The 288,358-nt window shown below is 42.8% G+C and overlaps 1 protein-coding gene and 1 pseudogene across 5 annotated transcripts; both read left to right on the top strand.

Annotated features, from left to right (window-relative positions):
• The first annotated feature begins 29,514 nt into the window (after window positions 1-29,514).
• LOC149867654 (kit ligand pseudogene) lies at window positions 29,515-30,117 on the top strand (annotated as a pseudogene).
• Window positions 30,118-55,129: 25,012 nt separating this feature from the next.
• Window positions 55,130-282,394, top strand: MGAT5 (alpha-1,6-mannosylglycoprotein 6-beta-N-acetylglucosaminyltransferase). Of its 5 annotated transcripts, none has more exons than XM_090045879.1 (18): window positions 55,130-55,332; window positions 122,346-122,499; window positions 134,998-135,385; window positions 144,690-144,857; window positions 169,814-169,890; window positions 171,723-171,812; window positions 185,658-185,729; window positions 187,207-187,368; window positions 188,896-189,065; window positions 190,009-190,143; window positions 200,497-200,630; window positions 211,452-211,585; window positions 240,712-240,861; window positions 257,163-257,309; window positions 262,831-262,947; window positions 267,277-267,351; window positions 269,014-269,171; window positions 274,226-282,394. In XM_090045879.1, the coding sequence occupies exons 3-18, from the start codon at window positions 135,145-135,147 to the stop codon at window positions 274,422-274,424; spliced, it is 2,229 nt and encodes a 742-aa protein (XP_089902005.1). In that variant the 5' UTR covers window positions 55,130-55,332; window positions 122,346-122,499; window positions 134,998-135,144; the 3' UTR covers window positions 274,425-282,394. The 5 variants fall into 5 exon arrangements, with proteins under 5 accessions (XP_089902005.1, XP_089902006.1, XP_089902004.1 ...); XM_090045880.1 differs by lacking the exon at window positions 122,346-122,499 and adding an exon at window positions 57,745-57,882; XM_090045878.1 differs by lacking the exon at window positions 122,346-122,499.
• The last annotated feature ends 5,964 nt before the right edge of the window (window positions 282,395-288,358 follow it).

Genomic DNA, 288,358 nt, shown 5'->3' with positions numbered 1-288,358 from the left:
CTTTTTGCACATAACTTCTACATTGCTGTCAGCAAAGGTGAGGTCTGGATTATAGCTTCATTTCCATTGGAAGCTAGTCAAAGACCCAGGTAGCTTTGAGTTGTGGATCAGGTTCACGTAGTATGCCTTGGCTCACGTCTTGATCAAGTTGTCATTCTTATCATTTTCAGTGTAACGCCATACAATGTTGTGGTTATTAAAGTTACCAATGAGCATGCATGCTTTTTTATGGTCTAGGTTCCCTGGGTTCACAAAAGCTAAATGCTTCCCCGAGGGCTTATAAACGGATGTTATTGAGATGTTTTCCATATCAATGATCAAGATTTAAGTGTCATTTTGTTCTGTCATCGATGCTGTATTGAAGATAAGTTCTGATTTTTATGAAGATAGTGCTGCTGTATTTCTCGTGCTGCCTCTTGATGGCTAGTCTTATCCCAGGGATCAATGGCGTATTGCTGTTTGGCCCTCTATGCATCTCCTGGAGACAGAGCACATGACAATTGTAATTGGTGAACATCCTGGAAAGAGTGTCCAGTTTGACTCCTGTGAGTTCCTCAGTGTTTACAAGGATGACTGTCAGTGCTGGCCCTGAAAAAGGCCCATGGTTGTGACACACCAAGTCAACCTGTTGCCAGTTAGAGGTTTGTATTATCGTAGAATCACAGAATAAAGAAGAATTAGAATTGGAAGGTCAGGAGGTCATCTAGTCCAGTGATTCTCAACCTTTGTCCTACCGGGACTCATTTGCCAAGATCAATGCCTTGTGTTGACCTACACCCCACAGCCTGGCCCTGCCGGTGTGTGACCCACAGTCCCTGGTCCCCCCTCCCCTACCACAGCCTGGCCACCTGGCCATCATCTCCTTACCTTCATTTGGCTGCTGGGGCTGCTCCTACGACCCTGCCTGGCTGTGTCCTGGCCACACCCCCAGCATCTGCTTGCAGGCTGCAATGCTGGGAAAGCCTGGATTTCCCCTTGCAGGCTAGAACGCTGCCAGCCTGCAAGGCGAAACCTGAGCTTTCGTGCGTTTTTCTGGCACAGGCTTGCAACCCTTAGAAATATTCTTGGAGCCCACTTTTGGCCACCCCTAACTAGATCATTCCAGCTAGGACTTTGTTGAGCTGGGCCTTAAAAACCTCCAAGGATTGAGTTTGCACCACCTCTCAAGGTAACATGTTCTAGTGCTTCCTAGTGCCTCCTGTTCCAGTGCTACCTAGTAAAAAAGTTTTTCCTAATGTCCAACCTAACCCCGCCTTGCTGCAACTTCAAACCATTGCTCCTTGTTCTGTCACTGCTGAGAACAGCCCAGCTCCATCCTCTTTGGAGCCACCCATCAGGTAGTTAAAGGCTGCTATCAGATCCCCCTCGGTCTTTTCTCTGCAGACTAAATAAACCCAGTTCCCTCAGCCTCTCCTCATAAATCATGTGCCCCAGCCCCCTCACCATTTTATGGCCCTCTGTTGGACTCTCTCCAACTTGTCCACATCCTTTCTATAGTGGGGGCCCCAAAACTAGACACAGTACTCCAGATGTGGCCTCACCAGTGCAGAAGAGAGGGAAATAATTACTTTCCTTGATCTTCTGGCAACTCTTCTACCAAAGCATCCCAGTATGCCATTAGCCTTCTTGGCAACAAAGGCACACTGCTGACTCATATCCAGCTTACTGTCCACTGTAACCCCCAGCTCCTTTTCTGCAGAGCTGCTGCTTAGCCAGTTGGTCCCGAGCTTGTAGCGGTACATGGGATTCTTCTGTCCGAAGTGCAGGACTTTGCACCTGTCCTTGTTTAACCCCATGAGATTTATTTGTCTAGGTCACTATGAATCCTAGGCCTACCCTCCAGTGTATCTACTCCTCCTCCCAGCTTGGTGTCACCCCGTGAGCTTTGCTTAGAGTGCAATCAGTCCCATCTTCCAGATCATTAATGGAGATATTGAACAAAACCAGCACAAGGACTAACCCCTGGGGCACTCCACTTGATACCAGCTGTCAACTAGACCTCAAGCCATTGATTACTACCCTTTGAGCCCAACAATCTGGGCAGCTTTCTATCCACCTTACAATCCATTCACGCAACCCATACTCCTGTATTAGAAATGTCTGATATTGCTAACAACAAGGTATTTAGCAGAATTCTCAGATTCACTGGAATCTGACAGGGACCACAACATAAACACTTCTGCTATGGCCCCACATCTTAATTGTCTTACTCACTCCCATTGACTTCACCTGGGTTATTCATGAAGGGAGAGATTCTGATAACCTGACTTGTCTTAGTCTGCAAGCCCTCCTTAGTCCTCTGCAACTTTTAATTATCTCAAACCTTACTCCCTGAGCAGTGATCGCAGAGTGCAAGAGCTAAAAGAGCTTGACTTGTTTAGCATTTATATGAAATGCCTCTATGGAAGACCCACAAGCTATAAGGATGTAGCGTAAAAAGTGAGGATGAAGGAATCATTTTGAAATATACGGGGTGGTACACAACTGTACTGCTCCAGTGTTGTGTGTTTGGAGGCACTGTCTCACTTCTGAGTTCCTGAGACTGCTGTGCCATGCAGTGGGTGCCCGCACTGCCCCATACCAACACCCTGCACACACTGCATCACATGGCCCCCAGTGCATTGTGTGCCCTCCCTGCTGTGTTGTGCTATACTCCTGTGCTTCACAGCATCCCCTGGTCCCCCAAGTCCCTCCACAGCAGGCTTCCTCAGCCACACTGCACTGACTGCACTCCAGGTATGGAAGCAAGAAGCAGAAGTTGGAGGAGGGAGGAGAAGCCTGGAAATTCCCATGGCAGCAGCAGCAGCTGGAGTGGTGGGGGAAACGGCATCTGGACTGGACGCCCAGGTATCATAGGTTAACTCTTCAGGGGCTGCATGTAGCCTGCAGGCTGCCAGTTGGACAGCTCTGCTATAAAGCATTCTCCCAAGTATGCTCAGCCAGCTCAGGAGGCCTTCCAAAGACAGGAAAATGGACCATGATCCTATCCACTTTGGGACAATTTGAAGCCTACTAGTAGTATTCTGAAAGAACTGTCATTGCTGCAAATATCCCTGGACTTAGTGCTGGTTTTAAAGGGAAAGCTTCTCAGGTAAGATGGATCCTAGATCCTGGTGGTAACGTTTGAAAGATAGATACAGGTTTCCCTTGATTTATGTGGTAGATACATTCTCAGGGAATGGCGCATAAATCCAATTTGTAAAGTGAACCCAGTTTACAATGAAACAGATAGGGATGCATTCCCAGGGCAGTGAGGGAGAGAGGGAGTGAGGCTGGGACTAGGGAAGGGGTGGGGAGAGGGGCACAGTGCAGCCCAGTGGCTGCAAGCAGGTGGCATCTGCCATTCCCGGGGCTGCAGCAGGGGCAGCACCGGGCTCTTCATAGAGTCATAGACTGATAGGGGCTGGAAGGGACCTTGCAGATCATCAGGTCCAGCCCCCCCACTCTAGGCAGGAAGACAGCTTGGGTTAAGTGGCTCCAGGGAGGAGACCATCCAGTCTCCTCTTGAAAACCTCCAGGTAACTGCACCACCTTTGTGGTGCTCAGAGTGGGCAGCAACCCCACTCACCCCACTTTTCCCCACTCACTGCAGCCCCTGCTGCAGCAGCTCTGGGACAGGCCAACACCAGCTGCCTGCAGCCACTGGGCTGCACGGTGCCCCGAACCCCCCAGCACAGTGCAGCCCAGCGGCTGCAGGCAGGCAGCGTCCACCACTCCCTGGGCTGCAGCAGGAGTGGGCAACTGCCTGCGGCCAGACAAGAGCAGGCTGGGGCTGGCAGCTACACCAGGCTCTTCCCGGTGCTTGGCAGCAGCACTGGGAGGGTGGGGTGCAGGGGGCTATGGCGAATTTTGGGATGGCAGCAGCTCCCCTCGCTTCGCCACAGCCCACCCCAAGCACTGGGAAGAGCCTGGTGCCGCTGCTGGCCCTAGCCTGCTCTTGTCTGGCTGCAGGTGGCTGCCCACCTCTGCTGCAGCCCTGGGAGAGGTGGATGCTGCCTGCTTGCAGCTACTGGGCTGCACCGTGCTGGGGGGTTCGGGGCACGGTGCCCTGGGGAAGCGGAGCCCCGGGGGGGGGCGTTGGGGCACAGTGCAGCCCAGCGGCTGCAAGCCGTTTGCATCAGCCGTTCCCAGAGCAGCTGCAGCAGGGGCGCACAGCCACCTACAGCTGGACGAGAGCTGGCTGGGGCCTGCAGCCACTGCAGACTCAGGCCAGCGGTGGCACCAGCCTGGCCCCACAGCCCTTTCCCCTCCCCTCACCTCTTCCCTCCACTCACAGCCCCCTCCCCTGCCCTCACAAACTCAGACTTACCTGCTTGGGGGACAGTGGAGCGCACCCCTGCCGATCGCATATATACAAATTTACCTTGCATATAACAAATTTCAGGTACAAAAGGGTCAGCACATAAAAGTGAATTCACATAAATCGAACCTGCATAAATTGAGGGAAACCTGTATCACATTGCACTGTATCACTTTGTCTAATGGATTTCCCTGCTTATCTATGGACAAAAGGCAGCATCAACATCACTCTCACACAAGATTTAAATAGCTTGAAAACACAGAGCAAGTGCATGGGGGTTCATCAGAAAAAGCAAGATATAGCTGTAGTTCCTAGCCTTATTTTTCCCTCACTACTTCTGAGATTAAATGGAAGCCATGAGAGGTCAGTCAACCAGTCAATCATTGCAGGAAATAATGCATAAATCAGCTTCCCCAAGGTGAAGTTTGCAATGTTTACCTGACTCAGCAGCTGACATGAGTTTAGTGGTCTGATTGTATTTGACATTTGCACAATAAAAAAATACAAACCTTGTAGCAATTTAAAGGAAGGAAGTAACATACAGCCACTGCACCAGAATGAAGACTTAGAGCTATATGACTGAAGGGGACAGACACCCTGGGTCACAGAGTCTAGTTCCCTGCTTTGAGAAGCAAACTCATCATACAGTCATTTTTGTAACCCAATACACTTCTGTCTTCCAACAAGTAGGTTTTTTGCTCTCGTGACTCCTGTTAAGCCCTGTTCCAAAACCTCACTCCTCTGATGATGAAAAGCTTTTACATTTCCAGCCTTAATTCTTTCCAATTGGGATGTTTATACCCATTTTTTTCTTCTGTCAGCATTGTTCTTTAGCTTAAATAGCTCTTCTCCCTCTCTCTTGTTTATATTTCTTGATGAATTTATAAAACATAGTTTCATCCCCTCTCAGCCTTTGTTTGGCTAAGCTAAGTAAACCAAGCTGTTTTTGACTCTCATTAGGCAGACTCTCCTTTCCCTGGATCCTCCCACCAATCATTCTCTGTATCTGTTCCAAGTAACATTTGTCTGTTTTGAACATGGGTGACCAAACTGTACAGAGTGCTCCAAATGCAGTCTCACCAGTGCATCATAAATGGAATTAATACTTTCCTATATTTTGAAATACCTTGCCTAATATAAGTTACATTTGCCTTTTTATTAGCTGCATCACACTGATGTCCCATGGTTGCCCCAAGATCAACTAGTATATCCAGTAGTCGGATGCTGCAGAAGAAGGTGAGAAAATGTGCAATGGGAAATGATGCTGTAAGCTGTGAAGACATTTTCCCCATAAAGTCCTATAATTTAGTGGTTGGCTTATGACCAGAGGATTTTCAGCTTTTAATTTCTTTTCATCCTGTTTAAACTACTCTTCTTAAAACACTCATCAATATATCTGCTTCCTTCTGCAAACATTTGACCTTATTGATAATTGTGGCTATGAGATCCACTGTTTAGTTATACCATGAGTAAATATATTTTATTTTTATCAGCTTTAAATTTATTACCTTTCAATTTCACTGATTGTGACCTTGTTCATGTATTGTGAGAAAGGGTAAATATAAGTATTTGATTTACCCTCTCTAGGCCATTTGTTATTTTCTATCATGTCCTACATTATTATTTCTAGTTTTCTAAACTGAAGAATCACAGTCCTTTCAATTTAATGACATATGGAAGCTTTATATACGTTGGCTTAATTCACAAATGCTTTTACCCAATTTTTACATCATTGGATAATAGGTACTGGATGGAAAGAAATGATGATAAAGCACTACCTATTTTGATGTGCCATTCTGATATATTTCACAGTATAATCTCTCCAGGAAATATTATTAGTGATTAGTCATTTAGAATCATCAAAATGCACCATTAAGCATGTTAGGCAGAGTAGGTAGCATAAGCACAAAATACAGCAGAGTAGTGAAATGTGATCTCTTCCTTAGGATTTCATTTCACCACTGGGAATACGTCCATAAAAAACTAGTTATACTCCTTAGATTAAAGCCTAGATTGAACAACTCCTATTCATGATAGTGGGCACTGTGCATACATAAAGACAAGCCTTGGCCCTCAGGCATGGTCTAGGAGTAAGCCATCTGCTCTCAACACGCCCTAGACTCTCTAGGTCTCTAGTTGCAGCAAGTTAGTTTGCCTTCCTCAGGCCTATGTTAAAGCCTGACAATGTGGAAAATTCATTGGCTTCTTCAAAACTACTTGTTCATGTTTCTTTAGCAATGAAAAGTGCGGATAGAATTTGTTAGATTGATGAAACTTCTGAGACAGGAAATGAAAACAGCTTCTCATCTGAGAGAAGCTCAAGCTTTGCCCTCCCTTATAGAGTCAGTAATAATCTCAGAAATTTTACTGTTTCATTGTTTGATTGTTAGTAGCCAAGAAAAGCATAGGACCTTCCCTGTAATAGGTCCTTCCTAAGTAATAGGACATGTGGCTTAGAAATCCCTAGATCAGATCCATACTTTTGGAGCGGCCAGAGGCAGGCAGGGCATTTGTTAGGCACTTTCAGCCAGAGAGACTTTCAGAAGCCAGGGAATAGGGAAGGGTCAGAGAAAAGGTGCTGGTGAGCAAAGAAAAATGAGTTATGGTGAGATGGTCAGGGAAGGAAACTAACTGAATGGAAGAAGAGGGAAAGCAGCAAATGGAAAAGAGAAAGGAGGAGACCTCAAAAAAGTTCTCCATGTTTAAATAAGAACCACAGTTTGTAGTGCTTAGCTTAACTTTCAGGGCCTTGAGGAGATCAACCCCACTTACATTAACAACCATATTTTGTTCTGTGAACAGGTGAGATACCTGCCCTACTTTGAGCACCTACCAACCACAAAAGCCAAAGCATGTGAGACCTGGGTTAAAGCACTTTGGTTGAGGGCATTATGCTATGACATAGAACTTCTAAAGTTGGTCAAATGACTGTAGAGTAGTGCCCGACCCACATCAGGAAATATGACAACGTCTTCTTTTCTCATAAAGTATGGCAGTGACAGTGACTCTTCTGGCACTAAGACCTCTGGCTACACCTAAGCCCCAACCTTGATTCAGCTTTCTACATGAATCCCAGCCAGTGAGGGGGAAAAAATAACCAGAATCCTGAAACAAATCAATTGCAAATATGCAAACAACACATTAATATTTTTAAAACACAAATCCTACCCCTAGCAGAGTTCTGACCTCTACAAGGGGCAAGTGATGAGGTCCAGGGGTTGCAATATTGGCATCTGTCTTGCAAGAAGATGTTCCGATTCTGTGACAATTGACAATAGTGGAAAACCTTAAGGTAGATAACAAAAACCTTTGTCACAGATCCTTCATTATTTTGAAGAAGCAGCAATGCTGGAACACGTGCTTCTACCTTTTGGGGGCTTTTGTACTAGAATTTATTTTGTTTGATGGGTTAAATCAGATGCTTTCACTGCAGATCCTGATAGCAGCTGAGCACCTAAAGGTGAATTATGGTAAATGGACACTGAAGATATTTAACCCCTTTCAGAACCAGTACTTCTACGGGGTACTTGAAAACAAATGGATGAAGGGATCCAAACTATAGCTTTCTAGTAACTGATTGTCTAAAATTGGCATTTTTCACTGCTCTTCAGACATATGATTGTACTGTAATTGAGTGTCTTTGAAGAGTGAGTAATCTGTTCAGAGTCTGAAAAAAATTGGTAGAAGTTGCTGAAAACTCTCTTCCTTTGGTCTGTGATCTGAAACTGTGCTGCATCTTAACAGCAGAGGTCTTGTGTGCTTTGAATGGAAGATTTTTTTCCTTCGACACCACTGAAAGTTGTGACACTGTGATTAGTGCTCATCGCTGCTTTTCTCTGGTTCCCTATCAGCAGTATTAGCTGATGCATGACTCATACATAACATTTACACTCACTCTTTACAGCTTCCCTGTCAGTGGTTTCTGTGTGGAGCTATGATCTGTGTAATATAATAGGTAAATGAACACACATTTTCACAAATACGGGATGTGTTTGTATTCTGTTCTCTTTTTGTTCCTGGCAACTCTGGGCAGGCACTTCCCCCAGACTTATTCCATTCCTCCTCTTCATTTCCCAAGGTGCAAGTATGGCTTGAATAATTGATGCCTCTGTGAAGAGAGATATCTTCCCTAATCACATTGCACAGTTTTGACTTCCATTTCCTCCAACTCATTAACTCAAAATAAACCATGATGCTTTCAAAGGATGGAGTGCCTGGAGAGTGATATTTTCTATGAAAGATAGTAGGCAAGAAATAGCCAGTGACTAAAGACCTAGAAATGAGAACGATGTCACCTTGTTTTCTTTTTTGAATGCTATCCCATGCCTATATTCTTATTAGTCACCGCTAAGATGGCTACTAGCACTGTGGCATCACAAGCACACAGCAGGCCTGATATTAACTTCAGTAAAACCAGAATTTTCTCGTACAACTGAAAACAACATTTACAAGACATTTGCAAGCACAATCAGGCTTTGTTTCCACGGCAAAAATAACCAGAGAAAGACTGAAGCTATCAACCCAGTATGTTACATCTGGCCAATCAGATAGAGCTGCCAACAGGCGCAAAGGCCGTAGGTGCTTTGTTGAATCAAACAATTCACAGCATTGTACGAGCTGTTGGCATAAAAGGACAAGCTGCTCAGAGGCATGTGTCTACGTCTGTTGATGAAGGTTCAGAGGAAAGAAACATGACACACACCAAAAAAAAAGTTAACCTCTGTGTAAAGCATTGTGTCAAAGTTTCACCACACTACTGAAAAGCCATCTGATAGAGCACGGCACATGAGGGCTGATTTGATGTTTCATTTTCTGTGGCAATGCCCTGCAGTCAATATGAGCCAACCAAGACTGTGAGATGATGAAGTTAGGAATCCAGCTCACTACTGAAATGCATTGGTTTGGGGCATCAAACTCCCTTGATATCCTTTGGAAATGCCAGCTTGAACATGTAGATTGTGTTGCAAGATATCAAAAAAATAAATTACAAGTTGCCAACTTCATTGTGCAATGTTTTGCACACCAAGTGTACCTAGTAAGTATATGAATCAATACAGGCAAATAAAGTTCCTACAAATAACTTTAGGAGGCTACATTTTATTTTTTTCAAAAATAATCGAGGAGCTTTTGAAACTTTTTAAACAAGATGCTACTGCAAAAATGACTTATTTCCTACCCCTTCAAAAACAATACCTGCATTTTGATCCTTCCACTGGTTTTAGGGTGTCCAAATGAAAAATCTTTTGTCTGACCTTCTCCATGGCCCTGAGTAGGATTTTTCTCATGCAAATCTCTGTTTTAGTTCCTCATGCTCTATGTTCCTCTTAATTCTCTTTGCTTGATACTAGTTTAATATTTGCCATTGGCCTGCAGTGGGGACAGAGACCAGAGACAGGAAGGAGTGTGGATTTGTTTTGTTTTTTATTTTAATTGAACAACAAGTTTTCCTAGTAGAGAAGGATATCACGAGTGGGTTTTGGAGACAGTCATAGTGCTGGTCATGGAGTCCCCCCAGGGGAGGTGCTTGCTGGGCACTGCAGCAGCCTTGTCTGGTCTCCGAAAAGTCAGCCCATGCAAGGCTCCTGGAGCAGGAGGAGCCCAGGCTCCTTTCCACTCAGACCTTGCAGTCCCTCAACCTCCCTGGTGCTCTGTGGCCCTGAATCATGGAGCCAGCATCCAGTTCTGCTCTCGAGAGAGGGCTTCAGCTCCTGTTATGGGAACTGAGTGCAAGTCACTGTCCCAAATAGGATGAGCCCACCTGAGCTATCAGCAGGGTTATTTCAAGTCTGGTTGATGCTGCAGATCCTTATCGTCAGGCACGTAGCCAGCCCTGACACTTAACCCTTCATTCCCTTTGTACAAACTAGTGAGGTAAACTGAGGCATACCACATGATATCAGTGTGAACACAGTTGACACAGAAGTATTAAAATACATACCACAGCCCCTCTTCAAGAGAGGGGGACAGGGCTTGGGAGAGACCGTAAGGGGGTGACAATTTCCCCGGATGTGAAGGGAATGGGAGTAGGTAGGGATGAGAGACAACATAGGCTGGGGAGAATGTGCTGTTTTCTGTTGTGGAGGTATTGAAAGTCGTGTGGGTTGGGAGAGGGGGAACACTGTCTTTGGTCAGAGGCAGGGAAATGAGTAGGTTGCTTTAGAGTTTTTTCTCCTCTTAGGTGGTGGGAGGAGGGTTGATTTGTTCTTATGTGAATATTTTATTCTGTTTCTATCATTCTTTTTTTCTTTTACTGTGAGCTGCCCCGAGCCTTCTTGGGGAAGGGCAGCATATGCATCTAATAAATAAATAATCTCTTCTCCATGCTTGCCTCTCTGCTTTCTTTCATGTCATCTCTCCACTTCACAGTTAGAAAAATCTTATGCTTCTCGTTCAATATGTGACTGTCTTCCTCAAATAGCTCCTTAAAACCCATCTCATTCAAGGCCACTTCCTAAACGAGTTCCTCCCTTATGGCTTCTTTATCCCTTTGCTTTCCTGCCTATTATCCTGCATTGTGATTTGTCAGCTTTGGGAGATCATACATGCCTCAAGGCATTATGCGTTATGTAAAGTAGTATGAGAATTTACAGTATAATAAAACTGCTTGGCGGCATGTTCAATATTTTATACTAATGGCAAAGTCGGGATTTGTCCTCTGTATAGTGAAGTCCGTTGTTTACACATCTGAGGAGTAAACCCTGTGAGGTTTGTTAACATACATTGACAACCAAACATCCAATCCTAACTACTGTACATATTAAATTGTTCTGCTAATAAATTTAGATATAAGCCAGACTGCAGGCAGTAGGCCCAAGGGCTCGGAATAGCTGAAAGCAGAGTATGCTTTAGAGAGCTTGGAAGAAAATGTGGGCACATGTGTTGGCTGTCTCAAGCCACCCCATGTACTTGTACATACTGAGGCACAGTAAGATTAAATACTATTTTAAAAAAGCAGCCTCATACTGTTAGATTTAAATACCAGAAGTTTCCCTCCTCCCTCCAGCCTGCCCCTTGGAGAACTAACTAGCCTGCCTGCAGTAACACTGCAACGCTTATATTTCAGGAATGGGCATGCTCAGAGCAGGTATGTGCTATCTGCAGGGTGCTGATCAGCTACAAAACAAGGCAGCACCATGCATTTTCATGCTTAGATGGAAACAAGGCAGTCATGTCAGACTATTGCTACAGGAAAGCTCATTAGTTCTGCTGAAAAGCAGAGCTAGTTGCCCTGGGTACAGTACTACATCATCATCACAATTACGCTCGCTCCAGCTTCGGAACAAGCACAGTATGGCTCAGCCTGGTGCTGTCTTGCACTACAAGTCCTCCAGTCGCATCTCTGATGGCGTTGCACGCTGTACAACTTCACTGGCACACGACTCATGGTGCAGCTCCATACCCAAGAGCAGCACGTTCAGACATTTCAGGATGAAAGTCCTAAGAGTAACACTCTGGTGTGTGCATTAGGTCCCAAATGATTATCATCAGGTGATATCAGGAAGATATTCTTCCCCACTGATATGTGATACTGTATAATTAGATGCACTGAAGTTTTCCAGACCTTCTAAAGTGTCTAGTACTGGCCACTCTCAGGGTCAGCTTACCAGGATGCCCAGATCACAGCCTTAGACCATTCCAGCATAGCCATAGGGGCCAAGGGCTACAAACTGGAAAAATATTAATTCTATGAAGGCAAAAACCTAGTGTAAACATTTTTTTTGGATCCTGCATCAGGCCACAGCATGATACCAGCTGCTTTCCACTTTCCCAGTTACTAAGGAAGATACACTTAGGTGGGAACAAGACCCTACCAGAATTTTTTGCATAGAAACATGCATAGCTGTAACAGGATAAATATCTTGGGGTTTCAATAATTGGAACAAGATCATACTGGAATTCTTTGCATACAAATATGCATAGCTGTAACAGAATACACATCTTGGGGTTTCAATTATTAATCCAGTGCATTTGTGTTAATTAACTTTGTGCTCTGTGCTGAAAAACAAGCCTTGTCTCTCTGTGATCCCAATCTCTGTGTATAACTGACAGCAGACAGCTGATATTTGAGTGATCAATGCCAAAAACTGCATCCTACATGGGTTGTATGCCTGACTAGCCACTTCCATCCAACAGTTGCTAGTTGTTTCCAATAAACACCTTGGCGTGGATAAAGAATACATAGGTATAAATGAGATTACAGTTGAACAACCACACCATACTCAAGTCATGCATTCGCTCCCTCTTCACCCTTTGCCTCCATTTATAGATAATAACGCATCTACAACAATAACAAAAGAAATAAGACTTATGTATCCAGAGATTTATCCAGAGATTTATTTATGTGTTCATTCTGGTTTTTCTTTCTTCGTATAAGGAAAGAAGAGGAACACTAAGTGCAACAATACAAGGATTTGTTTTCCTGTCCAGGTAATCCACACACTCTGAGACTTTCAATGGTAAGCCTGTTGATGCCACATTGCATAGTGCACTGTGCATTTTCTTACACAAAAGAGGGCTGTATTTCCATTCTTAATCTTGTAACTTCTTTGAGTGTAGCCTATTAATCTACGGCAATCCTTGTTTTGGTCTCTCACCTGAACTGTTTCTGCAGATGCTGCCTGCTGAAGCAGATAACATTATTTCTGGGCTTTAGTTGTTTTAATCATCTTGCATCATGTAAAAAAAAGCTATCTGTTAAAGTCCATTGTACAAAGAGACGATGAACTGAAAGATTATGTTTTTCTCTTGTTTTGACTGTGCAAAACAGATACAGCAGAGTTCAATTCTTTGTTTTTCTTCTGTACTAACCCATTATGTGATATAATTTAGGTGACATATACATGTAGTTAGGTGATACGCTACATGTAACATTGTGATTTTCTTAAAAGGAGCAATTTCTATTCCAGCTATGCTGAATACCCAGGTACTTACAACAGCAGTTGAGAAAATAAAATACAAACAAACCAAACAGGCTTCATCTGCTTTCAAGTGTCTTTTACACCTTGTATTCCAGCTATGCTGGATGAATCAAAACAATATTATGGCCACTTTTTGGAAGGTTTTGAATTCTTTGATTCCACCGATATTTAAAACCTTTCTGTGGAAGTACTATTTGAATTCTTAATTCCAAAGCTGAATTAAGAAAAGCCTGGTTTAGCATCATATTAGCCACACAGTGAATTACAAAAATTAATCTCTTTGGCTGCCAGGCTATCTCAGCAGCAATTATCAAGAAAAGATCAACACAAATTATCAAGAGTTCAGGACACAAGTAAGTGTCTCAGGTCCTACAGGATCACCACCTATCTGGATATACAGTGCAAAGTTGGAAGAGGTCAAAAGAGAGATGGAAATAATATAAGCCTACATAAGGACCAGAACCAGCCTTAAGCGTGGGCAACCAGCCAGGGTGCCCTGGTCAGAGTGGCAACACGCACACACATGCAGCCCATGCTGTGGCAGAGCACCTTTGGTGTCTGTTGTGGCCCAGGAATGCCCAGGGTGGCACCTGAGCCTGTTGGGGCATAAGGCCCAGAGAGTAGGTGGTGGGGCAAGGCACACCCAGAGGGGCACCTGAGCCCCAGTGGGGCATAGGACCCCGGAGAGCAAGACAGTGGGTAAGAGCCAGTGGAATGTAAGAGGCCCTGGTGAGAGAAGGGTAGTGTAAATGTGGCCTGTAACATGGCAGCGTGAGAGAGGCACAACTGTGTGTCTAGTTGGGCCCAGCCTTGAGCCGGTGTTTGAACAGCAGGTCATCTGAGAAGCTTGGGATGCAGTACAGGGGTTATTGGAGGTGCATACATAGGCCCAGAAGAACAGGGCATTCAAAGGGCAGCCTCCCACCTAATTAAGACCCTAATTATTTAACAACAAGGTGTGGTAGACAAGAAAGGCAGGCAACATGCCCAGAGGCACATGGGAGACGGGCACTGTGGCTGCTCAGGCAGATCCCACATTGCCACACATGCTCACAGCAGCGCTCTCCCCACACTCTTCCCCACTCAGCCCCATCCCCAACCCAGGCAGGAGGAGCAGTGCCCAGCCCTGCCCACCCCTGCCTTCAGCTGCTTGCTCAGGAGTGACGCAGCAGTGTTGCCTGCCCCCCTGCCTGGTGCACCACCTGCCTGACACTCTGCAAGACTGCCCCGTGCCCCTGTCTGCCTGCCTCTGCCTGCAACAGTGCTGCTGACTTCAAGGGGAGAGCTCCCAGGAGGGAATGGGGGATGTGGGGGGAAGACGGGAGCCAAAATACAAGTTTGCCCAGGGCTCCATTTTCCCGAAGGCCAACTATGAGAAGGACCCTGTCAGCACAGAGGCGGAAAAGGATCTTGGAGTCATCATTGACTCCGGCAGTGTGGGGAGGCAGTCAGGAAGGCCAACCGCACCTTGTCTTGCATCCACAGATGCATCTCGAGCAGGTCCAAGGAGGTGATCCTCCCCCTCTATGCAGCACTGGTCAGGCCGCAGCTGGAGTATTGCATCCAGTTCTGGGCGCTGCACTTCAAGAGGGATGTGGACAGCATGGAGAGGGTCCAGAGGAGGGTCACTCGTATGATCAGGGGACAGCAGGGCAGGCCCTACGAGGAGAGGCTACGGGACCTGAACCTGTTCAGCCTCCACAAGAGAAGGCTGAGGGGGGATCTTGTGGCCTGTTATAAACTTGTCAGAGGGAACCAGCAGGCACTGGGGAAGTCCCTGTTCCCCCAAGCAGGAATAATGGTCACAAGCTGGCAGAGGGTACATTTAGGCTGGATATCAGGAGGCGCTACTTCACTGTCAGGGCGGCTAGGGTCCGGAACCAACTTCCAAGAGCAGTGGTGCAGGCTCCTACCCTGGGGGTTTTTAAAAGGAGGTTAGATGAACACCTTGCTGGGGTGTTTGACCCCAGTACTCTTTCCTGCCATGGCAGGGGGTCGGACTCGATGATCTGCTCAGGTCCCTTCCGACCCTAGAAACTATGAAACTGTGAAACAGGGAAAACATCCAGATAAATTGAGGAGGATGGAATGACATTCATCCATTCAATAAATCAGGTAAAACAAGACCACAAGTGTCAGAGGCCTCCACCTTAAAATGACTCCTGTCTTGCAGGAGACTTCTCATCCTTTGGGATATATTCCACTGAGTTTCCATGAAATAAAGACTGGTCTCACTGGCAGGCCAAGTACAATTTTAATGTTTGTAGACCCCACTGATATCTTGGGCTGGAAACGCTTTTCATCAAGTCTGAAGTTCAGGCTCTTATTGTGACACATTAGGACCCCTCTGACTCCTTTTATACTTATCTGCTGTCTTTTGTTCTATATTTAGATTGTAAAATGTTTGCGGGAGGACTAATCTTTTTGTTATGTACCGTACGTGCACATCCCTGAATGGGCTTCTAGGCTCTGTCACAATACAGATGACAAATATAAATTGGCACGTGATACTTCTCAGAGACATATTTACAACAGCCAACTTTTTCTGGTGAGTCATGATTATGACAGGTGTTTCCATGACTACATCCACTGAAAAAAAAATGATTTCACAAAACCACTTTGCATTTTAATCATGGTCAGACAGTAATGTCTCTTATCTAAATTATACTCCTTATTTATAAAGCTCATCTCTGTGTTTGGCTAAATCAAGAAAAGTCACAGACAGCAGAGTTTTCCCATGGACATGATTTTGACATCCTCATGTTCAGCTTAATTGAATGGTGCAAAAGAATCTGCTTTGTCTAGATCAGGCTTGTTCAACGTGTGGCCCATGGGTCGCCATGCAGCCCGCCATGCAGCCCGCCAAGCCATTTTATCTGGCCCAAGGTCCCTTGCTCAGGACAGGAGAGGAGTCCTGGTGCCTGCTCCACACTCCACGGCGGTGGCGGCGGGGCAGCGGTGAGGCGAGGTGGGCAGGGCCAGCCTGCGGGCCCCAACCAGCTGCGAGGGGAAGGGAGCTGCTTACCTTCCCGCGTGGCCAGGCTCATCACGTGAGCCGGGTCCCACAGCTGCTGCCCCAAGGGCTGCACAGTGCGGGGCTGCCCCAGCCGCGCTTGACTGGCCGAGCTGGGCAGCCTCTGCAACTTCTCCTCTGGCTCTGCCCCATGCCCCCGGCATGCAGCCAGGGGAGCTGCAGCATGGCCCACGCCCTGCCTGCATGTGTGGTGGACGGAGGCGCCGGGTAAGTTCCCGCGCAGAGCTAGGGGCACCTCGGGGCTGGGCCGGGGCTGCAGGGCACTCGGTTGCTGGAGCCAGGCTGGGTGAGAGGCACGAGGAGCCCTGCCCACAGGTGCTCTACGTCCAGCCACCTCCTTGATGGTTCAGGTCCTTCCCACCCCCTCCAGTATTCTGCGGACTCTGGTGGTTTTTTTCCTTTAGTGGAAAAGCAGTGAAAACAAAGCTGGTGGTTTCCGAGGGGGACTCAAGTCTGAAACGCAGCCACCTGGCTAGGTCATGTCCCAGTCTGTCCTCACTGACACCTCATTTGTTCATTATTTCATTTGCCACGGTTGTGATTTGATTGGGGTGGGCTGAAGATAGAGGGTCTGTGTCCATCCCCTGCCTGTGAATATCTTTTTATCCTTTCTTTTTAATGTTCTTTTCATACTTTATTTTTTTCCCCTCCTGGGAGGGAGGGGCGTAGGTACATGGAACATGCAACCTGCAGGAAACCCAGTCTCCTGGAGGGGCCCTGATTAGGTGGACGTGTGTTAAACAGTGGCGCAGGTCTTTCCTTCAGGCAACAGTTTTAATGCTGTCTAGAAATGAAAAGGGTTACTCCATTTCTTGAGCTTGGTACCCAAAGCAGGCTCTAGGGCAGGAGGCAGTAATGTTTTTGGGCAGAGTGCCAAAAACCCAACAATATGTACTTGTAAGGTGCTGGGCTGGATTGCCAGGGTAGCTGCAAGGGACCCGATCCTTCTTGTGTTAGTACAGGCATGGCCCTCTCCCCGCTGTCTGGCCCAAGGTGCCTGTGTACCCGCTGCCAGCAATGAGCCAGCGCAGACCCTGGTGCAGCTGCTTGCAGCCTCTCTGCTGCCCACCATGGGGCCTGAGCTCTTGTAGCAGGCAGTGAGGAGGCTGCAAGCAGCTGCACTGGGGTCCCTGAAGCCCCCGCCCAGCTTCTTGCCAGCAGCAGGTGCATGGAGGTCTTCGGACAGACAGTGGGGAAGGGGCCGAGGCTGATTTGCCACAAGGATTGGGCCTCTTGTGGCTCCTCTGCCATCTGCCTCGACGGCTGGTGTGCCAAGCAAAATGTCTTCATGTGCCATGCTCTGGGAACTGACCTGTGCTCTCGGGTGTTTGTTTGGAGTGGGAAGGCATCCCAAAAGCATACATATTCATGAAAAAGATCAACGGGAGATTGGATTTGCAGGAGTTTGGCTTGGCTTAATTTAAGTTAGCCATACTGTAGTAACAGATTAATAGTGAGTAGATTGAGGAGCAGCTGGCATGATTGATACTCTTTATCTTTAAGTGTATATAGAAATTCTGGGCAGGTTTTTTAGCTGTATCCACTTCTTGTTGGAGGCTTATGATAGGCCTCGTTCTTTCTGTCAGACTGCTTGGATGGAAACTTGCATCTGCATAAAATCCCACTAAAATTAGTAGACTCTTCACACTTGCATGTGGATCCACCTGTTGATTCTCTTGGCAAGTACTGGGGCCTTGTGGCCTGGTTCTTAGCATTTTTACACATGTTCTTAATGTTATAAGCATGAGCGGTCTCAGTGAAGTAAGGTTAAGCATGTATTTCAGTCTGCTGAGTTGGTTCCTTAGACTTTAAACTCTTGTGGTAGGGACTGTGTCTTCCTTTGTATGTGGATAACACTTACCATATTTTAAATGTTTGCAAAATATAAAAAAAATATTAATTGAAATCAGTTCTGAAATCCTGTTTGTACTGGCATGCATCACATTAGTTTAGTTAAATGATTCTTAAGGGCTGCACATACCTAATAATCTGAGTACTTTCTATAGTAAAGTTATTTAGATTAGGCCTATATTTAATGTTAAATCTAGTAATACAGATCTTAATAAAGAGGTGGGCAATTATTTGGGCCCCTGGGCCACACAGGGAGCCCATTGCAGACCAGGTCAGAGTCCCCTCTTTCCCCCACCCCCCAGCAGCTCACCAGAGCTCCCTAAGTGGCCCCATCCTGTCCACCTGGCCAGGTGCCCTGACTGCATGGGGCTCAGCTGCATTTTCCCCCTGCCTGCACTGGTCAGTCCCGAGTGGCACATGGCTCCGCTGCCACTTCTCCTAGCTGGTGCCAACCTGGCCGTCTTCCTCCCATCCCCAGCAGCACGTGGAAAGCCAGCTTCAGCTGCATGCTGCTTTTCCTGGCCAGTGCTGACCCAGCTAGGAGGGGCAGCATGCTGCTGAAGCTGGCTTCCCACGTGCTGCTGGGGATGACCAGCTGGGTCGGCACTGGCCAGTAGAAGCAGCGGTGAAGCCTCCTGCCTTTTGGGACCAGCTGGCGCAGGTAGGGGGAAAATGCAGGAGCACATGCAGAAGCCACCGCTTGATAGGGGATGGGATGGGCTGGCCGGGCTGCACCAAAGAGGGAAATCTGTGGCTGAGCCCCCTGCAGCTGTGCTGTAAGCTCCTTTAAGACTGAACAATATGCTCAAGAATACAGCATGAATGATCTGGGCTCCAGTGTAAATTTGGAGCAAGTAAAAATCTTTGTAAAAATACTTTTCAGTGTTTGGATTGTGTTTGCTTCTGTTTCTCTTTGTGCAGGATTGGGGGCTCAACTTGTTACTACTTGTTAAAGATGTGTTACTAACAAGTTATTAATTCAAGAAATGTAAATCTTCTTGAAGATTATTCTCAAAAATGCCCATATTTTGTTGCTTTGATTAGTTTCCACTCTGGCTGGTATCTTTTCCACATTTGATCTGTCGACTTGTATTATGCTTCTTTCATTAATTGAGACGTGAGTAGAAGCAAAAGCGTTTATTTTAGCCAAGTGTTTGGTATTATTTCATTCTTGCTTTTATGTTGTTTTTATTTGGATTTTAAACCACATTTCCAGACCCATTTCATTGTCACTTCCTGCAACTTCAGTGGTGTCAAAGGTCACGTGACATCACTTCCTGATGTGATACCACTTTCTGCAAGGTCTTTGAATATGGTTCGCCGGCCCACTGGGTGATAAAAAGTTTGTGATCCAGCCCCACATTCAAAAAGGTTGGACACCCCTGGTCTAGATAATAGTCCTTTGGAAAAAATATGGTGGCTTATCATACCATGAAGTCATGGAAGCACATCTCTCTGTTTTCTCAAATCTCTCCTTCAGCCTTCTTAAGCTACGCTGGACATGAAAATGTGCCTTAAATGAGGAAATAAAACAAAAAACAAAAATCACTTTTTTAACAGCTCATTCACCTGTTTACCACCAGAGCTATTTTGGGGGGCAAGGAAGTTTTAGGGAGTCTGTGCCATCAAAATCTCATAGTCAAGAAAATAGTTTTTTATATATGTACAAGCAGTATATGAATGAAATGCAGATATGCAGTTTAGGTAAGCCATATCAAGCCAAATAATCAATGTTCATTAGTAACAGAAATTTTAAATATTTGAAATAGAATCTTCAATTTACTAAGTCCTAAAAACTTAAAAAGTATCTGCCGGTGGCCAGGCTATTGAGGAAAAAGTCTTCTTATGTAGATTTAAACGTTAATTTTCAAAGAAGCACTGATCTTGATTGATCTGCAGATGGGCCATTCAGCAAGAACCAAAACTGAAGAGCTGATAATTCGAAGGTGATTTTTATACTCAGTTACCTGGCCCAACTTGAAAAGCTTGCTAAGTAAGTCTAGAAAATACAGAAATGTGCCTAATACTATCAATATGAATTCTGCCTAATCTGGTTATTAAGGATACCTTGTTTCTTGCCAAGCAGAAGTGCATATTTTAATCACATATATATAAAATCTATGTCTGTCTTAAACTAGCTGATTTAAAAGCATGAAATGGCTCTAAGTGACACTGAGCTACCTTCTCTTAACCTGTCTTTGTCTTGCCTTTGAACTCTTCGTGTCTTATGACAGTTTCACATCTGTCCATTTCCTTTGCATATTCTTCTCTTACCCAAAGGATGATCATGTGGACGCAAGCAAATATTGTAATATTGAGTGGTTAAACATACAGCACACGGGCCAGTTGTAACCTGTGGAACTGCTTTTCCAGCTTGCTGGACCACCAGCATGCAACTAGAAGTTGGGGGTGTTCTGCAGAACCTGGGGCCGTTGGGCCTCAGTAGACATGGCAATGGGCAGCAGGATAGTAAACACGAGCTGACACAGCCATGTTCACTCTCTGGCCATTACACCTGTCACTCTTGCTGTGACCCTACCTCCTCAGCCACCAGCCCCACCACTGCCCCAGACAGCAGCTCTCATTGCATGCCACATGTCAGAGCCAGAGCTGCCACCACAACACAGGAGACATAGCAACAGCAGCAGCTCTGACTCCAGCCGCGGGCATGCGGTGGCAATGGGAGCTCTGGTTCCTGCACAAGGCACACCATGGCTGTGGAGGTGGAGCTGCCTCTGGCACCACCACCTTTCTCAGGTTGGATCAAGGCTGCAGTCTGGAGCCAGCCTGAGACATGAGGTGAGTTCAACACCCCTGTTATAACTGATTATGTTTAAGCAACTTAACAGTGTATACACCTTATCAGTTTTCTGTGCCACGCTTGTGCTTGTGGCTCTCTGGTATTTTCTTTGTCTCAGTTAAATTAAATTTTTCATGGCCATGTGCTTTCTTCAATAGACATTTGCAAATATTCCCGTATCTGTCAGCATAACTGAAAATGATCTTTAAAGATGCTCAGAGTTCTCCTTGACCCAGATTTTATTGCTTCCTCTGCTGTCTGCTCTGGATTTTTCTCTTCCTCAGATTAAAAATGTTCAAGATGGACTACCCTCTACAAGGCACTCAACAGAAGTGACCCTGCACAGGAGGTGGATGTCAGCGCAGCAAAGTATATAAAAGCATTAGACTGTCTATCCACATTTGCTTTTTAGCTATTTTAAAATGTATGAATACTCATTTTGGTAGTGTTTAGCTTACAATGAAGCTAAAAAACAGTACTATCTAGTGCTAAAAAGAGCCTTGCTACAATGAAGACAGACATGAAAATCAGGTTCTTCACACGTGCTGTACATGTTTTATATTTCCTAAGAGGGGCTACACCTATCCATTACACTGGGAAATAAAAGACAGCTGACTCTAAAGTGGCACAAAGCAGCCTTTATTGTCTCACAGATAAACTGCGCTACAACTGATGACCCACCAATGACAATGAGAAGTGCCTTCACTAGTACAATTCCCAAGTTCACAAAAAAATGGGAAGACTGAAAGGAAATTTGCGTTTTACTGAAATGCCTTCACCAGGCCACAACTCTGACAGCTTTGAAGACAAGCTGCGGTTCCCATGAGGTGTAAACTTAGCACTTTAACTAAGTTTTAAATTATAATTGCTATTTTTAAGCTTCCTTCTATGCTGAACAATATCATTACTGGAGTATGATAACGCTCTGTGAGATGGCATTAACCTTGTTACCTTGCTGCTAAGGCAGTGTGACTACCTATCTCTGAAATCCAAGAGAAACTACCAATACATAGTACGCAGGATGGGAAGACCTCCTCAGCTGTCATGTCGAGTCGCTGTCACTGCTGGCAACATCATATAACAACTTACAAAATAGATTGAGATCCATCTTCAAAGTGGTTAGGTTTTTCTGCCTGCTCTGCACTACTGGAAAGCTGGTCCAGCACTGCTCTCTTCTGGTGGTCCCAAAACTTCTACCTTTCTCGCCTGCATTTATTCTAGCTGGCAGGTCTTTCAGCTCAACCCACTCTCATCTTCCCTCTATCCACCTTACAATTCTTGTACTAATCCTTCTTTTCTCCCATTTAACTAATACGTTTGCATTAATCCAACATGCTTCTTGTCTGGTCTCTCCCTGGTCTGTGGCAACGGTGCTGTTTATGATTTTGTTTTACTACCACTATGATTTGACTACTGAATTCTGTTAATACCTAATGGCTACTACTACACCAGGGCTACATTCTGCTGGGTGTTGTGAAAGCATGTGATAAAAAACAGTCCATGACCCAAATGGTTATAACCTGGAAAACAAGATGTTAGCAGGTGCATGAGACAAACAAGCAAGCAAGGATGGGAAAGAGCAAGTAACACAAACATATACATTCCTCTGCTTTCCCAGCAGGCCTTCCCATAACCCAAGACTGTGAAAATGATTGCCAAGAAGGAATATCCTTCCCATTAGTATTGTTCTCTTGTACCTTCAAAAGAGTAAAACCTATTGAAACCAGCTCTTTTTCTTAATAGTAAGGAGGAATTTGACCCCTCTGCTCCTGGAGATCCAGGCTTGGATCCTGACATTAGACACAACACTACGGGCTTCTTTGCAAACTCCAGATCACTTCCTGGAGGGTACATCCTCCACCCTCAGTAATGAAAATTGTTATTCTAGAGGTATGGTTCCAGAAAAACCAGGAACAGTATAATATTGGCCCAGGAAGCCTCTGCTCATAAACCTTAAGTATCTGGCCACAAGCCATAGCGTTACCGTCAACACTATGGTACCTTAGTCAAGGCAGTCTTATGCTTTACTGCAGTAAATCAGCCAGCTGAATATCTTCTACAAAACTTGACTCTAGAAATGGAGCTTAAAATACAAGTGATGACATGTCAGACAGGTTGGATAGTTGTTATAACAAAACCTCCCTTTCCTTTCTCTCTCACACCCTTATTTTCTCCTCTAGAGGCAGGCAGAAATCTGCAAATTGGAAACATAAAAGATAGGCAACTAAATCCATATTTAGGCACCTGCCTCAATGAATCCTGATTCTGAAAGCTGTTGCGGTCCTCATTTATATGTTGTTCAGGCTTTCAAGGGCAGCAGGATGACTTCTTCTCCTCAGCGCCACCGGCACTTTTGAAGGAGAGAGTGAAAGTTTTTAGAGCTTAATTAATTAAGGGATTTTTATCAATCAGAAGAGCATTTTGAGAGATACTGCTCTTGCTAGTCCTAATCACTGTGTATGTTAAGAGGTGGCAAAGAAATGTGACTGCCAAGTAGAATTTATCTTCCACACTGGAAAGAAAGAATGATTCATTTGGAAAACTGTGTCCCGGGGGGACGAACCAGGCCCCGGCGACATGGCGTCACGAACAGGATCCACGGGAGGTGATTTGGAGTCTGAGTTAATTAAGAGCTGCCCATGGAGCAGCGGAGTCTGTCAGACCGTTGGTCCTGAGGACTTGTGAGACCATATCACGTTCCACCAGGCCGTACTGGCCGCAGAAACCATAAGCGGGTACCTGTCCCTCCAGGGGACAAGCGGGGAGGAATGGGCCGTTCGGCTCACCCCAGGCGCTTTGGGCTACATCATAAAAGACCCCCGGGCCGTTTATCGCCCAAGGGGAGAAACCGGGACCGTAGCCTTGGCCCAAGTAAAATCATCGGGCACGGCAAGATCCAACCCAGACCAGGAATTTGCCCGGTGTATAAAATACGTGAAGGAGGGTGGTGAGGATACTCCTTCTGATGAGTTCAATTGCCTGAACCTCACAATTGGGTTAAGGGGGCACGAGCTCCTGATGCAGCTGCGGGAGAGTCTTGAGAGGGATGGCAAGAAAATGAAGTGAACGGGCACTAAGTGGAAGAAAGGCCGCATAATAAATGTTCTGTTCAGAGAATATGTGGTGTTATTGAGAGAACTCACAGACATGTGAACACAGCTCGCGGTTGCTGCCCGAGCTGTGAACGAAAATCTGGCTGAGCGGCCATTACAACATGGCATCAGCCAAGTGACGAGCACGCAAAAGAACGAGCTGACGTCACGGCGTCCAGCTCCGCCCATCCCGAGCCCGCCTTCCACCAAGGCTCCACCTACGGTTCCACCCACATGGAACCCTCCTCCCGCAACAGCGCCACCACCCGCTGTGATCACGTCACTGCCCCCGTAAGTCAGCCAACAACACCAGGAGGATGTACGGGAGAATAACAACTGTGCAAGTGAAAGTGAAACTAATTACGTAAGCAGAAGCGAACCAGGAACAAGCCGAGGTACGAACACTATTGGAACCAACACGAATGAACCAACCAGCAACCATACTATCATAAGAAGCAACGCAAGCGAGATTATTGAACCCATAAGCAAACAGACAACCAAAAGAAACCATACAAATGTAACAAGCATGAATAAAGTCAAAACGTCAAGCAAGAGTACGAATACACCCATTATAATACATGCAACCATAAGCGACGTCATCGAAACCAACGAAACCACAAGAACCATGCAAACTGAAACAGATCCAAACAATGAACCAGAGCTAGTAACTGCATACCCAATAGCAGTTCAAAAGTTAGTAACAGATCCTCAAGGTGGAACGAAAGTAACTGTAATCACGCGAGCAAGAACCCGTTCAGAAATGAATGAGCTAAGAAAAGAAACTGGTATAAGAAGTGACGAAACCCCCATTGCATGGTTGGGGCAATTAGTAGCAGAAGCCGGTAACAAAACGGTGACTCAAGACGAGGCACTGCAACTAATTCGAAGCTCCGCCTGGAGCTGGGCCAAGGTAGTTGACCCAGTTCCAGTATTGGCCAATTACTACTGGCCAATACCAGTACCAGCACTGGTAACAGAAGCGCTACAACGTAAGGTCCATGCCTGGCACGAAGGATCAGCAGGTCGTGCCAGTGCATCATCCTTAGTTTACACTGTCATTGGGGCATCCTACGCAATGTGGAATCCCGTGCACCAGGCCCTGAACTTAACACCTGCTTAGGTGCAGGGAGCGTGGCCCCACAGGTTTGTTACATCACCTGGAGATGTACCCTGTCTCGCTGGGGCAATAGAAGCAGCCACAGAAATATACGGTGGCAGTCAAAGCATCACTGTCCGGCTACTGCTCAGCTCATCCATCAACGGCCCCGTTATACACACATTGGGTCAGCTGGACCAATTACAAGGGGCGATGGAAAAACCAAAGACCCAGAAGAGCGCATACCCCATTGAAGACGAAGAACAAGAAACGAGGCATGCATACCCAATCGAAAGCCAAAGAATACATATCCTACCAATCACTCTCGATGGGCCGATCAGAAAACACATCACCAAGTGCACCAATACAAACCAACCCGAACCTCGCCACCGGTCACCAGGAAATACTACCAACGCAACACTCCACCTCAACAACCGAGGAACCGAATGAATTATTCACCTCCCCAGAGGACACCGCTGGAAAGAGCCATGTTTGGCTTCCTTTTAGAGAAGTCTGGCCTCTCCAAGGAGAAACTACAGATCCTAGGGGACGAAAGCCAATGTGCCCTCGCTGCAGCCCTAGGCTTCAGCGAGAGGAATAAACCATCAAAATCAAAAAACAAGTAGTGGCCGTCGGCACCACTAGGGCGACCGGCGGCGGCACGATATCTAACACCGACCATGATCAACAGCAAAGAAAACCTGTACTGAGTGAACGAACAAAGAGCAAACAGGAGCGACTCGAAATGATCCCTGATGAATCTAAGTGTAACGAACCACAATGACAAAAAGCGGAACAAATTGAATTCAAGCGTATCGAATCAAAACTAAGCGAACAGAACCAAAACGAAGAAACACGGAACGAATCAATGAATGATAAACTAATACAAATCGAAACCACCCAAAGCATACGTAAGACAAACACACCAACGCAAGATAAGCCGAAACAAGCAGAACCAAAGTGTAACAAACGAAAACAACACAACTTGAAGTAAACTGAACTTCGAACCGACCTTAAACGAAATGAATTGAAACCAAGCGAATGAGAAATAAAAGCTGAAGTAAGTATACAAGATGAATCAAAACGAAACGAAGCAAAGCGAACCAAAAGTAAGATCCGAAGCAACTGTAACCAAAGCTGTTTTGACTGAAGGAGTGCAGGAGGGAGTTGAAGTTAAACAAATAGGTAGTTCAAGACCAAGTGCTATCGTAGCAGCAAACAACATGAAGATTTTCGACGACGATCCACGACCATATGCCAGAATTGAAGTACAGGACCCTGACAACCCGAATGACATCACGTATTCAAAATTCCTGCTAGATACAGGGGCGCAAGTTAATGTAATAAAGCCATCCATCCCTCACCTAAAAATTAACAAAATAATGATGGTGCAAGGCTTGAATGCAGCAACAGCAACAAGCTGAGTAAAGTTCCTAGTGAAAGGTCATGGAAAACGTATTGACACAGTCCTAGGGGGCATCAACCTCCTAGGGGTGCTGGGAATTCGAGCTCTGGATCTAAAACATAAGGTACTCGAAGCCCTGCCTATTTCAATAATACCTACAGAGAAGCGACACCGACCAACGCTACAAATAAATTCAACATGGAGGTATACTCCAATTCCAACGAAGTTACACCTCCAAGATCCCCTCGACGTTCTGCTAGAACGGTTAATAAAGAAAGGTTCAATAACATCGATCCACGTGAGTGCTCGACTATCAACAGGATGGGGAATCCCTAAACCGGGAAGACCAGACGAAGTGCGCTTAGTTGTCAACTACAGAGAAGTAAACAAAAGATGTACAACACTAACCCGAGCAACACCTTGTACACTACTACAAAGTATACGGGAAATGGCAAAGTACCAAGCTGAGACTTGGGTAGGCACCACTATAGATTTAAAAGATATGTTCTTTTCAATACCTATCAATGACAAAGAAGGAATCCTGAACATGTGCATCAGAGGGAAAATCTACAAATGGAATATGTGCCCACAGGGGTACTGCAACGGCCCAGCACTAGCTACTAGTGCTATGAACGATAGCCTAGAACGCTTCATAAAGAGTAACCCAGAAAGCCGAATTACAAGAATCTGGAGTTACATTGACGACGTTGCAATAATGGAGCGAGAAAAAACCATCGTAAGAAAGATCACCAACGACCTCGTAGAACACCTAACCGCCGATGGCTGGATGGTGAACAAAAAGAAGTCTCATCTAGAGCCATCCAATAACATCACTTTTCTCGGGCCTGTTTTCCACGGAGCCACACGACGTGGAGTAACCCATGATAATATTGATGTAGATTTCTGGGAGAGCAAGACACTGACTACTAAGGCAGATTTCCAATCCCTGCCAGGATGGTTAAATTAGTTTCGCCATTATATCGTGCCAGAACACTTATCCATACTTACACGTATACAACGACAAATTCGTGAAAAGACCTGACGAAAAGTACCTTGGACCTCGAAAGATGCGAAGGCCCTCAAAGAACTCTTAACAGCTGTAAAGAATACGTCACTACGTGCCATCGATCTTACCACGACTTTAACGATCACAGTTGGCTTCACCGAGGAGCATCTCTTTGCTACGGTGAAAAACTCCGAAGGAGACCTAATATATCTAGCACACCGTACGATCCAAACAACGCAACATCGTTATGGCACAGTGGCGAAAATTCTTCTAGCAGCTCAACTGGTGGAATCCCTGACACCTGCAAGAGGCAAACTAAAGGCAGTAGGGGCAACCTTATTACCCTGACTATTATATAATCGACCAGATCCGTGCTTCCAAGGGGAGCCATCAACTTGGAGTACTTTGGTATTAAACCACCTTTACCACTGGCATGATTGGAAGCACGAGGACCTGCCACCGGCTCCAACCACCATCGACAATTCGAAGATCATACTATATGGAACGATGGAGCCCGCATGGATGACCTCAGATGGCACCACGCGAGATGGAGGAAAATACGGATTCTATTGCAAGCCCTGTAATGAACATGATATCTACCCTGGGAGTATATCTGCCCAGAGAAATGGATTACTAGGTTTTAAAGAAATAGTGACACACTGCTTAACGTACCATAATGGAACTCTTCCTGTTCCAGTGATAGCAATAGACTCGATGTATATATATAAAATCATCACTGGTACAGCATCACCCACTGAAAACATCGAGATATGGGAGAAGATTTATGGTTTGTTATCTGAATTTGTAACGCCACCTTTAATCAAACATACATGGTCACATAAAGCCGATACCGACCCAGTACACGAAATTATAGATAAACTACTAGAAGAACCAGACCACACCGAATACGTGTTACTTGCCCAGAATACCGATGGAAAAATATGTACAGATCCGTACTTGGCTTGGCTACATGAAAACTGGGGCCATCCAGGTTCCCGGGTCTGTCACAAGAGATGGAATCAAGGAGCAAGAAGGAAACAGGAACACGGTAATCATCAAGATTGGAACAGAATAACTCAGGCATGCGAAGCATGCGCCAAGGAGAAATGCCATTCGACCGAAAACACAAAAGGTGTTTTCAATAAGGATAAATTTGAGCCTGGAAAAACCTGGCAGGTCGACTTCTTAGGACCATTGCCTGGGGCTTCTGTCCCAAACAAAGGATTAATCATAGTAGACCTAGGAACACGCCAAGTCACAGTAGTTCCTCTGCGGAAAACCCATGCAACAGCCGTAATAACAGCCTTATCAAGTAAGTTTGCCGTTTGGCAAGTGCCAAAGATGATTCAATTAGATGGAGGGCCACCATTTACATCTGTAGCCATTGAACGATTCGCTACCCTCCATAACATCAGTTGGCACCACCACATACCCTACCATCCCCAATCAAATGGGGTGGTAGAGAGAGAGTTGGACTCTACAAAGAAGCACTACGGATAAAAGGGAACGGATCATATAAGGGATGGACGAGATACAACAGCGAAGTACTGATAAACCTCAACACTGGAAAGGAACTATGGGTTACAAAAGAACTAGCATCTATCAACCTGTGGAAAGTGAATTTTAAACCCTCGGAACTCGTGTGGGTCACACTTCCAGACCCTAAAAACAGACACCTGAAAGTCCTGAAAGGGGTGGTACAAAAAGCAGAACAATACCCCAACACTTACCTTGTTGAGCTCGAAGAAAGCGGATGGAAGGCGTTAACGCATCACAACTGGCTAACCCGATGGGTAATTAAAGATGTTACGAAATAGGCACATAATGTAATATTTGTATATAGTTATATTTTAGAACACGGTCTGTCCTGTTTTGTTTTGTCTTCCAGCTCCGATTGACGTTGAATCCCATCCGAAAGACTACATCTACACCACATTCCATCTCACCCAAAGCAACAAAAGACACTATTTGCCCCCGAGTGGAGACAACTGCAGACCCAAGGGAAGACCAACATGACACCGACTGAGAATCTGACTTGGATTATTCTGCTCCTACTTAATCCACTTGTCAGAGCTCATAGACCGTGTGAGAATCCAGTGACAGATGATGTGAATGATATCCCAAAATTGATCAGAAATCTTCCAAATGATTATAGGATAACCCTTAAATATATCGAGAAGATGGAAAGTCTGCCTAATCATTGTTGGTTGCATTTGATGGTACCTGAATTTTCAAAGAGTCTGAATAATTTGCTCCACAAATTTTCACAAATATCTGAAGCTTTAAGCAACCACTCAATCAGTAATAGTCTCGCAAGGATAATGAACGATCTTATGGAATGTCTAGCATCAGATAAAAATAAGAACTTTAAAAGAGAAAGCAACCACCCCTATAAAGAAGGCGAGTTCATTCCTGAAGAATTCTTTAAGCATTTTAACAACATCATTGAGGCCTTTAAGATGTTTTCAAATTATGACGACTGTGTTCTGCCTTCAACAACAGGAACACCACTTAATGATTCCAAAGTCACTGAAACAAAGCCACTTTCATTGCAAGGAAGCCAGAGAGTAAAGAAACTGGAGGGGGTAGTGGCTGTCAAAAAGAAAATAAGATAAGCATGTTGCAAAAAAAGAAAAAAAAAAGAAAAAGAAAAAGAACTGTGGAACCAAGGAATTGTTAAACCTACCGAACCATGGAAACCGAAGTTCCAGCCAACAGAACCCGTCCAAGCAGCAGAGCATTACCCAATCCATCAAAAGCTCTGCTCAGTAGGCACTAAGATTAGATATGTAAATAGTTATGTCGTGGTGCCTGTTCTGTTCTGTTTCTGTTTTATTTTCCAGCCCTGCTGAGTATCCCACTGCTGATTAGAAGGGAGTGCAGCATCCGGCCCCGCTGTCTCGACCAGTCGGAGACATCGAGAGACATAGTTTATCTGCAAGCAGGGACAACAGCACACCGCAGAAAAGACCAAGATGATGCCAATCAAAAAATTGAGTGACTTTGTATATAGTTATTTATTTATAACTGACTGTTGAACTCGATCATTCAAGAGACATCAATGCTAGTCCGGGTATTGGTCAAGGTTGGCTTTCTCGTTTGTTTAAATGGTTTGGGTGGAACGCCTCATCATGGCTGGTAAATCTATTAACCCCGTTAATTTCGTTCCTAGTAGTTATCGTCATAGTTATTTCGTTAATTTGTTGTGTATTTAAATGTATAAGTAAGCAGGTGTCGAGCCTGTCTGTTATGGTATATACATGGTTACCGACCTATGTAAAAGTCGAGGATGAAGAAGAATTCGAAGATAATTGTTGAATTCGAACTAAACACTCCTGTATTGACAGCAAGGGGGCATGTCAAAGTAAATTTTGATATGAGTGCTGCCAATACAAGAAGTTAAATTTGACATGCGCAGACAGCCTAAGGGAGTGGAAAATTCCACAGTACAGCCACAGCTTGCCCCCTGCTCGACCCTTGGAACTGTCAATCAACCGTGACCTACTTTCAGTCCTGCACATGCTCAGTCACCACACAGAGCTCAGACTTACACATGCTCAGTCCACTAAGAGCATGATGTCACCATCCAGAAAGTTCTAACAACGTAGCAGCCTGACTGGCCAAGGGGCTGCAATATTAGTGTGAGAGCCCCCACCTTTGGTGGGGGTTGTCGGCGCGTCGGTGTGAGGGGATTGAGAGAGAGAGCTGCTCTATCTGCAAGCAGAGGCTGCTTTCAGCAGGGACTGCGAGGCAGAAAGAGTTTGGGATCTGATTCCCCGGTTCTCCTTTCAACCTCATACAGTGACTTACCTCTTTGATTTATCTCCTCGTATTGATTCCTCTGGTTACTGGACTATCTTGGCTTTGACCCCGACTTCGATTTTGATTACGTCTCCACGGCTTTGATACTGATTACGGCTTCTGCTTACCTGGCTTTTGACTGACTTCGGCTCGGCTCGGCCCTCTTACTTAGATCGTCTCCGCTGCATCACATCCCGGCTTTCGACCTTGGCTTCATCTATTGACCACTCGTTGTCCATCACTGGACTGGCGTCACATCGCGTTACAGTTATCGTTTGTCTGTTGATCCCTATATGAGCTGTTGACCAGCCCTGGGACTATCAAGTTGGGCAGCCGCACCTAGCTCCGGCTAGAAAGCAAGGGCTCACTTGAGAACCCCGTGGGCCAACAGACCCCTCCGTTGTTTATTGTTCGCAAGTAATTAACTGTAACTGAAGAAAGTAACACTACCTAAGTCAAATAAATTCCTATCTGTTTAGAAACCATTATGTTTCCACGCCTCAGATCTCCATGCCAGTAATCCCGCCTGTTCTGTATCCGATCCGCCACTACTCGGCCGACCACTGTGACCGCTACTGTGAGCTTGGCTCACCAGCTCTGCGGCTGTGACAAACTGGAACAGATAAGGACTAGCAAGGTATATTGTGCTAGAACTGCACAGCACAGCAAGGGCTCAAATTTAACCTAAAGCTACAGCCTTTGATAGGGGAGTACCATGCCAATCAGTGGGGTGGCCTCAAGAATAGAGGAAACACAGTGACTGTGACACCCTTTCGTAAGGGACAGACTCCATTCCTTCAGGTCAGTAAAGCTAAAGGATATGGAGGACCCTAGAGCCATGGTCCTGTTTCTACAGAAATCTCTGTGGCCCATTATTGTCTGGATTTGTGATAACAGGCATGATCATTTGGGACTAAATCCTGAATATGATGGTTTTATGAGAAGCTAGTGCCAATAAAAGTACTACTTTGGAGTACTTTAAGTGAGCACAGGTGCTGGCATTGTGCATGCATTCTGCATTCAGATGAGAAAGGAGAGTAATATAGATTTTGTGTTCAGATGAGAAAGTCCTTCTTCCCTATTCTCCTATGGGGGAAAATACAGTTATGGTAGTTAAGAGTCTGATGCACCACGTGAAACTGAAAATTTACTCTCCATCCATAGTTTTATCAAACAGATTATTCATGAGCAGGAAGAGTTGCTGAGGTTAATGGACTAAAATCCCCTGATAAAAATTATATGGCTGATGTTATCCTTACAATATATATAATTACTCAACAGATACAGACTGATAGCCACCTTGATCAGTACTGATGACAGCAAAAGTGTTACATAGGTGCAGTCTCAGGAGAATGATATATTATTAGGCTCCTCAGACTTGGCATTTTTTATAGTTTTCCTCCATAATCCTAAATTTTAACTGCAGCCCTTCCTTTTTATCTACTATTCAGAGCAGTCACTTAACAACAAATGTTGTATATCACCACATTAAATTACAGAACTCTTAAAATTCAAAATATTCCAGAAAGAAATGCTTTTTTGTATGGTCTCATCTTTCAAAGCTAATTAACATATTAACAATCCACACCAGAGAGTGGCAGAGATCTTCAGCTTCCAACATAAAATGTACTGTAGGCCTCAAAGCAAGTACTTCCAAACCTCGCTTCCATTTTGTGTTGTTGTGTTTATTAGAGAGAAGCACTGGTGAAGTATAGGGCATGCATGTGGATTCATGTGCACCCCCGAGATTGGCCGTGTACTCCCTGGAAGTGCCAGCCGTGAAACTGGAAGCGCCGGTGGAAGTGCACTTCTGGTTTCACCACTGGTGGTTCCGCGGTCAACCTCTGGGGGACCCTCCTGTTGGCAATCTGGTGCCCCGCTAGACTCTGGAGGCACCAGTCACCCATGGAGAGAGGCAGTCCTACACAGCCTTGCTCTGGAAGGCTACTGAGTCACATGAAAATGCCATGTGCAAAACCTTGCAGGATTGTAGCTTTATTTATTTTTAAAGCCAGTAAGATATCTAAGGAAACGAAGATTGTATGTTTCTAGAAAGAATTTACCAATGTAAACTGGTCAGAAGACTTCCCCACCCTGTTCTGCAAACTTGTGCCACGCAGTAGATAAAGTTCAAACTCACGCTACCAATGCAGACCTTGCTATCTACAGAGGCAAAATAAACAGAAGTTAAGAGGAACAGGGAAACTGAGGTAAGGTGATTAAGATCCTTATTCTGTAGTGTACTAAAGTATATGTATTAAGTTCATAAGTATTCCAATTGGCTTCTGTGTTATGCAGGTGTCTAACTATTTTGCTGAATCAATACATAGGAAATTGGTCCACAATCATACCGAAACTTTGTGACTGGGTGAAGAATTGAACCGTAATTTTTCTAAGACCCAGACAAGTGCCCTAACCCATTTTATTCAGGATTCAGCCTCTGATGATGCCATCTCCAATCCAAACAATCATATGCATTTGTGGTACTGTGTAAATGTTTTAATTTTTACTGAAATAAGTTGATAAATGGAGTAGGAATCACAGGGGGGAGGGGTTTATTGGTAGTCTTTTCTGCAAATAAAAGTAGTGAAGAAATTTTTAAAAACTAGGAAGAATTACAGAAATCAAGCCAATTTACACAGTATTTTATATATTTTTATATACCCAATCTGTTCAAAGCTTGCCAAACATTTCACTTTTAAATACTGAGAAAACTTCTTCATTAGTATTTTTATGTATTTGCATCTTGGGTCAACACTATCATATTTCAGATAACACAGAAATAAAAGCTATAGTTTTCTTGTTTTTTTCTTAATGAAGTTGAACCTCTGCCAGAAACAAGTTTAAATTACACTTGATTTGTCAACAGGATTTTCAGTGAATATTCTTTTGCAAAATAAAGCAATTTTACATCACTCTCATGAAGACATTAGGCCTCTTGGGATTGGACAACATGACAGGATATAGCATGAGTTACTTGACATAAACCCATGATAATCAGATAAAATGCAAGAGGAAATAACAGACGGCGTGTCAGACAGGAAAAATGAGTAAAATGTCTTGCAGTGAATTGCTGCAATGAAGTTTTAAAACATTTTCAGTATTTGCAAAATGACTAAGAAAAAATGCCCTGACACCAAGCTGACTGTCCAGGAGTCCCAGCAATTTTAAAACACCTGACCAGAGTGATTTCGTTTTTATGTTCTCGAGATTTTATTTGCATTTTTCTTTCATTTCCTTTAAATGTTATGCTTTCAGGTAGCTATATCATTGTTATTTAATGCTCTGTGCATTGTGGTAGCATATAGAGGACACAGTTTGGACTGAAGATCCCATTTTGCTAGGCTGTGCAAACCTTACCAAAAGACAGCTTTGACCCTAGCGAGCTGGCAGTCTATGTAAGATGCAAATGTCATTACAGTCTTTAGCCAGCATTTGAATAGCATTTTTTAAATAGCACTATTCAAGACTTATTCTGGCTTAAGAGTTGGGATCAAATTATGTCTTAAGTGGGAATTCTTTCTCTTTAAGGAGTGTTTCATCTGGCATTAGATTTATGTAATTCCATGTTCCATTTATTTTAAGATGGTAATGCCGGATTTTTCCACTGAAGAATTTCCTTTTGTAATCAAGAAATAATACAACATCTATGAGACAAAGAAGCAAAGCCCTTTGGTTTGCTTTTCTATGGGATATACAAAATGTGTTTTAACTCAAGGCCTGATAACAGGGGACATAAATAATTTAGTATCCCATCCTGAAAGGTGATGGGCATTTCCTGTGATCTTGTGGTCAGTGGGAAATGAAGGAACGTAGCCCCTCACAGAACTGGATTCTTTAAGCACAGATAAATGGATAAATTTGTATTCAGATAAAAATTTGCAAGTAGATTTTTTAGTCATTTTTGTAGTCTTTTCCTGTGAGAGAGATTTCTTCTTCTGTGTTTGTTAAAATGCTGCAAAACCAGTTTCTTTGATTCTAAAATCTACACGGAAAACCATGCTGTGAGATATTATTACTAGATCTTAAACTGGCAAGTCCTTTGGTGAATCAATCCAATGCCAAACAATTTCCCTGTAAGAAGTTCAGTCCATTAAAATAAGTTTAGTCCACTTCAACATAACAAAGTTTTCCTGATTAAAGAAATAAACAAAAAAATGGTCTGCTGTCAAGAACTCTTAACTATTTAATTTTTAGTCCAAATTGCAGTCAATCAGGACTTCATATTAGGTTTGTTCTCTGTCAGCCAACATTTTTTTTGAAACTTTGGAATGAACTGTCCACGTAACTATATTGCTGCAGAAAAGTTTTTTCCCCAGACATACAATATTTTTTTCTTTATAGTGCTACATATTTCCCCAGAGGTAAACAATATATTTATTCTGACACTGTTCCTCTGCAAATCCTTTCCCATCTGCCCTGGCCTTCAAACTACTTACCAGTAATCCTGTTTTTTATCTTTTAAGTATAGACACTGATAGTTCACATGCATAAGAACATAAGTGTTGTCATAATGGATAGGACCACTGGTTCATCAAGTGTGTCTGTAATACACCTCAGAGAAAGGTGAAAAAAACCATAATGCACTTACCAATTATGCAATGCTACCCATGAGGGTAATATTTCTTTCCCAACTACTTTGAGATCAGTGTATGCCCTGAAGCAAGAGATGTTATTACCCTTTTAATAGTTTCCTGTGCCATGTATTACATACTCCTTTCCATTATGGCCAATATTGAAAAGGACACTACCAAGGCTAATAAGTCCCAAATCTAATTTAACCTAAAAGGAAGACATAAAAGTAAAGTGCTAGAAAAATTAGTCTTCAGAAATAAGACAGACACATAGAGAAAGGCTGGGCCTTCAGGCATTAACTTAATTGATGCTCCATATGAAGGCTGGCTATGGGTTGAAGTGAGAGACGCGCCAGGAATAAAATAGCAGAAGGTTTAGGATTATATCTTTAGAGCTGCTCAAAACATAAATATAGAGATGGTAATTTAGATGTAGGTGCTGTCTGGTAGAACTTATAAGTATCAGCATTTGAGAGTGATGTGCTTATACCCATCTCCTGTTGTGCAAGTATGGCATATGCGCAAGTATCCCATCTCCTATTGTGTCAGTATGTCATCAAATGCTCCTCATAAAAGAAGTGGCCAAAGGGGGGCAGTAATATTGTTCCATTAAAAAAAAAATAAAGCAAATTCATAAACTCACCAGGTTGAGATGTACTACCCAACAATACTTTGAGCTCAAATAAGCTCAGTGTGGACCATTTTGATGACTATTCTGTACTTTCTTTCAACAACTGTATACAAGGTGTATAGGCATAACCTTGCTAATACACTGGACTATACAAGACATTTTACACAGGCCAGCAAAAGCATCCAAATACCCTATACCCCAGACAAAACCCTGGTGAGATTCATGCCCAGTACCTATGAGTTTAAATGCATCCATCTATATTTTCCATATACTTTGCAGCCCTTATCATTGGTTACGCCTGCATGTCCCTCTCTTAGAAAGCAATCAAATATTAGCTTCTGTTTGAGTTAACAGAAGAAACCTGGAAATCAGTAATGCCTAAAGAGACTCCAAGGAAATAGTGAAGAGCAAATTTGTAGAGCTTGGTTAAGGGAAAACTACAGTTTAATAATAGAGGGACAATTTATGGTCTGTTCGAAAGCCTATTAATATCAATAGGAGTCTCTCCACTGACTTCAGTGAGCTTTGGGTTATGCCCTAAAATATGATAATCCCATGAACATTTGAGAAACAGGGGATTATGTAGTTGTATAAATGGATGAAAGCAGCAGCAATAGGTGAGAATAAGAAGATATTGAGGCAGCATGACTAGTCCCTGTAATATTACTTAGATGAGATAAATTCTGGAAAGTCTCTCAAGGAAAATGCTAGGTAGCTCAACACTTGAGACATTACAAGAAATGAGGTACAACATTAGTAAATATATTTTGAATTGGTTGGTGAACTGGTTGATCTTGAACTGGCTGATGAATGGAACGCATGCCCCAACATGTCTTTTCCATTTCTAAGTACCATGAGTCTATGAATATCAGTAACATGAGCATCAGAAGCATAAGCATGAAAAAGATTTAAATACAAGTAGATAAAATTTCCATGTAAGAATATATCCAATGCTTTAAAAATGGATGCACTGATGGAGTTATCTATATCAAGTCTGTATTTATGAGGCAAATATACAAACTAAAAGAGAAATGATCACAAGCTTGTACATTAATTAGAGTTGGTATCATTTGTCAAGAGTTAGGTGTTATTGGGCGCATCTACATGAGATGCTTAATATGCAGTAGCCTAATAACACCATGCAGTAAGGTGTGCAGTAAGCATCACAAAAAAACTGCGCCAGTGCTACTGTGCAGTGACTGTAGTTACTGTGCACTTAGTTAGTAAGCAAGTAGTGAACTAAATGCACAGTCACTACTGTGCATTAATGAACGTGTAGATGAGCCTACAGGGTCACTGCTTCAGCCCCTTGCTGCTCTATATGCCTATAGAGTCCACCTCTTTTTAAGGGACATTTTAAGCTTAAATCTCTGGTATTAGTTGCTGAGTTTTTCAATGACACAGAAAAATAAATCCTGATATGTTGATATCAAAATACAATAGACAAATTTAAAATATTTAAGTAGTAAAGCTAGCCCCCACCTTGTAGCATGTGGGTTAGCAAAGAGATGAGTCTACAGATTTCAGGTCCTTTATGGAGCAGTACAGCTAAAGAGAGCTCCAGGAGGGGAACCCCAGACAGACCCCAATCAATGCATCAAAGCTCCTAAATGTACTGGCTAAAATATTAGTCTACTGCTTTTATTAATTTGTTCTAAAAAGAAAAGCAGTCTCTATCTTCCACTGATTCCTTTCTGGATACCTTTACTGCTCTGAGTTGATAGGATAGTTCTGAAAACTTTAACAGAAAACAACTTGGCTGGATGAAGGGAATGCTGTGGATATAGTATATCTGAACTTCAGGAAGGCTTTTGACAAGATCCTGCATGACCTTCTCATAAACAAATTGGGCAAATGTGGGACAACTGGCTCAACAGCCATAAACAAAGAGTAAATGGATCCATGTCAGAATAGCAGAAGGTTTCAAGTGGAGTCCCACAGAGCTCTGTCCTGGGCCCAGTACAGCAAAACATGTTTATTAATTATTTGGCATAGAAAGTTTGTTAAGCTAGTTTGCAGACAACATGAAACTGGGAAGGATTTTGAATACATTGGAGATAGGAGTGCAATTCAGAAGGATCTTGACAGATTGGAAAACTGGGCTGGAGCTAACAGGATGAAGTTCAACGCTGACAAATGCAAGGTGCTATGTCTTTGGAAGAATAATAAAAAATACTAAATGGATGACACCTGGCTAGATGGATATGGAAGTCTTGGTAGATCACACACTCAGTATTAGTCTGCAATGTAATACAGCTGCTAGGGCTGTGCAAAGCTTTGGTCCCTGATTAGATTTGGCGGAGATTCAGCCTGATTCAGTGGCCAAATCTCCAAATCCAAATCGAATCAGAGGACCCTTTAAAATCTCCAAATCAAATTGGAACCCTCCAAATCCATTTAGAGACATTCAGAAAGATTCAGAAATTTAGACAGGGAGACAGCTTTAAATGTTTTTTCTACATACCTCGAAGTAGCAGGGGCTCATGAGTGCTGCAATGCTGGGGCGCATGGAGCATCCCATAGGAGCATGGGGGGCTCCCCAGCGCTCTTGGCAGCAGACCCAGAAGTGGACCAGAAGCACGTCTGGTCCTCTTCTGGGTCCGCTGGGGAGTGCGTGGTGGGGCTTCCCCCTGGCTTGGCGACTGGTGCCTCCTGGGCCTTGGGGGCACCCAGGGTTCTCCCACGGTTGATTGCTGAGCTGGGGGAATATGGGGGGTCCCCCAGTATGCTCTTCCGCAGACACAGAAGTGGACTGGAAGTGCTTCTGATCCACTTCCAGGTTCACCGCCGAGTACATGGAGGGCCTCCTGCACTCCTATGGGATGCTCCATCAGCTCCAGCTTTGCAGCGTTCATGAGCCATGCTGGTATCTCAAGGTATATAGAAAAAACTTTTCAGGCTTTGTCTATGTCCGAATTGCTGATTCTCCAAATCGACATTGAATCTTCAGATTCAGATTCAGACAATTCGAATCAGGGACAGTGATCCGAATCAATGAATCAAATCACTGTCTCTGATTCAGGCCGAATCTGAATCCGAATTGACTAGGGCCCACTTCGCACACCCCTAACAGCTGCACAAAAGATGAATGTGGTTTTAGGGTGCATCGACAGAATCATTAGGAGCAAGACACTGCAGGTGATAGTGCCTCGCTACTCAGCCCTGGTTAGGCCTCACTAGAGTATCGTGTGCAGTTTTGGGCTCCACAAGGATGTGGAGAAGCAGTGAGGGTCCAGAGTAGGCAAAGGGCAAAGGGCTTGGAAAGCAAGTCATACAAGGAGAGGCTGAAGGAGGTAGGCATGTTCAGCTTGAGGAAAAGGTGCTTAAGAGGAGACGTGCTGGCAGTCTTGAAATACTTAAAGGGCTGCCATAAGGAGGAGGGAGAACACCATTTCTCTCTTGCTGCAGAGAGTGGGATGCAGACCAATGCCTTAAACTCAAGCGAAATAGGTTGAGATTGGATATCAGAAAAAACTTCTTCAATGTTAGAATAGTGACTCAGTGTAATAGACAGCCTAGGGAAGTTGTGTTTCCATCACTGTTCAAGAAGAGGTTGGACAGCCAGTGGTTGGGGATGATATAGGCTTAGCTATGCCTATGTTCTCCGTGGGTGTTTCCCATGCTTTTAGGCCTTGCTGGTTGCCACATGGGACTGGGAGGGAATCCCACTGCCCCTACCACTACCCCCCACGTCATTTCTGCTATGTGTGGCAGGGTTTTTTTTCTTTAAGCCTTCCTGAGACACTTGGTGTTGGCTGCAGTCAGGGCTAGGGATTTTGACTGGGGTGTACCAGTGCTCCTGCTGGGATTTAAACCCAGAGGTTCCTGGCTAGAGGGTCTTGCCCTTCCACTCAGGGTCAGACCAATCACCATATTTGGGGTCAGGAAATAATTTTACCACGTGGTTAGATTGGTATGGCTTGTGGGGTCTTTGTCTTCCTCTGTAGTCATGGGCATGGCCCTCTAGCTTAGATCTCTTAAGCATATATGAACAACCTTTTACAGAAGCAGAATCTTGACTGCCAAGATCCCCCTGCTTTACCTGTGGCAGGTGAGGGTGTTATTTCTTGTGTTATGTCAGGGTTGATGGTAGTTTTACTAAGAGGTTAAATTATGGATTTGTATAGGATGGTTTGGATCCTTCCTGCATCAGGCAAGAGTTTAGATGGATGACCTATAGAGGTCCCTTCCAGCCCTATTTCTCTCTGATTCTGTGAACTGCACCATGGATACCTTATGCTTCAGCAGGCAACAGCAAGTGTATGTTTACTTAGGTAAATTACTGACATGTAACCCTCCTGTATGACTTGACAAACCCAAATAACTCAATATTAAATACTTGTGAGAATAATTAATGGAAAATCCTATGGACCTGAGAAGTATTCCCTTTTCTGGGAGCATCTTATATCTGATAAATCCACTTGCATGAGTTATCATGGCCTGCATATACACTTTCAAATGATTTGGGAAAGTTCTCTTGGTAGAAAAACTTACCTGGAGTTGTCTGAACAGTCATTCAGATGCTGAGCCCCTGAAAAGCAGAGAGTTTGCAGCAGTGACCCTGTGCAGCCAGATGGTCCCTGTGCAAACATTTCATAGATATTAAGGCTGGAAGGGACCTCGGAAGATCATCGAGTCCAGCCCCCAGCCCAAAGGGCAGGAAGTCAGCTGGGGTCACAGGATCCCAGCAAGATAAGCATCCAATTTGCTCTTGAAGGTGTTCAGAGTAGGTGCTTGAACCACCTCTGATGGCAGGCTGTTCCAGACCTTGGGGGCTCAGACAGTAAAGAAATTCTTCCTTATGTCCAGCCTGAAACGGTCTCGCAGGAGTTTATGACCGTTCGACCTTGTCATCCCTTGGGGCACTCTGGTGAACAAATGTTCCCCCAGATCCTGGTGGTCACCCCTGATAAACTTATAGGTGGCCATCAGATCGCCCCTGAGCCTGTGCTTTTCCAGGCTAAAGAGCCCCATGGCTCTCAGCCTGTCATCATAAGGTCTGTTTTCCTGACCTCTGATCATGCGTGTGGCTCTCCTCTGGACTCTCTCAAGCTTCTCCACATCCTTTTTGAATTGTGGAGCCCAAAACTGGACGCAGTACTCCAGCTGCGGCCTCACCAAGGCCGAGTACAATGGGAGAACGACGTCCCGGGATTTGCTTGAGAAGCATCTATGGATGCAAGCCAGCATTTTGGTCGCTTTACTAGTCGCAGCATTGCATTGCAGGCTCGTGTTCATCTTGTGGTCAATGATGACCCCCAAGTCTCTTTCTTCCATAGTGCTAGCCAGTCCATTAAGGACGGCTTCTTTAATAAACTTTTCTTAGATCTTCCCCAGGATAGAAGTCAGGCTAATGGGCCTATAGTTAGCCGGATCCACTTTCCTCTTTCTTGAAGACAGGCACCACATTGGCCTTCTTCCAGTCTTCAGGCACAACACCAGAGCACCAGGAGTTTTTAAAGATCCATGCCAGGGGCTGGGCTATGACGCTCGCCAGCTTCTTGAGTACCCTAGGGTGCAGATTGTCAGGGCTGGCTGACATCTCAGTATGCACTTCAGGCTCCCTCAGCCTGCTACACAGACAGGTCAGGGAATAATCCTTAGAGATCTTTAAGACCTGGGTGGACAAAGCCTTGTCTGGGATCATACAGTTGGGGATGGTCCTACTTTGAGCAGAGGGTTGGGCTAGAAGACCTTCTGAGGTCCCTTCTAACCCTAATTTTCTCTGATTCTAAGGACCTGGCTTGCTTAAACTTTAGCCATATGCTGCATCACCTGTGGAATTAAACAAGTACACTTGAAGAATACAGTATATTTTCTTGGTAAATAACAATCTAATTCTACTCTGTTGCCCTATACAGAAAGCCAGGTTCTCCAGTTTGTTAGGCCCATTAAGGGAACCTTTTCTGGTGTAAAGTCTCTACCATGTGTAGGGACTGGGCATCTCAGGTTCAGGGTGCAACAAGGATATTGCCCCACCTCCCGTGCCCTAACCTCACTGTGCTTAGTCAGGGGCAAGGAATCTGCCCAAGAACGTTTAGTTGAGTAATTTGTCTTGGGAAATAGATTTTAATAATTTAATCTTTTCAATTTTAGAATTCCTATTTGTTGAGTTCCATACTTTTTGGCTGATGACTTCTAGGGCTTGCATCTCCTTGATTCTGAATATGAATAGAAAGATACAATGTCTGAGTAGGATTTCTGGAGGTCTGTAACGGAGTTAGGGGCCCTTTGAGCACCTAAATCCTGCAAGAATTTATTAAAATGACAGCTTATGAATCATGTCTGACAGCTCAAATTCCTACCTGTTCCCCTGGCATTGTGGTAACTGCCTATATATGTAGACCATGTCCTCACACATTCCAGCCATGACCATTCCAGGTACTAAGGACTGAATTCAACATCCATTGCACCAGGCAAAGCAGTATAAAGTGCATAAAAGGGGGTACATTTGGAGATTGACAATACCACTGCTAGTTTACAAATAATTTTGAAGGTGCTTTGCCATAACAGAGTCTATTGTTACTCATTGTTAACTTATTGTTCGATGATAAAAGAACAAAATACATTAAAGTTACAAGCCTTTTCTTATTGTCTTATCTACAACTTTATCTTGGTAAGCTATAAAGTATGGAACATAAAGTTCACACAAATAATATTTACTCAATCTCCCAGTAGCCTTTTCATGTAGAAATAAGGTCCATTGGATTGGGCAGGCTGCCTTGAGTATGTACCAGATGCACAGGCAGATCCAGGATTTTGCAAAGGGGTGGGGGAGAGGGGTGAAAGCAGTGACTGGGTGCAGGGGTTCATAGTTTCATAGTTTCATAGTAGCTAGAGTCGGAAGGGACCTAGGTAGATCATCTAGTCCGACCCCCTGCCTTAGCAGGAAAGAGCACCGGGGTCAGATGACCCCGGCAAGGTGCTCATCTAACTTCCTTTTAAAAATCCCCAGGCTCGGAGCCTGCACCACTTCCCCTGGAAGCTGGTTCCAGGCCCTAGCCACCCTGACTGTGAAGTAGCGCCTCCTAATATCTAATCTAAACTTACCCTCCGCCAGTTTGTGACCGTTATTCCTGGTCACTCCTGGCAGCGCACGGGGGAACAGGGACTCCCCCAATACCTGCTGATCCCCCCTGACCAGTTTGTAGCAGGCCACAAGGTCCCCCCTTAGCCTTCTCTTGTGGAGGCTAAACAGGTTCAGGTCCCGTAGCCTCTCCTCATAAGGCCTGCCCTGCTGACCCCTGATCATACGAGTGGCCCTCCTCTGAACTCTTTCCATATTGTCCACGTCCCTCTTGAAGTGTGGCGCCCAGAACTGGACGCAGTACTCCAGCTGCGGCCTGACCAGTGCCGCATAGAGGGGGAGGATCACCTCCCTGGACCTGCTCGAGATGCATCTGTGGATGCATGATAGGGTACGATTGGCCTTCTTGACTGCCTCCCCACACTGCCGGCCCATGTTCATCGTGGAGTCAATGACGACTCCAAGATCCTTTTCCGTCTCCGTGCTGGCAAGAGGAGAGTTCCCCAACCTGTAAGTGTGGTGCCGGTTCTTCCTCCCCATGTGCAACACCTTGCACTTATCAGTGTTAAACCCCATCCTATTCTCATCCGCCCACCGTTGCAACCTGTCAAGGTCAGCTTGTAGCCTATTGCACCCTTCTAGTGCACCCACATCCCCCCACATCTTAGTGTCATCAGCAAACTTGAACAGGGTGCTTTCTACCCCCTCATCCAAGTCACTGATGAAGATGTTGAACAGTGCAGGCCCGAGGACCGAGCCCTGCGGAACCCCACTGCCCACATCCTTCCAGGTCGAGAAGAACCCATCCACTACCACCCTCTGGGTGCGGCCCTCCAACCAGTTGGCGACCCATTTGACCGTGTGGGCATCGACACCACAGTCTCTCAGCTTTTTGATGAGGACAGGGTGAGAGACAGTGTCGAAAGCCTTCCGGAAGTCCAAAAAGACTACATCCACAGCAACCCCGGCGTCTAATGATTTGGTGACCTGATCGTAAAAGGCCACCAGGTTGGTCTGACAAGACCTGCCACTGATAAACCCATGTTGGTTGCCCCTGAGCATGCATTCCCCCGCAAGGCCCTCCTGGATGTGTGCCAGGATAATTTTTTCAAAGAGCTTACCCGGGATTGAGGTCAGACTAACTGGCCTGTAATTTCCCGGGTCCTCTTTTTTTCCCTTTTTGAAGATAGGGACCACATTGGCCCTCTTCCAGTCCTCCGGCACCTCGCCAGAGCACCACGAGTGCTCATAGAGCCGTGCCAGGGGTCCCGCAATGACCTCAGCCAGTTCCTGTAGAACCCTAGGGTGAAGATCGTCCGGACCAGCGGACTTGAACACGTCCAGCTTCTCCAGAAGTACCCTAACTAACTCCTCGCTAACCCTTGGCCCAGGCGTGTCTCTCTCGGGGCCCGAGGGGGGCCCAGCAGGGAGGTGGCTGAACTGGTCCCTACTTAGGAAGACAGAGGCAAAGAAATCGTTAAATATGTTAGCTTTGTCATCTGGCATGATGACTAAGTTGCCCATCGTGTCCTGCAGGGGCCCCACATTACCCGGGACCCTCTTTTTACCCCCTATGTATTTGAAGAAGGACTTCTTATTGTCCTTAATCCGGGAAGCTAGTCCTATCTCCAACTCTGCCTTGGCCCTCCTGACTGCCCCCCTACATCCTCGGGCGACTATAACATAGTCCTTCTTGGCGATGACCCCATCTCTCCATTGGGTATATGCCTCCCTTTTAGCAAGGAGACATTCCCGGATGCTCTTAGTGAGCCATGGGGGTTTATGTGCCCTCCTGCTCCCTTTGACCCTTGTTGGGATTACCTCCCTTTGGGCATGGAGGATCGTCTCCTTAAGGAGCAACCACTCACCTTCGACATCTGATTCCCTTCCCCTCTGGGTCCTCAGCGCTTCCCCAACTATCCTCCTTAGCTTGTTGAAGTCAGCCCTCCTAAAGTCTAGGGCTGTTGCCTTGCTGCAGCCCTTTGCCACCTTACGCTGGATGGTGAATTCCAGCAAGCGATGATCACTGTCTCCCAGGTGGCCCATCACCCGCAGCCCCCTCACCAGGTCATCACCCGTGGCCAGCACTAGGTCCAACAAGGCGTCTCCCCTGGTGGGGCTGTGCACCTCCTGGGTTAGATGGAGGTCCTGCAGTCTGGCTAAGAACCGACGTGAGCGATCAGACTTGGCTGACTGCTCCTCCCAGCAGATGTCTGGGAAGTTTAGGTCCCCCATGATGACCACATCCTTAGCCCTCACTGCCTCTGTAAGCTGACCTAAGAATTCCAGGTCGAGCTCTTCTCCCTGGTTGGGAGGTCTATAGTAGACTCCCACCGTTAAGTCTCTCTCCCCTGGACTGCCTTTTACTCTAACCCAGAGCACCTCAGAGTGCCCCCCCTCTACCCCCATGCTAATTAACGAGGAAGTATATTCCTCCTTGATGTAGAGTGCTACTCCTCCACCTTTCCTTCCTATCCTGTCCTTCCTGTATAGCCTATAGCCCTTGACACTCACCGCCCAGTCATGCGATGAGTCCCACCACGTTTCTGTGATCCCTACTATGTCAGGGCTGGTGACAGCTAGGAGGAGGGCGAGTTCCTCCTGCTTCTTCCCCATACTTCGAGCATTCGTGTAGAGGCATTTGAGGCCTTCAGCGGTTGTGCCCACTGACCCAGGGGTGGTTCCTGCCTTGCTCCAGCACAGCTGCATGGGCTGCCACATTCAGCCAGGGACAATGGCAGCTGTGGTAGTGCGTGGGTTCTCTCTCCCTGAGCTGGCTCCCAGGCTGGTAGGGAATCTGCAGGGCGACTGGGAAGAGAGGAGGAAACTGCTACTGCTGCCACTCTCCCCATCTGATCCTGGTTCCTACGCAGCGTGGCTGGAGTGAGGTAGGAGCAGCTCTGGAGGTTAGCTGGGGACAGGGTAGCAGTGGGCTGGGGAGTGGGGAACAAGAAGGAAGGGGATATGCCACTGAGTACCAAAGGGAAAGGAGGGGTTGAATTCTTACCTGTTTTGGGGACTTAAAAAAGTCTGCAATTGCTGCTTCCTGGTCTAAAAAGGTGGGTGCAACTGTGCCACTACACCTCATTGATCCACCCCAACACCATGTTCTGCCATAGCTCCACATTCCTTTTGGATACAGTTCAAGTAGTTTATGCATCACACTCTTGAATGGCCTGGGAACTTGTTATCTCTGTTATATCTTTGAGCTGCATCATGGAATCTCCAATAAGTGGAATGCTTTTTCTGTCCCTCTGTAGCACTGGCCTCATTCCCAAAGATGACAGAGAAATCTCAGCAGGGGTGGCATGGATGACCAGAGGCAGGATGCGGTAAGTGAAAAAGAATCTGCAGGAAGCAGAGACAACGTTGACGTGTGGGGACAAAGGAGGACAATTTCCTGAAGCTTGAACGTGTTTCAGAGTCTGTTTTAGTTTGGCTCTTTCTTTGGGAGATGAGTTTGGTTCCAACTGTTGAAATCTGAAGACCCCCAAATTCAGTCGTAGATTCATAGTGTCTGCTCAAGATATTTATGAACCAAGATCAGAGAGATGCAATTTATGTTATGCACATCTGGATTTAGCAGTCATGCAAGATGACTACAGTTCACTTATCTTTTGCAGTTAATTTCTCTGTCTGGAAGCAGGACACACATTGGGCAGGGCTTAGAGGAATGACAGAGATAGGTTGCTATTTTGCCCATTTGATGACAATTGTTTGAGGTTTTTTAATTTTTGTAAATGGCATACATTTCAAAATAAACCAAACATCAGCCAGGAGCCAACTTTACCTGTTTATACGGAAGTACAAGACAGATATTTCCTCAAATTATCTGACATGTGAGAACACCTTCCTTTAGCAAGAGCCTGTGCAATAACAGGTTTTTTGGGTACCCATCATAATACAGCCCTTCTTTGTAGGAGTTATAAATGCCCCCACTGTGCCTCCCTTTTGCTCCAGTATTCTATTTTGGCAAGTAACTCTCAGTGAATGAGGTCAAGTGTTTTGTGGAGTACACAAAGCTGTTTCACTTGATCACGCAGTTCTGTCTTACAACCTTTTAGCTTATTGTTTTAGAATGCCTTATCCGTGCTGTTTAGTTGTACAGGACTTCATTTTTCTGAGGCGCTTATCACCTGGAATATTTTTGTGTCATTTAACACATGCCTTCTCAACGAAAACATGTCTTGAAGAAATGCAGCTTGCCAAATCCTTTAACAGACTTCATTATTGTTGGGTGCTGTCCATTGTTCTTACCATTTATATAATGCAATAAATGTATAGCTTTTCTGCAGTTGTAAAGAAATGCTATCTTTGCTCCAAAGCTCTTACAGACTAAGCAGGGAACAGCTACATTCAACTTTGACAGCAGACAAAAGAGCCTGAAAGAAAAAGTTGTAGGTGTGGTTTCCAGGTGTTCATAATACTCGAGAGATGATCCTATAAAAAAAAATCCCAGTACCTGAAAAATAGTCCAGCATTTTCAGACATGGACCCAAGCCAAAATCTCCAGCTACCTTCTTCTTTTGTGGGTGTTCAAAATAAAAAATCCAAATCTTGTAGCAAATGTTTGCCCTGGTTATAACAGGTGTTCTGACCTGCTTCCATCAGAACAAATAGCTGTTCTGTCATTGATCAGTGCGGGAGCAGATAGTGACCTGATAGAAGAAAAAGATATTGAAACTTCTTTTATGAGACGTTCCATCCTTTTTAGCTTAATAAGACAGCCTCCAGAGGAGCATTTGCTATGAATCAAATGTCTCAATTTTAAAACATTAATCACCAAAATAGTGACAGCAGTTCCCTTTTAAGAAAGCTTGAAGTAAAAGAAATCAGTCTTTATTGTCCCACCTTAATGCCTGCTATAAGTCAAATGTCATCTGGCTACTCTAAGAAAAAAAAAAATCCATTTCAGCTCTTCTGAATGTGACATGTTTTCTTAACCTTTTCATATCAGTAATGCATTTAGCACAAGTAAAAAACCGCTCTTACTTGGCACTTGTTGAACTTATATGGCAGAATGAATAAGAGGGATTTAAAAATAAAAGTGTAATAACAATTATAGCTGTCCACATGTTCATGTACAGAATTTTCTATCAAAATTCAGCTGTACAGAGGCCCAGGTTTTAGTATTATCTATTAAAACAATGGAGCCTAGTCCTGAAATTTAGATCAAAACCAACTTCAGAACCCAGAATTAAAGTCTGCATGTATCTCAGCCTTTGCTTTGGATCAAACAAAGTTAAAGCACCCCGCCACCATTTTTTAGAGCAGGGCCACACACACACTCAACTGCTCAGAGCTGCTCTAATAAAAGTGCCTCTCCACCATGCTCGGAGTATTTGTATAAATGCTCTAAGTTCCGTTTTCCATTGTACCAGTACAATGTGACAGACATTAGAGAAGTTACATGCTACTAAAGAAGCATGGAATCTGATGTCTGCACATCAGGATTTTCCAGTATGTTTAACAGAGGGGCTTCCTGCCCACCTGTTTCTGGGCTAACTGTGCGCCTCTCTTCTGCCACGCCTTGATGATACAAAATTATGGTGTTAATTAGGTGGGAGGCTGCCCATTTTTGCATCCCGATACCAGGGGTTATTATCTGCTGCTCTGGCTGCCGTACTGAAGCACCTGGATGCCGTCTGCTCCAGCCCTTAAAGTGGCCAGCACCACCAATGCCCTGCCACACGTGTCTACCAGCTATTTTACAATTATTGCTCACTTTCATTATGGGTAAATGAATATTTGATACTGCTTTGTAGGCTTAAAATCATTTATTATTCTTTCTTATATAGCATCATAGATGAGTACAATATTTGATAGCCAAGAAGTAAAATGAGGTATTCCCGTAAGAGATTATCATCCCAAATTAATCCAAACAGCATGAGGAAAGGACAACAGCTCAAGAAAGTCAGAGAGAAAGATGTAGCACAGGAGGAGAATTTCTTTAAAACACTGCAGGGTAAAATCCCAGACTATTCAGATTTTGTTAGTCATTTCTATTCAGCGTACAGAAGCTTTGTCGGTTGTGTATAGCATTGTTTTTAAGCCAGCAGATGATGAGTTCCAGATTGGTTGAACCACCGAGAAGCTTGAGAGCTACCAAGTTAAATCAGAGGCTGCATGAGGCTACAAGAGAGCAGGAAAGAGTGAGATGTGCACATTCTCAGCCCCTGATCTAACTCCTGCTATAGCCAGTGGGAGTTGTGGTACAGAGAACTGCATCTTTAAGAGATTTAGTATACCAGACACAGGAAATCCAGTTAAAGAGCTCTGTAGAAGCTCATGCTCTGTTTAGCAGAGGCAGTTGGAACTGTGTGATAGAATAAAGAAGCTGCCTCCCAGAGTAGTTATCCAACACCAGATGAGACTCTCTCTTGTCTTCAGTGGGAGAACTCAATGAAGCCTTTATGACCAAAGCCACTTTTAAAGAGAAACCCCCCCCGCAACATCTCGCAATTTTAGTTTGTGCTCAAATGAAAATGCACCTGGAGCAGCTACTCACACCTAAGTAGGGTTAAAAAACTACTGTTCTGATTAAAGGCTATAAAAAGTACAAGACAGCAGCAGTTTTGGGGTAATGATCTTGCCTATGGAATCTGAATTTTATATTATTATATCTCCACAAAATTTGCTTTTTACACTATGACTAGCCTGGAAAAATATAGTCAAATAATTACCTACTGTAACAGGGGGCCTACTCTGGGCCGAGTTCCCTGTGGCCTGCCCATGTGTTTCTGAGTTAACTGCCCGCCTTCTCGCCCACCATGCCTTGTTGTTAATTAATTCACTGATATTAATTAAGCAGGAGGCTGCCCATTTCTTGCCCCAATGCCAGGGGGCATCATTTGCAGCTCCGTTCCTCCCCTACACCGCAGCCCAAGCCTTGCAGATGGCATCCAGATGTTACCAACATCACCGGCCCCACACTGGGCCCCAGAATCCTGCTATTTGAACCCCACCTGAATCCCTCTGTTCAGGCGTCCTAGTCTGCCTTCATTCCAGGCTACATAGCTCACTGAGCTGATCCCCCTTACAGGTATGGTTCCCCCTGGGATCTTTGGCTACACTGGCCCTGGCCCACCCACAGGCCAGCTGGAACCCCAGGCCCTCAGCTCAGGGTGTCCCTTGCGGTGGGCCCCTGGCCCTTCGACCCTTCCAGTCCTGGCCCCAGCTTGGACCAGTCAGGGGATGTCAAGACAGGTTGAGTCTATGGCCTGACTCTGTCATTGGGGTCCACCTTCCAGACCCTACAAGGGGGTAACCCACCCAGTTGTGGGAGCTGAGGTTAAGGCGCCCCGACCCGCCTTTCACTGGGGTGGTAACTGGCCTGGCATTTCTGGGGGGCTTCCATGCCACTGAGAGCCCCACCAGGCCACACACTCCCAGCAGGGTGCAGTTTTAGGTCACGTCCAGGACCAGGAGCCTCCTGACCATCCCCTGCAGCTCCTCCCTTACCTCCAGTTGATACCAGCAGCCCTGCAACTAGGCAATGTCGCCGCCTGGCCTCCAGCAGCAAAATGACCTGTTTATATGGGCAGCCCTGAGTCCAAAATGGCTTTCTTAATCAGGCACCTGCTGGCTGCTGTCTTCTGGCCCTTAAAGTGGCAGGCAGAAACAGTGCCCTGCCACACCTACCAGTAAATGCTTTAGTACATTTATCACACATATTAAATGTCCATTACAGACATAGGGTCATAATTGTAAAATGTATTATTGGTGGGAAATGAGCTTTGAAAAGTAGATTTTATTTATTTTTCTGATACTTCGGTAAAAAGTGAATTGGGTAGTCACAATTTCTTTTGTAATTACTAGCAGTAATGGGGAGTTTTGATGGAACATTTTTCACTGAAAATATTATGTTAAGTCCATAGCTAGGCAGTTTAAACAGGATACTGTAAAAAGCTTGAGAAGAACAGGAAATATTTTATAGACCAGCTCTCTGTTGCTATGGCTTGGTCATAATATCTTCACAGAGGGTTTTCCTATCCATATTAGCTGCTTTTTGTCTTTATCCAGTTAAGGTCTCTCTTTGTCTTTATCCAGTTAAGGTCTATCCACACAAGGTCTCTCTTTGTGACCGCAGACTTTTCAGCACATGGAATACGCTTTACTCAATCCATGTTATTATCCTTTGCAAAAATATGCAAAACCAAGAGCTACCTTCACAAGTCAAAGAATGCATGTATCCAAACCATTAAAAACAAAAAAGCTTTGGATGTTTTTTATCTACACCAGGGCTCTGCAATTTCTAAGTGGCTGGGGACTACACACTTCCCAGGGCTGTGCTAGTGTAAGTCATGCCTCCCTGGGCTGCAACCTCCTCTCCACTGCACACACAGGCAGCCTCCCTCTCTCATTGCATCATGAGTGCACAGATTGTGACCCCCTCCACACTGCACGTGTGGGCAGCCCCAACTTTGGCTCACCTGCACCATGGCCTGTATAATCCCATGCCCTGAGGCAAAAGCAGGAAACAAAAATAAACTTAGAGAGCGAGGGAGAGCCTAGGGACCTTGATTGCAGCAGCAGCCAGAGTGATAGGGTGATGGCCAGGTAGGAGCCCAGGTGCCCGTGGACCACATGCAGCTGGACAGCCCTAATTTAGACTCCCAACGTTTTCTGATCTCCAGCACAGATGCTGAGATGCAGACCACTTATTGTTCAGCAGCACATTCATCTATGCTAATCAAGGTGAAAAAGCTGTGAAATTAAAGCTTTATAAGCATGTAGTAGAGCCTGAGGACATACCAATTAGGATAGCAGTAAAAGAGACAAAGCTGACACAAAAGGTATTTCCCAGTGATCTCCCTTTTGTCCTACCACCATTTCAAGTTTCAGGGAATTTCCTTCTTCATCATTTTAATGGAGCCACCTTGAGAGTTGCTGGCACCATACTTTGCTTCTAACCAGACAGTTAATGTGGAAAGCTGTGTAGTGACTGTCAGTAGTCCACTGAGCTAATAACTGGCATGTTAGCTTGTGAGTCTGTAAAACAGGCCAGACTCTAGACCCAGCATCAAGGGCAGAGCTCTTCAGTTCACTCACTCATGTATTGGGTGACAGGAGCCTGAGATGAGGTTATTGGCCTAATTCATTCTGGTTTCCACCCAAAGTGGATCTTATTATATCTATGCCAAAATAGAATGAGTTTGGATGTCTCCTTCTGAGTCACAAGAGAGCTAGTTGTTGGGAGGGAGTGATGTTTATGATGTATTATTCTTAATGGTACCAGTACATTTTCAGTGAATGTGCTTTAGGTAATGCACATTAACTCTAGTATCTCCATTGCGACGTACTAGAAAAAATGCATATTCATTTAATACATTAACTAAAGAGCACGGTTTTTTTGTGATGCTTTAATGTGCATTAAAATAGGCTAATGCACATTAAAGTGCACGTGTAGATGTGCCCTTTAAATGCATGTGAGACTCCTACCTTATGTATATCATGGTACACATGGGATGTGAACTCCTCTTGGTTATAAATTCCTTGGTCAGTAAAGCATGTCTTCACGGTGCCTGCGGGTAACAGACAGGCTCCTGTAACTCCTCCGCCTTTTTATTCCAGAACTACTTTTCCATAAGGCACTGATTCAGAGACTGAAAACCAATGTACATGAAAACTTTGTCAAGGAGACTCTGGGCAAAAGTCTTCTTGCATGCATTTACTAAGCTAGAGCTTGATCTAGTGTAAATTACAGTGGAATCATTAAAGAAATACGTATCCATTACCTAGGTTTCCTTGAGTTTTTACATTTTGAAAAACATTAACTCCCTATTACAAAAAATGCCACCTTGTTCTGAAATCATGCGATTCAGAAATGTATTTGATGTTTAGAAAGCCACCTCCTTTTAGTCCTCAGTAAAGGGTTTGCTGGGAGCATTTCTTTTTCTGGTAATAATCAAGATATTTTAATATTTGACCACCTCATCCTGATTCAGAAATGTACTTGAAGTTCAGAAAGACGCAGCTATCAACTGAGAACGAACACACAAAAGAAACTCTATGACACAAAAAAATAAAATTTAAGAAATGCCCGGAAATTAATTCAAATCCAGCTCTCACCTCCCTTCTCCCTCTTTTCTTCCTTCCTCACTTTTTTTCAGTTTTCCCTGTTCCAGTAATGCCTGACCAATCCCTCCAATTCTAATTTATCTGGTAACCCCTCTAATACTTTACTATTAGCATATTCCTATAAAACATTTTGAGACACATGCTATAATGGTGTGTGGTAGTGTATTATCTGCCCAAGGATAAAACAAGGCTGTTTTTAAAAAATAAGTCTTGGAAACAACTGGAATACAAAGATCTTCTCTACTCCTCAGTAAAAGTTTTGCTGGGAGCATTTCTTTTTCTTTGATAGCCAGGATATTTTAATATTCGACCATGTCAGCCAGAAAAAGTTCTGAAAATCTCTGGTCAGCCACTTGATGCAAGTTTCCTAATTTACAAGGATAGCACAAGGAAGGGAATCAAAGAGCTGTAGACATCATTATTTTACCTGCTTTGTTTCTTTGTGACAAGAGCCCGTTCCACAAATAGCGCAAAGCACAGTGGCTCTTTTCAGAAGTTGCTCATCTTTGGCACAGGAAGAGGTCCAGGGCTTTGATCACGGGACACCTGAGAACACTTCGAGTCCTAAACCTCTCATTAAATCCCAGTGCGACTTTCCAGCTGGCGGCACGTGATCATTGCCTAATAAATGCTCCCTGACCTGTCAACGCCAAGCCGCCCAGTGTGGTTGTGGGCACTGATGCTCCCTGTCCTAAGCACCCGTTCTTCAGCCTGCGTGGTCTGAACCACAGCGGTCTATTCCAGTAAATATACACACACACACATATATATACATATACATATAAATATTATATATATACACACATATATATATATACACACATAGGGTTCAAAATACAGGGGAGGAAGGACTGAGCCCCCCATAAAACATGAGAGCCCGCCCGTAAGAGGCAAGAGCCCCTGGCCCTCCCCATGCCTCTCTAAGCAGCTGAGGCAGCAGTGGGGGCTCCTTCCAGCCTCTGGCTGCCACCGCCACAGACCACCCCCCGAATCCGAGGATAATTTGAACCCGAGATATATATACATACACACATTCTAGTATATACACACAGGACAGCATTAACCCCAGGGAAAACCCACCTGCTTTTGCTTTATTCTGAGGTAGCTCACGGCGGGGGAAGGCCTTACTGCGAGAGGCTAAAGAGCACGGGTTGTTTTAATGTGCACTGAACTGGGCTAACGCGCATTAAAACGCATGTGTAAACACGGTGCCGCCTGTGGGGGACGACAGTTAGTGGTCGGTGGGGTGGCCCGCAGACGCCGGTGCCGCCGCCCCTTGCTGCGGCGCGGTGTCCGGCGCGGCCCTTCCCGGGCGGCCACCAGGTGTCAGCGCGCCTCCACCCCGGCCCGCGCCCGAGCCCGAGCCCGCGCCGGGGGAAGCGGCGCGCACAGCACAAAGTTGCCCGGGAGGCGGCGACGGCTCCTCCCCCCGGCGCGTGGGGGCGGGCCCGGCTGCCCCTCCCCGCGCGCCGGCAGATGCTGCCTGAGCCGAGCCGAGCCGCAGAGGCGCTGCCGGGCCGCCCCCCGCCGCCCCGGCTCTGCGCACGCTCCCCTCCCGCTCCCGCTCCCGCTCTCGCCCTCGCCGCGGGGCCCTGTGCGCAGGCTCCTGGCCGCGGCCGGGCGGGCACTCGGCCGCCGCTCCCCGCTCGGGCCCGGCCTTGGCCCCGGCCCCGGCCCCGGCGCCCCCGGCCATGGGCGTGGGGCGGCGCCGCAGCAGGTAAGGTAACGGACATAACGGGCCGCCCCTGGGGCTGGGCGGGGGGGCTTCACTGTGGGCCAGGCGCCTAAATCCTCTGGGGAGGCAGTTGGCACCCAAACCCACCTCATGCCAACATCATCCCCCCCCAAGCACAGTGCCTGAAATGCCCCCTTCACTTGATGCCTGCGTGGGCTGTGTTCGACAGGGGTCTGTTTCTTTTCGGATGGTCCCGCCGGGCTGGGGTGCTTTCGGGGGGTGGGAAGCGGTGTCGGGATGTTGCACGGGAAGGTTGTCCTCTTGGTGGTGCGGGTCGCCCACGGGTGCTCTGGAGGTGGCTCGGAGTAGGCCTTGCCACCTTCCTGTTGGTGGCCCCCGGAGATCTTGGTCATAGTGGATTGATTCTTCGTGCTGAAATCGTTCTGCCGCTACAGAGATCGCCTCCAAAAATCGCACATTAAAAAATACGAAGGTTTGCAGAATTGAGCGGCGGAGCTGGACGTGCTGGACTTTCGGGCTCCCTTGTCCGGGTTGAATTCGGGTCTCGTTGTGGATCTGTGTGTAATTCAAGACTTGCGGAGTATTTACTTATTTTCCCCTTGTATTGAATGAGCAGTTAATTGTGTTCAAAGCATAATTTCAGTTGGCTTCAGCTAGTGCTGTAGAAGTGGTGCACATTCAACAAATCTAATCCGTGTTAAGCAGTCAGAAAATAAGGGCATTCAGGGTCAACTCTGAATATTTTGATTGAAGCAACTTGCCAAGCAAAAGATAAAAGGCAGCTTTCTAGAGCGTCATTTAGTTTCCTTGATCATCAGACCATCTTTTTACTTCCTGCATTTCCCGGCCTCAGCCTTGCAACTTCCACCTTGAACAGACAGCAATCTAAATCACGCTATAGCCATGACCCTGTTTCTGGAGCATGTTCCCTCATCTACACTAAATGAAGCAAAACACTGCAGGGAAACTGCTGGTTTTAAAAATTCTGGAAGGGGCAAAACTAATATTATTTGACCAACCTTGATTGTGTCGTGTCTCCGCTCCAGTGCTTTACCTTGTAGCCGTAACATTCTGCTAATATTATAGGTATCTAGTGATGTTGGTGCGCACACAGTTTAATACGAGTTATTGTAAAATAAATTATTACATAGGTTATGTGTAATGCCTTGTCTCCTGTCCAGTAAAGCACGAGTACTGAAGCAAATCGTGCATTGCTACACAGAAAAATAAAATGCAAGATTGCACTGTTAATTCTGCAGAAGCCATTGTGGTGGTGTTTTTAAAAGGTGGAGGAGTGGTCTAATACAGAGACACTAAATAGACCAAGGAAAAAGATCTCTTTTTGTGGGGTGTTTCTGGAAGATGAGAGTGCTTACCTGGGGTACAGGAAGATGTGATTTCGTACCCTGGCGACCACTTAAGGAGCAGCTCTGTTGCTTGTCTTTCTGGATGATTCATGCTCCTAAATGCAGAGACAAGTGGGCACACTGTAGATAAGCATGTTAGCAAGTACCTTTGCCTCTGCAGAACAGGCTTTGGATATTTTGATTGGGTTTCCAGTGATAATGATTTTGCTTTTTTCTTTTGGCTCCCTCATCCACATTATCTTTTCCCTTTATATAATATATTCATTTTTCTGTATCTTTTTTTACTTGTGGATTTATGAGTTGGGGAAAGTGTTGGCTTGAAAGAATGAGAGAACTCAAATTACCTGTCCCCAGAAGAGGTATAATCTAGGCAGTGGCAGTTAATGTTTCCTGTCCCAAAATATGCCTGAAACATGACCTGTTAAAATCAATGCTAGCAAGAAAGGAGGGTTTTATTTTCTGCATCCATTTAATCTTTGGTCTCTGCTGTGACTGGTAAGAGCAGTATGGGAGATGCAGGCACCGGTTTTCTAGCAAATAGACAGAGACCAGCATATTTTGTAACTGGTTATTGTCCTTTATATATCGCTTTCAAAATAGCCTCTCCCTTTCAAAAACATCACCGAACATAGCTCTAAAAATAAGGGAGCACTGAATTGTTCTTTATTGTTGTAATTGAAAATGGAGCCATTTCCCCTGGGTCACTAACTTAAATCCGTCTACTTTGGTAATTTCCTGTGCAAGTATCTCTTGGCCTGTGTAACTATTGTACTCATTTGGATTCTTCATGAGCAACTGTGCATATCAAGGAAACCACAACGGGGACTGTTATTGGCAGTCACCACAGAAAGACCAAAGATAAAGAGGAGAAATTCCTCATATTGCACCTGTAATTTCTGCTGTATGTAGGAAAACTTTTACTACCACATCCTGTATCAGCCCACTAGGCAAATAAGTAACTCTGATGTCAGGGCCAAGCTTGCAGCATCCTCCTTCAGTGGTAAATTCACTGTCTTGTGTTTTGTTTGCCTGTAATTTTGACTAAAACCATACACCCTGTTTTCAGTTGCGTTCGCATACGCTCTCCTTACTTGATTGGAATAGCACTGACTGAGGAAACCACACATCTTTCTGAAGAAGATAAATCCAGATTGCTTTTTAAGGAGGAGCCAGCTTTAACAGCCTAACTAAAAGACTGCTGAAGGTAAAGAAAAAGTTGCTGAAATACTTAAGTGTTACAAGGTTTGGACTCCCAGAAATTATCTAAAATTTAGGAAGGAGCTAACAACTTTGAGGATAGATCTAAACTACAATCTTTCCTTTGTAAAGTACCGAACATAGCTCTAAAAATAAGGGAGCACTGAATTGTTCTTTATTGTTGTAATTGTTTAGAGACCTCTCAGATGAAGAAGATTGTAACAGGCAAAGTATTTGTGACCTGCATTTACAGAGGAGTATAGAGTGAAGATAATTGCTGTAAAGGATCAACTTTCTTCCATCCCCCTGCCATCCTCTTGATATCTTAATGCAGGGATGTCCAACTAGTGGCCTATGGGCTGCATGTGGTCCACAAGGAGTTAGTTTGCAAATTTGCATCTCTCGGGCTCCTGCCGTTGCAACAGCAGCCAGAGTGTCTGGGTTCCTCTTCTACCTGCCACTTCCTGCCTCTACCCCATGGAAGGCGACTGTGTGGCACACTGCATGGAGAGCTAAGAGTGACTCCAGGGTTGTGTGTGGAGGGGAGTCAGAGCTGTGCAGGGGAGGGGGATTATGCCCATGCAGTGCAATGCTGGGGGGGTGTCAGGTGCAGCAGTGGAGGGGGGGTCTACATGGCTGCACGGTGCAATGACGGGGTGGAGAGATCATCCATGTGGCATACAGCCTGGTAGCCTGTGCCTCACCTAGTGCAGCCCATGTGGCATGTGGTACCTGGGGGCTTAGAAGTTGGACAGCCTTGTCCTAAGTTGCCTTTTTGATCAACTTGTGAAACAGAGATGCTACCCAGGATTGCGTCAAACTCTCCTGTTTCTTTTAGAAGCCTGAGGACCTTTCTCTTTAAAGAACTCCATTTCCTTTTGTAGTGGTAGACGTTTTCATTGAGTCTCTTACCTCGAGTCCAGGGGTGTCAAACATACAGCCCACAAAGCTGTTTCATTTGGCCTGCCAGTAGTGCAGTGAGCTACCAAAAGTTGGGGAGCATATCCAGTAAGGCAAAATTTGGGGGCCCTGGACCCCAGTGGATCTGGCTGTCAGCAGCAGGGAGGCAAGTGAGTGCTATGCAAGTACAGCCCTCACTTGCCCTGCTGCTGCTCAGTCCCCAGTCTGCACTGACACCTGAACTTGGATCTGGACAAACTGCAGCTTTTGCTGACTCCATGGACCCAGCTGAGGGGCCCCTGTGGTCCATATTCGGCTCCCAGCTAATAACAGGAACTTAGCATATAATTTTTTTCTGCACCTTGCTTTTAAAATTGCAGTGTAACAACAGAAGCCCTTTGACATGTCATGTCTTGATTCAAATAACTTAGTTCTTAGAAGTGTACTTGGTGCTTCACAGGCAAATATGAACCCATGGCCCATGAGATCACATTCTAAAGAGAGATTATCTTTGTATTTCATAAAAGCATTCAAATTCCTTTATTGACACCCCTGGTAGAAGAGGTTGAGTCATCTGACTCTCATTCCCTGCTTTGACTATTAAATAATGCTGAAAAGAAACCCCATGTGACAAATATGGAGAGGCCTAGATTCTGATAGAATCTCTATTCGTATGCTTCTCTCCCAAAATATTCACAGGGATCATGATTGCTGACTCTGGTTCCAGAGCAGGTCGGAGTGGTGTTTTTATGGAGGCTCAGTAAAAAGGGTATTGATTTCTATTGAGAGGAAATGACTGGTGAATTGGTGCTGAACAGTGTCCTTCCCCCCCCCCCCGAGAAATTCCTCTTGTTATAGGACAATATCTGCAGTGTCCTGTGCTCTTTTTCCAAATGGGCTTGAGATAATAGTAGAATCATGCATGCTTTCTCCCTCATATTTTGCAAAATCACTTGCAGATATAATGTCTACTTCTGTCTACATGTGCACTGTCCAAGTGTTAAAATAGAAAAAAACCCTCCTTTTAACACTGGAGAAGAAACGGTTGTGTGTGGCACCCATTATCAGAGTTGTGAGTGCTTTTCTTGAAGGAAAGCTGTCATAGCAATAGATCTTTCATTTAGTTCTGAAAGTACTTAATTCCATGGTTACTTGTATCCTTTGTATGGAGCAGATTTTCATCCTCCAGGAGTAGCCATAGGAAAGGTTCTTCCTTCCTCACATGTGAGCTCTGCTCTGGTTAGTGTTTTGGTTGTTTTCGTAGAGGGTAGCTATTGTGGGAGTTTGTGGTTACAGGGATATGTGATCTCTTGGTAGCTCACTCATTTTAAATGGAAGAGCTTTGACTAGAAGGAGAGAGTACCTGAACTAACTTTATTCAAGGTGGAACAGGTGATATCTTTACAGTGACGTGTTAAGCAGAGAGACTGCACCATTTTGTCTGAATTTGAGTGTTTTCAGGTTGGTAACCTAATTTTTAGATGCCATCTGGACTAGACCTTCAAAGTCCCTTCCAGCCCTATAATTGTAATATTTTGTCTTGGAATAATCAAATCTGTGTCGTGAATTTGTGGGTTGTTGCTACGAGGCTTTTGCTTTCTTTTGCCCTTGCAACAGACAAATCTTAACCTCCTTTCTGTCTTGTCATTAACATTGACTTTTACATCAGTGTAAAAAAAGGACCTATGATGCAGAGTGAAAATTCCTTAACTTGGTATAGAATCGCCTTAGGCAAAATCAGGTGAGACTAAAAATCAGTATAAGTTACAGCATTGCACGTATATAGTCGGTCTGTCGATTATCCTAAGGTAGTTGTTGGCCATGGGCAAACAGGCTGTTTCCTGCTCTTCATCACCTAGTAAGTCCAGCTACTGCTGGGTAGCTGCACTTCTGTTTACGCAGCCTGTGCAGGTGCCACCTTCCTAGCCGGAAGCGGCGGGGCAGGGGAAAGTCGCACGTGGTGACTGCCGCCACTCCACATTCAGCTGCTGGGGCTACACTGCTCCGCATCCAGTTGCTGGGGGTACACTGACCCCAAAAGGTTGAAAAGCCCTGGAGTGGAAAACTGGTGTAAGTTACACCGGTAAAAATGTATATATGTGTAACCAATACAGGTTGTGGTCAGGAATGTGTATTAATTGGAGATTGGCTAAGGGAAGTTTAAGATGCAAAACCAGGGAGGAGGTTTGAGGTGCTCCTTTTTGTATGTGACAGTTTTAAGGTATGTCTATAGAGGCATTGCTAACATTAAAACTGAAAGACTACTACAGCAGAAAGAAAGAAAGAGGAAGGAAATGACAAACAAACCAAATCCTCTCCCTCAAAACTGAAAGGCAGGCTGTCTTACCATAGTCTAACCAGCAAAGCTCTTGTTTCAAGGAAAGTTTGAAGCACTACTGTGACTCGCTTGATTTATTGTCTTTTGTTGGCATAAACTAAAAATCCTCTCTCAGGAGGGGCCCTTTCAGTGAAATGCTTTTAGATGCTGTTGTAGGTTCCATTTTAAATGGACCATCTTTTAATTGAATGTTTAATTATCCACATAAGATTGTGGAGGGTACAGGACAATCGGAGACACAGTTCAATTTCACTGGAGCAAGAAAGCACATTCTCTGATGCAGTGTTCAGCTAGAGCTGCTCACTTTTCCCCAACAGTTTTTAATTAACTTTCCTGGGTGTTTTATACATGGTAGGACTTGCACTAACTTCATCTGCTGATTTTATTTATTTATTTATTTTCTTCTTTTTTTAAATTTGACGGAGGTATGTGCTCTTGATGGATTGAAAATTAACAATTAAAACAGTGAGAAATTCTCCTTTGACTTAAAGTGCCATATGATTTTTTTTTAAGGGCAAAACAAAGCTTTGTTGCTGATTGTTGAAAGTTCCTCTAAACTTTTTCTTCAAGTTTATTTTCTAAGCTGGTTCTGGAAGAACAGAGTAGACACTGGAAATATAGTTAATCTAATAGCTACTACATCTAATTTTTCTTGTTTGTATATTAATACAGTGTTACCTGTGGTAAACTCAAAGTGAAAGTCTGCTTTGGTGAGTTACTAGAGAATGAAAGTCTCATTGTTTCAGTGCATTGTAGTGTGAAAACTGCTGCCTAAAGTACAAGATGTGTGTAGGAGTTGATGGTGGAAATGTTGACTATGGAATTGTTCTGTTCCCTTACTATAGGCAGGAATTATCAGATTTTATCCAAACTTATTTAAAGGTTGCTGTTTAATAGCTAATAACTCAAAAACAAACTTGAAAGGAAAAATCAGAATATAGCTAAAGAATCTCATCCAAGATGTGGTTGCTGCCTGTCTTTAGTCTTTTTGGAATTTTAAAATGACCTTCCTTTTCTCACTTATTTCAGTATTTGTGTTGCATACTAAAAGAGACTCCCATTTCTGAAAAAGAAATAGAGGATGATCTCAGTCTTTTCACAGTTACCTAATTGCAGAATTTCTGAGCTACTTGCTAAATGAGCTCCTTTCCTGAAAAATATTACAGATCAAAATACATTTTTTTTTTTAAAATGTAGTGAGGTACCTGGAGCCTTAGTGGTTTTACAGTGGAATCTTTTTAGACCTATTTAGTAAGTTTTCTGTCCTAAATTAGGGGTAATTTGAAAAACAACACTATTTCTATATTAAATAAAAAGAGGGAAACATTTTTGCCTTTTGCTGAGCTGATTATTCTCAGATAATCTTGTCAAAGACACACTTGACTAAGGGAATAGGGGCAAGTGGTAATAAGGGTAAATATCCCCTATTAAAGTGGATTTAGAGGGTTTTTTTATAAACTAAAACTTTTTCCCTTTTGCTAGTAGTTAAAGTTTGGCTGGGAAGGCTATTTTCTAATTAGGAATTTCTTAACAACAACCATAGTATAGTTCTGTTAGAGCTCTGATCACAAAAAGCTTACATAAATCAGTTTTGATTATATCTTTTCCTGAGGCTTTGCTTTTGTTTAATTTAGAGACACTTTTCCTTTATGTAGAATAGATTGCCTTGTGATGGTTTGATCTTAAATTGGTGAAATAAATTTTCTTGCTGTAAAATAACTCCCCTGCAAAAATGTCAGTAAATGGCCTGCTTCACTTAGGTAGAGCCCATAGCAGTAGTTTCATGAATAGCATAGCAATTAATGCCTTCCTTGTTCAACAAGAAAAAATAAACTACTTCTGTATGCTGGCAACCTCATTGCATCCCCACTTAAAGGAGTTCTTGACATCTTATATTTGTTTTTTTTCCTTCTATTTTTGGTTCAAAACTTGGCAGATGACTGAAATGCTTTATCTCGACCCTTGTCTTCCTTGTCTTGCTGATGAGTTAGAGTTCTAGCAGAATCAAATATCTCAAAGGAAATCCTGGTTACTCTTTTAGTGAAGTGGCAAATATAATTAAAACACTCACCTTCCTTGAAACTATTATTTTGTAGGGGGGAGCACTGGAAACTAACATAATAGGATTACTTCTGTATCTTGTTCTCTGTTTGTTTTCCATTAAAATAAATGGAATTAAATGGCACTGAATAATCTTTGTACTACCAGCATACCCCAAACTGGGCTTGCTAAGAATAGTTCCAGTTAAATATGCAACCAGATTTGCAAACACAAGTCCGGGGGAACACTTCCGAAATATCCCAAGTCCTTTTTTCAGAAATGACTTAAGCTTCTAAGATGTGTTCATTTTTAAGTGAGGCTTAAATCTGCAGATCACATTTGAAAATGGGACCTAAGCTATTGAGTCACTAGGTGCCATTACATTTTTCTACTTGCCTTCACATAAAATTGCACTAGTTTAGTGGAGGGTGGGAGTTAGTTAAGCTGCTGCTACCCATTTTTGTACACCATCCATGGGGGTTATATTGGCTTGGTTTGGATAAGAAATTTGCATGAATTTGTATGAATTTGTTAAAATAAGACTGTTAGACCAATTCAGTTTTTTGGACAAACAAAGCCAGAGAACAGCGTATGTTGTTAAACTCCTCTCCCACAGAGAGAAGAATGGAGATCACATAATATCACTTAGTGCTACTAATCTCCACATACTGCAGGCCACTCCCCTCCCCCCCCCCAAACAGATCTTAAACACAATGTTGCTAGAGTCTTAGGTGAGCAAGTTATGGAGTAAACCCACATACAAAATTAGTGGTAACATGTTAAGAAATCATGAGTGAATGCTGAGATGAGATGTTCTACTTTTTGTACTTGGGGATTCCCACATTGAACTGACATTATTCATCATTATAAAGAAAAGCTGTGAAACATGGTTTTTCATTAATTTATGCCTAACTGATGTACCCATACTATATACCTACCACTATACCGTATTTTTCGGACCATAAGACGCACTTTTTTTCCCCCCAAAAGTGGGGGGAAAACGAGGGTGCGTCTTATGGTCCGAAGGTGTGTGTCCCGGGGAGACGGGGCGGAGCTTGCCCGCGGAGGCGGCGGAGCCCGAGCGGGACATCCGCTGCTTGTTTACACCGGAAGCCGGCAATAAAAATGGCCGGCCACCGGCGCACACAGTCTCTCCTGCCATAAAAACTGGGTGCGTCTTATGGTCAGGTGCGTCTTATGGTCCGAAAAATACGGTACTTACCAGTTTGGAAAGAATGTAGTATGCACAGGAGTAAAGTGCTTCAAAATTATGCTTTAACAGACTTTTTTCCCTAGTATAGTCTTTAAATAAAATTATTATTTTTAGTACAAGAGATCAGATTCCCAGCAGATAGATCTTTAGGTATAATTTTATAATTTAATTATTATTACTATTTTGGGGCACATGTGAATATGAATTCTCTCATACACATGTTTTTAATAACCATTATTTTCTACCATATACCAGTTGAGTTTATTTTATAAGCCAATTCTGGAAACAGTAGGATTTTTTCCCTGTTTTAATTTTCCTTCTATACCAGTATGATATTTTTGTAATTCCTGAAAATGTTATAAAGATGGAATTCATTACAAATTCAGAACATAAGAAAATGCTGTGTACTAATGAGGTGATAAATTATCACAAAACGTTTAGTTTTTTAGATCACTTAGGAGGGGGTTATAATAAGTCCTACATATACAACTGTATGAATTCTGTAGATTAGATGCTTACACTCATTTGAATATTGGTATTCAAGGATTTACATAGATGTGAAATTGAAATTTATTTATATATTTTTTTTAGAAATTTAGGAACTGTGGGATGGGAATTAAGGGATGCAGATTTGGCTTATCGGTTACTCTCTCATCTTCCTCACCTATTTCAAAGTATTGTCTTACTCATAACGTTTACAAATGGCTCTCGTTTTGAATTCTGGTTTTTCAGGCGATTAATTTTTAATGAGTGCCGTTTGCTTTAATATTTTTGATGGGTAATTCTGTTGACTTGTGCATGCTTAACAATTTAATATTAAAAATGTGCAGTTGCAATGAATGTTTCATTGAGTACCTCTGCTATTATAATGTTACTTTCATTAGGTTTTCTTTGTTTTTCAGTGTTCATGTTGTTAATTCACCTTTATAAGGAAATATGAATTATACTTCACACAGCTAGTGAGGTAGTCTGTAACTGTTGAAAAACTTTCTCAGATTTTTCCAGCGGGTTGGTAGTGAGATAATTAGTAAAATAACTAACCTACTGAAAAAGAGAACTACAAAAATCATTTTTAACCCTGTAGAAATGGAACTGAATTCGAGCAATATGTTTACAGCCTCATTTTGACCAGAGATCTCTCCAAAGTTATTTAACAGGAAGGAATTGTGGATAAATAGATCCCATTCAGGATTGGTTTCTGAAATCTCTACCAGGGAAATTCTTTTGGTGTCTTTTCAGTAGTCTACTTATTTTTTTGCTAATGGCTTTTACTTGAATCTTCTGAAAAGACCATTTACTGCTTCTAAAAGTTGCTGTGAAATTGTCACCGATCCACTGGAAATTAGATTGAGTTCAGCAGAATCTGCATACTGCCTGCTGAACATGTCTATGACTGCAGCTGCCAACCTTAACTAACTTGAACCAGTGATGTACAGTAAAAGAGAAGTCTGCACAATGCAATGTAAAATGCAGCAAGTATTTCAGTGTAATGGCTCAAACTCAATGCCAAAAACACCCCACTGTAGTTGGCTTACGTTCTTTGGCAATAGATCTGCTGTTGTGTGCAGCATCCTACCCTTTTTGTATAGCTTTTAGCTGTCTACTTTTTATTGAAAACTATAACTGGCTGCTACGGAGCAAAGACCAATTCAGATGCAGCTTCTGTTGATTTTCTGTTGAAGTCTTGATTTATTTCCTAGCATCACAACTGCCTCACTACTTGCATTGTTTTCACACTGTGATGTTACGGAGAAATGCTAGAATTGATCAATCTACTTTAAAAGTTTCAAAGAGCACCTTATTTCATACCCAGGTATTGGTATATGTTCAGTTGATGTCCAGGTCAAAGAAAACAGTGAGCCCTTTTAACAGGCAGAACAGAGATCCTTTTATAAGAAGCTGTACTTGAAAAATATTACTATAATTAAAATATATAGTGCAGTTAGTCTACATGAGATTTATATTTCTCCTGTCTTAAAGGAAAGTTACTCAGAGGATGAATTCTTTTTGCTGCTGAAGAGTAAACGTGATGTGCTGCTTTCCCATATCCGAAGTGTGAGGTTTCTTTAGCCCATTAATCTTGCCAAACCTGTAACTCCTGCATATTTCTCTCCCAACTTTTGGTTTGTGGTGACTGACCTTCTATAATCATTTTTCATTTCTGCTGCTACTGAGTGTGGATCCTTTAGGATGAATTTGGGGTTGGGGAGGTCTTGTTTCTTCCTGCCCCGGCACTCCCAGATCTTGTTGTCTCATTTAAAAACTAGAAATCCAATATACATCGTGTTCATACAGAATGTTGACTGTGATGCCAGAGGGCTTGCTACCCTTTCACAGTTTTAATTTGTAGTTCCTCATGGTTGTGTGTTGTGCTGTTCAGATGAAAATTAAAACTTATTCTTTGTCCTAGTCAAAATCTACTTCGTTTCATTGTATTTTGCCCCTGTAGATTTGCTGTCATTTAAGTACAGCATTATTCTGTGCTTCTTGACCAGTGCCTTTTGTGCAGCGTTGTCTCATTAAATAGTTTATATGTTCCATTTCACAGGTGGCTGCACTTAAGGGATCTGTGTCTATATAGGTGGTTAAGGGCCTTTATGGAAAAGGACTGACTGTATAGGTACTCTCAATATAGATTTATATTTTATTCTGGCTGTTTTTAAAATTAGCTACATTGTTTTTGTGTCCTGGAAATTTTTATTGCATATTGAATCTATAGAAATAATACTAATAATTAAAATTGGCAACATATATGCATTACAAAAAGAGACTATCATTTTTAATGAAGGTATGCTCTTGCTCTTTTACAGGCTACAGATTATTTTTAAAGTTTCCTCCCACCTTTTTCTTTAAATAACTTAAAAATTTGACATTTTTATTAAGAAGGTTGATAATTCAACTTAAAATTCAGTATTGTAGCTAAAGTAGAAATTTATTCTGGGAAACCCTTCTGGCACTGGAAATTTACAGTACTTGAAATTTTTTACTAGCCCTTCTAATATGAAGAACATACTTGTTAAGGCATTAAAATATGTGCAGCCAACCAACTTTGAGATAATTAAGTTTTGTAACATTTATTATGTACTTTATATATAGAATGTTGTCCATCCATTTTGTTTGATAGTGGAAGGATCTGGTCAATAGCAAAACTGGATTTGGCCAGTGCATTATTAGAACTAGTATGTACCCACTACTGTGCCCGGACATTGGCTGTATTGTATAATGCCCTCTTCGAAGGTGCTTGGGTATCATGTTACTGAATGGTTATAAGGATCCCTATATAAAACAGTGTTTTGGCTTTATAAATGCTTAAATAATGCAGGCAGTCATCTGGCTAGATGAAGTTGGTGAAATTGTTCCAATCAGCTGAAATACCGTTCTAGCAACTCTACTGATTACATGAAATTTTGGTCATTCTGTCTCTCTCTTTTTTTCTTATTTTTTTTTTTTTTTGGTTTGGTTTTACTCCACATTTTTATTTTTCTCTTCAATAATAATTATGTTATGTCTTTGAACTATTTTTCACCACTTGCTGTCTTGTTTAGTCTTCGTACTGTTTCTTGCCTTCTCCCTCTGCCCCATACTCTAAGAGCCCATAGGGGTCAGTCATGCGCTGCACTCTTAACTGTCCACTGATTGCTCTCCATGCTGTGGCATGCCGTGCCTTTAGATCTCTGGAGCACCGTTCTCTTTTCTAGTTTAATAACTTCCTGCCTCCTCTGTTGCTGCTAGCTGGCAGTTGTCTGGCAGATGTGTCCAGACAGCTGGTGTTTCTTCCTCCTTGTCACATCAAGTGCTGTATGCTTTTATACCAATCTCTGGCTTGTTTCTGATGTGGATGTACTAGCTGACCACAGACAACTGTCTTTATCACTGTGTTTCACAGGCTAAGCATGTTAAAGGCCCTGATCTCAAGGTGCACAGAGCAAGCTTTGACTCTTTCTAGGAACCATAGTGAAGACTTTGCTTAGAGAGATGACCAGCAAGAAAGATGGTGCTATAGTTTTCCTGTTTGCCTTTGTTTGGCCTCATGGCTCTTCACAGATGTTTAAAAAAAAAAACAAAGCAACCCAAAACCGCCGCACTTTATCAAAAGAAGCATCACATTAGTTTGAATCTACTCCACAGCACCTGTATAGATTGGGTGTTTTGACAGGGCTTTTTCGCATTTTATCTAAAGCTGATTCAGTTGACTATTAGATAAAAGCGCCAAAAAAACCACTAAAGCACTCGATCTATATAGATGTTGCGTGAGTCGGGTCTGACTCGCATGATTCCTCTTCTGGGCATGTGCTGGGCTCAGCATGGGAGTGTGCTGAGTTTAAAGTAAAGCGCTATTTTTTTTTAATGTCTGTAAGCCGCCCTTGACCAGCATCAACCTCCCCCACTTTTCAGGGACTTTATTGTTATTGCTGCCTTGGTGACACTTTGGGTCCCTATCCTGCTGCATGCTGCTTTTACATCTAGTGAGACACGGGTCCTGTCCCAAAAAACAATAGACATAAGAACAATTAAATGCCAGGAAAAGGTACATTCACTTCTCCCAGCTGGAGATTGGGACTCAGGGTCCTGTGGCATTGCTGGGTGTTGGATCCAGATCTCCTGGGTTATATTTCTAGACCAGTTCTTTCATTTTCTGGATTTGCTTTGTATGTTTGTATTATCAAATTTCCACTCTCTTGTCTTTTCTCTCATGCTGTATCCACACGCAATTTATTGCTAGACCTGTATTTAGATTTTTATAAATTTTACTTGTTAAGTAGGAGACTAAACTTGAACCCCTTGAACAGTTTAAAAAAAAAAAAACGTTTTGCTGTTGGGCACAGCACCTGCAAGATGACATCAATCCCCCTTTTGCTTCCTATTACTACTGGAAAATGAAAGGGTGTTGAGATTTCTGTTATGGAGCATCTTTCAGAATTATCTCCAGGTGGTAAGTTAGGTATCTGGTGATTTTGTAAACAGCCTTGAGAAATCCCTGTGTATTCTAGAATGAGCAAAAAAAATAATTACCTTTTGTTAGGAAGAGGGTGTGTGGATGTGAGCAGTGCAGTCTTCTCTGATCAGATCTAACAATTGCACCTGACTCATCTAGAGTCTTCTGACTTCTATTCCAGTCCTGGGCCTTTCTGCAAAGTCTTCTTTCATATACTTGGTCCAGTTTTAATTTGTTAGTAAAGCTTGCATTTATGTCTCCTAAGTTTAAGGGATCTAGGTTTGTGAAAGGACTGAGGTGCCTGAAGTGGGACCTAATACCCAAGAGTGTGATTCCCTGCTTAACCATGTTGGTATTTAATATCAATCAGCAGCTAGTTTTCATCAGTTAAGTTCCTTGGTTGCATAAAAATAATCTGTGCATGCTTCAGTCTGCTCCAGTCTTGTCAGGGCTGAGCAGCCCTGCCCATATTTCATGCGTAAACCTTATTTGGGTTTCTTAATCTAGGTTTTTCCATGTTAATACCTCCTGCAGGGCATGTTCTGGTGGGCATGCTTGGATCATGTCTAACACACAGCCACAGATCGGGTTCCTTATGAAACATGTCAATGAACTTGTCTACACAAGATGCTAAATGCACGGTTGACTAATTCTACTGTGCATTAGCGTGTCATGGCAAAACCTATGCTACGGTGCTAATGTATTAGTACCTGTTAGAATTAATACCTGTTATCACAGATACTAAACTTAATGTGCCATAACAATAGCATATTAATGCATATGTAGATGCGCCCAATATTTGCTGTTTTCATTTAAAAATGCAGCTGGAAGAGTTGTTGTCTTTTCTGATTTAGGAGTCCCATGTCTCCATATAAACCCTCCTTCTCTCCCCCAGTGACTCCTCAATTTACATCTTCCCTGTCTGGCATGCACACCAGCCTCTGGCTTCTTTGCTATTCCTTCCGTCCATGAAGAGCACATACCAACTGCAGGTGCTTCCTCAACCTGATGAAGGGTTTTTAAACCTGAAAGCTTGCTAAGAAACATTTTTCCAACTGTTTAGTTGGTCTAATAAAAGATATCGGATTTACCCAAAGAACCTTGTCTTCCAGACAAGTGCTTTAACTACTGGGGCCGGGTGGAAACATTACACTTATTCTGGTTTAGGTGGTCAGAAGCTGGTATATACCCATAACAGGACAGAAGTTTGGAGCACGTAAACTGCTTTAAAAATGGCAGAATCTGCGCTAAGATAGATCATGGTCTTAGACCTAATCAATCTAGGTTAGACCAGTGAATTGAACTTCAGTACTAAGTCTGCTCCTGAATCAAGGTAGGTTGATGTCTACCAGCATCCCAGTTGCCTATGCAGCTTCCCTGGTAGCCCCCCTTGCAGGGAGCCACCCACCCTGCTCCTGCAGTGCTGTGGAGCTGTGCCCCACTGCCCTGTGTGGCAGCCATCTGCACTTGGCCTGTGTGCTTGTCCTTGCCCTGGTATGAGGAGTTGGGGCACCTCTGTTTTGAAGCACTTACAGAAACCCTTGTAGGTTTGAGCAATTCCATCTCCAGCTTTTTGAGGGTCTGTACTTGGCCTGAGTTACAGATCTCTGCTTGTTCTTTCCTTCTCTTTGGCCCAGTGAATTTGTAGTTATAATTTTGTCATGTACCAGATTAACTTCTGCCAAAATCCAAGGAGTCAATAATTTACCTAAACAGATACCTGAACTTGCAAGCTGCGATATCTGGTCACTTACAATAAAGCAGATCATCTGAACATGGGAGAATAGGAGCTCGATAGCAGTGTAGGAATTGAAGAGGGAGTGGAAATCTGAGCTTAAATTTACTATCTGTTAAAAGCACAAACAGTGTTGTTCTCTGTAGAAAACCCAGTTCTTTGAAGACCAGACACTTCTCCAGCCTAAATAAAATTTTAAAAGTCATTCAAAAATCACATAAGGATTCAGGTGGCTACTTTTTATTCTTAGTTGGAGTCTGGTCAAAATGCTAATGAAGATAATTCTGCTTTTCTAGAGCTGTAGAACTTCAGTGCCCAGAAAGTGTAAGTGTCCTTAGTTTAAATGTCTAAGGGAATCAAGGCTAGTTCTCCAAGAGATGCTAATCTTAATGCTGGTCATCTTCCTGTATTAACTTCAGGTATTGCACTTCTGCCACTCTGTTGGCCGATTTCTCTGTTGTCTCAGAAGCACAGACAGACATGCCAGGAGGAAAGGGTGTAGGCTGCATGGAGCCTGGTAGTATAGCACACAGAGTGGACAGCCTGTTCTGAAATATGGGTTGGTTAATGCATTTAGCCAATAAATAGTTTCAGTCCATTTAATGATTACATCAGCACAGCACTTTTGAAGTTCTAGCTATAAAACAAAATAAGTCTCTGCTTCAGAACCGTGGGAAAATGAAACACTTGATACAACCCCAGTTTTTACCAGGGTTAAATGCCTCTGCCAGTGCACCTTCCTCCGTAGGCACAAGAGGAATAAATCTTCCCATAAATTTAGGTGCAGCTGATAAGAGAGATTTTTCTCTAAGCTGTTAACTTGGGAAGAAATCCATCCTAGCTACTGAACGTAGTCCTACCAGCATATTTTTCCCTGGCTTTTACATTCCTGGTGTTTCACATCTGTCTCTGTCCTTGATCTGTACATGATCCGTCTTTTGACAGTGTTGTCTGTGCATGCAAATTGACTACTGTGGAGACTGTTATGCTGTTTAAATGGCTTGACAAAGTGCAGAAAATTTGCATTTTTATTTATAAACTGCCACTGGCTTGCATTTTATTTTCATCCTGCAGCTCTGTCTAGATCACCTGATTCTAGAAAGTCATTCGCAGATGCTGCCTGTGGATACCTTGGACCTCACATTTACAAGCTATGATGTTGAACAGACAAGTTCCTGCTTAGGGAGCCTTGAAGAAAATTAAAGTAATTCCATTAGGTTTGCACATATGTCAGACTTGTCTGAGAGCTATCCAGCTAATTATACCTAAAGGTAAAGCAAATATGCTCTATTTTAGCTAAAAAAAAAAAAAAAAAAAAAAAATTCTCGCTACTGATAAAATCCCATTGGAGCTTTGACTTTCTCATTACAGTCTCTTTCACAGAGAAGGCCTCCTAACTTTTATTTACTGGTAGAGAATAATAGTTTAAGATTTATCCATTCTAGGGTCATTCATGAGGTGTCATTGCACATTGTTTCTGCTATCTCCTCTTTGCCCTTGAGAGACCTAGGTAGCTGTGTTAGAAGGCATGACATGGTGGAACCTTAGAAACTAACGGGTTCAGAGAGGCATAAGGTTCTGTAGGCGCAATGGTCTACTTCATCATAGATAGATATCTACTTTGCCTGCTTCAATAGATATCTGCTTTGCCTGCTTCATCAGTGCGTATGTATAGCATCTGATGAAGAAGGCATAATGTATGTATATATTCTACATCACATACACAGATGTACATAGATAGCATTTGATGAAGAAACCTGTTGCCTATGAAAGTTCAGGCTTCTAAACGAATTAGCCACCCTGCCTCTATCTTCTACCCCTTTGACCTTGCTTACAAAATCTCTTAAGCTTGTATCTAAAATCTGAAAAGATGACATAATTTCCCCCTGATTTTTTTGCTAAGGAGGACTTTTTGATGTTGGGCTACTAGATCAGTTTGCAGTAAAACGCATCCATTTAGGCCAGTAGCTGTAGTCTTTTGACGCAGCTATGCTGGAAAAATGAGTATTCATGTTGCACTACAACAGCTAATTCACTAATGTGCACAGGCAATGTGGTATCAAAACTTAGAGCTTTCCTTCATAAAATAGTAAAAGGGCCTTAGTACTTCTGTACTTCTGGTGCAGCTGTACCCTCAAGTGCTAACAGTACAAATATATGAAGTTTTTTAGTTGTAAGCCATTGTTCACTGTCTGAGCTGACTTCCTTCCTGCCCCTTCTGTTTCTGTCCCTTCTGCTCTGACATCTGTGGCCTATCTTGCCTGAGGTTGATTCTTGGTAGTGTTGGACTGATATGTTACAAAAAACATGTTAGAAGGAGGTATTCTGTGCTTTCCCCCCTCTTCTGCCTGTATGCTTTTATGCACTAAAATATGTGAACTATAGTAGACATACCAAATATTTAAAATGTATATTGCAGTAGGTAATATATATACTATTCTTAAAGAGGTGGGAGAGACAAAAGTCCTCAGTTTCATCCAACTCTGAATTGCACCTACTTCTGCCTATTGCTGGGTAACCCCCTCGCTTCATTCACTGGAAAAATGCTCCTCTGGTTCGTTGATGCTGTCTCCAAGATAACTTGTGTTCCCGTCACAGTACCTTGGCATGAAGGGCTGTAGGCTAGACACTTAAAAATGTTAAAAATGTGCATGCTCTTTTGGGCCCTGGCACACATTACATTTAAAATGTGATGGTGTTACACTGTAAGTAATAACCTGGCCACACGTTAAAGCCAATTCATGGCATGATGATATAGCACGTGAGCTCCAAGGCTATTCCACATGTAGTGTGTAACATATTTGTGGCTCATTGGTATCATGCCTTCATTTGAACATATGGCATATCAGGGCTGATGTATGACATCCTGATACTCAGCTGAGCATAGAGATTCAGAATGAGGCAGCCCCAGGGTCTGGGACACTGCTGTCTCCTACTCGGTGCATGGGGTTGGGTTGAAAGCAGCATTGGGTCCTGTACTTGGGGCTCTCCCCCTATCCCTGGAGGGGGAGGAAGGGGGGGGGGCCATGAACCCAGCATCAGGAAACATCTCCCTAATCTTGAACTCTTTGTGCCTTGGACCTTTAAAAAGCTAGTGTACAGCCGGAAGCCCCAATTGCACATCCAGGTTTTTAAGTTCCTGGGTGCCAGGGAAGTGGCAGTTGAGCTGCAGGCATTGTTTCACAGTGTGGGGCATAGGCAGCTGGGGAGCCAGAAGCTCCCACACAAGCATCTTTGAAGAGCAAAGCTGAGGTAGTTTCCCTGGGCTTCCCTGCTGAGGATTTTTTAAACCCTGTACCTGAGAGCTCTGGCTGGGCTGCCCTGTGCAGGGGATCAGGTGCTCCTTATGGAGTATAAAGTCCCCAGTGGGGAAGATCCTTTGGCTGGGGTTTTGCTTCCAGGTGCAGGGTATTGACAGCCACCTGATTGTCAGCCCAGCTGGGACCGAGAATCAGCTGATTGTCAGCTCTGGACCCCACTGGAGACTTGAACCAGACCTGGTGCGTTTCAGGACTGAGCTAACAATCAGCTGTTTGACAGCCCAGAGCTGACCCTGAGCCAGTTTGAGTCCCCAGTAGGGTCCCAGGGCTAGCAGACAAGCAGCTATTTATTGGCTCGGCTGGATTTGCAGGTACTTCTCTTTCAACTTGCAAGGGGAGCCTGGGATTATGGCACAGTGGGCTCTGATCCCAGCAATGGTTCCTTCTGCCATGGATGTGTGGCATGGCAGGAGATACACTTCTTAGGACTGTGGATCCGAGCCCATTGCACCATTAAATGAACGTGCCCTAGCAGGGCTGTCCCGGGGGGGTGAGCCCTTGGTCCCACACTTTGGGGGGGCCCTGCAGAGCCAGGCAGGCTTTGCATCTGGCCACTTGCCACTCCCCCCTTGCCACCACCACTGCCACATCCGGGCCCCTCACAGGCTGATTTGCCCTGGGCCCCACACCCTGCTACAGTCGTCTATGTGCCGGGGCCTTTGTTTGCATAAATTTGTTTAAGGGACAGAACAGTAAGTATAACAAAATGCAGTTTTGGGTTTATGCAATCCTTTTTTCTTTAACTTGAAAGCAAACCTCAGTAAGCTGCTTTCAGTCAGTACAAATAATTATGACCTGCTACAACTCATCAGATAATTTTAAACTGAAAGAGTTTAGTGGAAGTTGTCGGGGGGGGGGGCGGGAATGTGTGATTTATTTTTTTTAACCTGCAATAGAAGTTCCAATCTATGACAGGGAATTTCAGATTGCATTGTATGGGTAGATAAGACTGCCTAAGCAGGTCATCTCTGTTGGGTGGGCAGGGATGGTGAAGTGTGACTTTTTATTTCCTGGCAAACGTGGACTTTTTAACATGTATTAAGTAAGGTAATTTTAAAGAAAGCAGAACACTGATTCCTTAAGAAAGGAAGAGATGAGGAAGCCAAATATATCTCATGTCCATTCTGCTGTATTTAGGAGCAAGACATGGGAAGTGATAGTGTGTCTCTACTTGGTTCTAGTTAGGCCTCATCAGGAGTACTGTGTGCAGTTCTGGGCTTCACATTTTATAAGGGACATGGGGAAGTAGAGAGGGTCCAGAGGTGGGCAACAAAGATGATCAGGGGCTTGGAAGATGAGTCCTATGAAGAGAGGCTGAAGGAGTAGGCATGGTCAGCTTGAGAAAAAGGTACTCAAGAGGGAAGGTGATAGCAGTCTTTGAATACTTGGAGGGCTGCTATTAAAGAAGTGGGAAAGCACCTTTTCTCTCTTGTTTTAGAGAGGAGGAAGTGGACCAGTGGCTTGAAGTTGCAGAAAAATAGATTTAGTTTGGCTCTGGAGAAAACGTCATTGTTAGACTAATGGGGCAGTGGAGTGGGCTCTCCGTTACTGGAGGTGTTCAAAAGAGGTTAGACAGTCAGTGGTCGGGGTGATCTAGGGTAGCTATAAACTTATGCTGTACTATGGGGATTTCCCATGCTTCTGGGCATTGGTAGTTGCCCCCACTCCTCCTCCCCCCTTTGTGTTGCATGTCAGGGTGTTTTTAAGCCTTCCTCAGAGTCACTGGGTGTTGGCTACCCCCAAGGCTGGGGACTTTGACTGGGGTGTACCAGTGTTCCTGCTGGGACCAAAGCCAAAGCTTCCTGCCTAGAGGATCTTGCCATTCCACTCAGGATCTGACTGATTGCCATATTTGGGGTCAAGAAGGAATTTTACCCCATGGTCAGATTGGTATGGACTCTGTGTGTGTGTGTGGTGGGGGGGGGGTTGCCTTATTCTGTAGTGGGGGTGGGGAGGGTGGTCCTCTATCCGTATGCTGACAGCAGTTTCATAGAAGCAGGATGTTGGTTGCTGTGGTTCCCCTGCTTTACCTGTGGCAGGTTATGGTGTGAGGTCCATGATGTGTTGTGGTTGACGGTAGGTTTATGTAGAGTTTAGATTATGGTTTGTATGATTGGGATGGGGATGGTTCTGCCTCAGGTAGGAAATTTCTGCAGCTGTCTTTAAGTCTGTTGCTGGGAGTTGGGCTTGTATTTTCTACAGGTTCAGTTTAGTACATAGGAAAATGCAATATAATTAAATTTCTCTGCTTTAAACATGAGTGATTTTAAAAAAAAATGTTGGTGGGAAGTTGAATTTCAAAAGCCAAAGTTTTATGCGCGTTTGTGTCTTGGTACCTCAGCTTTTGAGTGCCCAAGCTGAGACATGCATGGAAGTCCTGGCTTAGAGGGTGAGAAGCTAATAGCATGGTCTGCCCTTTAAAGGGCCCACGGGCCTAGGATCCAGGTGGGAAAGTGGTGTCCAGGTAGCCTAGGAAGGGCTAAAAGTTTTGTGCGTGGGATGCTGGCTTCTGTCATGTGCTGTGGAAGAGAGACAGTGCCTGTAGTCTGTTTTTTGGGTTTTTTAAAATTTTATTTTAGAGGAATAATACTTTCTGTTGCCCTGTCAGGAAGTTTTTGTACATATGTATATTTTGAAGGAGCAAACTGTACCTTGAGGGAATACCATGTATAGACTTTAAGCCTGGCATTAGCGTTTCTTACATTGTGACTGCTGTGAGAGTGGTGCCCTTTATGACCACTGGATTCTCAAAATGTATGTTGTATGAGACATCCAAAATTTGTAGTGTCTTCTAAAAATCTTGCCTTGCTGTATGTTGTGTAAAGTGAAGGAAAAACCTGAAATACCTTCCCCTTTCCAATTTGTAATGGGAAGCATGCTGAGAGGAGAGAAATGTTGCAAGCAATGTTCGGTCTGAAACTGTTCTCTGAAACCAGCGTAACATTTGGGCTTGCAGTATAAGTGCACCCTATTGTTAGAAATTAGATTTGTGCCAAGTACTAGTAAATCCAATTTAGGATTTCAAGAGGCTGGGATAATTTGCGTTAGCTTTCTGTTCACTAACTGGATCCAGTTAATACACGATGAGCGAAAAGCTGAATTTTAAAGCCTTCATAGGAGTCAATGGTAGAAACTTGCTACTTCAGATTGGAAAGCTTGGTACAGATTGTCAAATAAAGTAACCCTTATAAGAAGAATGTATGCCAAGATGTACCTTTTCTCATGCTTTATACAAGATCCTTAATTGGGTTGATAGCTGCAGATGGAATATGCCTGTGTGGTGTAGATGTGTTTAATTCCTTTCATCTCCTATTATATATTCTTATCTCATTATAAAATAAATTACATGCTTACATGCAATGGTGGTACCCATATGATACCTTTTGATACCATTTATCTTGCCCTTTAAACCATCTTGCCTGTACTCTTTCCACTAAGAAATCTCTGCTGAGTTAGTTTTTAATGTAGCAGATGTGTGAGTAACTTTCAAGTAGATTCAAAAGGTTTTTCTTTCTTTTCCACCAAGCACATCTCTCTGTTGTCAATTTTTTTCTGTGGCATCCTCCATGTTGCTCCCACTCCTCCTTAGTTAATTTGTCCTTGAACCAAAAACCAAAAGTCCTTCATGGGATCTAATAATACATCCAGATTAGAAACTGGAGCAGATTATAATCACACATTTGGGGATTTCCCCTTTCAAGCATTTCCTTTTAGCCCTGGCTGATTTTGAGAGACTGCATCTTAATAGTCCAGAAGCATTTTTAGGTGATTTTTAACAAGGTTTTGCACACTTATTACTCATTCTTTCTTTCTCCTAGGGCCTGTACAAATGAATCATAGTAATCTGGTTTTATGGGTAGCCAAATCTTATTAAATTAGAACTCTAAATGATGTTCTTCTGTAAAAATGTGACATAACCAATACATATACTGGTGTGTTATGTTATAAATGCTTTATTTTCACGAGGTTGAGAGGCCTGCATAATCCCTTGTGGGAAATGTGCATCATTTCCCCAGTTTATTTTATTTAAACCTTTATGCTGCACTACCGAGTATTCTCCATGTCTCATTTGCATTCAGTATGAGTCTCTAAAACAGCACTTGTGAAAATCTGGCACTTTTTCCTTATATTCATAACTATAATTGGTTTTAGTGGGAGCTGCTGTTCTTACTGACTGTTTCCAGCAGTAGATTTACTCAAATAGGACACAGGGAGTATACATTTGAATGCCAGAAATCAGTGTAGATGCTTGTGTATATATAATTCTTCAAATAGTCAACTCTGTGTGAGGGAGTTAGGAGTTATATAGATAGTAAAATTACTGACACACTTTTGATGGCATTGATAGTATTTTTTATATATATATGTATATACATTATTAATACTGTTGTACTGTATTATTGCAATGGTGCCCCATGGTGATGGGGTTTAATACTGCCACAGGGATTGAAGCTCCACCACGCTCTATCCAACCTCAAGAAATGAAAGGCCTTGCCCCAAAGCCCATACAATCTCAGGATAAGGCTAGAGACAGCAGGTAGAGTCAGTAAACTAGTAAAAGGAGCATTTAGTAACAGAGAGACAATACTGTTCAGCATGAAAAAACAGTGGTCCCCATTCAGTTATAAATGTGTAGTTCATTCTTCAGGAATGTATTCTGAGGTACATTTTTTTATTTTATTTTATTTTTTTGTGCCATGTTACCTGTAACCTTGCTGCCAATCTGACAGCTTCCTACATATAATAGTGTTTTTTAGCATAATTGCTCTTCATTCTTTTTACATAAGCATCTAAAATACCTCTCTTTATGTTGCAGCATCTCTTTTAATTGGAAGTGAAATCAAAATGCAACATGTCAAAGAGTAATAGTTTATAGTTATATTTTACTGTGTGCATAATGACTAATCTGAAAGAATCTTAGCTACGTTGTAGAGACCAGACGTGATTTTGCTTGAAAGTAGAGAATATAGTAGTTCAATTTTTTTAAGTATTGGACACACATTGCATGATGTATTGATACATAAACCAAATTGAATACAGTAAAATAGCCATTTTCTCTGTTTTCTAAACACTGGGCTGGGTAAAGGCCTTGTACTTCCCCTATCTTCTACTTAATTAAAATAGGTAATTTTTAAATGTTATTTAAAGGGGTATGACTGCCCAGCATTTTAACCATAGGTCATTAAAAAGAAGAGAACCATATACATTAGGACTCTCCTGAGCAAGAAAGCCCAAGCACTGGTATAATTCGCCATTTACCTTCCTGGCTTGTCCTCTCATTTATACCAACTTTGAGTACTGGAGATCCTAGCACTCCAGCACAGTTTGAAGTTGATACAGTTCTTCACGGGAGTTAAACATTATACACAGACAGCTTGACTCATGACTTCACTGTCCATTGTAAAGAATGAAATTAATCAGAAGGAAGGAAAATTAATGATCTGTTTTGGTGTCATCCATCAGTTTATCTGAGCAAATACGAAATTAACTTGCCTTGACTGTTCATAAAATTTAACTGCATGATGTAAAACTTTATAAAACGTGTTGCTTATTACCAGGGACCAAACAAGTTTTTGTGATTTCATGTTTAATAAATGGCTTGTGCCAGAAAGTGTAAAGTAATGTGATCATTCAGCAGCAGGGATTCAATTATATTCCCTTAGAGGATCAAGTATTACCGTAGCAATAAAAATTGTTAAGGCAGGACATGGAAGTGCGGTCTAAATTTATACAATTACTATGAGCCAGATGGTGGATGCATGCTTGTTTCCAGTTAAGTACTTATGCTCAGATATAAACAGTTGTTGTGATCCTTATTTACAATCCACCGGTTTCCAACCTGGGTGGTTTCATGTTCCGTTATTATGAGCCAGTGTAATTGACTTCAGAAGAATATGCTCTGAGTTGATAGTTGTAACAGTCTTTTCTCAATATTCTTATAACATCCGTGGTTTCAGCTGTCAAGGAATATGTTTTTGTTATTAGAGTTTTGCTGTAATTACATCAGAAGTAGCTTTTGTTCTAAAATAAACCTTAATATTGAAATATGCTCTCCACATTGATTGGATCATAGACATCCTTATCATGCAACAAAAAATAAACATTCATATTACACTAACAGATTGGGGGGATTATTTTATAATGTGAGCTCCAGAAATCCAGTACTTCCTTCCTTGGTGAACATACTTTGATAACACAGTTTCCAAAGAGGAAATTTCCAAAATCCTTTTCAGGGTATTTATTCATGTGAGGTGGTGATCAAGTATTGTTCTTTTATTTCCCAACTCATTGATCACCATTTCACATGAATAAATATCCTGTAATCACTGTTCTCTCTAAGGTTTAGCAATCCGTGAGCAATCCTGCACATGCACTCCCAGCCAGATATCTCAGGGTGCCTGCCCTTCTCTCTTCCTGCAGCAGCCTATGGCTGGGTTGTGGCAGGTGGCAAGTGGCTGGACATGAAACCGGCGGTGGCAGCGGAGGGAGTGTTGGCACCCCCTTGCTATGGCACTGGACGTCCCCCAACCAGGCAGCTGCCCAGGGGCCATGGCCCCCTACTGCACCCCCTGTTGGTATGCCACTGTGTGTATGGCATTAAAAAGTTATTACGCAGCATGATTTTTTTTTTTTTTTTTTATGCGCAGCTGCACAGCTTAGAGGGAACCGTGCTTATAGGGTTTTTTTGGAAGTTTGGTCTTTTTGGAAACTGTCAAATGCTGGTTTTGAGTTCTAGTTTTTTTGTGTGTTTTTGTTTTACAGCTTCCTACTTCTTTATATGCATGCATGTGCTCTGTGTAATTGTGTTATTTCCAACAGCCTGTTTTTGTACTATACTTGTCTAGAGATGTTAGCACTCAGATATCTGTCTTCACCTTTGAGTTGTGGTTTTAATGACTGTTAGCAGAACACTGGGTGGAACATGGTGCTCTAAAATGATAAGTCCTCTTTATCCTGTAACTTTTTGGAGATGACCCCTGCCCTTCCCATGCATACTTCCCCTCTGACAACATCACAAACTCCTTCCTGTTCTTTTGATCTGGATCAGAATCTGGATTTCTGAGGGTTGCTGAGTCACGTATTGGTGACTATAAGTGATAGCGCAACTTAAATAATGTCTTTCTCTAGGACAGCTATAGCCCATATTTGTTTTAGAATGAAGTGTCTGGAAGTTCATTGGTATGTGTTTGAGTCGATGTGTTCTGTAACTTGACTACCTTGACCTTGTATTAAAGACCATTTTTTCTTTTAAATTGCAAATATAAATATATAGCCAGTCAGAGGCACATTCAGAGAATGAAAGTTTTAGTTAATGTTTCTCAATTATATGAACAAAGATTTCTTTTATGCACCATTTTTTTTTTGCCTGCCAAAAGATAATTCTAACATCAAAGGGGCTAATTGGTAGGATTTGATCATAACTAATAAGATAAAGCTATTTCAGAAACAAGTTAGACATGTTTTATTGTTTGGCCACTCATTTGCAGTAGCTGTTGTGGGTATTGTTTTATTTAAAGAAAATTAGTTGTTAAAATTATAGCATTGTGAAACAAACGTGCACACAAAATTCTGGCCTGCTGTTCTGAAACATAAATGAACAAGTCAGTGAAAAAGCCCTCTTTTTAGGGGTCTATGCTTTGTGCTGAATTAACACACACGTTTATATCAGGCAAGAAAAGATATTTGGCTTTCCTGTATGTGTGGCAAAGCATATTTCACTAAGCTCATTTTGGATGGGTAAAGAGCAAGTCAAAGAACCTGCAGTGTGTAGCAGTGTTATCTGCCAGTTGCAGTTCAGGGCAAGCCTTCATTCATAGATTTCATAGACATTAGGACTGGAAGGGACCTCGAAAGATGATCGAGTCCAGCTCCCTGCCCCAGGGGCAGGAAGTCAGCAGGGAACATAGGATCCCAGCAAAATAAACATCCAGATGTCTCTTGAAGGTGTTCAGAGTAGGTCCTTGAACCACCTCTGGAGGCAGTCCATTCCAAACCTTGGATGTACGACATCAGTCTCTTCTCCCTTGTCTGGGTTATAGGTCACCTAGTCATAGAAGGAATAAGATTGGTCAAGCAACAAACCTATGCTGGCTATCCCTCGGGGTGTTGCCATTGGCCAGTCTGTTAAGAATGGCTTCTTCGATAATCTTTTCTAAGACTGTTCTAAGAATGGTCAGCCAGGTCTCAACGCTCACGCAGGTTCTTGGCCAGAGTGCAGGACCTCCATCTAACCCAGGAGGTGCACAGCCCCACCAGGGGAGATGCCTTGTTGGACCTAGTGCTGGCCACGGGTGATGACCTGGTGAGGGGGCTGCGAGTGCTCGACCACCTGGGCGACAGCGATCATCGCCTGCTGGAATTCACCATCCAGCACAAGGTGGCAAAGGCATGCAGTAAGGCAACGGCCCTAGATTTTAGGAGGGCAGACTTCAACAAGCTAAGGAGGATAGTTGGAGAAGCGCTGAGGTCCCGGAGGGGAGGGGAGCCAGGTGTCCAAGGAGAGTGGTCGCTCCTTAAGGAGACGATCCTCCAAGCCCAAAGGAAGGTAATCCCAATGAGGATCAAAGGGAGCAGGAGAGCACACAAGCCTCCATGGCTTACCAAAAGCATCCAGGAATGTCTCCTTGCTAAAAAGGAGCCTTAAACCCAATGGAAAGAAGGGGTCATCACCAGGGAGGACTATTCTGTAGTTGCTTGGGGATGTAGGGGGGTAGTTAGGAAGGCAAGGCAGAGATGGAACTGGGACTAGCTTCCCAGATAAAGGACAATAAGAAGTCCTTTTTTAAATACATAGGGGGTAAAAAGAAGGTCCCGGGTAATGTGGGGCCCTTGCAGGACGCGATGGGAAACTTGGTCGTCACACCGGACGGCAAAGCTAACATGTTTAACAATTTCTTTGCCTCCGTCTTCCTAAGTAGGGACCGGAACAGCCACCTCCCTGCTGGGCCCCCCTCGGGCCCCGGGGGAAGCACACCTGGGCCAAGGGTTAGCGAGGATTTAGTTAGGGAGCTTCTGGAGGGGTTGGACGTATTCAAGTCAGCCGGTCCGGATGCTCTCCACCCTAGAGTTGTAAAGGAACTGGCCGAGGTCATTGCAAGTCCCCTGGCACGGCTTTACGAGCACTCGTGGTGCTCTGGTGAGGTACCGGAGGACTGGAAGAGGGCCAACGTGGTCCCCATCTTCAAAAAAGGCAGGAAGGAGGACCCAGGAAACTATAGGCCGGTTAGTTTTACCTCGATCCTAGGCAAGCTGTTCGAGAAAATTATGCTGGCACGCATCCAGGAGGGGCCAGCAGGGGACTGCATGCTTAGGGACAACCAACACGGGTTCATCAGTGGCAGGTCCTGTCAGACCAACCTGGTGGCCTTTTACGATCAGATCACCAGATGCAGGGGTAGCAGTGGATATAGTCTTCCTGGACTTCCGGAAGGCCTTTGACACTGCCTCTCACCCCGTTCTCATTAAGAAACTGGGGGGCTGTGGTGTCGACACCCACACAGTCAAATGGGTCGCCAACTGGCTGGAGGGCCGCACCCAGAGGGTGGTAGTGGATGGGTCCTTCTCAGCCTGGAAGGACGTGGGCAGGGGGGTTCCGCAGGGCTCGGTCCTCGGGCCCGCACTGTTCAACATCTTCTTCATCAGTGATTTGGACGAGGGGGTAAAAAGCACCCTGTTCAAATTTGCTGATGACACTAAGATGTGGGGGGATGTGGGCACACTGGAAGGATGCAACAGGCTACAATCAGGCCTAGACAGGTTACAAGGGTGGGCAGACGAGAATAGGATGGGTTTCAACACAGACAAGTGCAAGGTGATGCACCTCAGGAAGAACAACCGGCACCATACCTACAGGTTAGGGAACTCCCCTCTTGTCAGCACGGAGGCGGAAAAGGATCTGGGGGTCATCATTGACTCCAAGATGAACATGGGCCGGCAGTGTGGGGAGGCAGTCAGGAAGGCCAACCACACCTTGTCATGCATCCACAGATGCATCTCGAGCAGGTCCAAGGAGGTGATCCTCCCCCTGTATGCGGCACTGGTCAGGCCGCAGCTGGAGTATTGCGTCCAGTTCTGGGCGCCACACTTCAAGAGGGATGTGGACAGCATAGAGAGGGTCCAGAGGAGGGCCACTCTTATGATCAGGGGACAACAGGGCAGGCCCTACGAGGAGAGGCTACGGGACCTGAACCTGTTCAGCCTCCAAAAGGGAAGACTGAGGGGGGATCTTGTGGCCTGTTATAAACTAGTCAGGGGGGACCAGCAGGCATTGGGGGAGTCCCTGTTCCCCCGAGCACCGCCAGGAGTGACCAGGAATAACAGTCACAAGCTGGCAGAGGGTAGGTTTAGGTTAGATATCAGGTGGCGATACTTCACAGTCAGGGCGGCTAGGATCTGGAACCAGCTTCCAAGAGAATTGGTGCAGGCTCCTACCCTGGGGGTGTTTAAGAGGAGGTTAGATGAACATCTTGGTGGGGTCATTTGACCCCAGTATTCTTTCCTGCCATGGCAGGGGGTCAGACTAGATGGTCTGCTCAGGTCCCTTCCGACCCTACCAACTATGAAACATTCCCCAGGATAGAGGTCATCCTGATGGGCCTATATTTGGCTGGATCCACTTTCCTCCCTTTCTTTGAAGATTGGCCTTCTTCCAGTCTTTGGGCACTTCACCAGAGTGCCAGGAGTTCTCGATTCGTGCCAGGGGCTGAGCTATGATGCAGGCCAGCTCCTTGTGTACCCTGTGGTGTAAACTGTCAGGACCACCTGACTTGAAGGTGTCCCTTCACGAGGTCAGCATTGATGGGAGTAAGGAATCTCCCTCACTCGGGCCTCCTTGTCCCGTAATGGGCAGAGGTGTCTCATGGGACTGGTGAAAGACTGACGCAAAGTACCCATTTAGCAAGTTGGCTTTTTCCTGAGCGTCCCATCTGGTTTAGCAGGGGTCCAGTGTTGCCCTTGCTTTTCCTCCGGCTCCCCCCATATCTAAAAAGGGACTTTTTTATTGTCCTTGATACTTGTAGCTTCGTTGGAACTGAAGATTACAAGAGCAATCTTATTTCATCTGGAGGCTCTACGGTGTCTTGCTTTTCCTGTTTTTGTTTTAAAAAAACCAACAAAACTTTAGACTAGAATTTTAAGGAATTAAGTAGCCCAAAATTATAAAACTTAAAAAAAAACTAGAACTCTTGGTTTCAAAATGATACCTTTTATTAGACCAACTGTAAAATGGCAAGAAAACTGTCCTTTTCTGCAAGCCTTCGGGATCAAAGTCTCTTTGTCAGGCTTTGGGAAAAGTGTAGATGGTATAAGATGGTAAAAAGTTCCCACAGGTAGGAAATAAACTGAATTTTTGCACAGAGGGAGCTGGAGATGGAAGGCTGTCCCTCTGGGTTACATGAGAGTGTCTTTGTGAGCTGTCTTGAGTAGCCCTTTGATGCGTTGATCAGGTAGAATGCCTTTCCTGGAGGTGTCAGATGGCAGCAGGGACGTAAAAAAAACTTCCTTGTTGTTCTGCAGTGAAGTTTAAAATCCAAAATTGGCTAAAATTTGGTATCTTCCATGTTTCACGGATGTACTTGGAAGATGCCGAATTTTAGCCTATTTTGGATTTTAAACTTCATTGCAGAACAGCAAGGAAGTTTTGGGATCTTTTACCTCCCTGCCTGCCATCTGACACTTCCAGAGAAGGAATTCTACCTGATCAATACATCAAAGAGTTACTCAACACAGCTCACAGAGACGTGCTCATGGACCCAGAGGGACAGCCTTCTATCTTCAACTCCACTCCCTCTGCAAAAATTTGATTTATTTCCTACTTATGGGGACTTTTTACCATCTTGTACCAGCTACGCTTTTCCCAGAGCCTGATGAACGGTCTTTGATCCTGAAAGCTTGCAGAAAAGGACAGTTTTCTTGCTGTTTTACAGTTGGTCTAATAAAAGGTATTATTTTGGAACCAAGAGTTCTAGTTTTTTGCATGTCTTATAATTATGTATGTCATTCTCATATACATAATTATAATTATAATCATTCTCATAATTATAATTATGTGAGAATGACATACAAAGGAAGTGGACAAAGTGATAGCCTGCCAAGAACATGCTAGAGCCATGAAGAGAGTGGACTAGTTTGAGATTTTCTTACCTGCATGAGCTCCTGCTGCATGGGAGTCATTCAGTCCGATGAAGGAAAATAAAGTGGGGACCAAAGAAAAGGATGGAAAATAAGATGGAGGGAAGTTGGGGTATGGCTCAGGTCGAAGGGACTGTGCAGGAGGGAGTTGGAGTGACTTCAGTCAGCAGAGAGAATATTGAGTCAAATCTGCATGGCAGGAAGAAGGAAGGATCTTTCATCCTCACAGTCACACTGCTGAATGGGTAGCTGAGTCAACAAGGGTGTCTGTCACGCATTGTCCCCTCTCTGTGCAGTTCTTGATTCCAGTTGACAATGACAGGGAGGTGTAAATCCATCTTGGCTCACCTTTTGGTATGGCTCTATTTGCTTTCATCCATTCTTGCTGACATTCTGTGTGTATCATTCAGAGGTAGCAATAAATGTATTCCTGTGGGGTGTAAGGGGAACGAGTTAGCTTATTTTCAGCCTCAAATTTTTTGATTATCTTTTAAAAAATGCTCATTAACATTTAAGCTTCTAATTCTTGAAACATTTCCTCTGCAAATGTAGGGTGCTTTCAGATGCATTTAAAAGTTAGTTAAACAGATCAGGACACAGGAAACTGCCCCTTTAACTCAGTTGAGGCAGGCAAGAATGTGATAAACAAGTTGCATAACAGAGTGAACACATACTTAGAGCCAGTTATGAAGATGCTTTCAAAGAGGGGTTTAATGCTGCATAGCAAAAAATCAGGCATAGTATTTAATTACTTATCAGTCAAGACCCTTCTCTTGCCCGCTAGTGTATTACGCAAGTTAAGCAAGCTTATGCCACAGACTCCTGTATCTCATTAATGATCAAAATTATAATTTGATTTCTGATTAACTGTTTGCATGAGGGAGAGCTTCAATAGAGGTGTTTTGTCTTTTGTTATATTACAAAGTTTGTATTTGTTAAATTCCTCAACCAAAATGAAATTTAGAAATAATGAATCTCCCAGTGGAGATTCATTTATAATGAATACTCAGACCTTGGCATGTCTGAGTATTGATCATTTTCTTGCAGGAAACTGGAGTAGTACTCCTGGATATGATTTAAAGGGAGCAAGCGCAATAAAAATATCTTAGGCCATTTCATGTTGTTTATTCTAGAAATACATCACCACTGATGGTTAACTTGACTTGAGCAGCCTTTTTATGTAATGACAGGGCATTGCAGCATGTGGGTCCTGCAGTACAGTTAACACATTTCAGAAGTGCACAATGACTGTCAGCTGAAGTAGGATGGAGGCTGCACCCTGAATGACTTCTATGTAGTAGAAATTTAAGGATAATATGTGTGTGTCACCACTAATAGTATCACAGAAGGTTTACGTAAAGGTGGATTTTAATGAGTTGATAGTTTGTCGACTTGGAAAATGACAGAGAAATCTTTTTGCATGGTTAACTTTGATGTTTCAACCCTTGAAACAAGGAAAACTAATCAAGATGGTTATGAGATTAAGGGTAACAGGCTTTTTTTATCCCTAGTAGAGGGTAATAGGGATCTGCCAATGGCTACATTTTTCCAGGTCCATTAGATTCTGAACACCTCACCAGTGAGGTCAGTAATAGCTCCATTTAACAGGTAGGGGAGCCAAGGTACAGCGTGTCAGTCAGAAACTAGAATTCAAATGTCCTGGGTCCATGCCCAGTACTTTACACACTAGGCCATGCGCATGCTAAACTTTAAGTGTATGAACAGCTCTGTGGACTTCAGTAAGATGAATTTGTATCAGTATTGGCCGAATCAAAGTCCTGGTGAGTTAATACGAAGTAAATCTGGTGATTGGAAGTTGGATGAGGCACAGAGTATATAGGGATGAAAATTGTATGGTGGAACTTGCTAGTGCAATAAGCAGTTCTGTTGTCTTCTAACGATAGCCCATTTATAGAGCCCAAGCAGAATGGCAGATTTTGCTTTTTTTCTGGTTGGCAGCAAGGGTGCATTTAGAGGCATATGTCTTCAGCAGCTGGAGCTAAACTGCTTTTTAAAATTTTTATTTTAAGACTGTAACATTAAACTGAAATATCATTTTTTTGCTTTCTCTCTCTACAAACAGATTTCTGTGTCTAATAACTCATGTAAGAGCCATATGAAAGACTTACAATGCAGTGGCTTGGCAGTGAGGAGATTGCTGCTGCTCTGCAATTATCTGATTTGGAGTCTGACCCCATTTCTCTTGGTTAGTATTTGGTTATAGCTTTCTGGGGTGCTAGGCTTATGACTTTTAGAGATTAGATATTTTAGATATTTTTAGGTTCCTGGCTAATGCTGTTTAGGAATAGGACTTTCATCTGAAAACTGACAGGTCTTTAATTCTTTCTGTTCTGCTTTAGAAAAATAATGACTGGAAGGCGCACAGAAATCACAGTGGATTAGACGTATTGATTTCAAGTTGTCTTGTTGCAACAGCAGATGATGATTGTGCACATGTAACATAATCATTTTATGTGATCCTTAACATGGGAAACATGCCCTTAGCATGTGCCTGAACATGAAACAGGGAAAATCTTTCCATAGAGTTAGTTCTGCAAATATTTTAGGTAGAAGAAATTACCTGATGTATTGCATCTAAAGGCTTCACACAATATACAAATGTTTTGAAAGACTCTGCTTCCAGGGTTTTTAAATTTTTTTTTTTTGTCTTGTGACTGGCTGCATGCAGAGTTACCAAAGGGTAAAACAAGTCAACACAAATTCGCATGAATTCCTATTACCTAGTTTAAAAAAATGATATTCAGTATATAAATGATATTTTTCCTTGTTAGCACTAGCTTTCATCTATTCATAAATTATGGAGGAAGGAATCTTGCTATTCATTGCCATACTTAGGAGTGTGTTTTTCTTCTGCTTAGTGTGTTTGTTTGAAGGATAAGCATGAGAAACTCCTTTTTCCTGACTCGGCACTGCCTTGAACCTTCCATAGCCACTTATACCTGGGCAAAGTGGGTGGGAAGAGGGCCATATATTGTGATGCTTACGTTGTCCAGGTGTGAACAAAACTACACCAAGTGCAGCACAGTAGAAAATCAAAGCCAACCTTTGCACCTGACATGGTGTACAGAACTCATGTAACTTCTCAGTGTCAGTCTTTTTCAGCTTTGTTCTAGGAGGGAAACAAAACTAAGGTGATTAACACATCTTATAAACCGTTCGACAGTTAAACTGCTAACCATATCTATCACAGGCTGAACTGTAATATTTTCACCAGGTTCTGATTTCAGTTTTCAGCTTCATCTTAACAACAGAGATGAGCCAGTTTGTTTGATCCCACATAATTACCACTGATTCCAGTTGGGTAACTGCACATTTTTGGTAATGGAGCCATGCATGCCATTAGTATACAAGTGCTATAGACATAATGAAGTAGGAGCATAATTAATTGCATCTGTAAATGCAGTTGAGAAAAACATTGGCATGGGTGGACAAAACTGGATAATTCAGTACAGATTACAGTACAGATTTTCAGATTGGGGTCCATGGACTGCTTTTGGGCTGGGTAGTACTTGGTAGTATTCAAATCACATAGTCCTCCTCCCTCTTTCCAGCTGTATTAAATAGTTCTTGAGGGTTTTTTTTCATTATTACAGCTTCCAACAGATAATGGAAGCTCCAATTTATGGTTCAAATCAAATTAGGATGGTAGTGACTGCAAATAGTTATGGGCTGGTAGCTGTTTGCATTGCTGATGTGAAATGGGTGTGTTGTCTTGCACCTAATCATGATGAATGGGTTGTCACTGATTTATACAATCTTCTGTCTTACTGAAGGAAGAGACTGGATTGAAGTTGATTTACTCTCACTTCCTCACCCCTATGATGTCTTTTCACAAATGCAGTATTACCAACCCTTATGATTGTTGGCATTGTTCTTAAAGTCTCCACTGCAGGAACGTGAAAAACTTTGCTTTTTGTTTTATATATATTTCTAGAAACACTGCCTCAGCTGTTTTGTTGCCCTTGTCTTCAGCAACATTTTTTTCAGTGTGTTTTTGCTGTCCTTGTGGGCAGAAGCTTCACCATGGCTGTTTACTTGCCAGCTACCAATCCTTCCAACAAGTGCTGGGGTATGCAGGTTGTCTTCTTTTTCTCTCCTCATGCCATTGGGTATACATCCTTATCTCATCCCTCAGCACTCTTTGGGGGCGTTTTCTGATAGCATTTTCTGATAGTTCTGAACTTTTCACAGCAGCCGCAGGATAAAACTGATAAAAACCCTGGCTCAAAATAGCTGCAATGAAACTGATTTTGAGCTGCAGAAGCACTGGAGGGTTCTGGGCAGATCTGGGGACAGCAGCAGCTTGTTAATTTAAGATTTTCTTCATAGTCACAAGTGCTAGAAGGTTTGATTTAAAATCAGAATATTGTTCCTTGTCCTTTCTCCCCCTGCCCTCCCCCTTTGTTCTTCAGGTGTTTTCTCTCTCTCTTTTCTGGCTAACTAATCTCCTAGCAAAAATCACTAGGAGAGTTATCTCCATTATTAGTTCCTCAGGTAGTTCTGTTTTCCTAAAACAAAACTCTACTAAACAAACAAAACAAGCCAAAATCCTCTGTCCTCTCTGGACATTAGGAGGGGAGCACTTTCCACTCTGCCATCCTTCCCCAGTAGAGCAGCCTGACATCTATTCATAGCTGTATCTCCCTGATTTCACTTCTGGGAGCTCTTGCAGACTACCTGTAAATTTACAGACAGTTCACTTAAAAAAAAAAGAAGGCTAAAACATGCGTCTGTAAAGTCTGCAAAAAAAAACCTAAGAAACTGCAAGCATGGTATGGGGTGCAATTGGGGGTATTATCAGTGTGTGGGGGAAGTAGGGGGCCCTGGGATGGGGGTGAAACAATGTAAATTTGTTTACTGTAAGAATCATAAAGTTGGTTAAATCTCTAAATTTGACCCCAGCCCTTGTTACTGCTGTCCAGACCTGGCAGAAGGATTACATTTACACTATGTAAAACCTGTCCGTAAAAATGCAGTTAAAAAAAAGTGTGGATATCAATAAAAGGCTTGCAGGTTGTCAGTACATAAAAAATTATTGGAGTGGGTGGTTAGCATTTCTTTTAGCAAAATGCCCCACAATCCATGAAGGTCCTTAACTGATCTGGCTGCGACTTCTTAAGGGGACAGACCCCCACCTCACATTCACCCAAAACAACAGTAAGCCTAACCAGCAAAACGCACATGATACTTGTGTATCATCAAGTTCATTCTGCCTGTATGTTACACCTATTTTCCTTTCCCTGTCTTTTGCTTGACTTGTCTATATAGGATTGGAAGCTTTTTTGCAAGCAGGGAAACTCTAACTCTCTTTGTTTAGTTCCTAGGAGAATTAGGCCTTGAAGTCTTTAAGCATTCCTGTATACAAATAAGAAAAAATTACATTCAGCAGAGGTTAAGATGTGTATTCCTCTAGAAACTGGAGAAATAAAGCTTTTTGAACCTTTTAAATATCTCTTTGCAGTTGCTCTGAATGTTGCAGAAATGCAGAGTTGTGTCACTGCTTTTGTCAAAGAGGTAGGATTATAAGTTGGCCAAGTTGGTCTTTCTGGTCCATTTGGAAAGGCAATATGTAGTTTAAATCCTGAATAGTGGAGCACACTTTTTTTATTGCATCATTTGGTGGACTGTAAATCATGAAAGAGGATGGTATGTAGGAACAGTTTGACTGCATCCTTTGTGTCTGTAAATTAAATGCCTGTGTTAAATATGGGGAAACTTCCCCTCCCACCTGTTTTGAGAGCTGCTGGCCAAGACTTTCTCATTCTATGGTTGCTCTGTGTAGCAGCATAGACATTTTAAATACCATTCTGAAGGAGAGTTTTAAAAGGATTAAATCCATGAGGTAGTAGAAGAAAGCAGGATCCAATCTGCTTAAGAGGAGAACAAAGGGAAGATGCCAATATAAGAAAAGACTTCTGTTCAAAAAATGAATCCTGGAACAAGGTTAGTGGAAAAATGAATCCTGGAACAAGGTTAGTGGAATAAAGCACACCTGGGCTTCAGTTATGACCAATTCCCCTGTAATTTCTAAGTTGGAAGTAGATACTTTGCAAGCGCTTTCTTGTTGTTATTGTACTTCGCATTCTGGTCTTTCCTGGGAAGCACGATTGAAGTGATTCTTGATCAAACTTTGTGAAGCACTGTTGGCATTACATCTAAGCTATTACAGGAAATCTTTGTGTAGAGCAGTGTTTATGATTACCTCTCCTCTCAATTTAAATACAGTCCTCTCAAATCTTTTGAAACACTTTCTGAAGATTTGTGTGGTAGAAAGGGCTTGAAGGGCCTGATGTAAAATAAGCTGGCCAGCCCTGTGAATAGCTAACTGCTTTGTAAGAATGTCACCCCCCCACATCCCCTCATGTTTTTTGTTTTTTTCAAGGTGCAAAATGATAAAATTGTTTCCTAGCCTGAACTACAAATCCAAGTGAACCTTCTTGCACAATTACTTGCTATATTCTTACCCCCCCGCCAAATCCTTTTGTGTATAGTTCGTTCATAGAACAAGCGACTTTCCATGCACTGAAGTATGGGGCAACGGGTTGCCTAGAAGGGAGATTTAAAGCAGTCTTGATTTAACCTCTAAATTGGTTGTAATTCTTTTAAAAGCTTATGCAGTACAGTGATTTGATCCCTGTGGCGTCTTCTCTAGTGTATAAATTCTTGGATCTTGGCTCATTAAGCTCACAAACTTGACTGCTGCTTCAGTTGGTAACTCTTACTTAGCCTGTATGAAAGGAGGATCCCATTTAATCTCTCTCTTTGGAGAGCAAGAGATCATTTAGACAATTCAGCTTTCATTGCAGTGGTGCAGTGTATTTGGCATTAACGATTGAAAGCATTTCATTCTTTATTGTAAGTCAAGGCTGTTGAGACGTTCAGTATATAGGTGTACTGCAATAACAGCGTAATTCATCATGAAGTGTGGGTATCATTAGGAGGCTGACTGTCCTTGCAAACGCCTTCAGGGTTAATGAGCAGGAAATCTCAGAAAACTGTGGATTGTCCTTGAAAACCTTGAATCATCTTATGCATAAAATATACCTGAAATGTGAAATGCTATTACAGATACTTGATTTCTAGAGTGTTTTTCACTGTGAAAAATACCTGTGGCACCATAGCTACTTCAGCAAATTTCTCTACGTTTGAGGGTTCTTGTAGAAGGGTCATTCAAACATGTAGCATATTCATTGTTTTAATTTGTGCTGCTTTCCTACAAATCTAAAATTTCCAAAAATTTGAGTAAGTTGGCTCTTCTAAGTGAAGGGGCTTCTATGTTTTTAAGTAGATACCTGGTTTAGGATTCCAGCTACGGTAACCACATAGATACGCTGGCTATACTTCCTAGCCACCTTAGCTCCCATATCTTTTTGATGGAGCAACCATTACATTGGTTCCTTTCTATTTTTGCAGGTGAATAAGATGGAGAACCTTTGTTTTTTTTCCCCTCTTATATGTAGTTTAATCCTTCATGGGCTGTTTGACATTCCCATTCTGACATAACTGCAACATATCCTTGTCCATTCTTTTAGGGAGAGAGAAATGTCTGGTTAGGGCTATGGACCAGAAGACAGGAGTTGTGAGTATCATAATTGTGTGATCTTGGGGCAGCTAATCTCAGTCCATTTCCTAATCAGGAAAATGTTTAGTTTTACACGGGCTTAGTATATGTAAAACACTTCGAGGTTATAAAGATGAAAGGTATGGATATGCTGAATATTTTTAAAAAGCAACATACAAGCAAGGCAGATAATGCATCTGGAGGGCAATTTCTAGTTCTATTATCCCTTCCCTCCCTTCCTGTTTGTTTCGACTTGCTTAAGGAATGAGTATCCTTAGATTTTTAAAAGACAGTGATTCTCCCCACTCCCCCTCAGGCTCCCCTCAGTCATATCAGTATCTATTTCTTTGACCCTTTTAATGAGCATAAGAAACTAAGTGTGGTGTGGGAAGAGAGAATTTTTTGCCTGTCATTGAAATCACCTGGTTCGGAATATTTTTCCTGTAGTTTTAAATAATCAAACGTAACAGATATTTTTGTCTTTTAGTATTTGTTCCACTGGCCATTTAAAAAATAAGAAGCTATTCAGGTAGTAACTACAAAGGGTATAATTCATGCTTCTTTTTTTCCCCTTATGTAACAGAAACTCTTCTCTATACTGACTTGTAGTCTTGAGTGGAAAAATGGGCATTGAAACACTGAATCTTGTATATGCTTTGCATGTGGCATATTGTCTTTTATAGATTCAGAAGTACTCAAACTGGTTGGTGGTTTTACTTGAGTGCAGTCAGTTGCTGCTGTTTCAGTGTGGTGTATAGCTAATATTAGGTATTGGACGACTGTCTGAAGGAGGGGTGATGTGGGCAGCCTAGGAGGAGAAACTCTAGGAGCAGCTAACCTTCAGAAGACTAAGCTGCATTTTAACTTTTTAATGATAAGAAACAAGCTCCAAGAAGGATACATAAAATAGCAGTTTCTCCCACTCAAAGCCATTTTTAAACTTCTTTTAGTTTGACTAAAAATTTTTATACTTCAGTAATCAAAGGAATTCATTATTTTAAGTTCAAAGTCCTTATCGTTGTACTGATTTGATCTTGAATTAATGCTATTGATCTGTGCCCTATTTCTGGGGCATAGGTGGTAGCAAGCTTGTTACAGTGACATAAATGTATGCCAACTCAGAGTAAAAGCTTGAGTGCGTTTAAAAACTCACAAGCAATAAAAGGGACAGTTCAAGGAAAATTGGATGTATTTAGCTCATTCCAGTAATCTGAAAACTTGTATAGTTGAAAGGTAATTACAGCTGGCACTTTTAAGGGCAGTGCAGATGGAGGTGATTGTACTGAGTCTTTTGTAATGCCAGCAGTGCAGCAGTCTCATGTAAGGTCAATTTGCTTTAGATTCTTTCCTTTCAACTTCTTCTGAAATGGTCTTTAACTTACAAATTCGATATTATCAAGGTGTTCGTTTAATGTATGTTGGTTTCGTTTGATGATATTTGTTCAAAAAATAAACACAGGATGAAATAACTTGACATGACGCATTTCTGCCCCCTTCCCTCCGTCCCTTCGTCTTGGTCTGTTAACCCTGAAGATTTTACCGAGTTATTAATTGCGAAGATTCTGCCTTATGTGCTGCAGACAAGTTACACAGGTTGTTTTGCCAAGGCTAGATAGAAAACAATAGCTTCAAAAGCATAGAAACAACAAGAAAACATGTCTGAAGTAGGGGTGCTTAACCCCTGGCCCACAGGCTAGATCCGGTCCCTGGCTGTGTCATCTGGCCTGTGGGGCTCCCCATGAATCTGTGGTGACTCCCACGGGCCATGGCTGTGCACAGTGGATTGGGAATGCAGGGCCCCATCCGGCTCAAGGCCAGCCCCGTGCCATTCATCTGGCCCATGAGACCAGAGCTGTGAGCACCACTGATCTAGAGGTTAGTCTTTTGCTGGCCAGAAGCTTCTGTCGTACAGGCAAAGCCCGCTGGACAGTCTGAGAAGTTAGACTTTCCTAAGCCCCTGTCAGGGGAGGTAGGACTTTTACAAGGTAAACATGTACGTGGATGTTCTTTCTTAAAATCTTTGTCCATTTATGGCTATGCTTCCTGCTGTGAAGAGTCACCTGTGTTTGGGCTGAAGAAGGCTCTCTGATCACTGCTGGTAACAAGCTTGCAGAGGGAAGGTCTGTTGGGACTGAACCCAGTCAAACCTGCTGGCTAAGGGCACTGCGGCCCAGTGCCAGTCTAAGTAGATTACCTTTCCTGAGGCAAAACATTGACTTATCCTTGCTGGCAAGAAACATTCCCGAGAGACTACCAAAGGGTCAGCGACCTTTACTAAGACTGTCGCAGCTTCACTGATTTACGGTAGCAGAAGTAGGATGAGTCCTAAGTAGCCATCAGGATGTCAACTGCTTCTACATCTGCTTTGAGTGGAGTTAGATGACACAGGGATTAAAACACTACCAGAATGGCTATCCTGGCATCAGCATAGGGGGACTGTGCCAATGACACTAATCATGAGAAATTTTAAGAAAAGCGGAGTCTAGTGTAGACACAGCTAGCAGTGTGAGGGGCAGATGAGGAAAGGAGTCTGTCCTGCCCTCATACTTTAACAGACATGTGCTTGCCCCTCTAAAAACTAAGGAAGTTACTTGAAACTAACTGTGATGGTCAGCAGTGTTTACTAAATCCGTGGTTTTGTTTTTATCTCGAGCCTTGCAATATTTCTTTAACATCCTAACTCTTGAAGGTGTTAGATTAATAAAATAAGATTATGATGTTAAAAGTTTCTAGTACTGCAGTTGTTGCAGAAGATCCTGAAAACATAGAAACTTAAAGGCTCAAAAATGTAAGTAAAAAAACACAACTTCTTTTCTGTTTTAACTTGTTAAATTTTTTTTACCCAATATGGTTAGTTAAGAGAAGCTGATTCTTTACTTTTAAATGCTTGGGGTCAACAGTACTGAGTTAGATATAACTCACATTGAAGTAAATAGGAATTTGGTCTGACTAAAGGGTAGGAGCTCAAATTCCAGTTTTCTGGAAAAACTGATTTATTTTAGATAATTTTTAAAACCGCAGTATCATTTTTATTTCAATTAGGCTTCTACATTCATTGTCTAAAAGGACCTGGCTTTTTGAGTAAGTGGCTACTTCTTCCTTTACTCAGAATTGCTACATGTAGCCATTCTCTCCTCATTAAAACAAAACATACTTTTTCATATAAATCTCCCAATTTATTTATGAGGGGACAGGTATTTGTTTTCTTTGAACTATTATGTGGTCTCAGCCAGAAAATCATTAAAATGGTTTATCAAGCTGAAATTTGTCCTTATTTCACTGCTACTCCATTCTGCAAAAGGTAATATTCAGGAGGCTGCCATCATTTTGGTGTAACTATTTAATCTTGGTGTCAAACCAGATATAACGGTGAGGGTTAAAGGATGAAGGAGATGTCAAGGCATAGTGTTGAAATCATTCATCTAAAGAGATGCTGCTGCTCTTCAGTCATGCTTTCACCTCTAATACTGTGAGGAAGGACATTGCTAATGATCTTGTGCAAAATGAGCTTGAAGTGCAGATTTCTGCAGAAAATTTGCAGCTTCATGGAATTTTTCATTTATCAGTACAAACCACTGTCCTTAATTTTTTTTAACAAAGCTTAATATGCAGACAGTTTTGCAGACAGTTGAGGAAACAAATTACAATTCCTTGGATTTAATACTTCCTTCTGATTTTCAGTACATACAGTAGGGACTTCGAATGCATAAGCACACATAATCAGGGACAGCAGCAACAGTGGCAGTGGGCAGGGAACATGTTTCTCTTCCTGCGCCTGAATGCAAAGAGGGAGGAGGTAGGAAGAGGGAATGTACCTGCCCGCTGCTGCTATTGTTGCAATCCTTGGCTGAGCACAGCCCCTGTGAAGCCCAGCTGGAGCAGGCAGGAGCTCTTCTTTGCCTCTCTTCTCTCTTCCCCCCACCACATGGCAGGCAGGTGAGAGGGGAGGAGGGGACTGTGCCTTTGAGCATGGAGAGGAAGGGAGGGGAAATGATTATCAAGAGTAAATTGGATGCTTATCTTGCTGGGATCCTATGACCCCAGCTGACTTCCTGCCCTTTGGGCAGGGGGCTGGACTCGATGATCTCCCGAGGTCCCTTCCAGCCCTAATGTCTATGAAATCTATGAAATCTTCTTTGAGTGCTCTACATGTACGGTTAATGCAGAGCAGTGAACTCTAGCGCTTATCATGCCAGTGTTTATTGCTCCTGGTTATACCCTCTGAACATCCACCTTGGACCGCAGCACATTGAGCTGGGTCGGAGCACACCCAGCTGGCAGGGGGCCCCAGGGATCAGCCTGCCAGCCCAGGGCTGATCCTGCCCTGCTCAATATGCTTTGGAAGGGTTGGCTGGGACACAAGAGTGCCTCAGTGTGGGACTAGCCAGCAGGCAGCCTTCATGCCCTAGCCAGCTGAGTTAACATCTACACAGGTGCCATGTCCTCGGCATGTGTTTAGAAGTGTAATAATTTCTTATTGCTTAAACAGAGATATTGTTTGAATCTATTTTGATTGTATACCAACTGAAAATGCTGTTGATTTTTTTTTTTAATGTGTCCTGTACTTAGTAAAATAGTGCTACTCTTTTTCAAGTAATATAGTTTTGACTACCTTCAGAAATATTTGCAGTGAACAGAGCAAGACTTAGTGCTTGCTTTTGAAATGATACTTTGCCCTTTTGTAAAGTGTTCTAGCAAAGGATCTCAAAAGGTTACACAAGTCAATGAGTTAAACCTTAGCATTGCTGTGAAGTAGGTAGGTAGCTATTGTACTGATTTCACAAATAGGCAATCTAAGAGATGAATGGTAGGCTGGTGTGGTACCTTATAGATTAACTAGAAAGTAATAAAACGATGGATCAAAGAGGAAAGAACAGAAAACCCAGGAGTCCTGACCCTGACCCTGCTCAGACCATTACTGTCTTACTTCTTATCTGTCTTGAAGGAATAAAAGAGTGGTGGTAGTTGCAAGACTATTTGCAAGTAATTTATGTCCAGTTAGTTAAAACTCTGAGCACATAGTGTTTTTTATGGAGTCTAGTCTTTTCTTTATGTGCAATGTTGTATCATATTAAAGTAATTGGGAGCTATTGCACTGTCTTTAAAGGATGACTAGGTTCCTCCTTCACCTAACATGCAAGTAGTTGAGTTCTCTTCCCCCCTCGTTGTTGTTGTTGTTGTTTATATAGATATATATAGATATCTATATAGATATAGATATATGCATGTATATATGTATTTTTTACTTCTCCAAAGAAAATTGCATGACAGTTTCATGATCCTTAATTGTGTATATAGTGTCACTTGAGGACATTTTTAACATCTTTTCAGCTCTCAGAGCATAATCAGTTTTGGTTAAAGGCCTTGTCAAGGTAAAAAAACGAGCTCCTGCTACCAGTAAGGCTAAATCTGCTGCAGCCTGCAAAGGGTAAAACACTTTTTAAAATTTGTCTTCTAATCTGTTACTTCTTACCTTCCCTGCGACCTGTATTTGTCAGATCCCCTGGGGCTGGTATTGTTATTGAGTGTGGCAACAGCTGTGCAATGCTAATGAGCCTCAAGAAAACGTAAGAGTTATGTGGGATTGCTGCAACTGCTGCAGAATCTTTAGCAGGTATATTATATTTTAAGGCACCATCTCCCAGTTCAGTGTTGGCAACTTAAGAATTCCCTTACAGAAAATAGCTGAGTTAGTATCGTGGATTAAGTCTTGGGCCCACTGTGTATTTCACTGACTTTATTACAAATTGACAGGATATACAGCATAACAGTAACAGTTTGGTTAACTCATATAGGTGAGAGTCCTATACAGAACTGTTTTAGGTACCTGGAATAAGGTGGTCACTGACTGATTTGAGTACCAAAGGTGTTTGCACATGTTCTTGTAGCCTGATCTAAATTCATGTTGTACTATCAAAATGATGAGGTAGACTATAGAATCCTATGTAGAAGGATCATTTTTCTTTCTGTTTCTTTGGGGAATGTTATGGAGCAATGACAAACTTAAGCAATGTATTCAATATATTTAGGTCATGTGTCCCCCTGATTTTTTTTTTTTCCTTTAAACCAATCACAGTGCTCCTGTGTTTGTTTTATTCATAATCACTTGACTCCAGAATATACTTTTCCAAAGAATACATAATTATTTTCCAGAAAAATAATGAGGGACTGCCCACAAATACTACAGGTATTCTGTTCCATAATTAGAGAAACCATTTCAAGAGAATTAATAGATGAGGTTGGGATGACAACAGCACTTAAAACAGCTCATGTACAAACTTCTTGTCTTTTTATGAATGCATTTTCTGTATTTGAACAGCAGGCATACATGTTTATAATTCATAGTATTAATCCATACCTCAGTCATATATACATAAATGTAAGTTTAGCTATTTTAACACTAAAATAAAAAACTGAAGGGGCTCTCTCTCTTTTTCCTTTATGAATTTCTCTTTGGATCCATTTGTACTACTGCCATGTGCTAGAGTTTTGCCTATATGTCTCTGGATAAGCTTAGACCTAGTGCATATTAAGGCTTTATTTAACAACTAGCGAATTGCCTGTCAGAAATGATTGAGGGTGGGGGGTGGGGAACGGACAGAGTGCCACCGCCCAATGCCCCATGCTGCTGCCGCTCTGCCTCTGGCCCTGCGCGTCCCACCTCCCACACGCAGCCCCATGCAAGGCCTCTGCATCACCACTGCCTTCAGGGAACAGGGCCTGGGGTGGGGCCAGCGAGGCCAGTGATGCTGGCTTTGACCCCCACTCCGGCCACTCTGTTGCCACCACCTAAAGGGAGTGGGCGGAAGGGGCGGGGGGAGGCCATGGAGCACTCTGATTGGTTGTGAATAAAGCATTACAGACGGGCAGAGAGGCAGACTAAAGCTTTTTATAATATTAAAATATTGCATAAAATATTTAGCGCTTAAAAATATTTCCAGGGTAAATCTGGGTTGCACCGACACTCCTGTGGATTTCAGTGGAACCAAGATTTTACTCCTTATGTAAAAAAAAAAAATAGGCAAGTAAAGGTTATGTCTACAACCTTAATGTACTTGCTTTCATGTTTTAAATTGTAACTTTAACATTACGCTATCTTTGTCTGTGTTTTTTTTTTTTAGTGTGTGCATACATGTTTATTAATACGTTATGGAAATTTAATTAATATTTCTGATTATACTAAACTTTCTCTGGCTGTCTAAAACTTTACACAACTGTGGAACCTCACTCTGAAATAGTACAAAGGCATAGTTGTGTATCTAATGTTTCATATCTCTTGATTCATAGTCCCCCTAATAGTAATGTAATTCTAAACTTAGTGGGAAATTTCATAATGTGCACGTGGAAAAACGGACTTAATAGTTCACAGCTGTGTGTCCTTTTTAATTTTTTTTCTTTAAGTTTATCGTGCCTGAAGACTAGACCAAGTCAGAGGAAAATTTCAAGTCATTCAGTCATTATGAGAGCACAGAATAGCTTTCCTCTTTTGACAAGAAAGGTAATGGGTTTCCATAATTAATTAAATTTTGTATGTTGGGTTTAATGTTCCTGTTGGTTTAGTTTTTTCCCCCAAAGTTTTAGCTTTGGGTCAAGACCAAGCAATGAGAACCGTAGCCAAAATGGGACATTTTCAGAAGTTATGAACAAGAAATATAGGAGAAACTGGAGTTATGAACAAGGTTATGTAGTAGAAACAGCCAAGCTTTATACCAAATGTAAAGAAACTTCCCTGTCTTGGAATTAGGCTATTCCAATGAAAAATGGCTAGCTGGACTGGAATTTCAAGATTGGTCTACACTTGAAAAGTTAGTGGGGATTGATCAGGGTATGGATTTTAACTATATAGTCTTCCTTCGGAATAAGGCCTTGTCTACACTTATGTATTTTTGCTGGCAGAATACCTTCAGAGAGCTGCTACAGTCCCTCCAGCACCTGGTCTTCTCAGGGTGCGTTGCACACTTTCCAGGATGTATTTCATACCTTCGAATGCTCTCTGGCAGCTTCTCTGTGATTTCTGTTGCCAGAACCGGTCTGTGTAAGTAAGTCCTAAGAGGTCCTTTTTTCTATTTAGTTTTATACACTGAAAGTAAGAAATAAGAACAAGGCCCTTTATGTTCTAGAAGTCTCCACCATGTCCACTGTGGAGATAATCAGGGAAAGAGCTAATCAGAGATACTGTGGGTATACATTTTTAGGTGTAAATGATGCACAATTCCAATTAAGTTTAATGAAAACTGCAGATGATTATTAGCATGCTTTAAAACTAGGGTGACCGCTGACACACGTAGAGTGCAGGACATCCCTTTGGTGAGGAGTGGGACTACTGGCCCTCTCTGCCAATCAGCAGTGAGGGGTAGGGCCACTGCCTCCTTAGCCAATCAGCAGCAAGGAGTGGGGCTACTAGGCCCCTTGGGCCCACCACAAAACAACTGGGAAAATGGTACCAGCCATGGCTTATTGTTGACTGTTTATATTAATTCTCTTGTATTTTGCATTTTTAATGACATTGAATGTAGACGGTAGCAGTTTTATTCATGAGTATCATATTGATAAAAATAATTGTTATAATTTTAATTATATTTGTTAATTTTCATACTATGCCAATAAACTAAAACCACCCAAATCAAAATATAAACTAATAAGTAAAATATAATAAGAAAGAAAGCCATAGCATTACAAATAGATAATTACACATGGATACTATAAACTTAGTATTGACTAAGACTATTATAGTCTTATTCATTTGAATAGAAATTACAGCACAACTCAACATAGTAGGCAGTACCTTAAAAGTGTTTGTACTTCTGCCCATCTTGGGCCTCTTTTAGAAGTTTTTTGTTCTTGAAGAACTTGCAGTATATGTCCTTACATTCCCCAGTTAAATGTAAGCATATCCTGAGCTCTGCTTTCACACTGTCTACCTTTAGTGTATTCCTTTCCTTTTTCCAAGCTGTGAACATCAGCGAAAACCCTCTCTTTATAAGCAGGTGTGAGGCTCTAGCATCCACTTGCCCCACTGGGGTCCGGTTTCACTCCAGCTCAGCTCCACGCTTGGGAGCCGGGGCACACACTGCACAAGGACTTCACCTCCCCCCATATCAGTATTCAGGACAGACACTGGGCACCTGGAGATCTGCACTGGTCACATTCTGGTTCAGAGCTGGGTTGAGTGGGGTCCGTGAGCGCAGGATGCCTGTGGCAATGCAGCTAGCTGCCTGGGGGGACCTTCTCTTCCTTCCCCAGGAGACGGGCAGGTTTCTGTGTCCCAGAGTAGAAATAATGGCTTAATGAGTTGGCCCAGACGCCCAGAAGCCCAGCAGCTCCTCTGCCCAAAGCTCCCTCTCCCTGTGCAGCATGACACCCTAGGGACTCACCAGGCTGCTCTGTGGGTGCAAAGATGGTGACAGCAGCTTCCTCCCCATCCTGGGCATTCCAGCAGATACAAATGCAGTGCCCCACCTGTCTGCTCTCAAAGCCATTACCTTGTTCTGAGGCAGCACAGGGTATGTGTGCAGACCAGCTACCTGGCCCTGGCAGCTCAGCTGCCCCCCAGGCCTGGGCCCACATCCACACACCCAGCCCAGGGTCAGGGAGCTCAGGCATGCAGCAGCACCTCAGCTCTTGCCTGCACATGGACTGCAGCCACGGTTCCTCGTGCAGGTGCATAGCGACCAGCCCCTGGGATCCTCCACCTCATCCCGGGCTGGCTCAGAACCCTGCTTCTCCTGGGTCTGCACTGCCCTACCTCTAGGCACAGCCAACAAAATCACGAGGACAAATAACTGGCATGTATTTCCACCACTGAAGTGGAAAATAGGACTTTTTGTAGTCGGTTCCTCATTCAGAAATGGACAGGGGACCAAGGTATAAAAACAGGACAGTCTGGTATACAGCAGGACCAGTGGCCACCTTGTTTAAAGCAGGCCACCACTGCATGACTTTTTAGAAGGGTATTTTAGGCACCGACAGGGATTGTCAAAAGGACCTAGCTTCCCAGTTCCCATTAACATAAATTCTGGATCATGGGTCAGTAGTTGACTTAACTAAAACTCTCAGTAAAATCCTTAATTTTATTCAGGCCTAGCATTGTAGAAGATTCACTGGGGATGATGTCTTGTGTAAGACCAGAGATTTTTTTTACAGGGAAAAATCATTACATTTGAATTGATGGAAATTAGAAAATCACTTTCTGTACTTTTAAGAATTTTTTTTAACTTGACAACACAATCAGAACAAGTGAATAGAACTCCTTGAAAACGCCCCTTGTAAGTGAACCTTTTTGAAAGGTTATCACTTTTCCAGTTTTAGTGGAAAATGTTTAAATGTTTTCCGCTAAGTGATATCTGAGCATTCTCAGTGGAGCTGACACTGGCAGCTGCTAGCATGACTGACTGCAGCAATTGTGGAAGGAAGGAAAAAGATGATGAAAATCTTATTTTCTCTTGTATTTAGGCATGCTGCTGTTCTTGTAAATTTAGAATTGAAGATAGATTTTTCTAGCTAAGGAAAATGCCAGTAAAGCCTCAGAATTTGTCTTCCTTCCACCCTAGTCAGTGATGAAATGTAGATTTCAAAGTGTAATGGCATTTAAGTGCTAGTATGCAGAAGCAATTTTTCTACTTAAAAATAAATCCTTGTGTTTTATAGGAAAAAAATGAGCAAAAATGTAATAGATCTAAAGATTGCAATAAAATACATCATGCAAAAATAATAGAGGAGTTGCTTTGTTATTTTCTGTTTGGCTAATAAATATTATCCAATATATACAGTGCAGGGCTGTATTGCTTCTATAGGAAGCAATTACTTTTCTGTATTTGCTTTATATTTAAAATAAAATATATTAACTTTTTTTTCCACCTGTTCTCTGGCTAATGTCATCTGCAAACACAAATTCAACTGCTGTCTGTATTCTGACAACCCACAGATTTGTCTCTACCCCAGAACTCTCCCTTTCTGTTCAAAATTATAATTTCTGCCCATCTTTCTGACATCTCATGGATGACTAGCTGTCACCGCGAGCTCAACATGGCTAAATCAGAGCTCTTAATCTCCCCCCAGATCCTGCCTGCTACATTATCATTCTGATTCCATCTGTCACTCATGCGCTTAACCTGGGTAACAGGTTGGGCCCTGACATAGCCTGATGCAAAGGCCTAGAGGGAGATCCGAGTTGCACAGATTCTTCCTGCATGTCATCCTTAGGGTAGAGCACTTCTTAATCTTCTACACAGCTAAAACTCTGGCCCATATTCTTATCTTACATCTCAATTATTTCAGTATTCCCTACCCCTTCCCTCCTGGGCATGGACAAATGCCTGAAATACAATTTTCCTAGCCCATCACTTTGATCACATTACCTTCTTTATCACAGCAAACTGAAGCTCTTTGTCTTTACTTTTCAGCAAATCCCTACCCTATCTGGCATCTCTTTAATAGCGAAAGGTCAGCTCCCACCTCTAGTTGGCATAGTTTTTAAATGAGAACCAACTTGCTTTCTCCCATTTGTGCAGAGCTCTACTTTACCATTTGAAAAGCTACCTTGTTTTTCTTCAGGTTCTTTAAAACTTTCCTTTGCCAAAATTTCTGCAAAAGCTGAACTGCTAGGCTGCCAGTGTGCAGTTGTTACTGCCTGTCAAACTGTACCAGTACTGATTCCTTGTGCACCTGTCTGTCTGTTAGTCTGTATCCATCTGTTGCTTCATCGTCTTTTTAGATTGGAAGCCTTGTGGGGTAGGGGCTTTGATTCTGGTTTGTATTAATATTTGTACAATATTATCTATCCCAGTCGTTTCTTGGTCCGTTAGACTCACTACAGCGGAAGTGGTGTGAGCACCCTCTCTGTGGTGTGCAGCAGATTAGAGATGGGGCAAGAGCATGAGGCTGAATTTTTGGTTCCTTGTTCCCAGGTCCTGGTTCCTTTTTCTAAATGAATTTCATCAGCTACATACATTTACTAATTAATATGTAAAATAATATCTTGCATCAAGTACAAAGCCTTAAATAAAAATCAGATTAGGATAGGATTATGGGGCAAAATATTTCTTGGGCCATCCCAAACTGCATGTTGCAGTTCAACGGGGTTCTTCAGGACAGTTCCCGGAGTGCAGTCCTGCCCAGCCCAAAGTGTGGTTTGGCTGTGCCATGCTCTCAATTGAAATCCCCCCATTCCCACTGTACTAAGTAAATGGCCTCAAAAAAGAACTGGTTTTTGAGCTGGGATTGTCTGGAAATCCCTTTTGGGCCACTCCACACAATGCCTCTATTACTGGGGTGTAGGTTGCATTACTGGGAGACTCTCCCAGAGATCCCTGACTGGAGTCTTGCTTGGCCCAAAGCACAGTGTGTTCATGCCAGGCTGCCAACTGCCAGCCACTGTATTAAGTGTAAGGGCTTGAATAAGTCTCCCACTGGCACAGAGGTATGGTATGGGGTGGCCCAGAAAGGATTTCCAACCATAATCCCAGCCCAAATACCATATACTTAGTACAGTGGTTGGGGGCTGCCAGTTGGTAGCCTGGCACAAACAAACTGCACTTTGGGCTGGGCAAGACTCTTGTCAGGGATCTCTGGGAGAGTCTCCCAGTGCCAGAATGACATAGTGTGGAATGGCCCAAAAAGGATTTCTACCCGTAATCCTAGCCCAAAAACCAGTTCCGTATTCCATAGATTCATAGATGCAAGGGTCGGAAGGGACCTCAACAGATCACTGAGTCCGCCCCTGTGACTAGGCAGGATGACCCCAGCCAGATGCCTGTTCAGCCTTCTCTTAAAGACCCCCAAGGCAGGGGAGAAAACCTCCTCCCTCAGAAGCCCATTCCAAATTTTGGCCACCCTTACCGTGAAGAAGTTTTTACCTCATATCTAGGCTAAATCTGCTCTCTGTCAGTTTGTGACCATTTGTTCCTTGTTACCCCAAAAGGTGCCCTGGTGAACAGAGCATCTCCAATCTCTTGCTGCGTCCCCCTAATGAATTTGTAGGTGGCCACAAGATCATCTCTCAGCCTTCTCTTGCCGAGGCTGAAGAGGTCCAGGTCCCTCAGTCTCTCCTCATAGGTCCTGTAAGCCCCTAACCATAGGAGTGGCCCTCCTCTGGACCCTCTCGAGTCTATCAACATCCTTCTTGAAGTACAGTGCCCAAAACTGGATGCAGTACTCCAACTGCGGTCTGACCAATGCTGCATAGAGGGAAAGTATCACCTCCTTGGATCTATTTGTCATGCATCTGTTGATGCATGATAAAGTGCGGTTAGCTTTGCTGATGATTTGGTCACACTATGACTCCGAGATGCCTTTCTGCTTCTGTGCTACTGAGAGGGTCACTTCCCAGCCAGTAGGTGTGCTGGATATTTTTGTGCCCTAGGTGCAGCACTCTGCACTTGTCCTTGTTGTGCTGCATCCTACTGTGTAGTGCCCACTTTTCTAACCTGTCCAGGTCTGCCTGCAATCGTTTCCTACCCTCTGGAGTGTGCACTTCACCCCACAATTTAGTAACATCTGCAGACTTGGACAGAGTACACTTCACACCCACATCCAAGTCACTGATGAAGATACTGAAGAGTACAGGTCCAAGGACTGAAACCTGTGGGACCCCTCTACTCGCATCCTTCCAGGTTGATACCAGCCTGTCTACTACCACTCTCTGGGTGCGACCGCTAAGCCAATTTGCCACCCACTGGACTGTGTAATCATCTAGGTCACAGCCTCTTAATTTATTTATGAGAATAGGATGAGAGTGTATTGAAGGCCTTCCTAAAGTCCAGGAAAATGACATCCACCTCTATTCCTGCATCTAAGCATTTTTGTGACCCTATCATAAAATAAAACCAGATTGGTCAGGCAGGATCTACCTGCTACAAATCCATGCTGGTTTCCCCGCTGCATTTTTTTTTTTTCCCACTGGGCTCCCACAAATATGATCCTTCATAATCTTTTCAAAGACTTTTTCAAGGATGGAGGTGAGACTGACTGACTGACTGGCCTATAATTACTCAGATCCTCCTTCCTCCCCTTCTTAGAAATAGGGACCACACTGGCCCTTTTCCAGTCCTCCGGGGCCTGACCCAGGTGCCACAAGCATTCAAACAGCCGTGCCAGCTGTCTTGCTATGATACCGGCCAATTCCTTCGGTACCCTGGGATGCAGTTTACATTCTGTCCTGCTGCCTTGAACACATTCAGTTCATCCAAGTGACTGCACCAAGTCACTGTCGACAGTTGGTAGGGTGCTGTCCCTCTAATGCCCATCTAAGAACCCATTAGGAGACTTATCTTGAGTCCAGTATACTTAGTAAAGTGGCTGGGGGGCTATCAGTCGGATCCCTGGCACACACAAACTGTGCTTTGGGCTGGACAAAACTTTGGTCATAGATTTATGGGAGTTACCCAGTGGCACAGAGGCATGGTCTGGGGCGGCCCAAGAAGGATTTCCAGCCATAATCCCAGCCCAATGACCAATTCCTTATTCAGGCCTGTATACTTAAACAGTGGGCATGGGAGGCTGTCAGTTGGGAGCCTGGTATAGCCAAACTGCTTTGGGCTGGGCAAGACTGGTCAGGGATCTCCAGGCGAGTCCCTGCAGCAGCACAGAGGCATGGTGTGAGGTGGCCCAAAAAGAATTTTCCTCTGCCAAGCCCAAAAACAGTTCCTTATTCGAGCCATTTTACTTAGTAGAGTGGCTGGGGAACTGTCAGTAAGTAGGGGTGCACCAATATATTGTTCCATATCAGATCAGCACCGATAAAAGGAAAATTAGGTTTTTTTGGCCAGTATAGCTAATAATGTGATGACAATGTCACTGCACCCCCCAGGGGAGACATGGGTGGCATGTGCCCTCCAGATTTGTGTGTGGGGCAATGGCAAGCTGCCTGCTGCAGTCTGGGGCTGGGGCTGTGCCAGCCTCTTCTTGGTGGGTGGGCAGGGCCAGAGCTATGCTGGGGTGGGCAGGAGCAGGGTGGATGGTGGCAGCACAGGGAGGGGGTCTATGGGGTACAGCCACCCACGTGGCCCCCCACACACACCCTGAGCACAGCTCTGGCCCAGACCCCCCTGCCAGGAAGAAGCCAGCTCAGTTCTAGCCCATAGCCTGCTCTGTATTTCGTGCAAGATATTATTTTACATATTAATTAGTAAATGTCGATAGCTGATCCATTCCTTCTCTTTAGAACGTGTAATTGATGAATAGCAAGCTTTTACTGGGTATAGATTAGCTTTGAAAAAGGAACCAGGAGTAAGGAACTGGGAAAAGGAACCAATTTCAGTCTCACGTAGGCAGTACAGAGTAAGGTAGAGAAGGGGGGGGAGACAGGCAGCTCAAAGATAGGGCAGAAAGCAGAAAACAAATCAGCAAGTTGGGCAGTAAGGAACACAGGAAAGGAAGTTAAATGTAGAGCAGCAAGACTGGGCAGAGAGCATAGGGCTGGAAACGGAGCAGAACAGCAGATTGGACTGGAGATGGAGATCTGAGTGGCTTTTAAGGAAAGCCTGTGGCTAATTTGCCTTGATTGCCAAAAAAAGGTTGGCTTCCACTGGCTTTCCGTTGTTACTTTTTTTTGCCAAATGTCTAATGTACATACAAAATGCAGCCACTTTTTGGGTGGAATGTGGTAACTCTGAATGCACACTTAGTAAAATGTTGAGGACAAGGAGTAAAAAATATTGGGGTAAATTTTAAGGACCCATCTCTTATTTTAAGAACTGTATTTTCTGAGTTGCTGGTTTGGCATTGATTCAGCAGGAAATATCCTGCTTGCTAACTGATTGACTGTGTCTTCCATCAACTTGCCTTTTGTATCCTATCCAAACAGTGACACTGTTTATTTTGTGAAGATTTAAGGCATTGTGCCTGCAGTCTCCTACATTAACAAAGCCTTATTTTCCACCTCTTTGCTGTATAGTGTTATAACTCCTTCCTATTTCTGTCTCTTTGCTTGTCTGCTTTCTAACCATTGTCTTTGCATATGCAAATCTTATTCCAAAAATGCTTACCAGTGCTGTTGTATAGCTAGAGTCTCATTTTATCCTTAATAGGATCCTCAGATCAAATAAAGATGAATAATCTAACTACTTCCATCTATACCAATAGCCAGCCACATCTACCGTTGCCTTTCTGAGTGACCTCTTCTCTGGTTCCAAGGCAGAAGGCAGAACAAGGGCATCTCAGAGACTCAGCCGGTTCAGAAATGCATAAGCTTTCATACACAGCAGAGGCAATGGATAAACCTAGGAAAGCTTATGCATTTCTGAATGAGTTTGTTTTCAAGGTGACACCATGCCCTAACTTCAGGTGAACACGGCTAACTACCTCTATGTGGTTAGAAGGCGGTTATTATATTGCCTCTCTGATGTCTAAGTGCCATTGTGTTTCTTATCTTTCCCAACAAGATCTTCATTTCCCTTTCTACTTTTGTCTGGTATTGCAACCTAGTTAGGCTTGAAAAGTGGCATAGAAGGTAAAGCTTCTGGCCTAAGCTCATTTAATTTCTGTTGTTTTCGTCTCAAACACGTTCTGGAAACTCATTGCTGTGTTGGAAGTGGTTAACTACTGTGTGAGTAGCAATTCCAGAACATTACAGAGCCCAGGGGAGAGTTTTTAAATTTTAATTTAAAGATTTATTTCACAAAATTGAATTTCATGGCTGTTTTTTTTAAATTAAGTTTCAGGATTGTACAACATTACATAAATTATTTCTCTGTCATCACTGTTGGTTGCAAGTTACAGCTTCTCTTCTTAGGTTTCTTGGGAGGAAAAATCTACCTGTTCCTTACTTATTTGTCATTGTTCTGCTCTGAGAATGAATTACTTTGTAGTTGATCTTATTTGTTCTGCATTAATGCTTTTGAGGGATTTTTTTTGTATCTTTAAATGGTTGATCTTCATTTTCTTCTTTTCCCTAATTGATGTTTGTGCAACTATGGGCAGTGGGACTTAAATTTTCTTATACACATTTTTGAGCTGTTCTGCCTCTCCTGCCACCAACACAGATCAGTTGTGTTTGTTTTCTTTTTAATCCTTCCTTCAAGGGACTATAAAACGAGCATGCTTGTGTTTAAAAAATAATTATCAAAACAAGATTTTAAATAAATATCTGATCTGACTTGATGTTTGTTACCACATTGTTTTTGTAAAATCATGTTTCACAATTAAAATTAAATTTTTAGAAACCTCTTTATTTCTTTGATTAAAAACCTGCATAAGTTAAATGCAGTTTGAGAGCTGCTGGTGGCTATACCTAAATTGTGAATCCTGTTTACGAAGCTGATTGTCAGTCTTCAAAAATGTGTTTTGTGGCAGTTCTAGATTCAAACAAATTTTAAGTGACTTCTGTGAAGTATACATGCTCAGAAATCCTTAAAATTAAGACCCTAATAACTGAGGATTTTACCAAGTGTAATTATTATTAAAAAATATAAAATTATTATATATTACGTAGCTGCGTTTTAATGCTGATTTTTATCCTTAGTAAATTCTTTTTTATATGAAAAGATCCAAGAAGAACAAAGATGAAGAATTAAGATGCAGTGCCAACTCCCTGCATTGTGGTAACCTGCTTTCAAAACCAGGTATAGGCTGTAACCTCATGAAGGCTGAAAGAAAAAATGTAGGTGTAATAGATGTCACTGACTCATTCATTCCAGCACACACTTATGTAGCGTTGTGTGCTTCTGCTTGTGTGGGTTTTCTTATTCTGAATAATTTTAGAAATATTTGACCAACTGCATTTCTGCCTTAGAGACCTTTTTCTAAATGGAAAAGTTTGCAGGAGCAGTGGCGTGATGGGAGCAGTGTGGCATATCAAATAATAAATGTTAAAAAGCTATTTAAAAGAATTCATGTATAATCTTGTTGCAACATCTCAAAAATTGCTTTGCATCAAAAAATAGTGAGGTACTGGTGAGTCTGCATCTGAAATATTGTGTCCAGTTTTGGGCCCCCGAATACAGAAAGAATGTGGACAGATTAGAGAGAATCAAAAGCAACAAAAATTATTAGAGGGCTGAGGAACATGACTTATGAGGCAAGACTGAGGGAGCTGGGCTTATTTAGTCTGGAGAAGAGAAGACTTGAGGGGGGATTTAGTGGCAGCCTTCAGCTACCTGAAGGGTGGTTCCAGAGAGGATGGAGCTGGACTGTTCCCAGTGGTGACAGATGACCGGTCAAGGAGCAATGGTCTGAAGTTGCAGCAAAGGAAGTTGAGGTTAGGTAGGAGGAAAGCTTTCTCACTAAGAGTGTAGTGAAGCACTGGAACAGGCTACCCAGAGAAGCTGTGGAATCTCCATCTTTGGCGGTTTGTAAGCGCCAGGTAGACGAAGCCGTGCCTGGGATAATGTAGTTGGGGGTGGTCCTGCTTTGAGCAGGGGTTTGGACTAGATGACCTACTGAGGTTTCTTCGAACCCTAATTTTCTGTGAAGCATTATGAAGTAATATTTAGTCAACCGTGGATGCAACCAGAGAGATGTGCTTTAAGGAAAGTGGGACTAATTAACCCCACCCTTCATCGCCCCTTCTGTCTTCATTTCAGTTTAAAGACCTGGACAATATTCTAAACTAGCCAATTGTCCACCCCCCCCGCCCCTCCCCCCAGTGTGGCCACTGCTTACCAGGAACGGGGAGGGGAGAGAGCTTGCCCTGCTGTCCCCTCTGTGCCCCTGGCAAGCACCCCATGCTCCAGGGAGAAGGGCCGGGTGGGGCTCCGTCCCGTCTGTCCCTGCTGTCATGGTAACGCTCCACCACGCCGCCGCCTCCTCTTGGAGCACTCTGATTGGTTGTCTTGGCAGCGAATCACAATGTTGACTGAAACAACCAATCAGAGTGCAAGTAATGCATTACAGACAGAAAGGCAGACCGACTAAGGCTTTTATATATATATATATAGTATAGAAATGTATAGAATTCTACCATTCCTATCGGTGCCAGTTGACTCCTGGACTGGATGCCACAGAGTCTACACTGGGAAGAAGCCCAGAGCCTGAGGCACTTTCTCCTGGTAGGCAGCTAGAAGGGAAGGGGAGCATGGAAGCAAGTGGGAGCATAGATCTTGAGGGGAGCGGGGGGAGAATTGGCATACAGCATAGTCATGATTGCAAAGGAATGATTGTGCACACTGGCTTGCACAAACAGGCATGCAAATGTTATGGTATAAATAGAGGAAATGATTTTTACTTGGGACTTTTCAGAGGAAGGGGAAGCCAGCTCATCTATGGTGCTATCTCCTTTCCCTTCAGTTTATAATAAATTCCAGGTGTCAGCTGCCTACCCCAATTACATTGTTTTTGTTGGTTGGCTGGGTGTTGCATGAAGGAGGCTTATATATCTCATTCTACCTCTTCAGTCTTTTTGTTAGTGGTACTAAAAAAAGGTAGTCCATCATCCTTAAAAAAGTCTACTCTTTCCCTTATACTGCAATTAAGGGAAGCTAGTAATTAGTTTAATGGCATGTTCTGGTTTGTCTTCCAGGTAAATTCCTTTCAGCTTTACTAGCAGTTTAATCTTTTTAAAATGAAGTTCTTTAAACTACATACCATGAAGTTCTTTAAACTACATACCATGTAGGTGACAGTCACCTTGAGAGTGTAAGTGACTTCCGCACGGTCTTGTCCTACTTTTTAGGGTTAGCCAGGCGGCCCTTGTAATGTTGGCACTTTAATCACATCTTTGAAACATGAGTCATATAAACAAATGTAACTATTTAAACTGTTATCTATGCTTCACAAAATGCATGAAAAAATTGTGTATACACAGAGCAATAGAAGCAAAGACCCTGTTTATTTTAATATAAGACAACCTTGATTATAAGATGACCCCCAATAATTAAGTTTGGTATATGGAAAATTTTTAATTTTGTTAACGTGTTCATAGATTTCATAGACATTAGGGCTGGAAAGGGACCTTGGAAGATAGAGTCCAGCCCCCTGCCCCAGGGGCAGGAAGTCAGCTAGGGTTAAAGGATCTCAGCAACATAAGTGTCCAAACATTTCATAAAAGTGTCCAGAGCAAGTGCTTGGACCACCTCTGGAGGGAATCTGTTCCAAGTCTTGGGGCTCACAGTAAAGTTTTTCCTTACATCCAGCCTAAAACAGTCTTGGAGGAGTTTATGACCATTGCACCTTGTCATCCCATGGCGTGTTCTGGTGAACAGGCGTTTCCCCAGATCCTGATGCACATCCTTTATACACTTATAGCACCAGGTCACCCCTGAGCCTGTGCTTTTCCAGGCTGAAGAGTCCCATAGCTTGCAGCCTCTTCATAAGGCCTGTTCTCCTGCCTTCTGACCAAGCGCGTAGCTCTCTTCTGGACTCTCTCAAGCTTCTCCACGTCCTTCTTGAATTGTGGAGCCCAAAATTGGATGCAGTACTCCAGCTATAGCCTCACCAAGGCTGAGTACAGCAGGAGGATGACATCCTGAGATTTGCCTGAGAAACATCTATGGATGCTTTCCAGGTATAGAACCTAATTATTTCAGGTTTGCCTTGAATTTGTCTCTCTTCCCCTGTTACAGCAGGGAAAATAAATCTGGTAATATACTGTATATTTTTATTCAGGTGGACTGCACTAACCTGTCCTTGTGGTAAGTTCCCATCAGTATGTTTGCCTAATATGGGCCACGTGGTCTATAGTTCTATAGTCATGCTCAGTGTTGGCTGCATATAATCAACTTCATATTTGGTTTCCATTACTTTTGCCAGCAGTTTGATGATAGACAATGTATTTAATGAGGTTTCCTTGTATGCGATTGTAAGACAAGGGGCTTCTCTTCTTTTGTGCTGATTGGAGGGGGAAAACTTCATTTTGTATTTGATTAAATATGGTAATTAAGACCTTGGAATGGTACAAGAAGTATTTAGCACCACCAACACTCAGCTGCAGTTTGAAATGTGGGTGCTCAGGATCCCCAAATATCGAATCCAGTGTGACTTCTTCAGTTCATGTGTGGCTTTGAAAATGGCATGCATCTCAGTGTTTGACGTCATTTTTGACCCCTTATAGGTTTGCAGACCTGTATAGAACCCTTCGCTGTCTTCCGCTATGGTGTTCAGCCGGGATGGTGCTACAGTGCCCAGCCGGGGTGGTGCACGGGACGGAGCTGCAGCCCATCTGGGAAGTGTGGGGAGGGGGATGGGTGGCTCCTGCCACTGCACACACCCTGGGAGGGTATGGGAGGCATGTGCACCCTGGATCTGTGTGGGGCAAGGGTGAGGTGCCTCTGTGGGTTGGGGCCGGGGCTGACACCGGGCTTTCCTGGGGGGGTTGGACTAGGGCTGCACTCAGGGCAGGTGGCGACACTGCTGTGGAGTGGCTACAGTGAATTTTGGGGTGGCTGTAGCCTACCTTATAGCTCCCCCTGCCAGCACTGCTGCCGTCTGCCTCAAGTGCAGCCTGGGCCCAACTCAGCCGGGAAGAACTCACTGCTGTCCATAGCCCCAGCATACCCTGGACAAGCTGCAGCTCTGTCTTCTGCCCTGCCCTGGCTGGCTCACGCCTGCCCCTCCCCCAGTGCCAGCTTCATTCCCTCCCTTACTGCGGAGGCCTCAGTGTACCCCCCCCATGCCCTTTCCTTCCCCCACAACAGACTTAGCTGCCAGGCTGCCCTCCTGGCCGCCTGCACGCTGTGCTGTGGCTGTGCACATGCATGCAGCATTTATTGGTGACATTATTGGTCACATAAGCCGAAAAAAGCAAATTCCCTTTAATGTCCATTTTCCTTTTATTGGTGCTGATACAATATGGGACCGATGTATTGGTTCACCTCTGACAGAAGATCTTTTAATGTCATTCTTATTCAAATGGAGTTTGAGGGGAAAAGTGCAGAAGACCAATATATAGCCATAACATTTTAAGAAGTCAGTTTTTTTGAAGGGATAAATATAATACTTGAAATCTGACGATTGACACAGCCTGCACAGTCAGTTCTCCTCATAATACAGCATAGGCTCGTCAAGCTTATTTTTCTGGTTGTTTAGACATAAGTCTGTGGGGGAAGGACAGATACAACATTGCAGAACAATTGTGGTCTATGGAGCATGGCTCTGCAGAGTTAGCTGTTCACATGGCGCTGCCACTGCATCTTCCCTGCAGCTTCCCAGGCTCTTTAATGAGAAGTGCCAGGAGGCACTGCAAACAGTTTGAGAGGAAATGAGTCTACTGTTAACTGGTTCTGCTGAGGAGGGGAAGAAACAGGAAATGCCAGTAGGGAGAAGAACAATGAATGGTGTGAAGTTGCCAGCCATTACTGGGAGAGGAATTTCCCAGGGCAGTGAAGGAGGCAGCTGGGGAGCATGTGCAGGGGATGAGGCTGAGAAGGAGTCTGTGTGTTAGAAGATGGGGAGAAGCAGGGGGAGTAGCAATTGGGGTAAAAGAGCCAAGTACTACATTCAGATGGTAAAAGTGGTGTAACTTATTCCATTTAAGCAATTACATTTGTTGTTTTGATGCTACAATTATGAACTGGAGAGAAAAACGTCTGACTCAGTATGGACCACATCCAGATGTTCTGAGTCAGAGTTCAAAGACTCTGAATTTGCGATTGCACCCTCAACAATTACCGGGTAGGTAAAATACATTTCCTAGGGTATCTTGTTATTAATAGCCAAGCCTCTCCAGGCCATAAGTTGATATGTGTTATACTTTTCAGTCTATAACTGAAACAATGCTACATTCAGGCATGGGGAGTGGTATTATATAGGTACTGCTTGCTTTTCTCTAGGGGTCTGCTGTTAACTAATATGCTTTATGTAACTTTTGATGACTTCAAAGCTAGGGATAAGTGTATTAAATCCTCTTAGCAACTTCTGTGGTGAAAATCCTTAAAGGTGAAGTTGGCAACAGATTAACTTTATACCTAGCGGTCAATGCTATTCTTTTAAAGACAAAGCTTTGCATTAATACTTTTTAAAGATGACCTCAACAAGGGAAAATCTATTGTGAATTCTGACAGGATCCTTTGAGAAGGAAACAAGCACATTAATGGTCACTATGGAATTGAAGTCTTTAATGATATTGTAAATACTGAGGTTTGCCAAGAAATTAACATTTTACTTTGGAATGATGTTGTATGAGAGTTTGTCTTTCAACACTGTACAATAAATCTACTTTCTATAACAAAATTTGAATTGTAATATCCATCGGAATAAAAGCACTAGCCAAATATGCCTTACTTTACTCTTCCCTACACAAGTATTACATTGTGAACTTCCTCCAAAAAATGGATGATCTTTAAAAAAGACTGATGTGAATAAAAGGTGGCTTTCATCCAACCAGTTGTGATCCCAAGTGGAGAGCAATCAGTTTCCTCGAGTCAGTAGTAGATGAAAGCTACTCGAGTTGCCTGCCAGTGTGGGAAGACTGACAGTTCAGGGATAATGGGAGAAGAGCATTATTTGTTGATGTTGTTAAGCTGCCATTTATCACTGGTATACCAAGTGGTAGTCTGATTTGAACCTTGGTAGACCCATGCCATCCTGAAATTAAATCTGATGTGGAATATCAAGGTTAGAGGGGGTTTTTTTACCATTTGCTGTCAGCTTTATTTCTTTCTCTGGTGGCTTCCTGGTGCCTTCCTAGCACCGATATAAACAAGAGAGGGAGAGCGAGCAGTGCAGTACTCTGCAGAGATTTCCTTTGTTCCTGCTGTTTATATTGGCAGACTTCTGAACTCTGCTGTTCAGCTTTTTCCCCTGCTTACCTCTGTATGGGCCACAAGTACAATGCTGCTGCTCTACTGACTTTGCCAGTACAAGATATTCTACAGATGTCTTGAGGAGGGCAGTTTTCCACCTACTCAGATCAGATGGCAAACAACTATGTAATCCATTTCTTTGCTCTAGGATGTTCTAGCTACAGCTCTTCTCACAATGGTAAATGATGTAGGTGCTGAATCCTGCTTATGTCCAGAGGTCTACTGAGAAGGTAGATTGTAATTGTACTACAGTTTGTGAATAATGAGATAGAGCATGGTCTAGGTAAAGCCTTTTCAAATGGCAGCCCATGGGCAGTGCAGGTTCCAGGGCATTAAGCCAGAGGCTCCTGGTCTTAGCGTTCCTTCCCCTCCCCTCCTTTTGCTTTTTGCTGCTTCAGTACAATGTGGCAGAAGCCATTGTGGTGTGGTGGGAAGTAGATTGCCAAAGATCACTGTGGTGTGGCAGGTGAGGGGCATGCACGGTACATTGGGGGCTTGTGCAGTGGAGGCGATGCATCTCCTGTGGTGCACCATATGGCCCAGGTGGCATGCAGCTCCCAGCCATTCAGAAGTTGAACAGCCCTGATCTAGTGCTATCTAGTGCCTGGCTGTACTTCTGACATTTTCCTTGTGGTCTTGGTTAAAACATTAACTTCTGCCCTTTTCTATATAAGGCTTTATAACTTTCTAGTGGTGTTGTGAGATTCATTGTTTTGGTGGGGGGGAAAGACTTCTGTTAAAGTTGTTCTGAGTGAACTGAGGATCTGTGCAGTCTGTGTGCAGCCTCGCACTGTTGGATGGAATCGGAGCAGCTCTGCTGTTGATGACAGGCCTGTTGCTGTCAGCAGCTGCTCAACAGTTGTCCTTAGTTCAGGGAGTTGGACCTGTGCTTTTGGAGGCAATTGTATTTAATTCTGTGAAGGGCTAAGCAACAGTGGTGTGTTGCATACTGATAGCTCTAGCTGCAAATTTCCCATTGCTTTTGTTATCCAGTACGCATGCAGTGATCTGTATCACCCTAGAGCTCTTCAAAATAAATCATCACTTCATGGGAGTGTGGTAATCATGATTTATGGGAATCTGCCAGTAAAGAATGAGGAGCTCTATCAATCTGGAGCTGTTGCTAATTCAGCAAAATTTAGATCTGTCAACTGGGATAAATATGTACCAAGTGTATGCTTGCCACCTTGCATCTTGGACAAGTTGGCAGGCAAAAAATAACATCTAGATGACAAATGTTATTGTTTGAAATGAGATGGCTGCTAATATTTTTCTTTGTAAATGGCAAAAAAATTTTTCCTTGTTTTTTATAAACTTAATCATATGCTGATGGATGGAAATAAGCATTTGTATGTACATTCAGTATAGGGATTACATTAAGTATTAGGTGTCTTTTAACTTTCAATTTTGTATCTGTGGCGAATTTCAATTGATAGCTCTTCAGTTGATGGAAGGGAAAACTTAGCTACAGAAATAAGTGAAGTTCCACTGGCCTTGCCTTGCAGGGATGTCACCGGCATGAAGGGCGGGGGCTCAACCATCTGCTCCGGCTCTCAGTCCCCACTGTCATGGCAGTGCCGTTCCCCCCTGCCTTCAAGGAGCAGGGCCAGGGGGGTGGGGTGGGGTGGGGGGCCAGGTCAGCAGCGCCCCCCTGTAATGGTGGCACTTCTGTCTGTGCAGAGCACTCTGGTTGTTTCAGTAAGCATTGTGATGGCTGCCCAGACAACTAGTCAGAGTGTGATTAGAGCATTGCAGATAAACGGACAGACAGATAAGGCTTTTAGAATTATTTTGAATGGCTCAGAGGATGTGGTTGGTGCGGACTGTGGGGAGAGCGTGCTGGCTGGGTAAGGCAGAGACCAGCGACTCCAGTCTTTAGTTTCCATCTTTGCTTTTTGGCATTCAACTCAACTCATTATAAAAGTATTTACGTACTCAGCTTGCACTAAGTTGGTAAATATTATCATTATTACATTTTTAGTTACTATAAATGTGCAGGTTCGTAGGAGTTTTAGCATTTGCTTTTTACTGCTTCTGCTAGCACTGCACACACTACATGTCTTTGAGAGAGTGAACTAGACTTTTATCCCTGTTTTGCCTCTCTACAAAATTGCCAGCTGACACCCATCACTTCACTAGTAGTAAAGTTCTCTGCATCTTTCAGGATTTGGCCCTTATTGTTTTAAAAGCCAGAAGGGGGATCTTCTCCTTCAAGTCTTGCAGTCATTCACACACTTAAGCTGTTCTTCAGAGTTAAAAAGAAACAAGTGTGTCTTGATATGCTGCTACATAGAGGAACATCCTGATACATTTCTGAGTTTCTCTTTAATGAGAAAATACTATCTCAGACCTTGAAGTAATATGAATGTGAATAAATATGAGAGGTTTGAAATACATGCTAGAGAAATTCACTGTTTAGGCTAATGACTTACCCTATAATTTGAGTAACTCTTGCTAGAAGTCGGAAGAGAATGCTATCTTTTTTAATGAAATGCTAATTTCAAGTTAATTTTCTAGCCTCTAAATAAAAGCATTTTGAAGCAATGATGATAGGTTGTTAACACTGTGAAATTTGTCTATCATACTTCATTCCTGGTTTCTGAAGCAGTCACATCTATTCTGGGTCACTTAGTTACTTTGACTGTTTTTATCTAAATGCATATGGCTGATCCACAGTTTTAACTTGTCACCTTAAGCAGCTTTGCAATAAAAGATAGACCTTCTTTCCAAACCAGCAGGAAGCTTTAGTGATCTTCTTTCAGCATCTCTGAGCATTCAGCTTTAGTTTTCTTTAAAAAAAAAAAAAAAAAAAAAAAAGCAGTACAGTATCTTTAACAAAGGCATTAATATGCCGCTTGCTGGTTTTTAAGTTCTTACAGATCTCTACATTATTCTTCTCCACAGCTCTGATCCCTGCCTTCTGTGCTTTTTAATCTTATCTGATTCACTGAACTTCAAAAACATTTTTTTACTTGGTATTGAGACTCATTGCAGTAATCTGTTTTTTCCATTTGATGCTAGTTCTCGAAAGTCAGAATAACCTTTGGTGATGTTCTTAAAGCTGCTATAGCTGTCCTCCCTCTTCTGCTACATGGAAAAAATCCCCAAGGATTAAAAATAGGATCAATGGGGCATATAAAATCACTTGTTCTGTGACATCTTTCCTTCGGTAAGCCTTCTTTGCATTAGATGCTCCAAAGAAGTTTGAGTTCTAAGTCAACTAGATGGACATCCCTGTGTTTCATTGTCTCCTGCTCTGTACTCAGTTGATCTTTCTGTACCAAGTCATCAGTACCAATTGGTTGCTGCAATAGAGGTCTTGCTCCTGAACCAAAAAATGTTTCTTTCCTTGGCCCTCAAAATGTTGCATCAATATAGCAGCAAAGCAGTATTCTGAGAGCATAAGTCTCTGGAATAGTTTTCTAACACAGTGGTGTCCAACCTTCCAGTCTCACAGGCCAGATGAGTGGTGCAGGGTTGGTCCATGGGCTGGATCCCGCATGTGGTCAGCATGATGGGGTTGGTCCGCAAGTGTAACCCCATGCATCAGCCTGACCTTTACCTTCCTGGATCCAGCCACAGAATGACCCCACATGCCTGGATTTGGCCACACACTGGTGTTATGTATTGCACAGGGCCTCCACAGGTCCAGAAATTTGGCACCAGGGAACTGGCAATTAACACTGCCACCACTCCACCACCAAATTTCTGGACCCATGATGACCTAGCTCTGAGGGCCAGAGGATGAGCACCACTATTCCAGCATATTTTATTTAAATTTGTTGTTTTGCAGATAGAAAGCTTGCTGGGTCTGTAGGGATGCTTTGGTGGTGAATCACATGCTGAAACGCACAGGTCAACTATGCTGAGTTCATTTACAATGCAAACTGTGTAAAATGTATCATCAAACTCTATAAGGCAATAAAGGTGCTGCAGTGATTTTTAAAAAAGCATGTTCCAAATAGGTAAAAGGTCAGGGGGCACAGTTAGTGCAGGCAGTGCTGTAGCAATGAAGTTTGGTGCCTGGGGCAAAGCCCACAGTAGCAGCCTACCCTCACCCCACGCACAGATCTGGGATGTGCAGCCTCCCCTCCGTGCTTGCCAGGAGCGTGCGTGCAGCAGCAGGAGCTGTCTCCATGCCCCCCAAACAAGCCACTTGCAACTCCCATCTTGTGCCCCAGCTGGGCGTATCTTGTTGGCACCACTTTGCCTCGGTGCCTGGGGCAGTCACTCCACTCTAACCCCCAACCCCACCCCTTGCTACGGCACTGAGTGCAGGACAGATGTAAAGGGGCAAGAGAGTGGGAGCAGAAACACTGCAAAGAAGTGGGGGCTTTTCAGCAATATAAAATTAACGAAAGTTAATAGGAAGAGAAGGGGTAGGGGTGCTAAACAGGTGGGCGAGTTTTCAACTTTTTTAGCTGGGCTGGTGGGGAAGAATGTTTTATATAAAACGTACTAAGCACAGGACAATGAGGACTAATGATACTGAAACTAGATATTCAAGAATTGCTGGCATACCTATTAAAGAAGCTATCAGTTTGAATTGTGGGGGGTTTTTTGTTGTTTTTTTTAAAGGGAGCAAAGCTTTTGATTTTTTTTCAGATTTCTTTCAAAAATCAGAGCGACTTCTGGAGGAATTTGTTATTCTTCAAAGTCATTCCTGGTATAGACCTCCCACAAAATCTGAGGGCAAGCAAATAACATAAAGAGGAGCATCTGTTGATAGCTTCATTTCTCTGGAACTAAGCTACATAAGGTGGTATGCATGATAGGATTTTGAAACCTTTCCAACTTTGTGCAATCAAGGAGTTGCACATGGAACTTTTGATTGGGTTGTCACCCGGTCTGCTCACAAATGACAGAGCTATTCCTGAAAGTTAAGGCAAGCTGCTTGTTCAAGATGAAAAGCAAAATTTTTTAATGGCACCTTGACAAAGTCTGCTTTTCTCTCCTCTACCCGACAACCCACCACCTCCTGCCAACTTCCCCTACGCTTTTTTTGTAAAAAAAGAACATAGTATTTATACTTCTGATCTCCTTCAGTCCATCTGTCCTGCTTCCACTCTCAGTCAACATCTTCCTACATTGCTTGCAATGTTGAATTGCATCCCATAGTGCAGTGTCAGTAACAGTAAATGGCAGCTCAGGTGTAGGTTGCAGTGGAAAAAGAGCTGGAAGAAAGTGGCACTGGTATTTGATTGCTAGTGAGGAGGAGCAGAGCAGAGAGTTTCTAAAAATCAAATTAACCAGGAAAGAGAAGGGTAAAAGGTAAATAAAATACCTGTTAAGATTTTGAGGCAGCTGACCACTGGTTTTAATGCATTTGTGTTAAAGATTAAGCAGTTTACAGTCTGAACTATACTGTTAATTGGTGTGAAAAATCTATTAAATCAGTTTTGATTGTTACATGGCTTTCAACCACCCATCCTCTCTGAGGTGATCAGTAGGAAGTCATTGGCAGAAACAGTAGGAGCTCTGCACAGCTTGGCACAGCTGGGAAAAGCTTTCTCTCTACATCTTTGAATTTGCTTATTAGATTTTGCAGCAGAGACACTGACTCTCCAGAGTATGCTCATCTCCTTAATGGCTCTAGGGTGAGTCCTGCTCTTTACAGTTACCTGTTTCACATGTCAATGATAGAATTGTAAGATACTTAACAGAAAGATTTACAGAAGCTGAAAAAACTTCCTGTGGGCTCAATCGAAAGCCCATTCAAGTCAACAGAGGTATTCTAGCTGGCATATATCAGGCTCTATTTTTGTATTAAGTGTTCTTAGGCATCATATTGGCTTCAGATATTCTGGTGAGGGAAGCTGGAGATCACGGCTGTCCAATTTATAAGTGGCTGGGGAGCGCAGGGGGAGGAGGGCACAGGGCCCCCCAGGCTGCGTGCATGCATGGGCACTCCCATTGCTGCACTCTTTGTGGGGCCCCCCCCCCCCCCCATCACTTTTAGCTGCCTGCCCATGTGTTCTTCCACTGCTTTGTGCTGCTCAGGGGCTCCAGCCTCCCAGTACTGTGGGCTGGGCAGTGCCCCCAGGAGTGGTATTGTGCAGCAGAAACCAGAGGAGGGATGGGAAGACCCAAGTCCCAAGCTACTGCTTCAGTCAGATTGAGTGACAGTAGCTGTATGGGAGCTGGAGGGTGGCACACAATGAACCCCTTGTAGATGGCATGCAGCCCACAGGCTGCCCGTTGGATAGTTATACTTCAGATCAATGGTTTTCAACTTTTTTCATGTGTGGACCACTTTGGGCATGTCAAATTGAGGTGGGGACCTCTTTGAATTGTAAGTATAGGTATTCATATAATTGTGATTGATCATAGTGGTCTTTCACAGACCCCTTAGACATAGTCTGTGAACCCCCAATGTCCATGGACCACAGGTTGAAAATCACTGTTCTAGATATTTGATTTATTCTGGTCCTTTGTAAATGTTGTTGGTACTTTTTAAGTAGGCTGACCACAAGGAGATCCTGAACAACCAAGACTTTCATTCCTGACATCTGGGACACTACTCCTCCTCCCTCCTCCCACGTTTTCACAAGTTGGCAGGCAGCTGGGACACCTTCCAGTACGCTGTGTCTTGCTGATCCGCATTGCTCTGGCTCCCTGCTTTGCGGCCCTTCGTTTCCAGGATGCCCATTATAATTCTCAGCCAGCCAGAATTGGCCTCTTACATCCAGGACTGTCCCTGCTAAATTGAGACCTGCAGTCACCCTATATATAGCGGGGTGGAAAATGATATCTTAAATGTTAAAAACATTGATAGGACTAATGATAAACATGTCGTTCCATTCCACTTCTTTCTGCAACTTGGTTGCTGTCATCATAGCCTGACGCACATTCATTCATTCCCTTGTACCTCAAGCAGATGAGAGATTTTTTTACACTCTCCATTTGGCATAGCTGCCCCTTCTTCTGTGAATATAAGACGTTCCAAAGATTAGTCAGTGAACATTTTTGAACTATGGAAGGGATGCTTTGAGTCTGGTGTGAAAATTGCAAAATAGGTTAAAAATGTGTTATTTTTCTGTTTTAGTTTAGGTATGTTGGTGTCTTTTTGCTTTCCTGTAGACCTGTTCTAGTGCTCCTTATCGCACCAAAGATTTTTGATATCATGTATATTATAAATAAAGAATTGTTAGGTGTTTGCAGATATCCAAGGAGAAGTAACCTGATGATCAGGTAAAGTAGAACTTTTTTCAGAAATGAGGTTCATGGCCATCTTCCTTGGTTGTTGTATTGATTGTCCTTTTAGTTTTATGTGATCTCTATATAAAGAAAACTACAGATCAACAGAAATCTAAAATGCATTACCCTTTCTGTTCATCTTGCACCTAACATAAGAAAATGTTCCTTATTTGAGGTAATATTGCCAAGAATAGTGTAAAGCAATGGTGCTCAACCTTTTGGCGCCCCAGGCCAAAACAGTGGTGTGAGACCAGTCCACACGCCAAATCGAACTCTTACACCTGGATTGGGCGCTGTGGTTGCTCTGGGGCCCTGTGCCATCTGTGTCTAGTCCCATGTGCCAGTGTGGGGCCTCAGGGCCCTGTGCCTCCTGTCCTTGGATCTGGCTTATGGGCTGGAGGTTTGAGCACTCTTGGTGTAAAGGGACCTTGTAGAACAAGTCAAATAAATCCTATGTTTGCTAATCCTGTGTTTACAAAGCGGGGGAGTTTAATTCAGTCTTTAGAAGGGAGAAGGGAAACAAATGTGTTATAAACAGCCAGATGCCTTAAAAAGAAACAAAAAGACAGAAAGACCCATGGGTCTGAAGAAGTTGTAAGTGAAGAAACTGGAAAGGGGACTGAATTACTTCTGAAAAAGGACTAGCTAAGTCTGTGTGAATTCTGGGTGGGATATCTGTTGAGTTACCTTAGCTTTGTGTTGGAATATATTAAGTTGCTTTCCGTGGAATCCCCTGCATATTTGCAGCTGCTAGTAGGAGGAAATGGTTCACTTTAGTGGTATAAGGGCCTTTGTTACATGAAGTTACACTTTGAATTGCTCAAAAGTTGATTGGTGTTAGTAGTAGGTTGAGTTTGGAGCAGGCACACCTAAAGGCCAAAAACCTTCTCTGACTATCTCCCGCCTCCACAGCTGTAACTTGTTACTAGAGGGCTGTTGAGCAGGGGCCTGACTAGGAGATACAGAGCTGGTGAGCCAGGACTGGTATCTATCCCTGCTGTAGGTGGTGGGGGGTGGTGTTGGTGAGAAATTGGGGTGGTGCGAGGTGGGAACATGAAGCTGGGAGGTGGAGAGTTAATAGGATGGAGGTGGGTAATGAAATGGGAAGCTGAAAGGAAATGGGGGTGGGGAAAGCATGGGACAATGAAAGAAAAGGTAGTCTCATTTTAATAAATTGGGCTGTTGGGAGTCCTAGTTATGTGTTGCAGGGTGCCTGGGAGGTTGGAGCAGTGAGGGAAGGTGCTTTTGGGGAAGCTGTTGCCCCTGTCCTGGGAAAGAAGCCCCGGCTCATGGGGCCCTGATCTGGACCCCTACAACCTGCCCTAGACCTCACACCTGGACCCATCCATGGCCTGCAACGTGGCTAGCTAGTATGTTCTCTGCAAGCTCTGTTGCATGAGGTTGCACCCCTCTGGGAAGGCCAGATCCCCAGGGGCAAGAGAACGAGTTGGCTTGGTGTCACAACTGGGCAGTAGAGTTCAGGGGTGGAAAGTTTGTCCACACCAAACAGGAGGGTTGGAGAGGGGACACTGCATCTGGAGATGCTGGAGGTCTGCAACTTGAGCAGCTCAGTCTATGGGGAGGGGCTACACATTAATACAGCACAAGCTGGGTTACACAGATCGGAGATGCACCTGCCCTGAACTGGTATAACTTTAGGTAGCTTAAAGTGTGCTTTGAACTATTCTGAGTTGTTAATGTGTGGACAATTCAGGGGTTAAGAGCTCCAGAAGGTGCCTAAAATGAATGGGTAACAAGGCCCTAATTTAATATATGTATATATCAAAGCTGCTGCTGTTGTGTGTGTGTAACTAGTATTGGACTAGCTATCCTAGTTTTCTGTATAATTCTCCATATTAGATATAAGAGGCTATGATGCATCTCCTGATGCATATTATGTGATGTACGTACATGAGTTAATAGATTGGCTAATGCCTATCATTGGATTCCTGGCATCGCTTCCCTATGGAAGATTTGGATGCGACAGGTGGCAGTTTGCACAACATTTTATAGATGTGTGTCTGACGTGCTTGGCAGTTGACAGGATTGGCATTAAAATCATAATTAGGCTTTCAGGTTAACTCTTTGTCCATATGAATGGAGGAAATTCACACATCTCAGCTTTTGTTGTTTGGGCTTTTGGTTTGGTGAAGTACATACTCCACAGGATACTAGATTGTAGATGAGATCATAAACAGAAATGTAATGTTTTTCTCTCTCAAAAGCAAAAAGCTTAGTTTAGAACGGGGATGGCCAACTTGTAGCACAGGTGGCTCAGGTAGCCTCTGTGTAGGCAGGCAGTACAGCAGCTGATAGGGCTGGAAACAAAACGGATCAGAAGATCAGGCACGGAGCACAGGGCAGGTAGCAGAAATCAAGGTAGGAGAGTGGGCAAGAAGCACAGGGCAGGGAACAGAAGGGCACATCAGGCAGGGAGAGGGGACTGGAGTGGCACTTGGAGAGTGTGGGGCCAGTTGTGGCCTGCCTGCCAAAAAGGTTGCCTCCACTGACCTATAAAATATTAGAATTTGCATGCAGATAGATCCTGATGTGTTATTTTAACCATATAGATTTGGAATAATTAGTCACATTACTAACACCATGTGCTAAATGCGCTGTTCTTTACGGCTCTGCAGTTGCAAGGCTATTGATATTTGTACCTCAAACAGGAGAGGAAAGGTTGACCCTTTTTTGAAAAAAGTAAAGTGGAGAAAGGAGCAATTAACACTTAAAGGAAACACAGTTTGATGCACTATTTTGGCTGTTTTAAACAGGGCTGAGATCAGACTAATGAAACTGAGCAGCCCATTCTGCTTTGGCATTCTAGTTTGATGAACAGATTACTATATAAATAGCAGTATATGGATGAAAAATTATGATTTAAAGGTCATTTTTTAAACTCTCAATCTCCAGTATTAAAAAAAAAAAAAGTCTTAACTAGTATATTTCAAAATTGTGGAGAGGTTTTATACAAAGGTGTAGCTTAGTGTGATGGTGGTTTTTACTGGAGAATTATGATTGCTATATTTGGGTAGACGAGGAGTGGCTTTAATCTGCTTCTATGCATTGGAGTGCACAGAATTTTTTACACTGGATGTTTTGAAGAGAAGAATTTAAATTTGTATTGTTTTAAGTCTAAATGTGAATCCATGTGAGTACACAGATCGCTGTGCTGTTTGGGGCTTTACATAAAGGTTGGTTAGATAGCTTAGGATAGTGGCGCTCAACCTTTTTTTTTTTATAAGTGGGCCAAACCTTAAAAATCAGAAATGGACCAAAAGCATTTTAGGTTTGTGCTTTAGCATATCCCAATATTAAGTATTTTAAGTAATATTAGCAAGAAAAACATTACTAAAATTATGTTAGGCCTATTAATGAATATTATTATTAATGTTAATTAAGTAAAATGTTCAATATTCTGTAGTCTGATTCTTAAATTTTATAAAATCAATGTAGCTTAAAACTTTAAAATTAAATAGTGCAGCAGCAGAGTTTGAAGTTGATGGGCCACCAGCTTGGAGTAGCCTGTAAGGAGCTGGCTGGTTTCCAGGCTCTTAGTGTTGGTGGAGGATTGTGTGGTTTTGGACCTGTGGGAGGGGAGGACAGATAGAGATTGCCCAGCTGGTGGCTTACTTCAGGTCCCCGTGCTTCCTAGTACCCTACCCGTGTCTTCTGAAAGGAGAGCCATGGGCTATGAGGGGCAGGCTCTGCCCCAGAGCAGCGGAGCTTTCTTTGAAATAACTTTCTGCTGTTTTCAAGTGCTGTAGCCAGCCGTGTGCTGTGCCCATGCTTCATGGGGATGCATGGGGCATCTAAATGTGGGTCTCCACCACCTTTCCCCTTCCAGCTACCAAAGTTTTCACAGGGTCCTGGTGATGCTTAAAGCGGTTCGTTTCTCTGGAGGCCACCAAAATCACAGACACACACTCATTAGATGGCACAAAAGGTGTATTTGCAAATAGGGTCAGAGCAGAGTCAAAAACTCAGATTACTCTGAACCCACCAAGGAATTTTGCAGGCTGTATTTATCTTTTTCCTCTGGGCACGTGTGCAGAAACAGGAACTCTTACAGCTCACTTCCGTTTCATACGAGCATACATGTGGTTACATCACTACATACATCGCATGTATATTATAATTAACTACTTAAGTATGCAGGGCGGAGAGGTAAATATGCATCAGCTAATTAAGCATGCTCAGAGACTACTATAGGTCACCAAGAGTTTAACCCCCCCCCCCCTTTCAAGGACACAGTCAGTTGAATTTCAGCTTCTGTAATCTGCATGAGAAAGGCTAGGGAGAAGCTGGGGAAGAGTCTGCGATTTAGTATAAGAAAAGCTGTGGCAAGGCTGGGCAAGGAAAAAAGTCCTTGGCAGTGTTTCTTTCTTATCAGGTGCAAGATGCAAGCTGTGCATTTCTAACAATATTCCATTTCTAACACTGGAGCCCAGGAGCTGAGCATTGCTGTCTTTTGTCTCCCCTCTTCCTACCCCCTGAGCCACCCTCCACACCCAATTCAGCAGTAGGGAAAAGAGGAGCGGGGCAGGCCTGGCAGCAGCACTCAGCTCCGGGGCTCTGGAGCTGCCTGAATTCATCGGCATGTCACCATGGGCTCTGGCTAGAGCCACAGCTTCTGTACAGCTCTGGAGCTCAGGAGGTGAGACCTGCCACTGCTCGGGGCCTTCTTTTTCCTGCCGATGAATTCAGTGGAGGGAGGGAGGTAGATAGCAGCTACGCTCAGCTCCTGCGCTCTGGAGCTTCATGAAAACTGAGCTCATTGGCATGGAAGTGTGGGTGAACGCCACTGCTACTCATATCCTCCTTTCCTCTCTCACTGAATTCGGTGGGGGAAAGGAGGGGCAATCACTTGCACTGACATGCCGGTGATGGGCTCTTCACACCAGCTTCTTGAGCTGCATCTAGCCCGCAGGCCACAGGTTAACCAATACTGGCTTAGACTACTGAGAAATAGTGCTTTTGAACAGTGATATAGCACAATCAACCTGCAGGTCCTTTGTAGAGAAAAAAGATAAATACAGTTCCCTTCATGAAGAATAAAGGAGTGAGTCTTTCTTCTGAGAGTACAGGAAGGGGCTCTCCCCCTGCCTTTGAAACCTGCCAGCATTATCCTGCTTTTAGATACCATTGTGTGAAAGTTAGGGGAAAAATGCTGGTCAATTAAACTCCTGTAAATAGTTTTCAAACAATGGTAGTTTTCATACATGCGTGAAAGCCAGATTGACAGTCTCTCTCATCAGATTCATGATTTCAGTGAAAAAAGGGATAGCCAAATGTGTGAGGACAATTGTAATCTGTTTTGGGGGAGGGGGAGTGCATGCATGTTGCAACTATCAGGACAATTTTATGGAAGTGACAATAGAAGTGTGTAAACTTCTGATAACCTGAGTATATGTGGATTCAGTTCTAGTGCTGATGCGATGGACAATATTTACTTGCTAAATAGCATCTGAAATTAGCTTTTCTTAAATAGCTTATTTTTGGTTTTGTTACTTTAAAAAAAAAAAACAGAAAAACATCATTATCTCACATCTCTGGTTATTTCCAGGAAAAAATTTCTCAGACCATCAGCATTTGGTTTTACACATCAGTGACTTTTTCATCTGATCCGATCGCTATAAGGTTGTTATACACCAATGGTGTTGCACCTCGTAACCGGTGTACCCTTGACCTGCGAGCCTGGGTCGGCACGACCGGCTTGGCGCAGAAGGGATAGATGACCGGACAGGTGGGGAGTAGCGGCGAGTAGGAGTCAGGCGACTTGAAGTGTACTGGTTGTATGAAAGGTTTAATGTACTTACGCTACCGATGGTCACAGCGTAGGCAGGATACCTGACTTGTCAGTTGTTCAGTTGTAGTGTATAAAACAGAACGGTCTAAAGGGGTCTGTTGGTTCATGGGGTTCCTGAGCCGAGCCCTTGCTTTCTAACCCGGAGGCTAGGTGCAGCTGCCCGACTCAATAGTCCCAGAACTGGTCAACAGCTCATACACAGGGAGAAATTATAATGCACTTTCGATCAGTAAACTTCCGAAAGGTCTTTGACGAGATGATCAGATGAACTGGTGAATGAGATACGCCAAATGAAAAACGTCTGGTGGGGAGAAGGTGTCTGCAGGTGGCCAGTCTGCTGACTCTGTCTCCTTGGTGTGCTCGGAGTTCTCCGCATAATGGCGGGAATCTGCTCTTAGTTATAGTCAGCAGTGACCAATCACTTCATGCCAATTGTGAATATTTACTGACCGCCAGTTACGTTCTTACAGTGACCTAGATACATATTCATCTGACCTAGATACCTATTCATTTGACCTAGATACATTATTCATCTGGCTGCCCTCAGCAGGTTCAAAAGGTCAATCTTATGATTGGCACCTGCAATACTTATCATTGCAGACAACAAGCTCCTTATGTGTAGAGAACAAACTTTAAACAAACTCCAACTGCAGTGCTTCTTTTAGCAAAGAAATAAAGGCTACTAGTGCTGAGGGGTCTTTATGGCCTGTGTCCTTACTAAGTTATTATGGTCTTCTGCTTTGCTGGCATCGGCACTCTAACCGACAGGTAAAACTCAGACATGACAAATGGTAGTATGAAAACAATAATCATCTGGCCATGCTATTTGGGCATTTATCAATCTCCTACACATAAGAATTACAAGGCCAAGAATAATAAGGCTAAGTGTTTGGGCTCTTCAGCATATCATCTTTTTATCTAGATCCCGGGAACAAAAACATTCATTTTGTTCTGGCCACCAAAGCACACTGGGTGTACGGGAGGGGCAGACAGTGAAGGCAGCCTTTTGCGAATACTTGGCATTTATGCACCCCCTGTTCAGAAGAGATTCTTCTTCCCTGGGTTTCATGATGTAATTGAATGTGGTAGGAAGAAAATCAATGGAAGAATCAGCCAGGGCACTTTTACACATGCTTGGAGAGCCACTCTAATTAAAGCACCACCACATCTCCTCTATCAGCGTCCCACCCTTAAAAATGGCTGCAGAAGTGCTCAAACTAAAGCCTGTTCAACGAGCTTTAGTTGAAACATCCCCAGCATTACTTTGAAGCGTGGGGATGCTGATACGCGAGATGCAGGAGGCTGAGTTGAGTCTGGTCTGACACTCTGGAATTCCAGCACATCGGCGCAGCCTCCGCGCTTGTGTGTAGGCGCCCCAAGAGACTACATGTATTTAAGTACAAGAGAATTTGGATAGCTTCAAAAAATTGAGTTTCATAATGCTGCTAATGCACTGTCAGTTTTTATTTTGCTTCAGTTAGTGTTAATTCTACCCAACCAGTTATATACGTACACATTTTATATTTTGTGTGTGTGTATAATGGATGTGCGTGTATACAGTGCACATACGTATACATGTAGATGCATAGATGTGTGCATAATTTGGAATGGTTAACAGCACTTTTATTTTTATGAGTTTTGTATGCCTTTGTCAAGTGACAATGCTGCATATATCATGTAGGTTTTCCTTAAACAAACATCATTAAATATTTTTAGCACCTGTCATTTATTGCACGGCTTTCTTGGTTAGACATTTAGCTTATTCTCTTGTTAAGCTTCGCCCCCTTGAAGAACAGTTAGTGATTATGGAAGAAAATAATTCCATATTTAGAGGACCTGACACTCTTTCATTAAGTTTCAGTGCACTCGGGGTGTTGCTCTTGGATGGTCTTGATTTAAAATCACAAAGTTTTGTTTTAAGTTATTGAATTTTCAATATCTTCACCCTGTACGTTGTAAAAGGAAAATAAAACATTACATTAGAACATAGTAGCCTTGAGCTACTCATAAAGGCAACTGGAGAAAGTTTCAAGAACAGAATTAAATAGAGAGAAGGGAAATACACCAGTGCAGTCACTAGGAAAGATTAAACTGCCCTAGGCTTATGGGGAGAATAAGAAAAAGACCACCTTTAATTTTTTTTCTGTGCAACCTTCTAAAGACACCTTCCCTAAAAAAGGTTCATTTGAAGGATGCACCACATTATATATACAGAGAAAGCATATGTTCAGTTAATGTGTGTTCTCTCTCTCTCCCTCTTTGCATAAGCTTTCTTAACCTGTGTATAAAATAAAACTGTAAATCACTAAATGGAGCAGCATAGGATATAGAGCAGAATAGATGCAAAGAGAGACTGTCATATATAATGTTTATTGCATTACTTGCTGTGTAATAAAAGTGGAGGTGCAACTCCTGCATGACTAGAGCTAGGCCAAAGGTGATTGTATTTCTCTAAGGGAGGGATGTCATAGATACAGCCCGTGGTCTGAATTGGACCAGAGGAGCAGCATCACCCAGCTACAGGTGCTAGCCGGTTTGCCTCTTGCCCCCCCCATCTTGGTTCTCCCCACATGCCAGATCCACAACCTGCTTTAGCTGGTGGTCTGGCATGTGAACCACATGTGGTGACTGCTCCAGCTGGTGTCCAGCAGTCTCAGAGTGACCAGAGTGGTGCTGGATCCAGTATGTCCAGGAGGGCTCTATGGGTCCCCCCAGTTGTCAGATCTGGTACCCACTCTAGCCAGTCTGGGACTGATCTCTATAGTATACTGCCATGTCAGCCAGTCTGGTACCTCCGCTACATGTAATGTCTGCTCTGGACCAGAGTGGGTGTTGCATGCTGCACGGTCCCAGACTGGCCAGAGTAAGTACCATGGGTGCTGGATCCAGTGTGTGGGAGAGGGGAGTAGGAGGGGAAAGGGTGGGCCTGATCTGGCCCATGGGTCCAGCCCTGCACCATTTCATCCAGCCCATTGACCGGCCCTGAAACACTCACCTGGCCCATAGGACCAGATGCGATTGATACCCCTGCCTTAAAGAATGGTTAAGTGAGCTGAAAATAGACTCTTCTGATTAGGATTTGTGACAAACATGCAGCACTGCTTTAGCAGACATCTCTATAATTATCCTATTAAAACAAAGCAACATCTGCATTATCTGTGCAAGTACAAAGGAAAAAAGAACATTGTGTTCTGTAATTCTGTCTGGGAGTATTATAAAGTCAAAAAGATGATGCTTTACCAAAGCCATGTTTAAATATGGTAGGTTGTATTTAATTACCTTTTAATTACCTTCTTTTGTTGCAACCTTTTATGCCAAAAGCAGTCCTTTTAAGAAAGAGGTTGTCTTGTTCTAGTTAGGATTAGCTGATGCATTCAGATAAACCATGTATAAGCTAGCATCGAGTTGACCTGGCAAAGATGGAGTTTTATACTGGGTTTTTTGGTTTGGGGTTTTTTTTTTGGGGGGGGGCGGGGATTTGACATTATAATATACTGAGTCTTCTCTAGACAATGATGAAATAGGAACCATGACTCTTTAAATGCAGGAGGTATCATGTGGTAATAAATACTGTGCACAACTGTGCTGTTTAAACTAGGATTTGGTATAAAATAAGAGGTATTTGATTATGTAGAGACGCATGGAAGAGGCCACACAGGAACAAGAAGAGATTCATCCTGTCTTCTAAATACCTGCAGTGAAGCTGGGAGAGTGTGCGCGTTTGCTTAAATAATGCAGAGCACTTTTTCCTTTTCCCTTGAGGGAATCAGCTTTCCAGATTACCTATCTCGCCATATGCCGTAGCTCTTGCCAGAAACTCATAGCAGTGTCACTGCCAGCTAAAATTACTTGTTTGCTAAGAACTGAATTATGTTGAGGATTGTTTTAAATCGCTACATTGGCAGCACTGCAAAATCTTCACGGACAAAAAAATGCATTAAGTTTCCTTACCTTGAATTTTGGATGGAAAACTCTGCTTAAAGCACTGATTTTTAGTCTAGATTTTCAAAAGGATTATACACCTGTTCATACACGTTGCTGTTTTTCTTGTTCTCTTTCCAAATCCCCTTCTAGCTTGTTCATGCTCTGACTTGTGTATTATAAAATATTGATATACACAAATTAAAAATGTACAAAAAGAACATATTGTCTATTTGTATTTTGTAGAAGTTACAGCACAAACATAGTACAGTTTGGAGTTACCCTACTTTGCAGTGACCACGTGTTCCTTTTTTTTTTTTTCCCTTGCAGCAAAATGGAACTGAAAGGAGGCCATATACTAACTAGCGAGCCAGAGTGAGATTGATTTCCACATTGCGAGTGCTATCTGGACCATGATGTTGCTCCTGGGTTTCATGCTTTAAGAACCTTTGTAGTGACTGAAGTTTCAAGGAAGCCATGGCCTTCTTTACTCCATGGAAACTATCTTCTCAGAAACTTGGCTTTTTTTTGGTGACTTTTGGCTTCATTTGGGGAATGATGCTTCTGCATTTTACTATTCAGCAGCGAACTCAACATGAAAGCAGTTCAGTGCTTCGTGAACAAATACTGGATCTCAGCAAAAGATATATCAAAGCACTGGCAGAGGAAAACAGAAATGTAGTAGATGGACCTTATGTTGGGACCATGACAGCTTATGGTAAGTGCATATTCTATAATGTCAATAAAATCTGGTTAATTAAAATTAATTTCAAAGTTAATGTATTGTTGCCCATAACACAACCCAATAGGCCTACAGATTCTTCTTGTACGTTGGGAGGGACTTTTATATCCAGAAGAAAAAACAATGGTGCTATCTTTAGCAAATGTTAATATAGTGCCTATGGCTAAGTATGGAGAGTGAAAAAGCCCGAGGCTAAACTGATTCAGTCTTTTCAGGTTTGTCTAAGATGCAGAGATTAAATTGAAACAAGTGAACAGACATTTACCTTAATTCAGGAACTGCAGCTACATGCCTGGAGTGGCTCAGGCCAGAGCATGTCTCTCTGGCATGTAGCCAGCATGGGCTGTATGTTTGCTGCTTCTTCCGGCTGCCCCTGAGGTCTCTAGGATTTGTAGTGTTTGTACATGCCATGGGATTTACTTTGGTTTAATTCTCCCTAAATTGAAGCAGTGGATCTTTAAAAACACTCCTTTGATTTCATAGATTTCATAGACATCAGGGCTGGAAGGGACCTCGGGAGATCGTCGAGTCCAGCCCCCTGCCCAAAGGGCAGGAAGTCAGCTGGGGTTATAGGATCCCAGCAAGATAAGCATCCAATTTACTCTTGAAGGTGTTCAGAGTAGGTGCTTGAACCACCTCCGCTTGCAGACTGTTCCAGACCTTGGGAGCTCGGACAGTAAAGAAATTCTTCCTTATGTCCAGCCTGAAACGGTCTTGCAGGAGTTTGTGACCGTTCAACCTAGTCATCCCTTGAGGCGCTCTGGTGAACAAACGTTCCCCCAGATCCTGGTGGTCACCCCGATAAACTTACAGGTGGCCATCAGATCACCCCTGAGCCTACGCTTTTCCAGGCTAAAGAGTCCCATGGCTCTCAGCCTGTCATCGTAAGATCTGTTTTCCTGACCTCTGATCATGCGCGTGGCTCTCCTCTGGACTCTCTCAAGCTTCTCCACATCCTTTTTGAATTGTGGAGCCCAAAACTGGACGCATTACTCCAGCTGCGGCCTCACCAAGGCCGAGTACAAGGGGAGAATGACGTCCCGGGATTTGCTCGAGAAGCATCTATGGATGCAAGCCAGCATTTTGGTCGCTTTACTAGCCGCAGCATCTCATTGCAGGCTCATGTTCATCTTGTGGTCAATGATGACCCCCAAATCTCTTTCTTCTGTAGTGCTAACCAATGTAGCACTGCCGAGCCTATAAGGGTGCTGCAGGTTTTTCCTCCCAAGGTGGAGAACCTTGCATTTTTCGGTGTTAAACACCATGAGGTTCTCATCTGCCCATTTGCTGAGCTTGTCCAGGTCAGCCTGGATCACCCGCCTATCTTCTGGCGTGGATGCTTTGCCCCAAAGTTTGGTGTCATCGGCGAACTTGGCCAGTCCACTCCTGACTCCAGTGTCCACATCATTAATGAAGATGTTGAACAGTATGGGTCCCAGGACAGAGCCTTGAGGGACCCCACTGGTCACAGGGCACCATGATGAGTGACTGCCATCAGTTACAACCCTCTGGGTCCGACCACGGAGCCAATTTCCCAGCCAGCGGATCGTGGTGGAGCCAAGGCCACAACTGGCCAGTTTGGCCAAGAGGTGATCGTGGGATACCAGATCAAAAGCTTTTTTGAAGTCAAGATATACGACATCAATCTCTTCTCCCTTGTCCAGGTGATAGGTCACCTGGTCATAGAAGGAAATGAGATTGGTCAAACAAGACCTACCCGCAACAAACCCATGCTGGCTATCCCTTAGGATGTTAGCCTGGGCCAGTCCATCAAGGATGGCCTCCTTAATAAACTTTTCTAAGATCTTCCCCAGGATAGAAGTCAGGCTAATGGGCCTGTAGTTAGCCGGATCCACTCTCCTCCCTTTCTTGAAGATCGGCACCACGTTGGCCTTCTTCCAGTCTTCGGGCACTACACCAGTGCGCCAGGAGTTTTCAAAGATCCGTGCCAGGGGCTGGGCTATGACGCTCGCCAGCTCCTTGAGTACCCTGGGGTGCAGATTGTCAGGGCCGGCTGACTTGAAGGTATCCAGCTTCTCAAGGTGTTCCTTCATGAGATCAGCATTTATGGAGGGTAGGGGATCCCCTTCACCCGGAGCAAAGAAAGAGCCCCATCTTTAGGGCAAAGAAAACCCGTGGCATGTACACAAGGGTTGGGCCCAACCCTTACCTGCCTGTCTGGCAGCAGGAGGGGAAGGGCGAGTTGCCAGCAAGTCGAGTGGTCCCTGACCTGCAGGGAGGGGGTGGTGTGTGTGCGTGTGTGGGGGGGGAAGGGGTGTTGGTGCTTTCCTCCACAGCAGTGGCAGCGCCCACCAGGCAGCACCCACCTGCAGGCACCCAACCCGAGCGGTCCCAGAAGGCACTGCAGTTGTGGAGGGAAGCACCAGGCCCCCAGCGCAGCTCAGGCAGGCAGGTTCTGGGGGGAAAAAGAAAAGATTAGGCTCAGCATTTATTTATTTATTTATTTATTTTTTCATTCAGTGGAGCCTGCCTGCACAGCCTCTGAGCTGCACGGGGCCCAGTGCTTCCCTCCACAGCAAACTAAACTACCTTGGATATGTTTTATTTTGCTACAAAATCATTTAACCCTCATTATGCCACCGACGCATGCGAAGAGCCCACTGTTAAAACACATTATGTTGCTGACATGTGCAAACAGCTCCACCATTAAAGCGGTTTAAAAGGGCATTAAGCCTCTTTAAAGGCCAATTTTGTGGCATGTACAAATGGCCCATAATTGCGGAGCAGAGCTCTGCAGGGTTGCTCATCACATCCTCTTCCTGCTTCCAGGTGCCTCTGGGATTTGTAGTCTATAGTTGTAGCCAGCAGTAAGTTTGAGCAGGGGAAGCGGTGTTTAACCCCCATTCCTGGCCCCAGCCCCCAGCTGAGGTTTTCCTGTGGGACAGTCCTCCGCCCACCCTTCTACCTGCAGACTGGGCTGCATCCCCAGTTGGGCTTGCCCCACTCCTTCCCTCCCCCGGTTGGACCTCACTGCTCCAGCCAGAGAGCAGAGGGGCAGGGCCAGCTCTCTGGAGCTGACAGCACAGCCCAAGGCTGGAAATCATGCTGGGATGCTGGGGGACTGTGACTTAACTTGAACTAGGAAGGGGTCTGGGACATGAGTTTCATAAACTGGTTTGACCCAAATCAATTGAGTCTGATAGTACATTCAAACAGGTTTATCTTAAACTAATTTCAGCCATTTTCAAACTGGTTTATATGCACTAAGCTTCTGTTCTCTTACAAGGTTAAACCAGTTTCTGATCATTTAAACTGGTTTATCTGTAACTTCCATCCCTAGCACTTGTGGGTTCATTCACTAGTAATTTTCCCCTGTAGAGTTGCATAATTAGTGCCCTACCAGCTCAGGAGAATTTTGTCCTGATGGACCTGTGCTTAAAATCTCAGCTTGAGGCCTTTGCTTTTCATAGTGGAAGTGCACCATTGCCAGTGATTCCATGAGTGGGTGAGAGGTGAAATATCAAGGATCAATTTGTTGGTGTATCCTAAGAATTGTGAGACTTTGATTATTTTTTTTTATGTTGACCAGAGAATATTTGCCCCATTATGAACTTTAGAATTACAATGATTTTGTTTTAAAACTGTGTATTTATATATATTAATGGTTTTTCAGCACACAGTTGGTCTAGAAGGCAGAATGCTACTAACAGTTCATACAAAAAGTAACTGGCTCACAACATACCAGCAATTAACTAAATAGCCATGTTAGGGACAGCCTTTTGTTTCAGTGGTTTGAATGTGGTGCTTGGATTTTCTTTGAAAATGAAACAAAAAAGGCAATCATAGAAGAACATTAAATAGTTAGCTGGCTCTGACCAAAGCAGTTCCAGCTAAGAACAAAAGCTTTATTTCCTCAACCTTGCCAGAGATTCTTCTCAAAATGTTCTAGAGTCTGTTCAACAGGGAAGGTATTGAAATCTTAAATATGCTTGAGAATAGTGAGGAAAAGAAAACAAATCCATAGAGAAGTAGTTACAATTTTTGCTTTGAAGGAATTACTCACAGGTTATCTCCACAGTGGGGAGAGGAGTTCAGGTACCATTTCCCTCTTCCTGACTGAGGCTCCTTGTCTGTCAGTTCTGGCTTTGCTGTGTACTGTTCAGGGAAGAATTTTCTGTCTTGGATCTTGGCTCAAAGAAGAAAAAGAGGTAATGAAAAGGGTGCCCCCCCACCTAAAAGCCATCCAGAAGGTTTGGCATAGTTCTAGCCAAACTAGAGCCTGGTTGTCCCACACACTCAACCTCTAAGTTCCCTGTAGCTAGTTCCATTCCTGGAGGGAAGCTGACACCGGATGTCTTTATTCACTCAGGACCATGAACACATTGTTCTGCACTGTCACTTTCCATTGCATTTGCTTCTTAGTGCTAAGCTGAAGAAATTGTCTTCCACAGAAGGCTTAAGTTTTCATGTTTGTACCAAAAGAGCTGATCACTTGTGGGTGAGAGGGAAGAGGGTATCCAGTTAATAGTATCTGAAACACTTTTTTTCCCCTTTTGGGAGGATTAATGGATATATGTTCTGCCAACTTTTACAGCCAAGGCTATATGAATTTAATGCTATGCTATGCAATTGCCATATAGTTTTACTTGAGCAGTGATTAGAGTGACTTACCTAAAATCCAGATGTAGCCTTGTTTTTGCTCTTAAAGCACTCTTCGATTTGCACTTAATTGAACTTGAAGATGCCGAAGGGTTAAATTGGTCTGACTGCAATTTTGTGCTTAGTCCAGACTCCAAACTTCTTTGCAGTATGCTTGCCATACCCTCCTGACCCAGGTCTGATAGTCCACTGCTAGGTTTTGCAACAAGTTCCCAGTATTTGTGTTTGCAGCAGCTAGCTATTTGTAGTTTGGTCAATTTACCAGTTTGCCAAGAAATTTGATTAGTCTGTTTACATGCTGAAGCACTCTGAGACCCTGCAACAAACCAACCCCTTGCCTTGTTAATTAAATACTGTTTGCTTTTCTATTTCTGCCACATTTTTGTTCAGCTTTAATTGAATTATATCTTTTAAAAGTGTGTAGGTATTCATATCTAAGCTTAAATTTAAATGTCAGCATCATCTCCCCATGTTCTTTACCCAGTATTAACATGTAACAATTAAGGTTACTATGATTGAGGGGAAAAAAATATTTATCTCCAGTCTGCGTGCTGTGTTCATGGCAAAGCTCAGGGCCATCTAACTGGTGGCTTGTGGGCTGCATGGCTTGTGGGCTGCATGCAGTACACACGGGGTTAACTTGCAGTCCCATGGCGCTCACCCTGGCCACCACTCCCCACGTTACTCTGGCTGAAGAAATAGTTGGAGTCTCCTGGCTTCCCTTACTTTCTCCAGCTGCTCCTCCCTACCCTTGCCTCAGGGGGTTGGGCAGTGTGGTGCAGTACTGTTTCGGGGATTGAGGATGAGACGGGTAGGAACAGGGCTGGGGGTTGTGCCCATGCAGTGCAGCAGTGGGAGGATTCCCATGTGGGTGCATGGAATAGCATCCTTGTATGCACCCATGCAGCCCAGCACCTCATGGCTCGCTTGGTGCAGCCTACGCAGTGTGCAGTCCCCAGTGGCTTAGTTGGACAGCTCTGGGGAAGGTCTTTTCACTTTGCTGGCTCTCCCACCTACTGGACATGGCTACACAATACATTTACTGTTGAGTCGCCTAATTAGCTCTGCAGTGTCTCAGCATCTACACATGCTGTGCTATTAGGACACAGTAAACTAACTAACTCCACCACAGTACTATCCTGTGGCAGTGTTTTTACTCCACAGCAACGCAAGTGTAGAAGCTGGTTGGGGCATAAGGGTGCTACAGTGCAGATGCTGCTGCCAGCTAGCCCCACACTTCGAGTATCCTCATGTCCCAGCCAGCCTTGCCACAGCACATTGAGCTGGGTCAGAACAGCCCCAGGGTGGCAGGCTGACCCCCGGCCTCCTGCCAGCCAGGGCTCCTCTGACCCAGGTCAATGTGCTACAGTCCTGGGAGCATGTTCAAACAGTGCCCAGGAGTGTGATATGCACTGGAGTTTATTGCTCTGTATTAATAATAGGTGTAAATGCACCCACTGCATTGGAGGGTAGTATGCTCCTTTTAGGTTATCTGAAAAGTTAATTGCTAATTAGCCATTTATGCTGTTCTCTCTTAGTTTTCTTTTCATTAATGTGTTATCTCAGAGAAACCTTATAAACAATGTGTCCTAGGCTTGTAATGGAAAAGAAATTAGGATGGGTTTAGGATTAGGTGTGCATGCTGATAATTAGGAGCCTTTCATTTTCTCTCTTGATTTTCTTTTCCCTTTGGAGTATTCATAGATTTCATAGACATTAGGGCTGGAAGGGACCTCGGGAGATCATTGAATCCAGCCCCCTGCCCAAAGGGCAGGAAGTCAGCTGCAGTCATAGGATCCCAGCAAGATAAGCATCCAATTTACTCTTGAAAACACCTATTTTCAGCAGATGCCAGAATGCCTTGCTGTCTTTTATTACTGCCTTTGTCTCCTTCTCTGATACAGCGCTAGCATTACTGTGACTATTTTGCCTATGAGGTTGAAGTCACCATTTTCTAGGCAGCTGACTTTTATATTGCTATGTGGCTTACGGAACAAGTAGCGCTTGTTCTGAGATTTCTGTTTGTGTGTTACCACTTGCAGGCATAGCAGTTTGTATGATGATCACATTAAATATCACAAGCTAAGAGTGTCAGCCTAGGTCAGTGTTGCACCATAAAGGTTTTGCAGAAAATATGATTATTCAGAAGAGGGTGTTCCTTACTTCCCTACTGTACTAGTTTATAATGGGGAAAAAGAGCCAAAGGCGTAGGTCACTGCAAAACTGAAATGACCACACCTTTCGCTTGCATATCCTGTACCATTTTTCATAAGAGGAATATATTAATATATGCTCTAGCTGGAATTCAGGAAGATAGGAAGTCATTAGCTGAAATCCTCCAGCTGTTTCAGTTGCTTATGGCAGCAATTTCCCATTCCAAATCCTGTTATGGAGTAATCAATGCACTATCAATCAAAGTTCCACAAGAGAGATGGCTGCATTTCAGTGAAGGGGAATCATCGATGTAGCCTCCTAAGCCACCTCAAAAAAATGGTAATTCTTTTTCTTACAAAAGACCTTGCTTGACAGATGCTGTAAGGTTATATAATATTATAAATTGAATAAGCGTACAATACATTTCAGTTGCTGTGTATGTCTTATTTTCAACTTAAGGGCTTTTACAGGTGCAGGTTGTGTAATAATTCAGAAAATAATATGAATTGATTCAGGTGTCTGTTTAATTGTGTACTTTGTCTTAAAACTATATACATGATTACATGGCTTTTAAATCTAAACAGGGAACTGTTAGAAACTAGCCCAGTTCTTTAGTGGTGACTAGTATATATCACAGTTGTTGGAAGACAGTGCTGATCCGTTGTTCAGTTAAATCCTCCCCAATAGTTGTTTATTTTTTTCTTTAGTCTTATCAGTTAATAGCCATTGAACAGTCTTGACATTCATGAGCTATGATCTTAATATTCTTTCACATTTTCCTGGTTTAGATTACCTCCTCGTCTGTTTTTGGTCTGTATCCCATTTTCCCATGCTTATCTCAATTTTTTTTTCAGTTTTAATTGCAATTTTTTGTTAGCAATTTATATTTCTACTACCTTATGTATTGAAACCTTTGAAATTTGATGTACATGGATCAAATGCTTGTCTTTTTCAGTATTAGAATAATAGTAACACAGTGTGTGTTTGGTTTTAAAGTAACAGTGAAATATTTTACACAAAGTTGTGTCGGAGTTTCGTCTTTTTAATTTCATCCAAATGTCTGTTGTCCTGCCAGCAGAGTTTTTCAAACAGTGCTGTTGTTAGCAGTGTTGTAGGTCTGATTTTGAGTTATTTTCATTGTATTTTCTGTCGCAGTTTTTTTTTTTTTTATTTACCCTATTTTTATTTTCTTAGCTGACTCTTGGCTGTGCTTTTAATTATTACAGCCACTTTTTTCCATTTAGTCCAAGATTAGTAGCATATACTGTGCTCATCTTGTGCTCATTTCTTAGATAACATTTGTGGTTCAAGTCACTATTATTATTGTTTTGTCATTTTCCCCATCTTCATCAGTTCTAGCATAATTTAATTGTTGATATTATTTTAAATCAACATTTAAAAAAAGCCTTAAAATTATGTGTATGTATTTATCATATATTTTAAAATATCACTTATAACAATCTTTCAAAAGTAAAGTGCAATGATATAAAGACAGATATGGAAAACTCCTTTAAAATTAATGTTTGTTTTTCATTCAACTAAAAGAAATAGCTTTTCCATGTAATCCTTCTCTGATTTGCATAACCATTTGACTACTCATTAAAAACTCATTTGAAATGCTAAATGCCACATGGTAAGTCTATGTCCATTGTAACAGAGGCAGGCAAATCTCTGCTTATAAATTATCATTGGAAATTCCACCAGGTGTCAGATTACAGATCAGAAAACTATTTGATTTTTAAACTATGAAAAGAAGATAATTGCACAATTTTAAAACCGTTTTGTTTGAGTAGCAGTCTAAAAGTAATATTTGAATATAATTTAAGTAAAATTATTTAATCTGAAGTGCTAGGTCTAGTAGACAAAAGCTAGTATATTCAAAGTTGAGCTCAACACCATGTTCTTAACTTGTATAAAGTCCTTTATCCCTACTTCCTCACATTCTTAGCTCGCAAGTCCATCTGCACTACTGTTAAATTTCTTGATTTTCCCCTTTATATGTTTTTAAATTTGTTTGTTCAACTTCCTTAGTCTTTCTGGATTATTTTTATACATTCTTTTTACGCAGATTTCCTCCTTCCTTTTGGCGCGATGCTGGGGCGGGCTGTAGGGGGGAGCCTCTGATCACCTAATGACAGATATAATTATTAGCTTGCCTGAGAAAAGACATGGGTGGCTTTATAAAGTTGTTATAAGACTTAGAACTTGCAAGGGTATTGTGCCAGTGTGGACCTGATTGAATATTTCAAGCAATATGGCTGAATATTTTTTTCATCTCTTTAAGGCTAGATTTTAGCTCATACAGTGGACTAGCTAACAGGTTGTTCACCTGAAAGTACTCGATGTGAAGCTAGACATTATCTACCATCATAGGATCATCTGACTATGTGACAGTAAAGTGGAATAGCTTCCTTCTTGTAAATAAATAATACCTGATGAATATTTGATTCTTCTGTGGCATCCGGTATATTGTTAAATGGGTTAATAATTACTTTTTCTGTTATAGATTTGAAGAAAACTCTTGCAGTCCTACTCGATAATATCTTGCAGCGTATTGGAAAGCTAGAATCCAGGGTAGAGATTCTTGTACTTAATGGGACGGGAGCAAACTCAACCAACAGTACTACCACCGCTGCTCCCAGTTTAGGAGCAGTTGAGAAACTCAATGTAGCAGGTGGGTATGAAAATTGTTGAGAATTTTGCCTTTATTTTTATCATATACATATAGAGTCATGTGGGTAACATGAATGCTAAGAAATCAACTTTTTAGGAGGAAAGTAGCCTGCCTGGCTGCTTTTCATTTCTAAAAACCTAAATTCCAATCTGACACATCATAATCAAACACACATCAATTTCTTTGTTTAATGAAGAGGATACTGATGAACCTCACACATTTTGTCTAATTCAACACATGATGAGTGTGACGAGAGCTCATGGGTTGAGAACAGTTTAGTCTGTGTGTAACAACATGGTCAAGAACTAGAAGATAGTATGAGGGATTTTATACTTTAAGAAGAGGATTGTTAAAAGCATACAATATTATGTCATTTTTCTACCAGTCTTAAACGTAAAACTTGATTTTTAAATTTGTCTATGCATTTTCCTGTCGTGCATCTTTAACCATTTTAGTGGTGCCACCAATAGCTAATTCCAAACCCTGACTTAGGCTTCAGATAAACAGGAGCTGAACAGTTATGGTCATTGGGGTGCGTTTTATGCGTCTTGGAAAGCAGAAGCCAGATCATTTATTGGGATCCTTCTTGTATTACTTTGCACTGGGCCCTAGAAAATATAATAATGGCTAATTAAATGTGCCCCTGCAGTTCCTTGTACATAGTTAAAAAATATGGAGGCCCAAAAGGAGGTAAAACTTGTCGTCTGGCTTTGATATGCTGCCCCAAGGGCAAAAAATGCTCAGTAATGGAAGTTTCTGCACTCCTGTTAAATGGAATTTGTAACCAAAGTAAAGTACTCTAGACAAAGTTGTTTTTAGGAGAAAATGGCATCTGCTGAGTTAAACTGAAAAGCCTGTCACTTAAGGTATGCTGCCATTGCATAGTAACAGTCTGCCTCTTGCATTTTACAGCTGAAGGAAACTGTCCAACATGGCATCTAAAATAGTGGAGTAATATCTTGTGCAATGATTACTCCAGCAGTTTACTTTTTATCACATTATTAGTACCTAGTTTACTTAAATCTAGGTCAAATTGATACTAACCACCCAGTGAAAGGCAAAATTAAGATTACCTCATTCACCTTCACAGGTAGAATTTTTTGATCTTTAGTTTTTAGATCTTTTTACTTTCACACTCTCTTAATAGACCATACAGAACATATTGAGAATACTAACTGTTATTATCTGGGTAGAACTCTAATCATTTTGATAAGCTTTATTCACAATGGTTTGTCATAATTTCCTTTCAGAAGCTAGATAAAGAATTCTCTGTGGAGAACCAACAGAAAATCTGTGACCTTAGCTGCCTTTCAAACATAACATTAACTTTGAGCTGTTTTTTTTCTTATTTGTTCACCACTATTTCCATTACAAGAAATGACAAATATTCTTTTAAAACATAATCTAATAGAACATCCTGTGTGAGCAAGTGTTTCATGTCTTTTAGTACTGATGTTCTTCTAAAAATGTGCATGGAGCCAATAAAAAAAATGAAGCTGCTCATAATTTAATTTAAACACTAGTTATAGATTCTAATCAAAAAGAGCACCATTGTTATCTAATGTAATACCCTGCATGATGCTGATCATAAAACTTTAGTTCTACAGCTCTTCAAAATGAAGTGATTTTTTTTTGTGTGTCCCTTTTTAGAATACAAGTATCTGCAGACAAAATTTAAAATATTCTGAAGTCTGATTAATTCTGTTCTAGGTTCTAGTGTTGCTATCTATGTACAGTGCACTGATGCTACCTTTGCTGTATTGAGCTTGTTTTGTGGCCTACAGCCGTCTCATTCCACTGTTAACCGTCACAGTCCCAATCTATTAATTGTAAAACTTCATACCAAATTCTTTGGTCCTTAAAGAGAATCTTACTTTGTTCTGTTAAAGGAAAAATAACTCATCCTTCTGGGGTGCGTCCACACGTGTGGGCACATGCACTTGCAGCAGCTCAAATAGAAGCGGTGCAAATTTGAGCCGGGGCTTTTTGCCTCAATGTGTTAGCCATATCTGGAATGTTTTGACTTTATGGCTAAGTAGAAACAGTCTACAAGCCCAAGGTTGAATCAGTTCAATATTTGCAGGTTAGTCTAAACTGCATAGATTGAACTGATAAGCAAGTGAACAGATATTCATTTTGGATTCTAGAAATGCTGCCACATGGACTGTAAAGTGGGTGGAAAACTGCCTGGAGCATGGGGCTCAGAAAATAGCAATCAATGACTTGATGTCTAGTTGGCAGCTGGTATCAAGTGCAATGACCCAGGGGTCAGTCCTGAGGCCAGTTTTGTTCCAGGTCTTCTTCAACAACCTGAAAGATGGCATAGCGTGCACCCTTGGCAAGTCTGCAAATGACACCAAGCTTAGGGAATTAGTAGATGTGCTGGAGGGTAGGGCTAGGATTCAGATGACCTAGACAAATTGGAGGATTGAGCCAAAAGGAATCTCATGAGGTTCAACAAGGACAAGTGCAAAGTCTTGCACTTAGGACAGAACAAGTCCATGCACCAGGACAGGCTGGGGGCTGACTGGCTGGGCAGCAGCTCTGCAGAAAAGGACCTGGGGGTTACAATGGACAATAAGCTGGATATGAGCCAGCAATGTGCCTTTGTTACCAAGAGAGCTAACGGCATACTGGGCTGCAGTGGTAGGCGTGTTGCCAGCAGGTCAAGGGAAGTGATTATTCCCCTCTCTTCAGCACTGGTGAAGCCACATTTGGAGTAGTGTCCAGTTTTGGGCCCCCCACTACAGAAAAGGCGTGGACAAATTGGAGAGAGAGTCCAGCGGAGGGCATCAAAAATGATGAGGGCTGGGGGACATGACTTCTGAGGACAGGCTGAAGGAACTGGGCTTATTTAGTCAGGGGAAGAGAAGACTGAGGGATTTATAGCAGCCTTCAGCTACCTGAAGGTAGGTTCAGAAGAGGATGGAGCTGGACTGTTCTCAGTGGTGGCAGATGACAGAGCAAGAAACAATGGTCTCGAGCTGCAGCAAGGGAAGTTCAGGTTAGATATCAGAAGAAATTTCTCACTAGGAAGGTAGTAAAACACTGGAACAGGTTACCCAGGGAGGTGGTGGAAGCTCCGTCCTTGGAGGTTTTCAAGACCTGGCTAGACAAAGCCTTGGCTGAGATGATCTAGCTGGGGATGGTCCTGCTTTGAGCAGGGGGATGGACTAGATGTGACCTCCTGAGGTCCTGGCCATCCCTCAACTTTATGATAAGTGAAGTCTTGTTGCTAGGGAAGGGAGTATACCATATGATCCTTGTTTTGGAGAAACATATATCTTTCTTAAGTTTTGAACCAATGAGGTCAAGGTACTGTGGTGATGGGCACCTTCCTTTTAAAAATAAGGCATTATCCTGATTAGTGGAGACGGAAAAGAGTTAACATTGTTTTAGACGGTGAGGGGTGGGGGCAGTTGGAGAGTGGGTTTCCCTTCTCAAAATAGCTGAATGGAAACCTAATTGGACTTCTCATGATTTTCAAAATGTATGGTTCTCTTTTTATAGCCATTTATCTTAAAAGGCATAATCTGTAATAAAGAGTTGCAACCAGGCCTGTTAATGCCTTCTAGAACGAATAGGTGAAAACTTTCTCAGCCTCATTTGCTTTGATTTTACACGCAGGTTCATAGATAGTTTAGGTCAAGGAGTTCCTCCTTGGTCCTTTTGTAGGCCTGACACTACAGACTGTCTCCAGTGTCACCAAAAAAGAATGTCCTTGGGCCTCTAGAGTCCAGGAATCCTAGTAACTACTGTCTTCTGTATTTCAGGTTGTGGAGAAAATGTTTACTACCTGTTTTAAGCAACATCACCACTTTTTTTTGTCAGGTATGCGACAAGACTAGAAAAATATGAATTCTGGGAGTACTGAAGCAGTACTCCCTTTCCTCAGATGCATTCCATTTTCTCTCAAAGGAGACTTGAAAGGAAGGGACAGCCAAAGGAATGGGGGAAAAAACTTAACTAAGACTATAAGCCGATTTAATTAATGGAAAGACTAGCAGCTTTCTTAGAGATCACTAAATGTATTTGGTAACTAAAATAGAGGATCCAATTTAGAGATTTGAAAACGAAAAATAGAAACTGGATAACATTTACCACAAGAAAATACAAGACAAGTTTCTTAATGAATTTTCTTATGAAAGAAACTGCTTTTAGAGCAGAAGTTCTCAACCTCCAGCAAATGGGCCAGATCTGGTTGGTGAGGCCGTGTTATCCAGCCTGTAATCTCCCCTACGGTACAAAAATTTGGCAGTGGAGAAGGGTGGCAGCATTGATTGTACCTCTCCTGCTGCCAAATTTCTGGACCCATGGGGAGTCCCACAGGCTATATGTCCAGGTATGGAGTTGGTCCAGTGCATGGCTGGATTTCATAGATTTCTTGGGCATTAGGGCTGGAAGGGACCTCGGAAGATCACTGAGTCCAGACCCCTGCCCAAAGGGCAGGGAGTCAGCTGGGGTCTGGCAAGATAAGCATCCAATTTGCTCTTGAAGGTGTTCACCGTAGGTGCTTGAACCACTTCCGATGGCAGGCTGTTCCAGACCTTGGGGGCTCGGACAGTAAAGAAATTCTTCCTTATGTCCAGCCTGAAACAGTCTTGTAGTAGTTTATAACCGTTTGACCTCGTCATCCCTTGGGGCGCTCTGGTGAATAAACGTTCCTTGAGATACTGGTGGTCACCCCGGATAAACTTATAGGTGGCCATCAGATCACCCCTGAGCCTACGCTTTTCCAGGCTAAAAAGCCCCATGGCTCTCAGCCTGTCATTGTAAGGTCTGTTTTCCTGACCTCCGATCATGCGTGTGGCTTTATTGGGCCGGTGCACAAGGTTGCACCTGTGGACTGGCCAGTAACAAAAATTTGATTGTAAAAGATGATTCTTATTAATCATGTGCTTTCAAGTCAGACAGTATCTTGGAGCAGTGGTTCTTGATCTCTCAGGCCAGCGAGCTGGATGAATGTTTCAGTGTCAGTTCACAAGCCAGATCCAGCCTGGAACTGGCGTGAGCTTGGTCCATGGGTGTGATCCAGAATGCCAGCATGGCCCTGTGCACCAGGTTGGCTATGGAACAAACCCACATGCTGGTTCAGCCCTTGGAAGCCAGTGTTGGAAACTGCAGCATTTAGTGCTGCTGCTGCTTCCTCACTACCACATTTATGGACCCCTGGGGAGCCCCGTGGGCCAGGTGACACAAGCTGGAGGTTGCACACTGCTTTCTTAGAAGCTGATCAAAGGAGCTCCATTTCTTACTTTGGAAGGAAGGAAATGCAGTTTACTCTTGAAAAGTATTGTTTAGGCTGTTGTGGCAGAGGATTTACTTGTGTTTTTTACATTTATATGCCAATGAACATTCGTTGCAAGTCTTTAGGAACCTTTCAGTGCACTGTGAAACTGTAGTGCTATGAAAGAACTATGAAAGTATTTATAATGGATACGCCTAAAATCTTGGGATGTCAAGGTAGAAAACCCAACATAGAAAATTGTCACCTGTACTTTGCAGGTTGGCACAGTGCAAACCTAATATTCTTATCACAGGCATAATTACTTAATACTATAGACGGATAAGTTTCATTTTAAAAGTATGCCAGTCTGGTTGTTTATTGAAATGTCTGTGATGCTTACTGAGAAGAAATGTTGTTTGGGGAGGTTTTTTATTGCATATCTGTGGTGAAATGACTGTATAAGTGTGAGCAGGCAAACTGAACTGGCTTCCATGTAAATATTTTCTTGTACATAAATAGGCAGTACCTGAAGTATTCCCTTGTCAAGGGGGTAAGGTTGTTAATTTTCACAGTGGCTTATTCTGGGAGACTAATGGTGTAAGTTACACAAGAATAGATTAATGACAGACCAAATCTTTTCACCAAAACAAGTAGTTGAAGAAGAATTTGAATATAATCAAAGAATACACATTCTGTTCATAGATTTCCAGACAGCCTACAATAGCATACACAGAGAAAGTCTGTGGGTCATATTAGCTGAATTAAGAATTCCCAATGAACTAAGTGAACTCATTTAGTTTGTATGCTTGAATCAAGAAACAGAGTTAGTGCCTATAGAAGAAAATCTGACCCCTTCCAGAACCAGACTGAGATGGGGAGATGGTCTCCAATGCTATTCAGTCTGGACTGGAAAATAATCAGGAGTATAAATAATATAAGGAGAGGAGTTCAACTGAATTCAGAGCATAAAGTCCTTGCATATGCTGATGATATCATTCTCATAAGTAAAAAAAAAAAAAAAAAAGAATAATAAAAAAGCTCTGTATGCCTAACTAAAAATGAAGGACAGAAATCAAACTAAAAGTGAATGTGGATAAAACATAGTATTTGCTGGTAAATAGGATAGCAGTAAATTAGGGACCTCGTGTAACAGTAAACAGCACAAATTTTAAGCAAGTAACCCACTTTAAGTATTTAAGCACTATCAGCATGGAATAATAATAGAAAAGAAGAAATTAAAGAAATAATGGAAGTAGGAAATGGCCTACTTTGCATTGCACAAGCTTCTGCCATCAAAGTTTAATTTTCATCAGGATAAGCTATAAGTCCATAGAACTATAATCGGGCCATAATCTATGACAGTCGAACCTTGTTTCTTTTGCAAGTAATACTACAGTACTAGATTATTCTGAAAGGAGGATTTTATGGAAAGTCTTACACAGTATGATCCCATAACAGAAGAATAGTGTATACTAACCAATAATGAGTTGTATCAATTGTACAGAAATCCAAACAGACATAGGAAATTGGAGAGGTATGACTATAGTCCCTGGGCCACATCAAAAGAATGGAATCCATCTGGACACCAAAGAAATGTACCTCAGTGACCACAGGGGAAAAGGCCTGGAAGACCAAGATGAAGATGGTTAAAGATTGTAGTGTCAGACCTCCAAATTAAGGATGGATTACTGGAAGACAATGGCACACAAAAGATGGGAATGGATGAAGATAGTGAGGGCAGCCAAGGGCCTCTAGTGCAAAACTATTACTAGTACTACTATATATGCGGAGGTTATTTGGTGAAAGAGGTTTTGGTACTTTTGTCTGTAGCTTTCATGTATAGATAGCACTCTTCTATGTTAGAGTCTTCCTTTAAACACTGATTTATTCTACTGCTTTGGAAACTTTATTACTTTATATCCTATATGTTTAATCACATTTGAAAAATCAGGAGATTTAATCTGTTCCTTCTCCATTTTACAGCTATCTGTATTTCCTGCTTTTTGTGGGCTGCATACAGCTTGCAAGAGGTTATTGTAGAGGTGGGCAATTGTTTGGGCCCCATAGCTCACCAAAACAGCCTATCCTGAGCTAGGGCAGCATCCCCTTTTGCCTCCCCAACCCCCCATGCAACAACTCACCAAAACTCCCAACGTGGGATGGGATCCAGGGAAGTGGTTTTCAGGAGCAGGATGGGAAAGCAAGGCTGGGATCATGTCATGGGGCAGGAACCATATGGGACTGGGGATGGGGCCAGGTCAGAGCCATGATCTGTTGCCTGCAGGCCTTGTCAATAGGTGCAGGTTCTGCAGGCGGGGGAATGTTCAGAGCAGATTGCAGCTGTGGCCTGCCCCAGCCCCGTGGTGTCACCATCCCATGATCCTGGCCCCAGATGCAGCTCCCTGTGCACCCTGCCCACACAGCTGCCCAGAGCTGGTGCCAGGATTTTGGGGTGAAGTCAGCACAGGGCTAGAACAGAGTTGGAACCTGCTGTCAGGCCTTACTGGGGGTCCGCAGCACCTATAAAGGGAAGAGGAGAGTTGTGAACCCCATGGAGGAGGCTTGGGGGGAATTTAGCCTTCCTGCCTCTCAATCTTACCCTCCCCCGGCCCAGGATGCACAGCCAGCAGGTGGGTGAGGGAGATGGACCCAGCAGCAACTCCATGCCCCGCCACATACTTGCAGTGGCTAAGACTGGGTCAGTGGAGGCAGGCAGCACTTGCCACTGTCCCATGACAGCCCACAGCTAGCCCCAGGATACCTGCATGGTGGCAGATGCCCCCACACCCACTGGCTTGGCATGGGGTGGGGCAACAACGGGAACCCCGGTACAGGTGATGCATCCAGGGCTGGGGCTAAGAGTCCCATCTCCACGGACCCAGCATTGAGGTGGCTGCCCACATAGTCCGGGGGGGAGGGGGGCTGCCCTTGTGATACTGTGTGGGGTGGGAGGTGTGTCCTCTACAGCATGCAGCCCTTGACCACGTAGAAGATGGGCAGCCTCGAGTTACTACTTTAAAGCCCCTCCTGATCATGCAGCCTACAGTGCTTGTCATTTAAGAGAAGACGCCTTGGATGCCTTCAGGTATATGCCATCCTTTGCAAGTAATATAGTAAATCAGGTTGACGAGTCTGTTCTGGGAACACTGCAGGCTGTTTCTAATGTTGCTGTAATGAGTCCTACTGTTGCGGTGGTGATGCTGTTTCTGTGTGATTGTTTTCTGCAGAGGTTAGACTGACACTTGAGTGAGTACCAGATGAGCATGGTCTTGTAGGACTTTATGATAAGCTAAATGCTTTCATTGTTACCTTGCCACTGAACTCTTAAATTAAGGTGACAGTTGTTAAAACATGCCTCTTCTGACTCCCCTCCTTTAAAAAAGAAACCAATCTATTTACTTGATGCATAGTAATGTTTATCACCCTCTACATTGACTTACTCCATTTTCTAGGATTTTTTTAATCCTTTTTTATTTCTGCAAAACTCTTAAAGCTTAGATTGTACATCACTTTTGTTATATCCCGTCCTAGGAGATTTTGTGTACAGCCTTATTGAATTTTGACAGTACTTTGGACAAATTAGGTGCATGTTTTGAAAATCCCAATAAGATTTGCAACATCAAAACTAAAGTTGTAATACTAATTTGGACTGTTTATGGTGTCAGCCACACGTTGCTGTAAGGCTTTGGATCCAGCATTCATACAGCAACATTTCACTGACTGACTTTTTCATTCACGTCTTACCTAAATTCAGTCTTTACCTTCTTGTTGTCCAATGTCTTGGTTCATTGTCATTCTTATTCCACATGTCCTGTGGTACAAATTGGCCATTTCTAGTTTGTATGCTGCTTGTTCCTTGCAATTTTACTTAATCTAGGGCAATAATAAAAACCAGAGGAAACCAGACAATTGCAGGCTTGATTGTTGCAGGGCAGCATGGTGGTTGTATATACAGGGCTGTACATGAGAATATTCTTCTGCAGTGCTGAGCTGTATTAGAAATGCTGAAGGGGACTGTAAGTGGTCCCCTGGGCTGCATTTTGATTAACCACTTGACTGTTACTTGAATGCTCCTAACATTGCACTGATTTCAGTGGCGTGTTAATGGAATATAGCAGCACCACAGGTGTGATGAAGGTCTAGTGATGGAAAAATTCAGTTTTTCTAAAATCATCTTGATGCTTTGCTACTGGAATTTCTGCAATATTCATATACAGTCTTTTTTAACCTTATCTATTTTTGATTCCTCATAATATTTTTCAGATCAGGGAGTTCTAGTTTCCTTAAAGACTTATTTTGAGGTGAGAAAGAAAAACATGAATTAAAATGTTATATTTCAAATGGTTATCAAAAATAAAGAATCAGAATTCCATCCCAAACTAAAACGTCCTCAGCATAAATGTGTTCAGCCTATAACTGACAGGACTTTGGAACAGACATAGAAACTGCTTGGAGAAAGAAGGACAATAGAAATGAGAGATTTTTAGGAGATGATCAGAGAAAAGTATTCCATGAATTAAATTAACAATGTGTGGGCAGTGGGGTCCCGCAGGGCTCGGTGCTTGGACCGATACTCTTTAACGTCTTCATCAGCGACTTGGACGAGGGGGTGAAATGTACTCTGTCCAAGTTTGCAGATGACACTAAGCTATGGGGCGAAGTGGACACGCCGGAGGGCAGGGAGCAGCTGCAAGCAGACCTGGACAGGTTAGACAAGTGGGCAGAAAACAACAGAATGCAGTTCAACAAGGAGAAATGCAAAGTGCTGCATCTAGGGAGGAAAAATGTCCAGCACACCTACAGCCTAGGAAATGACCTGCTGGGTGGCACGGAAGTGGAAAGGGATCTTGGAGTCCTAGTAGACTCCAAGATGAACATGAGTCGGCAGTGTGACGAAACCATCAGAAAAGCCAATGGCACTTTATCGTGCATCAGCAGATGCATGACAAATAGGTCCAAGGAGGTGATACTTCCCCTCTATCGGGCGCTGGTCAGACCGCAGCTGGAGTACTGCGTGCAATTCTGGGTGCCGCACTTCAAGAAAGATGCGGATAACCTGGAGAGGGTCCAGAGAAGGGCCACTCGTATGGTTAAGAGCCTGCAGGCCAAGCCCTATGAGGAGAGATTAGAGAAACTGGACCTTTTCAGCCTCCGCAAGAGAAGGTTGAGAGGCGACCTGGTGGCTGCCTATAAGTTCGTCAGGGGGGCACAGAAGGGAATTGGTGAGTATTTATTCACCAAGGCGCCCCCGGGGGTTACAAGAAATAATGGCCACAAGCTGGAGGAGAGCAGATTTAGATTAGATATTAGGAGGAACTTCTTCACAGTTCGAGTGGCCAAGCTCTGGAACGGGCTCCCAAGGGAGGTGGTGCTCTCCCCTACCCTGGGGGTATTCAAGAGAAGGTTGGATGTGTATCTAGCTGGGGTAATGTAGGCCCAGCACTCTTTCCTGCTTATGCAGGGGGTCGGACTCGATGATCTATTGAGGTCCCTTCCGACCCTAGCATCTATGAATCTATGAATAGGACTCTATAGTTAGTAATGGAGAAGAGTTGGGGAAGTGGTATTGGCTTAGTAGAGATTAATAATAAGAGAACCACCAAAGAAAGTATATGATGAAATGAAAACTGTTAGAAGGAAGTAATGTATTTCACAGTTTGATTTAATCTGTGCAACACATTGTCACAAGGTATTAGAATAATACCTATTTTTAGACCAGGGTAAAAAGTAGTGATACTGGTGATGTCTACATGTGTATCAATGTGCTGTAATTGTAGCATATTAAGTTTAGTAGTTTTGCTCTTTAAGCCTTTATAACAAAATGGAGTACTTGGCTAAACTATTCAGTTTATTAACGAAGTAAGTGTCACGGAGCGGGGCGCAGGAGCAGCTGTGATCTCTCTCTAGTGCCCCCTGCCGTGCCAAGTAGGCGGTCCAGCACCCTCTTACTTGCCCACCACGTCTTGTTGTTATATGGTTCTAGAAGGGAGGCTGCCTCTTGTCGCCCTGGACACCGTGCTATGCTAATACTGTCCCCCGTTCTGTAGGGAGTGACCTGGTGCACCCCAGCCTTATGGGCTATGCATGCCTCCAACCTCCCCTTTAGCACGCCCCAAGCCTCGCAGATGTACCGGACGTTATCTGGTCAGATTCCTGTATGCGCCCTTCACTGGCGCCCCGGGCTGGTCACGCAACCGGCGCCCCTTCACTGGCGCCCCTGGGCTGGTCACGCAACCGGTGCCCCTCTATCCGCTAGCCTTCTCGGGCCTGCTAATTATATCCGCGCCCCCCCCCCCCTTCCTCCTGGGGTCCGCTCAATATACTCACCCCTCCTGGGGCCTGCTCGCCCCTCCTGGGGCCTCTCCACATACAGACGGTGTCCCCTACTGGGGCCTGTCCCTCCGCGCACTCGCCCTCTCCGGGCTCTCTATAATCGCGGACTCGCCTCTATAGTAGCACCCTACCCTGGGCTTCTCTTCCTGTGTGCCCCCCTGTGGGACTAACACCGAGCCCCTGAGGCTGCTCGTTGGTGCTCCTTGCAAGTGGGGCTCAGGTGGCCTTAGCCGTGCCTGGCCCCCAAAATCCTCTTTGCCCTTTCTCAGGGCTGGGGTATTACACCCCGAACTACAGTGCCCTCGCCGGCACTGCACCTTGTCAAGGCTGGAGTAATACACCCCTACTACAGTGCCCTCGCAGGCACCGGGGTCCCCACCACTGTGGAGCCCCTCTGGGACTCTTCCTAATTGGGGCTCAGGCAGCCCTAGCCTTACCTGGCCCCCTTGAAACCTTTCTCTGGGTCTTGCCACCCTGGGGCTTCTACCTATGCCCACGCTGGGCTTCCTTTCTCTAAACGTGCCCTCCCCGGGCTCCTCAATCTGTTTGCCCCATCTGGGGCTGGGGTCTAAACGCCCCACAAAACAACACCCCTCTCTGGCGCTGGGAGCACCCCACCTCCCTGGGGAGCTCCTGATGAGGCTTCCTCCACCCCTACAGCCTCGCCCGGTCCTCTGGTATAACAATAGCTAAACAGAACCATAAGCCTCCTGGCTATAACATAGGATCTAGGCCCGCCTGGCTCTCTTGCAAAGGCCTCCCAGTCAGGGTTCTCTCCACCCTTACCATGGTGCAGCCCCTTGGGTGCTCAGGCTGCACTGCTCATCTCTGCTCTGCTTGGCGCTCCTGCACCTCAGGCTGCCAGAAGGGAACTGCTGCTAGGCTTTGGCCTGGGCTGTTTATAAAGGCCCTGCCCTGCCCTGCCCCCTTGTGGTCATGTGACCAGCCTGGCTGCTCTGGCAGCCAACACCTGTGCTGTCTCAAGGAGCTTCAGCAGCCCTTATTCCTTCATAGGAACAGGGCACCCAGGTGCTCCTGTGACACTATGCAGTTGCACAGCTTTACAACTCATTATAAACATTGTTCAGTGTGCTGTTTCTTGTAATACTGAATTGTTTCTAGATTATATAACTATTGCTACTTATTATGGAAAATCTGAAAATGGAGACAGAATGGTTAAGGCATTCTAAGGCACTCTATGTATATTGTTTAATTAGTGATAACATGATAGAGTAAAGTCTGCCCTAAATAATAATTAAAAAACCAATACAAATCACTTCTACGGTACAGGTTGTGCTTTGAACTGTGCAGTGCTGTTACATCCCATGCAATTGCAGTCCCGAAGTCACTGCTGCACATGGTACTGTAAATCAGGCAATCTGTTTTTCCTTGCTAGCTCTGGCAAAGGCTCATATCTTTAATATGGAGGTTTACAAGGGGGGCTGAATTTTAATTCGTTTATGTGTAAAATTTTCTATGTCCTCACATACGATGAAATGTTAATTTTACTATGTGTTTCTATTTTAAGAAATTTTACTGGTTCAATTATTATTCCTCAGTTTAATATTAGGCAATATTTATCAGCCCAGTAAGAAAGGGCCTTCTGTTTTAAAAGGTTCTCAGTGTAGTTACTCCACAACAGGGGTGGCCAGCCTATGGCTCCGGAGTCACGAGCAGCTCTTCGGAAGTGAATATGGATCTCCTTTGAATCTTTGCACAAGCACATTTGAAAGCTGGGTACTGTGTGCTTGTGCATAGATTCAAGGAGACGCATATTCACTTCCGAAGAGCTGCATGTGGCTCTGGAGCTGCAGGTTGGCCGCTCTGGCTCTACAGATTCCTAATAGTACAACTGAACTGTAAAGCTTCAGCAGACTCTAAGGTCAGCTCAAGACTAAGGGCTAATGTAGAACATTGGGTATGAAAAAGCAAATCGGTATAGTTTTCTAGTGTTTCATATAAGTTCAAGGTAAAGCTGGATCCAGACAATTGAGTATTGTCAGATTTTTTTTTTTTTTTTTAATTTTACTTGTACAATTCTTGCATGTAAAATGCAAGGAAAGACCCATATATCATTCATGAGCAATTAATTATATAACCAAACTTTTCAGTTCCTCCAATAATTCTGACAACTGCATCTATAGGAAACAAGTGAGATGAGCACTGGAGTCAGTAAGGAAAATGGTTCCTTTTAATGGCTACATTTTTTCTTTTTCTTTTGACCATAACCACTTCCAAGCCAACTTTCTGGTTAAAAAAATCACCTTGCTGATCATATAAAACAAAAACAATCTGAGTATTAAGATAACATGAAGGGTTTGATTTGGATCTTCAAAAGCAAGAATTTGACTAGATTTTTATAACTAGAGTTTTATTGAATGCCTTTTTTGATTAGGTGCCATAAGATATGTTGCAGGTTACACTAGAACAAAGTTCTCAGACCTGTAAAACTTCATGTGATTGAAGCAATGTTAATCTTTTAACATTGAGCTTCCCTGTGTTCACGTTTTGATCTTATCGTAGTTTATAAGTTCATTCTGTTCGTAAAGGTATTGCATACTGCTAGCAGTATTCACTTTTAAAAAATGCAGGGTATTACTGAATATGATAATCTTTCTAAAGCCAAATGAACTTCCTGAATATACCCATTATATGCACTTGCAGAGGGGCATAACAGTGAATTGCACTTGTCAATGTGGCTCTGAATGTGTGATAAGTTTGAAATGACTTTTTTTTTTTTTTTAAAAAAGTGATTAGTATCAGTTGCTAACCTCTTTCCCTGATCATTTTATGTTGGTTTCTTTCTTTTTAGTTCTTGCATGAAAGACTCATAAGAGAAAACTGACTATAGAGAAACAATAATTAAATTTGCAAAAAAATGCCATGAAGATGGCATATGCACAAAGATACGAGATAGACCAGAAATATCTTTCCTAATTTCAGCATGTCTTACTTGTTACCTATAATAATAAATGTTTACACATGTACATTACTATATTTATGATATGTGGTTTTAAAGTTGATTGTTTCTTTTTTAAACCATTGTCTTTTGCCTGTAAAGTACTTCAGTCTTAGTAGATAGCACCTGATTATGGTGCAAGAGTTGAGTGCAATCTAAACAGGGTGCTATGGCATCCCCTCAGCTAACTGAGCTTCTCCCAGTGGGCAGCTGCCTACAAGTGCCACAACTGTCAGCAGTCAAAACTTATCTGTCAAAGGAGGGACCATGTCTCTTCCTGCTCTTCCCCCTCCCCCCCACCCCGTTTCTGTTTGTCTTTCCCTCTATTTTCAATAAATTTGCTTCTGTATGTCATCTTTAAATTTAAGCTGTCTTGGAACTTAGGTCTTGCAGGAGATGCACACATGAAGAGAAAAATAACTGCTTAAGAAATAACTCCTGCTGATTCTGGCAAAGAACAGCCTTTGGGATGTTTTTTTCTGGCCTTGCCAAGGCATCGTTAGTAACCAATAGGGCTGTGCAGAGCAGGTAATATTTGATTTGACAGCCATGGGGCAGGAACCATATGGGACTGGGGATGGGGCCAGGTCAGAGCCATGATCTGTTGCCTGCAGGCCTTGTCAATAGGTACAGATTCTGCAGGCAGGGGCATGTTCAGAGCAGATTGCAGCTGTGGCCTGCCCCAGCCCCATGGTGTCACCACCCCATGATCCTGGCCCCAGATGCAGCTCCCCATGCACCCTGCCCACACAGCTTCCCAGAGCTGGTGCCAGGATTTTGGGGTCAGAACAGAGTTGGAACCTGCTGTCGGGCCTTACTGGGGGTTCGCAACACCTACAAAGGGGACGGGACCTAGACAGATCAACGAGTCCGACCCCCTGCCACGGGCAGGAAGGAGCACTGTGGGTGGGAGGGGTCATAAGACCCCAGCCAGGTGCCTGTCCAGTCTCCTCTTGAAGATTTCCAGGGAAGGTGAGAGCACCACCTCTCTGGGAAGCCCATTCCAGGCTCTGGCCACCCTTACCGTGAAGTAATTCTTCCTAATATCTAACCTAAACCTGTCCTCCCTCAGCTTGTGGCCATTGTTGCTGGTGACTCCAAGGGGGGGCCCTGGTGAACAGACTTTCCCCGAGTCCCTGCTGCTGGCTCCTGATAAGGTTGTAGGCAGCTACAAGATCCCCCCTCAGTCTCCTCTTGCGGAGACTGAAGAGATTCAGGTCCCTCAGCCTCTCCTCACAGGGCTGGCCACAGAGGCCCCCAACCATATGAGTGGCCCTCCTCTGGACCCTCTCCAGGTTCCCCAAGTCTCTCTTGAAGTGTGGCACCCAGAACTGGACACAGGACTCCAGCTGCGGCCTGACCAGCGCCGCATAGAGGGGAAGCAAGACCTCTCTGAACCTGTTAGTGATGCCCCTGTTGATGCATGACAGGCTGCGGTTGGCTCTGCCTATTGCTTCATCACATTGGTGACTCATATTCATCCTGGAGTCAATCCTGACTCCAAGATCCCCCTCTGCCTCTGTGCTGCTGAGAGGGGCAGCCCCTAACCTATAACCATAATGCTGGTTCCCTCTCCCCAGGTGCAGCACCCTGCACTTGTCCTTGTTGAACCGCATCCTGTTCAGATCCGCCCACTTCTCTAACCTATGCAAGTCTGCCTGGATGCGGTCCCTGCCTGCCCGTGTATTCACTTTACCTCACAGCTTGGTGTCATCAGCAAACTTGAACAGGGTGCTCTCCACACCCTCGTCCAGGTCGCTAATGAAGATGTTGAACAGCACCAGCCCAAGGACTGAGCCCTGGGGGACTCCGCTGCCCACACCCTCCCAGGTTGACTTCGACCCGTCCACAGCCACCCTCTGGGTGCGCCCCTGGAGCCAGTTTGCCACCCATGTGACCGTGCATTCATCAGTGCCGCAGTCCCTCAGCTTGCCCACCAGAATCGGGGGGGACACTGTGTCAAAGGCCTTCTGGAAGTCCAAGAAGATGACATCGACTTCCTCCTTTCCATCTAAGCTCTTTGTTACGTGGTCATAGAAAGAGGCCAGGTTAGTCAGGCAGGATCGGCCTTGCACGAGCCCGTGTTGGTTACCCCTCAACATCACTTCCCCTGCAGGGCTCTCACAAATGTGGCCCTTGATAATTTTTTCCAAGACCTTCCCCAGGATAGAAGTGAGGCTGACTGGCCTGTAGTTGTCAGGCTCTTGCTTCCTCCCCTTCTTGAAAATAGGGACCACATTGGCCCTTTTCCAGTCCTCAGGGACTCGGCCCGAGCGCCAGGAGTCCTCGAACAGCCGTGCTAATGGCTCCACAATGACACCAGCCAATTCCCTCAGCACCTGCAGATGAAGGTCATCCAGGCCCACCAACTTGGACACATCCAAGTCCTCCAGGTAATCCTTAACTAGGTCTGAACTAACAGTGGGGGGACTGGCATCCTTCCCGGGCCTCTCTACACTGTCACCCGAGAGCACCCCATTGTCAGTTGACAGGAACATGGAGGCAAAGAACTTGTTGAAGAGTTCTGCCTTCTCTTGCGCGTCCGTCACCAGCTGCCCTGCCCTGCTTCGTAGGGGTCCAATGTTACCCTGAGACTTCTTCTTGCTACCTATATAGTTGAAGAAGGACTTTTTGTTATCCTTAATCCCAGAAGCTAATCTAAGCTCCAGTGCTGCTTTAGCCTTTCTTACCAAATTCCTACAAGCTTGGGTCAGGGAGGTGCACTCCTTGGTCCCTGCCCCCTGCTTCGACCGCCAATACGCTTTTTTCTTTGCCTTCAGGCCAGCCTGGATATCCGTGCTCAGCCATGAAGGTTTCTTGGACCCTTTTCCTGCCTTCCTGCGCAGAGGAATTGCATCCTGTTGCACCCCAAGGAGAGCTTCCTTGAGGAAGGACCACCTTTTCTGAACCCCCATACTAGCTACCCCCTGGGCTCCGAGTGCCTCCCTGACTACTGCCCTGAGCACATCGAAGTTCACTTTCCTAAAGTCAAGCATTTGCTCTGTGCTAGTTAACCTCCCCACCTTTCTCTGAATATCAAACTGGATCGTTTCATGATGGCTGGCCCTTAGCCTCCCTTGTACTAACAGCTCCCCCACCAGGTTGTCCCTAGAGGCTAACACCAGATCCAGTATGGCGTTTTCCCTGGTGGGGGCAAGTACTTCCTGCACGAGGTGTAGGTCCTGTACACACATCAGGAACCTTCGTGAGTGACTAGACCTGGCCGACTGCTCCTCCCAGTTAATGTCAGGGTAATTCATATCACCCATGACCACAACATCCTTTGCATGCACAGCCTCCCCCAGCTGCCTGGAAAATTTCAGATCCATTTTAGCTTTTCTTCCTGATGTGGTGGCCTGTAGTAAACCCCTACCAGATCCCTGTCCCCCCGCCCTCCTTGAAGTTTGACCCACAGGGTCTCAGTTAAGCCTTCCTCTGGTCCCATTTGGAAGGTAGAACTGGTATACTGTTCCCTGCTGCAACCCCCCCACCTTTTTTCCCCTTCCTATCTCTTCTAAACAACCTGTAGCCCTCTTGTCTACTGCCCAGTCAAATGGTTCATCCCACCATGTCTCCACTAGGCCAACCAGGTCAATTTTACTTCTTGCAAGCAGGAGAGCAAGCTCCTTCTGCTTGTTCCCCATGCTTCTTGCATTAGTGAAGAGACACCTTAATCCCCCCTGTGGGAGCCCTGGGCACCCCCCCTTCCTGAGAGACAACTGGTCCCTTGGTATATACCTGACCTGTCAGTCATGAAAGCACTCCTTCCCCCTCTCCCCCTCCCTTCCCTTACTTTCCTTTCTCCCCCCCGCCCCAGGGAATCTAGTATAGGCTTGTCACATATTTGACTCGCGCTGTTAATATTCAACTTCCGGTATTCGATTCGACAGTTATTCAACCAGCTGCTATTCAAGTCGACTTTCACTTTTCAAGGTAGAATATGTCGAATATTTGTCAGATCAAATATTAAGTACAAGCTTTGCACAGCCCTAGTAACCAGCTGCAATTCCATGTGTGTGTGAAATATAAGGGATGTACAGAGAATCAGTTGCAAATAGTAAAGGTGCAGGAGATGCAATTGCCATCAGTGCTACTGCTTTAGGACAGCATTTTTTATTGTGTAATAATTAATTTTTGCTGCTTTCCTGTACTTTGTTTCAATTCTGTTTGTTCACAGTAGACAACATATCAACCAAACTATTGTAATATATATATAAAAAAAATAGATGGCATTTTGTAAAATATATTTATTGTAAAATATATAATATTGTAAAATATATATATAAAATAGATGGCATTTTGCCTTGTCTGATCGAAAAGGAACAAAAGCAATGTATTTTTGGGTTGTAATGCTGTGAATTCCTTTTTCGTGTGAATAATACACACTTTTTTGAAAGATGCTCCAAAATAATCCTTTAATCTGCTTCAATGAGATGATCTCCTGAGGTCCCTTCCTGTCCTGTTTTTCTATACTTCTATGAACCTTTAAACCTATTGTCCATCTCCAAAAGAATTGGGAAGGCTTAGTTATCATTGTACGTCTTTGCAGGATTATTATTCCTGCTATTATAACTTCAGCAGCAAGACTTTGGGAATTCAGGGAGGATAAGGAAAATAGATGTCTCCAATATATAGAAGTCTTGTCTTCTGCCAACCTGGTTCTTCTTTTTCTTCCCTCAAAACAGAACACTGCTATTAGTGATATTCTACCTCCAGCACTCTTGCTTACATCCTTTAATATAATGTTTATATAAATTAATAATAATTATATATTAGGCAGTATGTAATGATCAATTCCCTTGATACAAACGTCTTTCAAGAGTAAATGTATAGTGTGCAGCTGTAAAGAGTGCTTCTGTCAAAATTGTTGTTCTGCCTTTGATATAAATGTTCACTATCACTGCTTGCACTCTTTTACATACATGCTTATTATCATTGCTTAAACTGAGAGAATCAAGGAAAAAAGTGTTAGCTATCTAATGTTTCTTCATACTCACTTAATGGTTATTATATCTTTATCCTTTCTTCTAAAGGACTGAGATTTGGCTAGGCAAACAAATTGCAACACTTAAATGCTAAGTAGCATCTAATTAAGGGGAAAACATTAGTGTCTTTTCCAACTATTTAATGTTTTGCCAACAAAAGTAACTTCTAAACAAATCCATTTTTATGGAGATGAAACAGTCACTTTTCAATTACATACAAATAGCCTCTGAGATTCTCAAAGTAACAGTTGTGTTTTGAACCTCTTTATCAATATTCATTTAAGAACCTCAGGTTATTTTTATAAAGACTAAGCCCCCCAAAATGAAGATTTAATCAGCAAACTAAGATCCAATAGGTAACCTGTAATATTCACTTTTTTCTTGATCAGGAAAATTTAATGTGTGCAGATTAAGTTACATATCAGAGGTCACACCATGAGGCAGTAACAGAGTGGCACATACAGTTGTTGCTCTTTTTCCTGCTTTAACCATGCACCATTCTTTGGTCAGGGTAAAGAGAAACATGACACTGTAGCTGGATTTTAAGTGTTGGCTGCAACATGATTAGGTTCAGTATTAAAATGGGGGAGTTGGTAGTTTCAAGGGTGGAATAATCAAGTAATAACTCATTCTAGTTATGAGCTAAATGTCCTTACATGAAACAACGAAAAAGCGGAGGTTAATACCCTTCGCCAAACCCTTGCTTCTCAACCCTAAGCTGAATTTCCCAAAAGATATGAGGGTATAGAGATGGTGCAGCTCAGTCAGCAAAATCGTAAGTTGTTTTCTTTCTTTCTGGATTAATAGGACAGGAAGGGTTCACAGGAGCCAGCTGGCCAGTGAGGGGCTAAGGGAGCTAAAGCAAAGTTCCCACCAAAATAAAGAATATAGGGGGATGATGAGCATAGGAGGAGAGGAGACCCTTTCCCTTTTTTAAAGCAGTACTTGAGAGTTACTGGTGGAGAGAGGGTATAGACTTGATGCAAATGCTAGTCATTGATAATGGGCCAGTACTTTAGACCAGTGGTTTTCAACTTTTCTTCATTTGCAGACCCCTTTGAATTGTAAGTGTGGGTATTCACATGCTTCTGATTGATCATAGTCATCTTTCACAGACCCCCAGAAAACCACTGTAAAAGTGTGTTCGGCTGACATTTGTGTCCCATTTTAAAAAAAATATTAAAATCAAAAGGGCTGTTCAAGTACTATAGTGCCTTTTGCCCAGTGTGTTGTCATGTCCCACTCTGTTCAATGCAGGCAGGTTTCCAGTACAATTACATGGTCTAGTTTCCTGCTGGCAAGCATGAAGGAAGGTGAACATTTCTAGCAACTGTTAAACGAAAGTGTACAGTGTTCGCTACATTGTCTTTTCTGTGTCACTCCCTCACTTCCCATTTACCTCTTCATTAAATGCATGGCTGAGTTTTGTTCTGCTCTAGATTACATTTCATGCAAATTGTTTGATGAACTAATGAACATTTTAGCAACTTGAAGCTTCAGCTTGCTGTTACTTATCCCACCCTGGCCAGTAGCAGACCTAAGGCACGAAACTCAAAGCAATTTGGCAGCTATGATGTTCACGGTGGGGGAGGAGTAGGGTTTGGCAAGCCAGAGCGTAATTGCGTGGGCTATTTCTGCTGCAGTGGGATGTCCCAAGAGCAAGGAACTCCAGGGGTTGGTGGTTGCTGAGGTTGTAGGTAGGCCCTGGGTTCATGTGTGGTATGTGGGTGCTGAGACATCTGGGCAAGGGGGCAGGCTCTTCTGGAAGAACTAGTGTGGCTAGCTACAGAGAAACAGAAATAGGGAGAGCCTGGGGCTTGTACTGATACCAGTACAACGTTCTCTCTCCCAAATAATTGTTTTTGCTCCTAATCCAGCTGGGAGAGCAGAGACGGGATGCTGTCGCTGCCTCCTTAACAGGTGCTACAGTAGACTTTAGCTGCCAGAAGGCAGAAATGAAAATGCTTGTAGTATTGCAACATCTCAGCTGATCTGTAGGAATGCATGACAGAACTATCCATTGCACAATTATTGCATTAGATCTATTGTAGTTGGCAAACCTGTAATACAGTGAAATGCCTGTCAGGCCAAATATAGTGTCCTTAGCATCCAACCATAGCAATGCTGTGTGTCCTAGCTGATAACCCCTTTTCCTGTAGCCTCCATTGTCACCTCATTTAACACACTCTCCATCTACTATAACTGCCTCATTGTCATCACATACAGAAAATGTGTTCAGAACATGACAAAATAAAAAAAAACACCATCCTGGCCAGTCACGTATGTGTAAAATAAGAGTCATTTCCCCATGAATTATCTTTTATGCTCTCTAATGCTTCCTCTTGTCTGCCAGATCCACCATCTACATTGAAATGACCTCCTTCTAATAGATGTCACATGAAACGCCAAGAATGTGTGTACTGTAGAACTAAAAAGGAGTTTTAACGGTTAAGCACTAGTGATAATTCTGCACAGCAATGAGTTCAAGAAAAACAGATTAGTAATCCCATCTTTTTTCCCAAATTAGTAGTGCATTATGTAGGTTGCTTCTGTACATTGTGTTACTCTAAGAAAGTATCCTTAAGGTATGTATACATTTCCCTAACCTAGATGAAATTGTAAGTACCCAATTTGAATTTTGTTTAGGGTATGGCAGTTAATATTTCTCACCCTTTTTTGAAATTCCCACAAGATATTAAAGAATTGCAAGACTTATATTTTATGTCTCATCAAGAACACTTCCTGTTCTATATCCTGCTGATTTATACTGTCACATCATGCGGTTAAATTAAGACTCAGTGGTAAGAAGTACATCCTAGTGAGAGTCTTCAGTGTCATTGTGTCATAGACTTAGGTGGGTTTTTTTTCTTTTTGTTTGCTTGCTTGGTTGCTTTTCTTATTTTTCCTTTTGTGCAGCTGAGCATACCCAGTTGGATATGGGAAGCTGTGATTAAAGTAAAAAGCCTCTTACGAGACAATTTTCTGTTCAGGCCCCTGAGTTTGTAACTTAGTGACAGAAAATCTATAACTGAATAATGGATCTCTTGAGTTCTCATTGAATTAGTCAACAAATTGTATGTTGAAGGACAAGTACAAAGCTTGGCTAAATTGGTGGCACCACTTTAGATTTTAGATTCTGTATAATTGTAACCTAGGGGTCAGCAATGGTTTTGGGCAGAGTGCCAATAACACCTGTAACCTCTACTTGGAAGATGTTGATGTGCCAGGGGTGGATGGCAGGGGAGCCATGAGGTGCCTGGTCCTTGTGGCAGCAAAGCCCAGGCCCCTTTCCTGCCATCTGCCCTGAAGTGTGCATGCGTCTGCCACCAGCAATGAGTCAGGCTGGGGCTCTGCAGACCCTGGTGCAGTTGCTGGCAGACTTCCTATTGCCTGCTGTGAGCAGCCCGGGCTCGGTGGCAAGGACCTCCCCAGATGCTGGGCCAGCTGGCAAGTGGCTGGCAGGTGCAAGCAGTGTCACTGGGGTCTGCGGGACCCTGGCCCGACTCATTGCCAGCAGCGGGTGCACGTGTGCCTTGGGGCGGACAGCAGGGAAGGGATCCAGGCTGCGCTGCCATAACTGAGATTGGGCCCCTCATGACTCACCTGCCATCTTCCCTAGGTGCACATGCACCTACCACCAGCAACAAGCTAGGCCATGGCCCTGTGGACCCTGCGGCAGTTGCTTGCAGCTTCCCAACTGTCTGCCACAGCTGGCCTGAGCTCTGGGCTGGCCCCTGTTGCCTGCCACAGGTCCTGGGCTCCTCATGGCAGGTGGCAGGGAGGCTGCACACATCTGTACTAGGGGGTTGCAGAGTGCCAGCTCAACTTGTTGCCAGCGGTGGGTGTATGTGTGCCTTCAGGTGGACAGTGGGGGAGTTGCAAGGGACCCGACCCTCGTTGTAGCAGTGCAACCCCAGCCCCTTCCCCACCATCTGTCCTGAGGTACACGTGTCAAGCAAAATGCCTTTGAATGCCATCCTGTGGCATGTGTGCCAAGGGTTGCAGACCCCTGCTATATCCAGTGTCAACTATTCATTCCAACCTAATAAAAGCAAAAAACTGATTTGGCATTAAGAAGTGATGGGCTTCTGCTGCTGTTTTGATAGCACTAGGCAATGTTATTTTTCCTCTTTAGAGCCTTGATAATGTTATATTAATACATTGTTATTGACTGGCATTGCAGAGGACATACATTCTTAGAAAATAATACCAGAACTGAGCTTTTAGTTGCTTTTTAATAAGAAAAGATTTAGGTAACTAAATTGACGAAGCTTGTTTAGATTATTGATTATGCAAAAAACAAATTGATCAGCAATATAAAACATATTTGATCTATTCTTGGTCTATTGCAGGATTGCTATGATTTAATAGAGCAAGCTCAAAATATCTGTTTAATGCTGTGATATTTATAATCTACTCGCTTGCAACAAGTAAACCAATAAAAAAAATTCAAACATTTCATCAGTATCTTGAAAACTAGTTTATCTCATTTTGAACAAAGTATTCCAGAAGGTCATAAAAACAAGGAAATATTGTATTAAAGGGACCCTTGCGTATCCATATGGTCACAAACTTTGTCTCATCTTTATGGTATTTTTTTGCAACTGGAATATTAGAGTTTTGTTGCCAAGTGAACAGAAGTAATAAGCCTGCTAGGAGTTGTAGTCACAACTTACCATGGGTACCTAAAAAGCTTTTACATGAAAATGTAATATAAAAATATGTAAATGCATGTTATTGATTAATACAAATGTTGATAAAGGATATATAGAATCACATTTTCTGCACAAGGATGATTTTGTGGGCAGACAGGTACTGCAGTTTTGGGTTGGTTGTTTTTAAAGAGATGTACCATTTCGGTATTTTCTTCCTGAACAGATGAACCACACCATTCACAGTGTTGCCAACCCCAGATATTCAAATGTAGTGGTTCAGACCTTCAAAATAGTGAAATTAAAAAAAAAAAAAAAAAAGTATGTTGTAGTCTTCAAGCTATTCTTCACAAGCCTGAGAACTGGAGACTCTGTGCAGTGAAAAATGAGGTGCTTCTGTACTGATATGAATCTAGGAGGCAGGGCTACATGAATTGCCTAGCTCAAAGCAACAACTGCAGAAATCGTTAACCCTATTCTATGATTTCTGATGCCAAGGCCAGACAGGATATCAGCTTAACTGTTCACAGTGAAATGTGAGCCATGGGTTATGTTGGTTTCCTTTCTCCTCCCTTGAACTCTCATATTCCTTAAGAACCAGTTTACCAAAATAGAAACCTATATTTCATTGAGGGCACATATCCTCTAGTTGTCCTAATGTCACTGTTTTGGTGAAATAGTCAACTGTCAAATATCACTTTGAAGACTTCTTTATTTAAAGTTGTGGATTTATTAGATAATCCAGCAAATATGCACATCAAATTATATTACAATGATGTTCTGTGTTTTTTTCATTTCAGATCTCATTAATGGAGCCCAAGAACAGTGTGAATTGCCTCCTATGGATGGTTTTCCTCACTGTGAAGGCAAAATAAAGGTAAAGGTGATCACATTGTACATATTCTCTTTTCATTTTTTTTAAAATATGGTCTGTGTTTAAAAGATGTTAGTGCTGAGACAAGTGCTGTTTCATAAAATATAAATTAGTGAGAGGGACCAGAAGACAAGTACTGAAGAACTTGTCATTACAGCTCATCTCAAGCCAAAATAGGACTGTTGCTGAAAGGAAGTGAATAATGATGCCTCTCATTAAAGCAAATACAGTAGCCCCATAGTACTTGGGTAGCTTTTTTTTATCTAGTTCTTTCTTCCTGCCGGCAGCTGTGTCTCTTTCCCTTACCTATATTCCCACCCCCCCTCCACCAGGGGTTCTGTTGCCTCTTCCATTTAAAATGGCTCTTTAGTCCCTTCTTCCCACTCCACCATGCCATGGTCCCCCAACCCTATGTGCCTTATTTCCTCCTACGCGAGGGGCACTGTGCACTTACCCCCATGCCTTCTCTTTCTCTCCACCATTTTTTTCCTCTTTGGAGATGAAATAGTATCACAGGAATAAAAGCAAGGATTAGATGGAATTTTGTTATGTTGAAGGTTATTAATGAGTGCCATTGAATTGGTCTTTGCTATATGTACAGTTCCACGCGTATTTGAAGCTCTCACTGTGCTAACCAGATGTCAGAAGCTCCATGTGTCCCTGTTTTTTAGTTTTGTGGGGAATGAGGAGTTGTTTCTCCGATGTTTAGGTGTTCCTCATATTCAATAGGCTTTGGTCCACATTCCCTGCAGTTCTGGAAATTCGCAATGGTTTATTGCATTAGAGAGAGAGAAAAATGTCATTGAATCAAGTGTGAGGCTTTTGCAAGGCTGACTGATAACTACATGCTGGAAGTATTTCTGCCCCAGTCATACAAAACAAATGTCTGAATAATTTTATAAATAATCCAATTGCATTTGGCCTTGGGTTTTAAGACCTCAGTCATCCCTGTAGAAATTATATATCATGCTAATAAGGAAGTTTGAATCAACAAATATAAAATAATGTCAGTTTCTTTTAAACAAAAAACAGAAGATCCATAAGATTAAAAAGTTGGAGATGTTTAGATTTTAAAAAATAACAATGTGCATTAGTAATTGCATCCAGGAACTCCAATTGTTTGGCACTTCATCAAAGTAGGAGGATGTATTTCTAACATATTGGGAGATATTTCTGCAATTGCTTAGAATCTTTTTTTTTATTATTATTATGTGTTACTTGGTATCTGAGAGTTTTAAATTTTTTCTACAAAATTACAATATTTGCTTATTTCAATGTCTCTTTATATGCTGTTTTTTGTTTTGTTTTGGGTTTTTTTAAATAAATTTCCAGCCCTGCTTTGAACAATTTCACTATACTGCAAAATGGCTATGTAATTTGAATGGCAAGTTGCTCATTTATCTTTTTTAAAGAACTTTTTTTGCTTGAGTAAAGATGTCAGACTGACAGTCCTAGGAACTTAAGTGATCTAGTTAACCACAAAGGAAATATAATCTATAAAGGCAATGTAAGCAGCATTAGTCCTACCAGTGTGCTGTTGTGCTTGTCTGGAGAGGATATTCCAATATCCATTTAGTTCTTATCTGGCTACCAGTTAGTGCTAATTGTGTTCATCCATAGTGATGTGGTTAATTAGGAGCTTGAATGAGACGATGAATATGCTTCATATAGGCTGTTGCAAAGTGTTCACAGACAAGTTCTTACCTGTCATTATTTATTTCAGTCTAAAAGCTTAGAGTTTTCTGCTTGCTGGGTTTCTCATGAAAACGAGGCTTTATAAAGTAAAAATAAGTACATATGGCTTAAACCTAACAAACCTGCTTCCTTTGTTTCAGTGGATGAAAGATATGTGGCGATCGGATCCATGCTATGCAAGTTACGGTGTGGATGGGTCCACTTGCTCCTTTTTTATTTACCTCAGTGAGGTCAGTATGTCTTTCTTGAACTGCATGTGGTTCTGGTAGGAGACATTAAAATGCCTTAAATATTTATGGAAAATTACTTGTCTGGTTTATATTAGGAAAATTAAGCGAAGCCCTTTGATAGGAGTTTTAATGAGACAAGACAGTAACTATTTTAAATGCTAATTTTGAAAACCGTTTCCAGCTGAGACAGATTTAATAAAAAGGACATCTACAGAACATAACAGCTATGAAGGCCAAAGTCTTCACGTACAGGCTTCTGTCTGGTTGCTGATAACAGTTCTCTGATTCCAAGCAGCTAGGTGCTGATGGATTGAAAACTTCCAGAAATAAGTTAGGAATGAAATACCATATTTATTTGCATATCACCCCTTTCTCCCCAATAAGACATGCACCTTGTTCTGAGCAGTTTTTTCCAGAATCTTTCCTGCCACATCATGGGCTCATCATGGCTGACCATTGACTGCATGGAGCAAGTGGGGGTCCACCTATCAGTATAACTCACTGTCCACTTGTAGCTCCACGTGGCCGGGCCTTTGAGTCACCTAGCGGCACTTCTGGTTTCGCTGCTGGCATTTCCAGGCTCGCTGATCGGCCACTGGGGTATCCCTGCCTCCCCATACCCCCCCCTCCCCGACTCGGTGGACAGGGGGGGCTGGGGGTGCAAATGTAAGTACTGGCCCACACGAGTCACTGGCTCCACAGCTAGAGGTTTAACCCTCTCTGTCTCTACAGAACTGACAGTGGCTTTTGGCTGCTGAGCCAAAAGCTACTGCCAATTTGTCGGTGACTGAGAGAGTTAAACCTCTAGCTGTGGAGCGGCAATGAAAAGGTAAGGGATAGCAACGAGTGGACTTCACCCTTGCTTGGTGCCCAGCCCCCAGCAAATATTCCAGCATCCCCATGCCTCCATTTCTTGATAATGACTTGCACCCCAATTTTTTTTTCCATTAAAAGTGTGTGTGGGGTATGCAAGTAAATACAGTAAATAGATGTCGGTGTTTTCTGCTTAAGGAATTCAGTGTTCTCCTCCTATGTAGTAGGGTCAATGCACTAGGTTTGTTTGTCTTGTCAGGGTTTTTTCTGGCTTGCTTGATGTTTTCTTTGTTTTTCCTTCTTCTGTGAATATATCATATGTCTTTGTCCTCTGTTTTTTGTGCCTTCAGCTTCCCCCTTTCTCCCACATTACCACCAGTGTATGGTTGTTTTGCTGCTGAAGGCCAGGTATTATTTGTTGTTGAAAACACAGTTTAAACACTCAGACTCTGCTTTCCAGATGTCACTGCTACTGGGCAAATCTCTTGACTTCACATTCTCCATCTGTAAAATAGGAGTGATGGTATTTGCCTATCTGTGACAGGAACTGTGAGGTTTGCAAATGCTTGTAAAGAGCTTTTGGATTGCAAAGCAACATGCTATTGGTATGGCAGCTGTAAAGTTTGTTCATTCTGTTTATGTAGCAACATAACTCTTATTAGAGAGAGAGACATAAAATGAAGAATCATATTCCCCAATCCCCAATTTTTCATTTGCTAAGATAAATGCACGTACAGCCAAAATGGTAGAAGTAGTAACAAGGATTCATTAGGTAATGAATGTCCTAATGCCCTTCAATTAGTATGTGTTGTTTTCCATTGCAATTACTGCAGCTTGAGAGGTAAAGTGATTGATTTTTTTTAAAGGAGTTAGGATATTTGAATAAAATATTTCAAATGGCATTTTGAGCAGCAGTGCTGAATTTGCATGACTGCTTCACGATTGAACAAGTGAACAAAACAAGCAATTCTTTACTCATCAATTTGTCTTTATATTTGGGGAACAGCAGACAAGTCTTTTTGCTTTTTAGAGTTCTCCCTTGACAGTATGCAAAACTAATATTGGTTGAACATGTTATTAACCTTGAGTTTAAATTCAACATACTTAATCCTATGATTAATGCCCACCAGCAAAGGTTGAAAGCTTAAATGTTTGTGAATGCAAGCATGAAATGAAATTCGAATAATGACTACAATGATGTGGATTTATGAGGTGTGTTGGCTACTAAAGATAACTTAGAAATGGTGTTGCACATAGTAATTTGTCAAAGCGGGCAGTGATAGAGAATTGACTGTTTATAGTGGCTGAAAAGCTGAATGATAAATTTTTCTACAAAAACTGAGTTGTGGGTAAGGAGATGAGTGGCTGGCTTAAAACCATTATTGTGAGGAAATTGTAGGTTTTTAAGATTTGCAGTTCCTCTTGGGACTACTATATAGGAAATGGTTGTGCATGCATACACACATATATTTTAAATGAAAACAGTAAGTCTTCATAATAGAGTGAGAGAGAAGGGTGTGGGCCACCCTTATTACACCAACAGTATGGCATACACCTATTTTATCTTCTAAATTTCATCTCAACATGCATGACTGCCAAAGGCACTGAAAAGTCAAGTGACTTACCTGAGGTCACATAGTATCTTAGAGGCAGAGCTACTCGAGTCCCATTCCATGTATCCCCTTGATTTTATGTGCTTTGTTTGCAAAATGGAAAATAACTCAGAGAAATCTAGTCTACCCCAGTCTTTATTTTGTACAGACAATACAGATTCAAGTATTACCTGTTCTCTGCGTCCTCTGGCTGCTGCTGGCAGCAGCATCAGAGGAAAAGCCTAGGAATTGCTGACAACTAAAACATACTCTTTCCTCCACCCTTTCTCCCATGTGTGTTTGGCTCTGCAGAGAGGTTGCAGGGGAGAGCAAGCAGAAGGTGAGAGCATCCAAAAATAAAAGGCTGTTTCCCTTACAGCAATGGGTCTCAAGCTCTTCAAGACACCCCTTGGAAAATGGCAGCTCTTAGTTTTCAGTTATTTTTGACGAAATAATATAGCATTTTTTGTTAGAAAGAACTTGGAAAGATCACACACAGCAGTTCAGAATGTTTTTAACACTATGAATCTCTCTCTGAAATCTCTGGGGTTATCTTGTGAATTCTGTTTTGTCCATCTGTCACGGGGAGAAACAGGGGGGCAGACCCTGAGGAGCCAGGGGGGAACCCTGGGAGCAGGAACTGGCTGGGGAAGGTAAAAGGAGAAAGAAAAAAACAGAAAACTTCTTACCTGTAGCGGGAGCCGCGGCGAAGCCGGAAATGGCGGCGGGACCTCGGCAGCTCGTTAGCCACACCTTCATACAGCTGTGGTCAGCTGATAAGACGGACCGCAGGAGCCGGCTGGGGGAAATGAAAAGACCTGCTAGTGTGAAAGTGGGGGAGAGACCCGCAGGAGCACTGGCCAGGAAGTCTCACCCGGAGCTCCCACAAGGGGGAAAAGCGTGGGAAACTGCCTCTCGCAGCACGGGAGGACGCAGTGAAGCCCACCATGGGGAAGACGCTGCTGGCGGCAGCACGGGGAGTGAGGGATCAGAGGCACCTCATCCAGACTGGGAACCAGGATCAGGGGACCGGGAAGAGCCAGAGGGGCTTGAAGCCTGGGGTTACCACCAAAGAGCCAGAAGAGTGAGCAGAAGCCAAAATGCCAGATCAGGTGGGACCACAGAGGGCTCAGGAGGGCTCAAGGAGGTGCCCCAGGCAGAGGACGAAGGGCCCGAGCAGTGTGAAGGGCGGCAGAAGACGGTCCTCAACAGTATAGAGCCGCCCTGACAGGAGACGTGGGGAAGATGTGCAGAGAAGGACCACCGAGGGTCCAGCAAACCCCCAGGCTGGGCAGAGAGTGGAGAGGAGGACGCTGTAGCCTGCAGTCTACCCCAGACCCAGTTTAGGGCTTGCTAGGGGCCTTAGGGGCCTGGGCCTGTTGTTGTAGAGCAGGCTGTGGGAGCATGTGGTAAAGGGGGCAGAGGGCCTCCCTTAGTATCTTTGTATTTCTCTGTTGTTGGTATTTTTCCCCCCCTTTTTCATTTCCCACTTTTGGAGGGGTTGCTGGGTGAGGTATATGGAGCCCAAGTGTTGTTTAAACCCGAAGGGGGTTTACAGTCACAGGAAAGGCTAGACGGCCGTGAGGCGAGGTGGGAGGAGTTAGGGTTTGACCCGGCTGCCCTATAACCCGTTTCTACAAGGGACACGTAGCCTCAACTGTCGGCGACTTGGCCGAAGGACATCAGGAACTCGTCAACACAGGGTGTAAGGGTGAGGTAGACAGGGGGTTGGAGCCTTGCAGAAGATCGTCGTCCAGCAGTCCCATACGTGAGAGAGCCCCAATAGTTGGATCCCCATGGCAGGTGAGATTGGGGGAGAGATATCCGGGCAAGAGACTCATACTCGGCAGGACCACAGGGACAGACCAGCGGACCACCCCGAGCATCCGGGGCCACGTGGTGCATGACCGGATGTTCGAGACCAGATGGTACACCATCTAACAAAGCTAACATCTAGGGATTTCAGGAGACTTCAGGGTGCTGCAGCTACCTGCTTGAGACTCTGCCTTGTAGATTTGCCTATGTATGGAGTGTGTGCGGACTTGGATCTCTTCCTGTCTATGGCAGACAGCAGCCTACTTATGACCATTTCATAGGACTGTGCTTTCCTTGGATATCACCTCTGTCCCTGGAGTCTGAAGGGCTAGATCATGGAGAAATGACCCATTTGAGAGGACTTAATCAAGATAACACAAATGCTGCTCTGAATGCAGCCTCCAGGTAGATCAGATCCTGTTCCTTCCCACATTGGCCAAATGAAGAAAAGGTTAGACAATAACTTATTCAGGTTAAACAAACATTGAAAATTAAGATTCTAGGGGACGTAACATGTCTATTATTTTGCAACAAAAGTTTGCCCTTTTTAAAAAAAAAAGACTTGCTGTTAAAATATTATATTATATATGTATTTTTTTTTTCATTACATGCTTTTGGTGAAGCAGATTGCTCAAAACACTGAAACTTCACCATTTAGTGCCACCAATGCAGTCTGTGGTTTGTAGGGATGACTTTGCCTCTGGGAGTATTCTGTCTGTAGACATTCATGATTTATTCAGCAGAGAAACTGCACTTTATTTTAAAATGACAGCTTATAGCAGAAAATGGAGGATTTAAAGAACAAAAATAATACTCTGTCTTTTGATTATTTTTTTTTAATTGCCCAGTGAGATGTTTATCTTCACTCAGCTCCTTTTTTAATTTAATAACTTTTTCTGTGGGCTACTAATTGCTGTGCTGAAGCAGCATATTTACTGTATTTGCATGTGGCTGTGAGATAAGAGTGGTATCACAGGTCTGGCCAAGCTCTCTCTTCTAGGCACTGCCCAGACTTTTGTAAGTGGATCGAGAAAGCAAATTTCAGGTGTCCTTACCTTGTTGGAGTGGCGTTTAGGCCAGCAGTTCCCTAATAGAGGTCAGGGTCACAAATGAGGATGCAGCACGTAATAGTGAAGTCATCAGCCATACAGAAATGCGGTTATGTTGGGCAGGCTTGCCAAGTGCAAACATGAGGAGCTGCTGGTGTAAGCATTGCTCTCTAGGTTCACTCTTCTGGTGCAGACCTCATGGCTGGCAAGTCCTCTGGGTTGTAGGGACCTCGCCAACATCATAAAACCTAGAATCCCATTGAAGGTATGGGCCTTTTTGTTTACAGTCAGAGATGCATGATAGATCCTGGGGAAGACGCTCAGATGTTTGGGAAACATGATTTATGAGGAAGGTCTGAAAGAACTAAAATTATTTCCTCTGGGTAAGATTGAGGGAGGGGAATTGATGAGTCTTCAAACACAGTATATGAAAGGTGTTTATAAAGAAAATGGAGATAAATATTTGTCTGTGGTTGTAGGGAACAGGACTGGGAGCAATGGCCTCAAACTGCAGCACAAATTTAGGTTGGGGATTAAGAGGAATTTTCTGGGAAAGCTGGTTAGGCATTGGAATAGGCTGCTTAATGAGGGGCTGTGCAATCTCCATCCCTAAAAAATTTCAAGAGCAGTTTAGACAGACACTTGGCTGGAATGGCTTAGTCAGGGCTGATCCTGCCTTGAACAGAGAGCTCGACTGGCTGAACTTGTGAGGTCCTTTCCAGCCCTACTTTTCCTATTATCCTTTGATAGGTGTAACACACAGCACATATACACAGCCAGGTTTGTATTGGATGTGATTGCTCTTTAAGAATACGATTCCTTTTAAGGGAGAAAACACACGAGAGCATAGATCATTGAGAAAGGAGTCCTAAGTGCAGCTCCTTTTCCTTTTGAGCTTCCTTTGCTGGGAAGTTCTCGCATGTACATTCAGGTTAGGCAGGTTCCTCTACCTCAGCAGGCTCCTTGCAGTATGAGTCTTCAGCTTGAGCTGATGAAAGTTGCTGAAGACTCAGCATGGAACAGCTGCTGTCCTTCTAAAACCTTCCAATCTCATATCAGCCTCACCAGATGATCATCAGACCCTACAAAGGACCTATTTTGTGAAGTGACCCCTTCCCTAATAAACTAGTTTCTGCAATACTGCCCAGCCAGTTTTTCTTTAGTGGCTTCCATTTCATTTCAAAGCATTTAAGCGACTGACTCTTTCTTGTTATCTCTGAGCCACTAACCCTTGGAATTCCAGTCCGGCATAGAGGCAAGAACACAGATGGGCAAAATGGGGAGAGGACATTAACTGCACCTTTGAAACAATGTTTTGCTGCATTGGAAGCCAACTTGTAGTTTTGAGGTGATTTACATATCTTCCTAGATGTAATGCAAGGTCAAAACAACATTAAAGAAAATTACGATGTACTTCAAAACCAAATCTGAGAAAATAGTTTTCTGGTAGGCTTGAGCCACAACTTTTCCATGATCCTGTAACATTTTCCAGGTATGTTCCCATGGAAAAATGAACTGGTATACAGAGATACCTAATTTAGCTTTGAACTCTGGGTTAAATTCACTGCTTCACAATAGACTTGCACAATGGGAATATGGCTTTCCTTTCTCACAGGTTGTAACAGATAGTGGCCTAGTAGGGGATATGGAATCAGTAATGTACATTAAATCTGCCAAAAAGCTATTTTTGAGTGGTTTATTTTTAAAGAACCTAAAGTGGTACATAGTATGTCTGAAGCTGTGGTTCCCTCTAACTGAAGAACACTTTTGCTGTAATTCTTATATACCAGTGTGACAAGCTCACAACCACCATGTTAATTGATGGGCATGTCCTGCCTCCTTGGCTATATCACACCAGGGTCTACATGCCCTCCACAGTGTGTTGTTAAGTAGGGTTTTACCTCTGGAGGTGATGTTCAGTAGTTCCCGTGGGAACTTAGACGACTTTGCTGGCATGTCTTCTGTGGGGCTTCTCCTCCTCTGCACCCCACCCCTTTCCACTTAGGTGTTTTGGATCAGCCTGGATAATGCTCTGATGTGGTAATGTAGGTTCTTTCCCTCCTGTGTTGAGGCCTGGTGACAAAGATGACTGCAGGAGGTCTGGCTGTGACCCTGTAGAGTTGTGAAAACTACAGCGGAACAAGAATTCAGCCAAAAGAGCTCAGATGGTGCAGTGGGCAGGACAACGATGTCCCCACACTGGGCATTTTTCTTTCAGCATGTCAGGTTGGTCGGTGCACTGTGCACCCTTCTCCCACGGACTCTCCACTCAAGGATGCCCCATTGCTGGCCCTGCTTCTGGGACCATGTTCCTCCTGGCCAAGTGCTATAGTGTTGAGGGGCATATCCCGCTGCACCCACACTACGCTCACAGTTTTGAATCCTCTGTCAGGGCACTCTGATTCCATGAATGCTTGGTTGGGTGTGTGCAGCTACTAGGGTCCCATGCCAGCTTCTCCTTTCCGGAGGCTTCAGCCATGCCCACTGGGCTGCCATCTCCTAGCCCCAACTGACCTGCATGCTCCTGCAAGGGATCTTGTGGGTGCTGTGCAGCAGTATGGGTCATAGCCTCCTGACCCACCAGGTGCCTCAAGCCAGCTGGTGTTGGCAGCTGTGTTTGTGTCTACCTGGACGATCCAGGCTTCCCCATGCATTCTGAGGATTTTGGCCCTGGGAAGAATTACTGGCTCCCTGCCAGCAGTGACACATGCCTCTGGGTGTTCCCTATGCATCTCATTGCTCCCTTGAGCCCACGCTGTTCCTCCTAGCGTGCTGGTCTGAAACAACTGCCCATGTCACTTCTGGCTATGGGGAGAGCTATTGACTCCAGTACTGGTGTTCCTCCTTCTCTCCCCCTAGGCTTCACTTTTGGGCTTCTTTTAAGCCCTTTTGGCACCAGACCAACCAGCGGTGTTCCTTCCAGCTGCATGGTGCCAGCCAGCTCACCCCCTGCCCGGCCACTTGGCTGTAAGTAGGTTGGAGACCTGTCACAATAAGAAATCTAAACTTGTCTGAAGCCTTTTGTTCAGGCTAATTAGAAGCAGGGTGTTTTAGAGGACTCTACATTTCATTTACTAGCAGTATAGACACTGCCTATTTTGTTAGCATTTTTTCTCTTATAAGTTAAAGTTTGGATTACCATGCTGATCCAAAAACAAAAGTGGAAACGTAGATTCTGTAGTTATTGTTAATGTATGGACAAAGATCATGCAGTAGCTCTGTTCAATGAATGACTGACGCATGGATTTAGCAAACCAAGGTTTATTGCATAGCATATGGATAACTGAGACAAACTTAGCAGCTTACATGAGAATCGCTCTTATTCATTCACACCATTCACATTAAGGCACCTATTCGCAGCACTTGGAGTCACACTGCAGTGGCCAGTTGCAGGCTTCTGCAAGGCAATGTTCAGCTGAGGGGGGTGCCGGCTTCAATACTGTCAACATGCAAGTAGGCTGATGTTGATAGTTAAGGCATCTGTTTGGGCTCGGCTCTCACTGCCCTTTTATTTTCGTGGGGCAGACTTTGATGGATGCCTGGAGGCTCCTTCACCAATCGCCACTTAATTTTTTACTTGAGCTCACCCTTTGGACTCTGTTACCAATTACATATTGTTTATATATTTCAGTCTGTTTTTCAGTTATTTTTTGTATCATCTCCACATTCTCGGACTGCCACCTGCAATTCGTCCTGACCGTTCTCTCTGTTTACTCCAAGTGTTTCATACCAGTCTGTCTAATACCTGTTGCAGTCATCCAGCTATCAGTTGTACACCCACAGCACAGATACCCACACACCCTTATTGCTTCTTTTTCTGCAAAATGGAAGTACCTTTAAAATGGCAGCTTAGCATAAGCATAACCATAGCATAGATAAAACATATATTCTAACACCTCAGTCCTGTACAATATGTTTCCTCTGTGAATATCTCCTTTCCAAGAGCATTTAAGGACCCTAACAATGAAGTCCAGGTGTAGCCATTTCCAGAGAGTACCTCAAATCTGCCTGCCATAAAATAGAAGTACAATGTGCATCTCAGTCGGGCAATCAGTTACAGTTGCTAACATGGACTGAGTAGTACTTGCATAGCGGATAATCATTGATGGAATTTGTTGCAGCCGCCTGGCAGTAGCCCATCATAATACTTGGTATTGAATAAGATGATTCCAGTAACAGCCTGAACCACCTGACTTTGTATTAGGAGAGGGGAAAGTCCTCAGTTTGCCTTTGGGGTCATTGTGCTGGACACTAGATTCAGAGTGGGAGGACCAGTTCCACTAGCTCTGTTTCCTTACCAGTACAGGAAGGTATCAGTAATACCATATGATATTGATACATGCTGTAACAATGTAACGGTTACATCTGCTTGATCCTGTACTGACAAGTGTTGCAAAAGCATTGCATCCTTTACCTCAGGGGTGTCCAACCTTCTTGAATGTGGGGCTGAATCATAAATTTTTTATCACCCAGTGGGCCAGCGAGCCATATTCAAAGACCTCACAGGAAGCGGTATCACATCACCCCCCTGAGATGAAAGTACAGTGTTTACTTCCGTTTCCTATCACAGCACCTCAGGACTTAGAAAACAGCTTGGAGGGCTGCATGGTATGTTGGACAAGCCTGCTTTACCCTGTTTCTTTGATGGTCAGAGTTTGCTAATGTCCATCATTTTGTGATTATGGGCAGGTAATAGTTGTATTGTAGCAGCTGACTAATCCTCCTCAGCGGAAGCTCCCTCTCCTTTTAAACTGGTTCAAGGTACTGAAGACGACCCACAATAGCATAACAATGAAGGGAGGAATCTGGAAATAACAGGACACATAATTTAATACAGCTAGCAATATGCACAGCCAGATATCTTTTTTTCATCACCAATGGAAAGTATAGGAAGATCTCATTGTATCACACGGTGTCATTGGGTGCATGTGATGCTAAATAGATAGGCATTTGCCATCTAGTTCATTTATTATGCTATGAATTCAAGTTAGTGTCTTCTCTAACCCACTATAAATCACTACATTCCTTTAAAAGGTTTTCTAATGCTTCACTGTAAAGAAATAGCCAAGGAAATAATCTTCACTTAATATTTTTACACTTGTCATATTACTGGAGTTCTAATAACATTTTTAACAGGAAAAATATTAATTTGACATTGATGTTTCAGCACTCAGCCATCCTTATTACTGCACAAATGTGTTAATGTATTGTCATTTGGGACATCTGTGGTAAAAATACATGTTCACCATATTTCCTGTAGGCAGTAAAATTCAGCAGCCTGTTAAGGCCCATATATAGGAAACATCAGGTCACACATTTTTGTGAACTCTTTCCTTTCTGTAGTTTAGCACAAGTTATCTTAACACTTTGCATGTAAACATGGCCTGATTTAATCCCCCTACCCCCAAAACTTGAGCGCCTGTATCTCCCGTGGAGCTGCTGGGGAACAGGGTAGTGGAATATGGGGAGCTTCTCTAGTGCAGAGGTCAGCAACTTTTTAGGAGTAGTGGGCCAAATTAATGGAGCTCAGGCTAAGGGCGAGCTGCCACTTTCCCCTGCTGTATTGCCGCCAGATTGCCAGCAGTGTCCCCAGCCTCCAGATTGCCACCAACATCTTAGCTTCACAAGGCAATCACTTGGCCAGAGCTGGCCCTTGGGGTCTGGGCTGCCAACCCCTGCTCTAGCATGTCTTCACTTGTAGAGTGTAATGTTTTTCTTTCCTACCAGGTCTTTTCAGACAACTCTGTGGTAGGCTTTCTTTCTTTACACCACAGTAGAATACCTGGTATGCTCTCACTTCTGCTTTCCTGACTCCCAACTTCTAAAACCAATTTTCTGCTGAAAGGGTTTTGGTCTTGGGTCAGTCGCAGGATTTATTAATGTCTTTCTAGAGCAGGGGTAGACAACATTTTTGGCCGGAGCACCAAAAAACACCACAATGCCTAACTTGGAAGGTGCCGGAGTGCCAGCATGCCAGAAAAACAAAATGAGGGCAGGGGGTACATGGCAGGATGCTCTGCTTGTGCCCCTAGCCACCTGCAAGCTCTGCTGGAAGCAGCCTGGGCTCCATCACTGGCAGCAGCTACCCAGAGCCGGGGCTGGCTGTGGCGCGCTGAGCACAATGGCTTCACGTGCCATGCTCGGCACGCGTGCTGGGGGTTGCTGACCCCAGTTTCAGAGCTTCTTAGCTCCACTGTCATTCTGGCCAGCAACACCTGTGATCTTCTTGTCACACTCTGTTCTCTTTCACCTTTGCAGGTCCTGGTTGGTACTAAATCCTGCTGATTCTTTAATTATCCTTTAAAGTTAATTTCTTTTCCTCCATACCTACTCCTGACACCTTGACGAGTGTTTCAGTCATTTTTGCTATCACAACGTTCTCCCTCCTGGCCTTATGCACACTTGTAACGTTCTTCCCTGCCAGCCTGCCCAGTATGGTGTTGATAAAAATAGTTTTCCTTGTTGGCTAGAAGAATGTCAGCTTGTCCCACCCTTCCTTGAATTGGTGTACCTGCACCTCTCTTTCTGGGTCAGGGTCACTCTCTTTTGTCTCACTCTCAAGCTAGAATGGTCCATGCTTGTCTGTACCCCATTTCTTTAACTTGTTCTTTTGACCCTAAAAAATCAGTTTACCCAGATGAACTGTCCCTTCCTCCCATAAACTGTTGTGTGTTTCATGCTTTGCACATTCCCCCCACACCAGCTGTAAAAATAAATGAGAGGCCTTACTGAAAAAATGCAGCTTGCTTTAGAATATCATCACATAAATATGAATCTGTGAGGTATCCTGTAATAAACCACAATTCTGAAACTGGACTTAAAAGTCCAGTGATGTCTACCAGGAACTTGTATACAGACAGTAGCTTGGGTCCAGTTCTACTGACTTCACTTTTACAGGTAGTCTTGCAGAAGTAATTCTGAGTACAAGTGAGATTTTTTTTTTTTTTAGCCGCTAATAGCTAGGAGCCTAATTCTAACTGGCTTTCATTGTAGATGGGTAAATGTCCTTTGTGGTTCTCAAAAATCTTTACCTGCTAGCTCAAATAAGATCTCTTGTAATGCGATGTAAGTGTATGCATGGGAGACCAAAAGGCAGCATCATACAGTAGTCCTGAGAATCTCTCAACCTTTATGCAAGTCTGTTTTAGTGACAAAACACCGGTGTGGTCCCAGAGGTCAAGTCATTTTTCCTGCTTATTTGAACAAAAATAAAACAGCTCTTTGGCAAAGGCAGGTTGGTTTGCATGTGACTTTGAAACAGTGGAGGGTTTTGCTCTTTAGCTGGTGTTCTCACAGCCTGTGTTTGATTTAAAATATTAAGAATTATTCTGTTTTGTATCTTGAGCAAGTGAAGAATCAAGCACTTTAAACATAGGGTTTACTACATCATCGCTTTCCAGCTCTTTATTAAAAACATGGAATGGAATAGATGGGTGCAGACATTCATCTACATCCTCTGATTATAAACGGTCTGGAGAACCCAACTAGCTGAGGTGTTTTTGTTGTTTAATGAAGCTGGTGTCTGCTCTTTCGCTTTGAGGTGATGGCTTTTTTTTCCTTTGAATATTACTGAGACTGCTCATCACCTACATCTTGGGTTGATTGCTTTCAAAATATGAGTCAGCTAAGTATTGCTTTTTGGTATATCTATGAACACAGAGATGTGATGGCAGCTCTTAGAAGAATGGTATCTCAGTTTGGCCAGTGTACTTTTGCTCTCTCACTTTATCTCAAAAATACATACGCAAGTGTTTCTTGAGCCCGCTTCCCAGTTCCCTCCCTCTCCAGTGAGTCAGTCCTTTAAAAGACACTACTAGGGGGCAGCATTTCTAAATGGAAGAACAAGAAATCACAGGGACGTATACATTATACTGTACTAGTCGACCTTGCCAACAGTAGAAATTCAGTGGATGTGCACAAAAATATCATGCTAGCAGCTACTGTCCTGGTTTCTCCCAGGGTTATAGTCAATCGTTTCCTTTATCTTGACCTGTATATTTTGGTCTACTGGTTTGCAAGTCTACAGTTGCTCATGAATTCTCCCCCCCACCCCACCCCACCCCACTACTCCCTAGCAATCTTAGCTTGCAGCATAATTTTTTCTTGATTGCTTAAAAAAACCTTCAAATCAGCAGAGTGGTTCTGCCATTTTTTAACAAGTCACCCCTTTTATGTGTGTGTTATTCATATCCTGGGGAATATGTTCAGAACTTTTTACTCACTTTCAGTCAAGAAAAAAATGGTCCAACGATTGAAACACATTTAGGAACTGTATGTAGAATATAAGTAAAGATTTGAAGAGCCAGACTAAGCTTTTTTTTCCTAGGATTCATCATCATCGTATCTAAGCATTGATATTGCTTCCATTTGTTATGCTAAATTAGATTTATGCTGCAAAGAACGCTTCTTTTTCCAGAAGGAGTATTGCAATAAGTGCATTTGCCTTCCATTCATGACATCTCAATCAGTTATGGTCCAATTCAAGGCATAACATGAAAGATATAGAAAAATTTGACACAGACTCCCTGGTTAAAAGCAGAATGAAAGAACTTATTTTCTGCCTGTTGTTTTTGCAGGTTGAAAACTGGTGTCCTCGTTTACCTTGGAGAGCAAAAAATCCTAATGAAGAAACTGACCAAAATTCAATGGTGAGTGGTGGTGTTGGGCATTCCTTAAAATCTGGTTTAATTAAATCGACGATGCCAGGCATTCACAATTCACAAAGGGGGTGGGGGAATAGGGTAGGATGTCTTAAATGGACCTTAACTCCAAGTATTGGCCACTTCCAATGCAGTGTAGCCTCAGTCCCCCTTACCACGCATAATGCTATCACCACTTCTTGCCAGTGCTTGGCCAGAGTCCTTCACCACCACCATGCTGTAGAAACCCCCTGGTTCTACGGGCTGGAGAAAATGGTTCCACAGGACATGGCTTCTTTACCCCTGGACCTAGCATTGTTGTCCATTTAGAGAGCCTAGTTCTACATAAATACCAACAAGAATATTAACCCTACAGTCCATGTAAAAACACTATTTCACACAGTTGTCCTCCATTATATTGCATTAAATTACAGTCTTGGGCCCCAGATATGCAGATGTATGTACTGAATAGAACTGATAAAAACATTAGGGTGATAGCAGTGCTTAAAGTATAGTACATGCGCTAATATTGGCTGGATGGGAGCTTTAATGAGGAAAAAAGTTACAAAAGTATTGATTATTCACTGATTCCACATAATCATACAAGAAACTGACCGTTTTTTTTTTCAAAAATTTTATCTGTGCACTATATAAACTTTTAATAATCAGAAGCTCTAGACTCAATCAAAACTAGACTCAACAAATGGTTCATATGCCTGATTTACCTGGTATAATTTAGTTTGATGTCATTTAGTTTGATGTCAACAATTTTGATCATTTCTAAAAAAAAAAAAAAAAAAAAAAAATGTTCTGCATATACCAGAGTTTATAAACATTATAAACTAATTATAATGCACTTAGGTATGTTAAAGTAATTGCTGAGCTATATATGAATGCTGCTAACTCAGTTTGGTTATAGGCCGCCTCATTCTGTAGAGCTAATTGTTCTTAGATTAATTTCATTTTAAGTGATAGACTGTGTTTCCTTTTAAGCTTAGAATCAATTAAGGCATCTTAAGTTTGTTATGGTAAACTTTCTCACTTTGGTGATTCATGACAAATATATAGTGCCTCTGGGCTACTACCATTATGTTTATATTACATTTTAGTCATTGTTTATTTGGAGTAGAGACACTTTACCTCATTTTGCAATCAGATAATCAAAAACAAAACAGTTGTACTGTAGAAATAACAGTTCTTTTCTGAGGGCTATGTACATTTATCTCTGGGATTTCAGGGATAAAAGTGACTAATAAAAGTAATTGGCTCCTCTGTGATGATGATAATTTCCAGCCAAAGGTTTTTATGCACATTATAAACATTAATACAACTTCCACTCCCCTGTAAGGTAGGTGATATATTTTTTCTCTATTTAATAAATGGAGAGTATTAAGCACGGAGAGTTTAACTGTGATAGATTTTTGTCACTGCAGAAATTTATGCTGAATTAATTTCTGATTTTATCTTATTTAATATTGAACTGAAGGCTGAAATTCGTACCAATTTTGATCGACTCTACAAAATGATGTCAAGGCATGAAGAATTCCGATGGATGACGCTACGCATCAGGCGAATGGCTAATGCTTGGATTGAAGCAATTAAGTCACTTGCAGAAAAGCAAAACCTGGAAAAAAGAAAACGTAAAAAGGTGACAAGTTATTAGCTTCTCTTGGCACTTGAAATATTACAGTCTTCTTTTTAAGTGTCCTCTTGTTCGGATATACTCTCTTCCAAAATATCCCTACTACTTGGAATGATTCTCGCAGGTCTGTTATACTTTCAGCGTTAGACTTAGAGCAACTCTTTTCACGCTTTCTTGGTAACAGAGAAAACATAGAGGTTACTAGAGGTGGAAACCTGGCTTTGAATTGACCTGCAAAAGCATGGAGCTGAGGTGCTTTACCTTAATGGTGGGTGTTTTCACACTTTTTTTGATAGGTGCCAATGTTTTCCAGAAAGTTTTCCTGTTTTAGCATGTGTGAAAACATAAACCTGGGTAAATGTTGTAGTCTTTATCCTGTTCTATCGAATCAGGTCAGATTCTAGTGGGGATCTCACTTCAATTTTTGCAAGTTTCTGTTTTGGGATTGTTAATATTCAGGGTTAGAATGAGCTGTTTTAAGTCAAAGAGGAATATAGCCCTTAGTCAGAGATGCAGGAACTCCCCCCGCCCCCTGCCCCCCAATCTTGTAGCTCTTTTCTGCTTGTCACATCATTCAAGTCTGTAGGAGCAGACCATCCATGCATGCTCGCATGCAACAAAAAAAGCCCCAGAATAGCTGGTTTAGCAGCCTAGTTGTATGAGCACTAAGTATTAGTATCCTAAGTTTAGTGCCTTTCACCAAAGGCAATATGGATCTGGAAACCTGCAAAGTAAAACTCTGCTCCAGGGGAGGTGGGTAGAAGGCTTCTTGTTACTCCCATACAACCATAAGCGATTGGTCTTTGTAGCAGTTAAGTAGCCCCAGGGAAAACTGCTCTATTATCTTTGGCCAGAGAGTTGAGTTAACGGAAGCTTCCAATGAGAGAGCTTCTTCCCAGAAAAAGAAGAAATACTGTAAATGGCCATGGTGTTTTTGTAGCTCTATGTATTTTTTATCTTTTACAGGAATTGATTTTTACATATCAATATGATGAAATCGTCAGCTTCACTGAATGTGATACGAGCTGGTAGCCTACATTTTGGATTACCCTCAGCTTCATACAAATTCTTGAGGGCCTCAAACATTAATTGAGCAAAAGCAGGCACTGCATAAAAAGAATCACATTTTTTTTCCTCTATATAAATGCCTGTTTCCCCCCTTCCAAATGCATTCTTTCATTGCGTCATCTTGTTCTTAGATTGTATTTGAGAATGTAACAGATTAATTCATCCTGATTGAACAATGAGAACCCTGGCTCTATTTAATATGGGATATTTTTATGACGAATATCTTGAAATGTTATCCTTCATATTTTCAAAAAGTACTCCAGTGGCAGGCAGTAATAGTTGAAAATAAGACAGTGGCATAATAATATTGTTGAAAATCGAATTAGCGATTAGGTCTCTAGTTAAACTGGCTGAAAAATATCTCTGAGTTAGAATCTGAAGAGAGAAAGAGGGAACCAGCATAAATTGTGGTGGATGCATGTTGATAAACTTTTATTTATGATTCTTTCCTTTTTTTCTTTCTAGATCCTGGTTCATTTAGGACTTTTGACAAAAGAATCTGGATTCAAGATTGCAGAGAATGCATTTAGTGGTGGCCCACTTGGTGAATTAGTCCAGTGGAGTGATTTAATTACATCTCTCTACTTACTGGGCCATGACATTAGGATTTCAGCTTCACTGGCAGAGCTCAAGGAGTAAGGAGATTACTTTCAATTTTGACACTAGAATACAAAAAAGAAATTGTAAATTCTTGAAGCCTCTATTAGCACAGTATATAATTTCTGGAAGAGGAAAATGAAAGTGATAACGCACTAAACGGTCGATAAGAAGATTATTTTCATGAGCTAAATATATACGCTGTGAAAAGGATAATGTATTTTCATTGTAGCTTCAGGCTCCTGAGACTTCATAACGGAATGCTGCAAGAATTCAAACTAAGCAGCTTATTTTTTTATTAGTACAGGTGCTTTAAACATCTGCAGCAAGATGCATTAACTCTATGCCCTCTACTCCAATGTACGTTATTTCCTACTCAGCATCCAGCTTTTTACATTCTTTAAATAAATTAATTTTGAGGAAGTTAATTTCTCTGAAAATGTTCATATTTGGCCAAATTTGCATCTTAGTCTCCTTGGTCTTATTTTTAGATTTTACACTACTTCTTTTATGTTCTTTGTAATGCACCTGTTGAAACTTTAACACTTGCAATTTTTTAACCTTTTGTTTTTACATGTACAATAAAATTGTGTTCTGCTGAGTTCTTATAAGTAAAAATGTTGATAACATATTAGAAGGGATAGCCCAAACTGTTTAAAAATATTTTAATGTGCAAATTACTATTCTGTCTATATTGTATCTCCATTTAGACTAGATAAATTGTTCAATGAAAAGATTCCAATATAAAAGTCTTTGTTTTCCTATACATAATCCATTCTGTAGTAAATTTAGGGTGTCTTACTGGTTTTTAGCACGAAGGCTCAATATTCCTTATATGCAGTTACCACTTCTTTCAAGTTAGATAAAGCAGTGACCAAAATGATTTTTTGAATGAGGATGGATTATCAATGCACATATTATTTCCATCAAATTTCCTGAATTCATGCAAAGTATTTTTTCTTCTCTCTCCTTTTTACATAGGATTATGAAGAAGGTTGTAGGCAATAGATCTGGCTGCCCTACTCAGGGAGACAAAGTGGTAGAACTCATTTACATTGATATTGTGGGACTCACTCAATTTAAGAAAACCCTTGGTCCGTCATGGGTACATTACCAGTAAGTGTTTATTCTTACCTGGCCATTTGCATAAGCACTTTTACTAAGTACTTGGGTAGCATTTCCCAGTAGTAGATGTACGAAATGCACACTTGAATGTTTTCTATGCTGAATCATATTTATCTCAGAACTAAGCTCTTAAAAATAATTTTACATGCTCAGTGGTCTTTCATTGTTGTTAAGAGAGCAACATAACAGAGACTTCCTTCACTTTCCTCTCTCAAACCATCTCTCTCTCCCTCCCTTAAAAGTTTCCAAGATAGCATATAGGAAATGCAAGGCACCGTTTCCAGAGTAACATTTTATACTACTGAAATTGAATATCCCACTTCAGTCTACTGCTGTCACTGTCTCTCTGGCTGTTTCTCTTCCTCCCTTCCTCTCCTTCTGTTTACTTCCATAAGTTATTTGTTCCCTACCATAAACTTAAATTTAAAAAGTACACAGGTGCAAATTGGATTTAGGTTTTCAGTCAAGATGCAGGTCAGCTTTTTTTTAATGTTAAAAAAACCATTGAGTCCACCTGAAAAATGTTGGACTGATAGCACTGGAAATTGAAGACCTCTCTTTATCCTCATAAATAGTATTTTGCATGAACTGTAAAAATGCTACCTTTTCCACACTCTGCCACCAGATTATCTCAACCGCAAGCTGGAAAGATCCATCTTTTGGAATGAGTGGTGACTTCACTTTTCACATCACTTTTTGTGGCCCATTAAGTCTGATAAGGTTTTCCGTTGTGCTGACTTTGAAAACATTTGTCTGTTAGGAATGGAGCTGAGGTCACAAAATAGTGTTTTGCATAACCTTTCCATTGTAGGCATTTTAGAGGCCTGCCCTCTTTCAAGCAACAATTTTAAACCTACAGGTATATTGCCATCATTGCAAAATGTTTCTAGTATAAAAAGAAATCTAAGCTTTTGACTTGAAGGTGATTTATACTCTTGACTGTTTCTAAAGTATGCCTAATCAGGTTTCAGATGCTCTATGACCCATATGATCGCAGTAAATCCTCTTTTAATCATGTAACCAGAAAACGTAAGTTTAGCCTTTGTCCTGTCCTGAGGTTTTCTCTCAGAAGTTCTGTCTTTTCCAGCGTAGTTTAAGACTCTTAAGATCAGGCTTTCAGATTAAATAATTTTCTCCTAGACATCTTAGAGAAAAAGAATAGTTTGTTTTTAGCAGCATACTAATACATCTAATCTGCTTTCCACTGAATTTTTTTGGTTGTCTTTCAGTTAGATACACTTCTGTCATTGTGCAAATGTTGCCATTAGGACCTAATCTCATGGACAGAAGAACTTATTTATAAAATGAAATTCCCACTGCACTCCACCTCCCTTTCTTTCTTTCAATTTCCTATCTGGCATGTTTTCTAATGACAAGATGGAAATGTAGCATGGCACCAGCATTATTTGATTAGTTTTTCCATTTTTCCTGCTCATTTCATGAATCATTACATTTTAATGTCAATCTATTTTTCACTTTTTCCTAATTTCTGGTAGTGGCTGATATTTTCCTAGTTTGTAAATTGTAGAATTAAATTTGACTCTAAACAAATTAGTGTAAAGTGCAATTTTTGTGCTTTGCTTTAGAAAAGAAGGTTGGGCTAGCACTGTCGTTTTCCCAGTATATAAGCACAGGGTAACATGAGCAATATGGCAACTTCTTTCTTAGTGATAGCATTTATTACTTGAAATGAATTATTCCAATATAAAAGCAGAGTTTCCATGTTTTTAAGTGTATTCCTGGAAAATGAACACTATCATAATTGGAGCTGGTGTTATTGTCATTGTTTCTTTACTAATTGTTTTCTTCACTTAGTAATATTTAGACTCTTCAACATGAGGAGGTTTTTTTCGATAGAAGTGAAGAAAGCTTCTGAACTCACATGCATTTGCTTTATACCAGTTACAGTCTCTAAGATGTATAAGCTAGCTAATTTAGTAGTTTGTACAGACTAACCTGGGGATAATATTAAATTCAAACTTGGTGTTTGTTTCAGATTGGAACAGAATGTTAGAATAAAACTTTGCTTTCAAAACACCTTTTCAGTATTAACTGCCATGTCATCTTTGTGAGACAACAAGAGCTCAAATGAGGTTACTGATGATTACAAATTAAGTGCCTGGAGTTATATAAAAAAAAAAAAAGAGAGAGAGAGAGAGAAAAATCTACTGTTGAATATTTTTGGAATAAACTCAATCCTGGTTTGTGTTTATGATGACCGTAGCACTAGAAACAGTGGTAATAAATGCTCTACCTCTGATATTCCCTTTGGTGTAGATGTGAATGCACCAGAACTGATTTTGATTTTTAAGTATGGCATATTTTAAAAGTTGAACTGCCTGGGCTATCAAGTCAGGAGTTAAAAATATATACATCTTTGTGCAAACCTGTAAAGACCCCCAAGTCATATTGGGGTTTGATAAGACTCTGATAATATACTTCAAAAATATAGTTTGAATGGGTACAGCTGCTTTGCCTTTATAAAGATGCACTTCTTCCCTTCACTAGGTTAGTATCCAGCACATTTTACCTTTTCCCACATCTTTCCAATGATTCATTCTGTGTCAACCATCTAAGGCAAGATATAAACATGACTGGTATTATGCAAGACTAGTATTGTGCAAACCTAGCAGCCTTCTTGCTTCTCTTATCTTGTATATAAAGAAGCCCTTAAATACCCTTTTAGGATTATTTTTTCTTAGTTATATTTTAACACTAGAAATGCAGGGGCTTTTACTACTAGAATAATCTTTGTTTGCTGACAACAAATATTAGCAAAAGTGCTGATGATAGAAGATGTTGCCAATACAAACACAGTGAAATGATAAGCACTAGCTACACAAAATGTAACTTCAAGTAGGAGAATTTGAATAAATATATAAAAAATATTATTTTTATGATGAAAACTCACTACAGCCATTTGTGTTGTATTTGTACAGTATTTGTGAGGATTGATCAAACATTGTTTTTTCAAGAGAATAACTGTCCAGTCATCATGCGTTCTCCTCATGCCAGAAAATTCATGCATCATTTCTTATGTTTTGTGGGACAGATAATGTTTGTATTCACAATTTAGTTTTTAAATCAGGCAAGTTTATAGTAGCCTGTATATTGATAGAAGAGGTGCATCTGCCACACTTGAGTATCAGGAAGTTTAATACTAGCATAGTAAGAAGCAGGGGACACAATTTTTGGTCTTTATTTTAATATCTGTCTGGATATCGTGAATCCTGAAAAGATGGTTTCAAAAATAGTAAATGTATATAAAAAAAATCCTTTGTTCATTTTTAGAAGTCTGCTTTTTTTGGAAAAGGAGAGATTCCACTGTCTCATTTTAAATAAAATCCATTAAGACTTGGTAGAACATAGCATAACCTTATCAGTCTTAGAGCAATTCAGAGGTGCTCTCTAATTGTTTGAATATCTGATAGCTAGAGCTGAGTGCATTTTTTCATCAAGTACTAAATTCCCTGATAAGCAGAGTTTCAGGAGGACTGAAGCTGTCAACAAGTTCAAATGGAATTAGAAAATAATTCTGGCTGAAAAAAAAAAAAAAGAGGAAGTGTTGGGGGGAGGGACATTTCAAAGATACTAGAACATTTGTTTAAATGTTAAAAAAATCATTTTGAAAAAATTTGGAAAACACTAAATCATCTCATTTCTAAGTGAGGTTTTCATTAAAACATTTTAAAACATTAACCCAAATTGGAAAAAAAACAAGTATAAAAGCTGGTTAAGCAACTTAAAAAAGGTAATAGAATATTTAACTTTAGGTTAAATTTAGATGTTTATTTCATTTTGGGCCAACACAAAATAAGTTGACTCAAATTCCCTGTATTCCCTGCTGAGATTTGTTATTGCTGCACACATCTCCAGTTTTCTCTACCCGCTTGCTTGCTCTCTCACTCTTTCTCTCTCCCTCCCATTTCTCAGTCCCACATCCTGTATTGGAGTAAACGTGGATTTATATTTCTTTGCTCCCTGGGTAGTTTTCTCCCTGGTTGGATCCTGTTGCAGCCTCCATTATGCTTGCCCCTTTCTCATTCTGCTGCTTCAGAGACTCTTTCAGAGAATCTTTACAGTTGCAAATCCAGCTCTGTGTATCACCTTGAACAATTGGCACACTGTAAGTCTAATGGCAGGGGCCAGCAAAATATGACCCAAAGGCCGGATCCAGTTCACCAGGCCATTCTATCTGGCCTGTAGGGCCCTTAAAAAAAAAAAAAAATTTAGTAAACTAATATTAATTTGCTCCTGGCTGGCTGTCAGAGTAGGACCCAGGGGGAGCCCTCAGCAGGACTGGGCAGCTGAGTCCTGCCCCACCCCTGCCATTTCACTCCCTTCCTGCCCCCACCCTGCTCCAGCACCGCGTGTTTACTGGCTGCATTGCCGGACTGGGAGCACGGGGCCGCGCCGGTACATGTGTTTTTAGGAAAGGGTAGAGTGTGTGTTCATCGGGCAAGTCCACACACATACCACACCATACACACCCTCACCCCTCCCCTTGCACTACCATACACATAGGCCCCCACACCCCACGTATCCACACCCACCCAAATGGTTCCTCACCCCATGTACCCACACACCCACAACCCTCCACAAACCTATACGCATCCCCACAATATACAAAACTAAGACTTCATTTTAAGCTATTGTGCAATCACCTCTATGTACCCTGAACAAACGCATATAAATCAAGACAAACATATTTTTTTAAATAAAATTAATGAATGCTGTAGATATTGGCTTTTTAGAATATAATTTGGTATTTTTTCTGGTTCCAAGATAGCAAGACCCTTTGCTGAAAGGAGTACTTCCAGGGGCAAGGGGAGGGACTTCTGGTGGCAGAGGTCAGGGATTAGGACTTCTGGTCACAAGATGGAAACCAAGGGGTGGGGCACCTGTCAAGGGGCTACCCATGCGACCCTTGACAGCTAGCCAAAACTCAGTAAGCAGCCCTCTGCCCAAAATAATTGCCTGCCCCCACCTAATACCCTGGGAATGTACTTAAAATGCAAAAGGCAGGTACACAAGTTACACTTCTGATGTGGTAAGCATGCTCTATATCCGTAACAGACAGCTAGTCAGGGTACATAGGGCACTATAAAGATGGCAGATTCCACTCTTAAATAACCCTGGAGGGATTCATAGATTTTAAGGGGCTGGAAGGCAACTCGGAAAATCATTAGGTCCAGCCCCCTGCACTGGGCAGGAAAGGCACCTGGGGTCAGGTGACCCCAGCAAGGTGACCAGCCAGGCTCCTCTTGGAAGATTTCCAGGGTAGGTGATTGCACCCCCTCTGGAGGGAGCTTATTTTACAGTGTGGACACGCTAACTGTGAAGAAGTTTTTCCTAATGTTGAGCTTGAAATGGTCTTCCAGGAGTTTGTGGCCATTGCTCCTGGTTTTCCCCAAGGGTGCCCTGGTGAATAGTTGTTCACCGAGCCCTTGATGTACTCCCCTGATGTAGTGGTAAACTGCTACCAAGTCCCTTCTCTTTTTCAGGCTGAAGAGTCCCAGGTCCTTCAGCCTTTCCTTGTATGGTTTGCCATGCAAGTCTCTGATCATACGGGTGGCTCTTCTGTGGACTCTCTCAAGCTTTAACATCCTTGTTAAAGTGTGGTGCCCAGAACTGGACACACTGGCAGCCACTGGTGGCTGCCAGTGTAGGCACAGGCCCCTACAGAGATTCCAGTGCTGAGTACAGCAGGCGAATCACTTCCTTGGTTTTGCTGGAGATTCATTGATTGATGCATGCCAAAGTATTATTTGCCCTGCTGGTTTCAGCATCGCACTGCCGGCTCATATTCATACAGTGGTCAATTATTACCCCCAGGTCCCTTTCATTCATAGTGCTAGTCAGTTTGAACCTCTGCTTCTTTCAGCCTCTCCTCATAAGTCATGTCCCCCCAGCTCCCTAACCATTTTTGTTGCCCTCCAATGGGCTCTCTCCACTTTGTCCACATCCTTTCTGTAGTGGGGAGCCCAAAACTGGACACAATACTCCCGATGTGGCCTCACCAGTGCCAAACAAAGGGAAAGAATCACTTCCCTCAGTCTGCTGGCAATGTTCCTATTAATGCAGCCCAGGGATATAGCATCAGACTTCAACGCTGTAGGTTAGATCATTGTGATGAAAGGATGGGGTGTGGTACAGACAGGCTCATGGTAGGTCACATTCTGCCAACACCCCATGGAGCATTATGGCACCTTGCCCCCCTCCCCCTTACCCCCATTGTGGAGTGACAATCTAGCTTAGGCCAGAGTTTGTCTCCTCTGCCCAAGCACTGGGCTGGCCCTGCCCCCGGGCTTTCAGTGACCAGCGGTGGCATAGCCCAGCATAAGGAGTTTATGCACAGGGTCAAAGATCACTTGGGATCCAGCTGTGACACTCCTGAATGGCATCAGTGCCACCTCCTGCGGAGAGACCATTTCCCTCCTGGGCCAGGGTGGTAATGCAGTCTACTATATATCCCCTTCAGGGACTACACCAGCCCCAATACAGGGACTCTTCCTTCAGGCAACACGAGTCCCACAGTGGGGGCTCTGAATGGTGGCCATGAGAAACACTTCACACTGTGCATTGATTGGAAGATGCTGAGGTGTGGGGGTGCCCTGGAACAGGAACTATAGTGTGTAGGAGCTGCTGACCCGTGGTCCATGGAGGCAGGAATTCTTCCCCACTTCAGGGAGCAGCATCAGGGGAGAAGTAGGGGACCAAGCTGCCCAAGACCCAATGCCAGGGCCAGCATTGACTCAACCCACCTTCCAGGGCCAGGTCACTACCCCTAGCCACTGGTGGCTGCCAGTGTAGACACAGGGCCCTACAGAGATTCCAGGGCAGGGGGTGGGAGCACTCAGAACAGGTGGGGGTGACCCACCAGGCCAGCCACTGTGGGCCTGGGTGCTGCTGCAGGGGAGTGGCAGCCTCCATATGGTTTGGCAGCCCCCTGGCCTCTGGTCCAAGTTCTGGAGTGGGCAACAGTCCACAGTTTTTCTTTATTATGCACATACAGAGTTTGGCAACTTTAACAATTAAACTGAGGGCAGCAGTTTTGCACATGGCATTCCCCCTGCTGCCCAAGGTTTCATGTTAGTTAAGCTGAGCCCTGTGGCTACCCACCCTCCTTCCCCTTTCAACAGCATAACTGCCCAGCGCAGCCAGGATCTTTCCCCACTGTCTCAACGTGAACTGAGAAGAGGGTTCCAAGTTCTGGAGTGGGCAGTGTTGCACAATTTTTGTTTAAGAAACACACTACAATGATGCCTGTGGTGCAGGGCCACAGTACCCCAGGGCTAGAGACCCATGTCCAGTGCCTGGGCAGCGGCGCTTGAAAGCCCTCCGCCCCTACTCATTTGTGGAGGGCCCTCAGTCTACACAGGTGAGCAGCTAGTTAGCTAGAGCTTCACGAGTCCAAACAGTCTGCTGCTGTGCAGGGCAGGGGCCACCAATATCAGCGGGAAGGGAATACAGGCATCTGGGACACGCACTTGTATGCATACACACATAGAACCCAGGCATCTGTGGGACACATGCACGTGTGCACATGTACACCACTCAGGCATCCAGGATGTGCCCACATGTGCACACACACACATATACCCCCTAGGCATCTAGGGAACACATGCCTGCATACACACACACCCACGCATCCCTCAGGCATCTGGGGGGCACATGGATGTGCACACAAACGCACACAGAACCCAGGCATCCAGGATGGGGACATGCATGCGCACACACTTGGCGAGTGAAAGATATGCTGGGTGGGCATGTGCAGGACAGCCAGCTGATGGCTTGTGGCCATGAAGAGCTGCTGCCTGCTAATCAGGGGTGGTTCAGCTGTTCCAACACCACACGGGAGTCTTTGGGAGTCTGGGGAGCCCGTGTGCCATGCTGGGTGGCATGTGAGATCCCCGCTACCTGCTGGGCTTGGGTCTTACAGGCAGGCTCCATCCCACGAGGGCTAACGTGTGTTTTACTTCCTCCCAACCTGGCCGTGGGCACTTAGAGTAAAGCTTGAAAGAATGCTTCTGCCACAGACTTCTTGAACATCCATACTTAGCCAGAGAGTTTTAAAAACTATAAACTAAAAGGTGATGGTGTGTGCTTCTTACACAGATGGCTTAGAAAGCTCTAGCGAGTTCTTAAGTCTTCAGCTTTCTAGAGGCTGTGAACCTTTCACATCTGACCAAAATTTTGCCTTAAATAGGAATGCACTGTGTTAAGAAAGACCGCCCAGGAAACAAAAATCCTTTTTTCTCAATGACATGTTGCTGCAGAAGGTGTTTTGGTCCTGTTGAAGTGTTCTGTATGATGCAGAGATAATTGCCACTGTTGTAAAATGTTTTCAGTGAAAGCAGTTGACATGAAACACTAACTTACTACTACAGAAACTGAAGTGTCAGCTTTGTTGTTTTGTGCTTCATAACATGTTGTATTTTTTTAACTTTCATTTTGTTTGTTAGATCACCATAGGGATAAAAAAAGTAAATTATTGTGTCCTGTGCACTCAGATATGAAGGTAACATTTCATATTAAAGCTACAGTTTGTAATTGCCTTCATGAATTTTTGTGTAGACATTTGGGGGGAGTTGCCAACATTTAAATCTTGCAAAAAAAATCTGTATGTTTTTAGGTCTACATTAATTTATTCTCTGTAAAGTCTGAAAAATATGCGCTGCATGGTGGAATATATGGTAAGTGGGAAGGAGGAACACTTTTCAGTGGGGTGCACTCCCTTCTGGGTAGTATCTTATGCAGCTGTCAGATCCTCATATTTCTGGGATGCAAAGTGGATTTGAATGCAAATTGTAGATGTATTCATTATGCCTCTTTCTTAGCACACCGAAGCTCCTTACCTCAATTAACTTTCTACCTCCTACACAGTGGTACAATATAGCACACTCTGTGCAGGTTCCCTGGCATCTCTCTCTGCTACATCCGAGGCTTTGGGCATTGGTCATGGTTTCACAGGCATAGTGTTTATCAAACTTTGTGTTTGAATTAGCCCACTGCTTAAAATAATTAACTAGCTAAGGGGTTTTCTGCACTCTTTTTCTTTGTTCTTGTACCAGGTTCTTATACGACTCATGCAAGATGCAGTGGCAAATGGATGGCGGGTGGCTTCCTTTTCTGCCAAAATGTCCAGCCCTGAATACAAGAAAACAGATGCATACTGTAGGCTTCATTAGAAACTCTTCCTCATTGCCTGATCAGAAAGAACTCTCCAAAGACCTCTACAGTAGCATTCTCCACCGCAGTGCCCCTTGCCCTGCATTTACTGTTTTTAAAGGACTGATAAATGCCATTATACTTCTTACTCAAGTTAAATGATATCTACCTGAATGATATCAAAAAACTAAAAAGTTTTTCCAGTGTATGCATTCACAGCAGAGTTTTGAACGCAAACACAACCATGTTTTGCTATTACAGGTGTTGTCAGTCATTTCCATAATGTTGACCCATAACAAATAGATTATTTTACAATCCACCTTTATATCCATTCATGTCTAGAAAATACCTCTGAAACGACTGCAGCAAGTGTTTACATGGAAAGCCATTAGCAGGAAAAGAGCTTACTTTTAGCTTTTTATTACTACTGATAGTTGGAAACAAGGAGGAGAGTTAACCCTAAATGACCAGCCTACAGCCCAAGCACCACAGTTTAGTGGTGGCATTAGTTTACTCAAGTTGAGGTAAAAGTTGAGGTAAAAAAAACCTTGCTACCCTGCACCTTCCCTGCCCCATGTTGCTAAATGAAGGTTTAATTTGAGGGGAGTGAGTCTTAATGAGACGTGAAGAGAAGGGAGTTTTGTTGCGTAAAAGGATGAGAGTTGCTGTTCCAGTCCTAGAGAATGAAAACATGAAATTGCTCAGTTTCACCAACCAAGGTAGTACACTGACAAACGGCAACAGCGTGAATGTTGAAAATTAGTTGCACCTTTAAATTCTTCCCATTTATTGACCTAAGGTAGGGAACAGAAAGTGTAAATTCTTTTCTCCAGTTTTTACTTTGTGCTATATGCCCACCAATAACCATTCCCAGATGAATACACTAAATTACCAAAGTGCATCACCAATATTTACATATCCGTATAAAATACAAATATGGCTGTCAAAATGGTGACTGATATGAATGTACGGTAATTAGTGACTTGTGAAGCTTACAGGCTTTCTTTCCAAAGCCTGTTTGGTTATGCACACATGCCTGTGGCTGGTGTCATTATTTCAACTGAAATCAGCAGTGCTTGCCCACCGTAGGCATGATTGATGTGTATTCCAGGTGAAGAAAAATGTTGCCAAGGAAGAAAGTAAAGAGTGATAATTACTCTTGTTTTCATGCAGGTGTATGCTACGAGTCTTGGATTCATTTGGGACTGAACCAGAGTTTAATCATGCTCATTATGCCCAGTCTAAAGGCCACAAGACACCATGGGGTAAATGGAACCTCAATCCACAGCAGTTTTATACAATGTTCCGTAAGTATCCTTGCTCTTACAAAAACACTTTGTAGAGCTAGAGTTAAGCATTTCCACTGAAAGAATCTTTCTGTCAGAAGCAAGCTTATGCTCCAGTAAAATGAGCAGAGGAAAGGGGTTCCGAATTCTGTATTGACTGTATAAAATTACAATATACCCAGTGCAAACACAAAAGAGCAGAATTAATGCAATATAAATAATGGTAAGGAGGATATTCTAAAGGTCACAGCTGAACACTGTGATTGAGCTGCTCACAACAAGCTTCTGGAGTTCACTTTTGTTCAGCTTCAACTTCTCAAACCCTTCTGTAGAGTGATTGGTTTTTTGAAGTGGTGGCAAATTCCATTTTGTAGACTAAATTACTCTTGTATTTGATTGAACTAAGCCAGAGGTCTTGGAGCTTTGCTGTTTTATTTCTGCCTTTTTTGCCAAGTCTTGTCTATAATTGTCAGTGTGATGCTTTCCCTATTTCTCTTTTTTAAGAATTCATCAAGTGGCAATCTTTGCTGTTCAACATACAGAATTTTGCATCTGTAATTTTCTTGCAGATAGGTTCAAGGTTTTCACTTAAGTTGTTTTTCTCTTATGAGCATTTATTCTGAAATGAACTGTTTCAGAATGCTTCCACCCAATATCAACAAAGCTATGAAAGTCAGCATTCGGGTACAAGGTAGTTTAAAGCTGCACAGATTAACGGCCATTAAAAAGCTATGTTGATCAGTGACTCACAAGTTTTTGGACCATAGAATGTCTGATGTGTTTCTCAAAAATAAGTGTCAGCTAATTATTTGTTGGATATGGTTTGATATTTAAATCATGGGATAGGCAGCCGTGACTTGTAAATTCTCTCTCTGTCTCAGCAGCAGATTCACTTTTACATCCCTAGGAAGGCTTTTAACATCTCGTAAGCCTTTTTTGATGAGCAAATATAGGGCACCCATGTTTAGAGAGGAAAGAACACTTTTTTTTTTTCTTAGGCAAACTTATCCATCTTCCCTATATTGTCTCCTTTTGAACATAGCAATGACTTGACTGATGAAGTCCCAACCCATGCTGTCAAAGAAGATAAATCTTTTGTCATCCTCCCCCCAAAAATAGATCCATTCAATTATTTCCTTTATGATACCAATTTTATGTACAAGTTGCTTGTCTGCTTGGTTTTAGAAATGTGCAGATTTCTGATTGTCTGAAATACTAGATGTGAGTTTCTCTGGGCAAAGAAAGTTAGCTTTTCAATAATGGTAGTTTGTTTCTTTTGTATCGGAAAATTCTGAATGCTGGAAGCTGCTTGTGGGGAGGAGCAGAGAGGTGAAAAATTCTGGATGTGTCCTGTTCACCCATCTGCCCTACTAGCACTGTTCTTTACTATGAATGCTAAAAAAAAGTTCAGTAGCTCTTGCCCTGTTTTATTCTCTTCATAGTATTAGAAATGTATCCCATGAGAGTGAACATAGAAAAAGACAAATTAGAGAGCGAGAGAGAAAATGAGATGGGAGCACATTAGTTAGATTAAAAAATGACTCGCTTATCTCAAAATGTAGTTAATGAAGAGAGAGGAAATGGACCATTACTGGTGGTTTCCTACTTGTTCTAATGATTAGAACTTTTATCAACTATCTAGAATTATAGCATCTTTGCTGGTTAAGATTTTCTGTTGACCGAAATATGATACTAAACATTGAGAAGGAATGCCAGGTTACTGTTAGATCAATTTGAATAACTGGTAAATATTTTCTGTCCAACAAAATGTATAGTAACATGGGGAAGTGCTAGGTGCTACCCTGGGAGTAAAGAATTCAGGCTAGGTCTATGAGACAGGAGATTCTATCTTGGAAGAAGGTCTTAGGACATCATCATAGGTAATAGCCTCAATATGAGTTTTCAGTGCAGTTCTGTGACTAAGGACTAATGCAGTCTTTTGGAAGTATGAAACGAAGAATATTAAATGAATGCAGGTAATCATCTTGCATTCAGATAGGTTGTGTTCAAAGCATTCAAAGGAAAGCCACTAAAATGACCCATGAGCTTGGAAAGCCTCACAATATGAGGTTTAAGGAAGTTTGAGGTGTTCAGTTTATCAAAGAGAAAACTGTGGTCACTTAATTTCTGTGTTTAAGTAGTTACATTTGGAAAAGATGCAAGAATATATGACTTGAAGAGGGTTCCTGGGGAATTGAGTCCAGTCTCTGAAAATGGGCAGACATTTCAGTACTGTAGAAGTGCTTAAGTGTCTAGAAGTTGAAATTAGGCAATTGCAGTGTTGAAATAGTTTCAGCTTCGAGAATAACTAATCACTTGAATAGTTTACCAAGGAAGGTGGTGTTCTCTTCCTTCCTTGGAAGTGGGTCTTTCTAGAACAGAGATGCTTAGCCTATGGCACAGAAAAGTGCTGTCACAGCTCCACATGTACATTAAACTCTCTGAGCTCACTGGCCTGTCAACACAGGCCCTGGTCAGAGCCACCACTTCCACACTGGTCCAGGACCTAGGAGGTATTTATTTCTTTGCCACCCTTGGCCCGTTTCTTATGCTTGTAGAGATAATAAATAAATAAAGGTTGAGGACCACTATTCTAAAAGAATACTTTACTCCAACTTCTGGGAAATATTCTACAGTTAGTTTTCGGCGTTTTCAGTTTTTGCTGATTTTTCACCAGTACATTCCCTGATATTTTTTTTTTAATTGAAGTTATTTGGTTTTAATTGATTTATACCCATTTTTCAGTTCGCTCAATTTTGCCAGGTACAGTAAAATCCCTGTTAATCAGCACAAGTGGGGAATGGCTGGGGGTGCTGGTAAGGTAAAAGTGCTGGTTACCAGGGGCGCAGGTTTCTGGCCAGATGAGGAAGGGGTTGGGGGGGAGTAGGAGAGGGTGGCAGTGGCTGCATGTAGAGAGGGAGGTGGTGGCTGCACAGGGGCTGAGGGAGGGTGCCTGGAGCCACCGCCTGGGGGTGCGGGGCCCCTGGATCTGAGCTACGCCAGGAGGGGCCATGAGAATCATTCCCAGGATGGGCGGATCCCAGCTGCACCCCAGGGTGGCCCCCAGGCAGTGGCTCCAGCTGCAGCCCTGCCCCAGGCGCTGGGAACTGGAAGTCCTGCTGAGGGGGCAGGCGGGAGAGCCTGGCCCTGGCCCTGCTCCCTGCAGTGGGCACTGCACCCGCCCACTGCACATGGCCCCGTGGGGCTGGAGCCACTGCCTGGGGGTGCGGGGCTCCTGGCTCTGACTCTGGGCGGGGCAGGAGGTACTGGTGCTGATGCTGGGGTCGGGGCCAGGTCGTCTTGTTGTCTCCCCCTGCATATGGCTGCACACCACTTCCACCAGCCCCTGGGCTGTGCTGTGCCATGGTGCAGGCAGGTGGCATTGCCCACTCCCAGCGCCACTGCAGCAGGGGTTGGGTTGAGTGGGAACAAGCTGCAGTGTGCCCCATGCCCCCTGGGGCTCTGCTCGTTTCCAGTCACTCCAGCCCCTGCTGCAGTGATCCTGGGAGCAGCCAACACCAGTTATGGAGGGAACTGTAAGTCAGTGGGTGTAGGGCGAGGGGACATGGCTCTTGCTGCTACATGCACCCAGGGAGGGCTGTGGGCTTAGGGGCTGCGCTGGGCTCTTCTTGGGTGGGGGGGGGGGTGCGTGTCTCTAGATCTGGACACTGGACGAGAGTAGGCTGCTGCCCGCCCCAAGCACTGGGAAGAGCCTGGTGCCACTGCCAACCCCAGTCTGCAAGGACAGCCTTCTCTTGTCCTGCATGCAGATCCAGGGGCACATGCCCCCTGGGAATAGTCTGGCACATCCCCCCCAGCCCGCAGTCCTCCTCGGGTGCACATAGTACCAAGAGCTGTGCCCTCCCACCCCGCACCTACTGCCAGTTCCCTCTGCTTTGCTCCCTGCTGCAGCCCCAGGAGCAGCCAGTGGGCTGCATCGTGCCCCTCTCCCCACCCCTTCCCTAGTCCCAGCCTTACTCTCTCCCTCCCTTACCGCCACAGGAACATATTATTTTCCCCGATGTAAACCAATTTTTGTTGTTGTTGTTTTATTTTTTCCTTCCTTCTATCCCGATTTCAACCTGGTTTTTATGTTTGGAATAAATCCAGAAAAATTCCCAGGTTGTTTTTTTTTTTTTTTAATAAAAACAGAAAACATGGGAACACTAACTACAGTTTATTAATAAAGGAAGCCAAACTAGGTAATAATAGGCAGCCCTTTCTGCCTTTGGGCTTTCTGAATCTATGAAAATCTTCTGATCTTGGTCCATTGGTCAAAGTTGTCCGTACTTAGTTTTTTCTTGTAGGCTCGAGAGGAGGAGGGGCCTGGGAAATATATTGTGTATGATATATATCTGCCTTAGAAGGCATAGTCCAAATAATAAGGCTTGATACTGTGCATCCCTAAAAGTAGATGGATGTTTCTACCTAAAGGGCGTGGCCAGAGCGGCTGGTTGGACTTTGCAGCTGAGTCCATTCCCCTTGAACAATGAACTTGTTCACAATGAATATTTAGATGTCTATGTTGTTGGGTTTCTGGTTGTAGCTGTGTTGGTTGAAGGACATAGGTTCTTTGGGTAGATGTGATATATTTTATTAGACTGACTAGTTGAAAAAAAGTTCCTAGCAAGCTTCCAGGCACAGTCACCCTTCGTCTTCATGAGACTCCATATGCTTGACGAAGGGTGACTGCGCCCGAAACCTTGCTAAGAACTTTTTTCCAACCACTTAGTTGGTCTAATCAAAGATACCACATCTACCCAAAGAACCTTGTCTGCCTAAATGTCTATGTGCAGCTCTTTGGTTCATCAGAAGATGGACTACTGCCAAATATAACCACCTTATGTTGCCCCATGTTGAGAGAACTAAGGTACATTCAATGTATTTGAGAAATCTTTCATGACAAATCAGTTATTAAGGATGTTACAAAATCTTACTAAAGTCCCTGAGGTTGGTATTAGCAGTGAAAATTAATCAGCTAAAATACTGGAACACTTTGAAGCTTGCGTCCATGTGCATGAATTAAGGGGGGTTCCTCAAATTCATCACTACACTCTTGCCTTTTCGTTGTTGCCTCTCTGGGGCTGTTTCCCCAGTCTTTCCCTACTTGGTGTCTACAGAAGCCACGCTGTTGAGTTTAGCTGTTCTGTAAAGCTCTTTCAAAAAGCATATTTAGTTTGTCAATATCCACTATGCAGATATTCTTGGAGAAGGACAATGAAAGCTGTTCTGCTAATCAATGGGCTGCATTCACAGTTGTTCAGTTGTTGAGTGGTAAGTAACAAAACACGTGGTAATGAATTGTGACTGAACAGTGGTAGGCAGCTTTTGAGAGAGCTACACCATTGAGCAAATATATCTTCCACTTAGAGAGTCCTGAATTCAGGCTGCTGGTTTGTTTCCCTCCCACCCCATCCAACCAAATGAATTTTCCATCGAGCTTTATTTAGGTTTACTGGTTTAATGTCACTGGAAAAGGAATTGCTGTATCAAAGAGGCAAAGATGGCAGCACAGAATGATGTGAAAGTGGTTGTATGGACAACCCTGCCTGACTGCTGCCTACACTGTAAAACACTTAACTCACTTCTGTGCTTGTAGTCCCTCTCCTGCAGTCTAACTTCACTCTTCATTTAAGCACAATCTTTAATGTGAATTTTTGGAAGAAAAGCCAAGATTTTTCTTTAATACTTGTTCAATATAATCCCATAGTATAAGCACAAGGCCATGAATCAGAAATTCTTGATTGTTTCCATCAGCTGTGGAGCTGATTCTCTTTGTTATCTAACCTTGGGGCTCCTGTACACAGGCAGAGAGCCTGCTCTGCCGCACAGTCCAGCACATCAGATTCAAGTCTGCTGGAGCACAGATGAGCTCTGGCAGCCTCACGTATCATGTGCTTTGCCACTCATCTCAGTGCTGACAAAATGGCGCCAGTGTGTTTTGAAATGAAAAGCATCCGATGAGCTTTAGTTCAAAGTGCCCTACTGTCATTTTTTCGAGATGGGGACGTGTGGTGACACTGATGCACGTGATACAAAAGCACTATTAGTCCAACTCGCTAATAAAAGCACCTGGAGCCATCTCCAGGAGCATGTGTCAAAATGCCCTTAGTTTCCCCTTTCTCTCCACTTGCCTTCCCTTCACCCCTCCCACTTAAATGCAGATAATATTTATCTACTTCGTAATACCTTACAACATTTAATTTAGCTCTTATTCAGATTTCTGTGCAGAACTCCAGCTTCTTAAACAATATGTAATAAAGTATGAGTATGTTGCCGGAATTTAATAAATAATATCCATTTAACATTGTAAATCTTTGTCATTCTGCCCATTCAGTACTTAGCATTTTTTTGTACCAGAGGTAAAAGAAAGAGAACCTTTTACTCCAAAGAGTTACCAGTCTTTTTCTCTTAAAATAGTTGTTAATAGCAAAGATTTTACAGTACAGTGCTAATTCTGAACCAACTGAGATTTCAGCTTTGCTTCTGTAGGTTTGATCATGAGGGAAACAAATTACCACTGAATAAAAAAAGCAAGCAGGAATCTGGCAGGCAAAAAGTTGGTAGAATTACTTAATGTAACTAATTTTACATAAATAATTTTGAAACTGGGCAAGAGCTCGACTGGCCTTACTTATAAACCAAAGATAACTAGTATCCCTGGACCTATTCAAATTAGGGACCTAGTGGCAAAGTGTTTTGCATTCTATTATAAATACTTTTAGGTATCCTTAAATGAGGTTGTTACCCTTCCTCTGTATCGGTGTTTAAAAGTGTTTATGCATATAAGCAGTAGTGATGGGTTTTTTAATGCTGCATAATCTTGCTTCTCAATCCTGCTAAATTCTTTCTTCCAATCTTTTCCTGACACAGTGAATTCTACAGGCTAATTTTATATACTGAATGTAAGCATTTTTTCTTTTAAATTGGTACTGTCTTCCCTTTCCTTGGACTGCAACATGCTATCCTAAATACAGGAAATGGAAAGGTGCCCTTAATTAAGACAGCTCACTACACTATTCATTTTGTTAAATACCACCATAAACTCCTTGAGTTTAAATGAATATGTGGCTGAATGAGGCTCTTTTTTTTTTTTTTTTTTTGTGGAAAGGTTAATTATAATTGAGTTTTGCATAGTTTGTTCAAGGCACACCAGCTGTAGCCTGCCATGCCAGCTGTAGAAGGCTTGGAGGTTTTTAGGAATGTCTGTTGTTTCCCTAGGTTTTTGGCTGTAGCCGTGTTGGTCTGAGAACATAGGCAGGCCAGGTTCTTTGTGTAGATGTGGTATCTTTTATTAGACCAACTGAGTAGTTGGAAAAAAGTTCTTAGCAAGCTTTCAGGCATAGTCACTGTGCTTCAGACATAGGAAGTCTCTGCTGGTGTGAGACTCCAAAGACTGAGAAAAGCTGAAAGTGCAACAGGATATCAGTGAGACTGTAAGTAGGTAGAAGTTAGAAAGACAAAAGGTAAAGCAGGAAAGGGAGGGGGAAGAAAGCAGGTTTTTACTTCTAGCATTCGTCCTTCATTGGTGTTCTGAGAGTTAAAATCCAGATCCCTAGAATAAAGTCTGCCTGTACTTAAGCATCTTTAACATCATTCACAAACAGTATAACCTCATAAATCCAGATATCAAAAATCCAGCCCTTTTTAAAACTCCATCAGGGAGTAGTGGCACCAGCACTGCTCTGGGAATGGCCGTCACTACCCCTCCTTTCCCCCCATCCCCTCTGCTCCGGGACCGGCTGCCACTCTGGTTTCAAAAATCTGGAATTTTCACATTTCTGCTAGGTGCTTGATCCCGGGCATGCCAGATTCATGAGGTTATAGTATATATGCATTAACAGGGTGGGTTTTTTTCTTATTTTACTCAAAAAACTGCTGAAGTATAATTTAATATTTTATAACTGTTTTTACTAGATTTTTCATCTGCAGCCTTTGCGTCTTATATATGAAGCTTTCTATCCAGTCTATTTTATTGCAAGTTTAAGAGATTAAGATTAACAACATGTTAATATTTACATTACACATAAGATGATCCATTTTAGCCATCAGTTTCCTGATTTTCAGGAGAAAAGAAACAGATGAAACTTCATAACCATGTTTGACTTTGCACTACTTTGAACATGGGTTTAATATGGCATGGGTGTAGGTGATTGGAAGGGAGTGTGTTTTATTTTGGGGTTGGAGGGGTTACTTTTAAAAAATGTTCATATTAAACAAGCTCTAAATTTGAATTCTGAAGTGGAAAAGGACACAACTCTTATAGAAATCAAATGTGTGTTAACTGTTGAACCCCATGCTCCCTTGTGCTTATCTTGTAACCTGGGGGTTAGCAACATTTTTGGCTGGAGTGCCAAAAACACCCCAACCTCCACCCACGCCTTGACTTGGGTGTACCAGAGGCAAATGGTGTGGGACCCCGAAAGGGTCTGGTCCTAGTTGCTGGCAGCAGGGACACGCACGCCTCTGAGTGGATAACAGGGGAGGGGCTGGGGTTGCACTGCCCCAGACCCTTTCCCAGCCATGTGACCTGCAGCATGCATGCAGCTACTGCTTCCACTACCACAGAGCCAGTGCCAGGGCTCCGGACCCCATTGCAGCTGTTTGCAGGCTGCCCATCACCTACTGTAGCCGCCCAGAGTCTGGGCCAGCTGTGGCATGCCAAGCAAAATGATCTCATGTGCCACGCTCTGGCATGGGTCCCGGGGCTTGCCAATCCCTGTTCTAACCTGTTAGAAGCACCTAAATGAACATATTTACATGGTCGCCTGAATGCCAGCAGTTTGGTTCAATATGGGAAGTAGGTTCTAGACTGGAGGATATTATCTTAAAAACACTGCATGCTGCTTGAGAGAGTACATCAAAGATGCATGTACACCTCAGACGGTGAATTCATGTAGGTACTTGATTTAACAGTTTTGTTATGCATGGATTAAGCAATACATTCAAACTGCAGAGCTCTAATAGTTTCAAACTTAAAACAGACACATTTAATATCTTTAGTCTGTCACATCAGTGAAAACGAGAGGCTGAAATCATACAGTTTATGCTGATATTTTTCCTGTGTCCTGGAGCACTTTATAAATGCAGAAATAAGCAACTATTACACAGTATAGAAAAGTATTTTGAAGAGCATTTGCATGTAAGAGTCCTTCTCAGTAGTTAAATACTTTATCAAAAAACACCTCGATTCCCACCACAAAAATGTTGATTAGCTTTGTTGGATACTACTGCTAAGAACACAGGCTGCAAGGTAACAAAGAAAAGTAGAAGTACACTGATACATCAGTCCCATGTCAGATCAGCACCGATATGATGAAAATTGAGAGCATTGGCAGTCTGCTTTTTTGTCTGATGTGGCCAATAATATGGCCAATAAATGCCATATGCAGTTGCCCAGCTGGCCAGGAGCGCAGCCTGGCAGCATGGAGTGCAGCCAGGTCTGGCTGGTAAGTCTGTTGTGGGGAGAGGGAAGGGGCGTGGATTGGGGGGGGGAGATTAAAGCCCCACAGGGAGGGAAGGGTGCAGGGTGGGGCATGAATGGAGCTGCGACTCATCCAGGGGTTGTGGAGGTGGGGCAGCCCTCTCTGCTGTGTGCACCCCAGGGGGGCATGGGGGGAGGCATATGCCCCCCAGATGTGAGTGAGGGGGGTGGAAGGCTGTGAAGGGGACTGGGGCAGCACCAGGCTCTTCCTGCCTGGTGCTGGGATGAACTGCGCTCAGGGTGGGCAGTGGCAGCGCTGGGAGGGGGGTTTGTAGAAGTGGGTGCTGTCCCCACCCTGCACCCCCTGGATGAATCATGGCTCTGTCCTGTGCCCTGCTCTCCCCTGGCTGAGCAGTGCCTGCCCCAGCCCCACTCCCTCCCTCACCACAGGGGCCTTGATCTGCCCCTCACCCCCCATGCTCTGTCCCTCTCCCCATCCTTTTCCCCACAACAGACTTAGCAGTCAGACGCTGCTCTCCACACTGCAGGGCTGCATATTGGAATTGGATCAGTATCAGCTGATATGGCTTGTTAAAAATCGGCCATTGGTATCAGCCCAAAAATCTCTATTGAAAGTTGCAATAAACTATTTTAGTTTATAAAGATAGTAGGTGAAATCCTGACTTGTAGTTTTAGTGGCAAAATCCTTCAATGAGACTTCATCCAGTAGTTACAACGAGTATGTAAACAACAATAATATTTGCATGTTGACATCCTGCATCATTCTTTTGTAATTTTTATTTGGAAAAAAGGTAATATGGAGACATAAATTCTTCAGTGACTTGTACCATGTTTAGTGTTCGTTGCTTTTCCAACTTGGGGGATGGACCAATATGAAAATCAATAAAAGCAATCTTCAATATGCATCAGATGCTATCAAGTGACTTGTGAACTGTTTTATTAATTATCATTACATGTGGGAACAACTGTAAGTCAAAAAACACTACAAACATAAAGCCATTGCTTTTCAAATTGCCATCTCTGCAAGCCTTAACTAGCATCTAAAAGTCAAGCTGGGTTCCTTTTGGCTTTCACACCATCACTAATAGAAATTCTGCAGCTGGAAGTAGGGTTAAGCATCATAAACAATATTGTTATCCAAGTTCCAGTTGCAGAATTTTTAATTCCCGTCAGTGAGCCAGAAATGAATGATTTACTTCAATAGTTGTATTTGTTCTGTAGGACTTAAATTACTAAGAATTATTCATGACAATAAAGCAAGCAGATATATCCCTGTAGGGAGCTGATCTGTGGAGTAAGAAGATATTCCCCCATAATCACTTTTCTGACTATGATCATCTTTTAAAAACCTTTAAAATGTTATTTCATGTAACAGACCTCTCCTTTCTTTCTTGTAGCTCACACCCCAGATAATAGTTTCCTTGGGTTTGTGGTAGAACAACATCTGAATTCCAGCGACATTAAACATATTAATGACATCAAAAGGCAGAATCAGTCTCTTGTTTATGGAAAGGTCGATAGCTTCTGGAAGGTGAGTTTCAATATTATGTCTTTATTCACATTCATTTTGATTGAGGGAATAAGATGTAAAGCTTGAGACTGAGACTTGCAATAATCTTTCCCTCATGAATAATAAACACTTTATCTGAAAATATGCAATAATAATATTAATCTTCTGAACAGGGCTGACAGGTGCCTCCTGAGTCTTGGGGTGGGGGGTGGGGTGCACAATTTGTAGGAGGGCCAAAAGTGACCAAAAAAAGCGCAGCAAAAAAACTGCCCCACTTTGGGGGGCCAATCTCACGGGAGGCACGTGCCCCCCTACTTGTCCCCTGTATTTCTGAGCATTTGGGGGGGGCTTCTCCTAAATGCCATCTACCTACCTAGAGGATATAGGTATGAAAATCCCTGAAAAATATCTGTCCATTTCACTCCAAGTAAAAAATTTGCAGCTTTAAGCAGTAAATGTATTTGGGTGTGCAGATAAAAGCTAGTGAAGCACAATGTGATTTTGAACAATGAATATCATTTCCTTTGCTTGAATATAGGACTTGATGTATTTTATGTCCAAATGAGTAGGATGCCTGTTTAATTTTGTTGCTAGTAATTAAAACAAGTTTTTGCAGTGCTGCTGTTGGAATGATTTGAGGGAGATGCAGAAGTTCTTGAAAGACATCATGAGGATTTGAAGTGGTGCAGACCTGAGCTTTACGCCATAAGCAATTGTTTCTTCGAGCGACTTCTTCTTTTGCATGCAGGCAATTATACTTGCATTTTAATAGGAGGATATGCTGTGTTCTGAGCATCATGAGGTTATATGGACCCTCCAGGCTTTCACTTTAAAACTCTTGAAATGTGCCATCTCACTGAACCTCCCTGTAATAACATCCCTGTTGTGCTTGCTTGACTTCAAAGTCATGGCATTGCCAACTCAGCCTCAATGCTGCTCTTGATATCAGACCTGCTGCATGGGACTGAGGCTCTATGGAGGCAGCTCTAGGAGACTTTGGTCTTAACCTACACTAAAAGCTCTCTTGATTCTCTAGCATATGGCAGCAAGCTTTCTAGTCAGTAAGAAGCATCTTTTTCTATTTCCTCATAATCCAGTTCTGGGGAGAGGAAAATAAGAAATACTCTGATTCCCAAAAGAAGAAACCATCATTTTCTTCTCTCCCAATGCAAGTTGCCTTTGAGTAGGGAGGCTCCTTACCAGTTTTAGCACCTATTTTTTTTAGCCTACACCTCTTGTAGGATTGAGCATTGAATGGTCTGAGCACTACATTGATGTGCATACCTTTGACATAGCCAGTTCTTCCCTCTCGTGATGAAGGGGGCAGATAGTAAAGTCACTGGCTGCTCCTCCACTGCATGATTGATACTGGTGACAAACACTGCTGTGCATCCCCTGAGAGCTTGGATTCTCTTCAAAACCAGACTTGCAGGCAAGTTTGGTTAGCTGCAGAACATTTAGACATCTTCCTTTGCCAAAAACCCATCTCTCTGGCAAGACTTTATTCTGGACCACTGCTCCAATAGTTGTGCCCCTATGTTAAGTAATCAGTAAAGGCTAGGTTTCATGCCACCAGAATTAGTAATGCTGACTTTGCTCCAAGGATAACATTGACTGTAGAAGCACTTGCAATTATCTCCTAGATTGCTGTTTTCATGGGTCAGCCAAATTTAATTCTCTGCAAATACCCTGACATTGTTACGTTTTCAACACTGCCTCTTTGAAGGAGATCGACATGTATACAATACCTGCAAGGAGAATTTATCATACTATGCAGAGGTAACCCATCAAGAAATGTTCAAATGGGATATGCCTTGAAGAAGAAATTAGGCTTCCATCAGTATCTGATGAACAGGAATAATTTCAAGAGTTGGTGGGGACAATGAGTGACATTGTACCCTCCAGATATGAATGGGGTCAGCACCATATGCCTCTGATCCCCTTTTCAAAAACATTCAAATGGCAGTCAAAAAACAGGGATATTCTTTAGCTTCCCAGAATGACTAAGTCCAGTGGAAGACATTTGGCACTTGTGTCCTTGTTGCCAGCATCAGAAAAAGTTGATCATATATATTCTGTGCCCTTGAAGGGTCCCCAGTTGTTGCAGCATTGCTCAGTTGATTCGCTGTTGGTCCTTTATTGCTGGAGCCCAGGAAACCTCCAAAAGGGGCACAGCATCCTTGACCACTGCCTTGGGGAAACAGGACAGTGTATTGGACACTGCTGGAAGAAAGTCTATTTTTCCTGCATCCTTGTGCTTCTGAATGATCGTGTCCAGCTATAGCTACATACCATGGGAATCCCAAACCCGTTACTAACCTCTCCCTTGTACTTGATGAACAAATGGAAACATTTAAGACAGGGGTGCTCAACTTCCAATCCACAGGCCAGATCCAGACCATGGGGGCTCCCCAGGGGTCCGGAAATTTTGTGCAGTAGCAGTGTTAATTGCTACTTTAAATTTCCAGACTCATGGGGAACCCTGTGGGCCCTATAACATGGCCCAGCACGTTGGCAGGTCCAGTAGGTGGGCAGCAAAAAGTTAGATCTGGGCAGTGGACAGTACACGGCTTTAGCGGGGCACCAGGCAGCATGGGGCCAGATTGGGCAATTCAGGATCAAGACAATGAACCAAGCTCATATGGAATCCAGCCCTTGGACAGACCCATGCCACTCACCCAGCTCCTGGGGACAGAAGGTTGGGCATCACTGGCCTAAGAGTTTGCTCACTAAGGTCAGAGCATGTCTTCTACATGTAACTCAACATACTCCTTAGATTCTCTGGGTAAAGCTGCATCGAGCACATAGCACTAAAGAGATTTGTGGTGTAAATCATTAGGCCACCTCCAGATTTAAAAAAAAAAAAACAAACCAAAAAATGATGGCTCACTCACCTTTGGTGATGCCCGTCTGGTGCACGATTACCTGAACTTACTGGTTACTAGACACCATCGAAGACTTCTAGTTAGTTCAGTTTTACACCAGGGCTTTCTCCCCCACCCTATGTTTCTGGAGCCTCTCTCATAGGGAATTTCTAATGGAGGGAAAAGAGGATATTGCAAGGAAGATTCTTCTTCAGCACCAAAGGAAGCAATTTTAATCCAGATATTCCTAGTACCCAAGCAAATAGATGATCTGAGAACTATGCTAGTTCACCTCAGCTTCAGTGTATATTGTAACAACCTACCTTAAATTTCAGGCTACTGTGAATAGGCTGACATGGCCCTATCTTTGGTGGCAGGATGGGGGGAGGGATAATAATTGACTCGTGAGCTGAGTTTACTCTTCCATTTCCTACTGTTATTCTTTGCAGACCTCTCTAATGTTGAGTGGTCATTCTTTGGACCTCACTGGTTCATGGCCTCTGGAATATTTGGAGGGACTGTCTCCACATCAGGACTGAGGGATTCAGGATTTAGAGATGTATTTTACAACCCTTTCACCTATTTGTACTGTATCATGTAGAACAGTGTGGGGAAGATACAGACATAGTCCTTAAAGTGGTTGATGCTTTCTTCACTCTTCTTCAGATATGACTAGATACAGCCAAACTATTTGCACTGAGTGAGAACATCAGACATCAGTTGTACTCTACCTAGGATCACAGGGACAAGAAATATTGTTGGGATGCATTCGTGCTGGATTTGAGCAGTCATCTACTCTATGCATACTTATCTGTTCCCTTGGTACCCATTTTCCAGAAGGAAAATGGGGGAGGATAGAACCAATATCAAGCTGATGGCACAAATTGGGTCTCTGGATATTTTCCTGCAGTTTGGAGAATTGCTGGGCCATCTTCCTCTGTGCCCAGACCTCCTTTTTGAGCAACAAGGGAAAATTATTAATCTGAATCTAGAAACTTCATCTGATTGCATAGATGGTAGTCTGCTAACCAGCGGGGTGGGCGGTGCTTTCTAACAATCTAGCAGTCTGGTATAGAAGGAATTCAAAGTATTAAGTGGATGCTTTTTCCTTGTTGGGTGAAAAGCGAAGGGCTGGCTAACTTCCTCACAGTCAGGAGTCCCTGCATTTAACCTCAAAAGTTCAGCAATAGCTTCTTTTGACGATTCATTTAGTAACTGTTACTGTGTGTTGTCTCTGTTAGAGACCAGCCTTTATTTTCTTATTGTGTCATCTCCAAGTTTAACTAAATGACTAATGCCTTCTGCATTATTTGTGTATCTTCCTCAAATAGTGCTTTCCTTGGAACTTCAACCTGCTTTTAATGATGTTGATAGCTTCTTCCTGTCAGCCTTTTTTCAGCCCTTTTAAGAACACCCCAGTCAGGCCAACTGGCACTTGTAATAGCATATTTCCGCTGCTAGGAAATTAGTGCGATCTTTGCCTTTCCACCTATACAGCATTCATTTTAAAATTATCACTGCGACATTATCCCTGTTTTGTGCTTGAAATGGTCTTACATGTTCATCTTTCCACCTACCTTTCCATTTTCTTCCTCTGAACCATATTCACCCAGAGAGTATTATTTATACTAGGTATGAAATGAGCCCTATGCTATTACCTGGGCAGGGTTTTAATCTCTTTGAGAAAGTGTGAACACATTTATTTGTTGCCTATTGAGAGAGAAGTAATGGACAACCTGTCAGGAAATGAGCTCTTGTCCCCCAGATTAACAGCGAATACTATGCATTGTTATACACAACTGAATAAACGCTTTATATTTTGAATTGGAGCAGCAGTGCTCACCCTACGGCCTACTGGCCAGATCAGGTCCATAGGGCCATGTTATCCAGCCTGTGGGGCTCTCCACAGGTACAGAAATTTGGCAGCAGAGGAGAGATGGCAGAGTTGATTGCTGACCCTGTGCAGTGTGCACCGCCCCTGAGCTGGATCAGGCTCGCAGACTGAGTCCTCGCACACAGTCCAACCCACAGATTGGCCCTATGCCATTCACCTGGCCTGTGGGACCGGACGAGTTGAGCACCACTGCTTTTGAGTCTTTCCTGGACCCTCAGCTTGTCTAGGATGGTGCCGTACTATCTGTTTGCAAAACAGCAGCAGGGACGTCTGCTGGAGCTCATTATTCAGTGGACTCAGTATTTTTCTCTGATGCTTAAATTATTAAGGCATTTCCTTTTTTTTTTTTCTTTCCCCCTTGTCTAGAATTCTTTGCACATTATTGTCTCATATCCACAGATTCTCTTAAAGAAAATAAGTGCTTGATCTTTTGAGAATTGCCTCTGTACATTCACACCACCCATACACTCCTCCCTGCCTGGAGGTTTTGTGTGTTCAGACTGTATTGGCGAGGGAAAGGGAACTGAGGTGATCAGGGACTGTGCTCTTTGTACAGGCAGTGTCATTGTAGCATGAGAGCATTACTGCATGCCCCATACATGGCTTTCTCATCCAGTTTTGCAGCTGTAGGGTAATATCACTTGGTCCTTGTGACCTAGTGTGTGAATGCCCAAAGGCAGCTCTTGAAGAGCAGTAGTTACTATACTAGTAAGTGAGCCCTCTTCAGAAGAGCTAATAAAAATAGAGTAATTCTCATTTTTGGTAGCTTTTTCCAAAGACCAAGTGTATTTGGGGGTAGTACAATACTTCAAACCTTTTGCTGTATTTGTTGTGAATTCTTTGAGTAAAAGATACAAATATAAAAATAACTGAGCTTATAGAAAGAGAAAATTATGAATTATAGTGGTTTTCTTGGCAGTTATAGATGGGAGAAAATGTCTTAGGTTGGAAAAGCCAATACTCCATAGGAAAGGAAGAAAAAGGGTCGGTAAACAAGGAGTTCTACCTTGACCTCAGTTCCCCACCCCTTCATCCTTTTAATTGGGAAGGTTTTGGAAGTAGTGGATGAGAAGCAAAGTTTGGATATAATTAAAAAAGGATGGCTGTCTGGGTTCTGATTCCCTGGGTTTGAACATCCATAGTGGGGACTTATTAGCAGTTTCAAAACCCTCTGCCTCCAAGAAAAAGCATTATTCTTTTAGAATGGAGTCAAAATATTGTTATCATGCACTGCCGCTTAGTTGATATTGGTACAGTACACCAGAGACTGAGAATCCAGACAGACTGCTGCTATGATTAAATTCTCAAGTGTTTCACAACAGGTGTGGGAGAAAAAGGAAAAATCTCAATTGTGAAAGAGGTAAAAAAAAAAAAAAAAAGAAAAAAAAAAAAGAGCTAAAATCTTCCTTTGTTTAAATCAGGCATCTTTTGCTTTTGAAATGGTTTATTTTTTCCTTTTTCACCTATGTCTCCCCCTATGATTCCTGATGAAAGAAACTTTAAGGAAATTAGAACAGGAATTAATCCTAATTGGTCTAGGAAACTATGATGTCTAAATGTACTAAATGATTTAATAGCATTTCTGATCATGCTTCCCATGAGAATAGCTCAGCGGTGTTAAGCCTATTTAGGAGGGCAATGCTGTGGAAGAAAATGTACTTATGCAGAATGATAAGCACCTTGTTGTCTGTTTGCCAACTATCCATTTTAGTTGTCTTTTATAGGATCTGGCAGGTCATCAGACTTTGGTGTATGGAAACAGAAAGAAGAGCAGAGTCTCTGTCTTTTAGCTGCCATATTGAGAAGTGTATAGTTGGCTATTAATTAGTCAGCAGTTAATTTAAAGTTGTGATGCTTCAAATTTCTTGTCCAGGGCTGCTGAGCTTTGAGACCCTCATCTATAAAATTAATTAACTTTGAATGTAATGGTGAATACTTTAGTTATTCTTCTTCTTTGGCTTAAAATTAAGGAAGAAGTTCTTTAATTTTTTTTATCTTTTTTTTTTTCCTTTGGCATAATGTGAAGATTTTACAATATAATTTTCATTTCTCAGAACGTATTGCACCAGAACTGAAATCGATTCATTTGAATCTATTCCTCCAATTTAGCCTCTTTCAAGTACAATTCCTGATCTGATTCTCAGTACTGGAAACATAATTCAGTCTCTCAAAAATAACTGGATCTAATAATCAGTCATCCTTCCTGACCTGATTACTAATATGAATCAGCAGAATAATCTGCCATGTGCTGTTGACTCTGATAATCAAGGTCGTTTCTCAGTCACTAGGCTTTCTATGTGTACTTATTTTTTCAGTTATTTATTCCATCTGCCCTGCTCCTGAATAAGGTAATGCTGGAAGGCAGCACTGTGATCTGCCTTGACCTTCTGTATCACAGATGCCAAAGGACATCTCTGCATTCATTTCTTATTTGAACTGGAACATCTCTTTAGGGGGGAAAAAAATCCCCTTTTTCTTTTAATATGGCCAGTAATAAAGAATCATTATGTCCCTGGATATGTGGTTAATTACCTTCTAGTGCAAAAAAATTGTGCCTTGTTTTCTAGTCTGAGTTTGTCTAGTTTTAGGTTCAATGTTAACATCTTTTATACCTTTGCCTGCTAGATTGGATAGCCATAGATTATCAGTTTCTTTTCCCAATGTAAGTACTTTATGCTTGTGATCAGATTGACCCATAATCTTTCTTTGATAAATTAAATAGATTAAGCTCCTGACTCTTTCACTATACAGCATCTTTTCCTTTCATTTAATCCTTGCTATTTTCTGACCTGTCTTCAATTTTCTAACATTCTCCTTGAAGTGTGGACAGGAGAACTAGACACAGTATTCCATTCACATGAGCCAAGCAGAAGGGTAATATAACTTCCCTATCTCTACTCAACATGACCCCGCATATACATCCTATCTGGCTGCTGGAAGCACATGTCCACCCCACTGCTGAACATAACCCCCAAGTTCTATCCCAAAACTATTCTGTCCCATAAGTGCAATCTGCATTCTTTGTTTCTAGTTGTACAAGTTTATATTTGGCCTTTTTTAGCATACATATTGTTTGTTCATAACATGTATTTTCAGTCTTGCATGCACGTTTCGGACACCCCATCATCACCGCTATGGTATGGCCCCACAGTCCAGCAGGGCTCACTTAAGGAACTAGGAGAAAAGCCTGTTTGGGGACTGAAATCTCATTCTCCAGTTTATAACAGCATACCTGAACTAATCTTGTGACTATAAATTTTCTGTTTTATGCAAATTTGCTGTCTTTGTCATTTGTTACTGTGGGTAGGGTTGAACAGACTACTATATTTATGCTGCTGCTTTTCTTTATATTTTATATAAAAAGGGATCGTTATTTAAAAAAAATCTAGCAGAATTCTCACATACTTGCTGCACCTTCTGCTCAGCAAGACTTGTCATTAAAGCACAAGACAGGAAAGTAGATGGTTCAAGTTTTAAGCTGGCCTTGCCATTGATTTGGTTTGCAGGCAAATTCCCTGCACTTCTGTATCTCTACTACTTTACCCATCATTCAACTTCTGGCGCTTTTTGAGCAGAACCAATACTGCTTTGAGAGTGAGAGCTAATGTTGCTTCTTTTGTGTTAAACAGAACTGTTCACTAATGATATCTAACAATCTAAAGGTGATGTGCTTGCATAGGATGTCAGTGAAGGCACAATCTATCCCTGAAAACCTTTGCTACTGAGGCCAGTGCATAAGGAAAGATCCAGTTTGACTCCTAAGTTGAGTGTATAAGAGTCTTATTTAGAAGGATCCTCAATTTTACCTGACAAGGTTTTTTGAGTAGATGTGATATCTTTTATTCGATCAACTGAGTAGTTGGAAAAAAGTACTTAACAAGTTATTGGGTGCAGTCATCCTTGCTTAGGCATGGGGAGTCTCTGCTGGTCTGAGACTCCAAGTATTGAGAGAAGCTAAAAGTGTGGCAGGATGTCAGTGAAAATATAAATGGGTAGAGATTAGAAAAACAAAAGGTAAAGCAGGGAAGGGGGAAAGGTCAGAGGGAGATGTTTCAGCGATAGAGTACAGGGTAGAAAAGATGTTGTCTGTGAAAAGGGGAATAGTTGGAGATCAGGAAAACAGGAAAGAGAGAAGCTAGAAGTGTGATAGGATGTCAGTGAAAATATAAATGGGTAGAAATTAGAAAAAAGGTAAAGCATGGAAGGTAGGGGGAAAAAAGCAGGGGACAAAAAAGACCAAAGGGAAAACACTGCAGTGGTAATAATACAGGGTAAAAGAGAGGCTATCAATATAAAGGAAATGGTGGGGAATCAGGAAGAAAAAGGGCAGATAAGTGGGGGAGGGCAGGGGAGAAAAGGTGGTGGAAAAAGAAGAATGTAAGAGGTAGGTCAGACGGGTACCTGGTGAACCAGATGCCATGCAGGTTGTCATGTGTCATAAATCCAGTGTCTATATTGAGTCCATGATTTTTTTTTTTTTGTATCCAGTAGATTTATAAAGTGAAGTTTGTAGGCTTGTCTATGAAAGGTGTGTTGTAGGTTCCCTTTGAGGATGAGAACCGAGAGATCGGCGAGGGAGTGACTGTCCGTGAGAAGTGCGCACCCGCAGGGAGTTGGGTATTTTTGTCTTTGATAGATTTTCGGTGTGCGTTCATTCTGGTGTGCAGTTGCTGTTTGGTTTCTCCTACATCATTTCCATCGGGGCAATTGGTGCACTCAATGAGATGTATTACATTTCTGGAGATGCAGGTGTAAGATCCAGGACTGATGATGGTTCTGCTGTGGGGTGCAGTTATAGTGGGGGTAGTGGAGATATGTTGGCAGGTTTTGTATTTCTTGTCCTGGCATAGTCTGGATCTGTTGGGTGTGGTTTGGGTCATAAGGAGTTTGCTTCTGGTGATGAGGTTAGCAAAGATTTGTATTTGTTTAAAGGCTAGGATGGGTGGTTCTGGGAAGATCTCTTTAAAAATGGGGTCCTTTTCTAGTATGGCTTGCAATTGTTTGAGGATTTTCTGTCCAGGGAAGGGTAATGTGTCATCACTAATGGTGTGCGATTTAGGATTTCATAGATTTCATAGACATCAGGGCTAGAAGGGACCTCGGAAGATCATCGAGTCCAGCCCCCCGCCCAAAGGGCACGAAGTCAGCTGGGGTCATAGGATCCCAGCAACATAAGCATCCAATCTGCTCTTGAAGGTGTTCAGTGTAGGTGCTTGAACCACCTCCGATGGCAGGCTGTTCCAGACCTTGGGGGCTCAGACAGTAAAGAAATTCTTCCTTATGTCCAGCCTGAAACGGTCTTGCAAGAGTTTGTGACCATTCGACCTAGTCATCCCTTGGGGCGCTCTGGTGAACAAAAGTTCCCCCAGATCCTGGTGGTCACCCCTGATAAACTTATAGGTGGCCATCAGATTGCCCCTGAGCCTGCGCTTTTCCAGGCTAAAGAGCCCCCTGGCTCTCAGCCTGTCATCGTGAGGTCTGTTTTCCTGACCTCTGATCATGCGTGTGGCTCTTCTCTGGACTCTCTCAAGCTTCTCCACATCCTTTTTGAATTGCGGAGCCCAAAACTGGACGCAATACTCCAGCTGCGGCCTCACCAAGGCCGAGTACAAGGGGAGAATGACGTCCCGGGATTTGCTCGAGAAGCATCTATGGATGCAGGCCAGCATTTTGGTCGCTTTACTAGCTGCAGCATCGCATTGCAGGCTCATGTTCATCTTGTGGTCGATGATGACTCCCAAGTCTCTTTCTTCTGTAGTGCTAGCCAGCGTAGCACTGCCGAGCCTATAAGGATGCTGCAGGTTTTTCTTCCCAAGGTGGAGAACTTTGCATTTTTTGGTGTTAAACACCATCAGGTTCTCGTCTGCCCATTTCCTGAGCCTATCCAGGTCAGCCTGGATCACCCGCCTGTCTTCTGGTGTGGATGCTTTGCCCCACAGTTTGGTGTCATCGGTGAACTTGGCCAGTCCACTCCTGACTCCAGTGTCCACATCATTACTGAAGATGTTGAACAATATGGGTCCAAGGACAGAGCCTTGTGGGACCCCACTAGTCACAGGGCACCATGATGAGTGACTGCCATCAATTACAACCCTCTGGGTCTGACCACGGAGCCAATTTCCCAGCCAGTGGATCGTGGTGAACCCAAGGCCACAATTGGCCAGTTTCGCCAAAAGGTGATCATGGGATACCGGATGAGGATTTTCTTTTTGTACTGTGGCAAATCTTCACGTGGTGTCCGGGTGGCTTTTTCAAAAGTGTGATCCATCTGTCTGGAGGAGTGTCCTTCTGGACTGAAAGCCCTTTTGAGATTTGTGAGATGGCAATCATGGGTATGCTTCTTGCTGCAAATTCAATGGTATTGGAGAGCTTGGCTGTAAATTACAGCTTTCTTGGTGTGTTTAGAGTGATTGCTGGTTCTGTGTAGATAGGTATGTTGGTCTGTGGGTTTCTTGTATATGGTGGCTTGAATTTTACCATCTTGGCTATTGATCATGGTGTCCAAAAAGGAAATGCTGGTGTTAGAGTATTCAAGCGATAGTCTGATGGACGGGTGATGATTGTTGAATTTTTGGTAGAAGTCCATCAGTGACTGCAGGGTTTCAGTCCAAGTGATGCAGATGTCATCTCTGTATCTCAGGTGTAGTTAGGGTTTGATGGTGCAGTTCTTGAGGAAGCCTTCTTCTAGGTGGGCCTTAAAAAGGTTAGCATATTATGGGGCCATTTTGATACCTGTAGCTGTGCCTGTGGTCTGGAGGAAGTGGTGGTTGTTGAAACTGAAGTTGTTGTGTGTGAGATCAAAGTGTATGAGTTCAGTGATATCCTAAGGTCTGTATTCTGAGTTGTGAGCTCGTTCTTGTAGACATGTGAGGCAGCCTTGGATGCCATCCTGGTGTGAGATGTTGGTGTATAAGCTAGTGACATCCATGGTGGCTAGGAGGGTATTGCTGGGAAGGTGGTCTATATCTATGAGTTTTTGCAGGAAGTCAGTTGTGTCTTAGATGAAACTCAGTGTTTGGGTGATGAGCGGTTTTAAGATGTATTTGATGAAACCTGAGTCTTCAGTTTTTTCTTTCATTTTTACCTGTACACTAAGCAGATTTGAAATGGACAGTTTGAGACCATACAACTGGGGCATTAAACTCATTTCACAGTGATTCTTTGGAACAGAACTGTAAATCATGGTAAAATGCTGGTTCACAACTTTGTGGAACAGGTATAATTACTGTTTCCCATCACTGCTAAAACTGTGGGAAATGGGTGGCACTTGCTCAATTTTTTTGTTGGGGAAACTTTTGTCTAGACATGTTAACTTAGTCAAGGCCATGGAGCACATGTAAAACATCTTGCAAGAAACCCAGATCTTATGAGTGTTCCCTTTAGTGACTAGATGACACTTTAGAGCCTCTGATTTGTACTTGTCAATGCAATTAAGTGTTCCTCTAAGTCTAAAAGGGTAATTTTTATAGGTCAGGGACATGGCAGTTGGCTAAGATGAAAACATGCAGTCTTTGATACCTTCGACAGTATCACAGGTTTGGGGTTGTGACAGAGATTCAGAGCTGTATAAATGACTGAAGAGAGACCTCCGTCTCCTGGATGGAACAGGAAGGATGGGTAGAGTGCTCATGAAACATCTCCCTCCTCAGAATGGAATGGGTTTGGATGTATCCATAAAATACCAGAGCTAAAATAGTATTGAAGAGATGTTGTAGCTCTGATGGTCCAGGAAATATGAGAGATGAGGATATCTGTGAGTGATACTTTTTTATTGGACCAACTGCATGGTTACCATAGACGCAGACAAGCTTTTGAATGCAATACATTCTTCTTTCAGTTGCTTAAAGCTTTGCATTTGAAACCTTGTCTAAGTCTATGCTAACCATGCAGTGGATAATAAAAGGTATCATCCACAAAAATCCTAACCTCAGAGCTAAAATAGAATATTTTGAGACTCGCAGATGTCCTCTAGGGCATAGATCTATTCTTGTACCCACCTTGATATATTATTTTGCTTTACTTGACCCTAGTTCTAGAAAGGAAAATGATCTATGGCTGATTATAAGTCATCCCTTATAGTCTTTGCAGAATGCAGAGCAAGAAGGCAGATTTTTGTCTGTTTTAGAAAATATCTGTGAACATGCATCATATCATAAAAATCATTTGAGAAAAGTTACGTTGTAACGTATCGGCCACAGTTCCATAAAATGTATTTTAGATATTCAGTTCAGAGCTACGGCTGCCATTTGACTAGATCAGAATTCTTCACAAGGTGTTATCGTCTGCCTATTTTTGTAAATGTGGGGGAACTAGAGATTTAGTTTTCCTTTATAGATACTTTTTACATAACTGAGCCAGTATTATTCTCATTGGACTTATGTCTCCCTTTCATTGCTGGTATATGTAAATAGGATGTGAGGGGGAACACTTATTCTCTGTGGGTACTTTCAGGGCCAGATCTGAGGCAAAACTAGTCTAGATCAGGCTTTCACACTTGTGGTTCCAGGGTTAGTAGGCATTCTGTATTGTCATGGCTGCTGGACAAAATGATCTAGTTCTTCCCCTTTTTTGCAGTACTCTTGCACATTGTATTTGCAACACGGTTTTACTAAACTTTTGAAGCTGGAAGAGGTAAAGAAAACTTCTGTGTTCAGCCCTTGCACGTACGTGTGCCCACACAGTTTTGTTATCATCTACTTCATCCCTCTTCAGTTTGCAGCAGTGCAGTTGCCTAATCTATCAATTGAAATTTATCTCCGCTACTGTCATAAAGCAGCTCAAATCCTGCCCTTCTCTGGCAATTGTGCCGTATCTCAAGTCAGGCAGCTGCTTTAATCTAGCCATGATTCCCCAAACAACCTTCCTTGCCTTTGCTAGATGCGAATAGGGAAAATGCATTTTCCTAAAAATAAATTGTCATCCATTTGGATTTTTATTGTGTGTCAGTATGGTTCAGCTATCAACAGTGCTCCTGTTTTTTCCTTTTCCTTTCTGCAGCACCGTGCACCTGTAGAGGAAATCGGTACTATAATACTAGGTAGTCCTATAATACTAGGTAACCCAATCAGCTAATAGGATTTGACTGCCACATGTACCACCTCCCAGCTGGGCCTATGCCCCTGACAGTTCTGACTCAAAAGCTTCACCTTGGCATTTTACCTCCAGTTCTACTGCTTCCCCACATCCCTTCTTGCTTCCTGTCACCCTTTATTCCATCAACTTTCCTCTTCTTTTCTGGTCTGATTAATTTCCCTTTCTGAGCTCTCTTATTTTAGAAAAGATATGAGTTATTCTCCATCCAATGACTCTCTCATCTTTCTTCTTGTACGTCATATTTTGGAGCCTGCTTTAATTGTCTTGACTTCCTTTTGCACTTTCTCTTTGATCCCACATAATCTGGATTACATTCTTCTATTCTCATAAAGCATCTTCACCCACGGTTGCGGAGGTCAGCTTGGCAAAGATGAGAGAGGTTTGCTTCCTTTGTGGTGCTGATGTACAGTCTTTTCTCTGTCCTAAGCTTGTATTAATCCAACAGCTCTTCAGTCGCTGCAGTGTATTGCATTGTCCTTGCATTCCCTGCTTTTTTCTTGCAGTATATTGTAGGAATATAACGTGAATGTGTACTTGTTATTCAGAGGACTCTCCTTATCACAACATCAGCCACTTAAGAGCAACATAAAACAGTTGCATTGTTGCTAGTAACAAGTGTCTTCTATATTCCTGCTTGTTTTTGTAGCACTTGGCCATTAGGTAACAGGGGTTGTCCAAGTATATGCCCGAGCTGGAGGCTGAGACACCTTCAATGTTTTTTGAGTATGGCTATAGTATTGTCTTTACTGCAGTATTTATAAATTTGAATGCTTTTGGGATTTTCTTTTTGGGGACTATCCAGCATGTGTTTGTATTAACCTAGCGTCTAGAACAGCATTTCTTAACCTGTGGGTTGCTACCCAAAAGTGGGATGCAAGAATATATGAAAGGGTTGCAAACAAACGTTAAAAATGGATCAACACATTTTAAAAATGGATTCTCTTTTAAAACAGAAGAACATGGGAAACCGTGGCTTTTCCCTTCCAGGCTGGCAGAGTTTGAGCCTGCAAGGGGCTGCCTGGGGCTCCACATGCACCACACATCCACTCCTTGCCCCACACGGGAGTGAGGGGCACTGGGTTGGGACTGGCCATTGATGTTTTCAAGTGGGTCCTGGTACAAAAAAGCTTGAGAACTGCTGGTCTAGGAGCCCTTCTCATGGACTGGAGCTCTACTACCACTGTGCTAGCTAGCACCTGTTAAATAGACAGTTCCTGCCCCAAACAGCAAAAAACTCTTAGCTCAAGAAACACCATTAGCTTTGGAGACTGACATTTCCTTCTCATAGAATAGGAAATGTGCAGGCATTGGCAGGGTTCCCTGGACTCTCCTTCTAATGTGATTTAAGTCTTCATTCACTCTCTTATCCATTTAGTCATTGGTGCCACTTGAGAGACGTCAAACAATTCTAGTTTTTGAGATATTGTTGTGATTCAGGGACACTGTTCCAATGGACAGGACAGAACCTGCCATTCCACGACTGCCAAATCTCATTGTCATGCTAATAACCTCACTCCCTACTGTATTGGGTTGACATGAACTGAAAATTTAAAAATGAAAACCCTTCATCCCAGGTAAATATACAGTAACACATTTAATGCATTCCATAAGGTAAACACTGCTCCATGTCAACACATAGTATGAGTCTCTCCCTACAGATAACTGCAGGAGAAAAAAAACCTAGAGTTTGTTTCATGATACAGTAACACAAAAATAATACCAAGTGCTCTTAGGTTGCATATGTGGGTTATGTGGTTGGGATTTATTGAAAAGTTTTAAAAGAACAGTATCGTTTAAAGCCATTAGTATTCTGTTCTATGATAGTGGCTGACAATGTTATAGGAGGAATTCTTTCAACTTACGGGCTTTAAGAAAAAACATACATTGTTCTTATACAGTGTGTCTTAATTCATAGTCTGCGTCGTTTTGTTTTCCTGTTTGTGTGTTTTTTAATATTGACTGGTTTTATTTCACTAAATCCAGTGTTTTTTTCTAAAACACAACTTTATGTAACCTGAAAATGCTGGTGGTAGTGTAATCATGAGCCTACATACAAAAGTAGTAATCGTTCTAATTATTATATAATGAATAGTGCTTGGCATAAAGCAGGTTCTTAGAGCTAAGGTTGATGCCTGAGCCTGTTAGCACTTAGCTGACTTGGAATAGCATTAACACCACTCAGAAAAAAAAGAGTACTCATCTGTCAGTTAAGACGTAATGCAAGCTGAGTCACTGATGTCTTGGTAACCTTGTGACAAAGGCTTCAAATGTAGTTCTTGCAAAAACGTTTCTATTATAATCAGGCCATTTAACATACTAAATGGGTTAAAAATGTTATTTTTTTTCTGGGAACTCATCAGATGCTTCTAGCCCGAATGTGGTTTTTTTTTTTTTAAAAAAGTTTGTAGTAAAGGCATAGTGCTTAATTAAATTCTGGGCAGAGAGTTTTTGAAACTCCAAACCTCAGTAAAGTTCTGTCCCAAAATTTTGATTTGTGCCACAAAAAGCTGGATCTAAATAAAAGTCTAAATTTCCAGTTCCCCAAAGCTTTGGAGGTGTTTGACCCAATCTTTTGTTGTGGAAGTTTGTTCAGGCCACATTAAAAACCTTTTTTTAGATTAGAGTTGACTTGAACAAAATATTTACCAGAGTCTTAAATGGGGATATGAGATCAATACTTTAATTATGGAAGAGGGGAACAAATGAAAAGATTTTAAATTATGGTACCTGTTAGTGAGCCAATAGAAACACTTCAAGGAAGAAATTAGTGAAGAAGGAATTTGAATTCATTCATGCCTGAAAAAAATGAAAGAACCGAATCAAAGATACGGATACTTCAGCACTGGAGTTTGGTTTTAGCTGCCTACACTCCATTTGAAACAGGCCAGATAATGAGAACAAAAAAGCCATGTTCATGCTGTCACTTAACTTCCTGGTTGTTTGTGGACTAGGACTACAAATGCTTTTAAATGCTTCTGCTCCATTTAAAGATTGAACATTTTATTCTTGAAATGGCACATTTCAGCAACAACTTTTGATTGTGCTCTACTTCCTATAGGCCTTTAATTCACTTGTGTGTGTGGTTGGGTTTTTTTTTTAAACGACCAGACTCATAAAGATCCACCTAGATGTTAGGTCTCCCAAAAGAATCAAGTACAAGACCTACAACAGAAGTTCTTGTTTTTCTAATCTACATGAGAGAGGTTTGTGAAAGTCTTGATGTGTTTTTGATTTGTAATAAGGGAAGCTAAACCTTACCCCATAAAATCCCCTCCCATAATTTTTACAGTCTGAGCTACCAGACCCATTAGTGAGGTTTGGACTCTCATTAACTTTTCTCTAACATAATTGGCCAACTTGGCATGGGCCTACTTAATGTTTAGCATTTGAGTAGTGAAAGAAACTAATGTGGGAGATCTGAATAATTAAAAAACTGGAAAATTAGCAATACCTCAGGCAGCCAAACTGATTTAAAGCAATACTCTGAGGCCTGCACTGTACCAGCACCAATGGTATATGCAGACATCAGTTTTACCTGCATCCTGCTTACATTGATTGCTAGGGCTGTGCGAAGCTTCGGGTGCTGATTTGATTCGGAGGAGATTCGGCCCGATTCAGTGGCCAACTCTCCGAATTGAATCAGGGGACCAATTTAAAGGTCTGAATTGATTCGGAGTTCTTTAAATCTTCAGAAAAGATTCAGAGAGCTTTGATGATTTGGGTAGTCCCCGGTGGCTGCAGCAGGGATCTGCAGCCCCTCCAAACTGATAAGTACTGGGGGAGGGGACCATGGGGGACCCCTGCCAGTCTTCCCCCAAACCCCTGGACCCCCGCCCACTCCCGCCCCCCATGGCTGCCCCCACCGGCCCTAGCTCAGTACTTTAAAGAAAAGCCTAGGAGCTGCCAGGCGAGGGGGTGATTCAGTGCTGCCCCACATTTGTCCCACGCTGCATGGGGGGCTCTTCATGAGCCCCCTGACACCCCGCCACTTCCCCCGTCTCCCCACAGGTGGCCCGCGTGGGCCAGCTCCAGCCCTTTAAGAAAACAAAAATGGAGAAATGGTATGTCACCCCTCCTGCAGCAACCTTGAGGCTTCGGGGGCTCATGCAGAGCCCCCCATACGGCACAGGGCAGTGAGGAGCAGCAGGGATCACCCCCTGCCAGCAGGAGCGGTGAGTCTAGGGGGGTTTTATTTTCTTAAAGGGCCAGAGCTGGCCCAGGCGGGGCACCTGTGGGGGGGCTGGGGTAGCAGGCAGGGGTTGGGGTGCTCATGCAAAGTCCCCCCGTGCAGTAGGGGGCAGCGCAAATTGCCCCCCACCTGGCAGCACCCGCTGAGCTGGGGCTTTGTTTTCCGAAGAGCTGGGGGGGCAGCCATTGCTGGGCTGGGAGAGGGGTGGGGAAGGGCCTGGCCCAGCTGATTCGGAGTTTCAGCAGCAGCCGAATCTTCGAATCAGATTTGGCCGAAGCGAATCAGGACAATGATTCGAATCACCGAATCGAATTACTGTCCCCTGAATTGGCTCAATCTGAAGCGAATACTAGTTGTTTCACACAGGCCTATGAAACTATAATGACTGCTTTAGCATTTATACTTCTGAAATGTTAATGTTTCCAGTTTAAAGCTTGAGTTCTTCAGGCTGTATTTTCCTGTTGGCATAGCCTTAGGAAAAGACTCATCAGCCTGTTGTCATCCCATTAATTTGGTGTGAAAGGCCTTATCCTGAGGTTTTTAAAAGTAGGGGAAAGTAATTGGCACACAGTAATAACAGCTCTGCACTCGGTGATCAACAGAGCTGTCTTTTCTCAAATAGCAAGTTTATTGTAGCTGTTGAAAAAAATGACTCAAAGATCTTATGACTATTATTCTTCCTTTTGAAGTCTGAGGAGATATCATTGGTTGGTCTTTGATGTGACAATTAGTCCTTTTAGTCTAGTTTGCAGTATGAGCAGCAGAAATTGAGGGACTAACCGAATATGAAACAAATTTCTGCTGAAAATTAAACAAGTCAATTTTGTATTACCAGTTATCATGCTCTCAGCTTTCAGGTTATTGTTGAGAGCCACAAAACATGGGGAGAAATGTAGAGGCCTTCAGTCTGGTAAAATATCTTCACAGATGAAACCAATACTCTAAGGAATCAAGTGACTTAATGGAAAGGATCAATGTATTGGCTTTTATAGTGTAGTATATTTATCTGAACAGCTGTGAGTTTATTAGAAAATAATGTATGTTAGTCGGTCCCAGTAATTTTGATGTATGAAAATATCTTTTGTACTTTTTTGAATATTTAAAAGACCAAGATTATTTGCATGGCATTTGCATAAAATGGAACTGCTATTGGTAAATGGCTCAAGCTGAGATCTCCTATGGGCTCATACTTCCTAATAAGAGCGTGAGCCTTTTCCCTGACAGAAAATTTGTCTCTGGGTCCAGCCCTTTACTCTTGGAAAAATTGCAGCCTATGTAATTGCATAGTTATATGTAACTACAGGTATTACATATAACTTAACATTGTCCCAGTTAACGTTGTTTCATTGTTTGGTTGCTGATCTATTAGAGAACATACTCATTTAAAGTTGTGCAGTGTTCGGCTATAACGTTGTTTGGCTGCCAGCTCCTAGTAGGTAACAACTGTGATGTAACTGGATTCGCTTAACATCCTTTCACTTGGTCACATTTTTCAAGAATGTAACTACAACATTAAGTGAGGAGTAGCTGTAGTTGAAGGTAGAGGGTAAGCCTTAGAAAAATAAGGTGGGGTTATACTTTAAAATATTGGCTATGCTAGAGAGAGAGAGATGCAATATATATCTCTGTCTGTCTGTCATGAATGACAGCTGGCTTACAAATAAGAACAAACACGTAGATTTTACTTCTTCCACTGACCCATGAATGACTCTGGCCTAGTAAGTAGACAGCAGGTCTGGGAGCTTGGAGTCCTGGATTCCCCTCCCTCTCACCTCCCTCCCCGCCAGCTTTTGTTGGGTCCCAGCGGTGTGCTCCCCCCATTATGGGGGGCAGGCAGGGACAGAGCCTGGCCCCACCCCGCTTCTCATCCAGTCAGGGTAGTGGGGGCAATGTGTCTATTCCTCCCCTCTCCCTACTCTGTCACTGCTGCCTGTAGGGAGAGGGGTGAGGGGCCTAGCCCCCCACACCTCCCTGCCACTGTCCACTCCATCACTGCAGGGAGCAGAGATCCTGCTCTGTCCGTGTCCCCGCCATCATGGCGGCAGTCTGCTGTGCTGTCTCCTGTCTTAACGCTCTTCGAGCACTCTGATTGGCTCTTTCAGTCAGCCACAGTGCAAATAAAGTGTTACAGACAGACTAAGGCTTTCATATGTATAGAATGCAAAAATGATCAAATGCAAATGTATATAATTTTTTTTGCATTGGATCATCTTAGTTTTACCGTAGCTGTAAATGAATGTATTAAGAAAGCATAGCAGTTGGTGTAGAATATGAAAATTAGTCTTGTTTGCATAGTGCTAGTTCCTCTATTAATAGCATGCAGGAAGAGGAACAGAAAATGCATTCTTAGCTTGTGGTCTAGTTGTTGTTTGTGATACAAAGTTTAAAGTGTAAATTCCTTGATACCTCATGGTATCATTAACAGGAAGAGCGAAAATGAAATTCATGGTTTTTAGGTCTCAGATAATCCAGAGGCACTGAAACAAATGTTTAAGAACTGTAGTTGCATGACGTTTTGCACCATGTATTTGATCAAATACCTGTAGATTTTCCTTGATTTATACAATAATCTGGCTGCTTTTGTTTGAAATGCAGTGGTCAAAATTGTTTCAAAACTTTCAGTAAAACCTTTGTACTTTTTTTCAATAGAAAAAATGCTCCAAAAAAGTCTCCAGTAGTAAAGCAAGAAAGATTTATGACTCAGTTGATGAAAAAGTGATGCCATTTGTGCTCACAAGCCCCAGTAGAAGAGGATATGTTTTGGTCTGAATTATTTTTGCTGCCTACGGGCTTTGGAGTGGTCATATAAATTCTACTGGGATTATTCCAGCATGGATAAAGACTCTTATAAGAAGTCTAAAGTGAATGCAAAAGCTATTTGTTCTTCTCAGATTATAGTCATATTCCAGTATTTAGGCTTTGAAGTTGTTTGTCTGCACATCCTGACCTGCACTTTTCCCGTGAATCTGTATACTTTGTTGTGTACAGAGTACCCATGAATTATTGCTACTTTCCCTTGTGTATTCTTCCTGTGTTTTAAGCAGCAAAATAGGTGATATTTGGAGGTTTTGCGATGGCTGATAACATAGGAAAATACGTATCAGTTGTCCTCGGTTGCCACCTGTTAATACACATTATAGTCTGACTTGGAATAGGGGGACTAGTAGAAAAGCTGTTTACAGGCCATGACAATTTAGCTACTATCTGTGTACAACGAAGCATATGCTACTAACATACTTTTTTACTGCTACAGTTCATTCTGGATGGCCATATTTGCTGATAAATTTTGAATTATGAAAGCTACCATGACTGAAGATTTTCCAGATCTTCAATCATTGCTAGTATTTTTTTAGCCAGGACCCTATAGCAGGATAAAAAAGAAGGGTAAAGGTGTCGACTGTAGGAACTCATTGCCACAAGCAGCCACAGTGTGTTTTCAGGTAGAGGTGTTCTACCTGCATCAGAAAAGCCATGTTGCCAATCAGGGAAGTAATGCATGTAGCTGCCATATTGGAATCCAAGACAGCTGCTGTGAATTCATGTTTTGGGCAATACTTCAGTCCCATTAGGGTTAGAAAATTAATTCTAGTGTCGAAACCAACATTGTATGAACCAAGTAACATTTCTGTCATGGTAACCACAGTGGATTCCAAAATGACTGCTGCAAATTTACAGTTTTCTTCATTATTAGATAACCAAAGAGACTCTCCCTTATCGCTCTTAAGCAAATCTTACAGTGCATCCAGGAGCATCACGGAGTCCAGCAAAGCACAGGAGATAATGACTTGGAATCTACAAGGTGCATCATATATCTTGAAGTAGACTTGCCAGTCAGTGATTAGCCAAAGTCCACCTGCAAGAATTGTGTGAATAAAACAGCCCCTTGTTCACCATAGGACAGTTGCTGAATTCAACACTTGTTGTGGCAGCATTCTTGACAGACTATCACATTGCGTTTGTCCTGTGCCGCAGCATTCCAAAAACCTCATTGGCACCATTCTTGCTTCAGTTATTTTACATACAAAGGACATACTGAAAGACCGGTAAGAAAGTTGTGCAAAGTAGAAGATGAATGGGAAACCCTACCAACAGTATCAAGTGAAGAATACACTAGGACACCAAGCAGATCATCTACTCTAGCAGTTCACTGGAGGATGTGCATATTCTGCCAGAAACTTTCTAATAAGGAGAGAATAAGTCAGTTGTTGCTGTTTGAATCTGCCAATGCAATACACAAGGTAGTAGAGATGAATCAAGTGTTGCGTTGCCAAATTGGTGTTGAAGATCTAATAGCTGCTGAGGCATGTTGCCATCCTAAATGCAGACAGGAGGAACAAAGAAAGCAATAAGTCTCTTGTTCTCATTCACATGCGGAGATTGCACAAGAAGATATTCTTGTTTGTCCTGAAGCGAGAGCAGGGCATCAAGTGATGAATGAGCTAGATGCCAGTTTTGCATGGAGAGATGTGTGCAGTTTGAAAGATATACTTGAAAGGTATTGCGATTTAGTAGAAGATGAAGGTGGTGAATGTCCTCTGACAACACGGAAGCAAATGAAGCAAGAACTTCAGGCTTACTACAAGACAGCCATTCAGTTTCAGCACCAAAGAAATGCATATCTTCTACTCCTTGTCTTCTGAACTGTGACAACTGGTAAAGCCGTACAAGCAGTTGTGACTGCATATAAATGATGAGGAAGCCACTGGCCTGCAGTTCAGAGAAAAGGTTTAGGACAAACGAATTGTACTATGCTGCTCTCAGTATCAAAGCAGATTTAAAAGTGATAGCTGGCATGAAAGGCTACAGCAACCTGAATGAAGAGGAAGCCCAAAAATGTGTTCCTGATAATCTTAGACATTGGTCCCTTTGATTTTGGAAGATGACAATGAGATGTCTTAGATGTTGAAAGTCATTTACAAGATAAGAATCTAGACAGAGATGTATTGAATATATGTCATGATTTGGTTTACCTGCAGTCAAGGGTCAAAAACCTAATGCCGAAGCATGTTGGATTAGGCTTGTTGATGCATCATGCAGCTAGATCTAAGAAGCTAGTACAAAGTCTCCATGCTGCTGGATGCAGCATACAGTTCATCACATTGAGACTGTCATTGCTGAGAAGAACTTAAAGGCATTTTGGGGAAATGAATTACTGTCCCAAGGGAACTCCAGACTGTGCTTTTCTAATTAGATTCCACAGTGTCGCTGGTTGTGACCCACCTGCTAGTTCAGTGGTCACACTAAGAAAACTACTTGGAAAGTGTTCATCCACATTTTTTCCATGATTAAAAATGAAACACCGGTGTTTCATTTTATTCATGGAAAAATGTGGATTTGGGGTTACTTTTTTTAATTAAAAAATTGTGGATTTTTTTATCAGCGAAAACCAGGATCCCTGGTGATGAGCCATCATGTTGCAATCAATATAATAACTACAGGGATTCAGAAATGGATCTAGGTGATGAGATCTGAAAAACTGTAATTACCTGTTGTATTAATGTTATCTATACCATTGTATTGCCATTGGATTAGACTATTACATTTTCCTCTTGCCTCAAGCCACCCACATGTCTGTTTCATTGCCCTTCAGTTATGTATTTTAATATCTGAATTATTAATCTGAATAATCTGCATTCTGAAATTTAAAAATAAATGGTATTGTCTTGTGCAATATAACTTGTACAAGTAGCCTGGCCTAAGTTATATAATGTTTTCATTACTGTAAGCCTGCTATGAAATTTGTAGTGATAGAATTTGTGAGATTTTAGTAGTTCAACATTGTTTGCTAGGTTTTTTATTGCATCAAGTTGATACATACATGCGATTGTGTCAACCATCTTGGAATCCATTGTGGCTACCATGATGAAAATGTTACGATTGATCTCTCTTTGATCAATACAATGTTGGTGTTGTCATTGGAATTAATTTTCTAACCCTAGTGGGGCCTGAAATGTTGATCAAAATAATTAATTCACAGCAGCCATCTTGGATTCCAATATGGAGGCTACATGCACTACTTGCCAGATTGGTAACGTGACTTTTCTGACACAAATAGTCCACCTGTACCTGAAACACACTTTGGCTGCTTGTAGCAATGAGTTGCCTACGACAAGAAAATCCAGAGACCTTCTTGGTCAATTTATACCCTACTACTAAGCATTGTTATAATAGAAATTTTCTGTCACATTAGGGAATATGTTTATACAAACGGCCTTCTGGTTGCTTTTTTTCCCCCTCCCTCTCAAATAGCAGTCTTAGAAACATTTACAATCAAAACCATTGGCTTTAGTTACCCTAAACAAATTTTACTGTCACATTAAGAGAACTAGGGGAAAAGTACTACTTTGATAAATTGTAAAGAATGTTCTGACTCAAAATTGTAATAATTTTATTTTCATATTTTTGTTCCATTAAATGAGATGTCAAAATGAGGTTTATTTAAATTTCTCTCTCTCTCCTTTTGACTTAGAACCTTGGAATTACATGGTTTATGATGAAAGGAATGTAATTCAACATAAAGTAATCATATTACAAAAAGAGTTAAAGTTTTTTGGCATGCCACAGATTTGTGTCATCCCTTTCTTACAAGAATTGTATTTCACAGCTCAGATATTAATGTGGGGGGGAGAAACCCTTATATGTCCTAATCTAGCTATAACTTGTTTTATAAGCTTATTGTAAAAGATTATGCATTTCCCTACCAAAATTTTTCAGATACTAGATTTAATTTTTCTTTTGTGTCCACTTCATCTTCTTGACTATATTAAAAATTATTATCTTGACCATATTTTAAAATAACTTTTTTGCTTCTGTTTTATGAGGCGCATATATTGTTTTTACAGAAAACAACTCCTGAATGCGATGGAAAAACACATGCTTGTCATATGTATAAGGAGTTAAGCTGGACATACATGGTCTAATATATTTACCAGTTTATCTTTTGCATGATAGAGATGTTCAGTGAAGAAAGAGGGTTTTCAGTGGATGCCTAAATTACTTAGGCACTTTCGAAAATCCTGACTGGTGCCAATTTGCATCTTCAGGCACCTGTGTCTGACCACTATATTCTGTTTCTGTACCTACACATCTGAAATGAGGACCAGTGTATGGTTCTATAGAATCAAGTAGGGAGATTATGGAGCAAAATTTATGCATGCTTATTTTAACATGAAATGCAGTGCATAAGAGCTATGCAGCTTCATTTCATTGAAATAAGTGTGAACAGAGACGCATCTATTTTTTTTTCCTTTTCTAGATGTTTACTCTTAGCCCTTTTTTCCTTTGCTGCTTACAGTACTTCCATGTTCTTTATAGTGAGCAATGTATGGCATTAGCTGATAAGATTCAAGGTGAGTTTTTTATTACTCCTGTAGTAGGGAGACATCTCATAGGCATATTATGTTGTTGTTAATAACCGTGTTTTATAGCCTTGTCTAATTTCACATTTAAAACAGCAAACCATAACTCATGGGTTTTGTTTGTACCAAAAAGCAGGCGTTAGTAAACTAAGGTGTGCCGCTGCCATTAAACTCTGCTACATTAAGGAATCAGGCTGTCTTGTCCCATCTGTAGTTTTCTTGGTACTTAAAAACAAGTCTACATCAAAAGGATATCTCTCTAGGAAAAAAAAAAAAGGAGCATTTAACCTTTGAAGTCTCATTTGTACTCCAAAAGGGGAAAATCCAAAATTTCAAGCACAGCACAAAGGATGTATCTGATCCCCAATCCTGTATCACTTTTCATTTTATAATTACTAGGATTTAGGCTTTTTAAATAATTTGTTTCATTTGGAAGTAAAAATTCCTAAGACAGTGTAGGAATGTAACTAATGGCTGTAGCAAGGACTGGAGATTAGTACTTTGTTTCCATGGCTTGCATTTCTGGTAGTTTTCTTAGTGATCCTATGCAAATTATTTAACAACTTTATGCTCAGTTTGCTTAATAATATTAATAATAATGATGGTGGTAATAATAGTAGTAGTAGCAATAATAATAGGTGCTGCCTTTCTTCTGGGTATGTCTTGTTTGTAAATCCCTTAAACTCATAAAAGGGGGGCACTGTTGTAGGAAAAAGGCCTTTATAAATAAGAAACATGGTCTGAGAATATTATGCAAGTCACAGGTGTGCAGCAGTGTCCTTTGTGTTATGTTTTGTTCCTGTTTAAAGTCCATTTCTTATCTGAAGTAGGTCTTGTCAGGCACTAAATCTATAGCATAAGTTAAAGACAACACTCTGTATGCCAGCTCAGGCTGTAATCAGTGCGGCATTTTATTGTTAACCATGTTTTAATCTTACTGTCATCAGGATCTAGTAATATTATCAAGCTAGTATTATTAGTATTATCAAGCTACTGCACAGCATGAAACATGTTCACCAGTGCTACTGTGCCTTTATTTCATATGGGCAATCATGGGATTTGCAACACAATTGAATCCTGACAACCGCGTCTTAATTCCAAACATCGTAACTCGGAACTGATTTTCCCATAGGAACAATGTTATAAATGAGGGATTGGTTTCTGAACCAAGGCCCAATACCCTATTTTCACCAAAAATAACCCAGAAGTTTGTACTCAATCAGTTTTATAACTGAGTAATATAGCTACATTAATGTATATTGTAATGTATATTGTAAATAGCAATCATGTTGATTGCTTAATTATATTGAGATCAGCTGCATATGCGAAGTAGCTGTCACACAGCAAAAAGTTTCAACCAGCTATAAAATTAGACCTCAAAAACGTGTATAGACTTTATAGTTAGACGCTATCGAGCTTTAATTTGCATGTATAGCAAGATCTCCCCTGCCGCTGGAAGCCCTCTCAGCTGACAGGGCTCCCAGCCACAGGGGTGTGCCATGCCTAGCATGAAATGCCCATGCCGTGGGGATCACAGCTGTTGTGATCCCCAAGGCTCAGGTGTGTGAAACCCCCAGGTCCACGGGGTGCTCTTGGTTCTAGCTGCAGGACAGATGCAGCTGAGACTGAGGGTCCTGCACCTGAGAGGGCTCTGGGTCCCAGCTGTGCCTCGCACCCTGTCAGCTGCAGGGTCCCTGGGTTCTGGCTGCACATGGGCCCCATAGCCAAAAAAGCCGGTAGCTGATAATATAAATTTTCCTTTTATTGGTTCTGATCCAATATGGCACCAATATATCAGTGCATCTCTACAGGAAACACTTGATAATAAGCTCTATCAAATTGGAGAGTCCCTGAATGTTTTCATTCTAGCTTGGCCACCAACTATATCTGGACTTGGTTTGCCCAGCTGGCTAGTATTTTGCCTCTGCTTCTCAGTTTCTGTATATGGCAGGAATATTCACGTCTGTAGAAAGTTGCATGATAGTCTTTGAAGGGTAATGTCCAAAAACTAAATTCCACTTCATATCATTCATTGAAATATACTGTATGAAAACTTTCTCGCCAGTGAATTTATTCATGTATTCTTAGCCTTTCCCAGTCCCTTGTCCTAATGAAAAGCACTTGAACTGGTGGGTTGCAGAAAGTAGTACTTAACCGTACAAAAATGACTGTACCATTGCGCAGCCAGCCTGAAAATTACCTATCTTTGGTTTATATAGTACTTTTATGGCTCTAAGGTTTTGTAGGGACTAATCTGCCACTGTCAGCATTGGACAGCTCTTTCATCCCTGCCACCTTGCCTCTTTCAGAGGAGGAAAGCTCTTTCTGTAAAATGTAATTTGTACCAAGACAATCTGGATCTCTGATTTGGTTGTCAGACAAGGGCATAGGGTTGTCTCAATTTATTTTGTCTCCATGTATAATACTTAGTCAGGACTATTTTTTCCAAAAGTGCAGTATGGGGCACAACTACCTAAACAGAGAAATGAAGCAAAGAGGCAGGCTAGAAAAGGGCAAATCATCCACTTCCCTGCAAAAATTAACCCAACAGCAGAGGAAGCTAAAGCCGGAAGACAGATTTGTTTTTATTTATGAGATGTGCTAGACAGTTGCTGCATGCAGCTTTTTTAACATGTGTCAACAGCTGTCTTGACAAACAGTAATAACATTTCACTCCTCTGGGTTAGGGGTCTTATTGTCCCAGGAGTTCAGACATTGGTAGGGACCTACTCAAATTGAAATTTTGCAATTTTCGCAGAAACTGCAAAAAACAGCAGTTTCCACAATTCTGCGCAGAATCACTGGGGTGGGGGGGAAGAAACTTAATAAAAGAAAATGCTGGCTTCCCAGTGGGGAGCCAGCTGCCACTGCAGCCTGGTCTTGTAGCCTTTGGGGAGGGGGTACTGACACAAAGGGGAGCAGCCAAGATGGCAGCTGACCCATCCTCCTTCTACCACTGATTGGCCCAGAGGGCTGCCTTTTGTGCAGCCCCACCCCCTTTACCATTCAATGGCAAGGGGTGGGGCCACATGAAGGGCAGCCCTCTGCCAACCAGCAGTGGGAGGAAGGGCTGCTGGGGCCTCTTAGCCAATCAGTAGGTGGGGAGGCTTGCCTCAATAGGGCCACAAAAATGGCAGCCAGTACCATTGCCTGTGAAATTGCCCGTCTGCCATTTTGATTTTGGTAGGTCCCTAACTATAGGGCTTGCTTAGTTTATCTTATCTGCCCTTCCTGGGAACTCCAATATGTCTGAGAGCCGGCCACCATAATTATTTATAGAATCATAGAAAGTTAGGACTGGAAGAGACCTCAGGCGATCAGCTAGTCCAGTCCCCTGCTCAAAGCAGGACCATCCCCAACTAGATCATCCCAGCCAAGGCTTCGTTTAGCCAGGTTTTAAAAACCCCCAAGGATGGAGCTTCCACCCCTTCCCTGAGTAACCTGTTCCAGTGTTTTAGTACCTTCCTAGTAAGAAAATTCTTGCAAAGATGCAGTGTCTTAATTACTGTGGTTTTTGGCCGTGCTTTTTGCCATTGCTTTCTTTGTCCATTAGAACAGGCTATTTGTTAGAAATTAAGACTTCAAACTGCTAGTAAAAAAAAAAACAGTATTATGTGAAAAATGAGAACTGCTGAACTCCTCTCTTTTATGACTGTTTGGACTGTTGTTAACTTGAGCTCTTGGGGATATCACCACTTCCTTGAGGTTTATGAAGAGTAAAAGAATTTTTGTGTTTGCTTCTTTCATAGGACAAGAAAGCTTATTTGGACATCATTCACACCTACATGGAAGTCCATGGAACTGTGCATGGAATGAGCACTGTCCATATGCCAAGCTATGTGAAAAATCATGGCATCCTTAGTGGACGGGATTTGCAGTTTCTGCTGAGAGAAACTAAAGTAAGTTTATTGGCAAGAGGGACAAATGGCTAAAACCACGAGAGCATGATGGTACCTGACTGAAATGCTACGTTGTTGCTAGCCACCACCTGCATTAAAGGAATTGAATAATACTGGGCCAAATAAAGTACTCCTTAATCTGTTTTTTGAATATGGACAGGTACTCATTTTAAGAAAGAAAAAAAAAGCCCCAAGTCCATATACTATAGGTTGGTAGCTGCTGTTAGGAAATTCAGCCCATACCATCCAGTTTAGGAGAGACATTTTAAAACCAGTTTCAGAACACAAATACATGGGGTTTTCTTTTTTGTAAAGGTTGTCATGATCAAAGCAAAGTGAATATCAGCTGAGAATTTACTGTGTTTACCCAAATCCAAGACAATGTTGAATATAAAATAACTCCCCAATAATGAGATTCGACACATAGAAAATTTATAAATGTGTTATGCTTTTCCCTATATAGAATCTTATTGTTGGAGGGTCATCTTAAATTCACCACCGATTTCCCCCTCCACCCCTGTGCTGTGATGGGGCAGACATTGGCAGGGAAACAGGTGGGGGTGGGGGCTGACGAGCGGTGGAGGGGAGTCGAGCAGCTAGACCCACACCTTGCACCCTGCTGCCTCTCCCCCTCACTGCTTGTCTCTCCTGCTGCCTCCCCCACTCCATGTCTGTGGTCCCCTCCCCAGCACCTGCCTCCACCACAGTGCCTGTGCTCTCTGGCCCTCTCACCTCTTGCTCTTCCCTTTACCTGCCCCTCTTCTGAGATGCCTTTGCCCTCCCTCCAACTCCTCCCTGCCCCCCAGTTCCTGTCCTTCCTCCTCCTTGCCCCCCACTCCTCCTTAACCTCTCTGTCCCTCCCCCCTGCTGTATGTCCGGGTCCAGGTCCAGGTCCAGCTCTGGGTTCAGCTCCAGCCCAGGGCATGGAGCTGATGTTGCTTCTGTACCCTTCCCCTCCTCCCTGGCATGGCAGCAGTGTTTGAGGTAATGGCAGCTCTGGCCCCAGCCCCAGAGTCAGAGTTGGGGCCAGAGCTGCTACCACTGCTGCTGCCTGGCTATGTGAGGGCTGCTAGAGCTGCAGCCAGATCCAGGACTTAGGGTAAATGGCAGTAAAGGGAAGAAGGGGGCCAGAAGCTGTGCAGAGTAGAGAGAGCGGGGCGGGGGGGTCAGGGCAGTGGCTGCAGCTCTGACTCTGAGCCCAGGTGCCATAGCAGCTGCCTGACACCTCCCTTCCCGCCATTCGCCATACTCAAATCCAAGGTAAGGGGCTTGTCTCCCCATGTTGAATAAAGAAAAAAGCCTCGTATTGGATTCAAGTAAACGTCACCATTCATTTTTAAAAGGTACATGCTGTCTGACAGCAGGCTTACCCTACCCGGCTGCTGACATCAGCCTGCAGTGATCTTCCCTGTCTCTTGGGATGAAAAGCATTTCATTCTCCATTCAGTTCCTTCCTCAGCCTCACTTTATTGGGAAGGGAGAAAGGCTGCTCACTCTCCTGCTCTTTTTCAGTGTGTTTTGCCTGTGGGCCTGGGTTTTGTATTTGAACTAAAGTTAAGATGAAGGACAGCATCTAAGTTTAAATATGCAAACTTTTGTCTTGGAAGCCAGATGTAGTGCAATGTGATAAACGGTTCAAGGGAGGAAAAGACATGTTGAACTCCAGCATTTTGTGGACTGGGTTCTGGTGAAATGTTTAACTTGAATTAGTTGGCTTGTGAAAGAAATGTTTTGTGTTTCATTTTGCAAGACAGAACATGTGGAGCATTTCCACTTGCGTCTCCCACCGTTGACAGCTTCTCACTGTGCACTATTACAACACAATCCATTAGAAAGCAAGTCCCGTCTATCCAGGCCTATCCAGTCAGTGCAGAGTGCCATTATTTCCCAGCATTCTTTGAATAGAAAATTTTCCATCTCTGGGCTGCTAGAGTTTGCGAATTATGACTTTTAATGACAATCACTGTGTATGTGTACTTCATCCATATAGACACAATATTGCCATTTACACAAATCAGCATTTAGTAGCAGTTGCCACAGAGGCCTATTTGAAATTACCTCAGCTTTTCCCTGTACTTGGAACATGAAACCAGTATATTAATCATAGGCACCACAATGTGTAAATACTGGCATTTTAATGATTACCCTTAAGCACAAAACAGTGCCTTCTTTTCCCATGAAATTTGTTCACTCACTGGAAAAATGAAATGGGCAGGTGAACACACTTTATGTACCGCATTCAAGAGGCTTGTTTTCATTTCCATAGCACATGACCGATGTCAACAGCATTTAAACGCCAGTTTTCATCTTCAGTGATATTTTATCAGAAATTTTCTTGGGCTCCACAGCTTGCATCTCACTAAGAATTTTAGTTTTCTTTATTAAACATAATATATATAGCTATAATCAAGTACCCAGATAGTGCCTGCTTAATACCATCCACATAAAGGTTGGATGTTTGCTTTCTTTTTGTAAGGCTTAGTTCCTGATATTTTGATCCATATTATAGGATCAAATTGAAGTGAATGCAAGGAACAGTGGTTTGCAAAGCACTCATGAGCTCTGTCTTGATGAGAAGTACAATATAAAATGTCACTGTCTTCTCAAAAATGTCACTGTGTATCTTAAAAATGATGGATCCCTGCAGTGCAGTTTGTAAAATCCTGCAAAGATTTGTGACATGTGGAAAAGTTTTGCATGTTATTGCTCCACTTTCATGCTCCTTTTACACTGTTATGAATTTCTGTCATTTGGAAGTATGGGCATAAAATCATAGAACTAGGGTCGGAAGGGACCTTATAGATCTTCAAGTCCGACCCCCGGCCTGGGCAGGAGAAAAAACTGGGCTCAAATGATCCCAGCTAGGTAGGCATCAAGCCTTCTCTTAAAGACCCCCAGGGTAGGAGCCAGCACCACTTCCCTTGGAAGTTGGTTCCAGATCCTAGCCGCCCTAACTGTGAAGTAGTTCTTGTGGATGTCTAATCTAAACCTACTCTCCAACAACTTGTGGCTGTTTTTCCTTGTTATGCCAGGGGGTGCTAGGGGAAACAAGGTCTCTCCCAAACCCTTCTGGTCCCCCCTAGTGAGTTTATAGACTGTTGCCAGGTCGCCCCTCAGCCTCCTCTTGTGAAGGCTGAACAGGTTCAGGTCCCGCAGTCTCTCATTGTAGGGTCTGCCCTGTAGTCCCCAGATCATGTGGGTGGCCCTCCTTTGGACCCTCTCAATGTTGTCCACATCTCTTCTGAAGTGGGGCGCACAGAACTGGACACTACTCCAGCTGTGGCCTGACCAGTGTTGCATAGAGGGGGAGGATCACCTCCTTGTTCCTGCTAGAGATGCACCTGTGGATGCATGACGAGGTGTGGATAGCCTTTCCAACCGTGACCTCGCATTGCTGGCCCATGTTCATCTTGGAGTCAATAATGACTCCAAGATCCCTTTCTGCCTCTGTGCTCTCAAGAAGGGAGTTTCCCATCTTATAAGTGTGCTGCTGGTTACTACTGCCCAAGTGCAGCACCCTGCACTTGTCCGTGTTGAAGTGCATCCTGTTTTTGCTAGCCCACCCCGTAACCTATCCAAGTCTTGCTGCAGTCTTTCCCTCCCTACTAGCGTGCTCACCTCACCCCAAATTTTGGTATCATCAGCGAATTTAAATAGGGTGCTTTTCACCCCATCGTCCAAATTGCTGATAAAGAGATTGAACAGCACGGGCCCAAGGACTGAGCCCTGGGGGACTCCGCTGCCCACTTCTCCCCAGGTTGAATATGACCCATCCACCACCACCCTCTGAGTACGACCCTTCAGCCAATCTGCAGTCCATCTGACTGTGTAGGCATCAATGCCACAGTCACCCAATTTCTTAATGAGGATGGGGTGGGAGACGGTGTCAAAGGCCTTGCTGAAGTCCAGAAAGACTACATCCACGGCAACACCTGCATCCAAGGCTTTTGTGACCTGATCATAAAAGGCAATCAGGCTGGTCTGACATGACCTGCCCCTAATGAAACAGTGCTGGCTGCCCTTGAGCATCATCTCTGAGGCTGGCCCATCGCAGATGTGCTCCATGATGATCTTCTCAAAGAGTTTCCCTAGGATTGAGGTAAAACTGACAGGCCTATAGTTGCCCGGGTCCTCTCTCCTCCCTGTTTTAAAGATAGGGACCACATTGGCTACCTTCCAATCATCTGGCACCTGGCCTGAGCACCACGAGCGCTCGTAAAGCCGTGCCAAGGGCCCTGCAATAACCTCTGCTAGGTCCCTCAACACCCTGGGGTGGAGAGCATCTGGACCCGCTGATTTGAACACGTCCAGCCCCTCCAGAAGCTCTCTAACCCGGTCCTCCCCAGCCTGAGGTCTGGAGGCATTCCCCTCGAGTCCGTCTTGCATCACAGTGGGGAAGTCCCGGTCCCTGCCCAAGAAAACAGAGGTGAAGAATTGGTTAAAGAGGTCTGCTTTCTCCTCTGGCGCAACCACCAGATTGCCCAAAGGATCTTGCAGGGGCCTCACATTTCCTGGTGCTTTCTTCATCCTCCCTATATATTTGAAAAAGGACTTTTTGTTATCTTTGATTTTGGATGCAAGTCCTAGCTCTATGTCTGCCTTAGCTTTCCTGACAGCCCCCCTACAGGCCCGAGCAGAGGAGGTATACTCCTCTTTGGAGATAGCACTCCCCTGCAACCGGGTGTACGCCGCCTTTTTGGCGATCAGGCATTCCCAGACACCCTTGGTGAGCCAGGGGGGCTTTCGGGCACTCCTGCCCCCCCTTGCTTTTTGTTGGGATGGTCACCCCTTGGGCCCTGAGTATTGTCCCCTTAAGGAACAACCACTCATCTTGGGCACAGTTCCCCTGCCCTTGAAAACCCCAGTGCCTCTCCCACTAATCTCAACTTCTTGAAGCTGGCCCTCTTGAAGTCTAGGGCTACTGCCTTGCTGCTGGCCCTTGATACCCTGCGCTGGATGGTAAACTCCACTAAGCAATGATCGCTATCACCCAGGTGGTCAAGGACCTGGAGGCCCCTTACCAGGTCATCACCTGTGGCCAGGACCAGGTCCAACAGGGCATTTCCTCTGGTGGGACTGTGCACCTCCTGAATTAAGTGGAGGTCCTGTATCTTGGTCAGGAACCTCCTGGAACAGTCTGACTTGGCTTACTTTTCCTCCCACCGGATGTCTGCGTAATTGAAGTCACCCATGACAACTACATCCCTTGCCTTAAGTGCCTCTGCAAGCTGGCCCGAAAATTCCTGGTCCAGCTCCTCCCCTTAGTTGGGGGGTCTGTAGTAGACCCCCACTGTTAAATCCCTCTCCCCACGGCCCCCTTGTATCTTGACCCAGAGCACTTCAGCTTGCCCCTCCTCTGACCCCATTTTGCTGGCAGAGGATATGCATTGCTCCTTGACACAGAGCGCCACACCCCCGCCTTTCCTTCTTTCTCTATCCCGCCTGTAAAGCCTATAGCCCCTAATGCTAACTGCCCAGTCATGAGATGAATCCCACCAAGTTTCTGTTAACCCTATTATGACTGGGTCTGAACTGGCTATTCTGAGGGCAAGTTCCTCCTGCTTATTCCCCATACTACGAGCATTGGTATATAGGCATTTAAGGCCCTGCCTAGCTGCGTGTGCCACCAGATATAGTGGCCAAATAAAATGTCATAATTATTCTTTTGTTTATTATTCATAAAATCATAAACAATTAGGGTTGGAAGGGACCTCAGGAGGTCATCTAGTCCAACCCTCTACTCAAAGCAGGACCAGCCCCAACAGGATCATCCCAGGCAAAGCTTTGTCTAGCTGGGTCTTAAAAACCTCCAAGGGGGGAGATTCCACCACCTCTCTGGGTAACCTGTTCCAGTGCTTTACTACCTTCTTCATGAGAGAGTTTTTCCTAATATCTAACCTAAACTTTCCTTGCTGCAGCTAGAGACCTTTGCTCCATGTTCTATTATCTGCCTCCACTGAGAACAGTCCAGCTCCATTCTCTTTTGAACCACCCTTCAGGTAGCTGAAGGCTGCTATTAAATCCCCCCTCAGTCTTCTTTTCTGCAGACTACTTCCTTCAGCGCCTCCTCATAAATCAAATGCCCCAGCTCCATAGCCATTTTTCTTGCCCTCTGCTGCACTCTCTCTAATTTGTCTACATCCTTTTTGTAGTGGAGGCCCAAAACTGGATCCAGTACTCCTGATGTAGCCTCAGCAGTGCCAAACAGAGGGGAATAATCACTTCCCTCAGTCTGCTGGTAATCTTTTCTTCTAATACAGCCCAGTATGCTATTAACCTTCTTCACAACAAGGGCATGCTATTGGCTTATATTCAGTTTATTGTCTACTGTCACCCCAGATCTTTTTCTGAAGAGCTGCTGCTGAGGCTGTTGGTCCCCAGCCTGTACTGGTACATGGGATTGTTCCATCCTAAGTGCAGGAATTTGCACTTCTCCTTATTGAACCTCATGAGATCACTTTTGGTCCAGTGCTCCAATTTGCTGAGGTCTCTCTGAATCATAGCCCTACCCTCCAGCGTATCTACTACTCCCCCCATCTTGGTGTCATGTGCAAACTTGCTGAGGTCACAACCCCATCCCAACTTCCAGGTGGCTGATGAAGATATTGGTCAAAACCAACCCCTGGACAGACACTTGGGGCACTCCACTTGATACCAGCTGCCAACTAGCCATCAAGCCATTGATTACCAGGGATCCTGGTTTTCTCTGTTAAAAAATCCAAAATTCTACAATAAAAAAATCTTAAGTTCTCTGATTAAAGCCCCCAAAACGTGTTTTTCCACAATTAAAATGAAATGGCGCTATATGTAGAGGCATCTGTTGAATCCAATGTTTTATTGATTTATTTACAATTTTAAAGCAATTTGGAGGTCCGCTAGTGTCTCAATCATTATTTTTGGCTGTGGAGGAAGGAAAGCAGAAAGTGCAGTGCACATTCATCAGTATGGCTCTGATCCTCTGTGGGCGCATAAGTGTGAGACGCTACTGCGCAGTAGCAAATAGTAATGATGATGCAATGCTACTGCACAATAGTAACGAGCTGCTGCACAGTAGTTCACTGCTACTGTACAGTAGCATCAGAAAAAAATTTGCTGCAGAGGTACTGCCCAGTCCACCTCTTGTGTGGACATGACCAGTAAGTATAAATTTAAACGGGACCAATAGAAGGCACTCCCTACTCCTTCCTCTTCACGCAATATGCAGATAATATGGCTTAGCAAATTATTAATGATTTTGTTGTATTTCTTTGCTCTGTAAATTATAAAATGTGGCCAGGATGCTAAAAGCCCATTATTGATAGCTGCTGTAGTGTCTTGGAGCTCCCCTCTCTGTGTTCAATAGCCATTTCAAGCACATAGACTTATTGGTGGGCTTTTTTGCAGCTTTGTCTTTAAACTTGCAGAATCCTTCAAACTTTCCATTGCTAAGCATGTTAAATAATACAAGGGCTGTTGTTAAGTTTTAGTAGTGAGTGCCACCTCCTGTTTACCGTTTTTTGCAAAGCCTCATATGGCAAGCCATCCCGTCCCTGAACAGTCAGAGTTCGGTTCCAATGATGATTAAGTCCATCACAAATTACAAAGTAAACCACAATGTCACTCTAGAACACCTTCATAGATTTTTTTTCCCAGTCAAGCTGGATCAGACTCAGTTTCTGAAACATGTTCCAACTTCCAGTAGATGATAGCTAAATTACGATTTTCTAATTGTTCTTTGCCAGTCCAAAATGTACTTGGTATTGCTTAAATAGTTCACTGATGAAGATGAGAGCTTGAAGGTCCATTGTATTTGTGGACATATATAAAATAATTTTTAAACACCTTTCAAAAGTTGGTATGTTTCAAATGGAGGAATTTTTCTTTAAAATCCAAACGACTAGCTGAAGTGTGAAATAAATGCATTGTGTGAAAATTGGAGCTGGTTGAAAAGTTCCTGAAGGAACATATTCTGTAGGAAGATGTCAGTTCACTCAACTTTTAAATGGTAATCAGATAGAAAGACTGGCTGATTTCCTGCCAGCCCAGTCTGCTAGGTAGGCAGCTGGGGAGCATGAACCAGATATTTTTGGAAAAAAAAATTTTAATGTTCCTTCTTTGCTGATTTAATTTATGTATTTACATGTGCATCATTTTGTTTGGTGTCAGAAGGATAAAAAATTTGAATGCAAATTTTTTTCACAGAATAGAAATTCCAGTTTCCACACAGCTATAGCAGTGCTATCTATCTGGCAAACATTTGTTGCAGATAGTGACAAGCACTCTAAAACAAAAACCATGTTCAGCTACATGTTCAGGGAGCAGATTGTGAACTTCTTGTACTGCAGTTTGCAAAGGAATACAGCTATAGTCTGTTTTCTTTTATGGACAGAGAGCTTCAACTTCTGCTTCGCTAACATCAGGATAGTCAATTAAGGAGTCGATTCTGTAGGTATTTCTGTGCTTTACAAGGGGCTGTGCTTATCAGAGTATTCCATGTATGAGCAAAATATATCAGGGTGCTCATAGGTGTGGTCTGTGTGCCAGTCCTAGGCCACTTTCCTCTCTGCTGTTCAGAATGGTGCATGCTATGAAATATCACAGTAATGACACAGAGAAAAATAGTAACAAATCTCTTGGTGCTAGTAAATAAATGTTAAATTTCAAGGTAAGTGATCCAAACCAGTTGGGAACAAAAGCCATTTGTAAAATCAAGTTAATGAAACATGGATTAAACAGACATTTGTATACCTCATATGTACATTAGATATGCAAACCTTTTTTTCAGCTCATTGATTTATTTTAATTTATTTCCCAGTCATGAAAACAGCTCTTGTTTTTTCAGTTGTGGTGAGAACCAGTCTGTTCTCACCACATAGATTGGTGGCATATCTTGTACTCATAACTGACCAGTTCAGGAAATTGGTATTTTACATAATTGACTCACTAACTGTACGTCATTGCCCTCTGAACCCATATCAAAGCTACGTAGAACAGACATTGTTAGAGGCACTATATTATGACTTGACTGCAGATGAAATGGTAAAGCAAAAACACTTGAGCATGTAGCCTTTAAATTAAGAAAAAATAACAATGTGAAATAGATCTTACTTCATTAATATAGTCAATGGTGCATTTAGTGAGCTCTTATACAGCTGAATATTAAAAAGATCTCTTTTACACACCAGAATGTGTTACAGGTTCCATAAAACAATCAAGTTTTACAACGCTTCTTTCCTTTCTTTTTCACTCATATATTTTGTTTGGCTGGTACATAGCCCTCTCATTAGGACTGCTCTCTTGCAGGGCAGTAGTAAAAAACCACAGGGATGCTGTGCCTTCAGGAAGGTTTTCTTTTAGTTTCAGACCAAAAAAAAAATTGTAAAAAAAAGAAAAGAAAGAAAAAGAAAAAGGTGCCTCTTTTAGTCAGGTAGTGAGTTAGTATGGCAAACTCAGTAATCTCTGGAAATAAATTCAGTGAAAATACGGAAATGGCTTTTGATGAAACAGACTTTCTTTTCCATTAAAAGCTTATTATTCCCCCTGAAGTGAAATTTCAGCTCCAAAGCCTCTCTTTGAATATTGATTGACTAGCTTGCCCATTTTTGGTAGCAGGCAGTAAAGACAGATAAGTGGTTGGAAAAGTTGTTGATAACCATTTTATATTTGTGCGTTCTTGCTATTGTCTGTTCTGTGTTGAACACCTCCATGTTTTAAGCTCCTTCAGGCACTGGTGTCATTGGATTCCATATAAAATGGACTGTGGTATGTGCTATGCCCATTTACAGGACTAAATAAATAACAGCAGTTCTGGCTTTCAGAAACATTTGAAGAGGGGGAAAATGCCCAGATAATAAAAGAAATGTTTTTAAGCACCTGCTTCACAGCAGGATAGAAAAGACTATAACCCTGTGTTTGCATCTTCTGAAACTAGTGAAGCAAAATAGAAGCTTAAACTTGCCAGTAGAGTGGATGCAAGCAATTATATTTGCCTTCAGGGTGTTGCAGTATAAATATTTGGTCCCAATGAGCATAGGAATAAGCCACAGCAAAACAATGATGAGATAAAAATAGGAGGCAATTTACTACTTTTAACAGCCAGTTATAAGGAAGAGATTATATCATCTCCTTCCAAAATAATGCAGCAGGTAACCATCCATTGCAGAACTCTTATCAGCCACCAGTATTTGACTCCCCTTCAAATCATAGTCAAAGGAAGCATAGCCAGCAACCATTGTATATGTAATAAAGTTTTGCTGTGATTGAATTTTCTTCCTTCTGGTTGCACATGTAGGGTTTAGGGCACAATCTAGGTAGAGACTCAGTCTGCTCTACATTTTTTAGATCTGCGTAACCTGACCAGCCCCAAGCTAACCAAATGTATTCATACTGTCAGTTTGTTAGATGGACCTTGTAAATCCATAATGTTTATGGAGCTTATGTAGAAGTTTGGCAAACATCATATAAAACAAGAAAACCAGGTTTGTGTCTGAGAAAAAGTCTTTAAAATTATATGAGCTTCATATTATGAATAGCAGGAAGATTGCCTTCCAAGTTCTAGGAGGCAATTTCACTGGAATCCTCTCCAGTCTATGAAATACAGCGTAAACCAGTGCAGCCAAAAGGATAGGAAACCAAAGAATGTTACCAGCCTGGGAGGGAAAGCCAAGCTTCCCCCAAGGGAGGATGGGGAAGAGAGTCAATCTCAGTCCTCTGCTTTGCCCATTAAGGCTGGGGACAGACATTCAGAAAGCCAGACCCTGAATTGATTCACTCTTTGCAGGTTTGTCTAACCTGCCTAGGTTGAACAGTTTTGCAACAGTACAGACATTCCTTGTGGACTGAGGAAATGCAGGCACATGCCTGCAGTTGCTTAGTCCAGCAGCAGGTTGGGTGGGGGAGGCTAGAGCGTGCCCTCAGCTCCAGGGAAGCTGTGCTTGGTGAGGGTATGGCCAGCCATTGCAGTAGCCTTGGCTAAACTGTCCAGAGAGGGGTTTAATTCCCTGCTCCCTGTCCCACTGGCAGGGACCTGAGCTAGGTCTGCCAGACGCTCCCCCCTCGTTGCTGGAGCAGCGGGCCAGCATGGCTCTTGAGGCAAAGGGGGCAGGGAGGGGAATTATTCCCCAACTTGCCTCCACTGCACCCAGGGGACCACAGCCAGGTCTGACTGCCACCACTCCAACTCCATCCCTGCTTGGGAAGCCTCGCTGCAGGGCAGGCAGAGCTGCAGTGGACTGTGCACAACAGCACCATTGCTTGAAGGGGGCCTGAGCCCTCCAAGCCGCTGCCACAGTCCACGGCAGCTTTTCCCTGCCCCACAACACTGATCCCCTGCTGGGAAGGGGCTTGCACTTGGGGAAACCATGACAGGGACTGCTGCCAGTGTATGTGTAATGTCTGTCCTTAGCCTAGGTATCCTACCTGAAGATTACATGAGCCCTTCTCAAGCCCTTCATAAAACCTCAGGGGATGGTAATAATCATTCTTGTCTTCTCCCGTTTGCTTAGTTCTGCAAGGGAGAATTATTCTTTATCCAGCCAATTCCAAATAGTATTGCTGGGTGACATTTTCCAAACACACTTTCTTCATACGTACTTAAAAATGCAGTTTTCAGTTTCTTAATGCTCAATTGCTTCTATTAGACGTTTGATGTAACTCATTGCAGTTAGTGGCATGCAACATTTCTGTTATGCATTTATATGTATTTATATTTAGGAAGTATCTCAATGGATTGTCTTAGGCTTTCCAGAAATAATAAGCTGCCTGTAATTGAAAGGATTTGTAAATTAGAATAGCATGAGAATGAGTTAGTGGAACTCTGTAATATTCCCTTGTGTTAGGCTTTTAAAGCACAGCACACGTGATTTTCAGAGTTAATTTAAAATATTTGTATTTTTAATTTTGCTATTAATTGCCTGCCATAGTTGCTTTCGTACTTGTAATTTACATCAAAGAAACATGGTGAAATGCAGTGTATAAATTCAGGTTGGAATTAGGAAGATCTTGTTGTGAGCCAAAATTACATCTTGGGATGCAAATGTGGAATCCTGGTGATTATGTCATGTCACATCCTTGCCAGACCAGGAACAATAGTCAGTCGCTAAATCTTAAGTCTTTGTTCAGGTGGAAACACTGTGGCACAGTGGGTTATCTGAAACCTAGGAGAACCAGTTTGCTCCAAATATCTCTCCCTGGGGTTGGTAGTTGGAGCAATGGAAAACTAACAAAAGAACAACAAAGAAACCAGGGTGTTGCTAGGAGACTCACAAAGGTGCACATGGCACGTTGGAAAGCAGAGGGGATCAGGGAGACGAGCTCTTGTAATGAGTGGGGCTTGTAGAGGTGGCTAAACGGGCAGATCCATTAGGATAGAGAAAGTAAATAGAGCTAGAAGGACTGCATTGTTCAAAAGGCCATCCACTGGCTGTAGGACCCAAGGGCCCTGACCAGGGGCAGAATCAAGGGGTGCAGCAACTGAATTGCACCCTTCTTTGGCTGTGCCACACGTTGGCTCTCAGTGTGGGGTCTAGCCAGAGCCCCTAGTTTCATGTGGCTCCAGAGCCTAGGAGGTGAGCACTGCTACCATTGCTTGTCCCCTCCTTTGCCCTACTGCTGAATTCAGCAGGGAGGGAGAACAGCAGCGTTCGTCTGCTGGGCTCTAGATCCATAGGACAGCAGGGGCTCTGGCAGACCCCACTTGGATTAGCTGGCGAGCTCAGAGCCAATTCTGGACACTGAGCTCCAGCCGGAGCCTCAGCTGACCAAGGCTCACTGCATGTGCAGCACAGACAGAGGGGCCTAACCACACTCTCCTCACCTCTGTATCTACTAGTAACCCAAAAAATGCTCCTGAATCATGAGGAAACGGCAGGGAATTACATATATGGCTCATTACTTTTGTCTAAATTTTGTTTGCCCCTGGATACCAAGTAATGAGCAATGCTGTTATACAGAATTGTGCAGTGGGTTATGTCTGTCCCTTTGAATAAGTGAACCATGAGCCAGAAACCTTTCATTCTTCTGTGCAAGTTGGACCTCACATGAAACTGGGAGCTCTGGCTGGACCCCGCACTGAAGCCCACGTGTGGCACAGCCAAAGAAGGGTGCAATCTAGCTCAAACTCTGGAACACGTGTGAGGGCTGTGAAGGCAGCTCAAGGAAAGCAGCACTGCTTCAGGTTCTAGGCAATTGGAGCAGGGAGACGCCTAGTGCCAGAAGAGGTGCAGGGCTCGACGTGGATATGTGGTTTGTACAATAGATGCACAGCACCAAGAACTGTGCCAAACTCTTTCTATCTGGTGCAAACTGAGAGCACATTGACTTCATTCTTTTGGATCCTCTCACATAATCCGGGCACTCCATGTGTGATGCACAGAGTGTAAATGCTCCGCAGATATGTTTTCAAAACATTACGTTTGAGTTCCATAAGTGTTTAAAATGGCTGCAGAACAGGTGGCAGCATTCAGATTATTAAGTGCTGACAGCATATTCAGTGCTGTCAAAACAGAGACATATTCCCTTCCCCAAGGAGCTTCCCCTAAATAAACAGGTAATACAGAACAGACACAAAACTGTGCAGCAGCGGATGGCAGTAATTTATGGCAGAAGGTAAAGAATTCTTTATCATGTAAGAGAGAGCTACCAAAGAAAACCAGGTCACGATAGAATTGTTAGCAACACTGCAAATCCTCTGAGTTAATGGTTTAACCATGATTATTTGATCTAACTAGGTTTTGTTAAATTGTCAAGTGTGCTTCTATTATTTTTGTTTTCTACGTGGTACTTATGAATGTGTTTTCATGTCCAGAGGTTGCTATTTTCCAGAAACTAATTTTCTGAGTATTAGACATCTTTTGAGATTAAATTTAGCATGAAAATTTGCTACCTGCAAGGAAATAGCAAGCTACATGATATATAATACCAGTTCAGATTTGTCTAGCCTAGTTCATTAGTGCTCAACCTTTTGGCCCTGCAAGCCAAATGAGAGGTGTGGGGCAGGTCTGCAAGCCAGATCGGGCCCCACACATCAGGATCAGCCCCAGGGCCCCATGCTACCCCTGTAGGCTAGGATCAGTGCCCTGCGCTGCCCCTGCCTGGCCCCATGTGTCAGGATCAGGGCCCCATGTGGGCCCCACAACACCACCACCCAACACACAGGGATCAGGCCCTGGGACCCTGCTTCACCACCGTCCGGCCTTGCATGCTGGAGTTGGGCCCCATGTTGTCCCCACCCACCAGTATTGGGGATGGGGCCCCACACCTGGATCGGGCCCTGCATGTAGGGCCATGCTGTAAGGCCCATGGGGCTCTCCAGGCATCCAGAAGTTTGGCTGCAGGGGAGCAGAGCCACCTTGGGCCAGACTGTGTGGTGGGGGGTTGAGCATCCTTGGCCTGGTTTATTTATTTTCAACCAGAGTGCCACAAGATCTTTTTAAGGGTCCCATGCAATATTAGCATTATTAAGTGTGTAAATGCCTACATGTACTTCACAAGACAAACAAAGATTTCAGATAGGAACCCATCCTGACCTGTTGTGGTCTTTCTGAATCCTTTGCAACATTGCTGCTCTATTATTTTTCCATAGTCAAAAAAATGAATAAAACTAAGAGGTTGCATTTTCCAAGCAGGGCCCTCAAGAGCGCAGCACTGCACGCTGGATAATCACACAGCCACGGCAGCAGCTGTTGTTTTTGCACCCCCTTGTTCTCCCAAATGGGCACCTAGAGCTGCAGCCCCATGCTGACCTCCTTAGCTATGCTGCCAGCCTTGAGTCTAAAAAGTCTGGGAGCCACCAGTCTAGTTGAGAATTTCTCTAATTCTGCTTTTTTCCACAGTCGCTTCTTAGAACAAACAAGATTGCTTCAATACTTAATTTTTACTAAATACTTAAAGAAGAATTTCTTGCTATGACATTGAAGGTTTTGAGGGGAAATATTGTTTTTAATCCAGATACCTCGTTTTCACTTGCATTACACACGAACTAAATATTATCAGTTTTGGTGAGGGGCGTTCTCTTTAGAACCAGTCAGCTCGAAATGTGAATCTACTAATGCCAGGCATGTGTGTGCCTGTATACATCAGGGCTGATTATACAGATGCATTGGCTGTAACTTTAATTGTTTTTGCATGTAACCTGAACTAAGCTGTTGAAAGAAACTGTCACCACTTTAATTCTTTTAATATGAGTTTATTTTTCCTTCCAATACAGTTTCTTTATGGAAAGTACTTCAGTTTACTAAATGGAAGCTGTCATGTTCTGACTGCATAATCCCAATAGCTATAAAGCTTAGTCCCTTTTTTGTAACTAAACAGAAGCTGAGCCCATGGCATGTGTGAAACCGTTCAGCAGTGTTGGTTGGCGATTTCTGGCAGCTGTTGTAGGTCAGATCACCTTATGCAGCTCATTGTACACTCACCTTCAATTAACTAAAATAAGAGAATCCTGCATTTAATTCACTTTTCTCAGTTGTGAAGGCCAGGAAAGAAATTGTATTTTAAATAAACATTGTGCAATCTTCTACTTTTTACTAAAAACTTAAGTATTTTCCAGTTGGATTTCTTCCTGCAGAAGAGCTCTCTTTATCAGAATAGCCATGCTGTAAAATTGGCAATAAAAGTAGGTTTTTCCCTTTCGGTTTACATTAGATTGTCAACTTGTTACTGCAGGACCCTTGCTGACTAGTTTTGTGTTTTCAACTGATGTTTGCTGCCATCTGTCGTTTTGAATCAGAAAGATCATACAGTTTGCCAATGTGAAAGTACTCAGGCCAAAACTAGTCAGTTGAAGGGAGGGGGAGGAGAATAATAAGGTAGCATAGCTCTTTAGTGATGTAACTGTTGTAAAACCTGTACCTACTAGTCTTACCAGAGAACCCCACCAGTTTCATTTGAACAGTAACCAAACCACCAAATTACTTTTTCCCAAAACATAACAGAAAGGGGCTGTTGTTCCATCAGTTTCATGAAAAACCATCTGTTTAATTTAGAGTGGACTTCCATCATTCTAACTCCAACACATTACAGAAAAATCATTGTTGGATTTGTTTTAAAGGACGTTCCATTTCTCTTTTTTCCAGAGGAGAGTGAGCAAGCAGTCAAATCCTTAGCAACATTCAGCATGAAGCTAATGTGATAATTTTTAATAAGGCTTTGTTGGACGATAGACAGTTACCTCATTCTTTTCAAAACTATCCTCTGGTTGTATTTTGTAGCCTAGTAATTTTTTTGAAGAAAAATTGTGTTCACTTGTATCAGATTATCACAATGAACTTTTGATTGTCTTCCAAGGAAAAAATAACAAGGAGTGTATGTTTTCTATTCCACAGTTATTTGTCGGCCTTGGATTTCCATACGAAGGGCCTGCTCCTTTAGAGGCTATTGCTAATGGATGTGCTTTTCTGAATCTAAAATTTAACCCACCAAAAAGCAGCAAAAACACAGAATTTTTCAAAGGCAAGCCAACCCTTCGAGAGGTAAGCATGTGAACACCAAGAGTTCTGAGGTGGCAAAGGATTGGGGTTTAAACACGTCTATTGCAGAGTTTTGTTCTGTAGCTGCTCTCTGAGGATCATAAAGAAATTTATTTTTATTGCAAATTGATATTTTTTTTTTATCCTATCCTTAAAAAGTCAAAGTAAGATGCATAGTTTACTGTTTGCCTAACATGAAAGTAGTGAGAATACTTACAGGGTTTTTTTCTGAGTACAAGACTGTGCTTGTGTTGTACAAGTAAATTATTACTAATGTGTAGCTACACATCTACATATATGTGCATTCTATTGTTTTCCTTTTGTCAAAGCATATGGTGAAATTTTGCTTCAAGATCTGACATTCTGCCTAATGGCACAGGATATTGTTTTCCGTATCACTATACATTTTATTCCCTTGAAATAATGAGCAACAGTATGCAATAAGTATACTGCCATTCACATAAGTTAAATGAAAGTTATACCATATTTGCAGATAAATTCTGCTACAAGTTGTCCTTAACTCCTCTGCTGGTAATAAACAACAATTTATATTTGAAGATAAATGTGTGCAGGTCCAAAACCAGATTTGGAAGAGAACAGGAAGGGGAAAACCACAAGATTCCAAACCAACCAGGATATTTTGGAAAGTAGAAAGTTAAACAAACTGGCTGCTAAGAAAGAATATACTGAAAAATAGTGTTCATCCTTGCTAGGAGTTTAAAAGTAGCACATTTATATAAGAATAAAGTTAGGCCTGTAGCACACTGTATTTCCCCCTAAGTTTGACATTAATTAACGTTCTTGCTTGTGATCCTGAATTGCTGCTGAAAAAGTGCTTTATAATACTAATCAACTGCAGATTTATTTTTTTTTATGTAAAAGAGAATTCCTGTGCAAACATGTAAATAAGCACAACTTCGTATTGCAGTGTTGGTCTGCTTGAAGGATGGGATAGTTTGTGTATTGAATAGTGGCAACTAGTTATTTAGCAAGGCACCTATATTCATTTTAATAAAAGAACATAGGTTGCTGTGTTTAAAGGGTTTGTAAATGAGGTTTTGTGCACCTTTTATCAGCCTGCTCTGTGAATAAAGTTTGTACCATCCAAACTCAGTCCTCACCTTCTTACAGTTTGACTTTTTTACTCTGTGAATAATTAAAAGAGCAATAAGAACTTAAGAGTCAGCCTAAACCTTCTTCCTGGGTTTGGTTTTTTGGCTTCGCTCAAGACTGTTCTGAACCAGTTTTGATTTGCTATCTCTCTTCCAGCTGCTCTTTTATTCAAGTACTGCAACCATCAAGTACTGCAAGTAAGCCTTCAGAAGCCACTTAACCCTTTCCTGGCAGAATTATAACTTTCTGAAACAAGGAGTACTTTTAGTGAAACACTGCCATTCTCGGCCTTTATATAATGTTAGGATGAGTGGTATCATTTTGATGTCTTTGAGGTTTTGAAACCCAAATAATTAAAATATTTATTTATTTATTTTATTTATTTTTATTTATTTTTTAATTCTGGAACAAACTGTTCTGAAATTCTCACAGGTGTCAAATTTCAAGTTTTCAACAAGCTCTAATTGTAGACAACAGAAGTGTCCTATGGATGACTAAAATCTTAAGCTTTGGCCAGTGACTGTATCTCAGGATCAGGCTGGCAATCTTAAAATGTTAACAGAGCACCGTAACATCCTCTAGTCTGAGAAATGTCATTATTCATTTCTTCAAAACTAGACTGACTTAATGGCGCTGCTGCCTGTTGGGGAGATGCAGAAGACTAGTGATCTCAGCATAACTCAAATTCACAATCCAGCAAAGGGTGGGAAAAATATCCAGTGATGCTAAAATATTAGACTTCAGATGGGCCAACTTTAGTAAACTTAGAAGGCTAGTGAGGTGGCTGAACTCAAGAGCATCAAGCTTATGGGGGTCCAGGAGAGCTGGCAGTTTCTCAAGGGAGTGATCCTTTGGGCACAAAAGGAGAATATTCCACTACTCAGGAAAGGGGGCAAGGGGACAAAAAAGCCCCCTTGGCTGAACAGGGAACTCCAGAAAAGACTGGGGGCAAAGAAAGAGATTTATAGGCAGTGGAAGCAGGGGGCAGCCACCAAGGAGGAATATACCTCCCTGGCATGCTGTTGCAGGGAATCAGTTAGGCAGGCCAAGGCAGGACTGAAGCTTAGGCTGGCTACAACAATCAAGGACAATAAAAAGTCCTACAGATACATGGTGATCAAAAGGAAGGTGCAGAGTAGTATAGGGCCCCTGCAGGACAAATCAGGACAGTTGGTGGCCGACACAGAGAAAAGGGTAGACCTCTTCAACAAGTTCTTTGCTTCAGTATTCCTAAGTACTGGCCATGACAATTCCCCCAATTTGAACATAGATAGATGTCCAGGAGCCACTAGACCGCCAGTGGTTAGTGCTAAGCTCTTGAAGGGGCTGGATGACCACGGGTACAAGTCAGCAGGCCTGAATGACCTCCATCCACGGGTGCTGAAGAAATTGGCGAGTGCCATAGCTGAGCCGCTGGACAGCTGTTTGAGCACTCGTGGTGCTCCAGCCAGGTCCCTGAGGACTGGAAAAGGGCCAATGTGGTGCCCATTTTTAAGAAGGGGAGAAGGGATGAGCCGGGTAACTTTAGGCCAGTCAGTTTTACCTCTATCTTTGGGAAAACACTGGAAGATATCATTGAAGAGCGCGTTTGTGAAGGCGCAGCAGGGGAATTGATGCTGAAAGGAAACCATCATAGGTTCATCGCAGGTAGATCCTGCCTGACAAACCTTATAGCCTTTTACAACCAGGTAACACACTGCCTTGACACAGGAGCTGAGGCAGATGTCATCTACCTGGACTTTTAAGAAGGCCTTCGATACAGTTTCTCATCCTATTCTAATAAGGAAGCTAACAGGCTGTGGGGTGGACGCTTACAGAGTCAGGTGGGTGGCAAAGTGGCTTAGCGATTGCACCCAGAGAGCGGTGGTGGATGGTTCACTTTCAACCTGGAAGGAGGTGGGCAGTGGTGTCCCGCAGGGTTCGGTCCTTGGACTGGTATTATTTAATATCTTCATCAGTGATTTGGAAGAGGGTGTGGAGAGCATCCTGTCCAAGTTCACAGATGATACCAAGTTGTGGGGCAAAGTTAACACACTGGAAGGCAGGGAGTGGATACAGGCCGATCTGGACAGGTTGGAACAATGGGCAGAATGAAACGGGATGCATTTCAACAAAGACGAATGCAAGGTATTCCACCTAGAGAGGAGGAATCCCCTGCACACCTATAGGTTGGGGGATGACCTCCTCAGCAGCTCAGTGACTGAAAGGGATCTTGGAGTCATAGTTGACTCCAAGACGAACATGAGCCGGCAGCGTAACAAAGCCAATCGCACCTTATTATTCATTAGTGGATGCATGACCAACAGATCAGGGAAGTGATCCTCTCCCTCTATGTGGCACTGGTCAGGCCGCAGCTGGAGTATTGCATCCAGTTCTGGGTGCCACACTCCAAGAGGGATGTGGAGAATCTGGAGAGGGTTCAGAGAAGGGCCAGTCGCATGATTAGTGGCCTCTGTGCAAGACCCTACAAGGGGAGGTTGAGGGATCTGGATCTCTTCAACCTTGACAAGGTGATGGCTGAGGGGAGACCTTGTAGCAGCCTATAAGTTTATCAAGGGAGGACAACAGAGAGTTGGAGATGAGCTATTTACCAGGGCACCCCTATGAGTAAGAAGGAATAATAGGCACAAACTAGTGGAGAGTAGACTCAGGTTAGATGGGAAGAAATTTTTCACAGTAAGGGTGGCCAGAATCTGAAACGGGGTGCCAAGAGAGGTGGTACTATCACCTAACTTGGAGGTCTTCAAGAGGAGGCTAGATAGGCACCTGGCTGGGGTTGTCTAACCTCAGTCCTATTCCTGCCTGGGGCAGAGTGTTGGACATGATGATCCTTTGGGGTACCTTCCGACTCTACGATCTATGAATCTGTGAGCTCCTGAAGCTTTCTGAAGTTCAGTAATTTTCCTTCCCTACACTCTCTGAAGATTTGGGAATAAAATGCATATACTTATTTCTTAAGTGCTTCCACTGTGCTCGGTGCCCTACAATCAATTTATAAAAGAGTGCATATTGCTTCATTAAGACACCTGTGCTCTGGAAAAAGAGAAATCTTGATACTCCAATTGTTTTTTAAATAGTGTAATTGTTATGGATAAAGTTAATGTAATAAAACTGAGGTCAGTGTGAATATGTAAGTGTTATGGGGGGATTGGGTTTACAGAAGAATGGGTTTTGCATGGATTTCTCTTGGCCCTGTGCAGGCAGAGGTGTCAGCCTACATAGAGCTCATCAGATGATTGACCTTGGCATTGCTGCCCGTGTTTACCACATTCCTGTGTCTAGAAATAGGGAGCGCCAGGTAAATATTTGTGTGGAAAATGGTCTGCTTATATTTCCTGGCTTTTTTTTTTGGTTTCAGCCAGGAAAAAACAGGTATAATGGGTAGTAGGTTCAAGAAGAAAAGTTTCTAAGTAAATGCAGATTGGTTGCTTTACTCAGTAAAAGAGTGAAATCCCAATGCATGAAGCAGCATGAGTGTACATGCTCGCAGTTTTGTATGCTTGTTGTTTTTCCCACTTCCTTCAGTGCTTCTGTGCCAACTATGGCCTGGTCAAATGCATTCACCTTTATTCCTTCTGGGTTGGTTTAACTGATGATTTTTTTCACCTATTGTAAATATTATCAAGCAAAGCAATGAACAAAATGTCAGTTAACTTTTAAAGGCATGCTGGAGGTGACATCTAGTATCTTGCTGTCAGGAGAGAGTCACAGTTCATCCTGGGTGATAGAAGTAATGTATTATTGTGCTATATTCATAGGAATTTAGAAGTTTTGGGCACAGATGGTTGGATATGGGGAACTACTGGTAGGATGTAGAACATTCTTCTTCTATCCTAGACTAAAAAGTTAGAATTGAGGGCTATTGGATTTGTGCAAAAAAAGTTCGATAGCTTAATTCCTAAAGTATGCAGGTCCAAAAGCATCACCTCAGTGAGGACGAATTTTCTTTGTTATCAGTCTGAGCATAGGGGAAACAGAATCAAACATGGAAAAAGTCATAATCTCAAATCTAATTTTTGTGAGAAAACGTTGGACAAGATAATAACCTTTCAGCCTGGGTGGATAGGATGACCTAGTAGAGATATCTGATGCAGAGAAAAATAAAGAGATAACATGAAGGGCTGTGGGTAGTTAGCTGTTCTCAAGCAAGTTGATGATATCAGATAGAGAGAAGGGTATAGAGAAAAAGCAGAAGTACATGAGAGAGACAGTATGGAAGCTTCTCCTTCTGTTGCCTATGCTGACCTATTGTCTGGGCAAGTTAGAGGACTTCAGTCTCCATAATTATCAGCCCAGAACATTTAACAAGTTCTGGTTTCACCCAAGACTGTTAACAAGAGATGTACAGAAAATCTGAAATATGGATATTTTTCATTTGACTTATTCTGGTATTGACTTTTTTCTTTTTCAGTTGACCTCTCAGCATCCCTATGCTGAAGTTTACATTGGGAAACCACATGTCTGGACTGTGGACATCAGTGATCTGTTTGAGGTGGAGAAGGCAGTTAAAGCAATTCTGAATCAAAAGGTTAAAATATATTCTCTCAATTAATAATGAGCACATGAAGATGATTAGGTATTGCAGAGCAAAAAGTCTTTGAAGTTAGCTTAACTAAAACACAGTGTTGCATTCTGGAAGGCTCTTGGGATTTTTATGTCCTGCCCATGACTTTGGGATTGGACGACCAGGCTAGATTCTGCAGTTGTTTTCATGTGTACATTGTTATTCACGTAAGTAAAAGGCAAATGCAGTAGCATTGCATTATGCAAGTACTAAATGACTACTAATGACATTAGTAACAACTGCGCCATCTGCCGCTCGTATAGATGCAGCCAGAGTTCAAGTGAGAGGAATTCAGTCCTTGCAAGTGTTCAAGCATTTACCAAGCAAGTTGCCCTGTTGATAAGGGAGATTCACAGGTTGTCCAGAGATGCATCTTCATTTACCCATTAAGTAGCTATGGCAACAAGGCTGTGAAGATACTTGTCCATTTACAATATGGGCTTTTAATGAAAAGATTATAAAAACAGTATTCAGAACCTAATCTGAAAGTGTCTTCAAATAACCATTCAGTCATTAGCCATTAGTTTTTTCTTTGTGCTTTTTAAATTGGGAAATTAAAGAAGATTACAACACTTCTGAGATCCAGTAAGATCTAAGCCCAAATTCATCTCTGTCACTTTTTCTATAAACTCTTAATTTCTCTCATTTAATAACTCCTTAAAGATCGTCACTGAGTGATTTTAGAATTCCCCCCCGAGGGAGTAAAACTCTGTTTCAACTGACAAATGCACGAGGCGATGATTTGTTAGTGACTTCATTTGTATTTAGGGGCTTACAACTAGAAGGGAATTCCCAGCTCATCAAGTCCAGTCTCCTGCTGTTACCCACATTGTGTTGAGCTCCATCTCTAAAAGGTGGGAGTTTTGCCCCTGTTTCTTCCATACGAAGGCTGTTCCAGAGACTTATTGCTCTGTTGTATTTTCTCACAAACAACACACATCTTATTTTCCCCAATATCAGACCCCCAAGACTGGCAAACCATAGGCTGTGAAAGCAAGGAAGCGGATTTTCTGACCAGCATAGAAGCATCCTTTTTGATTCCTGCTGCCATCTCTATGCTTGTTTCAGTTTGAATTCAGCTTCTTTTTTCATGGTTGAGCAGAACTGTACACAGTATTGCTAAGGAGATCTCACCAGGGCCTCACACAGTGTCACTAATACTTACCAGTTTCAACTGAAACACCTTCTGGATGCATTGGTGGGGATCCCATTTGCCTTTTTCACAGTGCATCTCATTGGCAACACATGGTCATTCTGTGATCAGCAGAGATCCTGGCTTTCTCTGGTTAAAAGTGGCAAATTCTCTGATTTTAAGGGAAACAAATCCCAAATTCTCTGATTTAAAATACCCAAAATCCATACTTTTCTGCTATTAAAATGAAACACCACCATTTACATAGATACCAGTTGAACACAATGTTTTATTGATATATTTAATTTTTTAAAGCTATTTGGAAGCCTACCAGTGCCCTGAATTTGTTTCTTGTGACCTGGAAAATCAGAGCTCCCCATCCCCCTTCGCTCACCAGGATGCAGGTCCATCTGCAACTGCCCCCCCAGCTGAACAACCCTGATATGCCGCTGCTCTGCTCCTGCCTGTGCCATTTGCCCCTCACTCCCAAGCCATAGCCCCACCAGCCCTGCCCCTCACTCCCAACTCACAGCCCCATGGCCCTGCCAGTGACCCTCAGTCCCAACCACAGGCCCCAGCTTCCCCATGCCCCTCAGTCCCAAGCCACAGCCCCCGCAGCCTCTCACTCCCAACCTGTAGCAACCTGCCCCAACCTGCCCTGCCGGAGGGGGCCCCCAGCTGCCCCCCAACACCAGCAGGCACCTGCAGTCCCTCACACACCCATTCCTTCCATGCGTACACACACATGCCCAACAGTTCCCAAGACTTGGCCCTCCAACCCTTACCTGCATCCAGCTGCCAAGGCTGCACCCACTATGCTGCCTGGTTGCACACCAGCCACATGTGTGTGCACACCCAGATGCATGTGGTGGCCCCTGCCTCCAATTGCCTCCTCCCTGCTCCCGCCAGCCCCGGGCAGGCTGGAAGGCTGCCAGCCTGCAAGGGAAACTTGTTGTTTCCTGCAGTTTTCTCCTTTAAAATGGGAAGCCTGTGTTTTTCTCCTTCAAATGAGGAAATCTGCGTTTTTCCACAGCAAATGGAAAGCCTGGATCCCTGGTGATCAGCTACTATGTTGAGGTCCCTCTCTACCTCAGCCACTTCCAACCAATAAGCATTCAGTTGTAGCAGAAAATTTCTGTTTTTAATCCCCTGTGAATGACCTTGTATTCTGTACTGTTGAATTTTATCCCCTCCTATCACATGAGCCCTCCAGGTCATCTGTTTCTTTCTGTAAGCTGTCCCAGTCCTTCCTATATCAATAATCTGCCTTTCAACTTTTATTTCATCAGCAGGCTCTTAATTCACTAATTCTCCTTTCAACAGTACTTTTTAGAGTCTCCTTCTGAATCAGCTCCCCACCTGCCTTACAATTTTGATTTCCATCTTCTCCAGCCTAATTAATGGCTTTCTACATTGTACAGTATCAAATGCTTTCCTGATATACCCTTACTGATCCAGATTGATATCTAGAGTATTTCCATGATCTGGAAAACCTTGTCAAAGAAGTCTACCTTGGGCAAACACCTATTGCATTTTATCGTTTCTATCAAATTCTGTTCCAATGTTTTGCCTAGTAGGGAGGTTAGATTAACAGGCCTGTAGTTGACCAGATCTCCCCTTTCCCACCCCCCCTCTGCAATATAGTCAATACATTGCTGTTCTCCCTCACTTATGATCACTTTAAAATTGATAGATTTATTAAAAATCCTTGCTATCAGACCTCCAGTTCAGTATGCCAGCTCTTTCAGAATTCTGGGAGGGAGATTATTCAGTCTCCACAGCTTGAGTGTACTGCACTCTTGTTTCTACTTTTGTTTCCATTTCCATACCCTTGTTTCCATTTCCCATCTTACTTCTGCTTCCTTGCTGAACAGTATGACCCTTATTGAGAACCAAAGCAAAGTAGCCACTTGATTTTTTTTGTCAGTACCTTGACTTTTAATGTCCACTCTGCCCTTTCTGCACAGTAGCCCTAATTCTCTCCTTGTTCTCTTCTTTATATAAACTTAAGAGCATTTGGCTGTTTCTTTCAATATCTTCTTGTGTTCTAACTGAGTTTAACTTTTGGTAATTCTCATTTAATTTCAGTGCTTTCTGACCACTTAGACACAACTTTTTTAGGGGATCAAGCTCTTTTTTTCATTCCTTGTAGGTTCCTTGCTTAGTCCTGCTATTCTCCATGAGGAGGTTATTCATCCAGCTAGTTATTCTTTCCCTTTCTATCATTAATTTTCCTCATCCCTTGGGATGTAGACACAAAGAACATTAGCATTTTTTACTTGAGGAAACAAAGTTTTCTATGCATTCATGTTCCTGATTTCATCAGTCTAGCTGAGGAATCTAAAAAAGATCTGAAATTCTAAATACCATCACCCCTTGTTGGTTCAGTGACTATTTGATGGGAAAATGTTAGCCATCCCATCCAGGAATAACTGAGCCTTACCTGTAGCATTTGTTCTCCAACTTTAAAGCTAAAGTCTCTTACAAGAATATCGTTTTAAATAGTATTGATTTCTAACAACATTAAAGATATCTCTATCCAGATCCAACCTTGGAAAAACCTTCCAGCACTAAATGAGTAGAACCTCATTTGCCATCTGTCCCCAAGTTGATTTTGATGCACAGAGATGCTTTGTTGTTGTTGTCATTGTCCCTCTTTATTTTTAACAGTTTATCTCACAACCTTAACATGAAGTTCTACCCTACTGCTGTTTCCCTTTATTTCTGTCTTACCTGAACAGCTTATATCGTTCAGCATCTGTGTTCAAGTCATGATCGTTATTCCCCAATGGTTTTGCTATCCCTATAATGTTCTGTGTCATGTCCTTCACCAATAATTCATCTTTATTTTTCTCATTTTCTTGGCCTGGTCCTTAGTATTGGCATATAAGCATTTCAGTTGCTTAGCCAAATCAGGCACAGTACTTGACTGTTGGGCTCATCAATATTAGCATTTTCTTTACCTTCTGTTGTTGCTGCAGTTTATTTGCCACTTATCCTAATTATCTACCTGGTTTTCTTCCTCCTGTATACTAAAAATGATGTGGAGGTTCCAGAAGACTATTCGAGACACGTCCTTAATTTAGTATGCCGTTTAATACCTAGCACAGTTTTAATCAGTAATAAAGTTGTAACCTAAGCTAACTGCAGTGTTTTTACAGATCGAACCGTATTTGCCCTATGAATTTACATGCGAGGGGATGCTACAGAGGATGAATGTATTCATTGAGAAACAGGTATGGCCTCTGTTGATCCAATAACCCTCTCTTTTGTTCATGGTCCTCCTGTGATAAAGGACACCTTAGTTTTATTGTTGTTCTGTTTTAAAGAACTTCTGAAAATGCATAGTTTAGCCCCCAGTATACAGGTGTGGACTTTCCTGCCCCTCAACATAGAATCCCAGTGGTATTAGTAGGCTATCATGTGACTGACCTTTCCAGTTAAAGTCACTATACTGGTTTTCCCCTCCTTTGTTCAGGCTTCTGATGGTCAACATAGGTCCTGTGGTTTCTGTTTTGATTTTTCAGTGTCGGGGGCATTAGCTCACAGCACTGGATGTGCCAACTACCCATTTTGTTTATTTCTTTCTGCCTTTAAAATATAAATAATGTCGTTACAATGTTTTACTTAATGCAGCATAACTACCTCTGATTTTTTACAATAAACTCTCCTTCCTATTAAAGTTTCTCGGTCATTTGATTCTCCTACATGAGCTAACTGTAACTGGCAGCTTTCATCAATAGAGGACATTGTGGCTCATTACATAAGAAGTAAAGTGAAATCTGAGGCATGGGTGCCTATAGGCTCTCAAGGAAGGGAGACCCTAACTCTGTTAAGCACTACGATAAAAACAATGCATAATAATGTAATTGATTATGCTTGGGCTTTACCATCAGAAAAGACTACCATTTTACTGCTGCCAGAATAATGGAGTATTGCTATTATTTATGTAGTTGCTCAGCACTAGCATAGTGTCTGGTATTACTGACAAGGCAGAGAAAAATGCAAACCCCATGCTGAGGAAATTTCAGTGTAGAAGATGGACACAGACAGGGATCAGATAAAAGCAAGATGTAAAACCTCAGAGCATAGATTAGATGAAGTGGCAGAATAAACTGGGTTGATACTGACTTTCAGTGGGGCATGGGTGTGGGAAAAAGTGCGTTTAGGAAAGAAGTTAATAAAAAGAAGGGCTCCAGGAACAGTAGCACAGAGAGGCTGCTTCAGCCACGTGATACCGTAAGGAAGAAAGCAAGACCTTGGGTAATAGAAGAAGTGGACAAAGAGGCAAGAAAGTGCAAAGAGCAAAATGTGATGTCATAAGGTACAAGAACAAGATTAAAAACCTAAACTGTAGCTGTCCAACAAACTACCTTATTTCATTCACAGATAAAGCATTCAAAGGATTATTGTTGTGTTTCTGTAGGAAGATACCATACAGCACTAGTAATTTTGTGTTGGCAGAACAATGGGATTTTTCCTTTAAGGTGCCACATTTAACAGGCTGAAATTTCTGTATATAATGGGGAAAAATCAGAAAATCCAGTGAATTGAATGTGAAAAGTCAAAGGGAAATAAAAGCTGGTTGCTTCTAATTTGAAAATCAATTACCCTGGATAAAAGGCGGTGTCAGTTTGGACCTTCCTTTGATGTATCTGGTAATGGCTACTGTCAGATTTGTCTGATCTGGTGATCCCGTGTGAGAGTTCCTATTTAAAACTCATCTTATCCTATCAATTTGAGTCAGTTAAGCTGGTATAGCTGCAAAAAGGAGAAGTTGGGGCTTCTTAAAAACTGCACTTTAGATTAACTTTGTTCTTTTAATAACAGCAATGTTACAAGGTGTGCTAACATTTATTCAGATATATTCTGAATAATAAAATACTCTGTTGCCACAGGATTTCTGTCACGGGCAGGTAATGTGGCCCCCACTAAGTGCACTTCAGGTAAAAATTGCTGAATCTGGGAAATCATGCAAACAAGTTTGTCAAGAAAACCAGCTCATCTGTGAGCCGTCCTTCTTCCAGCACCTTAACAAGGACAGGGCGCTGCAGAAGTAAGTATTAACAAGTATAGAAATACCAATATATTAAATTCAACGAGTGGAGGAAGGTAGAAACAATCTACTGCTAACAGAGTTTTAAAGTTGGATAGTCAAGTATTCAAATCCTGAAGTGCAAAGTTCAGGTTCAAAAGCTAGATCTTGAATTTAAGACTGTGCACATACCTTAAAATGCTCTCTTTGTTTCACATTTGTTAATTAACAGGAATATAAACTTATAATTTAAATTCACCAGCAGTACATCATTTGCCAAATTATTCCCCCAATATTTTTCAAACTGTATTTCCTTAGATTTCAGTGAGATCTGGTAACGAAGCCTTTTTTCATCTTTCTGACTATAGGCAGTTTTGTACACTTTGTGCACACATGTTTATTTTGAATTTATGCAGAAGTATGTGTATGCACAACTCAGTACACTAAATAAATTTAATCCACCAGCAGAAGCTTGGAGTGAGAAATAGTAGTTCCTAAACTAAGCATGGAAAATCACAAGGATTTTATTCAGGAATGTTGAACAGTTGTAAAAGGAAGTTGGAACAGAGCTGAGCATTAGAGCCAAGTACAGATGGTCAAAAAGCCCCGGGCTGAATAGATTCAATCTTCACAGGTTAGTTTAAGCTGCATAGAATTAACTGATAAGCAAGTGCACAGACATTCACTTTTGATTCTAGAAATGCAGCCACATGCCTGTAGTGGCCCAGGCCCGAAGCTGGGGGTCGCTAGAACACGCCTTCCTGCTTGGCTGGAGCAAACGGCTTGGGCCAAGGCTAGCACACCCTCTTTGCGAAGGGGACTTGCGGGGGAGGTGCAAAGCATCTTGGGATGCTGGGGGAATAAGAGTTAGCTTGATTTTGGAGGGAATCTGGACAGAAGTTCCATAAACTAATTAACCTAAATCAGTTAGTTCTGATACTACATCCATCCAGTTTTATCTTAAACTGGTTTTGGCCACTTTGAAAGTGGTTTTTATGCACTGAACTTTTGTTCTGAACCCCCTTTTTAACTTGGCACCTGGTGCTTCTGCCGCTCTTGCCCACCCCTGGTTACACTACTACAGCTTGAAGTGGCGGGGAGTAGAGGAAGCTGCTAAATGCTGAGCTCTCTTCCACCCTGCCCTTGATTTACAGCTGGGGGTTTGTTCAATCCAGGGAGCACAGTTGTTTGGATTATGATCACCCAGGGTAAGCTTGCAAAACCTAGTACCCTTCCACACTTATTCCTTTTAACGTTGAATTTCCGTGCATTGGGGTGACCCCCAAAGCTAATCCTTATGTTGTTTGGGGCGGGGGGGTGGATGGAGGAACACGAGGGATTCTGGAATCAACATTTTTGCAATAAAATAATCCATACACGTAATCTACTTTGCATTAGCTGTTCATGCAGTTTTCATTAAAAGCAGTCTATATAAAAGTTTGCTTATCTTTGCATTTTATTCATCTCTCTCTGACTCCAGATCAATTCTGATGCTTGCTTATTCACTGACAAATAACAATTACCATTTTTGTAAGCCCTTTGTCAGTAATGTCCTAGGTATGCAGGCTCCTCTAGTCCTTTGCATTGGAGAGTTAGCACCAATTTGGAATGCTTACCAGCTATGCATTAGGGTGTTGTCTGCTTGCAAGTTTCTTTCGGTGATGATTTTATAACAGAAGATCAAATGATTCAAAAGCTGCACAGTAACAGATGTCTCTAGGGAGTTTGCTGGCTGGGTTTGCAAATCCCCATTTCCTAGTAAATTTACTACAAAGCTTTTTTTTTTTTTTTTTTTTTTATGGATGTGACAAATCTTGTAGCTGCAGTTTACTAGTGAAAACCAAAAGAAACCCACACATGTAGAAACCCTTTTAGCCTGTGGCTGTCGGTCAGTCTTCCGACTCTTACTGTTTCTTAAACTGCTTAGACAAAACTGGGAAAAAGAAAATGTTAAATTTTGAAAACTAGGGGTTCTTCCTGACCGACTAAAAGCTTACGCTTACTCACCATGTTAGTTTAGGTAGCACAGTTATTTCTTGGTCTCAGAGAGACCCACAGTTACCAGATAGTGGCCTTGGAGATAACAATTTGCTTGTTTTATGTCCCTAAGTTTTTGTGGCCATAAAATGGTTAACTTTTTCTGTTTTTTCCAGTATCTTTTATATGCACCCTTGAATGTAGTTCCATTTTCCTGATTCATATACTGTTTGTGTGGAATGAAGCAAGAATTCAAATTTGTTACATTTTTCTCATGTTTAAGAGAAACAAGAAAACACCCTCTATACAAAACTGACCTTCTCCAAGAACTTCGGGTTGTATCAGTTGTAAAGAGGCCAGCAGCTAGTACACGTTTGCAAAAAAGCAACCTTCCAGAAACACTGCTTGTAATGCTTTTGAAATTTCCAAAGAGTTAAGAAAGATCAGAATATTTGTAACAAGACACAAAGGGCGCCTAAGCCCTATACACATGCAGTAAGGCTGTTCCAACGCGCTGTAATTACAGCATATTGGAGCACGCTCAGTTAATCAAGTTTGCTGGAGCATGGTAATTTTGTTAATTGAAATTTACAAATTTTGTATTACTGCCGCGCTCCAGCAGACTCCAGCATCATGTGTATCAGCATCCCCATGCTGAAAAATAGTGGTGGGGGCAGCTTAACTAAAGCTCATTCAGCAATATTTAGTTAAAGTGCCCCTGCTGCCATTTTTCACAACAGGCATACTGATGCACGTGACACTCCGGGCATTGGTGACACGTAGGGGATGTACATGGGTGCATGTGCACCCCCTGGAAGTGCCAGCTGCAGAACCAGAAGTGCCGGCAGAAGTGTACTTCCAGTTTTGCCGCTGGCTTGGCAATCGGCCGCTGGGGAGATCCCCCCCCCCCCCAGGTCAATGATCAGTGGCAGGGGGACCACATGCCCCCCCCCAGACTCGAGAGGCACCAGTTGCCCATGACTGCAGGTGCTTTAATTAGAGTGGCTCTTGGAGCCACTCTTTAATTAGAGTGCCCCCCCAGCACATGTATAAACACCCAAAGGTTTTACTTCTGGGTCACTGGTTTGAACAAGACTTTAGGTAAAGAATCCTAATTGCTGTTCTTCTATAGAGTTAATTCTGCATAATAGTCCTATTACTGTATTTACCCAGCTGCAGCTGGTCTCTGCTGTGTTTAAATGAACAGAAACACTCCCCCACAAATGGTTTTTTTTTCTCCACTGAGGTTCAGTATTTAAAAGGAGAAAAGAATATGATGCATAGATGCCTGTCCTCATTTTTATTCTATTAACGCCTGACTCAAAGACCAATGAGGTAAAAAGAGTCTTTCTGTTGATTTCAATTGACTTTGGCTTCAGGTTCCTAATGATTTCATCTTACTAGGATTTCTAGGTATTTTAGGATGATTTCATTTGGCTTTGGGGGATGAGTGAGAAGCAGTATTTTTTTGTTTTTCTCTGTCTCACATTTATCTTCAGTAAACAGAAGAATAAAGCTAAAAAAGGCTGCACTGCCCTCTAGAGAGTGTCCTGTACTTAAAACACTGAGAGGCAGAAATAACTGCTGCATGTTAGGATGCCAGGAGTGTGCAATTCTAAACCTATTTGAATTATTCACCATAACGGTTTTGGCCATTTTGGAGTTTAGAATAGCACTGAAAGCATTTTATGAATAACATAATTTGAGTACAGGGATGCAGAGTACACAAGAAAGATGGGTTCTACACGGAACGAATTGGAGGTTGATACATACACTGATAAATGGGGAAATAGGAAGACAGCATTCAAGAGTGTTGAGAAGGATTATTGGACTAAATGTCTTTAATCTGTACTACAGGATCTGAATGAACATTATTTTGCTGAGTTTCTGGTTCTCTGTTTTTATGTAACTTTTCCATTCTTAGCACTTTCCTGAATTAAGCACCACCTACATATTGCCCCATATATATTGGCAAAGAAATTGAGATATCATAATCTCACCCATTTGATTGAAATAAAAAGGTAGTAGAGTACATCACAAAATAAAACCACTCTGCTTCCTCCAGGCTGTGGACATAATTGGAATTTTTTTTTTGTGATCTGGGGTCTTTGTTTTAACTTTGTATTAGGAGTGCTGCCAGACTTTTACTGCCTGAAATGGAAGGTTTTTATAGTGTTAGTTGATAACAGGAAATCCTGTCCAATTCCCAGCAGCAACAGGAGGTTTACTTTTTTCCTTGGACCATAGGGAAGTACAATTACAAATCTTTTCTTTCTCACTGACTGTGGCTAAAAGCAGTCACCATGGGTGCAAACAAAAGTGACGTTTTTCACACAATCTGGCCCTTGAAAGCACTCGACAGCCATGGCATAACACATGTGCATGGCTGAAGAGTGGTTTTAAAATGGCCGATCGCATGACAAATTAACCCTCATTAAACCAGGTAGTAAATGAAGCTGCTCTAAATTAGGGCACCTTAGGGGACTTCTTCCCTGAGAGGGTTAAGTGTCATATTCCTGGTGTGCCAGGGGGAACAAGGAGAGTTCAAGGAGTCTCAGCCGACTGCCTGTCTGCCTCCATGCGGGCAGGGGCGAGGGTGGTAATTGACCCAGCAGTCAAGGCTGGTGGGGCCCTTGCTGGTTCCCCCCCCCCGGGAGAGGGTCCCTGGTACCCACTGGCCCTGGCTCTTGGGGTGCAAAACCACCCAGAGTCCCGCCACCTGCGCTGGCAGCTGGCCAGAGGCTTCTGAAGCCCTGACCAGCTTACAGCGCAGACAGTAGCATCCCCTGTTGCTTGGCCTTTGTCAGTGCATGGAGGCGCTGAGCCCCCATGCACAGGAGCAGCACGTGTTAGGTTTCCATGATGCCATAACTTTAAGCGCTCTGTGTAAAATGCAAATAATTACAGCATGATCGAGGTGCCCTTTATAACTTCTGTAAGCACTCTGTGTAATCTGTAGTTTGCTGCTCTTATTTGGTCATGTTTAAGATACTCAGTCGAATTCAGGGAATTTTGGTATTAGGATTTAAAAAGAAAAAGGCAAAATTGTGATACTGACAATGGTCTTGTTATTTTCTTTTCTTTTTTTCTTCATCTAGGTATAACATTGAATGTCATACTGTTGAATCGGCAAATGATATCGTTGTCCCCTCTTTTGATGAAAGAAGGAAGCACTGCATTTTTCAAGGAGATCTTTTGCTGTTCAGCTGTGCAGGGTCCCATCCAAACCACAAAAGAATCTGTCCTTGCAGGGACTACATAAAGGGACAGGTTGCACTTTGTAAAGACTGCCTATAGCAGCAGCACACCTTGTTGTTCCTTGAGGACAAGCAAGTGGTTTTTGAGAGAACTACTTATACTTCCTGCACTTTTGTCCAGTTGTCTAGCAGTAGGCAGAGCTCCTGCTACAGCACAGAGGTATCTGCAAGGAGAGAGGGGTCATGATGAACAGCAAACTGGGGTTTATTTTTTTTTCTAAGCGAACATTTTCAAAATCCTTTCATCTACTCAACGAGAAGAGAAAGGAAGTTCTTTGCTTTGTAATGATTTGAAGATGATTGCAAAGAACAGTTTGTAGGAAATCCCCAGCCCCATCAAACATTGTTTTTGAGTGAAATGAGTATTTTTTTTAAATGAGTTAGAACATCCCCTCCTCGTTTGCTAAGAACCCAAACATCATTCCAGTAGAAAGTTGAAAAAAGTATGTGGGGGGGGGAATGTAGGACTTAATTTATTAAAGGTGCACTGTTTTGGGTGCTCCTTTAGCTTCAATGCCTACAAAATGGTGCATTTCTCAAGAACTTGGAACCACAAGGAAACCCAAGTAACAAGAAAGATAACTGTCTGCTCCCAGTTCTTTTTTAATCTTTGCATACTACAGGATATTGTCTGCATCACAGCTACAGTACTAGAGCAGTCTAAACAGAGAGCACCATGAAGAGGAGGATTGGTGGCTGCCAGTTTGTGGCGCATCCTGGTAACTTGATAACTGACTTTGGTTGTGGTGTTCTTTGGTGCTGAACAGCCACTGACATATACTGCCATTTAAAAATGGACCCGTTGTCACAGTTTACTGGTCCCATTTAGAGAACGATCCTTGAAAATTGTTTGTGCTTCTGTTGTAGTCTGCCTATTAGAAATACTGTGTGAAGCAAAAAGTATTCAGCATCATTTGAGCAATATTATTGTTAGACCCTCAGTTTGCTATACCTTAAAATAGTTAAAACATTACTGAAAGACATAGAATGGTCAACTAAACTAACTATAATTATTGTATGATAGAAATGTAAAATGTCTTCATAACTAGTTAGGTTTTTAAAGAGAGAGATGTTTGAACAGCAATTGAGAGAAAGAGAAATGACTGCTAAGAAAAAAAATTGATCTCTTTTCTTGATTCTTTGTAATTTTTTAATAGGCAGGCCAGTGATATATTTACAAGCTGCATTTCATTATCAAAAGTTTGGATCCAAATTCAAACTTTGCTTGTTTAGAGCAGTGAGTTAAATCTTTTAAAAAAATAAAATACCTTTTTTTTTTTTTTTTTTTTAAAGAGTAAACTTTTTGCAGCACAAGCTGATGTGTTTGAAAGCACTCTCCATGGCTGGGAAAAGAGACATTAAATTAGTGGGAAATAAATGCTGAGTCAGTCTGCAGTGAGCAAGCAGGATTTGAAAACAATCATAGTTTGTAGGTTTAAAACTTGGATATACTCTGACCATAATTGAAAACCTCAGTTTGATGTCTTAGTGCTTTTTTGTGAAGATTTATCAAGCGTTGCCCAGTACTTCCACTAATGAAAACATAGGCACTTTAAATTTTCTTTCCTAGACTATATCAGGTTCACTCATTCTTTTGTATTTGGCATTCATTATCTGTGTATGAGTATTGATGTGTCTCTTGACCTACCAAAGATCCAAAAAGGGAAATGCTATTGAAACTGTCAAATTATCATGACAAACCTTCAGAGAATTAAAAATGCAGTTTCCCATTTAAATGTAATCATCTAATTATTCCAAGTGATTTTATGTTTCATAATTCAACACTCCTAATGCTATTATATGGTTATACAGATAGTGTGGATTAGACAGAAATTGGATCCTAAATTATTTTTCAGTAGCCAGAAAAGCAATATGGAAGGTGTATGCACAGAAGGGTGCATCAGTGACTGCTTTGGGATCATTCCTTGTTGTGAACATCCTTTAGTTCATTTACCAGCAGGCCCATTCTTTTCCAGAAAGAAAAAACTAATAGACTTATCCAGAATCCTTCTTGCTGGCACTCCCTCAGCATGAACACCACTTGCGATGGCTGTCTTAGGACTGGAATCTGAAAAGCTTCCAAAAATTCATTTTAATTGTTTAAAAAGTTCCCCATGTGAAAGGTAGCAACAGGAGTTGTCTTTCCTGATGCTTCCTCAGGCTTTTCAGGTACAATGTAGTAAGTTAGAATGGGATGTGGCCCTGGTACTTTGACAGCAAGGGTGGTGGGGGACGCATGTGTATGTATTAATGCAAAACGATCTTGTTTACTGTTATGTAACAATTAGAAACCATTTGCTGTAAATAAACATTCCCTTGGGTTCTGCCAGTTTAAGAAACGTAGGGCAGATTGTCACTTATTTTGCCTAAAATTTAAGGACGCCTAATTTTTTTTGCTAGTCTGTTGCAATTTCCACTGCACTATATTGTCCAATAATGTAGCTTTATGTGTGCAGGCTTTACCACAGCAGAAGAGTCTATGATCTCTGTACTTTCATGCAGTCCATCTTTGTATTTCTGCTGATTTGAGTTATTGGATATTGGTAAATGAAAAAGCCAAACCAAAACCTGTCCATCCAGTAACAGGAATCAGTATGAATTGAAAAAGATGAATAATCACTGGGACCAGATTGTAGTTCTACTGATATCACTGAGAGTTTTGTTATTAACTTCCCTTTATCTTTCAAGAGCTTTATTTTATTATTATTATTATTATTATTGTTATTACTCCTAAAACATGCAAGTGATGAGCTTTCTGGTCGGGAGTAAGTCCTCTTACAGTGTGCAGCTTCTGTTTAATTTTCCATAAGAGAAAATCTATGGGATTATGGCAGACGTGTCCTTTCCTTCTACCAATAGATAACCTTTGTGATAAAGTTGTGCTTTGCTCTATCGGCATTTTGGAAACCATTGTTTCCACAACATTTAAGTCAATACTGATGCAGTAAATAAGATACTTTTTTTTCAGTGTGTCATTTGTCTTTAAATATATAAGCAAATAGGTTCTAGTATAAAATAATATAATTCCTCAAGTAGCCAGGCAAACCAATAAGGGATTATTTTACAAATTATGAAGAGTTTTTACTAAATTAAAACAAATTTGTATCACAACTTAAATGGGTAACTCTACTGCCTAAACCCCATAAACCAAACAGACTTTCTGGGTTTATATAGAATAATTGTATAATCCAAACATTGCGCTTACATGAGGACTTTTGGATTATCTGTTGTTATTACACAGATGAAACTGCATTAATGTATGGGTTTCACCTTCTGACTACACTGTGCAGCTTCCTTATTCAGAATTCAGGTTTTGCAACACTTGGTTTGAATATAATGAGTGATAGTTGATGGAAATCAGAGATATCAACACTTAAGTATATAAACATAAACATATCTGCCATAAATCAAAAACATCTTGGGATTTAAAATCCCATATTTTTATATGTGACCTGACTTTTCAGAAATCTTGTTCCTACAAGATTAATAAACTTAAGAAAACCATTTACGTAATTTATTAAAATTAACATAAAAGGCTTGCCTTCGAAAGGTAAAGTTGGTAAATACACACTGTTTAAAAATGCCAATAAAAACCTCATTTTTTCATATATGCAAATTGATTTGCACATGTATAAATAGATACGCTTTTCTGCTTTCATTTTTTTCCGTTAATTTTCTTTGTGGTTGCTGGTCTTTGATTCCCTTTTTTTTGTAATTTATAGTTGTAATTGTGTGTTGCTTAATATTTGCTCCACAGATATTTAATGTTTATGTGCCTTTATTTAACGCTGTTGGATGGATGTTTGGAATGTTGGCGCTGTCTGAACAAGTATAATGGAACACTCATTTTAGGGTAAAATACACCATGTTGCTGCATAAATACTATTGGTTTGAATTCCAAATGCTTTTATAAATTGGGAGGGAGTCTCTTTGAGATATATAAAGAAAACAGTGCTGCAACCTTGTCACTTCTTTGCAAATGACCATTTCTGTAAACAGAATATCCCTTGCTGAAACTGGTGGTTTGACCAGAGTACTCCTAGGTGAATGTAGTAGCTAGATAAAGTATCTTTGTTAAATGACCATCAGGTAAGAGGAGGGGACAGTGGTGAACAGGAAATCTCAATTGAAATTGCCAAACGTATTGTTGAGGAAATTGGAAATGTGCATTAACACATGGGAGGTGCTCAGGTATTTAGATACACCTGGGAGGTGCTCAGTCAGAAGTAGCATGATCCTAGGAACAGCATGAGGCCTATTCTAGCTCCACTCCTGACTGCATCTGGCTCAGTCATTTATTGCCTGATTTTTTTCAGTTACTGAGCAATTGCAACCTCTGTTGACTTAACCAAAGCCCAGCTTGTTCATTTGTGTGTCTTCACCTGTACCAAGAGTGTGAAATACATGGCCCACAAGCTAGGTCTGGCCTGCAGAGCCACTCTGTTCAGCCCCGCAAACTATCAGCGTGGTTAAGGGGGATGGCCTGTCACAAAATCCAGGACCCGAACGCTGAGGTGGACATGATGATTGGCCGCAGAAGGATGAGTAAAGGCTGATGGTCCCAGTTGCCCTCCGGCCACTTCACACGCCCACATTGCTGCGGTCCTTGTTCCCTGTCTGCTGGCTTGTGCCACATGCCAAGGGCTGGAGCTAGAGTCACGGCCACAATACAGGGCACGTAGATCTGACTTTGACTCCAGCATCAGGTATGTGACAAGGGCTGAAGCCACTGCTGCTTGCTCCGGGTCAGAGCTGGAGCTGCCGCTGTCTTGTGTTGTGGGTCAAAGCTGGAACTGTCTTCACTTTACAGCTTCCTTGTGCCCTGGGCTGGATCAGGGCTGCAAGGAGATGTGCAGTCCAAATCTGGCCTAGGGCACCAGGTGAGTTTTGACACCTCTGCCCTATACAATGGGCTCCTGATTCTATCTCTGATTTTGTTCCTTGACCTGCTGGTATGAGTACTAGTTTATAGTCCACTTTGAGAATATAGGGCATGGGACAGCTGACCTGCTAGTGGTCTCCCTTCTTTTAATGGACTGACTGACCTAAATTTTATAGCCATTATAAATTTACACCTGGGGGATTAACAGATACAACCTGAAAGTGTGTTCTCGCCTATGTCTAGCTCAGATTGCATTATTTTAGGGCCATATTAAGGTCCCTCAAAGATAATGTCATGTATTTTTAAGGAATCTGAATCGGACCCTTTATAGTCTGATCAGCATCAGTAACTTCATGACTGGCCTCAGTGGCATTTAGATCCCACTTTTACTCAGCTTTATTCAGACTAAGCAAGCAGCTGTTTTGCTTTTAATGGGTTGGGAGACCAGATGTGATTAAAGATTCATATTCCTCTTTGGATAAAGGATGAACACTATGAACCTGGCTACACCTGCTGATTTAAGGCGTATTAAGGATGTGCATTTATACATGTGAGACCTTAATGTGCCTTGAAAACAGTGATTTTAGGCTATTGGTGCCTAAATTTGACACCTGCTTTTGCAAGTAGCTAAAGCACATTAATGCACACGTAGAGGTGGAAGGCACATTAACACTGTGTATGGACATTAACACAGTCCATGCACATGGCGTTAATGCATTTTAATGCGTACACTTATAGACACAAACCTAAATCACCTTAATGCACATTAAATTGAGGCGTGCCTAAATGCATGTGTAGACATACCCTATAAGTCACTTTTGTCAATGACAAGTTCTCTTGTGCACATATCAGTCTCTGCCAGTTCTGCATGGCTGTCTGTTAGCAGTTATCTTACTGCAATGATATGTTGTTTGTTTAAACTTTTATAATTGTTTAAAGCTATTTAAGTTTTTTTGGCAATCTGTCTGAGTGTGTATATTTTGGTTTGTAAAAAAAATTATAAGATAATAGGTTCTCGCTATAGCCTTCAGTGAAAGACAGGTGTGCTGCTATAGTTAGTTTAATTCATATGTCCTGGTAGAGAACTGGTTGCTGCTTTGTGACATTGGCCAAGAGCTGTTACGCTTTCAACTCTTAATTGGTTGAACCTTTCTGCTTCTGGTTCCCCTTTGTTCCCATTTTCCTGTTGGGGGATCAAAAACCCAGAGAACATGGTGAGAATTATTTGGCCTTGGCTTGTTTGGCAACAGGTCACTGTGACCTGGGAAGGCTCTGGAAGCCTTTAAACTAACTTACTGCTGTAAAACCAACTTTAAAATGTACTGATTTTTATCTCTGTTGCTTACAGACTTTTAGCAGATTCAGAGGGTTTTTTAAAAAAAACTTTAAATGTAATATTGAATAGTATAAGAATATATAAACTCGTTATAGGGAATACATATCACAATGGCTGAATCCAGCATTGAGTTATCAGTCCTGTCCTTGCTTATAAAGATAAATGTCCTGACACACTTCATGCAGCAAGCAACTCATTTATAAATCACTTGTTTTCACTCCTTTGTAATTAATACATTTAAAAATACAAACTACCTTCCTCAGGTCTTAGGAAGAAACAGATGCCCAGAAAGCTTGTGCCCAAAAGCTTGTCTCACTTTTCTCCCACGTATACAGTTGGTCAAATAAAAGATGTCTCGAAAGAACCCTTGCCCCTTAAACATTTCCTGAACCATCACAGCTACAGCAACACTGTAACCCTGCGACACTAGAAATGTGAGTAACACTTCAGTTGGGCTCAGAAGACTTACCGCAGCCTTTCAAGATCTCTCTCTTCATTTGATTGGTGCAACTGTCAGGTGTCACGTCCCCAAATTTAGTCTACATTTAAGTCACACACAGTAGTGACTAACCTCTGTGTTCTGAACACACGAGTGTTTAAAAATATCCATTTACTGAAAACTGTCATATCCTTTCCTCTACTGTCTATTTCTACAAGTGGTCTGGACTGATCCTGCATGTCCAATTGCATTAAACGGAGTTATGCCCGTGAGTGAAAGCCCCTCATGTACAGTGCTTACAGGATCACTTAATTATGTTCTAGCAGTAGTGTTATGGACCCCGTGCTCTTTTCATTCGACATTAATGGCAACGTGACTGATTTCTCTGAAAGGAGGATTACACACAGCATGGGCTCTGATCTGCTGTAACCCACTCCTGACTAGCTGTGCATCAGGGCCTTAATCTTGAAGAGTATGAAGTGTTCTAGCCTGACTCAGCAAAACACTTGAGCACAGTCTTGATTTTAAGTCTATGACTAGTCCTGCTGACTGCATACGTTGGGGCTGCTCAGATGCAGAACGTTAAGCGCAGTCTGCTGGATCAAGGTCAGTGTGCTAAGTAAGCACCTTGAGAGATCAAACCCCAGGTGAGCACAAAATCAGCAGGCCCAAATTCAGTCCAGCTTCCTCTCGGTTAACTTCAGCATGGTTACATCAGTAATTTGCCACATTAATTATCAACTTGGTTAATTGTTGATTAAAAACAAACAATCAAACCTTAAACATGGTTACTGCTATCTTTGTTTTTCCCCCTGTAAGATACTGTGAGGGGGAAAGGAAATACAGTAATGACTGAACGGTAAAAGGCAAACTTGCCGGGGTGGAAATATTACTTTCATGGTTCTGAGGTGTTTAAGGAAATGGCAAGGAAAGGTGTACATTTAAGATACAAACTGGAGAATTTGGTTCTGGACAGTTCTTTTTAGAGGCCTAACTCTTCCGTCTTTGCAGATAAACCTTAAAGTCAGTGAAAGACTTGCATGGAGAAGGAAACTTCAGGGTCAGGCTCATACCAGTGTGTTTATATTTTGATCTGCTCTCTTGAGGCGTATTTCTGTGCTGTTCTAAATGGCTGTGTTCCACTATATGAAGTTCAAGCAGTTTGATTCTGGAGGACACAATGCAGTGCTCGGTATCATATTGTCAAGTGACCGAGGTTCAGTAGGAGGGGGTTCTTTAAAAACAAAAAAAGTAAATGTCTGTATTTTAATGGCATAGAGCAAATGCTTTGTTTTCACTGTTGTAGAGAAAACTAGGGAGAACTTTATTTTTCAATAAACTTTTATTGTGTGATTTGGATTGGTGATTTTGTTTGCGTTTGTATTTAAATAGGAATTCCATCAGTTTCTGTTTTGAGAGGACTCATTGCAACAGCATGACTTCCCCCACTGTAGTCTGTGGGCTGGCCTCCTTTGAATTAGTCTCTCTCTCTCCAGACAGGAATGAGCCACAGCAAACACTATTATATCTAAACAGGTCCTGGTAAATGGAAAATGAATCGCTCAGGTTGGTGGTCATTTGGATGCAGAGGTAGAAAATCTGGATATTCTGAGTTAACATAAAACAAGCTAATCATACCAATTGAAAAGACCTCCTTTCACCTACCACATCAGTAGCTGAGTGCTCAGTTCTTGAAGGGCTGCCAGAACACAAGTGTGGCAACCTAGTTATTGTTAATAAGGGAGGTATTTGCTGACACAAACCAAGTGCTTCCAAAAGGATTTGTGGTGTCTTGCATAAAATAGCAGTTTTTTTCTGAAGGGAAAGAAAGATGTATGTGAATTCCAGGAGCTCAGTTGTTCTTGCATATAGTTAATGCTGTATTTTCTTGTAACCAGTTCAATGAGAAACTGAGGTTGGTCCCTCTATATGTGCAGGTAAAGGTGCAATAGGATCTAATGCGTGATCCACACAGTCGCACCTCCTGCCATGCCACACGTGATTGTGGGATTGTGCATTAGATCCCACTGCACCTTATTGCTGGTGCAGGGAGAACCCGATCATCAGTTCCCCCTGCATGGGCAAGAAGCAAGCTCCTGTGGCTGGGAGCCCCCTCAGCTATGGGGGTGCCCCATGCACTCCCGCAGCTAGGAGACTGCAGCTACTGTGATGCCCCATGCACCTCTGGGACTGGGAGACTGCAGCGGTGCCTCAGAGCTGCCAGGACCCAAAGCTGACAGTCCCCTCAGCTGCCAAACGCCCAGCCCTGGCCAGGCATGGTGCACCCAGTCAGCTGACAGTGCTCCCAGCTGCAGGGGCAGACACTGCTGTACATGCAGATTAAAGCTGGATAGCAACCAGCTATGAAGTTAGTACACATTTTCCAACAATAACTTTGCAGCTTTTTATGGCACAACAGTTAGTTTGCACATGTAACCAATATATATTAATTACACAATTAACCCAGTAATTGCATGATACATATAACATAGAAGGGACCCTTGATTTTGGGCCGTATTTTTGGCTGAATAAGCAGCCGTATCTCCGTCAACTTCAGTGGAACTTTCTTTAGTTCATTAGCTGAGTCTCTAAGTCCTTTTGTCTAATTTTGCATGATAACAAGAATCACTACTATTAGGCCAGTCTCGTGTTTTAGGGGACTGAATTTAGTACAGAAGATACAGGCAAAATTGATGGCCATGGAAGTTGGGCCTCCAGAGACGGGCTCAGCACAATCTATCCATTCTGCAAGTTTCTTTTAGTGCCTATTCACCCCCTCAGCTTTATCTGCCCGGCTGCTGAGGTGGTAGTTCAGTACCCAGTCCTTTTCACTCCTTGCCAGCAGAGGTCAACATTGTAGGGACTGGGGGGAAAAGACTACAAAGTCCCATTTCTTCTGGCCTCCAGCTTTGTTCCACTGGTATGCAAACCTTAATAGACAAAGAAGGAGGTTTGCCTAGGTTTTCATTCTCTCTCATTTCCTTTTCTTTGCCCAACCTGAATTCCCCATTGAATGCTTTTTTCTTCCCTTCATGAGACCTCCTCCACCTTTCCCCTGCCACAGGAGTTTTCTTGTAAATGCATAATCCAGCAGGCAGGCCATAGGAGATGTAGAGCAATAGTTCTCAACCTTTCTAGACTCAAGGCACCCCTCATTAGCTTCAAGACACCCCTTGGAAATGCTAGCTCTTAGCTTTCATTTGTTTCTTCACTACAGAAAGGTAGCAGAGCGATTCAAAGAACTCAGAATGATCCCAACAGGTCAGAAAGTTTTTGATACTGTGGATTCCTATAAAAAATCTCTGGGTTTATCTTATGAATTATGTATAGGTGTTTGCACACCTGGAAGTGCTAATGTTGCACAGCCCCCTATGGCACCCTCCCTTCCACTCTAGGGTGCTGTAGCACCCTAGTTAAGAACAGGTGTGGAGGATAACCTAGTTATTTGTAGCAATGGTCGTGCAGAGCGTGTGTTCATTTGCATTAAACCTCACAGAAGCAGAATTAGGTTTGGAGAAGTGATTTAATGTTCTGAATGTGTGAGCAGGGAAAGTTGCTTTCCCTGAACTGTGTTAGAAGCTGTCAGGGTCTCTGTTGCCTTACTGTTCTTCCAGATTTAATTATAATCCAGTTAAAATTGGCTGACAAGAAATAGCGTGGCAGGATGTATGATTTTGGGGATGCCAGGGTGTAAAGTTAAATTGCAAACTTCAGCACTTGCAACTGGTGGCATGTCCTAGTTAAGCCTAGGCAGCCAAGAAGAGAGGGAATTGTGTGATATCTGCAAGTTGTCACCTGGTTTTTCACTCTGGCTTCAGCGCTTCAGCCGTGTGTTTTAAACAGTTATATTAAGCAGTTTAGTATGTTGAGGCTGCATAAGCACATAAGTTTAGTATGTCTTTCTGCTGCAGGTCTCTGGCCCTGCTCTTCCAAGTACCTTTTGTACCGGAAAGTCCTTGCTATTTCAGTTGAGAGGCACGTGTGCAGCCCTACAGGGTCAGCCCTCTTGTTCCATCTCTCGCTGGCCTGCCCCCCTGCTCTTCGAGATTAAAACACATGGGAAAGTAATCATGGGTGTTCCTAGTACTGGCCGTCAAAGTCTCTGGGCCAAAGCACATAACATCTGCCAGCATCCCATGAATCACTAGGGAGCACTGTTTATTCCAACCCTGACAGCTAGATCTAGAAATGTTTTAACGCTTTCATTTCCCACCTAATCCCCCTAAACTGTTCTTCAGCTTTCAACAGCAGGCACAGACTTCTGTGAGATGGTGGGGAATTGCAGCTGGATACAAAGTCAGCCGTGGTCCAAACTTATAACAGAAAAACAGGCGAGAGCACTCTAGGGTAAAAATACACATTATCATAGAGATGTAGAAGGGGCCTCCAGAGGTGATGTAGTCCAACCTCCTGCCTGAGGCTGGATCTTCCCTATCCAAACCATCTCACGCAATCCATAGTCTAAACTCTTTGTAAAACTGGTGTCAGTCCTAACACAATATGAGACGAAACACCCTAACCTACTAGAGGTAAAGCAGGGGGACTACAGAAATGGTTCAGGATAGCTGCAGAACAGCAACTCCACAAGTCTGTTATCAGATTTTAAAGGGTACATATTTGAATTTTGCCTTCTAGTTTCCCTGTCTCTGGTTCCATCTGTGGGTTTAACACTATCAGGATCCCATTCAGTGATGCCCTTCCTCCGAATTCAGACAACCTCCCCTTCTCTGCGTGTCAGGGATGAGGCATTGGAGTGCATTAGTTCCAAGTGACAATCGGCAGCAGGGATTTTCCTTGTTGAATTCCTGAACTTGCTAATTTTGCTAAATAAACTACCACCTCTCTTGTCCCCAGGTGAGCCTAGTTCCATGTACTGCTTGTCTGAAGTGGGGCAGGAGCAGCCCTGGCAGCCCCCTCAGCCCTGGGTCAGCCGGGAACAGCAGCAATGGTAGCGGAGGAGGGGAGGGAAGGTGCTGCTGAGCATGAATTTGAAGGAAGTGTGCATTCAGGAGTGAATTCTTACTTGCCTTGGAAACCAAAAAAAAAAAAAATCCCTGGTTGCTGCTTCCACCAGCTTAGTCTGAGAGGAGAGGGTGACCACAGCACCACACCTATTTCAGATCTGCCTCTTGGTGGGTGGTGGCACCTCATGGTTGATGCCATGTCTTGAACTTCAATCTTGTGACTGCAGCAATATTCCCAGTGCTTACCTGAGAGAGGGGAAACGGAGAAGGAATGGCTTCCTTGACTGCCTGCTACTGATTAATCACTGCTTGCACTTAGCCTTCTCCCTGGAGCTGCCTGCCAGGACACAGGCCTGCCTGCCTTAGAAGCAGAACATATTTCATCCTGCTCCTTTCCAGTAAATATTGCACTATGCATAAAAATGTTTTTTCATAGCATCGCTTGGTGGCAGCACAAGTGACACAGTGAGACGAGCGGGACATGAATTGTGCTGGAAGTAAACGATAGAATAAAACCTTCTGTGTCTTGTGGTTGAATATTTCCAGACAATGGCTGTCTGATCGCCAAACGTATCGCTTCATTGTTGCCTTGCATTGATTCTAGCAGAAACAGCCTGGACAAACAGCCTCCCATTCACCATGCCATCCTAGGAGACTTGAAAACTGGAAACCAAGTCAATTCTTGAGAGAGATGCTGATGCTGGGCTGATAGCCTAGGAAATATCCAGCACCAGCTCTGATCCTGATTCCCTGTATTGCCTATCGCTGGACTTTCTGGTTAAGAATGAGTCGCACTCATTCAGTGCTTTAGTACCTACGCTGATGCCGCCCAATAGAAGAGTGCCTTATGTTACAGGAACAGCCGCTGCAGGCCACCCCGCAAAGCATGCCTCTGGATCCAAACCTCCCCAGGCTTGGAGGAACTTTGTATGCAGTTTCTATTGAGGAGAATCCCCACCTTGTGGCTTACAGCACATAAGGCTTATCTGCAGCTTTCAAACCCTTGCTAAAAGTAGATCAAAGTGAAAGATGGAACAAACAGACACTTTCTGGGAAGAGATTTGGGTTAAATTTCTGGCTTTAGTGTAAAATGAGATTGTAAAAGTAATTTTCACTTTGGTTACTTCATTGTTAAACAGGGCTAGCACAGCAGGGCTTCTGGGATCAAGCTATTCTACAGCTGTGGTAACGTTCGGTAGGTGACATCTGGAGTTTCACAGGCAATGGGGCAGTATCACACAATGGCTGCACAGTATAACATTGTTTGCAGCCTCCACTCGGGAGAATCCGTAGCAGACCCAGACCATTGCTGCTTTCTGATGTTTCTTTGCAGTCTTGCTAAGGAGATGAGTAACATCCCTCTGACTGCTGCTTCTTCCTAGCTCACATAGTCCACCAGTCGTCTGAAAGCCAACATTTCTTTGTCCTTGAATGCATTTTTTCCCTAGGCTCTTCTTGAACATTTTGTATTAGCAACTTACTCCACTGCTTCACGGTCAGCACGTTTGGCCAACATAATGCACTTAAAGGGTGATGTTTTTCAAAAGCATTTAGTGATTTCATGGTCAAAGTCCTGGAAATCTTGTGCTTCCAAGCTATTCAGGCTTTTGGAAATTTCACTTCTTAAATTAGCTTAAATGAAAGAAGACACAAGGTCTCGGTTTGTTTCATAACCCTCAGTCAGGTGTTTGCCCTATAATTTCGAGGTATAGAAATACAATCAACAAGACTGTTAGTACCGGTAGCACTGCTTACTGTTTACTAGTAGAATTTTTTTTAATTCCCTAAATCATCCATTAGCATTCTTAGTCGTTGCTCCGTAAATGTTACCCACTAAAATAGTTGGAGTGCTAAAGGCAGACTGTAGAGGGCTTGCTTTGATTTCTGAATAGCAGAACGCTGCATCACGGCTGCACTGGCTTTTACTTCCTAAGGCCCCACTTATCGCAAGTGTTTCTATAATGTTCTTGTATTTACTTGCTAATGAATAACTATTAAGTACTTGATGATAGACTAGCCTTTAACACATCTATAGTAATCATAAGCTGCTGGAATTAGTTTAAATTGAATAATACTACTTGAGGATTGATTATTCATTTTGGTGGATGAGTCATACCTCTCATTTCTTAATTGCATAGCTGGGGCACTGCTACTTGTACTTACCTACGTGATGACGGGGGTTTCAAAGTTCTGTGCAGGGACTTATGCAAACCTCTGTTATTCACCGTTTAACTTCACATGCACACAACCTACTTGTAGTCCTTGGCTACTGTTTAAATCAAACACTAATCATAGCTGACAGGCAGAATAACCTAAAACAATTTTCAAGGTAGGCACAGACTGATTTTTCTGT

Source organism: Crocodylus siamensis, chromosome 4 (genome assembly GCF_052110815.1).
Source record: "Crocodylus siamensis isolate JL-2025a chromosome 4, ASM5211081v1, whole genome shotgun sequence".
Lineage (NCBI taxonomy): Eukaryota > Metazoa > Chordata > Crocodylia > Crocodylidae > Crocodylus > Crocodylus siamensis.
This window is presented reverse-complemented; position numbering and strand designations above follow the sequence as displayed.

Coding starts and splice junctions, on each gene's coding strand:
- MGAT5 (XM_090045878.1), top strand. CDS start 135,145: ATGGCCTTCTTTACTCCATGGAAACTATCTTCTCAGAAACTTGGCTTT. Junction 144,858..169,813: donor TGAGAAACTCAATGTAGCAG/GTGGGTATGAAA, acceptor TTTTCATTTCAG/ATCTCATTAATGGAGCCCAA. Junction 211,586..240,711: donor AGGTCGATAGCTTCTGGAAG/GTGAGTTTCAAT, acceptor CTTCTTTCATAG/GACAAGAAAGCTTATTTGGA.